The 274,657-nt window shown below is 43.6% G+C and overlaps 5 protein-coding genes, 2 non-coding genes and 1 pseudogene across 12 annotated transcripts; 6 read left to right on the top strand and 2 right to left on the bottom strand.

The window, feature by feature from the left end:
• The first annotated feature begins 8,520 nt into the window (after window positions 1–8,520).
• Window positions 8,521–87,220, top strand: RECK (reversion inducing cysteine rich protein with kazal motifs). Its single transcript, XM_066367664.1, has 21 exons — window positions 8,521–8,694; window positions 25,398–25,456; window positions 30,249–30,323; window positions 31,217–31,253; window positions 34,653–34,738; window positions 36,846–36,893; window positions 49,800–49,833; window positions 52,938–53,135; window positions 55,508–55,775; window positions 59,442–59,621; window positions 62,678–62,890; window positions 65,888–66,024; window positions 67,831–67,971; window positions 71,592–71,783; window positions 72,703–72,825; window positions 75,270–75,441; window positions 79,833–80,025; window positions 81,250–81,460; window positions 83,695–83,768; window positions 84,568–84,723; window positions 85,600–87,220. Exons 1-21 carry the CDS (start codon window positions 8,595–8,597, stop codon window positions 85,819–85,821), a joined length of 2,919 nt encoding a protein of 972 aa, XP_066223761.1. The 5' UTR covers window positions 8,521–8,594; the 3' UTR covers window positions 85,822–87,220.
• On the top strand, window positions 68,787–68,862 carry TRNAS-GCU (transfer RNA serine (anticodon GCU)). The gene has a single exon. It is a non-coding gene; the product is annotated as a tRNA-Ser (tRNA).
• Window positions 69,914–69,989, bottom strand: TRNAA-AGC (transfer RNA alanine (anticodon AGC)). The gene has a single exon. It is a non-coding gene; the product is annotated as a tRNA-Ala (tRNA).
• Window positions 87,221–105,083: 17,863 nt separating the features above from the next.
• Window positions 105,084–127,150, top strand: GLIPR2 (GLI pathogenesis related 2). The gene is made up of 5 exons (XM_066365651.1): window positions 105,084–105,236; window positions 114,709–114,817; window positions 115,157–115,260; window positions 117,919–117,996; window positions 126,541–127,150. Exons 1-5 carry the CDS (start codon window positions 105,224–105,226, stop codon window positions 126,699–126,701), a joined length of 465 nt encoding a protein of 154 aa, XP_066221748.1. The 5' UTR covers window positions 105,084–105,223; the 3' UTR covers window positions 126,702–127,150.
• A 1,677-nt stretch (window positions 127,151–128,827) lies between these two features.
• Window positions 128,828–133,970, top strand: CCIN (calicin). The gene is made up of 3 exons (XM_066365650.1): window positions 128,828–128,904; window positions 130,063–130,144; window positions 131,979–133,970. The coding sequence occupies exon 3, from the start codon at window positions 132,204–132,206 to the stop codon at window positions 133,968–133,970; it is 1,767 nt and encodes a 588-aa protein (XP_066221747.1). The 5' UTR covers window positions 128,828–128,904; window positions 130,063–130,144; window positions 131,979–132,203.
• Window positions 133,971–141,058: 7,088 nt separating this feature from the next.
• LOC136392960 (26S proteasome complex subunit SEM1 pseudogene) lies at window positions 141,059–142,196 on the top strand (annotated as a pseudogene).
• An 881-nt stretch (window positions 142,197–143,077) lies between these two features.
• Window positions 143,078–168,285, top strand: CLTA (clathrin light chain A). 3 transcript variants are annotated; one of them, XM_066367661.1, is made up of 7 exons: window positions 143,078–143,445; window positions 153,094–153,131; window positions 156,412–156,529; window positions 160,860–160,971; window positions 165,283–165,336; window positions 166,822–166,857; window positions 167,827–168,285. In XM_066367661.1, the coding sequence occupies exons 1-7, from the start codon at window positions 143,229–143,231 to the stop codon at window positions 167,996–167,998; spliced, it is 747 nt and encodes a 248-aa protein (XP_066223758.1). In that variant the 5' UTR covers window positions 143,078–143,228; the 3' UTR covers window positions 167,999–168,285. The 3 variants fall into 3 exon arrangements, with proteins under 3 accessions (XP_066223758.1, XP_066223759.1, XP_066223760.1); XM_066367662.1 differs by lacking the exon at window positions 165,283–165,336 and having other exon boundaries at window positions 143,079–143,445; XM_066367663.1 differs by lacking the exons at window positions 165,283–165,336; window positions 166,822–166,857 and having other exon boundaries at window positions 143,084–143,445.
• Window positions 168,286–174,414: 6,129 nt separating this feature from the next.
• On the bottom strand, window positions 174,415–261,313 carry GNE (glucosamine (UDP-N-acetyl)-2-epimerase/N-acetylmannosamine kinase). Of its 4 annotated transcripts, XM_066367668.1 has the most exons (15): window positions 261,188–261,313; window positions 259,880–260,019; window positions 235,189–235,268; window positions 230,924–231,047; window positions 209,318–209,523; window positions 202,515–202,966; window positions 196,057–196,209; window positions 191,419–191,631; window positions 187,772–187,859; window positions 186,466–186,676; window positions 182,756–182,885; window positions 182,187–182,408; window positions 179,440–179,622; window positions 176,991–177,107; window positions 174,415–176,022 (listed from the first exon to the last, which is right to left on the bottom strand). In XM_066367668.1, exons 4-15 carry the CDS (start codon window positions 230,972–230,974, stop codon window positions 175,787–175,789), a joined length of 2,262 nt encoding a protein of 753 aa, XP_066223765.1. In that variant the 5' UTR covers window positions 230,975–231,047; window positions 235,189–235,268; window positions 259,880–260,019; window positions 261,188–261,313; the 3' UTR covers window positions 174,415–175,786. The 4 variants fall into 4 exon arrangements, with proteins under 4 accessions (XP_066223765.1, XP_066223763.1, XP_066223766.1 ...); XM_066367666.1 differs by lacking the exon at window positions 259,880–260,019 and having other exon boundaries at window positions 261,188–261,312; XM_066367669.1 differs by lacking the exons at window positions 230,924–231,047; window positions 259,880–260,019; window positions 261,188–261,313 and having other exon boundaries at window positions 235,189–235,212.
• Between the last annotated feature and the right edge of the window lie 13,344 nt (window positions 261,314–274,657).

Here is a 274,657-nt window from a genome sequence, read left to right as displayed (position 1 = left end):
GTTTTTATGAGTGGATCTTAAAACAAAAATTTCTCAGTACTTCTTTCTCAAGCTTCCATCTTAATTTAAATAAAGAGTAGTCTGAGATTTCAAGGTGAGCTATTTCAAAAACCGTGACCCTTTGCAACCTACTCATTTATACGAATCAGGATTTCCCTTATAGCAGGCAACCAAAACAAAACACAGAAATAAATTGGAAGCTGAAGGCCTGGCTGAGGTTGCTGGTTCAAAACCCTAGGCTTGCCGAGGCAAGGCATATGTGAGAAGCAATCAATGAACAACTAAAGTGAAGCAACTATGATTTGATACTTCCTGTTCCCGTGACTACAATTATCATCCACAATTCTAGATTTCAAGTTTTTGTGTTCATCAAACTCTCATTCATTATCTTTGGATCTAATAATTGTTATAAATTTGAACTTTAAATGTAGCAATAAAATATAGCTTTTTTTCTATTTTACATATTAGTATTCTGTAAGATTTTATTAGGAAAAAAATCCCACTGCTAAAAAATAAAAATAACTTCAAGTTTGAAAATTACTGAAATAAACAGGCAAAGAATGGGGACAATTTCATACTCATAGGCTCCTGCCTTTAGAGGGCTCACTGAAGGCTGGCAGGATATTGTACCAGCGTTTCAGACTGAAAGTCACAATGCTAAATTTTATAACATATTGGTGTTGGACACCTGTGGAGGACTTTTCTTCCTCCTGTGAGATCTCAATTTAGGTGTCAATGGGGAGGTCAGATACAAGGATTCAGCTCCAAGGCCCAGGGATCCTTTGCTCTCCAAGGTCATATTCCAGTAATTAAATAAACAGTGAACATAAAAGTAGTTAAGAAATGTTTTCTCTGGCTTGGAAGTTGCTTCCAAATAATAACTTCTAGAAGGGTTGCACAGAACTTTGATGTACAGCTAGTTGTCTCTGCAAGTGTCCTTCCTGCTGAACGACTAAAACTTAATTTTAGTCAATTCAGTGGGACCTCAGCTTAGTTAAGATCTCTCCCAAAATCCCTCCTCAATTTTAAGAGAAATATAGAGAGCTAAACCCACTGGGACCGTGGAAGAAGGCAGGACATCTGGTCCTCAGTTGTCCTCATGAAAACGTGTTGGCACCTGCATCTCCATCTGGTATCCAGTTGTACAGGCCATGCAAATAACAGCTACAGCCTCCTCATTCTAATCTTGAGGCTCTTCGGGCACTCAGCTTTCACCTAGCTCCTGCCTTGCCCCTCTTGAAGAGCATAGAAACCATTCAGCTACTTTTCTGTGGTACTTCTAGGTCGGGAGCAAGGAACAGGACATACTAGCTTACATCCACTCTATACCTGCATTATGCTGAGTGCAGTGGAATTTTATGAGGTGTGCCACTTTCCTAAGCTCCATGGGAAGTGAGGCTCACATACCCTCTTATTTCACATTCTAAAGCCTTTCTGGGGCCCCACTCCACCTCAGCCCCCCACAAGGGACCCCTTCTCCTGCAGGAGCTCTCCTCCTGCCCCATCAGAACAAATCAAGTTGGTGGGAACTGATAGAATTGGGAGGGACTGTATCAGACAGATCACAGTATTCTGCCAAGTTAATTGTTCATACAAGTATTTTATGTCTTTCAGGTTAGGTTCTGATATCTCAGAAACTTTTACTCTTAAAATGACTGTCTCTGCCTAGAATTTTAAATGTCTATTTTAAAATCAAAGTGCTAGGAATTTTCCTTTTTGTCTACTTTTCTACACTAATAATCATCCCTGAAGAAATAAATGCCTTACCCTCATGTTTTAGTTCTAGTGAAAGAATTACTGGGAATAAAAAAATATATTAATTAATATTCAAAAAATTAGCCCATTATATACATATAAAATCAGATATAAAATCTTAAATAATTTAAAATGGGCCTCTTCCTTATTAAGATAAGCCAGTTCATGCTAATAAAATGTGTTTAGGCTAAACAAATCCAGGAAAAAATTATTTCCAGTAAAAATTAACTTCAGAAAATTATTATGTATAAAGTCCAGGAAATAATATATGTGGTCCTAGTTAATTAAACTCAACAAACCTGTCATGATCTTATTCAAAAAGTTTATCTTTCTTCAGATACCAGAGAAAAATCTGGACCTACATAAAGGAATGAAGAACCTTAGAAATACTTTACATGAAGCATTATTTGAAGGTAGACTGTAATAAGTTAAAATATATACTGTAAACCCTAGGGCACCTACTGAAAAATAAAGCAAGATGTAGAGCTAATGAGCTAATAGACTAGATCAAAGAAATCGTAAAAATAACACTCCAAATACTCTAATTTTCCAAAAGAAGGTAGAAGGAAAAAAAATTGAAAAAAAATGAAAAATAGAACAAATAGGAAAAGATAGCAGATTTAAACTCAACCATATCAATAATTATATTATATATAACTTACCTAAATATTCCAATTAAAAGACAGATGTTGTCAGATTTAATTAAAAAGAAAAAAATACAACCAACAACATGATTTCCACAACATACCTACTTACTATTTAAAAAGAGCAGACGGGTTCAAAGTAAAATAATAGGGAAACTATATTACACAAACACAAATCCAAAGGTTTGAGGGGTTCTATTTATCTAAAATGCAGAAAGATGGCCTGACTGGGATAGCATCGACTGGGACTCTGAGGGCCTGGGTGTGCAACCGAGGTCGCTGGCTTGACTGCAGGCTCACTGGATTGAATGTCGGATCATCAAAATGATCCCAATGGTAGCTGGCTTGAGCCCAGTGGTCACTGGCTTGAAGACAAAGGTAGCTGACTTCAGCAAGGGGTCACTGGCTGGGCTTGAGCCTCCTATCCCACCACATCAAGGCACAGATGAGAAGCAATCAATGAACAACTGAAAGTGACACAGCTATGAGTTGATGCTTCTCATCTCTCTCACATCCTGTCTCTCTCTCTCTCTCTCTCTCTCAAATAAATAAATAAATAAATTGCAGAAAGATGGTTTTGAGGTCAGAGCAAAATCACTGGCAAGTAACATTTTTAAAGTGCCATAGTGATCTGTAAGCATTAACCTTTCTTTATTCAGAATGAAAATAATTATATCCGTGCTGCAGAATAGAACTATGTAAGCCTCAAAGTGAACCACATTCATAATCTTAAGTTTTTTAATAGCCACATTAAAAAATAAAGTAAAAAGAATAATGGTGGATAAATGATGTTATGCATTTATCAAAAACCCATAGAATGTGTATAATACCAAAATTGAACCCTGATCTGGCCAAGGTAGCTCAGTTAGTTAGAATGTCATCCCGATACACCAAGAGCCAAGGTTGGGGGTTTGATCCCTGGTCAGGGAACATACAAGAATCAACCAATGAATGCATAACTAAGTAGAACAACAAATTAGTTTCTCTCTTTCTCTCTCCCTCCCTCTCTAAAATTCAATTTAAAAAATTAAAAAATAAAAAGAAGAATGAACCATAATGCAAACTATGGACTCTGGGTGATAATGCTGTGTAAGTGTAGGTTCACTGATTGCAACAAAGGTACCACTCTGGTGCAGGATGTTGATAGTGGAGGGGTCTGTGCCCCTGTTAGGGCAGAAGGTTATGGGAAATCTCTGTACCTTATACTCAATTTTGCTATAAACCTAAAACTGTTCTAGGCCCTGGCAGGGTTAATCAGTTGAACAGAGCCTCGTTCTGATATGCAAAAGTTATGGGTTTGATCCCTGGTTAGGGCATATACAAGAATCAACCAATTAATGCATAAATAAGTGGAACAACAAATTGATGTTTCTCTCTCTCTCTCACTCTTCCTCTCTCTCTCAAATAAAAAAAAACTGCTCTAAAAATAAAACATATTTTTTTAAAAAGTAAAAAGAAATAGGTGAAGTTAATTTTAATAATATTTTACTTTCTAGTTTTCATACCAAGTCTTTAAAATCTGGTGTCAGAACATTTCAATTTGAACTTGCTACATTTCAAATACTCAAATGCCACATGTGGCTAGTGGCTCCCCTGTTAGTGCAACTAAGCTTTTTGACTCTTCTCTCCTCGGGAGGAGTCAGAGAGTAAGGTGGGAGTAAATCCAACCAGTCAGTCCTGCGGCCCAAGTTGAAGGTTGCCCCCATCTCTCATTACAATTCAGAATGTTTAACATCATTCACTGTTTGTCAAGCACTGTGTTAGACATTTTAAATATGTCTTCTTTTCTTTTTCAACTTCCAGTATTTGTTTTTCCTAGAATCTGGATACAATTAATTATAGCAAGACAGTGCTCAATACTAATCAAGCTTCACTTTAGGTTCTTTAAACTACTCCAATATTTGTAAATGTGAGATAAGCAAAAAGTAACTTTATGTGTAAGCTAGTTTATAAAGGCCAAATTCTGTTATGTTAAAAGTCTACGGCCTGAACAGGCGGTGGCGCAGTGGATAGAGCGTTGGACTGGGATGCGGCGACCCAGGTTCGAGACCCAAGGTCGCCAGCTTGAGCACAGGCTCATCTGGTTTGAGCTAGGCTCACCTCAAGCAAGGGGTTACTCGGTCTGCTGAAGGCCCACGGTCAAGGCACATATGAAAGAGCAATCAATGAACAACTAAGGTGTCGCAAGGAAAAACTGATGATTGATGCTTCTCATCTCTCTCCATTCCTGTCTGTCTGTCCCTATCTGTCTCTCTCTCTGTCACTGTAAAAATAAATAAAAATTAAAAAAAAAAATGGTGAATTAAAAAAAAAAGTCTACGTGTTGCATATAAAATTTTGTGTAGTTACACCAATACTGAGTAAAATTGTTATGTCAAATTTTAGTTTTCCAGTTTTACTGGAATGTGAATTCTCACATTTATAACTCTTTAATCTTCTCAAGAAGTTGTAGATAAAAGTAAAGGAAATAGACGTTAAAAGACTTTGCACAAGGTCACCCAGCTAGTTAAAGGTAGAGTGCAATTTGGACTCAGGTGAGTCTGGAGCCCATGCACTTTCCACTACCTTACATTGCTGTTTTCTCTCATGGTCTGAATGGAGGGAAACTGGAGATAAGCTATTAGCTTCATCACAAAACAGCAAAGTAATCTAAAATAGATGTGCTGTTTGTTCAAGCCTACTGACCATGCCTGCAGCCAGTGTCCAACTATTCATCTCAGTGGATAGTAGTCAATAGAGTCTCCAGGTCCCATCTGCTTATTAGACTTCCTTCACAGGAGGGTTAATGATCCAGACAGTGAACCAGAGAATGTGTGGCCAAGAAGGGCCTCAATCTCCCTATTTCCTGACTTCCCTCAGGATACAATAGCTGGTCAGCCATCTTCCTTGGTGGGAGGATCTCAAGTGGCTTCCACTTAATGGCTCATTATCACAACTCAGATTTAGCCATTCTTCTAACATGTCTGCCCCAATTACACATCTTGGTATTAGAGAAATTGTCTCTACTACCAGAGCCCCTCAGCCTCACTAGCATAACTACATTGATATACTCATCCAGATCAACTCTGCTGCCATAGCTCACGAGAGTTACCTGGAAATAAAGTCATTTCTGATTCTATAGCCAAGAGATCTCCAAGTATTCAAGCATTCTCTTTGTGCATAAGAGCTTGGGTATCACTTCTGTGAGACAGCTGAGGTGAGTTCAACTACTCCTGTTATTGAGGGACTTAGAATCTTTGAACAGCAGCTGTCCAGTCCTTTACCCATTTCCTCCTTCTTCAGCCTCTCCTTCAGACAGTCAATGATTTCTAAAAGGGTGGGTGGTCTTTCATTTGCTACTGTTACAGGTTGAATTGTGTGCCCCTTCCCAAAATTCATATGTTGAAGTCCTAACCTCAGTTCCTCAGAATGTGACCCTATTTAGAAATAGTGATTAATGCAGACCTATTTAGTTAAGATGAAGTTATACTGGAGTAGTGTGGGCTCCTAAACCAATATGACTGGTGTCCTTATAAAAAGCAGAAATTTGGATGGACACGTACACACAAGAGGATTGCATGTGAACATGAAAGCAGAGATCAAGATAATACATCCACAAGTCAGGAAGTGTCAAAGATTGCCTGCAAACCAGTGAAGCTAAGAGAGAGGCATGAATCAGATATTCCCTCACAGCTCTCAAAGGAACCAACCCTGCCAACACTTTGATCTCAACCTTCTGGTTTCAACAACTCTGAGACATAACTTTGTTGTTTAAACCATCCAGTGTGTGATGTTTTGTTACAGCAGCCCAGGAAACTAATATAGGAACCCAATGGTCTAATGACCCATCTCCACGGCTTATAGCAATCGGTCCTCCTATTGAATTACCTTGGGAATGGTTATCAATTAATTATCCCCATTTTTCTATATGGAACACCTCACACGCTTCCCTTATGACATTTTCTGAGGTGCACAGAACTAAGGAAACTGACTGTCCCATTTTGCCTGGGACTAACGACGTTCCTGGGACAGTGGGCTTTCAGTTTTAAAACCAGGACAGTCCCAGGTAAAGCAAGAGGTGTCAGTCACTTTACATAGAGCCCTCTTCCTGCTCAGAATCTATTTAGGGCACAGTTGGGCCCAGAGTAACCATCTTAGTTCCCTCAGCTGAGCTGGGTTACCACAAGAATTGGGAAATTGAGGGCAGAGGAGACACATGTGGTGAAAGAGGGGTGAAAGCAATTAAGTGATCTGGAACAAGATAAGAGGTTCTGAGAGGATACAGGGAGGGTGTGGTGATGAAGCTGAAAAAGCTGATTGGGTCTGTGAAGCCAGTAGTCACCGCCACCATCAGAGCCGCCTGGCCCATGCAGGTTCACATTAGATTCAAACAGACAGTAATGAAACAATGGAGCCAAGAACTGGTGAGCCATTAGCTTTAATCTGAGCTTGCATCCGGCGGGCAAGAAATACACACAGTGGGAAAACACTTCCCTTTTCATTCAGGGCCCCCAGAGCCACTGACTTATCCGAGTTTCCTAGAATCAAAGGTTTCTAGCTCAGTAGCCTTATTCACCTCTATTCCTCATCTCCTTCTCTCTGTACAACCTGCATAAACTGGCTTCTCCTTCAGCACTCCGCCATCTTGGCTGCCTCTCCTCTCCTCCACATGGCCTTACTCTGCTCCCCTACAGCATTGGCTCCTCCTAGAACGTAATCACTCTTCTCACCGTTGGAACAACGTGATCTCTCTTCCTTTTTAAAACCTTTTGGCACAAAAGCCCTCCCCCAATACACATTAATACAATCACGCCCATCCCAAGCAATCACCTGGGCGAGAGGCTTCCACGTGGGCAATGCCACCTTTAACAAAGTGAGCATAATATATTTTATCTGCCCAACAGGGTCCAATTGCTAAGAACTTCTGAAATCATGTTAAATAATGGTACATCATTCTATCCCATAAGAAAATAGGTAGCCTCTCAGAAAGTTTGAAGTGAGAGAGTTGTCATCAGAGCAGACATTTTAGAAAGATTGTGACTTAGTCATGCTTTATTTTTGTAAACTTAGAGAGAGACTAGGCATAAAGAGACTTAAAAGACATACAAACCAATTTCAATATATGGACTTCGTTTGGAAGTTGGAAATCTGTCAAAGGAGATTATGAGACAATAAGGGAAATGTAAACATTTTTCCATATACAAAAATGGGATCATACAGGTAATTAATTGATATCACTCCCAAGCAATAGGTGGACCGATTGCTATAAGCCATGAAGATAGGTCATTAGTCTGCATATTTAATAATATTAAGGAGTTAAAAATTTTAATTCTAAACACAGAAAGAAAGGCAGAAAGGAAAGAGCGAAAGAGTGCGTGCTCCGCTGGCCACTGCACCTTTTCAAACATTCCCCACAATAGCTGCGGGGGAGGAGAGAGGTAAGGGGCCGAGCGGGGATCCATCTCCAAACTGTTCCTTAAAACAAGTCTAAACCTGACATTTGAGGCTCTCCTTATGTAGATACGCAAGCATTCCTCTCTTAACCTTTTCCTTATGAAATTAGGCACTTAATAGTACATCAAAGACACATTGAAGCTACCTGTGTCAAAGAACTTCGGAGGCAAATCTGTGCCTCGGGCCCTTGTCAGGGGGACCATGTCCGCGGCAGAGCTAGCTCCTCAGACGTTAGGGGAGGCCGAGTTGTCCCAGGTGACGCTCCTTCTTCGAGTATGAGGCAGTGTCTGAGCAGAAAGGATATTAAACGGATTATCGAGGGTTTGTGAAAGGGAGAAGTTACTTGGTTCAGCCTTGGACTTTGTCTTAGTTCTCAGGCGAATTTACAGTGTAATCTTGGGCAGGGCAGGTCAGTTCCCTCTCTGAACCTGAGTAACCCTATCTGCAAACCTCGGAAGGTGGTAGAGGTGTCCTAAGAGCTCTTCAGCTCTGACCTTCTCTGACTCCCCTCCTGGAGAGCACTGGCAGGGGGTCTCCATTGCAGAAGCCGACGTACAGCAGGGCCATAACAAAGAGCCGGGGTCGCCGGCACGTTCCCGCCCCCAGCAGGTTTGGGAAACTTCTTGCGGCCGAGGGGTGGGGCTTGAGCGCGCTGCAGCCAATCAGCAAAGGTCCAGGGGGCGGGGGCGGGGCCTCCGCGAGCAGCCGCGGCGGCCGAACTGGGTCCGAGCATCCCGCGGCTCCGGACCTCCCGGCCCGGACATGGCGACCGCCCGAGCCTCCCCGCGATTCGCGCTGCTGCTTCTCCTGGCCGTGGCGGGGGTCGCGGAGGTGGAGGGCGGCCTGCCTCCAGGCAGTGCGGGTGAGTAAATGCTGGAGCAGCGGTTCGGGCGGTCCGGAGCGGCCGCCTCAGCGCTCCAAGATGGCGCGGGGCTGGGGGCGGGGTGGGGGGGTCGCGACCCCCGGACCCAGCTCACGTCCGGTGACCCCGGAGCCGCAGGTCCCGGCCGGCGGGGACGGGTATCGAGGCGGGACGAGGGAGGATCCCTCTCCACGCTCGTTCTCCTCGCCTCGAAAATCTGCTCAACTGGGAGGGGTGACCCATGTTCGAGGCCTTGCTCTGTCACCTACCGGACAGGGGACCTCGGCTCGTCCCAGATCTCCTCCCCGCTCGGGTCTCTGTCAGAAAAGGGTGAAATTCCTTCGCCCAGGATCGTCGCGAGGGTTGGGTGGGCTTCGGAGGTGCAGCCACCCACCACCGCCCTGACCAGTCACTGTTACTTGACCCTCGCCGGGTTCAGAAAGGCAGACCTGGGCGGCGAGCACTGACGGGCCCAGCCCCCTGCCAGGTTCACGTCTCAGAGGAGACCGGGCCCAGGCTTTCTGCCTCCGACTCCGCTGCGGTCCGCGGTGCGTGCGCGGTGGGCCCGGGACGGCGCTGGCTCCGGCGGGGGGCGTTAGAAATCCGTCAGCCCCGCTCTCTGCGGGCTGGCAGGCTGGGGAGAGTTTTGTTTTTGCTGAGAAGGACTTAAACCAGGAGTGGATAGGAAAGTTCAGTGCTGTACTTACTGAGCTCTCCCCCGTGCGGGGCTTTCGGAGTTGATGCGAACCCCTGCCCTCCCTAGCTCCCTGGCTAGGAAGTGGGGTACGACAGGACACACGCTGCTGGGATTCAAGGCGGAGTGTCCAGAGGAGGTAAAGGACTGTGGGTGCCAGAGGGAGAGAGATGACGTCCCACTGGTGTGGGAGGAAATTTGGGTGTTCCCCCTACAGCTGCACTAGACATTAAAAGATGGCTGAGATTTACCGTATACATGCATTTGCTTACTGAAAGAGCTTACACCTAGAAAAAGCAAAATGAACCTCAACAGGATTTTTTTTTAAATTTTATTTATTTATTTATTTATTTATTTATTTATTTTCAGATGCAGAGCGAGAGTCAGAGAGAGGGATAGATAGGGACAGACAGACAGGAACGGAGAGATGAGAAGCATCAATCATCAGTTTTCCGTTGGGGCACTTTAGTTGTTCATTGATTGCTTTCTCATATGTGCCTTGACCACAAGCCTTCAGCAGACCGAGTAACCCCTTGCTTGAGCCAGCGACCTTGGGTCCAAGCTGGTGAACTTTGCTCAAACCAGATGAGCCCACGCTCAAGCTGGTGACCTCAGGGTCTTGAACCTGGGTCCTCTGCATCCCAGTCCAACGCTCTATCCACTGCGCCACTGCCTGGTCAGCCCTCAACAGGATTTTAAGGTAGCTTGCATGTTAAAGATTTTTTTTTTTTTTTTTTTGGCAAGAACGTTTTTAAAGAAGGGAGAGAATTATGTCAGGAACCTGGGCTTAGTTCATTGTAATTGGGTTTTAAATTTAGCTGTCAATTAGATGGAAATCAAACCAGAGGGAAAAAGAAAATACCCTGTGTTCTTAACTACATAAGCTTACCTTTCTGGGCCCCATTCACCTCAGTAACTTAAAGATATTGAACCAAAGCATTTCCAAAGTTATGGGCCATAGAGTACCAGTTGTTCATTCCCCTCTCACAACTAGTCGATTCTGTGGGTGATAGTAGCGTGTAGTTAAGAATATTTGAACACATTACTTAGCCTTAGTCCTATTGTGCTTTAATATCCCCATTTATTGTATATATCTCATAGATCTTTTGTTTATTGATTTTTCTTTTTTTAGAGAGAGAGGGGGGGGGAGAGAGAGAGAGAGAGAGAGAGAGAGAAAGGGGGAGAGGAGCAGGAAGCATCAACTCTTAGTAGTTGCTTCCTGTATGTGCCTCAACCAGGCAAGCCCAGGATTTTGAACTGATGACCTCAGCATTCCAGATTGATACTCTATCCACTGTGCCACCACAGGCCAGGCATCATAGATTTTTTTTTTTTGTAAGAATTGAGCATTTAGACTAGTATATAGCTAAACATTGAATTACTAGCTATTAAATGAGTTTAGGAAACACTGCACATTGTACCTCTTTCTTGTAAATTTATAAAACATGTTAGATTCCCAATAAAGGGGCCAGGGATTCCTGTGGTAAAGAAACTTCTTTGCTGGGGGAATGAGGAAACGAGTGCTAATGGGTATGGGGTTTCTTTTTAGGGTGATGAGAATATTCTATCTAGATTGTAGTGATAGTGCACAATTCCATGCATAAACTCAGAACAACTGACTTGTACACTTTAAAAGGATGAATTTTGTATTGTATGATTGTTAATATATAAACTGAGGCATATTAAAAATTTAAGAGTTTAGGTCCCTGGCAGGATAGCTCAGTTGGTTAGAGCGTCATCCCCGCTATGCCGAGGTTGCATGTGCGATCTCTGGTCAGGGCACATACAAGAATCAATGAATGCAAAAATAACTGGAACAGCAAACCAGTGTTTCTCTCTCTCTCTCTCTCCCCCCTCCCCCCTCCTTTCCTCTCGCTCTAAAATCAATTTTTAAATTTTTTTAAAAATTTAAGATTTTATTTGCGCAATCATTGATTCAAACAGGCAGCACCACATGAGTAGTGACAGGAACTGGAGAAAGACTTTCATAGAGGAGAGGTGTAAACAAAGCAAAGAAATTGTTTGGCTGTAGCTTAAATGGGTGCTTTATTTGGGAAAGCCTAAGTGACTGTGATTGCTTGTCCTTAGGTTTCAATTTCTTAGTCTTAAGTATTATAGGTTTAGGTTTTGAATTGTGTAGGTAAGCTGCTAAAGGACATAAAGTCACTTTTGTCCACTAGCCTCCATCTTTAATCATTTTAACATGATTTATATCAGTAAAATTATTACAGCCCTGGCTGATTGCTTAGCAGTAGAGTGTTGGCCTAGCTTGTGGAAGTTGTGGGTTCGATTCTGGGTCAGGGCACACAGGAAAAGTGACTGTCTGCTTCTCCACCCCTACCCCTTCTCTCTCTCTCTCTCTCTCTCTCTCTCTCTCTTTTCTCTCCCTCTTTTCTCCCTCCCCCTTTCCCCCGCAGCCATGGCTCAAGCAGTTTGAGCAAGCTGGCCCCAGGTGCTGAGGATGGCTCCATGGCCTCCACCTCAGGTGCTAAAATGGCTCCATTCCTGAGCAATGGAGCAACGGCCCCAGATGGGCAGAGCATCACCACCCAGAGGGCTTGCTGGGTGGACCCTGGTCACGGTGCATGCAGAAGTCTGTCTCTGCCTCCCAGCCTCTCACATAAAAGGAAAAAAATTGCTATAGAAAGATAGAAACTTGGTTGTTATAGAACTCTTTTTTCCTTCATAGCACCTAAAGCTCACTGTAGAAAACACTGGGCTAGCCCTGGCCAGATAGCTCAGTTGGTTAGAGCATTGTCCCATTGTGCAGAGATTGCTGGTTCATTTCCCATCAGGGCACTTACAGGAACAGATCAGTGTTTCTAGCTGTCTCTCTAAAAATCAGTAAATAAATTTTAAAAGGAAGAAAGAGAGAGAGAGGGAAAAAAAAGAAAGAGAAAGAAAAGAAAGGAAAGAAAAGAGAAAGAAAACAAAGAAGAAAGGAAAGGAAAGGAAAAGGGAACCTTCCAGTTCTAAAAGTCCAAACAGCATAGGCTTTGCATTGTTTGGTTAAAAGAAAATTTTCAGTTTGACCTGAAAGTGAGATTTATCCCTTGTACTAAATTCTAGGAAACATATATTAGTGGTTTTTTTACATAAAGACCACTGAGTAATACAATGGACAAAAACTTCCACTGTATATCTGTAGAAAGTGTGGAAAATATTCTTTAATCCTAAACAAAAAACAAGGTCACAAAATTAAATTGTATTTCAATGAAGGCTAAGCTTGTATTCCTGCTCAGGTTTCTTTCCCGTCTTTAGCCCATTCAGTGTTGGGTATTCCTGTCTCCTCTGGTATAAGGTTTTGTAAGTCTTATCGGTTCTGATTTAGAGATTTTCATTTCTGTGTTTGGGGGTAGGGGGCACAAGTATGGATAAAGGGAATGATATTACTTGCTCAATGATTATCATCTCTTAAATAGTCTGATCATACCCTCTACACTAGGGTAAGCCATACTTCCTCTTCCAGTGAACTTCTCAATCCCATCCCTGTTCTCCTATCCCCACACCCAACACACACTTCTAGTGTTCCCCTTGAAGGATGGGATGGGACCTTAAGCTTTGGATCCGTCATGGCACCTGATAATACCTCTGTTTCTATTTAAGATGTTTTGTAACAGTACAAAAGAGGGAAAGATGTAAAACTTGGCAGTAGGTTTTAATAAGTTGACATTTATGGAATTATGTAATAGTCAACCCAGAATCCTGAAGAAGAATGAAATAAATTTTAAGTTAGAAAAAGCAAATGCTTATCTGGAGGAAAGTAATAAGAAGCAGATTTTCTTTCCAAAGAAGTATCTTGGGCCTGACGAGGCGGTGGCACAGTGGATAGAGCATCGGACTGGGATATGGAGGACCCTGGTTCGAGACCCCGAGGTCGCCAGCTTGAGTGCGGGCTCATCTGGTTTGAGCAAAGCTCACCAGCTTGGACCCAGGGTCGCTGGCTCGAGCAAGGGGTTACTCGGTCTGCTGAAGGCCCACGGTCAAGGCACATAAGAGAAAGCAATCAATGAACAACTAAGGTGTCACAACAAAAACTGGTGATTGATGCTTCTCATCTCTCTCCATTCCTGTCTGTCTGCCCCTGTCTATCCCTCTCTCTGACTCTCTGTCTCTGAAAAAAAGTATCTTGGCCCACACACTGCAGAAAGAACTAGGCTTGGTGATAGACCAAATATGACTTTATTCTGCTATGCTGCTAAAAGTTTCTGTCATATCCATAGATTTAAGCAATCATACTTTTCACTGTGTGCCACTTCTAGAAGAAAGTGGGATGATGTCAAGAGGTAGTTTTTATTAGTAAAAATGTGGATTTTAAAAGAGCAAAACATACTACAAGTATTTGTTTATTCAAAAAATATTTATTGAGTGCTTACTATATGTCAGGCACTAATCTATGTTTAGGATTGATGCTCTTGAGGAGCTTACATTCTAGTGGAGGAGAGACAGACAATAAACAGATAAGTGAGATGATTTCTGATAGTGATGAGTATACAATAAAGGGACCAGATAATAACAGAATTATGTAAGTAGAGGGAGAGTGGTTCTTTACATAGTGATGATGAGAGGCCTCTTCTAGAAGATAAGGTTCAAGATCAAAGTCTGAAGATATAAAGGTGCTGTCCTTCAAAAAGATAAGTAGGGACAAAGTACAGAGGCCCTAAGGCAAGAAAGAGCAAAGCATCAGTATGGTTGCAACAAAATGAACAAGAGAGTAGACTAGGGCTAAATGGTGCTGGGCCTTGCAAATGAAAACCAGTAGACTTTTAAGAGATATGTGCTTTGATTTATATTTTAGATCACTCTGGCTGCTGAATTTTTTAAAGTAATCATAGTGGATAGGAGTAAAAACTGACTAGAGAAGCCCACTGCAGTAGTTGAAGCAGAAGATAATGGTGACTTAGAGCAGAGTGGCCCAAGGTGTATTGCTGAAGGTTTGAATGTAGGAAGTGAAGGAAGGAGAAATTTAAGATTATGCATAGATTTTTTACCTTGAGCAACAAAGTAAAGATTAATATCATTTGCTGAGGTCACAAAGATGGGGAGGAGTAGATTGGAGGAAGTTGAAAGATGAGCCAGGAAGAGAATCAAAAGTTCCATTTTTCAACATGTTTAGGATAGATATTAGGAATAACTCCCACAGGCCCATTGCTTATTAAACTAAAGTCCATACTTGTCAGTAATCTATTCAGCAGATATTTGTTAAGCTGGTAATAGTGCCAGACACAATGATAGACACTAGGTATAAAGTGGTAAGTGAAAGTCTCTGCCCTGGCCAGTGAGTGGCACAGTGGATAGAGTGTCATCTCTGAGCACCAAGGTCACTAGTTCGAAACCAGGTTGCTTGCTTGAGCCCCAGTCAGGGCACATATGAGAAGCAATCAATGACACAACTAAGTGGAACAGTGAGTTTGAGTTAATGCCTCCCTACCTCTCTCTCTCTGTCTCTGTCTCTCTCCTCTTTCCTCCCTCTCTCCCTCTCTCTCTTCTTTCTCCCTCTCTCTCCCTCTCTCCCTCTTTCCTTCTCCCTGTGCCCCTTCCTCCCTTTTCCCCTCTTTCTCTCCTTTCCTCTCAAAATAAACAAACAAATAAATTTATCTGCATTTGTTTAAAAAAAGAAAACAGACATGGTCTCTGTTTTATGGGGTTTAGTGGGAAATTCAGATGTTAAATATCATGAAAAAATGTGAAATATCTATATTGCTAATACATATTATTGTGGTTATATTGGTATATATCCACTTATATTCTAAATCTGAAGAACATATTTAAGGAAAAATCATGTGATTTAATCAAGTATATAGCACATAATATGATGGATGTAAAGCACATAGATAACATGAAGACTAAGAATAAAGGATAGTAAGAGAAACATCCTGACCATGTACTGTACCACTGGAAGTCAGGCATTTGCACTCTCATTTATTATTTTTACATTCACACTTTTAAAGTAAATGGGAGGCCTGCAGCATAGAGTGGGGGAGGGAGTTATCCAAGAATACTGGCTATTAGCATGTAGTGGGAAGGACCTTAAGAGAGTCATTTGCTTTAGTTGTTTCATAATGATGAATGTCTGGGTTAAGGTTCTTTTGACTCCCAAGGGGACAGAAACCTAGGTGGTTGAGGATTTGGGGGCTAGTTATATAGCACCTAGTAGGGGAGCACATGGAAATCCACAGGTATGAAATTCAGCACAGTGTAACCTCAAGGACTGTTAGGAACTGGAAAGCTGCCAGGAACTAGACTGCTTTTGGAGACAGTCTCTCTACCTCTGATTGGTTCTCTCTTGTGCATCTCTTGCATTTCCCATTCTCTACCAGCCAGCTGCCTTTTTAACTCAAGGTGTCTGCACCACCATAAAACTTCATTTCTTCCAGCCCCAACTCGTCTTCACCTTATAGCTGCAGAATCCACTACCAACCACTTACATATCTATGAGCATGAATATATGATTGGGATCAATTTATCCTTTTGTGTGTGTTGTGTGTATGTGAAAAAGAGAGACAGGAAGGGAGAGATGCAAAGCATCAGTTTATAATTATGCCACTTTAGTTGCTCATTAAATGCTTCTCATATCTGCCTTCACGGGGCTGGGGGACTCAAACTGAGCAAGTGACCCCTTGCTCAAGCCAGTGACCTTGGGCTCAAGCTAGATACTTTGGGATCATTTTGATAATCCCCTGCTCAACCCAACAACTCCGCATTCAAGCTGGAGAACCTGCACTCATGCCAGCCTCGGAGTTTCAAACCTGGGACCTCAGGATCCCAGGTTGATGCTCTGTCTACTGCACTACCACCAGTCAGGCCAATTTATCTTTTGACTTAGGCCAAAAACTCATATGGTGTTTGCTAAATTATGGGCTGATCACCATATGAAATGTGGTACTGAAGTGGTACTATTTTTCCCTCATAAAAAGGCATTGTATAACTGGGAAATTATTATTAACGATTGAATAAAAGTTTTTTGAGCTGACCACTGCTAAGTAGGTACAAGAAAGTTACAGCCAATCTGAGTTTAGTGTAAGTAAAGACATAAAATGATGAGAGAGGAGTTAACTGTTAATGTTTCCAGCCTGACTAGAATAGTAGTGCCTTAAATAACCCAAATACAACAATGACAACACACAGGTACCCAAAATTAACCCAAAAATTAATCTGGCAATCATATTGCTAATAGAATCAAATGAACATAATTGGTTGTTGTAGTAGTGGTGCAGTATGAGAAAAGCAATGGAGAAAGATAGCTGTAAGTTGCAAATGACTCAAAAAAAACCCAAAATATACATCTGTCCAGATAGATACATAAAATAGTATGACAAGATGTTAGTAATATTGAGTCCAGATGATTGAATATATGGATAATCATTTTATTGTTTGGCTCTTGGCTGATGATATAGTCTATATATGTACATGTGTGTAAATGCACACACACATCTATACACATACAAACATTTTTAAAGGGATAAATGTGACAATTGCAAGAATGCATATGTTAAAGTTGCAGTTTTCATTTAATGTTTTTAAAGTGGTTGTCAATTTCCAGGCTGTTTTGAAAATAAAAATTTGAAAGTCAGATCACATTTTTTATTAACATGTCTTTTTTATTTAGAATGCCTTTTTTTCAGTATCAACTCAGATTTAGTAATTCCCCACCAATAGTTTGGGACATATATGTTCTAGTTTTGTAATTCTTTAGGATAACATTAACTAGAGGGAATCTTATTTTCTTTAGAAGAGAAAACAAGAGTGGCTTTTCATTAACCAAATTTTATTATAGTTTTTGGGAAGCTTCTGTAGCAAAATCTCTTTTAACTTCAAAAGTCTTGTAATTCTATGAATATTTTAGTTTAAATTAGGTTGTGTATTTGTTTTTTTAAATGCTGGTTGGTCTTAGAAGTTGCATTTTTCCCTTGTGGCTGTATCATGTACTTCCTGCTTTCTTGCCTATCTTTAGTACACATGTGGCCCAAACCAGCAACCAAACCTTGATGTTTCTAATTATTGAATAATTCTGTTTACGTAGTTCTAGGTTACACTAATACCTTGAACACAACATGCATGGTGTTTAGTAATCATTTTGGGTTTTTATTAATTTTATAATTACAGACTCTTGGAATAAGAATGCAAAATTGGACATTCATTCTTACGTCTTTAATGTCTTATGTCTTTAACATTTGTGCTTTTTTTTTAAGTGAGAGGCGGGGAGGCAGAGAGATAGACTCCTGCATGTGCCCCAACCAGGATCCACCAGGCAAGCACCCTATAGGGCGATGCTCTGCCCATCTGGGGCCGCTGCTCTGTTGCTCAGCAACCAAGCTATTTTAGCACCTGAGGCAAGGCCATGGAGCCATCTCAATGCCCAGGGCCAACTTACTCGAACCATTCAAGTCATGGTTACAGTAGGGGAAGAGAGAGAGAGAAAAGGGAGGGAAGCGGTGGAGAAGCCAATGGTTGCTTCTCCTGTGTGCCCTCACTGGGAATCAAACCCAGGACTTCCATACACCAGGCCATCACTCTACCGCTGAGCCAACTGGTCAGGGCCTTATTTTTATTATGTCAATATCAAAAATTATTTTCAACTAGTTTGCCTTTATTTGTTTGGCTCTGTTTGATGAGAATAAGAATTTTTCTTGAAGAACATAAATTAGATTGTAATCAAATTATAAAAACAAATTTTTTTGTCTTTTGTTTAAAACATTAGGCCTTGGGGTTAGAGGAGGAGGGTATGGGGGGATAAGTGGTGATTGATGAAGACTTGACTTGGGGGGTGAACACACACACAATATGATTGTCAGAGATATGTTGTAGAACTGGACAACTGAAACCTGTATAATTATGTTAACCAGCGTCACCCTATTAAAATTCAATTTATAAAAACATTAGGCCTTGAAGAGTTTTTTGCACTATAATAGTTGACCCAATTAATCCATTTTAATAGTTCTAAAAATGACAAAGAACTTTAATTGCCACATTAATTGCTTTTGAAACCCTTTCCCAGAGAGAGTCAGAGAGAGGGATAGACAGGGACAGACAGACAGGAACGGAGAGATGAGAAGCATCAATCATTAGTTTTTCGTTGCGCATTGCGACACCTTAGTTGTTCATTGATTGCTTTCTCATATGCGCCTTGACCGCGGGCCTTCAGCAGACCGAGTAACCCCTCGCTTGAGCCAGTGACCTTGGGTCCAAGCTGGTGAGCTTTTTGCTCAAACCAGATGAGCCCACGCTCAAGCTGGTGACCTTGGGGTCTCGAACCTGAGTCCTCGGCATCCCAGTCCAACACTCTATCCACTGAGCCACCGCCTGGTCAGGCTTCCCCATTCTTTTTATTTTTAAATTTTTTGTTTCATTTTAGTGAAAGAAGGGGAGGCAGAGAGACAGACTCCTGCATGTGCCCAACCAGGATCCACCCAGCAAGGGGGCAATGCTCTACCCAGCTGGGGCCATTGCTCCATTGCTCAGCAACTAAGCCATTTTTTAGCACTTGAGGCAAGGGGCACAGCACCATCCTCAGCACCTGAAGCCAACTTCGCTTGAACCAATGGAGCAGTGGCTGTGAGAGGGAAAGGCAGGGTGGGGGGTGGGGGTGGAGAAGCTGATGGTCACTTCTTCTGTGGGCTCTGACCAGGAATCGAACCCAGGATATCCACATGCGAGGCTAACACTCTACCCCTGCACCAACTCACCAGGGCCCCTTCCCCAGTTTTTAATGAAGACATATAAATTGATGCCTATTTGTAGACATGTATTTCTTGAAAATATTTATTGTTAAATATTCTAATAACTTTTTGTTCCAAAGGAAGAAAGATGTGTACCAATATAGTAATGGCTATGGTTAAGAATAGAGGGTGGAAAATGCATTGGAGCATAGGTCCCCTACCCTTTTTGAGGGAAGGGGGCTGTTTTCTTCAGGGAGGAAGTGTACAATTACAGAGGAATGCTTGGTTGTGAGGGGTAAAGGAGTTACAGCCAGATGACATCAGGCTACCCTCTTTAATCCCATTTTGTCAGAAATATCAGGGTTTTGGAAAGACTGAAAGGAAATATGTCAAAATGTCCACACATGTTCTGGCAGGACATTGAGAGCATATAGGTCATTTTTCATATTTTCTTAATGAAAAAAAGAATTATCTCAAAAATGTAACTTGAGAGTGGTCAGTCTACTATGAATTTTACCTTCATCATTAAATAGAAAAAATAGACTTTTTATATTTTTTATAAAACCTTCCATTGTTATTGAAGTTTTAATTATAACACATTTTATGTTTCTCTTCTAAATAAACCTTTGCTCTAAGAAAGTTTTAAAAAAATCCCTATTCCCAGATCAGACTCTGGTGTGCCTGATTGTTTACTTTTTTTGCTAAGCCTGTGCTTTATTGGGACCATATGCTATCCTAAATTATCTTTGCTTGTGATTGCTGGATGTTTTGCCCTCAGATGACCTTTCTGTTAGAACAGCAATTTTCAACCGGTGTGCTGCAAGAATTTTTAAAACATGCCATACCTGACTGATTAGTCAGGGGCACTGACCTAGACTGTCAAATTAAAAACATGACCACAGCCAACAGAACAATAACTGTCTGGTGTGAATGGATCAGAATCACACCTATTTTATTTATCAGGTCATTTTGGTGTGCCACAGAATTTTAGTAGTTTATGTGTGCCATCAAGTTGAAAATCACTGTTAGAGACTAGTAGAAAGTGGCAACCTTTAGAGCATTTCAGAAAAGCAACCAGTATCATAGGAGAGCCCTCCCTTTTTCTGCCTGTTCTCATTCTAATGAGGCTGAGGATATAGCAGAATCTTAGAAGGTGGGAGTAGCATAGTATAGCATGGCAGGGGGTGAGGTGTTGTGAGAAAACCTCCTCATGAGTGATTGGGCCCTCCCTTGAATTAGAGCTTCTAAGAAAGTAACTAACAGCCATTTTCCTTCTGAAATTTAGTGAAATTTTGATATGTTCTTTCAAATTTTTGTCAAATGTTTAGAACTTCAAGACATTTTTTCCCACAGAAATACAGTTAGAAAGCCAGCCCTACAATAGTCTTTTATGAAACCAATGTCGATATAAGAAACATCCAAACCTGTAGAGAATTTTTATGAGTTTATTTGAGCCAAACTGATGATAATTGCTGGGAAGAAAAATCACATTGGATTGAGAAAATGCTCCAGAGAATAGCAGTTTTGCAGCTTATTTTATACATTAGAATAAAAGAGGGTTACATGAAATCCACTGATGGTAGATTAAGGTGGCAGGAGAAAGCAAAGTAGGGAAATCTCTGGGATTGGATTAAAAGGCAAAATAGAGAAACATATACGCCTTTTATATTTGTGGGTACAGGATAGTTAATATTAACATTCACAGGGAACAAGATAACAATATGAGGGGTCTGTGCTCTGGTGCATGGCTGTGCACTGAGGGGTCTTAGATGCAAAAGGAAAATAGACTCTTAAGGATTGATGCTAGTCAAGGAAGCTGCAGGTCTAGGATATGACTACCCGCCCTCACACATTGGTTAGAAATTTTTGTGTTCAGACTGTTACTGGACAGGGGACCTGATTGAAAGCCAGGGAAATAGTAAATAATTATTTTTTTTTTTTTTTAGCAAGAGAGAGACAGAGAGGGACAGGGACAGATAAGAAGGGAAAGAGATGAGAAGCACCAGCTCATAGCTGCGGCACCTTACTTGTCCATTGATTGCCTTCTCAAACATGCCTTGATGGGGAGGGGGTGGATTCAGCCAAGCCAGTAACCCCTTGGTCAAGCCAGCGACCATGGGGTCATGTCTGTGATCCCACACTCAAGCCATTGAGCCCACTCTTTAGCTGGCAACCTCGTGTTTCAAACCTGGGTCCTCAGCATCTCAGGTTGACACTCTTATCTACTGTGCCACCACCTGGTCAGGCAGTCAATAATATTATCACAACTCTGTATGATGTCAGTGGGTACTTAGATTTATGAAGTGAGGGTGATCATTTCATAAGTTACGTAAATGTCTATCTACTATGTTACACACCTGAAATTAGTATAATATTGAATGTCAGCTGTAATTAAAAAAAAAAAAAAATATATATATATATATATATATATATATATATATATATATATACATATAAAGGGGACTTCTTTTATTCATTTATTTATTCATTCATTTCTCTCCAATACCTATCTTTAATCAAAAAGACTCTGGGCCCTGGCCTGTTGGCTCAGTGGTACAGCGTCAGCCTGGCGTGCAGGAGTCCTGGGTTCGATTCCCAGCCAGGGCACACAGGAGAAGTGCCCATCTGCTTCTCCACCCCTCTCCCTCTCCTTCCTTTCTCTCTCTCTCTTCCCCTCCCGCAGCCGAGGCTCCATTGGAGCAAAAGTTGGCCCAGTTGCTGAGGATGGCTCCATGGCCTCGCCTCAGGTGCTAGAATGGCTCTGGTCACAATAGAGCAACGCCCCAGATGGGCAGAGCATCGCCCCCTGGTGGGCGTGCGGGGTGGATCCCAGTCGGGCGCATGCGGGAGTCTGTCTGACTGCCTCCTCGTTTCCAACTTCAGAAAAATACACACACACACACACACACAAAGACTCTGTTTTTATCTAATTTGTATACCAAAATTATATGTTTCATTTGAAGAGACTATGTTGCTTATATATATATATTTTTTTTTAATCATTATGTCAGTTCTAGTTGTTTAAAAAATATTTTTATCTCCTCTCTCTTTTGACTTGCCAGTCTAAACAGCCCCTGATCAGTTACTCTAGCTGTATATATTTCTTTAGTCAGCTACACTCTGTTAATATGCCCAGCTGATTATCTCTATAGCCAATTTATGAATTTCTCTGGGCTCATAACCTGCTATGGCAACATTTTTTCTATTCTCTAATATTTCTTAAACTGACACTCTGAAATGTTAATATGTGGCATTTAAAGAAAGTGTTCTGTGCTGTGAGAAATAGATCTACTTAGATCCCTTTTCAGAAGGTTAGTAATATTAGCATATTAAAGGATTTGTGAAGTCCTGCAGTAAAGAATTCTCTTTAATGTTTTTTAATCCTTCATTTCCAAATTTATTTGAACCTGAAACATTTTTCTTCAAGGATAAATATTAACAACTCATGAAACAGTGTCTAATAGAACACAAGTTTGAGAAACATATCTATAGTTGCCTCCTTTCTGTATTCTTTTTTCCCCTTTCTTTGTTCTCTAGAGTGGCTGTTCCAGACCTCTACAGTTTCAGCGCAAGCCCTCAACCCTATCTTAATGCTTTTTGTTTTCAAACCTAATCTCTACTTTACGAGAAAATGGAGGCTATCAACTTCCTTCTTACTTTTTTTTTTAATTTTTTTTAAGACTTTATTTATTCATTTTAGAGAGGAGAGAAGGAGGGGAGAGAGAGAGAGACAGAGAGAAGAGGGGAGGAGCAGGAAGCATCAACTCCCATATGTGCCTTGACCAGGTAATCCCAGGGTTTTGAACTGGCGATCTCAGCATTCCAGGTCGACTCTTTATCCACTGCGCCACCACAGGTCAGGCAGCTTCCTTCTTACTTTATGAGTGTCCTTACATCCTTTCCTCTTGTCTAGACTTTGTTCTGCCTGCAGACTGTAACCTCATGAAATCAGAGAGCATAACACTTATTTATTATTGTATCCCTAGACCCAAACAAATGCCCCTAACACAGTGCCTCTTCAACTCTCATATCATATTCTGTTGTGTCCATAGCTGGGTGTATAGCAATTCAATTCTGCACTGAGCACCCAAAGTTAGAACAGACAGTGCAAGTTAAAGGGCAGCATGGGCCTCAACAAGACTGCCCTTACTTCAGACATCAGCCACAGTTTGGGATCCTGAGGCAACCCACACTTCTGACCAGCTGACTGTAAATCTGGATTTCCCATGGCCCCAACAGAGTGAGTACTTTGCTGGAATGATTCATAGAACTAAGGGAAGCACTGTAGTTATGATGATTACAGTTTTATTATAAAGGATACAAATCAGGAGGACCAGTCAAATGAAGAGACACACAGGATAAGAACTGGGAAGGAATACAGAGCTTCTGTGTCCTTTCCTCATGGAATCAGTGTCCATCATCCTCCTGGCACATCAGTGTCTTTACCAATCAGGAAAGATCTGCTGAGATTTGGTATCTGGAGTTTTTATTGGGATTCTATCATGTAGGCATGATTAATTGAATTATTGGCCATGTGGTTAAACTCAATCTCCAGTTCCCCTGTCCTGCTGGAGGTTGGAGGGTCGATGTGATATGATATGGCTCAAAGCTGCAACCCTCTCAACACATGTGACCTTTCTGGCATGGAGAGTCCTGGTCCTGAAGATATCTAGACCACACCTTGGGTCACCTCATTAGGATAACAAAGACATTTCTATTTCTTAGGAAAATGCAAGGATTTAGAGTCTTCCAGGAACTATGGACAAAGGCTGCTTTAAAAAAAAAATAGGGAAAACCCTGGCTGATGACACAGTAGATAGAATGTCATCCAGAGTGCTGAGGTCACTGGTTCACTCCCAGGGTCACCAATTCAATCCCTAGGTTGCCTGCTCAATCCCAAGGGCACCATCTTCGACCCCCAGGGTCGTCAGTTCAAGCCCCAATCAGGGGTTTAATCCCATTGAGAAGCAGTCAATGGTGCACAACTAGGTGGAGCAGCAAGTTAATACTTCTCTCTCTCTCTCTCCCTCCTTTTCCCCCTTTCTCTGTCTCAAAAAAAATATTTTTAATTTAAAAAATAAAATTTTAAAACGGAAAAATCTTCCCTTGATCCTACATCCTCCTGTAACTACCACTCTTTTTCCTTCCCATCACTGTTAGACTTCTTAAGAGCCTTTGTTTGCTGTTTATACTTCTTTACCTCTAGTTCACTCCTTAATATCATTCACTTTTACCAACTCTACAGAAGGTACATTTTGAAGGTCACTAAGTAGCCTCCTAATTCAATTTCTTTTTTTTTTTTGAGTCTTCGATGTAACCTGACTGTTCTGATGTATGACACTTACTACCCCCTCTTCTGTGATGCCACTTTCTTGCTACCTCTCTGACTATTCTATCTCAATCTCTTCCTTTGTTTCTTCCAGTGTCTCAGATATTGCTGTTCTTTAGAATTCGGTGCCGTGTTCACTCCTCACTAGAAACTTTCCCTAGGCACTGTCCTTCATTTCCATAAACCTTCTTTATGCTGATGATTCCAAATTTGGAACTTTAGACTTGTCTATACCTGCAATCCAGACTTGGATTTCCGACTTTACTGGAATTTCCATTTGGATGCCCTACAGGAACCTTAAATTTAACATGTCTAAAACTAAATTCACTATCATTTGTTTTAGCCTTATATATATGATAGGTCTAATACTAGAATAGAGTCCATAGGGTAATTGTAAGGGTTGAGTAAGGTAATGCATAAAGCAAACTTCATAAAGTTCTAGCAATGGAAAGTAAACAATATGTTAGCTATTATTAAATGACAGTATCCCCTATTAGACTACGAGCTTTTTGAGGGCAAGAACCAACCTAAGCCTGACCAGTGGTGGCACAGTAGACAGAGTGTTGACCTGGGACACTGGGGTCCCAGTTTCAAAACCCCGAGGTCGCTGGCTTGAAGCCCAAAGGTTGCTGGCTTGAAGCCCAAAGTAGCTGGCCTAAAGCCCAAAGTCGCTGGCTTGAAGCCCAAGGTCGCTGGCTTAAGCAAGGGATCCTTGGCTCTGATGAAGCACACCCCCCCCCCCCCACGCCGTGAAGGCACGTGTGAGAAGCAATCAATGAATGACTAAAGTGCCACAGCTATGAGTTAATGCTTCTCATCTCTCTCCCTTCCTGTTTCTTTCGCTAAAAAAATAAAAAGAACCAACCTAACACTGTCCTTGGCTTCTAGCTACACAGTAATGGTTTGTTGAATTAAAATGAATAATAGTCTTGAATAAATGGTTTGTGTAACCATCTGATTTAGCTTAACCATCTTGTTTATTTAAAGTGGGCAACATTAGGTGTTTATTTTTTCTTCCTAGGTGCATTGTGTTGTGATCATTCAAAGGATAACCAAATGTGCCGTGATGTATGTGAACAGGTAAGCATACGTAATTCTTTAGGATATTAGTTATGTAACTGTTGATTAAGTAGAATTGTTTTGGAGAAATCTGTTGGACAGCACCTTAACCAAGTGAACAAAGTTCATGTCACCAGCAGTGGAACAAATTGACGTGTGTACTGACACGATGCACTGAAAAATAGTACACAGTATCTCATGTACAATTTCTGCCAAAAATGTAAACAGTAGGACAAAACCAGATTGATATTCTTCAAAACAACAGCCTGTACTCTTCAAAAGGTGTCATTGTCATAAAAACAAAGGCTATAAGAAACTTCCAGATTAAAGGAAACTAAATAGACATGACAACTAAATGCAATGCCTGATCCTAGATTGGATCCTGGAATTAAAAGATTGCTATAGCCTGACCAGGCAGTGGTGCAGTGGATAGAGTGTCGGACTGGGATGCAGATGACCCAGGTTTGAAACCTCGAGGTCGCTGGCTTGAGTACAGGCTCATCTGATTTGAGCACAGCTCAGCAGCTTAAACCCAAGTTGCTGGCTTGAGCAAGGAGTCACTCGGTCCACTGTAGCCCCCTGGTCAAGGCACATATGAAAAAGCAATCACTGAACAACTAAGGTGCCACAATGAAGAATTGATGCTTCTCATCTCTCTCCCTTCCTGTTTATCTGTCCCTATCTGTCTCTGTCACACACACACACACACACACACACACACACACACACAAAGATTGCTATAAAGGACATTATTGGGATAAATTGGTGAGATTTGAATACGAACTGTAATATTGTATCAATGCTGAATTTGGAGGTTGTGTTGTTTTTTTTGTTTGGGTTTTTTTGGTGGTTGTGTTGTGATCAGGTAAGGATGGTGTCCTTGTTCTTGAGAGATACATGCTGGAATTTAGGAATGATGATGAATTCTGAAATGTTTCATCAAAATAATGGTAAAAATGTATTTATGCAGAGTTAAAGCAAATGTTGCAATCTAGGTGAAAACTGTTGTTCACTGTACTACTTTTTTTTTTCTGTATTTTTCTGAAGCTGGAAACGGGGAGAGAGTCAGACTCCCGCATGTGTCCAACCGGGATCCACCCGGCACGCCCACCAGGGGGCGACGCTCTGCCCCTCTGGGGCGTCGCTCTGTTGCGACCAGAGCCACTCTAGCTCCTGGGGCAGAGGCCGAGGAGCCATCCCCAGCGCCTGGGCCATCTTTGCTCCAGTGGAGCCTCGGCTGCTGGAGGGGAAGAGAGAGACAGAGAGGAAGGAGAGGGGGAGGGGTGGAGAAGCAGATGGGTGCTTCTCCTGTGTGCCCTGGCCTGGCCGGGAATCGAACCTGGGACTTCTGCATGCCAGGCCGACGCTCTACCACTGAGCCAACCGGCCAGGGCCCACTGTACTACTTTTGAGACTTTTCTGTAGGTTTGAATTTTTCTGCTTGAGCCTTTTCAGGCAAGTTCTACTGAGACAATACCTACCTGTTCATCAAGTCTTACCTTTCTTTCATCATCTTGGTTGTGTAGTGCTTGAGAATTAATGGCCTTAATCATCTTCTGGAGTTTTCAAGTAATTATCTGGATTTTGTCACTGCTTAAAACGAAGGAAAGCTACCTAACTGGGATTAAAAGTTCTCTCAAACAGTATTATGAATTTAGAAGTATTTTGCAAGATACTTCCTAATTATAAAACAAGACAGTGACTTGGCTCATCTAAATAGCTGCTTGTTAATTCATGCTGAAACACTATAGCAAATTAAGTTTTATGCAAATTTATTGCCAGAAAAATAGCTTTTAAAGCAGAAAGGACCCCTTGATGTTGTCACTATAAGGGAGCTTTTAAAGTAGCTCTTCTGTTTTTGGAAACAATGCTTTTCTGACTTTTTGCTTTGTTTCTTCTTGTGTTTTCCACTAGGTGTTCAGTAGGTTGAATGATTTTTGTGAGACACCTATAGCAAACAAGGTCTAAGTTTTTAAACTTAGAAATATTAGAAATTCTATAACTTAGCAAAGTAAATTTAGTAGTTACCCTAAATAATGAACATTCTTCCTTGACCTAGCTCTTTGAGAAATGAGACAAGTAAGGCAATTTGGCTTGACCAGGAGGTGGCTCAGTAGATAGAGTGTTGGCCTAGGACATAGAGGACCCAGGTTCCAAACCCCGAGGTCGCCAAGTTGAGTGTAGGCTCATCTGGCTTGAGCAGGCTTGCTGGCTTGAGCAAGGGGTCACTAGCTTGGCTGAACCGCCCCCACCCAACTCCCCATCAAGGCAAATATGAGAAAGCAACTAAGATGCAGCAATGAAGAATTGATACTTCTCATCTCTCTCTACCATCCTATCTGTATGTCCCTCTCTCTTGCTAAAAAAAAATAATAAGGCAAATTGGACCCCACATAATACTCTTATTATTAGTTACACAAATATTGAATGTAACTTTTATCTCCAGATACACCCTAAACTAGAGAATTGGATTTACTCCCAGAGGAGGAGTGGTAAGGTCTGAGTTATATATATTCACTTTCTCCTATCAAACTCAGGAGTCCAGTCAGTCAGTCTTCACAATCACTGGAGGAGTGAGCCATGTGGAGAGAGGCCAAGTAAAACTAGCAGAGTTCACTCAAAATGAAAGGAAATACCAGAAGTGAGGAATAATTGTTTCTTCAGCAGAGAATGAAGAAAGGGTGGAGTCCTGTCACATTTAGGTTTTGAGTTAGAGTGAATAGTAGTATCTCTGATGTTTAAGGATGTTGGGAAAAAGATTTGATTTAGGGGGAAGGTGAGTTGCTGAATTATCAATGAAAAACCACTGTGTGAAGACAGTTGGAGATTTGGAATTAGAGCTTTAGAATTTGAATTTAGATAAGTCAGGGCTGGTATTTTATAGTAGTCAACGAAATAAGGTATCAAAGAAAAGTCAAAGAGTTTGAAATCTGACAAAAGGCCCTTAGTTTTTGAAAGAAGACTGTCAGGAGAGATACTCTAGAGCAGTGGTCCCCAACCTTTTTTGGGCCACGCACCGGTTTAATGTCAGAAAATATTTTCACGGACCGGCCTTTAGGGTAGGACGGATAAATGTATCACGTGACCGAGACAAGTGTCAAGAGTGAGTCTTAGATGTAACAGAGAGAATCTGGTCATTTTTTAAAAATAAAAGTTGTATCACTTACCAGATATATACATATATCTTAGTGAGATAGAGAGTGACAGGGACAGGCAGACTAAATTTTTTAAACTAAAAAATTTTTAATTTTAACTAAATTTTTAAAAAAAAAAATTTTAAATTTTTTTTAAAATAAAGTGATAAAAATAAAACATTGTTCAGACTTAAATATAAATAAAACAGAAATAATGTAAGTTATTTATTCTTTCTCTGTGGACCAGTGCCAAATGGCCATGGACCGGTACCAGTCCACGGCCCGGGGGTTGGGGACCACTGCTCTAGAGAAGGGATTTTGTTTGCTTTGTTTATGCTGAGTCCCTTACTCAGGCATGGCCAACATACGGCCCGCGGGCTGGATTCAGCCTATATGTAATGAATTTATGTGGCCCGCGATTAAATTTTTAATATTCTCCGCTACTTTAAAATCTCAGCTACTCAGAAGCGGAAGCGTCTTTGATTATTGGATATCAAGATATTTAAGAAGATAGTGATACGCGGAAAAGAATGCTGTGTGTGACTAATCTAGGGTTAACTTCCAATAATTGGTCGAATAGATTCGCAATACTTTTTTATTTTTAAAAAAAATTCCATTTTAAAGACTTACAACTTTTGTTGAACGAGTGTCTGTACTCGATATGAACTGTTTGACGTTTAGTGGCGATGTGAAACTCACATTCTTTTAGGCAGAGTTTGCCAGTGCGCACTCAAGGTCAAACAATTCGTTATTTTTGTGGTCAAGTGTGCTGAATCAAGTGACATTGTAGCATAGACAATAGCTGCAGTTGATAACTGAAAACGTGTCCAGTCTGTTTGTAAAACAAAATAATTGTTTAAACATGTATGCCAAGTGAACACTTGATATGTGATCAAAGGGGTTAAGGAACTGAATTCTTAATTTTATTTCATTTTAATGATTTCAGTTTAAATTTAAATAGCCACACATGGCTAACAACTACTTTATAAAACAGATCCAGAGCTTGATCGGATTCAAGTTAGGTTTTTTTGTTTGTTAAGTCTTCCTCTTCAGTGATATTGTGTCTGGTTGTCCCTGTTTTGTAATGTTATCAGTCATCATTGATAATGACCTAAATGCACTAATTTACTAGGGGTTGCAAAGAGAAGATGTTCTATCTCTCTTCACTTTATTAATTATAGTTGATAGTTTGGGAGAAAAATGGCTACTAATAATAACTGGAGAGAAATCCTTTTTCACTGTCCTTAGCATTTATGGATTTTACAGTATTATATGTTTGTAGGGGTTGCTGGTTTGAGTGTGGGATCATAGACATGACCCCATAGTGTCTGGCTTGAGCCCAAGGTCGCTGGCTTGAGCAAGGGATCACTGGCTCAGCTGGAGCACCTGGTCAAGGCACATATGAGAAGCAATCAATGAACAACAAAAGTGCTGCAACTACGATTTGATGCTTCTCATCTCTCTCCCTTCCTGTCTGTCTGTCAGTCAGTCTCTCTCTCACACACACACACACAAAAAAATGTCCTATCAGTTTAATTTAGATCCTTCCAAAGGTTTTCCATTTATAAAAGGAAGTTGGAAGATGTTCTAAACAACTAATAAGTCTGGAAGATAATACATTTTACCCTTATTTCTTATGAAAAAAAATGCCACAAACCTTTTTTTCTTTTTTTAAATAGATATTCTCCTCAAAAAGTGAATCCCGACTAAAACATCTGTTGCAGCGAGCCCCAGATTATTGCCCTGAAACAATGGTAAGTCTTGTTTAACTTATAACTATGGAAGCTTTTGTCTAAATGAAGTCATATAATGAGTTCCTTTTAGATTCAGCAAAATTGTTGATGTGAATGGGGTTGTAGTCACAGTAAAATGTTAGATTTATTTAGGTACTTTAAAAAGATCTTCACACAAATTGCTGGAATATGTCTTTTTTGTTGTTGTTTATTCTATGCTATAGGTAAAAAATATTAAATACAAATTTAGTCTTTAAATTTCATTATAATAGTTTATCTGGAATCTCCTTGTATTTTGACAATATTATGAAAACTGTGTTAACTAAATTTTATATTTATTTTGATTTTGGAAAGTTGCATTTTGGATAAGAGAAAATGTATGACTTCTGATTATTACTATCTTCCTATTTTCTGGTATACAGTAGATGTATTGTTTGCCTGTCTGAATCATGTAACTTAAAATGTCTCTAATGCTTGGGTAATTCTCAGTGTTTGGAATACTTGTGAACCAGGCTAAAAAGGTCTGAGCTTGCCATGAGAGAGCCTCTTTATGTATGGTAGCTTGCATTATGTGAAGGGGGGGAAATGACGATCACAGTTCTGACTGATACATTTTTCTTTAGTTACTCTACCGATACTTTTGTCTTTGTATTTAGAAACAGTGACTCCAGTAAGTGTCCTGAGTAACCAAACTAATCTTCAGTGCTCTTAGATGGGAAGATGGGAAAAAAGCAAGCAATATTTTGGACCTGTTTTATTTCTTATCTCTAAATAGCTTGTTGATACTCATATAGTCCTAGAACATTGACTGTATAGTTATAAACATAATCAAATCAGCTGTACATAATTTCTGTAAAAATTGTATTTAGGAACTGGTTATCTACATAAAAGCCTTTTGGTGATTACAATTTTAGGTTGAAATTTGGAGTTGTATGAATTCATCTTTACCAGGTAAGTAATAAAAGTGTAACATTTAGTGCTTCATTTTAAAACTTGTGATTGTAAAATCTGTGTCATAGTCCCATAACTTAATGTATAGCCTTGAATTTTTCTCCTGTCCTTCATATAGGCACCCTCATTTTCAAATGTTTTAATTCTCATGTATACTTAATACTTAAACTTGTATTCTTGTTTCTACTTCTACCATTCTATTGAAACTAGTTTTTGAAAGATCACCAGAATCTCTTAGTTCCTAAATCTTACAGCTTTTTCTCAGTACTTATGCTCTTTGACTTCCCTGTGACTTTTGATATTATTGACCACTACCTCTTTGTGACTCCACCTTGCCCTTTCTTAACTCCTCTTCTTAACACCTGCCCCCAACCCCTGCCCCCAATGGCTGCCCAAGGTTTGTGGTATTCTGTCTATGGTTCTCTTTTTCTCTGCACACTCACTCTGCTAACCGATCAGCTCTGGGAAGGTAACTTTCAAATCCAAGTCATTGTTTGTGATTTCTAGACATCTCTGCCTGGATCTCTGCATCTAGGTGGTAGCTGTAGTGCAAATCCAAAACCAAACTCATCTTATAATTGCCTCGCTTGTGAATGACACTACTAGAAACCAAATTATTTTTTACTGCTTTTTCTTTTTAGCTCCATTGATCCTCTGTAAAATCTTGCATCTGTCTTCACTACTCCTAGTTCAAGCTTTCTTATTACATTCTTGGGATAGAATATTGTAATAAACTTGTAACTGGTGTTTCAACACATCATAGCTTTCCTCTTGAGCCCTTCAAAAACAAGCCCTCAAAGGTTATTTATTTCCATTGGAATAAAAGCCAAATGCCCTAACCTGGCAATCATGGTCTCTTAGGATTATAGCTTACTTTCCAGTCCTGGTTAAATCCAGTGCTTTCAAAAGAGGGAATATATCTTATGTATCTCTGAACTTTAAACACTGTCATACAGTTTGAAGTTTGCATTTCAAACACTTTGTCTTCTTGGAATTGCCCACATCTTTACCTGTTTTTCTAATTATCCCTCTATCTGATGTCCTGGAATTTTATATTACACACACACACACACACACACACACACACACACACACTATTTTTACCAATCATAATCTCCATAAATGGGATAAATCATATATTTTATTTATTTCATAGTCCACAGAACATCTGATCGAGTGCCTTGTACATAGTAGAGGCTCAGAAAATGTAAATGCTTGTCAAACAATTTAAAATTTTCTAAGAGGCCCATTGGGTATGTGGAAACAGCAGTATATACTGCATTATGGTATAAAAGTTCAGAGTTTATGACCTACTGTGATTCCATTCAAAATTATATCTAAAACGTGAGTGATTCTGATTAGCCAACAGCAAAAATTTAAAGGAAACTATACTAGGTAATGGAGCTAGATGAGAGTCTGTTGTCTTTTTTACCCTTAAAACATGTAGGGAAAGCCCTGGCCGGTTGGCTCAGCGGTAGAGCGTCGGCCTAGCGTGCGGAGGACCCGGGTTCGATTCCCGGCCAGGGCACACAGGAGAAGCGCCCATTTGCTTCTCCACCCCTCCGCCGCGCTTTCCTCTCTGTCTCTCTCTTCCCCTCCCGCAGCCAAGGCTCCATTGGAGCAAAGATGGCCCGGGCGCTGGGCATGGCTCTGTGGCCTCTGCCTCAGGCGCTAGAGTGGCTCTGGTCGCAATATGGCGACGCCCAGGATGGGCAGAGCATCGCCCCCTGGGGGGCAGAGCACCGCCCCTGGTGGGCGTGCCGGGTGGATCCCGGTCGGGCGCATGCGTGAGTCTGTCTGACTGTCTCTCCCTGTTTCCAGCTTCAGAAAAATGAAAAAAAAAAAAAAAAAAAAAAAACATGTAGGGATACAGAAGCTTATGATATTCAATATTTTTAGCCAGTTGTAACAATTGGGGTGGCTCATATTATTACAGGGTGGGGCAAAAGAAGATTTACAGTTGTTTGTATGGAAAATAATACAATAATCAGTAATAATACAACAATAAACTGTATTTCCTGTACTCACAACTGTAAATCTACTTTGCTCCATCTTGTATTTTGAGAGTGTAGTCTTATCTGTGGGCCACTTGTTTGCTTTTATTTGTTTTATTTTGTGTTTTACTAGAATGCTTCTATTTGTTGTGTTAAGTCCTAGTTCTATTTGGACAACTGTTACCCATTGCCTTGAATTCCTGACTTTTTTTTATTATAGTTAATAATCTAATTTAATGTATATGTGAGTTTGAAGACCTATGTATTACATGGAACAACATAAAACATTTTTAAAAGGTAATAAGGAATTTGCAGCATCCCTACAAGCACATAGCTTTTTCCTTTTTTCATAATTACTACTTATAGATCCTAATTTTATTCTAGGGGTCATTCATTGACATTTGATTACATAAAGGGATTTAAAAATATATTAAAACACTTTATAATTTTATAAAATGATACTGTGGGGGCGGTAGCGGAGGGTAGAGGAGGATAGATGGTGATAGAGGGAGACAGCTTGGGATGGTGAACACACAGTATAGTATATAGATGAATATACTATAGAATTGTATAGTTTTGTAGAATTGTACACTGAAACCTGTATGATTTTATTAACCACTGTAACCTCAATAAATTTAATAAAAAAATGTTTTTAAAGTGATCCTGTAATACCGCTTGGTATCACAGTGATTTAATTGGACAAATAGCTGCTGTGCATAAACTGAACCAGAAGAGCCATTTTGCCTCATGATGAAGTGACTCCATCAAACCAGTCCTGGCTCACAGGAGATGTTCCTGCCTTTTTACTGAGTATTAGTTTGTAAATGGCATCATGGGTTTTATGTTACTGTATGTATTTCATATGTTTGAATTCAATACTACTTGTACCCCTTTTTGTTTATTAAGTTGGCATTTTTGTCTCTGCTTCACAGTCTGAAGGTGAGGAAGGCCTCCTCTTTGCTTTCCTTAACCTGTATGTCCTCTAGAGATGCTACTGACCCAAGAGTGAGAATGACCTACAGCAGTGGTCCCCAACCCCTGGACCGCGGACCAGTACCAGTCCGTGGGCCATTTGGTACTGGTCCGCAGAGAAACAATAAATAACTTACATTATTTCTGTTATTAAACCGGTCTGTGGCCCAAAAAAGGTTGGAGACCACTGACCTACAGGGTTTAGGGTGAGCAGGGAAGTGAGAGAGAAAAAAATGAAGGATCCAATAAGTATGCTGTGAGGGACCCTGAAAAGGTGGAAGTAAGGCTGGGGGCAGGGGCTTTATAATTTTGAGGCCCTTTTGTCTGAACTAGTTTTCCTGTAGACACCAACTTTGATCCACAAACTAATTTGGCATACTGTTTGTGTTTGTCACTACTTATGACCAAAACATATGAACATTTTGTATTTAAGGTGTGTTTAAAAAATCTGATGGCTGGGTTGGCTTAGGCTGCTGTGAACTGGCTATTACCTTGGAGTGTCGACAGGCATGCAAGCAGGTAATACTGGAGAACTGGGCTCTTTAAAAGCATGGAGTGAGTTTGGGTTTTAGCTGTGCATATGTCTTGAACCTTGTCCACCTTGTATCTTTGGAGAGGTGACCCATAAAAGCTGCAAATTTAGCATTTCTTGCATAGACCACTTCCTTTTAGACTTGCCACTTTTTCAGTTATGGCTGCTGCATGTAAGACCCTCAGCCCTCTCTTATTCTTACCTTTTCTGCCACACAAAGAAAGAGGATTCATAACTTATATCAATGTCTAATCATTATGTTGTATACCTAGAACTAATATAATATTGTATGTCAACTTTAATTAAAAATAAAAAATTATTAAAAGAATAAAAAAATATTACAGGAATTGAGGCCTTTTGTACTTTGCCTATGGTCATGCTTAGTCAATGCTGAATGACTCCAAATGGTTGTGTGAATTTGGGGTGTGCCTGGTTGAGAGCTGTTGATACAGTCGGCTTATTTTGCTTTTATCTTCTGTCTTTCATCCTGGGTTTATTCTTTGTTCTTTTATTATTTCTTTCTTTTTTCTTTTCTTTTCTTTTAATTGATTGATTTTTGGAGAGAGAACATTGATTTGTTGTTCCACTTATTTACACATTCATTGGTTGACTCTCTGATGTGCCCTGACTGAGGATCGAACCCACACCTTGGTGTTTTAGAAGTATGCTCTGACCAACTGAGCTACCTGGCCAGGGCTTGAGTATATTCTTATGTCCCTTTTCTGGTCGTAAGGTGAGCGTGACTCCTACAGTGAATTATGATTTATTTTTAATTCGATACATCTCTGGTCCAATTCAGGTTAGCCCCCTGAGCTCTTCCTCATTATGTATATTTTCATAGTGGTTGCTCAGAGAGTTTTGGAAAACTGGTCTAGTTCTGCATGACTCAAATGGTGGGAACAGACTTAACTAGGAAGTTTAGGTGGACCTGAAACCACAACTGGGAAGCCTTTTCTCATTTTCTTCTTCTAGCAACTATCCTCTAAACAGGAGTGTGTGAGACATAGTGTCATCTTCAGTTTCATACATACCACTACTTTGGGCACAGCCTAGTTATCTGCTGCTCTCCTCCAAGCATTGAGAGGAAGCTGAGCTGAAGAATATTACAACTGTAATGGATCAGGTGGGATATAACACAGTTGGCTGTTCACTCTGCTTCTTGCTCTCTACATCCTCATCAGCTGGCCTGTTCAGAATTATATGAGCTTAGGCGGTAGAACAAAGGACCAGAGCCCATGGCTCTAAAGCTGCATCTATGGGGGCTGATGTCATGTGGAAGAAGAGTAACCCCTCAGCAGGTTGTTTGTTTTGTTTTATGTAGAAAGTACATACTTAAATGTGGTAAAATCTTGCTATTTCTCTCAGGACTGGTTTCTTCATCTATAGAGATGATATCTCCATTAACTTGTTAAGAGAATTATATAAAAATACTATTTGTTAATTGCCAGGCACAGCCTTGCCCTCTTTAGTTGCCCCCTCTGTTTTATGTGGATCTTTTCTGAGGAAAAGTCAGTAGGAGAACTTAACAATGTGAAGGGTTAAAGAAAAAGCAAACTGTGAATATCCTGGCAGACCTTCACAAGAAAATTTGCTACAGAGTGGAATTCAGCTAAAAAAAAAAAAAGTTCTGATTTACATTTCTTTCAAAGTTATCTAGTTTCTGAAATAATAAAAGGACTATGTTATTATATGAGATTAAAGCCACAGAAAATTAGAATGAGGTTATAGCGTATTGGCTGATATTCATTTTCTATGTGTGTGTGTTTTTTTAAATTTTTATTTCTTGATTTTTAATGAGAAGAGAGAGGGGGGAGGGAAAGGAATGGGAAGCATCAACTCGAAGTAGTTGCTTCCTGTTGGTGCCTTGACCAGGCAAGTCCGGGGTTTTAAACTGGCAACCTCACCATTCTAGGTCGACACTTTATCCACTGCACTACCACAGATCAGGCTGACTGATGTTTGTTTTAAAGAAATTGCATGAAATGTGTTTGTTGTATATGAGGAACTTTAAAATATTAGAGCATAGGTGTTTTTTTTTATTCTGTGCTGATAGCATGTATAATAAAATTAATGGAGAAATTTATTGTCTTGTAGGCATCTTCAAAAAATGATATTTCCAAAGTTTGTAGGAAAGAATATGAGGTATGTATTTTATTTAAAACATTTAGATAGACTATTCAGATATTATCAGAACTGATAGAATCATTTAAATTTTAAAGTGATTTCTTCTTATATAAATTGTCTTTTACTTGACAAAAAAATATAACCTTAAAAAAATGTCATTTACCTTGTTTAGAAATGTTATAACTTTAATTGCTTTTTGTTTAAATAAAGTATTAATTTTAAATAAAAGCCTAAATCACATATACAGAGGATTTAACATACCATGTTTTCCTAACCAAGCAACTGATTGTATCCAAAGTTGTAAAATAGTTTTTCTTAGGTTCCATGTTCTCTTTTTCCTTTTTTTCTATTCCTTGACCCATCTAGGTATCCATTTTTATAAACCACCTCTAATCAAAGATACAAAATTGTATTGCTAGTGTGAATATCTTCAGATTTTCCTGGGATCTTGCATTTGGGGTGAAAAAGTATTAACTTAAAAGGCTGTATGAAATCTGAAGGACTCCTGACTCCCACTGGTGGTATTCCCAGCTCTGTGGTATCGATATGGGGGAGTTATTAGGGCAGAGGTAGGGGAGCTATTTCATATCATGCAAATATGTACACATTTTCCCTGATGTGAAATGGCTCCTTATTGGGACTCCTTTGTTCTGTTTCTAGAACTCCGTGGTTAAATATGACAGTATTATTGTTTTTCATAGTATAAGAACATGTAATTAAGGATACTTATGTGCATATGCATCATTCATTATCTTTATATATAAACATTGGCATTCCTTTTTTGCTTTTAATAGTCTGTTCTCTTAGAGAAGATAGAACAGCTTTCTTAACTGTTTCTAGAGTATAATCCTGATACCTTTTTTTCCCCTCAAATCTTATATCTCTTGATTAATATTTTTAAATTGGAGAATCTTATTTATCTTTTGACTCTTTTTACCATTTGCTAATTTATATCTGTTCTCTGAAGACAAATTTCCAAATTACTTGCAACTCTCCTCTGTTCTTATTGAAAGGAGTAGTGCTACAAAGAAGTAAAAGATCTTTTTTTTCTTATCTCTCTACCTTTGAAATAACTAGTTTAGTTTCTCTTGAACAAAGTGGCTAACTATGATAATTCCTTCTTTTCTCCCACATGATGTCTGACACTGTCCATCTCCTGTAGCCTGTCCTCCATTATTTTAGTGTGCTTCCTTCTCTTGTCTGGATTTCTGCATTGCCCTAGGAAGTCTGCCCGTATGTGTTGATGAAGGACGGGACAGGAAAGGTAAGAGAGATTAAACACTGTCCTATGAGAGAAATACTAAGAGTAGTTCACTTTCCTCAGTCTATCCTCTCTTGGCTTAGAATTAAAAACCTATTTTCCAAAAAGCTTCATGCCAAAGATGGCTCTTATATATATATATATATAAAGTTGAACCTACAAATTATTCAAGATTATTCAAGGCTCAGTTTTTTTGTATGTTCTTTAGAAATAAAAAGAGAGACAAGAGCACTTCAGCCCAGAAAGAGGGGTCTGTATTATAAACCCTAAATAACAGTCACTCATGATTGTTGCAGTTTAGTCTAGAGATAATGGCTATTGGCTATAAATTGAATTGGGTAAGTTTGGTATTGTGCAACCTATTTTAACTGGATTGGTTATTTATCAACAGTAGAATAATTTATAAAACTGGATATCTTTCCCTTAACATTTGAGTGGTCCCTGGGATGAACTTCTAGATGTATAAGCTTTCAGGCTTACAATTTTAGGGGTTAGCATTTACCCAGAAGGATGGTTTTGTGTAGTTTGATTAGAGAGTCAGAAAGTGAGTAATTATATTCAAAGGAGCTAATGTTTATCTTTACTGGAAAGCTGATGCAGAATCCCTTTTGAGGGGATTTTCTAAGAAATTTACTTATATGAATAAACTTTAAAAATGTTTGATGCCATTTAAGATACTGGGTTGTTGTTTTATCCAATTAAGCTCAGATAAATCAGTTAAATATAAGACATTCTTATGTCTGATTTTATAATATCTGGTTTTCTTATGCAAATCAAATATTTATTGAATACTGAGAGGCAGCTTTGTGTGTGTGAAAGAGCACAAACTTTGGAGTCAGACATGAGTTAGAATTCTGACGTTTAACTTCATATGTTAAAGAGCTATCTAACTGAGTCAAGATAATTAAAATATATACTGCTCACACAGGGCTCAGGGAAATCAGAAAGCAGAGTGAGCATGTTGGAAGCTATCAGGCAAAACTGCAAAAGAGAGAGGCCTGAATAGATTGGTATAATTTGGGTAAGAAGACTGGATCAAAAGCATGTTAGCAAAAATGCACATGGCCCTTATGGGGAGCAGAAAGAAGATACGCCTATTTGGGGCTGAGAATCTGATTACATAGGCAAAGTCGGACCAGATTTTTAGAAAGATGGTATTTTGGGGCTCAGTTCATTATTAAGTAGAGAGAAATGAAGATTCTGTAGTAAGAGATCAACATAACAAAAACAAGTCCAGGATTTTAGAAAGCTTAAAGTCTTAGTTGTGTGCAGACTAAATTTTAGATCTTCCCAAGCCTTAGTTAAAAATGGATGAGGTGCAGAACTAGAATAATAGCAATAGAGTCATGTATTTAGGAATAAATCAGAGATTAGAAGGGAGAATCCATCCACATTTGTTATGATGGATTGAATATAGGAAATGATAGTTGGTAAAATATAAAAAAACAATTATTAGTGAATTGGGAGATAGAACTGAAGAAATTACATGGAATAGCAGCACATGGGGCAGGCTGAAAGAGAGTTTAAGGGAAATGGAGGATAGAGAAAGTCTTCTAATTAGAATACTAGAAGAAGAAGAAACTATATGGGACATATTCAATGTTTAAAGAAACATAAATCCCCCAGCAGGATTTTAAAATTTTTATATATTATAGACATACCTCATGGCTAAAGATTTTTAAAGTAGTCAGAAAAAAGGACATTGCCTTTAAAGGATATCAACAGCTGAGTTCTCAATAGCAACAGAGGAAGCCAGAAGTAGAATAATACCTAAACTGTTCTAAAAGAAAGTAACTATTAATCTGGAATTCCATATCCAGCAAAAAAAATTTTTTCAAAAAAGAAGGCAAAATTAAGATATCGCCAGAAAACAAAAACAGAATTGCCCTACTGGACCCTTATAGAAGTACTGCTTTAAAGGAAGTTCTAAAATAGCAATAAGTATTAGAAATGCAAAAGAAAAAAGAGAATAACAATTTAAAGCAGGTACAACACACACAGATTATTTTTAAAAAGAATATATTTTTGAGTATTTTAATAAAGAGAGAATACACAATAACAATAGCATATACCTTGGGAAGATTGTTTAAAGAAATTGAAGTATCTTGAATGTTAGGTCTTTCTAAATGTAAAGACCTATATCTCAAAGGTAGTTAGGAATACAGGACTAAAGAAGAGGAAAGCTATGCCCAAAGTCAACTGCAGAAACCCTTGAGTTTTGAGAGTGAAGGAAAACTTTATGAAAAGAAAAAGTGTAGGGAAAAAAAGAAAAAGCTTAAAATAATGTAGAGAGCTGGGTTTTGAAAACTGCTTTCTTAGGGAACTAGAAGAGAAGGAACCAAATACAATCCATTTTAGTATGAGAGAGGTCCATTCCTCTCTCAAAGTGGAGTTCAAAATGAAGCGAGATAGTTCAAGAAAAAGAGAACTTCCTATCACTGGAAATGTTCAAGCAAAGGCTTAATGGGTTCACCTGTTATGGAGGGGATTTCTGCAGTGGGCAGGAGTTTTGACTAATGATATCCTACCTCTACAATTCTCTGACTCTGACCGATACTTGAGAAACAGTACTTCCTTCAGTACTTAAGAGTACTTCTTTCATAATCACAGCTTTTTGGTTAGAGCCACCAAAATCAACCAGTGGCTTGATAACTCTGATATGGACATGTTCAATTATCATTTCCAGGTTCTGCATGCATATTCACAGGCTTGGTCCTTGGCCCACCTAGAAGTATTGGTCAGGCCACCTGGGTTCATGAATGTGTGCTGCTGGAACCAGGGATGATCTTAAAATAGTTAACAACTGGCATGTCATAGGCACCAACAGTCAGAACAAATGCTGGCCATAAACCACCAGTATGGCCATACTACTGCACACTGGCTCATTACAACTGAAGTAAAAACTAACACATGCTTTTCATGAAGTGTGAGGCATGTGGTGTAATTTTTTAAATTGTCTGTTGATAGTTTTTTTCTTTCTTGAACATCATAATAAACATTAAGATGATCTGAGGCTGGTGACTATCCAGGCAGTGCCTGATGAGACAAATTTTAACTTCAGTTTAATAAATCCATTTTGTCCCTTTGTGTCAGAACTTGACCTGCCATTCTCTTAATATAATGGCCATAAATATGAAATGCCTTTTCATTTGCTGCATGACCCAGTGAAGTACAGGGCTACAGATTTGTCATCAGACTTACGTTTTTACTTGTTTCTTTCTTCTTTCAAAGACTTCTTTATGCTTTCCTTTATATTATTTTTAGAAATGTCATTTTCATGTTTCTCATTTCTTTCCTAGCTTTCTTCAGTCCAGTCATTTGATGTTATTGAAGAAAGATGAGAAACTATGAAGGAAAGTTAGGAAATATTTGTCAGGACCTATTTTTTTTTTTTAATAAATTTTTATTGATGTTAATGGGATGACATTAATAATTCAGGGTACATATATTCAAAGAAAACATGTCTAGGTTATTTTGTCATTAAATTATGTTGCATACCCCTCACCCAGAGTCAGATTGTCCTCCGTCATCCTCTGTCTAGTTTTCTCTAGGACCTATTTTTTAAAAAATCTTTAGTCATGTAAATTTTTAACTAAAAAGTTGCTAAATAAAACCAAAATAATATTCTGACCTGGAATTCTGGTTCTATGAGAACACTAAAATAAAATTAAGACTCTCTGTATGTTAAAAAGAGGCTCTGAGAAGCGAAAAAACAAAGATGGTCGGCCTTGTGAGCTTTAGGCTCAGTTCTGTTCGCATTGTTCTATCCACACAAGACTAAATGCATAAGAGAAAGGTGCAGATATGTGTTAAGTATTGTTTTTTGAATATTCACCTTAAAAATTCAAAATGTTATACAATAGAAAGCTTTCGTTTACTTTTTGTACTGCAACCACTCAGGTCCTTAAGTTACTAGAGATATTTTATGCATATAAAAGTCAATATGTACATAGAGTCCTCCTTTACCCCCTAAACTTTACACATGATAGCCTGCTGGACACTTTGACCTCTCCCTGGGTGCCAGTGTTTGGTGCATATTTATGTCTGTCTGCGTGGGCTGTCCAGTGTATTCTTAGGAAATGTCAAAATTAAATGTTTTATTTTAAAGATTTCTATGTATTAATTTTATTTTGTTCAATTTTCTCTCAAATAAACCTTGATTCTAGATTTACTACAAGAAACATAAAGAAAAAAGGATTTAAAAAAATAGCTCCATTTAGAGATAGGATTATAGGGATGTCAACAGCAGCAGGATTCTCTGGATAGCTAGAGACTTCCTACCTACACTACACTTCAGTGTGATTAGATCTGTGTGGCAGTGGTTCTAAGAATAGAGAAAACAGTTAGCTGTGGGGGATTTTAGCGCAAAGAATCATGTGGCACTTTGCTCCAGCAAAGCCTTCAAGGACCTAAATGTAAAGATTCTTTTAGTTAATGCTTGGGAAATGCCAAGAATTGTCATGCTATAGTATATCGAAGACTGAATGGGCAGTTTGGTGAATGGTAAAATGCTATATGGTTATACTATATCAGAATAGATTTGAACCGTTACCTGCAGCTGATGAGCTCCAAAAAGAGCGAAACCTATTAGGTCCTGCAGTACGGGTTTAGGATAGTGTAAAACCTTGATTATGTTCTGTTTGTATATTGTTTTGTTTTGTAATATTTTGTATTATAGTTTGGGGAACAGAATAACTTCTATTTAGTCTCCTAGTGCTAGTGTACTTCCTCTCTAGTCCACTCTTTTGAGAAGTCACCTGTATGAGATCATCCCAAAAAGGAAATCAAATCAATCAGATTAGATTATGGCCTGGTTTAATCTAAATGGCCAGGTTTCCCCCCCACACCCCCACCCCAGGAAATTTCATCTGCCATAGCTTCACTGCCCCTTGTATGATGACAACTCCAGAATCTTCTTTGCTAGCTGCTTTTATATACTCCTGAATCACTCCTGGATATATATACTTTTGATGTTCAATTAGCATTTCAAATCAACCAAATTGATTGTTACTCTCCCTACCTCCTCCACCTCCCTTTCTCTTGACTCTGCTACATGCATACATACATCCCAAAACAAAAATTTATTTTTCTTACATGTCTTGCTTGGTTGTTCCAGTGTAGTCCTCCCAGACACATAAACTAAAAACCTAAGAGGTATTGTCTACTTTTTCCTCTTTCTCACCATCTCCCACAAATAATTGGCTATCAGGCCCTAAAATTTCTCTTTGAAATATATCTTAGATCAATTATCCTTTCCAGATCAATTACTGTCTTAACTCAGGCCTTTATACCACTTCTCTGGGCTATTACAACAGATGCCCAACTAGCTTTCCTATCCTTAATTTCTCCTCTTACCTACCATCTATCTCCACTACTCCTAGAGTAGTCTCTTGAAAGACAAAATGTAGTCATGTCACTCCCTTAAATAAAATACATGGTCAGTCATGGAAATTGCAAGTTGCATAAGGGAGGGAAGAGTCAGAGGCTAAAGAAAAGCTTGATATACCATGCTGAGGAACGTGAACTTTATCCTATAGGTGAGCCATTGAAGAGTTTTGTTAATTGTAGTTGTACAGCCTGTTTGTTTTCCACAGAAGTCCCTCTCCCTGAATCCATCCAGTAATATGCTGGAACTAGCATTCTACTACTAGGGAGAACTGATTATTAAACATTCAGGAATTTCACAAGCCAGTTTTTAACTCGAAAGCTGCCATGATGCGGGTATTAATGCCACAGATATCTGCAAATACTGTGAATTAGGACTCCCTTCCAACCCTCTAGAGAGCTGATCCAAGCACACCACTACTCCTACCCAACTGGCAACCTTTGCCTCAAATTTTGACTCAGGTGGTTTCTATTTAAGACTTTTTCTGGCCAGTTGGCTCAGTGGATAGAGTATCAGCCCAGCATATGGATGTCCGGGTTCAATCCCCAGTTAGGGCACACATTAGAAGTGACCATTTGCTTCTCTTCCCCTCCCTCTCCCTCTTTTCTCTCTACCTCTTTTGTAGTCAGTGGCTCAGTTGGTTCGAGCATCAGCCCCAGGCACTGAGAATGGCTTTATTGGTACAAGTGTCAGCCCAGATGGGGGTTGCTGGGTGGATCCCAGTTGGGGCAAGCGTCAGCCCAGATGGGGGTTGCTGGGTGAATCCCAGCTGGGGCACATACGGGAATCCGTCTCACTATTTACCCTCTTCTCACTTAAAAAAAAAAAAAATTCTGCCCAGTTCTTTTGCCTCCACACACATAAAATTGATTGCAACTTCTAAACCCCTTTACATGCTTCATTATAGCATTTATCATCTTACTGGATAACTGTTCACATGTCACTTTTTAATACTATTCTCTGAGTTCTTGGGTGCTGAGTCTGTATCTCAATTGTCTTTGTATCTGTCATCCATTTATTCACTCAACATTCATTGAAATTATACACACCAAACAGATTTAATTTGTATCAGACACTGCTCTCAGGTTACAGAGATGAAAGGATTTAGCCACTATCTGCAAGAAATTCATAGTCTAGTTCATGAGAAGAGAGAAATTCAAATAGTTCATTACAATACAGTGAGACAAGGACATTGCTAGAAGTCTGTACAAGACACATTGGTGCCCGGAGGAAAAATCCTTGTTCAGGGTAATTGGAAAATCTTCAAAGAGCAGGTAAGACTTAAAGAATGAACAAAAACTTTTTGCCTGTAAAAAGGTGTTACAGTTAGTATTTTTATAGATAGAATTTTTTAACTGAAGTTTTTTTTACTTTGGACAGCTGAATTACAGTTTCTTTGTTTCAGAATGAGTAGCAGTTTTATGTGGAAACCTTGTATAAATGTCTACAAATTAGGCATTCTTTGGATAAGTAGAGAAAGCACTGAATGTAGCACCTCCTTGAATAACATCATTTTGTTCGGTATTGTTTTGTAATAATGTTGATGAGAGATGCTGTAGGAACTTAGCCCTTGTTTATAGCAATTAGCCTATGGTAAAATTGCTATCATTACATGTCCTTTTGTGAAAGTCACAGAACTTATCAACAATGTTAGGTGAAGACTTACTGTATTTATGTTATCACAATAATGTTCCAGCTATATAGTGAAAGCTTTTGGATTTGAGGATCTCTTGGGAACCTGTCAACTCAAACATACTGACGTATATTTTGGGTCTCTGATGTTGTGATAGATTTTCACCTCAGTAAGACTGTAACTGATCTATTCTAGAGTAAAATGAGTGGGATGAGGGAGCTGTTATAGGAAGGCACACTGGGTATAGTACCGGTGGCAGACGGTCAAAACAGGCTCCATATAGTGATATCTTGATTATATACAAATAATTATAAACCCTCACATACCTCCTGCTTTTGCCACAGATGGAGAGCAGACATTTGAAAGACTTACTTGACTAAGAACCCAAGATTGGCTATCTTAAGAAATGAGGAAACTATAAGTTAATGCTGTGACTCATTATGTGTATATCAAGAGCCCTGTCAAACTAATCAGCAGTGAAAGGTAGAGTTACCTGTAGTTTATACCCAAGATGTAGTTTATGCCTAGTTTTCTAAGGTTTGAAATCTTTTATCAAAAAAAGGTATGTGATTAGAGTCTGTGTAATCATAAGTGTAAAGAAAGCAACAGAATTGATGAATTCATCAAATATGGGTATACTTGAATGAAGAACTATTCTTTTTTTTTTTTCTGAAGTTAGAAGCGAGGAGGCAGTCAGACAGACTCCCACATGCGCCTGACCGGGATCCACCTGGCATGCCCACCAGGGGGCTATGCTTTGCCCATTTGCTCCGTTGCTGCCAGAGCCATTCTAGCTCCTGAGGCAGATGCCATGGAGCCATCCTCAGCGCATGGGCCAACTTTGCTCCAATGGAGCCTTGGCTGTGCAAGGGGAAGAGAGAGATAGAAAGGAGGGAGGGAAGGGTGGAGAAGCAGGTGAGCGCTTCCATGTGCCCTGGCCAGGAATCGAACCCAGGACTTCCACACGCTGAGCCAACCAGCCAGGGCTGAAGGACTATTCTTTTAAACAGTGAAATTGGTAGAGATAAAGATAGAGATATAAAAAACAGTATTAACACTAGAAGTGGTACCATGTGGAATATAAAAGTTTTGGTTCAACAAATTAGAGTAAACTATGTGTGAAGGGTCTATCAGTAAACATTAAGAGAAATGAAAGATACTTAGAGAACACCTCTGAACTCTGGATGTGACATCAGAGGAGACAGCTGTCCCCTCTAAATCAGGGGTCCATTAATCTTTTTTGTAAAGGGTCATACAGCAAATATTTTAGGCTTATAGTCCGTATGGTTTTCATCCACCCAACTTGGCCATCTCAGTGTGGGTGAAAGCTAGGGTCTATAGGTATTCCTCCTTTCTAAGCCTGTCTCTGGCTTCTGTTAAATAAGGAGTTAGATTAGATAGTCTCTGGCATTTTTCAGGTTTTGCGTCCTTTAGTACCTCTCTCTGAAGCCAAGTGATCCACAGGCTGAGCCAGAGTGATATATTTTTTTTGTTTGTAAGGTCAATTTTTAAAAATCCAGCTTGAACAAATTTGTAAGTTTATATAGAGCACGGTTTTTCAACCTTGGCACTACTGACTTATGGGGTTGGATTCTTTGCTGAGGGGAGCTGTCCTGTGGATTATTGGATGTTTTATGGCATCTTTGGACTCTTTAACTCACTAGATGCCAATACACACATGTTCCTCCCCCCCTCCCCAGTTTTTTTTTGTGACAACCAAAAGTATTTTTAGACATTTCCAAGTATCCCCAAGGAAGCAAAATCAAACCTAGTTGAGAACACTGCTCTAGAAACTTTAAGAATAACTAGGAGAGCATCAAAAATGGAACAACTTGCCCAGGGGTCTCAAACTCACGGCCCGCAGGCCGCATGCGGCCCGCCGAACAATTTTGTGCGGCCCACAGACTAATCCACGAAGTTCAAAATATTTTGGATAAAATTAAGTAAGCCTAGGGGCCTACTTGTATTTTTCATTTCTCTAGCGTCCTAGCTAGATATTAGCTTAGTTAACAGCAGTTGTGATGCGAACTACAGTTTCTGGTCGTTTTGTGACACTGAGTAAACTGCATGTACGATTGTGCTTGTTGTACTGATTTTTTTTTGTTTTCAACTGCAGTGAGAAAAGTGTTGCGTAACAGTTGCCTTTTGTAGACCTAGCGCGGCCCGCCTAACGGCTGTGATCTTGCTCTGCGGCCCACATGCTGAGTTGAGTTTGAGACCCCTGAACTAGCCTATTAGAAGGAGAACAATGGGAATTGTATTCACCCAATTGAAGGAGGCTGGACAGCTGGTAACAGATTGCTTTTTAATACTTTTAATCATTTCATCTAAAATGTTCCTGAAACCAGTGAACCCAAATAGAAGGCTATCTATAATGAGTAGTTGAAAAGTCAAACCAAAACCAAAAAAACATCGATGAAGAAAGATATAAAAATGATCATTATTTTAAAACACCAAAATATTTACTTTTTACCCATATTACTTTATAGGATCTCTAACAAAGAATTTATACTAGGTGATTTAATTAGCCTTCCTCTGTGAGGGCTTGGTATTTTGTTTTGCTTTAAAATGATAAATCTGGGATACGGTATTTTCAAACAACAGCTCCAACAGGGGTTAATATCCAAAATATATACCAAAGTCGTACAACTCAACACCAAACAAACAAACAATCCAATTAAAAAATGGGCAGAGGACCTGAACACACTCCTAAGAAGAAATACAAATGGCCAACAGATATATGAAAAGATGCTCAACTTCACTAGCTATTAGGGAAATACAAATCAAAATGACAATGAGATACCACCTCTCACCTGTTAGGATGGCTATTATCAACAAAACAAGTAATAACAAGTATTGGAGAGGTTGTGGAGAAAAAGGAATTCTCAGTCACTGCTGGTGGAGATGTAAACTGGTACTGCCAATGTGGAAAACAGTATGGTGGTTCCTAAAAAAAAATAATAAGAATGAGAATAATAGCGTTACTACATGACTCAGCAATCCTTCTCCTGGGTATCTACCTGAAAAGCTTGAAAACATTTATTTGCAAAGATATATGCACCCCTGTGTTCATTGCAGCACTATCCATGGTGGCCAAGACATGGAAACAACCAAAATATCCTTCAATAGATGACTGGATAAAGAAGATGTGGTACATATATACAATGGAATAATACACAGTCATAAGAAAAGATGAAATACTACCATTTGAGACAAGATGGATGGACCTTGAGAGTATTATGCTAAGCAAAATTAGTCCATCAGTAAAAGCTAAGAACCATATGATTGCACTCATATGTGTAATACATATAAAACAAACTCATAGACACAGACAGCAGTATGGAGGTTGCCAGAGGGAAGGGGAGTGGAGGGTTAGTTACTAAAAGGTAAAAGGAGCCAAATGTGTGGTGACAAAAGATGATTTGACTTTGGGTGCTGGCTGCACGAAGCAATATACAGATCATGTGTCATAGAGATCTACACTTGAAACCTATATAATCTTACTAACCAATGTCACCCCAGTGAACTCTATTTTTTTACAATGATAAATCATGTAGTTTACTCCTCCAGTAGAATATTATTTATTGGAAAAAATGAATGCAGTACAGCTTCACACACCTATTTAAATGGATTTTTGAAGGTAGGTTTTAAATATCAGTAAAGCTGATCCTTTAATAAGTCCCAGATCACATAGCCAGCTTGTGATTTAGCTAAATTTGAAAGCAAAAATCATCCCTATTCAACAGTATCTGTGCACTTGATTTCCAGTTACCTTTTATTTCTGTCCATATCATTTCTTTTAAAAATCCATTCTCTTCTAATTGTGAGTGATAGTAATTATAGCTAATAAGCCCTGAATATCCAAATGGCTTTTTATTTTTTTTTATTCTTCTTTTGCTTTGTATTTTCCTTACAGTGACTTGAACACAGTATAATATTTTCTATATAGTCATCTAAGAGCTCTATAAACACTAATTTGATTCTCAGGCTCTGCTTTTGACTTGTTCTGTGACCTTGGACAGTTTCTCTCTCCTGCTGAGAAAAGCACTTCTTCATCTGAAATGATAGAATTCCCAACTCTGTTCCCAGGATGGCTATGTAAGAATCATGTTTGAAGCTTTGTTTAAAATTTAGATTTTTGTGCTTTCCTCCTTCATTCTGTTTCTGTAGTCTCGGGTAAGGCTGAGGAAGCCCAGGTGATTCTAATGCATGGCTCAGTTTGAAAACAGTTGGAGATGAGCTCTAGGGTTCTTTCAACTCTCAAATGCAATGATCATATCAAATATATATTTCTCTAAAGGTCCTTTATTATATCATTTCCTGGAAGGTTTTTATACACCTGAAAGAAATAATTGATATTAATACATTGTAGCTTCCCCCATATACACAAATTGGTACAGCCTTATGTAAACTTGGTCTACCATAACATGTCAGTCAGTTAATGGCTCAGGTGATAAACTTGATCCCCAATATGTATGAGAAGATGGTTTCCCTTTTCACTAGGATATCTCATAGCTTCTTTGTTTTCGATCTTGGATTTAGAGAATAAAATGGTTTGCTATTCTGAGTCTCGTATAATCATAAAGTGGGATAAAATTAGAAATTCTGTGTGGGTGCTGATTTCTGTTTGTTTTTAATTTACAGAATGCTCTTTTCAGTTGCATTAGCAGAAATGAAAGTAAGTATATTATTGATGGTTATACAAGCAGTCAAGAGAAAAACATTGTTTACAGAATATTATTTAGCTGCTATAAATATTGCCAAGACCCTGGCATTGTAAATTTGACCGTTAGTAAACCATCTGAAGGAATGTGCCAAGCAGAATTCTGATAGGCACCTTCCTCTGGAATGTTCAGGTCATTCATTCCCATGTCCTGATTGCAGATTTACAAAGCAAATACTAGTGCTAGTGCTAGATGTGGTAGAGGAAGATCATGCCCCACTGGAGTAAATAGGATCACTTTCAGAAGTTAAGCACTCCCACATCATATAACATGTCACTTGCCAAGGGCTCCCTCTCAGTTCATTCAGTAGACACTGACTACTTGCTCTATGCGGGGCAAATGCACCTCCATAGGAGACACACCCTGTACACAAAGAACTCTGTGATGTGGATGTGGGATGGTATCACTATAAAAGTGCTGTGGAGTTCAGAAGGAGGGAATCACATCCTGCAGGGTGCTTAGTGGTGATTTCATGGAGTTGGTGGCTGAGCTGGGGCATTGAAAGATGGAGAAGATGTGAATAGTGAAGATTGGAGAAATGGCATTCCAGATGAAGGGAATAGTGGGAGAAGTGAGAGAGGAAACACATCTAAGAAGCAAAGAGTTATTTAGATTAGCTAGGCAGTGGGATGTATCAAAGTATAATAAGAAATATTAGCTGTCTATACTTTATCCTCTGCCTTTTCTTACCAAGTCTTAGTTCAAGATTTGGCAGATAATCTCTGGCTCACTGGTGAGGAAGACAGCATATTGGGAAATCAGATGATAGGCATTGGCCCTGGCCAGTTGGTTCAGTGGATAGAGCAGGCGTCCCCAAACTACGGCCCTCTGAGGCCATTTATCCGGCCCCCCACCACACTTCCGGAAGGGGCACCTCTTTCATTGGTGGTCATTGAGAGGAGCACTGTATGTGGCGGCCCTCCAACAGTCTGAGGAACAGTGAACTGGCCCCCTGTGTAAAAAGTTTGGGAACCCCTGGAGTGTCAGCCCAGCAAATGGATGTCCTGGCTTCAATTCCCAGTCAGGGCACACAAGAGAAGCAACCGTCTGCTTCTCCACCCCTCCCTCTCCCCTTCTCTCCCTCTCTTCCTCCTGCAACCGGTGGCTTGATTGGTTCAAGCATTGGCCCTGGATGCTGAGGATAGCTCAGTTGGTACAAAAGCACCAGCCTCAGGTGCTATAAATAGCTCAGTTGATCCAAGCATCAGCCTAAGACGGGTTGCTGGGTGGATCCCAGTTGGATTGCATGTGGCAGTCTCTCACTATCTCCCCTCCTCTCACTTAAAATAAATATATAAATTAAATAAAATAAAAAAGAAGTTGGGCATCTTTGTCCTATTCCCACTTTTCTCCTCTGTCCTCCGCACCCCCATATTACCCCCACTTTATCCTCACTAATGTTGACAATGATAAATGTAGCCACTATTAATTGTTCTTTGTGATGAAATGAACTATTCATCAATGAATGCAGTAAGTTTGGTAGTGATTACAAGTCAAAAACTTAAAATGGCACAATAGGTATGAAACAGTTTCCTTGCCCAGGAAACTGAGGCCTGCCTTGCATTAATTCAGTCCTAGTTTAATTAATTTGTATATGATTTTATCATTATTATTATTTCTGGAAGTGTCAGAATTCCCTGCTCATTCCCTGGGCTGTGGAATTCACCAGAAATCTGATTCTGATTCCTCCATAGCCATCTCGAATAATTATCAGAGATTTTCTACCTGCCTTTCTCTTACCCTTTTCTTGCTATGTCTCTGTCCTGTCTCCCTTCAGCTTCCCACAGACCCTTTGGCCTCTCTGTGAAGGTCTCTTGCTCTTTTCCATTATAAATCCCACATCTGCAGCCCCAGCCACTCATCTAACTCTCCCCAAATACCTGAAATGGTCCTCTTGATTTATAAAAGTACATAAACCTAGAATCAAATATAGGTTTTACTTTTCTTTTTTTTTTTTTTTTTCTTTTCTTTTTTTCATTTTTCTGAAGCTGGAAACAGGGGAGAGACAGTCAGACTCCCGCATGCGCCTGACCGGGATCCACCCGGCACGCCCACCAGGGGCGGTGCTCTGCCCCCCAGGGGGCGATGCTCTGCCCATCCTGGGCGTCGCCATATTGCGACCAGAGCCACTCTAGCGCCTGAGGCAGAGGCCACAGAGCCATGCCCAGCGCCCGGGCCATCTTTGCTCCAATGGAGCCTTGGCTGCGGGAGGGGAAGAGAGAGACAGAGAGGAAAGCGCGGCGGAGGGGTGGAGAAGCAAATGGGCGCTTCTCCTGTGTGCCCTGGCCGGGAATCGAACCCGGGTCCTCCGCACGCTAGGCCGACGCTCTACCGCTGAGCCAACCGGCCAGGGCTTACTTTTCAAAATTGAAACAGGTTGTATCAGTTGTGAGATGAAGACTAATTCTATTTAGGCATATTCTTACAGCTGTTCAAACATTGTAAATCTTTTGGGCTTTTGTTTCAAGTCATGGTTATCAAATTTATGAAATGATCCTGATATCTCTTAGCTTTTCTGTTCTTATTTTATAAATGTGAGACATTGGGGTCCTGCTTTATTTGGGGGTTTTTTATTTTGTTTTGTTTTGCTTTGCTTTGCTTTGCTTTGTTTGTAACTCCAATGTGGAAAGAAGCTGTTCCAGTGGTTCTCAACACGGGCGCTGTTGGCATTTCGGGAGACAGTCTTGGCTGTGTGAGACTCCTGTACGTGGCAGAGCATTTAACAGCCCTGCCCCTCCCTGCACTAAAGGACAGCAGTGGTCCCCAAGTCATCATAAAAACTAGAAACGCTTCCATCTGCATTCAAATTCTCCTGGGGGGGAGGGGTGTTGTTCCTGCTGGAAACTATTGGCCTAAAGTTGACCAATAGTGACTTTCTTATACTAGTGAGCACTGAATGTCCCCATGGCTGTGCCTACAGTAGTGCTGATTTTAAGTACTTGCCTTCTTTGGCATGGTTTTATTTCTCAAATTTAAAAAGACATCTCTTGTTGTATTATGATGATTTAATGTTAGCAAATAGTTGTTTCCGTTTCAGTGTGATCTCCTTTTTCTCCAGTGGGCTCAGTTTGTTGCAGTTATGCAGGCCATCATACCAACTGCCGAGAGTACTGTCAAGCCATTTTTCGAACAGATTCTTCTCCTGGTCCATCTCAGATCAAAGCAGTGGAAAATTATTGTGCTTCTATTAGTCCACAATTAATACATTGTGTGAACAATTATACCCAATCTTACCCAATGAGGAACCCAACAGACAGTAAGTAAAAGGGACATATTCCTCTCATTTAAACCTTTAGTAAAATAACTTGTAAAAAGGAAGTAAAATCTTGTAAATATCTGCAGTCTGGGCATTTGAGAAATACCAGACTTCCTTTGGTGTTTAGATTTCGCAGACTGGACATTATTGTCACAATTAAGATATGCCAAGAAAGACAGAGCTGGCAAGGGTATGAAGAAACAGGCACTCTATTCTGAGGGGGGAGAAGTTATTAGTATGGATATTGGGAGGTGGAGGGCTTGGGTTATGACCAGAATTTCAAGTAATTATACCTTTTAATCTAGCAATTCCATTTTTCAGAATTTGTCTTTCAACAAAACTTACAAATTTGCAAAAATTGATCTACACATATAAACGATATTTGCTACAATATTGGTGGTAATAGAGGAAAATTAGAAACAACCTAAAGAGCCCTGGCTGGGTAGCTCAGTTGGTTGGAGTGTTGTCTCAGTACACCAAGGTTGTGGGTTTGATCGCTGGTCAGGGCACATACAGGAATCAACCAATGATAAATAAATAGAACAACAAATTGATGTTTCCCTCTCTCTCTCAAACCAGTACAAAAAGAAATAAACATCCATCAATAGGGTATTGATTAAAAGTGATTAAATAAATATATATCTATATAGTAACACTATACAACCAACATAAAAAAGCATGTTTACATAGAAAGAAGTCCAAGATATAATAAGCAAAAAAGGAAGTTGCAGAACTAAATGTATATATAATATGATACATTTTAGTTATATACCTATTTGTTCCATATTATCTGTAATGTTTGAATTTTTACCAATAAACACATTACTTTTATAATAAAAACATCATTAAGTAAGCAGAGATGCTGATTCTTTTTGATATGTCAGCTTGTACACCCTATAATCCATTTTCTTCATTCAGAGGTTATCAAAGTTTAAAGAACTGACTAACCAACTGACAGCAGCCTTATGGGATTTACAAGCCAGATGCCAATGTTTTTATTTATACAGTACTGGGATATTAAAAGACTTACTTTCCTAAATTCAAAAACAGTGCTGTGTGCCTTGTTTTTCCATCATCTAAAGCAGAATTCTGAGGCTTATGACAATCTGTGGTGTGGCTATGTGATAAAAATCAGAGGATGGGCCCTGACCAGTTGGCTCAGTGAATAGAGCATGGACTGGCATATGGATGTCGCAGGTTCGATTCCCAGTCAGGGCACACATGAGAAGCTACCACCTGCTTCTCTCCCCCTCTCTCTCCCTCTCTCACTTCCCCTTCTCTCCCTCTTCTCCCTCTTCCTCTCCTATAGCCAGTGGCTCAATTGGTTTGAGTGACAGCCCCAGGCACTAAAAATAGTGTGGGCTGCAGACTGGGATTGCCAGGTGGATCCCAGTCAGGGCACATGTGGGAGTCTGTCTCACTATCTCCCTTCCTCTCACTTAAAAAAAAAAAAAATCAGAGGATGAAGCATTTGCAGCAAATAGCCTCATTTTCAAGTCTTCACTGACATTTAGGCTATACAGAGGTGTTGCTGGAGCTAAGGTGACAGAAGCTATAAAAAAAAAAAAGACACAAAGACTTAAGGATAGAACACAACCATCTCAAATGTCCATGCAAATACATAGGAAATCTGGAAAAGAAAGCTACAAACATATGCCTGAAAAGATTATTTTAAAAGTCAAAGACACCTGAGAAAACTACTTCAAGGAACCCCTTCTGAATTCTGTGGTCTGGTTGAAAGTGTTCTTTAACTTTCTGATTCATTGTAGAAAATTAAAGGTGGTAGCAAACTGTTATCTGGCCAGAGTTCGCTATTGTGTTATTTAAATTACAACTTAGGTTAATTTGCATGTGTGTGTGTGTGTGTGTGTGTGTGTGTGTGTGTGTGTGTGTATGCTTTATTTCTGAGTGTGATGAAATGTGGTGTTTATGGTTATTACTATTAAAATTAGTCATCTCTCTCTCATTATGTCCAGATATAATCCCTTTTAGGAAGTCATTTCTAGCATGAAAAAATTCCAGTTTGATCTACAATACCTTTTACAGGAACATTAAATACCTTGCATGTGAGGACTTCTTAGGTATAGGATGACCTTTCATTTATGCAGGAATGGTGCCAGAAATCCCATGCTTGGGGATAGTGGTGAGTTCTAGTAGAAATACTTAGTCTATTAGGTGTACCTAGTAAATACCTTTACTTACTATACTGTAAAGTAATGGAGAGAGAATCTGACAGGCCCTTTATATTGCAGATAGGCATATGGCTTAGAGAATTAATGGTTTCCAGTACATCACCATGTTCTTTTGTTCTGTTCTGAGTAGTACATGACATAAAACCATCTAATTAAGCTACTTCTATCCTGAAAATGTAGGTTTATATTGCTGTGACAGAGCTGAAGACCATGCTTGCCAAAATGCCTGCAAGAGAATTCTGATGTCTAAAAAAACAGAAATGGAGATAGTTGACGGCCTCATTGAGGGCTGTAAGACCCAGCCCCTGCCTCAGGATCCTCTTTGGCAGTGTTTTCTTGAAAGCTCACAGTCTGTTCACCCTGGAGTCACTCTACACCCTCCTCCCTCTACAGGCCTTGATGGGGCTAAATTGCATTGTTGTTCTAAAGCCAACACTTCAACTTGTAGGTTAGTATCTCATTTTCCTTTATTAAAACCAGTAGAAAATAGCATTTTAATTAATGATTTTAAGATTGGCAAGTATCTGTTATAGTCTTGCATTGTGTAGACTTGAGTTTAGAAGATATAAAAGCTTTCATTCTTCATCCAACAAATATGTATTGAGTATCTTATATACAGTAGTCCCCCTTTATTTGTAGTTTTGCTTTCCATGGTTTTAGCTACCCTGGATCAACCATGATCTGAAAATATTAAATAAAAAATTCCAGAAATAAATAATTCATGATTTAAATTGCACACTGTTCTGAGTAGCGTGATGATATCTCATACCATCTGCTTCATCTTGTCCCAGATGTGGATCATCCCTTTGTCCAGAACCTCCAGGCTGTGTACACTCCCTGCCTGTAGCCATTTAGTAGCCAGTTAGGTGATCAGACCAACTGTCACAATACTGCAGTGTTTGTGTTCAGACAGCCCTGACTTTACTTAATGGCCCCAAAGTTTAAGCAAGAATAGTGAGCTGGCAATTCAGATATGCCAAAGAGAAGCCATAAAGTGCTTCCTTTTCATGAAAAGGTAGAAGTTCTTGACTTAATAAGGAAAAGGAAAAAGCTTATGCTGAGGTTGCTAAGAACTATGGTAAGAACAAATCTCTCATCAGTGAAATTCTGAAGGGAAAGAAATTCATCTAGTTTACTGAAAGAAACCACATCCACAGAACTTTTGTTATAGTATACAGTGGATTATAATTATTTTATTAATTATTGTTGATCTTTTACTGTGCCTAATATATAAATTAAACTTTATCATAGATATATAGCTATGTAGACAAGAACATAATAGATTATAGGTTCGGTGTGCACTGGGGGGCATGGAACAGATCCCTTGCAGATAAAGGGGACTAGTACATACAAAGCATTGTTTGTGCATGGAGTGCTGAAAGCACTGTGTTTGGGAGTGTAAAGGATTAGCATTGGCAGGGCAATCATTCTTTTTCAATAATGCAATGTAGATTTTACACCTGTGATATTAAATAAGCTTACACTTTAGAAGATGTTCTGATATGACACCTAAGAGATACTCTTTTTGTTGAATTATGAAATTTTGAACTTAACCAACTTTTTGCATGTATTAGTAAATAACCTGGGTTGACACTTATACCCAAAGTTAGGTAGTGGTGTATAGGCATTCCTTTGGGTGATACACTTAAGGATAAAAAACTAACAGCACAAATATAGAATGGAGGAAACACAAACTAAAGAATTAATGGAGCCTGACCAGGCCGTGGCGCAGTCGATAGAGCATCAGACTAAGATGCCGAGGACCCAGGTTCGAGACCCCGAGGTCACCAGCTTGAGCATGGACTCATCTGGTTTGAGCAAAAGCTCACCAGCTTGGACCCAAGGTCACTGGCTCGAGCAAGGGGTTACTCGGTCTTCTGAAGGCCCACAGTCAAGGTACATATGAGAAAGCAATCAATGAACAACTAAGATGTCACATTGTGCAACGAAAAACTAATGATTGATACTTCTCTACTCTCCGTTTCTGTCTGTCTGTCCCTGTCTATCCCTCTCTCTGACTCTCTCTCTGTCTCTGTAAAAAAAAAAAAAAAAAAAAAAAAGAATAAATGGAGATAACAAAGGTCATGGTAGAATGCAGGCGAAATAGAAGTTTACCTTATTAGAGATGTTTTGGGTGAAAAGGGACCACATATGATTAGAATATCCTGAAATGAATCTGATATGCCAGGAATAAAACCATCTTTCCTGTGGTTTCTAAGTTGGATGGACCTTTAGCAAAAAAGTGTGCGTAATATCTCATCAAACTTTACCCAAGAGACAAAAAATCTGGAAAATGTCCAAAGAAAATTAACAGAAGGGCTTAAAGAGGAGTTAAGTTGGTCCTGTAATTAAGGAAATTGGATTTCTACTAGGGATTAATAAATGCATTTATGGGAGGGATGCTGAATAATTCTTTGTCCACAAAAGAGTTTATGTCCAAATGTCACTGGAGATTGGGATGGCTGCTTTGTCTCAGAAGAGATTTGGTAAGAAACACTGTTTAGGGGATAGGGGGAAGGGTATAAAGAGGGACAAATATATGGTGACAGAAAATGATTTGACCTTGGGTGATGGGTATACAACATAATCAACAGTAGAAATGTTTACCTGAAACCTATGTACTCTTATGGATCAATGTCACCAGCTTAAAGTTAATTTTCTAAATGAAATTTAAAAATTAAAAAAACAAAACAAAAAATGAAACACTTTTTTCCCTCTCTTACCTGGATGTAAGGTTTTCTGAATACTTTCTCTTTCATCTTATTTTGTTCTCATGAAACCTTGTAAGATGATTGGTATCTCAATTTATATAATTCCTGTTTATATGTAGAAAACTAGCTCTGAGATGTTAAACAGTCTCTCCAAGGTTATGCAGAATGTTAAGTACTAGAGAAAGGACTGATTTCCAGATCAAGGTATCCAGTCACCTTCCCTAGCCCCATGATGACAAGGAAGCCCCACTGAGAGCAGTGACTTTGTCTCGTTCATTCTGCACTGCATACCCAGAGCCTTGAACGGGGCCTTCCACAAAGCAGACACTTAATAAACATTGACAAGAGAGTGAATGAACACAGTTTTATAAGTAAAGATACCCTCCTAATAGGGATAACTAAGAAAGTCAAGTAATATGCTATAGGACTAGAGAATTTTTATTTGTCAATTGCATATATTAGTAGTATTAAAGTTTTGTATTACATGTTTTGTATTACTATATTTATATTTTTATTACATTTATAAATTTTAAAAATTTAATAAATGTAATGTGTAAAAGCACTTTACAAATAGTACTCTTATATTGTTTTAGCTATATATATGTGTTTAAGTTACTTTTTAATCACTGAGTACTGAAAATAAGAATGTCATGCCCTGGCTAGGTAGCTCAGTTGGTTATAGCATTGGCCAATATACCAAGGTTGCAAGTTCGATCCCCAGTCAGAGCACATACAAGAATCAACCAATGAATGCATGGAACAACAAATCAGTGTTGTTGTTTTTTCTCTCTCTCTCCCTTCCTCTCTCTTTAAAATCAACAATAAACTACAATAGTATATAGAAGTTTTGGAATTCATAACCCTTTACATATAGACTGTCTTGATATATCTTCAGGAATATAAGTGATTTGTGGATAGTTTTTCAGGAAGAAACTAGTGTCTCTAAACTTGTAATTCTTACTAAAAGATGTCTGAGGGCCATGTCATAGTTTTGCCTTCTGTGAATGGAACATAAATATAGTAAAATATATCTTTGTGGAGGCAAAACGGTATGCTCTCAACTACTTTAAGTAAAAGTAAAAGAGATCAGATATTTGAAGGGCCATAATTTTGCCAAGAACAAGGACGTACAAATACTATAATTAAACGTTAAATTTAGTACTGAGCTTTCTAGCACCCATGACCAAAGGATGATAGATGACGAAAGAAGCCTAACACTTCCATGGGAAACATCACTTTTTTTGGCTCTAAATTCTAGGAGATAGATCTTAGTCTTTTGGTTTTTGTACTTTTTTTCTCACTTATATTCTAAAGTATAGTTCAGAGAGTTTGAATTTTAAGCATATCAAATATTTATTCATTTGGCTTATCTCTGTGTTTCTGAATTTGTACTTTTGTTTCAGGGAACTGTGCACTAAACTTTACAGCATGAGCTGGGGCAATGCACAGAGTTGGCAAGAGTTTGATCGCTTTTGTGAATATAATCCAGTGGAAGTGTCCATGTTGACCTGTTTAGCAGATGTTCGGGAACCTTGCCAGTTGGGCTGTAGAAACCTTACTTACTGTACTAATTTTAACAACAGGTAGGAGCAAATTATTGTACAGTGAATGGAAATATTTTGTCATTTGGTTATCTTGTTTTTAAATAAGTGAAAAGACCCGCTATACTCTGATTTTGTTTTTGCTAAATTTAAAGGAAATAGTCTTTATGATTTCATCTTTAAATGTAGTATTCCATGTGGTAAATCATCTCTGGGAAAGGAAGCACTATAACAAAGTTCCTTCTAATCTGGGGGTACGTCAAGCTTCTAGAATTCAGGTGCCCTCTTATGCTCAGCTTACTCTGAAGGACGCTCAGACTGGATGGAGTATCCACTCAGTGAGTAACTATCTCAGACAGAGTATTTTCATTACAAAAGAAATTTGAATAGGTATTTCCAAAGGTATCACGTAAGGTAAGAAAAATAAGGGCCAAGAGCTAGACTGACGGCTGAAGAAGCAGGAAGAAAACAGGAAAAGGCATCCAGAAACATAGAGAACGGTGTCAGGGGAACCAGAGAGGGAGGGTTTCTAAAGAGGAGGAGGCTGGATCTGTGAGCTGCAGCCCGGAGATCAGAAAGGCAAAAAGGAAGAGATTTAAAAACTGGATATTAATTCATTTTATGTGACAGTAAACCCATTATATGTTATTTATTTATTTTTTATTTTTTTATTTTTTATTTTTTTCATTTTTCTGAAGCTGGAAACGGGGAGAGACAGTCAGACAGACTCCCGCATGCGCCCAACCGGGATCCACCCGGCACGCCCACCATGGGGCGACGCTCTGCCCACCAGGGGGCGATGCTCTGCCCATCCTGGGCGTCGCCATATTGCGACCAGAGCCACTCTAGCGCCTGGGGCAGAGGCCACAGAGCCATCCCCAGCACCCGGGCCATCTTTGCTCCAATGGAGCCTTGGCTGCGGGAGGGGAAGAGAGAGACAGAGAGGAAAGTGCGGTGGAGGGGTGGAGAAGCAAATGGGCGCTTCTCCTGTGTGCCCTGGCCGGGAATCGAACCCGGGTCCTCCTCACGCTAGGCCGACGCTCTACCGCTGAGCCAACCGGCCAGGGCTATATGTTAATATAAATTACATTTTTATGAAAAATAACTATTTTTATTATTTATTTATTTATATTTAGCAAGAGTTAGAGACAGACAGGAAGGGAGAGAGATGAGAAGCATCAACTCATAGTTGCGTCACTTTAGTTGTTCATTGATTGCTTCTCACATGTGCCTTCACCCGGGGGTGGGGGGGCTCCAGCCAAGCCAGTGACTTCCTTGCTCAAGGCAGCAACCTTGGGCTTTTTTTTTTTTTTTTTTTTTCTTTTTCTTTTCTTTTCTTTTCTTTTTTTTTTTTCAGTTTTCTGAAACTGGAAACAGGGAGAGACAGTCAAACAGACTCCCGCATGCGCCGGACCGGGATCCACCCGGCACGCCCACCATGGGGCAACGCTCTGCCCACCAGGGGGTGATGCTCTGCCCATCCTGGGGTCGCCATGTTGCGACCAGAGCCACTCTAGCGCCTGAGGCAGAGGCCACAGAGCCATCCCCAGCCCCCGGGCCATCTTTGCTCCAATGGAGTCTTGGCTGCGGGAGGGGAAGAGAGAGAGACAGAGAGGAAAGTGCGGCGGTGGGGTGGAGAAGCAAATGGGCGCTTCTCCTGTGTGCCCTGGCCGGGAATCGAACCCAGGTCCTCCGCACGCTAGGCCGACGCTCTACCGCTGAGCCAACCGGCCAGGGCCAGCAACCTTGGGCTTTAAGCCAGCAATCTCTCTCTCTCTCCCTCTCTCTCACTAAAAATAAGTAAATAAATAATAAAAATTAAATATAAAGATTGGGCCTGACCAGGCGGTGGCACAGTGGGTAGAATATCGGACTGGGATGCGGAAGACCCAGGTTCGAGATCCCAAGGTCGCCAGCTTGAGCGAGGGCTCATCTGGTTTGAGCAAAAAGCTCACTAGCTTGAGCCCAAGGTCGCTGGCTCAAGCAAGGTGTTACTCGGTCTGCTGAAGGCCCGTGGTCAAGGCACGTATGAGAAAGCAATCAATGAACAAGGTGTTGCAACAGCGCAACGAAAAACTAATAATTGATGCTTCTCGTCTCTCTCCGTTCCTGTCTGTCCCTGTCTATCCTTCTCTCTGACTCACTCTGTCTCTGTAAAATAAATAAATAAATAAATAAATAAATAAAGATGGGCTTTTTTATAAAAATGTTATTTATATTAACATGTAATTAATTAATATCTATTTTTAATATTTTTATTTATAATGTGATAGATAATGGTGGATATAATCCACAAAAAAGCTTTTTGAAAACCCTGTAATTTTGAGTGCAATTGGGTCCTGAGATCAAAGAGTTTGAGAACCACTAGGATAAATAAATTATGATATACATTTATTAGTGGAATACTATTTGACAATGAAAAATAAAAAACCAATTAATATGCACAATGGCATGAATGAATCTGAAAAAGATTGTTTACCTAAAGACACTAGACTCAAAAGAGTACAATATCAATCTATTTATATGATGTTCTAGAATAGGCAAAATTAATCTATGATGATATATGTACAAATGGTGGTGGCCTCTATAATCAGCAGGGAGGGCACTGGCTGGATGGGGAGACAGGGGGACTTTCTGATGTGATAGACACATTCCTGAATTGATTTGATGTGTTTATGTGGCTGTACACATTTGTGAATTTGCATAAAACTATACCTATAACATCTGTGCATTTTATTTTTATAAATTAAACCTCAATTTTTAAAACTTGGGCTTATTTATTTTGTAAGATGAAAGAAATGGACAGGTGGCAATGATGGTCCTGTCCAGAGCATTTTAAAGTGTTTAACTGTTTCACAAAATTTTGTGTTAGAAAACATGCCATCAGAATCTTAACGATCATGTCTACATTGAGTCTTCATTCAAAACTGTTATCTTTTGATGGGTTGTTGGTATTTTCTTCTTTGAGAAAATCAGGTTTTCCTGATTAGTATTTCAGGATTTTACATACTAATTTTGCATACTTAGTATGTCAGGATTGCTTCTCTCTAGAAAATAATTGCCTCTTGATTCCATCTGGCCTTTTTTTTTCTCTTCAGGCCAACAGAGCTTTTCAGGAGTTGTAATGCTCAGTCAGATCAAGGAGCCATGAACGATATGAAGCTGTGGGAAAAAGGAAGCATAAAGATGCCATTTATCAACATACCTGTTCTTGACATTAAAAAGTGCCAGCCAGAAATGTGGAAAGCAATCGCTTGTTCACTACAGATCAAACCTTGTCATAGTAAATCCCGGGGAAGTATTATTTGCAAGTAAGTTTCTTTCATCATAAAGACACTCCAGTTTTGGTTCAGATCCTTCATGATCTTCACCCATAGCCCATTACTAGAGCATTCTGTCCCTCTACCTCCCTTTGCCCATCACCCCACAGGTCAAAAAGGCTTTCTCACTTTTTCTTCCTCTGCTTGAAATTTCTCCCACTGCCTGTCCTTCTTAAGTTCCTCTCAAATACCAGTCTTTCTTGTGGAATCCTCCACAGTTCTCCAGCTGGTAGTATTGGTCCTTATCACAAATATCTGTAGATTTTCATTTGTACTTCTCTTATGGAAATTGATTCAACAAACATTTATTGAGTACCTTTAGTGCACATTTCTCTTTTATATTTCAGTTTGTGTACTTGTTTCATATTCTGTTCACCACTGCTCTCCTTGAGGAATTTATTCTTCTCACCGGCTTATTTCTTGTATTCTCTTTCCTCTTTTTTTCCCCCTTCAGGGATTAGCATAATCCTGACAGGCAGTAGGCATTTCATACACGTTTGGTGAGTAAAGGAGTTAGTGAAGGTAGCCATTAGGGCCTTTTCCTAGGAAACATTTGTGAATGGTTTTCTTAGGAGATCCAGGACAAAGTAAAGGTAATTTGCTAGGACAAACCAAAAGCATTAACTATATATATTGTATCAATGTTAGCTACTTTTTCAAATATTTGTGGGGTTTTTTGTTTGTTCCAAAAAGCTTTTACAGGGTCTGACCTGTGGTGGTGCAGTGGATAAAGCGTCAACCTGGAAACACTGAGGTTGCCAGTTCAAAACCCTGGGCTTTCCTGGTCAAGGCACATATGGGAGTTGATGCTTCCTGCTCCTCCCCCCTTCTCTCTCTCTCTCTCTCTCTCTCTCCTCTCTATAATGAATAAATAAAATCTTTAAAAAAAAAAAAAAGCTTTTACAAAATCAGGTTAACATCCAGCCCCTAAATTGTTGGTGTGGGGCTCAGCACTACTGAGTACTTAATGGCTAATTGCAGGTTACTTAAACTTTATACAGGGTCCCAGATCTATCCTCTGACATGACTTAGGGATGACCTGAGGGGAGGAATGAGGGGTTACTGTTGGGTGACAAGCAAGTGACAACAGGTGGGAAATTTATAGACTCATCATAAAAACTTAAAGGAGTCAAATCCTATTGACAGAAAATTTTAAAGTGGTGGGCTTTCTAATTGTTATAGGCCAAACACCTTAATGTTGATAACTAAAAAGATATTTTAAAAGAAAAAAGAAGAAAGGAAGAAGCAAGCATGCATAAAGTCCTGAGGGAAAGGATGTATAATTTCACAAAGAGCAAACCAGACTAGCCTAAATTAATTCCTTTCAAAGAGTGAAAAGCCACATTGTAGTAACAGTAAGTATGAGCTTATAATTTGAGCAAAACCTTTGATCTCAGGTTCTTAAGAGAAAGTGAGGGATGCTTTGATAGTGTGATACATTACTTACTGTGCAGCCTAAAGCCCGCTGTGACTCTTGTTCAACTTTGCCTTACTTACAGCTAACCCATTGTGAAACGCTTTTATTAGAACTCGCTCTCTAGAAAGCTTCAGAAACAGAACTGGTATTGCCTAGAGCAGTGATTTCCAACCTTTTTTGAGCCGCAGCACATTTTTTACATTTACAAAATCCTGGGGCACACCACCTACCAAAATGACACAAAATGACACTCTAACTGTTAGAATTTATTTAAAGTTTAAATAAATTACATTTATTTTTTTTAAAAGTTAAATAAAAAAGGATAACCCCCTCATATATACAGTCCCATGTAACATCCCTCATATATACAGTCCCATGTAACATCCCTCATATATACAGTCCCACGTAACATCCCCTTATAAATACAGTCCCACGTAACATCCCCTCATATACAGTCCCATGTAACATCCCCTCATATACAGTCCCATGTAACATCCCCTCATATACAGTCCCACATAACATCCCCTCATATACAGTCCCATGTAACCTCATATACAGTCCCATGTAACCCCTCATATATACAGTCCCATGTATCTCCTCATATATACAGTCCCGCTAATAGATACTGGAGCTTTCATCAAGGTTGTGGGTTCAAGTCAATTTGGCAAATACTCTCTCTATATAGAGACTGGACAAAATCAATTTTAGAAAATGTTGGGTGCTTGTGTAACATCTTAAGTCCTCAGAGCATCTCTACTGTCAGATTGAGAAGTTTGCTTTCTAGGTAAGGATTCTGATAAATGCTAGAGTTCTCCCTGAGGTTGTGGGTTCAAATCCCATGGTCAGCTGGGTGCAGGGGCCTTGGTTCTGTCTGTTTTGATGGTGTATATAGAGATTTGAGCTCTTTAAGAAGATGACCCTTCAGGAGGCCATATACAATATAGATAACATTGTGATGCATTGTGATGCATTGTATATCACCCTCTGCGGGGACCTCTTTTAAAAAGAAAAAGGTCAAATATCTATATACACTATCAGGATAGACATAACCAGCTGAGGCTGAGGCTTCATCTAGTGGTGGCAACATTTAACTCCAGTCCTGACTAGGATTAGAAATCGGGACCATGGGGAGGAGTAGCAGCTTCAACTACTCGCCATGGCCACACAATGACAAGTGTATGGCAGCCCGAGCGGGGACCTTCCTGGGTGTGGATGAGAGGCAGCCTACTATTGGTTCATTGCTAGTGGTCAGGATGAATCCTAGAAGGTGATTGGTCAGTGAGCTTTTCCTGTGCCTCCACTCTTCCTGTCGCTGATAGTTGGAGGGATTGTGAGGGGAATGTTTATGTTTGGATGGAGGCGGCTGGCGGCAGGCCAGATAAATAGCCTCCGTGGGCCGTATCCGGCACGTGGGCCGTAGTTTGGGGACCCAGGTTTAATTTCCTCACGGCACACCTGACCATGTCTCATGGCACACTAGTGTGCCACAGCACACTGATTGAAAAACACTGGCCTAGAGAACCTGAGGACATTCCTCAAACCCTAAATTTGTGTGTATTTTCCTTGTCAAGATCTGACTGTGTGGAGATTCTCAAAAAATGTGGGGACCAGAACAAGTTCCCTGAAGACCACACAGCTGAAAGTATTTGTGAGCTTCTGTCACCTACAGATGACCTGGAGAATTGTATACCTTTGGATACATACCTCAGTAAGTACTTTGTTTTTTAAACATTTCTCCCTCTGTCTCTGCCCTTGATGTTTGCTTTGGATGCACTTGTTTATTGGTTATCTTACTTGCTTGGCCTTTTTGGAAAGAATTGTCGTCTTAAAATATTAAGCGGAAGAAATTATCATATCAGTCTGAGCAGGTAGTGAGCAGTTGGAATCAGGAATTCTAAGCAGTGACTCAGGCCTGCATTCTCAGATAACCAGCTCCATATTAGTGCTGTCTCTTTGCCATGACTTACTAGGAAGTGGAATTCCCCGAGCCACAGCATTGGCTTGAACTCACCCACCAAATACTGAGTAAGGAATGATGGTCTGGGTTAGTACATGAAAATGAAATTTCTTTCTCTGTCTAATCTCCTACTAAAAGCTAGAAGAGTATGTTGGTATCCCAGTGAGCTTCCTGACAAGGAGGTGACAATAGCTGGAAACCAGAGGATAACAAATAGAACTGCATGCCAAGTCGTTAGGGTGAGGGGAGTGTTTAAGCTGCCACTAGGGGGCGCTAATGCCCGTGAACTGACTGGAAGGAGTGAATTGAGCTCCTACTTTGTTTTCCCGTGTCAGATAGGATTGAGTTCCATTGCAAATAATAGAACAACAGAAGTTAAAGAAAGCCCAGAAATAGTCCAGGGCTGTTACAGTGGTTCTGTCATCGAACTTACTTCATGTACTTTATCATCACGACATGACTACTGGAATTCTAGCCAGCATAGCCTAGTGTAAGGGAAAACTACCCCTAATTGTAAGGGAAACTGGGAAAGATTTTAGCTGTGTGCCCATTGCCATCCTAAGTAAAACTGAAGTTGTAGTAGTAAGCAGGAAAATAAGAGTGAATGCTAGATTTGCAGTTAGTAATATCTGTCATATTTTTCAAGACCAACAAATTATGTCCTTTAGTCTATATGACCAGTATAGCAAAAAGGAAGCATTAGACAAGAGTCATAGGTCTCTGTGACTTTGAGCAGACCACATCTTTGAGCCTTGGCTTCCCTATTTGTAAAATGACTGGGCTGGATGGGTAAAATTCCAAGAGCTTTATACCTCTATTAGCCTTAAAGTCTGAGTGTGGCCTAAAATCAAGTAAGCAGAACAAATGCATTCACAATTTTCACTCTATTATAGCAGTCAAATATATATGTGTAGAAAGAAACTGTTTCAGTGGGAGGAAACAAAGAATGTTTTTGTTGGAAATTTAATATTGTCTTCAAATATTAGATATACTTTATATTGAGACTTCCTCGGTCATTATTTCACAGGGTAACAAATATAATCTTAGTATGGAGTTCATTTTACCATAAATAAAGTATTCTTTATTTATAATTATTAATTATTATTTATGGTAAAATGTGCTAAATTATTCCTCTTGAATGTGAGCATCTATTTAACCATCCTATCCAAAATATACTGTCACTTTTCCTCCCCTTACACTACTTACTTATCACTGTCTGATTTTTTTATTTACACACACCCACACAGTCTATTTAGTATCTATTTCCTGACCAGACCAGAATATAAACTCTGTCAAAGACTTGTCTGTTTTGTTTGCCACTGTTCTCTCCAGTACCTAGAACCTTGCTGAGCATATTGTATGTACCCAATAAGTTTAAAAATGAATGAATGGATATTTGTGCTAAATTCACAAATGATCAGAAAATCTGAGTGTTTTAATAGCTTACTAGAATCGAGACTTCTCAGCTACCCGTTTATTTCAGACATAATTCAGATAATGTATAGACCTCTGTTACACTTTTAAGTAGGTTAAGCTGACTTGTTTTTGATTTTTCAGGACCAAGTACTTTAGGTAACATTGTAGAAGAGGTAACTCATCCCTGTAACCCCAATCCTTGCCCTGCTAATGAGCTCTGTGAGGTAAACCGGAAAGGGTGTCCGTCTGGAGATCCCTGCCTTCCGTACTCTTGTGTTCAAGGTAAGAGGTAGAAGAGTGGGTGTGGAATGGATATGGGTATGTGCTGCTGGTATTTCTTTATAGAAGTTATCTTTGGAAGGAGATTACAAGGGACTTTATGTCCTAAATTATGTTTTTCTGTAATGTTTGAGGTTTTCACAGTAAACTTGTATTATTTACATAAGCAGAAAAAGACAAATAGAAGTGTAATTTTCAATAGTCATTTAGATTATAAACTAATATCAATCCAAAACTAGACTCTCATAATGAGTTATAGGGTTCTAGACAACAAAAGAGAAAGGAACTTTGAGCCAGCTATTTGCCCTTGGTCTTTTGCATTGTAATGTTTGAGAATGTGTGCTGCATGTTATATATGGTTTTCTTTCTTTTTTTTTCTTTTTAGTATCTAGAGAAATAGCATTCTCAGTGGGATGTATAATTATTCCATAAATTTAATGGTCTGAAATGCATATGATTTTAACGCTGTAAAATTTTTATCCCATAGAATTTTGGTAGACTTTATCTCTTTAGAATATAGTTGTGGCACATTTTGCTTCATTGTTTTTTTCTAGTTGAAAATATTTCTTTCTCATGTTAGAATCATTTTTAAATGTATGTAAAATAAAAAGGAACAGTAAATAAGCATGTCTCTCAAAGAATCATTTATAATATTTGTGTAATACCATAATATGTCAACTATAGAGGCATAACAGATCTTGTTAAAATTGGAAATTAATGGGTTTTCCTTAAGCCCAATCAAGCCTTCACCTTTTTTGTTGAATTTAAGGTATGCTTATATTCCATCACTAAAGGTTTCCTGATCAAGATTATTCTAGGCCCTGGCCGGTTGGCTCAGTGGTAGAGCATTGGCCTGCTGTGCAAGAGTCCTGGGTTCGATTCCCGGCCAGGGCACACAGGAAAAGCGCCCATTTGTTTCTCTGCCTCTCCCCCTCTCCTTCCTCTCTGTCTCTCTCTTCCCCTCCTGCAGCTGAGGCTCCATTGGAGCAAAGATGGCCTGGGGAATGAGGATGGCTCCATGGCCTCTGCCTCAGGCGCTAGGATGGCTCTGGTCACAACAGAGCAACGCCCAGATGGGCGGAGCATCGCCCCCTGGTGGGCATGCCGGGTGGATCCCGGTCGGGCGCATGCAGGAGTCTGTCTGCCTTCCTGTTCAGAAAAATACAAAAAAAAAAAAAAAAAAAGATTATTCTAAAAACACTGTCAGTTTTAAACACAGATATTTAAAAAATATCTGTGATTTTAAAATATTTTTGAGCCTGATCAAGTGGTGGCACAGTGGATAGAGCATTGGCCTAGGACACAGAGGACCCAGATTCAAAACCCCAAGGTCGCCAGTTAGAGTGAGGGCTTATCTGGCTTGAGCACGGGTTCACCAGCTTGAGCACAGGGTTGCTTGCTGGCTTGAGCGCGGGATCATAGACATGACTCCATGTTCACTGGCTTGAGCCCAAAGGTCGCTGGCTTGAAGCCCAAGATTGCTGGCTTGAGCAAGGGCTCACTGGCTTACCTGGAGCCCCCTGGTTAAGGCACATATGAGAAAGCAATCAATGAACAACTAGGGCAGTGGTTCCAAACTTTTTGAAGTCGGGGCACATTTTTTTTTTCTCTCTCTTTTTTTTTTCTCTCTCTTTTTTTTTAATTTTCTGAAGCTGGAAACAGGGAGAGACAGTCAGACAGACTCCCGCATGCGCCCGACCAGGATCCACTCGGCACGCCCACCAGGGGCGAAGCTCTGCCCACCAGGGGGTGATGCTCTGCCCATCCTGGGCGTCGCCATGTTGCGACCAGAGCCACTGTAGCGCCTGGGGCAGAGGCCACAAAGCCATCCCCAGCGCCCGGGCCATCTTCGCTCCAATGGAGCCCCGGCTGCGGGAGGGGAAGAGAGAGACAGAGAGGAAAGCGCGGCGGAGGGGTGGAGAAGCAAATGGGCGCTTCTCCTGTGTGCCCTGGCCGGGAATCGAACCCGGGTCCTCCGCATGCTAGGCCGACGCTCTACCACTGAGCCAACCGGCCAGGGCCGGGGGCACATTTAAAATCCTACAAATAATTGTAGGTGAACTATATACAAATTTCTGAGAAATATGTTATAATAAGTCAAATATTAAAGAAAAAATATAAAGTCATTTTATGGTAATTAAACAAAAACAACAAAATTAAATTTATTCTAACTTTAAAAAACATTTTTATGTTACATTTTTTGAGTTATGCTTTTTAGAATTTGTAAAAAAGGGGTTAAAAAATAAAAAAATGGCAAAAAATTTTCTTTATATATATATATATATATATAGAGAGAGAGAGAGAGAGAGAGAGAAAGAGAGAGAGAGGGAGAGAGAGAGAGAGAGAGATACATTCTTAGTAAGATTTAGTAAATTCAACAGGTCCCGGCATGAATGTGTTAAAGATTTTTCATTCTTGTGTTTATGAGAAACATGAGCCTGATGTGTCCTAGCAATTTCTTCAATGTTTGGGCATATATTTGAAAGGCAAACTCTCATTTCCTTGTCAATATATTGAAGAATTCCTCTCTTTTTACTCTTAATTGTGTTGAGTGCAGAAAACCCCCACCATACATATCATCTTAACTTTACACCAAACAAAGAATAGAAGAAACTTGCCTCCAGTCTTTCCGGGGAACATGGGGGTAGTGTAAACAATCCAGCACCACAGCTTAACAGCCTTTTGCAACCTAATCAGGCAAGTGAGGTGGGGTGGTTGAGCAGACTGTCAGCTTATAGCCAATTCCCCACACCTCTGTCCCCCAAAAATCTAAACTCCAAAAACCCTGTTGGTTGTTTGGTCCCCAACAGGAACATATTTCTCTGGAATACCATAGGGCGCACCAGCGCACCCTGGCGCACACTTTGAGAACCACTGAACTAGGGTGTCGCAAGGAAGAATTGATGCTTTTCATCTCTCCCACTTCCTATCTGCCTATCCCTATCTGTCCACCTCCGTCTCTCTCACTAAAAAATAAAATAAAATAAAAAAATAATAAAATATCTTTAATAAGCCCTTCAAAATAAAAAGCTGTATATCTTATGGCGTTTTTGTATGGAACTATAGCCAACTTTGGGGTATAGGTCCTTAGTCATTACCATCTCACAGAACATAGAATTTTTGTTTGAGAGAAAATGTTTTTGAGCAATGAACCAAAACAATTACATAGTTTGGTGAAAATTCCCTTACACAATCTTTAATAGCTATACAGTACCTATAAGATTTATGCAAAATAGCCTGACCAGGCGGTGGCACAGTGGATAGAGCGTCGGACTGGGATGCAGAGGACCCAGGTTCGAGACCCCAAGGTCGCCGGCTTAAGTGTGGGCTCATCTGGCTTGAGCAGAAAGCTCACCAGCTTGACCCAAGGTCTAGCTCGAGTAAGGGGTTACTCGGTCTGCTGAGGGCCCGCAGTCAAGGCACATATGAGAAAGCAATCAATGAACAACTGAAAAAACTGATGATTGATGCTTCTCATCTCTCTCCGTTCCTGTCTGTCTGTCCCTATTTATCCCTCTCTCTGGCTCTCTCTCTGTCCCTGTAAAAAATGCAAAATGTATATACTGCATAAAATAATATCATGGAACAATACCAGCTCTCTCAGTTCATTTTTGTTCATACAGGTTGCAAATTGGGAGAAGCCTCTGATTTCATCGTCCGTCAAGGGACACTTATCCAGGTGCCATCATCTGCAGGTTCGGAAGTTGGTTGTTACAAAATTTGCTCGTGTGGACATAGTGGGCTTTTAGAAAACTGCATGGAGATGCACTGTATAGACCTTCAGAAGTCTTGTATTGTTGGAGGAAAAAGAAAAAGTGAGTCTTGAACTGCATTTGTTTTATTTTTAATATGAGATTGGTTAATCTTAACATTGAATGGATGCTCACCAAAGAGTAAAGTCTACAGATCAGATTGTCCAGGGCACTGTTTTTCAGACTACACTCTACAAGGATACTAGGACTTCTAAGGAACTCTCTTGAAAGCCTCCTCAAGAGGGACTAATAGCTAATAATAATTAACACTCATTGAACTCTTAACTGTGTGCCATGCCGTATGCTAAGTTTTATGTGTGAAGTCTTATTTGAAAGAAGAGTGCTCCCTGGCTTGCAATTTTATGCCTAGAGCAAGTCAGGTATTCATTTCTTAGCCTATATTCTACTTAGCTAAATTATCAGGTAGATGCTTTGTATCAGAAAATATCTGAGGATAAACAAATCCATTCCTTCCATCCACTGCCACTGGTTAATGCCCATTCTATTCAAAAGAATATACCAGTGCCTTATGCAGCTGACACTGAGCTGAGGGATTGAGGCCATGCTTTCCATGAAAAAAAGAGAGAATTTGAGCCACAAAAAGAAACAGACCAAGCACTCTTCAAGAAGTGAGTTACTCCTGCCAAGGTATTGGAAGAATCTGTGGTCCCAAGTGGCCTCAGGGCTGGTTCTGGAGAGATGAGTGACCTTCCAGAAGGAGGAGCATATAAGGCAGAAAGGCGGCCACAAACCCCCTCAGAAAATAGGGAGCAGCTTGGTGAGACCGGCATGTTAGGGCTTTGCAGGGATGTGGTGTGAGATAAATACAAAAGTGTAAACATAACAGATTTAACTGCCTAGTTTGTATATTCAAAAGTCGTTTTTCATGAAGTTTCATTTTAAAACATTTTATACTATTAAACTTTAAATTTATGGTCTATTTATAAAGGCATGATCGGGAATGACATTTTATTTCCCTCAGGTCATGGGACGTCCTTTAATGTTGACTGCAATGTTTGTTCTTGTTTCGCTGGCAACTTGGTGTGCTCCACCCGCCTGTGCCTCAGTGAGCACAGTTCGGAAGATGACCGTCGCACCTTCACCGGTAACCGTGGGCATTCAGAAGCTGTCCTCAGCAGGCCGTCGTCCCTTCATACCTATTTGCCCTTCAAGGCAACTCTTCTCTTGCCTTAACTGCAAATGTACACAGTAAAATGAATACATAATCTGTATTATGAGAGCAAGATACTTTCCCTCTCTGGGTCTGTTTCCTCCTTGTGGATTGAGGCATTAGCCTAAATGGCTTCTTGGGGCCTTTCCAGTGCTAGTTAGTGCTCTGGAATTCCATTCAGGGAGAGCAGCATCAGTGATTGGGATGGTTTTAGTTAAATGCAGCTCTTCTACCTGTTAAAATACCCACATTTACCCCTACATTTATCATCTAAAATGTCCGTGTATTTTCTAAGTTTATTTCCGTTCTAATTTTTTAAATCACCACTTTCTTCCTTGACCTGCCTCAGCCTACTGCTTCATATCGGTAGAGACAGCTATAAACTAAGCTAGAGACAGGAAAAGTAAAGACTGTTTCTCCCAATCTGGTGTATAAAATCCAGAATTTAGATGTTTGAAGTCTGGCTTGGGGATTTCTGGGGAGTTAACGGGTAATACCAAAAACAAGACAAAAAGTGAAGGTTTAAAACTCCTCCATGGGTTCCTTTCACTTTCATCACTTGAGGGATTTCTCCAAGACAGTAATCTGGAAAATTATTTTAATTTTGAAACTAAGAATTTTTCTGCACATTCGATTATGAATACTACTTCCTTGACTTTCCTATGTATTCTACTGGTACTGTGCTCGCACCAGCGACAGTACGTGAAAAGGCTGAGAGATGAGATGCTCTTTTCTTGAGATGAAGCTGCAGTTGTCAATAGCAGCGGCAGTCTCCTGGCATCTACTGGCCTCTGGTTTCTCCCAGACCTGAAAAACCATTATTTTGGGGTAAAGAAGAACCAGGTAGCTGCCCTTACCTTGTTTCATGCTACTGCTGCAGCAACCTGATTTTTCTTTTCCTGGAGTGAAGTGGGGGAGAACAGAATATGGGTTCATCAACATTGTGTCTCCAGCACACTGGCAATAAAAAGATCAGAAATAGGAAGTGAACAGCAGACTTATGGGGAAGTAGAGGCAAGATGAACTCCACCCCATCCTCCATCCACCCTAATAAACACCAGCCTTCACCACTTTGTTGCTGCCCTCTATTATTATCCTTAATCTACTCTGCTGTGATGAGGACAATTCATTCTGCTTAGAGAAACCATGGGACTTCTGTGGGGATGAAAAGTGAACTAAAGATTTAGCTGGAAGACTTTATTTGCTTACATCTAAATGATTTTGAAAAATGAACTGTACAATTAGCAGGACCCATTTCCCTGTAGTGTGCAGCCCCTCATGTCCTGGGATAAATTAAGTTAATGGCAATTTAGCTAGCGGATTCTAAGCAGATGTTACTGGCCACAGAATACACCACATTTCTTGGACTGAGACCAGACAGTGTCTCAGTCCAAACATGACTCAGAGAAAGAGGGATGTTTATAGAAATACTTAAGTCTCAAAACTACAATAACTTGCAGAGTTACCTTGTTCTCCCCTCTCCTGAAGGAGATGGGAAGAACCTACGTAGGGAGTTTATAACTTCGCTACTTTGTCATGTTTGGGGTACTTCTTGGTCCATATTCTACTTAGCTAAAATCTGAGGTAGATCCAGGCCAGGAATCCCCCACACCAGACTTTAAACTTCTAAATTCTAGATTTTATACACCAGATTGGAAGGAACATTCTTTACTTTTTCTACCTTTATCTTTGTTTATAGGGGTCTGTTGTCCTGGCATCAAGGTCTGGAGACCCTTGATTACCTGGAAATAAATGATACAAAGAAAAGCATTATTCAGACAAATGGCTTTTTTTTTTTTTTTCCCCCCCCATTTTTCTGAAGCTGGAAACAGGGAGAGACAGTCAGACAGACTCCCGCATGCGCCCGACCGGGATCCACCCGGCACGCCCACCAGGGGCGATGCTCTGCCCATCCTGGGCGTCGCCATGTTGCGACCAGAGCCACTCTAGCGCCCGGGGCAGAGGCCACAGAGCCATCCCCAGCGCCCGGGCCATCTTTGCTCCAATGGAGCCTTGGCTGCGGGAGGGGAAGAGAGAGACAGAGAGGAAAGTGCGGCGGAGGGGTGGAGAAGCAAATGGGCGCTTCTCCTGTGTGCCCTGGCCGGGAATCGAACCCGGGTCCTCCGCACGCTAGGCCGACGCTCTACCGCTGAGCCAACCAGCCAGGGCCTTCAGACAAATGGCTTTTAAGAGCCTTGCTGCCTTAAAAACAAACAAACAAAAACACTCAGAGATTGGAAGGATATTTTTACTTATTTTTCAATTCTATTTTTAACGTGAGACCACCACATGATTGTTAGTGGCTTGCCTTACTAAAGAAGTACCAGGGAAAGGGGGTTGTACGAGCACACAGCATTGAGACTGCTTCCTCTCCCCAGGTCTGCCCTGTAACTGTGCGGATCAGTTTGTCCCCGTGTGCGGGCAGAACGGGCGCACTTACCCCAGTGCTTGCATTGCTCGCTGTGTGGGCCTCCAAGACCATCAGTTTGAGTTTGGATCGTGCATCTCAAAGGATCCATGTAATCCCAACCCCTGCCCAAAAAACCAAAGGTAAGTCAAATGGCTCCTTACTCTTTTCAACTGAAGACAAGCACTTACTAAGCATCTCCTGTGTACCAGACAGTAAAAATACTAAGAGGAATTAAGAAGGTCTCTGCACTGGAGAGTTTGGTGTCTAGAAGGAAAGAGCCATGTAAAGCTGCTTGGTGACATGCTGTGAGATTGGGGACCTGGCCTGGGTGCAGCCTAAGAAAGCTCTTGAGGATGCGTTGGGCTGGAAGGAGTAGGACCTTGCAGGCAAGGTTTACGGTGGTGGAAAGATGGTGGTGGTAGTGAAGGCAGAGAGAGCAAAGATCTTGACTGCTGGTAATGCGGAGCTAGCGTGGGCATGCTGGGAGCTGGAGCGGTCTCGTAAGACTGAAACGGAAAGTGTGAGGCAAGGAGGGATAACAGATGAGACTCGAAAAGTGGATGTGTTCTTATCATTAGCTACGTATGCCCAGTGGTAATGGGAAATTTTCTTTTACTTATCCACCTCTATTTTAGGGGTTAGACATGAGAAATCTTTGGAACATGCAATTTCAGTCTTATTTGAAATTATTTATTTAGGGAATCCTTTCTCTGCAGTTTTCTCTTAAGCTCAGGGTATAGTGGACCTGCCTTAATGATGGATTTCTGTATGTGGGCAAGTGTCCTGCTGACTGAGGTTTCAGCTTTCTAGAACTGGTTTGTGCTGGCTGCCTCAGTGCCCTGAGCAGGACACATCCTAGTGCCACAGTCCTTTCCTTGTAAAGAATTTTGTGGAAAATAAGCAATTGCCTCTCTATCCTTAAAATGGTGGTGCAGTATGGAGGGAGGAGAAGATTTTCTGGTGTGTTAAAAGAAATAGCAAAGAGAATTGGTTGCTCATCTGGCAAAATTTATACCATGAAAATTAAGCTCATAAAGATTCTATGGAAAGAATACAGGGTACTGTATATAAAAAGAGAGAAAGAAACTAGAAGGATAATATAGTTGTGTTGGGAGGTAGAATTGAGGGTTATTTTGTTATTTGCTTGTTTGTTTTCTTCTATTTGTTAACCTTTCTGAATAGGTTGTCTTGCTTTTATAATAGAACAACATAAAATCTCAAAGTAGGAAGTCCTTTCTGAGCATAATACAAAACCAACATAAGAGATTGAAAAATACAGCTACATGAAAATGAACATTTTCTGCATGGTAACAGATAAATGACAAACTGGGAAGGCTATCACAGAGAAAGGGTTGATGTCCTTATAAAGAGCCCTGCAAATCAATATGAAAAAGATGAACAACCTAATAGAAAGGTAGGCAAAGAGCAATAACCTAACAGAAAAATGGACCAAGGACATAAATGTAGAAAAAGAAATACAAATAGTTCTTTTTTTTCATTCAGTGAGAGGAGGCGAGGCAGAGAGACAGACTCCCACATGCACCCCAACCAGGATCCACCCAGCAAACCCACTAGGGGGCGATGCTCTGCCCATCTGGGGCATTGCTCCATTGCTCAGCAACCAAGCTCTTCTTAGCACCCAAGGTGAGGCCATGGAGCCATTCTCAGCACTGAAAGCCAACTCACTACAGTTGAGCCATGGCTGCAGGAGGGGAAGAGAGAGAAAGAGAGAAGCGAGAGGGGGAGGGGGAGGGGTGGAGAAGCAGATGGGTGCTTCTCCTGTGTGCCCTGACCAGGAATCAAACTGGGGACATCCACACTCTGGGCCAATGCTCTACCACTGAGCCAACCAGCCAGGTCCACAAATAGTTCTTCAACACTCAAAATGCTTTTATTAGTTAGGGTGAGTAACTCGAGCTATACAAACCCTAAAATATCATTAACATAGCAGAAATTCAAATACAGTCCATTTGGGTGTTCAGCAGGTGGCTTTCCATGTAGTGATTCAGAGACTTAGGATCCTTCTCTCTAGTGACTGCCAGCTCGTACAGCCTCCTAGTTTTCATTTATATCAGGCTAGCAGGTAAGAGCAGGGAGGTGATGGAGATTCCTGAGAAGCTTTTATGGGCCAGGTTTAAAAGTGGCATTCCAGCCTGACCTGCAGTAGTGCAGTAGATAAAGCACCAACCTGGAACACTGAGGTCACTGGTTCGAAACCCCGGGCTTGCCTGGTCAAGGCACATACAAGAAGCAATTACTATGAGTTGCTACTTCTTGTTCCTTCCCCCCTTTCTCTCTCTTGCTCTTTCTCTCTCTCTCTCTAAAATCAATAGATAAAATCTTAAAAAAAAAAAAAGTGGAGTTCCTCTCTACTTCCAGCCACATTCTATTGTCTAGAACTTGGTCATTGGCAGCAACTGCCTGCCAGAGAGACTCGGAAATGCAATGTAGATGTGTGCCCAGGAAGAAAATAGGTAATTTACCACAGTGCTTACTTAACCTTCCTCATTTGAAGCGAAATGTAAATTAAGTTAAAACTGAGTGTACCAGCCCTGGCCAGTTGGCTCAGTGGTAGAGCGTTGGCCTGGCGTGCAGGAGTCCTGGGTTTGATTCCCGGCCAGGGCACACAGAAGAAGCGCCCATCTGCTTCTCCACCCCTCCCCCTCTCCTTCCTGTCCTCTCTTCCCCTCCCGCAGCCAAGGCTCTATTGGAGCCAAGTTTGCCTGGGCACTGAGGATGGCTCTGTGGCCTCTGCCTCAGGTGCTAGAATGGCCCTGGTTGCAACAGAGCGATGCCCCAGATGGGCAGAGCATTGCCCCCTGGTGGGCATGCCAGGTGGATCCCGGTCGGGCGCATGCGGGAGTCTGTCTGACTGCCTCCCCGTTTCCAACTTCAGAAAAATACGAAAAAAGAAACTGCATGTACCATTTTCTATCTGCCAGATTGGCAAAGATAAAAAGTTTGATAACATAAAATACAGGGAAACAGTCACTCCCATACAAGAAGGGGTGGGAGAGAAGATCGGTACATCCTCTGTGGAGGACAATTTGGCCAAATCTACCCAAAATTTAAATACACATACACTTTGAATTGGCATATACTGTATAAATGCTTATACTTATATATAGTATCTCTGGAGGAATAATTACATTGGTAATAGCAGTTGCTATTGGTGAAGGGAACTCAGTGACTGACACACAAAAGTAGGAGAGAAACTTAGTTTTCACTATAACATTTTGTATTTTTTCAGTTTCACCATGGGCTTGTATTATTCATTCAAAAAATAATTGTTTAAAAAAATAAAAGGTATCCATTCACAAAGTATGCACTAATGTACCAGGCACTTTTCTAAATAGTAGGTCACACGGTAAACAAGGCAGAGTCCCTGCCCTGATCGTGTTTACTTTGATTTACCCCTAGGTTCTCAGCTTTTCCTATTGATCCTCTAATTTCTATGTACTCAGATTGAAAAGTTTTTCTTTCTAAAATTACCAAATTTCTCTTATAGCCTTGGTTCTTATCCCTTCCATGTTAATAGATAATTAAGTTCTAAGTGTTCTTTTCCATTATTTCTCTTCAAATATCTTAAATTTCCATAAAACTATAACCACATGCATTCTAATTTTAAGTCCCACGAGAAAAGGCAACGTGCATAGTGGTGGTGGTCGTTTCTGTCAGGAGGCTTATCCCTAAAAGGAATAGAAGTGATTTCCTTGCACATTCAATAATGCTAGCTACTGTGTTCTTCTTTTGTTTTACAGACTAATATCTGTATATCCTGTTATCTCAAAGACCCAGTGAAAGCTAAACATTTTAATAGCTCTTACCTTTCTGTAAAAAGTTACAAATGCCCTTTGAAGAAATGAGGGAAGCAGGAAAGTCTAAAGAAGAAGAGAACCATCATCCCTAATCCCTCAGAAGAAGTTCAGGAATTGAGAATAAAGCAGGGTCCAGATAGTTCTAGGGAAGCCCAGCTTCATGGGGAGGCCTCCTCCCAGTGACTCACAGCCAGCCGTGTCAGGTCCTCAGCCTTCTGAGCACAGAAACCAGAATTTTTCAGCACATATTGTGAAGTCTTCTCTTAAGATAGACTCATACTAGCCAAACTGAAAATGTTTCATTTATTATTGACTACAAGGCCTCCAGCATCAGACCCTTAACCCATTTGATGGCCTCATGGATGCCATTTCTACCCTGAGTGTCCACTGCTCCTGCCCCTCCCCCGTGCCACAGTCTGGAGCGTCACACCCTCTTTGTCCTCCAGGTTCCCACCCACCTGGCGCCACTCCTCCCAGTGCTTTCTCCAGGCCCTCAGTCAGAATGACTGATCCCCATGAGCGTTTGTGTGTCATTTCTACCCAATAGCCCACTTTATGTGCGTGCTTGACTCTCCTGCTGTCCATAAGCTCTTGGGGACAGGAAGTGTTTTCAGTTTCTTTTGCTTTCTCCTCAGCCTCCTGTGCCTTGTCAGTGCTTTGCTGGCCCCACCATAGTCCCTCCTGACTCATGGTGCTACATCTGTGTATTTCAGGTGCATACCTAAACCACAAGTCTGCCTGACAACTTTTGATAAATTTGGATGTAGCCAATACGAGTGTTTGCCACGACAGCTCACCTGTGACCAGGCCCGCGATCCTGTTTGTGACACAAACCATGTGGAGCACAGCAATCTCTGCACTTTGTACCAGAGAGGGAAGAGCCTCCTATACAAAGGCCCATGCCAGGTACGCAGAGCAGAAAACTGGTTTGTTATCTTCTGCAGATGAATCTGCAGTAAGACACTCGAGGGTCTTCTAGGAATCCCATCACATCTAGAGAACTCAGCCCTCTGCCAAAAGTGAGCCATCCCAAGACTGGCTTTTTCTCCCTGGAGACTCCGGAAAACTTCTTGCTAGAGTGTGTACCTTTGCCCATGGAGTATGCAAGGGAGAAAGGAGAGTGGCTTCTTATAGGAGAAGAATTTAAAGTTTCACCGCCCTGGCATGAATCAGCACCATTTCCCTTTCCGTAGTTCTGTGGGCCTCGCTAGAAGACAAATCAGGAAGAATGCATGTTAAAACAACCAAGAAAAGAGCTCTTTTCCAAACACTTTCCCAACTGAAGTCCTTATCACAGGACTGAAAAATAATCGAATGTTTCTCTAAGACAATGCCTTTCTGCATCAGTTTATCTTTCAGTCCTTTAAGGTTGTGGAATCTGTATTCATGCTTAAAATATAACCTCAAGGACGACCGCACGGAGGCTTCCCACACACACCACTGATCTGTGTGCCGGCCCCTCTCCCAGGGAACCCATCTTGGGGCCCAGCATCCCTGCCCACAACCAGCTAACACCTGGCACGATCGCTTCTCATTTCCTGGTCCTCCTTGTCGAAAGCATCCCTCCTTCTGCTTGTCTCCCTAGGCTGGTGTTCTCTCAGAGCCTGTGGTCCGATTGCATTGATACCTGCTACACTGAATTCCCAGTCTCTTCCTACTTGTCCCTCTTCCTGGCTATGATTTTTCTCTCACATATTCCTTACCTGCCAATGGGCCTAGAGCTGATCTGCCCCACTGAGCTCTCCACTCTTCTCCTTATCCAGTACCCAGTGTGAAATGATAAAGCTTCCATATTCGCATGAAGATTTATCTTGTTTTCTTCCAGCAGGCACTTTTCTGGAATAACAGAAGTCTAAGGGAGGGGAATTTTATCTCATATTGGTTCACATGAGTGAGCACCAAGTCCTAGAAAGGCTGAGAAAAGTAATCTCTTCAATTCATTTTGGGACAGCCCTGTTGTCCCCCACCACCATGTTTATAGCCCACCTTAGGAGCTTAACTAAGAGGGTCCCCAGAATTTATTCCTGTGTCTTTTGACCTTCCTGAAAATAGGGAGACCTACTATGCACTCTTGGGTAGGAGTAGTGCACATAGAGGTTTCCAAGCTAAATGTGATTTGTTTGCCCCCAGCCCTTCTGCAGAGCCGTGGAGCCCGTCTGTGGGCACAACGGGGAGACCTACAGTAGCGTGTGCGCTGCCTACTCGGATCGTGTGGCAGTTGATTACTCTGGGCCCTGCCAGGCCGTCGGGGTCCTCTCAGAGCATAGTTCTGTCACAGAGTGCGCTGCTGTGAAGTGTCCTTTGCTCTCAGCGACTGAGTGCAAGCCCATCATCCCACCGGGTAGGCTGGCAGTGTTTGGGGTGGGGCGGGGCAGGGGTGGGACTGGGGACACTTGCTTATCTGCCTGTCCTCACTGAGGAGAAGGGAGTTAACTAGCTAATTTAAAATTTTCATGAAGTCTTAACTCTACCTGATGCTAATAGATGCATAACTCTGGTTCAACCTTAAAAAGCTGGAGGTCCCCCCTTAGACACACTCTGGTCCAGTGGTTTTAAAACAGTATGGCAAACTTTTTTCAAGAAAAATCTTGGCCTGACCTGTGGTGGTGCAGTGGATAAAGTGTCGACCTGGCCCTGGCCGGTTGGCTCAGTGGTAGAGCGTCGGCCTGGCGTGCGGGAGACCCGGGTTTGATTCCCGGCTAGGGCACACAGGAGAAGCGCCCATCTGCTTCTCCACCCCTCCCCCTCTCCTTCCTCTCTGTCTCTCTCTTCCCCTCCCGCATCTGAGGCTCCATTAGAGCAAGGATGGCCCGGGCGCTGGGAATGGCTCTGTGGCCTCTGCCTCAGGCGCTAGAGTGGCTCTGGATGCAACAGAGTGACGCCCCGGAGGGGCAGAGCATTGCCCCCTGGTGGACATGCCGGGTGGATCCCGGTCGGGTGCATGCGGGAGTCTGTCTGACTGCCTCCCCGTTTCCAGCTTCGGAAAAATGAAAAACAAACAAACAAACAAAAACAACAAAACAAACAAACAAAAAAAAGTGTCGACCTGGAAATGCTGAGGTCACCGGTTCAAAACCCTGGGCTTGCCTGGTCAAGGCACATATGGGAGTTGATGCTTCCAACTCCTCCCCCCTTCTCTCTCTCTGTCTCTCTCTCCCTCTCTGTCTCTCATCTCTAAAAATGAATAAATAAATAAAAATTTAAAAAAAAAGAAAAATCTTATACGAAACACCAGCATAGAAACAGATAAAGTAGTATTTAATTATTAAAATTATGATTAGTTCAAATGCACAATATTTACTTTTAAATATATATTGATATATTGCCATAAAGTTCAGGAATAAAGAATTAGTAATTAATGAATGAATAACTGAAGTAGTTTTGATGAACACAAACATTTGAAATTGAGAGAAACCGGAAATAGTTGTCTTAGATTGGCCTTAGAATCCAATGTAATTGTTTTAGTTGCATATAATGGAGAAAGCCTTGTTAGACTATTATAAGTGGTAACAGGTGTTTTTTAAACAGCTTCCCTTTCTTCAGTTAAACAAAGGAGGCAGAAGAGACTTGATCCCAAGTCTGCACAGAACAGCTTAGTCTGAAGTCTCACAAGTTCACTCCTCCATCTGTGAGTTCATCAGTTGTTTATTAAGCTCCACTGTGTGCCACTCTTCTGGGCACTGGGGGCATAGCAGTGAGCGAAACAAAGCCTGTTTCCTCCTGGAGACCATGCTCTCATACTGTGTTGTTTTTCAACAGTTTAAATTAATTTAAAAATTATATTAGAAGCCCTGGCTGGTTGGCTCAGTGGTAGAGTGTCGGCCGGCATGTGGATGACCTGGGTTCAGTTCCCAGCCAGAGCAGACAGGAGAAGCACCCATCCGCTTCTCCACCCCTCCCTTCTCCTTTTTCTTTCTCTCTTCTCTTCCCACAGCCATGGCTCAGTTGGAGCAAGTTGGCCCCAGGCACTGAGGATGGCTTTATGGCCTCACCTAAAATAGCTTGGTTGCCAAGCAGTGGAACAAAAGCCCCAGATGGGCAGAGCATTGCCCCATAGAAGGCTTGCCAGGTGGATCCCAGTTAGGGCACATGCGGGAGTCTGTCTCTGCCTCCCCTCCTCTCACTTAAAAAAAAATTATACATATATATATTTTAAAAGTTATATATATATATATTAAAGTTAAACACTCGTGAATTCTCTGAAACACCTGCTCCCTTGTTTTGTAGGTAGAAAGCAAAAGTGCAGAGAGCACTTGCCCGAGACCACACAGGGTGTGCTGAGGCAGGGCAGGTCCAGACTTCTATGTCTGAGAGGCCATCTGTCTCCGTGCTGTCGTACACTACAGCTGACCCCCCCTGGGAAGTGGTAAAGGATGAAAGCAGGGATGGAGGAAGGACTTGGGGATATGTATTGGTTGTAAGGCCCCACGTTGGTCAGGGTACATACCGAAAGTGCAGTCACCAGGACGGCCAGCTGTAACTCTCGTAGCACAAACTGAAGGGTGGGTAATGGCACCCCCTATTTTGTATTCTTGTTTCTAAATTTAAACACACAATATGGTTTCTGTTGTACAGGTGCTTGTTGCCCATTATGTGCTGGGATGTTAAGAGTTTTATTTGACAAAGAAAAACTGGATACTATTGCCAAGGTAAATTGCTCCATATGCTAGGCACTGTTGAAACCTTATTGATAAACCTCCCAGTAATCCCACAGCGGCTGTGTTGTCCCATTTACAGACGAAGCTAATTTGCAGAGGAGCAGCCCGCTCATGGCCATCCAGCGCACAGCCAGTTGAACTAGGGTTTGAACTCAGGGCGGTTGGCTCCCAATCCTGCGCTCCCCACCCCCCACACAGCTGTGTGGTGACCTCGCTCTGCATGTCACAGCCTGAGCCTTTCTAGAAAAGCCCCCCTCCTGGCACAGTGAGCAGAGCAAGGGCAAAAGGCAAAACCAGAGACTGGTAGATGCCCAGATGTTTCTGGGTGCCCCCCCCCACGGTCCCGTTCCCCTGTGGGCTGCCATCCAGGAGAGTTTTGCCTCTTTTCTTCTGTACCGTCACTTTTACTGCTCGCTGCTGTGGAGACAGGGCTCCAGATGTGTAGCCACCAACACCTGTCACTACCTCAAAAATTATTCCCATTTTGATTACATTACCTTTTTTTTTACGGAAAGATTGTTTCCCTGTGGCCTCCAACTCAGAACAGTCACTTTTTATGAAGCATTTCTGGTGAGAGTGTCTAGTTTGGCTACGAAGCTTCATGTCAGGCAAACCCCATTGGAGTGGACTCTGGAGACTGGGACCTCAGCAGCAGGGACCTGTTAAGGCCCTGCGCTTAGGGCCGCCTTGGTCAAACAAGCCTCCCTGGCTTAGGCAAGGCAGCAAGGCAGCTTAGGCCATAATAAGAAAATCTTTTTTTCTGGTGATAGAAAATTTTTTCTCTTTCTAGGTAACAAACAAAAAGCCAATAACAGTTCTGGAAATACTTCAGAAAATCCGCATGCATGTGTCTGTCCCACAGTGTGACGTGTTTGGATACTTCAGCATTGAATCAGAAATTGTGATCCTGATCATTCCTGTTGATCATTATCCAAAAGCTTTGCAGGTGGGGTCCAGCATACCTTGTGCAGCCATCTTGTCGATTTCAAGTTTGGTGGACTTGGGAGGGGGTGGGCGCAGACCGGGATGGGGAGGGCAGGTGGTGAGGAAATGGAGGTGGGGCAGTCTCTGAGGGACAGAGCTGCACCCAGTGAGCACTTCGCCAGGTGGCTGAGGCCAGGTACATCTGACGCAGAATGCTAAGGGGTGGGGCGGGGAGAGGCTGAGATGCTATGACTGAAAGTTTGTGGAGATGGACCATCTGCTCATCTTACAGACAAGGCAGCTGGGCCCAGGGAGGGGAGTGACAGGAGTCACACAGCGACAAAGCAGCATGGACTTTGTCTCCTGACGACTGTGCTTCCACTGGGGAGGGGAGCCCACTGGAGCTGTCTTGTGAGCTCCAGTTTTTCTCCCTTACAATCTCAAGGTTATCCTTACTCATGAAGGCCCAAGTTTCAGCTCAAAATAGTGAGAGCCTCAAGCAAAAGGTGAATGAATATAAGCAGCTTGTAAACTGCCACCATTGGAAAGCTCACTAGTCTAACTGCTTTCCTCCTGATATGTACATAGGCGTTGCAAGTCCATGCCCAGGACTGGCTTTAACCAGGCAAAGCTAATGTCTGACTGGATAAGCAGCGAAAGCGTTGTGGAAAAGAAGGGCAATGGCACTGTGGACCATTTCATTTCTGATTTGATTTCCATTGATGCTGTTATTATTTATATAATAAAGTATCAATAGACTGTAACTAAATGTTCCTTTGGCTAAGAAATGGACAAAATGAAAGCATATTCCCTATGTTGGAATATATCTGGAATTTGACTTGACCTTTTCACAGATTCTGTGGTTTTATATTAAAAGAATCTGATTTTCCTCTCCCAGATTGAGGCCTGCAATAAAGAAGCAGAGAAGATCGAATCCCTTATCAACTCCGACAGCCCTACTCTGGCGTCCCATGTCCCTCTCTCTGCCCTCATCATTTCCCAGGTGCAGGTCTCCAGCAGCGTGCCGTCAGCCAGCCTCCGGGCCCGGCCTCCCCGCAGCTCCTGCCTCCTCCTCCTCAGCCTGGGCCTTGCCTCGCACATGGTCTGGACACGTAACTGACCGTGAAACGTGCCAAATGTTGCTCAGTCTGATTTTCTACCTTGTGATCACTTCTTGGCCTTTTGGCTAAGATCGTGTGTAATTGTCTACGTTGTGAAAGACATTCAGGACTGCTGGTTAGTAGTTGAAAAGTGGCCAAGAAAAAGCACTTGTCTCCTCTGTTCACCACACAGTATTTTTTTAATCAGCCAATATTAGCAGGGTTTTTCTTTTGTCTTTATAAATGTTAAAATACATTCTCCCAAACACTGATGAAAAGAGCATGTTCCCTTCTGGTGTATCACTGCCTCCCAATTTACATTTTGCTCATTGGATGGGTCCCTTACTCTAAAATGTATTCAGTATCACTGATTAATGAGATGGTCACTTTGTAGAAAGATAACTCACTATACTGTGGGCTTTGTATCACAGAAACTTCATTGCAGAGTTCCCAGAAGTATTAAGAGGCCCCTAGTGTTTGTGTGTGTGTTTACGTACAACCTACTCTGCCTGGAAGCCAGCGGCCACAGTGAAGGCACTGCCATTGAAGCATGAACTAGACACTGAGCATCTTTGTAATTATCGTATGGATCATCAGGCAAATCTAACTCACAGAAATTTAATTCAGGATCCCATCTGTTGTGATAAGCAAAAGCAAGCTAACTAAATAACATTCTCATGATACACTGCAGACGATAGCCTCGGTGGTTACAAACACATGCCTGTGACTTGTGAAAGGGAGACGTTCTGTCACATCAAAGCCTCTTGCATTGTGCATCTTTATATTATTAACCAGATATCTATTCTTCGGTATCATCCGAGTTAAATTTAGGGTTTGCAAACATCAATCTTTAAACCAATTGCTGCTACTTACATAAGTGCCAAAAAGTAAAATAATTAGTAGTTCATGTAAATAATACATGATTTTTCTATTTTATTTTGAAGAAGGTGAATAGCCATATTTGTAAAGTGACAATCACGTGTGCTAACCCAGTACTTCTGTTTGTGAAGACACAGTTGCTTTCTTTTTGTGACATGCACAATGTGGGTAAATGTTCTGTCTGACTCTTTTCTGATATAAAATTATAAAGAATTATGGTTTATATATTTAAAAATGTCAATCTAAGTATTAAAATGTTTGCATGTTGTCTAAGAAATTGAATACTTTGAATGTGTTTCACAGTTTGAAATAAGCTATTCAGTGTAATACTTCTTGTTTGTATGCACCTAAACTTAGATTTCACATGAAGTATTTTTTCAGTATTATATGTACCCTCTGAAATATATAAGGATATGCTTATGATACCAAAATGTTGTTTAAAAGTGGGCACTTAAGCTTTCAGAATATCCCAATGCCAATGTAGCATGTTTGTTGCAATTGCTTTTTCTATATAAATGTCTTCAATGCAATATACTGGAAACCTTTTCTATTTTAATAAAAATAATTTTTATATGGTTATGTGTACTTGCAAGCAGTGTGGGCATTTAAAATGAAACCACTGCTGACTCTTGGGTGAGCTGTGACCCTTGCTCTGGAATAAGAAGTTATGGGAGTGTTACTATTCCAAGCCAGGGGCCCTGGGAAAGTGGTGCAGCTGGAACAGAGCTGCTCAGACCAGGCCCAGGCATGACCAAAGGGCAGGCAGTGGCAGAACGTCAAGTCCAAAGACCAAGAAGCTTCAGACCCAGGAACAGACTTGGGCAGTTCTGGTCCCACAGCCTTGGGCACAATGTTCCAGCTCCAGGGTATGTCGTGGAGACGGAGGGCATGTTAATCAGGGCCCGGAGGCTCAGTCAGCTGAGGCTAAGGTCCCAAAGCCTCCAGGCTGACAATAGCAGAGGCTCATCTTGCCCCAGTCACATGGCCATCATAGGTCAGCTGCACTTCTCTGCTTCATCTTCACTCAGGACACATTCCGGGGTCCTCACAAAGGGAGGAAAGAGACACTGAGAACGACAACTGGCCCTTAGGTCTCTGCTCAGAAGTAACACTGTCATTTCTGCCTCTGTCTTAATGGCCCTAGCAAAACACATGGCTGCTTCTGAGTTTGAAAGGTAGGGATATACAATCTCCTGGGGGAGAGGGGGGGTGTTGGAGGGAGGCAAAAAAGACCTGGGGGAGGAGCCCTGAGTATTTTGAACAATTATACAGTCTATCACAGAAATTGTTTCTCGTTGATTCGGGACAACAACCGGGCTCACTAAATTTTTCACTAGAAAGGTAGTAGAAGTTTCATAGTCTGGAAAGGAAATGAGAGAAATGCTTGGGTTTGGGGGATTGGGTATCTTAAGGGAGAGAAAGATCTAAAGGTTGGTCCCCCTCTGAGGACACAATTATGAGAACCCTGAAGATGGTTATGGGCAACACAAGCCCAGGTCAAGTCAGGTAAGGAAATCGTGCTCCTCACTTGCCAGCTGCTGTATGGGGCACACGCAGGCTGCCTGCGGACAGGCTGTCAGGGGCCTCCTGGCCCACAGTGCGGATGGCTCTCCAGCACTGTGCCGAAGGCCAGGTGTGCCAGGCTGTTAGAGGCCTGGAATCGAGATCCTGTGGGAGACAACTGGGGCTCTGGGGGGATGAGAAATGAGGCTTCTGAATCCATATAATTTTTCCATGGCCTGGAGTGAGGGCCAAGAAGTCTGAGAGAAAGCACTTCTGCATGAGGAGGTTTGTTTTAGAAGGTGAGGTAACTGCATAAAAAGCAGATTCCACAGGAAGATTCAGAGGCTGTTACGACCATGGCTAATGAACTCAAAATACTGATAAAAAAACAAACAGATGAAATAGCTATTTGTCCAGTACACAGAAAGTAAGTGGGCTGGCCCTGGCCGGTTTGCTCAGTGGATAGAGTGTTGACCCAGCATGTGGTTGTCTCGGGTTTGATCCCCAGTCAGGGCATACATGAGAAGCAACCATCTGCTTCTCCTCCCCTCATTCTCCTCCTTTCTCTCACTGCCCCCCCCCCCCCAGCCACTGGCTCAATTGCTTCAAGTGTCAGCCTCAGGCACTAATGATAGCTCAGTTGGTTGATTTTAAGCATCGGCCCAGACAGGGGTTGTTAGGTGGATCCTGGTTGGGGCACATGCAGGAGTTTGTCTCTCTATCTCCTCTCCTCTCACCTAAAAAAAATAAAAAGAAAGTGGGTAGGAATGCACCCCAAGCAGGTCATAGCCCTGCTGTGGGTCACATGCCCACCTATGTGGCCGAGAAAAAACATTAGGAGAGCTTCAGCCCCACCCACACCAGATGGAATGGATTTCTCGCAGGAAATAACTCTGTTCCTAGAAGAAGCCTTCTGCCAGATGTATCCTGTAGGGAATGCACATCTCTGACAGGCCATTAGCCCCCATGCCAATTCAACCTGTGAGCATATAGCAAATGCTCACACCCAGCAGTGGACCCAACAGCCACCAGAGCCCAGTAACAATGAGGTGCTTTGTACTACTGACCTATTGAAAATGGAATTTTCCAAATGACTAATAATAAAATAATTGAGAGCAAAAATGGCAACAAAGATAAGAGACTGTGACAAGTACCGAAAATTGAGAACAGTGCAAAAAGAAGCAGGCCACTGTGAGGGAGACTCTGCTTGCCTCCTACACGCCTTGCTTCGAGTCAACTTTATTGGAGAGCTTCCCCAGGGCTGCAGGACAGAGGACCCAGACTTAAGACTCAATTGTCAGCTCTGGCTGGTTGGCTCAGTGGCAGAGCTTCAGCCCGGCATGTGGATGTGTCAGGTTCAATTTCCAGTCAGGGCACACAGGAGAATTGACCATCTGCTTCTCCTCCCCTTCTCCTCCTTCCCCTTTTCTCTCTTTCCATCTCTTCTTCTCCTGCAGCCATAGCTCAATTGATTTGAGCGTGTTGGCCCTGGACGCTGAGGATGACTCCATGGAGTATCTGCCTCCTGTGCTAAAAATAGCTCCGTTACGAGATGGGTAGAGCATCTGCCCCAGATGGGGGTTGCCAGGTGGATCCGGTCAGGGCGCATGCATAAGTCTGTCTCTCTATCTCCCCTCCTCGCACTTGGAAAAAGAAGAAAAAAAAAAGACTCAGTTGTCCCTGGATGTTCTCTCCTAAGGCCAGGGACAGCAATGCATGTCATTCATACCACCAAATCCTACTTTGATGTCCATGGTAAAGAGATCACCCTGTCCTCTTGATCTGATGGAAGCTGGTTCAGCTTGAAGCATAGTGTTTTACCGAGAAGAAAGGGGACCAGAGCCACAGTGCCCTCTCCTTTTGCTGCCTGTGCCTCATGAGTAAGAAAAGTATTTCTCAGAAATCTCTCACCAGTCAGTCAGTTGTTCCTTGTAGCTCCTAGCCAGGATCAGGTTGTAGTCTCACCCCTGGACCTGTTACTGGCCCAGGGCAGCAGGATGGCCACAGCTGGCCAGTCAGGCACTGTACTCACTGCTGCCCAAAGTCAAGGTTCGGAAGGGCTAAGGCCACCAACAGCATCTGCCTTAAGACAAAACCAGGTCTTTTATAGTCTCAACTTGTTAGAATATAAATATGAAAATGGTTTTGTTTTTCCAATAACTGCCCTCAGTGTGTAAATGGACCCAGTTTCCAGCTAGGTAGTGGAACTCCATAGCAACATCTCTGGTTCCATAACTTTAGTATTTACCTCTAGTTATTTAAATAGCCTGACTTCTTCGTTTCTCAAGCTTCTTTCCTGTTTTTTTTTTCTTTTATTTGTTTTTGTTTTTGTGGGGTTTTTTTTGTTTTTAGAGAGAGAGAGAGAGAGAGAGAGAGAGAGAGAGAGACAGAGCCAGAGAAGGGGACAGATAGGGACAGACAGGAAGGGAGAGAGATGAGAAGCATCAGTTCTTCATTGTGGCACCTTAGTTGTTCATTGATTGCTTTCTCACATGTGCCTTGACTGGGGGGAGGGGGTAGGACCAGCAGAGTGAGTGACCCCTTGCTCAAGCCAGCAACCTTTGGGCTCAAGCCAGTGATCATGGGGTCATGTCTATGACTCTATGCTCAAGCCGGCAACCCTGCGCTCAAACTGGTGAGCCTGCGCTCGAGCCAGCAATCTTGGGATTTTGAACCTGAGTCCTCTGCATCCCAGGCTGATGCTCTATCTACTGCTCCACTGTGCCACTGCCTGGTCAGGTTTTCCTGGTTATTTTAAACTTTCAATCTCATATCCCATGCAAAAGCCTCTTCTGTCTCCCCTCGCAAAGGCTAGATGAGTGACTAATTGCTTAGAGTAGAGGGGGTTGGGAGTATGGTCTCTGCCCCAAACATAGGCAAGGCTGACTTCTCCATGAGTCATTGAGCTTGCCATGGTGTCACTATGGCATTAGTCACAGACAGTCACTGGGCCATCTTTAATACAAGCTGTAGGTTATTCATTTCTAGTAAAAAGGAGTGTCAACTAAGAACTCCTGAGCGACATCACCCTCAGTTACAGTTTGCTTGTGCAAGACAGGAGAAAGGGGATCTATTGCATAGACACTATGCCATGGGAGGTGTGAGGAGGAGCAGAAAACGTCTTATAAAAAGAAGACAGAAGGCTTCCTAGAGAGGGCTTGACTTGAACCAGGCCCAGTAGAGATGGGGAGGCTCTGCCAGGTGGTTTTGAGGAGAGACATTCTGAGCAGGGAGTCCAGCCTGAGCAAAGGTGCCAAAGCAGGAGAGTCTGGGTCCCCAGTGGTGAAACAGTGGAGCTGACCCTTTGGGAAGGGGGGGCAAATGGAGGTATAAGGAGGATCAGATGCTAGGCCAGAGTGGCAGCTAGGCCTCTGCCCTCGCCTTCTCTGCCATACTGACTGACCTGGGTGGCCCTGATGTACACAGAGGTGTGCATGTCGAACTCCCGTACCATGAGAAACCTTCAAGATCACCCATCAATCTGTGTATCAGGCTGTGCTTCCTTTCCCTCCGTCCTATGAACACCCGGGGCTCTCCTGAGGAAACGTTAGCTGACCAGGATGGATGCCAGGCTTCCCCTGGGGCCTGGTCCAGTCCTCTGAGATTAGCCTGGGTTTGTTTCAGCTCCAATGTGGGAACTGAACCCACCAACAGCATCTGCCTTAAGACAAAACCAGGTTTTTGTCTTGGTTTTGTCAGCAACACTAATGACCCTGACACAAAATCCATAGAAAATGTCGTATTTTCCTTCATTTGATTTAATTAACAATTTTTCTTCAGCCCAGACTTGTGAGAGTTAAACTCATACACTCCCACAGAGGGCGCTCTATTTCTCAAAGGGATGGGGGGCACTGCTCCAGGAGGCTTCCCCCTCCCTCTCAGCGGCTGAAGGGGCTTGAGTTGAGGGGAAGAGAAAGCATAGGGATCACTTTTAGGGAAATTTCTTTCTCCAGTCCAACGATCTTGGAGCTAGGGGCCAGGGTTCCACTTTGTCCATCAAGAAAAACATGCCCAGAAACCAGAATTTCCAGCCCAAGGTCCCACAGTGAGTCAAGACTAAGCCAACGCCTGAAGCCAGGTTTGGACTTTTCCTGGCACAAAGCCGCTGGGCAGGATTAGTGCTCTAGGGATGGACCAGCCTTGCAGGAGAGCTGCACGAAGGTGGACACCAAGGTTAGGCCAAGTGGACTAGGTTCAAGAGACTGACAAGGCTGGCTTGCTGGGCGGGGTCTATCAGACAGGACCAAGGAGCAACAGGAATCATAAAAGTACCAAACACAGCTCTCCAGAACTTTCTATGTTTACACTGTGATTTTCACCCTGTGCTTTTCACCTTGTTCTCTCATTGGCCCAGAATAGAATGAATAGTACACAGAGAGAACATAAGCAAGGTCTAAGGTCGAGTTAGGTTCTCAGGAAGCAGGGGTAAAGGTACGGCAGGGAGCCTTCACACAGGGAGGCATGTTAACACCCTTGCCCCAGCTCAACCCACTCTTTCATTTTGCCAAAGCTTAATTGTTTTCTCATTATAAAAATAACCTGTGCATTCCTCAAAAATACCTGGAAATATAAACAAAGGAAAAATTCACCCGCAGTGTATCTTCCTCTCCCTGACTCTACCAGTGCGTGCAGAATTCTTCCAGAGCCTTCTCAGTACATATATCTCTCTGTATCTAATTAGGGCAGAGTTCGTCCTCTGTCTGCATGGTTTTATATCTGGGATGGCACCTGCTGTTTGGCACTCCCTGCCAATGGTTCACAGGTGTAGACCCCAGTCTCGCCAGAACCCCACCGGGTAATCAGGCAAAGCACCACCTCACCTGCCTTCCCCAGACCTCTCTCCCCCTATACTCTGCTGGAGATGTGAGCAGGCAGGTAAGCATTTGCGTTGGTCAGGGCCCAGCAGGAAAATAGGTAAGCCACCCAAATTAGGATAATATAAGGAAGGCTTAATAAAGGGACTAATGACACAGGTGTGAGCAGGTGTAAGAATGACAGGAGTGTGTAGAGTGTGAGCTGTAACATGGGGCTGCCAGCTCCCCTAAGCCCAAAGTGGTGAGGTGGTCTCTGGAGCCCAAGGAGAGGCACTGCATGGAGCAGGCACACCTCCCTTCCTCCATTGGCTCTCCCCTCATCGTTGAACCCAGAAACTAGAGGACAGGGGAGCCTGTTGCAGTAACTATGCAGGTCAGCCTGTGGGCAGAGAGCAGGGCAGAGTCAGTTTAGGGAAGGAAGTGGAGCAAAAAGAAGATACCAGCACAGCAGGCCAGGGCAATGCCAAGCAAGAGGACCAGGAGATGTGCTGGTGTGTGCCAGTCATTCCAGCGCACCGCCCTGGCCTGGGAAGGCCTCTGGGTTCAAACTTTTGGCCGTGTTCCACTGACCGCTCCCTCCTTCCTGACCTCACTCAGCCTCCTTCGTTCCTCTCCATCCTCTCGCCAAGCCCTTCTCATGCCGCATTTTCCAGAGTCTCCCCCAGCTCCCTGAGAATCCCCACCCCTCCAAACCGAAAAAGGGAGTCCAGGCCCCCCTCCTCCTCCTCTTGAGTCACAGCAGCCCAGCCCTCGGGCTGCAGCGCTGCAGCAGAGCGGAGCGGAACCAGAGGCTGCCCTGGCTGAGGCAGCGGCAGAAGCCTGTTCTGCCCAGGCTTTGCTGGCTCTGACGCAGAGGAGCAGGCTCTGGCCCAGGAGCGGGAAGGGGGACGCTACTGATCCAGGATGCCTCCGCGTCAGCAAGGAGTCGCCCAAGCGCAGCGTCCTCATCACAGTGAGTGTTATTTTCTGTCTAAGACAGCCCAGGCAGGCTGTCACATGTGAGGAAGGGATATAACCCTCCTAATAGAATAAATTTGGTTATGTGTCTAGTAAAATAAGTCTTTGGTTGTTTTTTAAATGGGTTGTTGTTGCCTGACCTGTGATGCGGCGGTGGATAACACGTTGACCTGGAATGCTGAGGTCGCTGGTTCAAAACCCTGGGATTGCCGGTCAAGGTACATAATGCTTCCTGCTCCTCTCCTTTTCTCTCTCTCTCTCTCTCTCTCTCTCTCTCTCTCTCTCTCTCTCTCTCTCTCTCTCTCTCCTCTCTAAAATAAATAAATAAAGTCTTTAAATTTTTCTAAAAAAAAGTAAGAAAATGGGTTGTTGTTGCTATTGTCAATATTTTCCCAATGACATATTCTACCCGGTTATTGATGCTATATGACAAAAGGTACTGATTTCTTTAAAATATTCTTGGACCTGGCTATCACTAAAAAACTTCTTGTATTAATTTAATAGATTTTCTTAGGTTTTTCCAGGGAGGAGTCTTAATAAAAACTATGCTATTCCCTCTCCAATATTTATATGTCTTCTCTCTTCCTATTGTTCTGGTATTGGCTAAAATTCCCAGAACAATGTGGAATAATAGTGGTCATAGCAAAGAAACCTTGTTGTGCTCTTGACTTTAATGGGTATGTCCCACTGTTTTACTGTTAAGCATGGTATGTTTTAGTATGACACATATTACTGCTTGTTTCAGGAAGCTTCCTTTTATTCTGCTAAGAGAAAGTTAAAAAAAAATTTTTTATCTCAATAATGAATATTGAATTGCATCAAAGATATTTTCAGCATTCATTTACGTTATATTTTTCCTTTGTCTTATTAATATTATGTCATGAATGTATTTCTTAATATTAAGCCATTCCTATACCCTAGAAATAAATTTTATTTGGCCTGATGAATTATTTGACTAATACACGGTTAGATTCAATTTGCTGATCTTTTATTTAGAGTTTTGGTATTTATATTCATAAATGATATAGCACTATGTTTTTTTGTATTTGGTATATTTTTTTTTAAGTTTGTTCATTTTAGAGAGGAGAGAGAGAGAGACAGAGAGAGAGAGGAGAGACAGAGAGAGAGAAGGGGGAGAGGAGCTGGAAGCATCAACTCCCGTATGTACCTTGACCAGGCAAGCCCAGGGTTTTGAACTGGCGACCTCAGCATTTCCAGGTCGACGCTTTACCCACTGCGCCACCACAGGTCAGGCGTATTTGGTATATTTTTGAGAATTTGGAAACAGAATCGTTCTAGCTTCATGAAATGAACAGGGGAGGTTTTCTCTGCTTTAAAACAGGAATTTTCAACATTTTTCATTTCATGGCACACATAAACTAATTAATAAAATTCTGTGGCACACCAACAAATATATTTTTTGCCAATCTGACAAAAAAATAGGTATACTTTTGATTCATTCACATTGGACAGTTATTGTTGTGTTGGCCGTTGTCATTTTTTTTTTATTTGACCATCTAAAGGAAAAGAGGTCAGTGCCCCCCACCTGTATAGTCAGATATGACATATTTTTTAAATTCTTGTGGCACACCAGAGGAAAATTGCTGCTTTAGGACATGTAAACAGTACTAGGATCATCTGTCTCTCAAAAGTTTGCTAGAACTTGCCTGCACACCTAGCTGGGTCCAGGTAAGCAGTGATATTTTTCCTTTTTAAAAAAAAATGATTTTAGCCTGACCAGGTGGTGGTGCAGTGGATAGAATGTTGGCCTGGGATGCTGAGGACCCAGGTTTGAAACCCCGAGGCTCCCAGCTTGAGTGTGGGATCATAGACATGACCCCATGGTGGTTGGGTTGGGCCCAAAGATTGCTGGCTTAAAGCCCAAGGCCGCTGGCTTGAGTCCAAGGTTGCTGGCTTGAGCAAGATGTCACTGCCTTGAAGCCCACCAGACAAGGCACATATGAGAAGCAATCAATGAACAACTGAAGTGCCACAACTATGAGTTGATGCATCTCATCTCTCTCCCTTCCTGTCTGTCCCTGTCTGTCCCTATCTCTCTCTCTTTGTGTGTGTCTCTCTCTGAAAAGAAAAAATAAAACACATAACTTGAATTTATTTGTTATGCATTTCAAAGTAAGTTGCAAACATCAACACATTTCGTTCCTAAACACTTTAGCATTTATTCATTAACTAGAGTTCAATATTTGTTTATAGTTCTTTTAATTATGTTTTATAATTTGTCTAGCTCTTTTAGTCCAAAACTTTATTTTTCTCTTTTTATATAAGTAGTATAATAACATTAAGATATACTAACTATCAATCATGTTTCAGGCTATTTTAGGGTTTTGTTTTGTTTTTGTTTTTTATCAAAGATCGAGGAGTCTTCTTCCTCCAGGCTCCAAATTAGGTAATAGATCAATTTTATTATGAGTCAGTAAATGTAAGATTCAGAATTCTAAGATACATATCTTAGTTTGGTCTGCTGTGACCAAGTATCATAGATCAGGTGTCTTATACACAACAGAGACTTGTTTCTCACAGATCTGGAGGCTGGGGGCCTGAAATCAGGTTACCAGCCTGGTCAGGTTCTGTTGAGAGCTCTCTTCGGGATTGCAGACTGCTGGATTCTAGTTGTATCCTCACAGAGTGGAAGGGGACAGGGAGTTCCTGAGGTGTCTTTTAAAAGGACACTAATCCCATTCATGAGGGCTCTATCCTCGTGACCTAATCACCTCCCAAAGGCCCCTCATCCAAATACCATCACATTGGGGGTTAGGTTTCAGCATGCAAATTTTAGGAGGACACAAACATTCAGTCTATAGCAATACAAATACCAATAAGAAAGAAATTTCATTAAAGTCTTTTACTTTCAAATCAAGGAAGTATTAAGAAATAATAAGTCACTATCGACATATTTTTCTCAGCCCTTTGATGGTGGTGAAGCTTCTCTCCATCCTGGTTCCTAAGCTCTGGGCAGAGTCAGAGAAGCCCCCTCTGTTGGAAAGGGAGGCAATAAAAGGCTCATCAACAGTTTAGCTCCATGGATATGACCTGGTGACAAGTCCTCTCCCTTCCAGCTTCCTACTATCCTGTTGCCTATCCAAGATTGACAGTGATGACATTTAACCACAGCTTTTCTTCCTCATTTGGAGCTCTGACGGGTGAACTTGGTCTATAAGCTAATAGAAATACTAGACTACAAATCAGCAAAATGTGAAATCTACCAAACACTTCATGCTCAGCTATATCTTGCATCTATGATCTCATGGGACTAGAACAACCTGAGCCTTGTGTGTCATGGTCTTCTATGGACAGTTCCCACTAGAAGAATTGTCATGTGACCAATAGCCAAGAATGACCAACGAGATTCCTAGACCACTTACTCAAGGTTGTCCAATGATTTCTTTCATATAAACATACTATCAAGTGCTTTTTGAAAAACACATGTGTTTATTTCTTTATTGATTTCTTTAGAGAGAAAAGAGAGAGAGAGAAATATCAATTTGTTTTTCCATTTATTTATGTATTCACTGGTTGTTTCTTATATGTGCCCTAACCAGGGATTAAACCCACAACCTTGGCATATTAGACAACTCTAACAAACTGAGCTAACTGGGCAGGGCCTCCAGTGCTTTAAATGAATTATCTCATGCAATTCTTACAACCTTTCTATGACACAAATAGTATTATTAACACTGTTTACAGTTGATGCAACTAAGGCTTGAGGGGGTTAAATAATTTCTCCAAGATCAGATGGCTGATAAATAGCAGAGCAGGAATAGTTTGAAACCAGGGCTAACTCAAAACTTATGTTTGTATTTATTATATAGTGTATTTGCCTCTAAGTACAGCTTTGGCTTCATCTCATATATTTGCCAACAGCTATAACAAAGAGAGCGTAACTTGGTAAAATAGGAAGATATTCTGCCAAGGTTTTGCTTTCCCTTACTTTTCTAGTTTCCATGGTCTTCTACTCATTGAGTTATTACAATGAGTTTATTATTCCAAAATCCCCTGCAGACCAAGAGCCAAAGCCTAAAGGGTATAAAGCCTAGTTTGTACTTTAAACCATACGTTTGGGAAGAATTCAGGATGAAGGAACTTAGACAATGAGAAGAGCTGAGTCACAGAGTGTAGATAATCTGGGGAGAAATGTAGGACAGAAACAAAATTCCCCCTCTAAAAAGGGAGAAATGATAGACATTTGCTGTGTTTTGGTTGCACAGCATGTGCAGAATCTCTATTTGTGTACAGAAGATCCTGTACCTAACTATGGACACCGAGGGGTGCAGACACTCCTCTGTTCTCTTTCTGAAAGCTTGTCTGAGGGCATGTGACCCAAGCTCAGCCAAAGAAATACTCCTGTCCAAGAATCTGAATCGGAAAGAGTTGACCCAGAGGTGTGGAGGGGAGTCAGGACAGATTCTATAATGCTTGGATATTCATCCCCAAGAGATTAAAGTAGATGTGACCAAGTTTCCTTCAATGCACAAGTTAAAGTTTTCTACCATCAGCAGAATTTTGCCTTGATCTATACCAGTGGTAGTCAACCTGGTCCCTACCGTCCACTAGTGGGTGTTCCAGCTTTCATGGTGGGCAATAGTGGAGCAACCAAAGTATAAATAAAAAGATAGATTTAACTATAATAAGTTGTTTTATAAAGATTTATTCTGTCAAACTTAGCAAAATTCCGACATAAAGTACTTGGTAAGTAATTATTATTATATGCTTTAACTTGCTGTAACTTTGCTTTATAAATTTTATAAAGTAAAGTTACTTCCCTACTTTATAAATCACCATTACTGTGGAACTGGTGGGTGGTTAGAAAATTTTACTACTAACAGAGTGGGTGGTAGGTATAAAAAGGTTGACTACCCCTGATCTATACAGAGAAATAAAGGTACCTCTTTCCATATATAGATTGTGACCATAAAATACTACATAGAAAAAATATACTGCTCACAAAAATTAGAGGATATTTCAAAATAAATACAAAGCTATAAAAAAAGAAGCATTTAAGGTTTTTTTTTTTGCTGTTGTTTTTTTTGTATTTTTTCTGAAGCTGGAAACGTGGAAGCAGTCAGACAGACTCCCGCATGCGCCCGATCGGGATCCACCCAGCACGCCCACCAGGGGGTGATGCTCTGCCCATCTGGGGCATTGCTCTGTTGTGACCAGAGCCAGTCTAGCGCCTGAGGCAGAGGCCATGGAGCCATCCCCAGCACCCGGGCCATCTTTGCTCCAATGGAGCCTTGGCTGTGGGAGGGGAAGAGAGAGAGAGGAAGGAGAGGGGGAGGGGTGGAGAAGCAGATGGGCGCCTCTCCTGTGTGCCCTGGCCGGGAATTGAACCCAGGACTCCTGCACGCCAGGCCGACGCTCTACCACTGAGCCAACCGGCCAGGGTCAAAACCAACTTTTATTTCATTGGTGAAAATGCACTATACAAAAGGCTAAAGTACTGGAGTATCTGCATGTTCCCTGATCCCCTAATTTTTGTGAGCAGTATACATGACATTTAAAGAGTGCTTTGTAAGTGTCATCTCACTTAATCTTAAAAAAAAAATGTCTAAGATAGGTATTACTATCTTCATTTCAAGCTCCTGGATCAGAATCAGTTGGTGGGCAGCAGAGTCAGAACTAGAACTTGGGCCATCGACTTCAAGTTCCATGCCCCATGCTGAGTGTTCTAATTGTCATTCATTTCTGAACATCTGTTTTGACTTTGCCTTCATTCATGCTGCTTGCTCATGAACTTTGGACTCACAGCACTCATGCCTGAAGGAAGCTTATCTAACACACACATTTGCTCCATCAGGAACACCACAGGCTTCCTGCACTTAGGAACATTAAACAGCACCTCAACACTTCACTTGGGAGCCATTTTAAATCGTAAAATCACAACACAAAAATGCAGAAAGCTTGACACTAAATAGACTGTGAAGAGATCATTTGTTTACAGTGTGAAAACTGAGACAGGAAGAGCATTTCTTTGTCAAACTCACCTGGGAACTTGTGTTTGGACAACTCATATTTTTCGCTGTTCAACACATGTCCTCAAATGATCATCAAAGCTTCAAAAGTATAGATTTAATTTTTTTTATTGATTTTAGAGAGAGGAAGGGAGAGAGAGAGAAAGTAAGCACCAACTTCTAGTTGCTTCACTTTAGTTGTGCATTGATTGTTTCTCGTATGTGTCTTGACCCAGCATTGAACCTCAGGCTCAAGCCAAGCTAGCAACCCCTTGCTCAAGCCAGAGACCTTGGGTTTAGGACCTGATCTTGGGCTTTAAGCCAGCAATCTTGGGATCATGTCCACAATCCCATGCTTAAGCCAGTGACCTCAGGCTTTTAAACCAGCAACCTCAGTGTTCTAAGTCGTTGCTCTATACACTGTGCCACCACCAGTCAGGCTGAAAGTATTAATTTTAGTGCTACAAATAAATCTTAGTGCCTGACCAGGCGGTGGTGCAGTGGATAGAGCATCGGACTGGGATGCCGAGGACCCAGGTTCGAGACCCTGAGGTTGCCAGCTTGAGCGCGGGCTCATCTGGTTTGAGCAAGGCTCACCAGCTTGAGCCCAAGGTCGCTGGCTCAAGCAAGGGATCACTTGGTCTGCTGTAGCCCCACGGTCAAGGCACATATGAGAAAGCAATCAATGAACAAGTTAGGTGACTCAACAAAAAACTGATGATTGATGCTTCTCATCTCTCTCTGTTCCTGTCTGTCTGTCCCTGTCTATCCCTCTCTCTGACTCTCTCTCTGTCTCTGTAAATAAAATAAAATAAAATAAAAAATCTTAGTAAGTGAATTCATAAATATAGAATCCACAAATAGTAAGGATTGACTGTATTGATAAACCTCTAGAAGACATTAATTAGCAATACCAGAAATGATAAAGGGACAGCACCACACGTCATACAGGAAGTAAAAAGATAACAAAATACTATCAACAACTTTATGCCTATAAATTCCACCACTTAAATGAATAAAATGGACTAATTCCTTTCAAGCTACAAGTTACCAAAGCTCACTCAAAAAGAAAGAAATCATCTAAATGGTTCTATATCGCCTGACCAGGTGGTGGCGCAGTGGATAGAGCGTCGGACTGGGATGCAGAGGACCCAGGTTCGAGACCCTGAGGTCGCGAGCTTGAGCGCAGGCTCATCTGGTTTGAGCAAAAGCCCACCAGCTTGAACCCAACCAAGGTCACTGGCTCCAGCAAGGGGTTACTTGGTCTGCTGAAGGCCCACGGTCAAGGCACATATGAGAAAGCAATCAATGAACAACTAAGGTGTTGTCACATGCAATGGAAAACTAATGATTGATGCTTCTCATCTCTCTCCATTTCTGTCTGTCTGTCCCTGTCTATCCCTCTCTCTGACTCACTCCCTGTCTCTGTAAATGGTTCTATATCTATTCATAAAGCTGAATTTATCGTTTAAAACCTTCCATCCCGCCTGACCAGGCAGTGGCGCAGTGGATAGAGTGTTGGACTGCGATGCAGAGGACCCGGGTTCGAGACCCCGAGGTCGCCAGCTTGAGTGCGAGCTCATGTGGTTTGAGGAAAAGCCCACCAGCTTGAACCCAGGGTCGCTGGCTCCAGCAAGGGGTTACTCGGTCTGCTGAAGGCCCCCAGTCAAGGCACAAATGAGAAAGCAATCAATGAACAACTAAGGTGTTGCAACACGCAATGAAAAACTAATGATTGATGCTTCTCATCTCTCTCCGTTCCTGTCTGTCCCTGTCTATACCTCTCTCTGACTCACTCTCTGTCTCTGTAAAAAATAAATAAATAAATAAAAATTTAAAAAAATGTTAAAAAAAACATTTTTTTAAACCTTTCATCCCCCCCCAAAAAATGAAAAACAAAAACACCTCCACGCCTAGATGGTTTCATTGATGATTTGTAGCAACTACTTAAGGAAGAAATAATATTAATTCTGTACAAACCGTTCCAGAAAATGAAAGAGAGAACCCTCTTCAACTTCTATAAAGCAGCATTGCCCTGATTCCTAAATCTGAAAAAGACATTACAATAATAGAAAACTAAATAAAGAGCAACATCCCCCAAAACAGAACAGAGAGATTAAAGAAGATATAAATAAAAAGATGCACCATGCTGATGGATCAGCAAGCTCAATATTATGAAGAGAGCAGCTCTCCCCGAGTTTATCTATAAATCCAAGGCAATACCAACCAAAATCCCAACAGGCTTTTTGTTTCTTTGTTTGCTTTACAGTAATTAACAAGCTGTTTCTAAAATGTATATGGAAATGCAAAAGAACCAAAATGAATAAAACAACTTGGAAAGAAAAAATAGAGTAGGTGAATTTATACTACCTGATTTCAAGACTTTTATAAAGCTGCATGCAGTGGTTTTCAACATTTTTACACTTGACGACCAATGAAAATAGGAGAATTGGAGAATTATTTCGGGGACCGCTAAAGCAGAAATCACCCTGAACATAAGTGAATTCAACTAAGATCATTGGGACTATAATCTTCATACAACATCAGGGTGGTTAATTCTTTCGTGGACCAGCACCAAATTTCTGGTGGGCTGGATTGTGGACTGGCAATTGAAAAACACTGAGCTCCAGTAATCTAGACAGTGTGGTATTGGTGTAAAAATATGCACATAGACAGCTACAGATATCTAGCCAAAGAAGAAAGAAAGAGAAGCCTGGTGGTGCAGTGGATAGAGCGTCAGCAAGGGATGCTGAGGGCCCGGGTTCAAAACCCTGAGGTCGCTGGCTTGAGCACGGGCTCACCAGCTTGAGCATGGAGTCGCCCGTTTGAACGTGGGATCATAGACATGACACCATGGTCGCTGGCTTGAGCCCAGAGGTCACTAGCTTGAATCCAAGGTTGCTGGCTTGAGTAAGGGGTCATTTCTCCCTTCCTGTCTATCACTATCTCTTTCTCTTTCTCTCTCTCTTTCTTGCTAAAAAGAGAGAGAGAGAGAGAATTACAACCCCAACTTCATACCACATGTCATAATCAAAATGATTGTAGGAGCTAAAACTAAATGTAAAAGCTAAAACTGTAAAACTTCTAGAAGAAAGCCTGACTTGTGGTGGCGCAGTGGATAAAGCGTCGACCTGGAAATGCTGAGGTCGCCAGTTCGAAACCCTGGGCTTGCCTGGTCAAGGCACCTATGGGAGTTGATGCTTCCAGCTCCTCCCCACCTTCTCTCTCTCTCTCTCTCTCCCTCTCTGTCTCTCTCTCTCCCTTTCTCTCTCCTCTCTAAAATGAATAAGTAAAATTTTTAAAAAATTTTAAAAAAACTTCTAGAAGAAAACAGAAACTTTTCATGATCTTAGAATAGGTAAGGAGTTCTTAAGACATACAATCAAAAAGAAATGATAACTTGTGTCAAATGTTCTTTGTGGCTGACCTTTGTTGCCGTCTCTCTTGTCTCTGTCAGCGGCCTGGGCACCAGCTGGACAGTGACTTCGCCTCCAGCCCCCTTGGAAGGGCGCAACTCTGGCACTGCCCTAACTCTATGCAGCACACTGTCCCTGCCCTGTGCCTGCTAAGTCCAGCTTTAAGGCCCACAGACTCCAAAGATGCCACAAAGTTCAGATTTTGTCCCCCACCCACTCTCAGGCCCTCTATCACCTCAGCTGTGACCTCTGTACAGGAGATGGGTGAGACCTGGTGGCCCCCTGACTGGCTTCCCCTGTGTGCAGTGAGGAGCTCCCCTGTGCTCAGCTGTCTCCCATAACCTTGAAGTTTGGTTAAGATGGAAATAGCCTTCTAGAAATTCTAGAAGTGATATGGAATTCTTCCTACTGGGTTCGTTTGGTCATTTCAATGAGGATTTGTTGGCAAAATGGGAATGGGAATTGAAAATAAGGGGTGAGATCCCTCCCCACCTACCACCAGCACCCATTTGATTAGGATGGGCCACGCTTTCTAACACTCCAATGCTGAAAGTACTGAAGTCTACAAGTATATTTGTCTAATATAGTGTGAGGGAGTAAACAGGGTAGTGCCCAGCCTGCTGTTGCCCTATAATCAGTAAGTCAGTTCACCTCAGTGCCCATTCATCAAAAGATCTTTTAGAATAAAATAAAATAAAAAAGAATTAAAAAAAAGCCTGACCAGGTGGTGACACAGTGGATAGATTGTCAGACTGGGATGCCGAGGACCCAGGTTCGAGACCCCGAGGTTGCCAGCTTGAGCTCAAGTTGGGCTCATCTGGCTTGAGCAAAAAAAGTTCACCAGCTTGGACCCAAGGTCGCTGGCTCGAGCAAGGGGTTACTTGGTCTGCTGTAGCCCCACGGTCAAGGCACATATGAGAAAGCAATCAATGAACAACTAGGGTGTCGCAATGAAAAACTGATGATTGATCCTTTCCATCTCTCTCCGTTCCTGTCTGTCTGTCCCTATCTATCCCTCTCTCTGACTCTCAGTCTCCGAATTAAAAAAAAAAAAAAAAAAAAAAAGAATTTAAAAGATCTTTTAGAATCCACTGAGCCCCCTCCCCAGAAAGGAGTTACTGAGGAGTCAGGGGTGACCCAGACTGTGCCTTCATGCTAGCACTGGGCCTGTCTCACAGAGGCGAGACCATGACTGAGACCAAGGCTCCCCAGTGCCAGGTGTGTACTGACCACTGCCCAAGCTCAGGAAAGGTCATTGCCTCTAGAAGTTGAAGCAATATAAAGGTCCTGAGGGATGGGTAGGACTTGAATGAGCTGAGATGAGCCAGTACTCCAACTCTAACCTGGATTCGCAGCAGAGAGTCTGTCCCTGGGAGAGCACCGATATGCCCTTTGGAGCCCGTTGTCACTGGAGAAGGGAAGGTGGCACACTTGGGGAAGTGGGGAGAGCTCCCGTCCCAGGTCGGTACTGTCCCTAACACTGCGACAGCTAGAACCACAGTTCTAGCAGCTACCGGACAGCTGATGGGAGGCGCGGGATTCCGAGTCCTGAGAGGGCACAGCTTGGGGCTGAGATCTAGAAGGTCCCGGGCTCCTGGTCTGCACTTGGAAAGCCCTGAACAGTCGCTAGGGTCCCCTACTCCGGGCAAGTTCTCCGAGCCTGGTGGGGAGGTTCGAGCGCATGGCGCGCAGCGCCTCCTCCGGGTAGCCTGCGGGGTGGCCCCAGGGGCCTCCGCCAGCAGCTGCTGTTGCCTTATAAGGCGGGGGCCGGGCTGCGCCGGGGGAGGGGCTGTGGCCGCCCGGCCTCTTCTAGGCGATCCTAGCGGTGCGGGGCTGGCCGGGGAGCGCAGAGGCAGCGGGAGCCCGGGAGCGTGACGAGCCGCCATGGGCAAGTCAGGTGAGCCCTCTGGGCCGGCCAGGCCGGGATTCGGGGATGGCTCAGGAGCCGTGGTCTGCGGATACTCCGCTGCGGTGGGTTGGATCTCTCCAGAGCTGGGCGGCCCCTCCACCCGGGGGAGCGCTGGAGGCAGCTTGGCGGGACCCCAGCCACGGATGGAGCGGTGCGGGGAAGAAGCTCCTGCAGGCGCAGCCCGGGCAGTTTCCGGGGCAGCCGGGAGGCTGGGGTGGCTGGCGGGTCAGTGGGGGAGAGAGAGGGAAGGCGAGACCGAGGGAGGGTCCCCCTGTCTGCGGGCCAGAGATTGCGTCAGGGAGGGCTTCCAGGCGCTGATGGGATTAGCGCTCAGCGTCCAGCGAAGGCGTGGTTTTTGCTTTGTTTCAAGAGGACAGAGTTAGGAGTTGGAAAAAGCCATCAAGCTAACAGCATCTTTCGCTGCAAAGCAGCGCGCTCCAACCAGCCTTCTTAGGGACAACTCAAGCATCCTTCAGTTTCTCCTCCCCAACCGCCCCTCCTGTGCCAGACTTCACTGGGGTACGAACTCCTGCTTCCCCTTTTTTCTCCAACCTGTTGGTGACCCATCCTCACTATTGTGGCTGTCCCAGATGAACTTTCTGAAATACAGACCTTATCTTGTCACTCCCCAACACCTTCCGTGCCTTTGTCTGCAGGTGAGAGAGGACGCATCCCTCAGCCCCGGCTTGAGCTGCTCCGGGAGTTGGCACACTGAGGCCAGCACACCGGTCCCTTCCCTTGGATTCCCTTTCTCAGCGCCCACCACCACCGCTCTGTCTCTCCCAGTTCTCTGAGGTTGAAAATCTTCCCTACGCTTGTAGACTCAGCTTCTGGGCCGGGAGACCACTCTTGACTTCCCCTCCCCCTAGAAGGGTGACCTATCTCTTGCTCGCAGCCCTCGCAGCAGTCAGCTTGGGATACTACCCAGCCATAGACATGCTTCCCACAAACACCTCACTCTGGCAGCCGGGACTCTGTCCATCTCAACATAGTTCCTACCTCACAGGAGGCCCCTAATGAACTGCTGTTGAACAAAGCTCAGAAGCCCCACTTGGCTCTGCCTCCCTGGAGCACATCCTCGCCTTTCCCCTCCCCCTCCACCTTTCCCCTCTGTGCGTGTTACCTTTACCCTTCTCTCTCCAAAGCTCCAAGGGCTCTTCTTTTTGCCTCTGTAACTTGTTTTCTGAATCCATTTATTTTACATCTGTGACTTTCTAAATAAAATTTCTCATAGTTTGGAGAAAAAAAAAAGAGTCCTACTTCATGGGAAGCTGGGTTATCAGCCTCAGGAGGCTGAAGCTGGGTCCCTTCTTGAATCTGTCCTCAGGATCCAGACACATGAGGTGCCAGTGCTGGGAGCTAGCGGCATTGGTCTTTAAGCTGCCTTACCTGTAGTGACAGGTCTGGCTTTCTGCTGTGTGATCTTGGGCAAGGTTTTCCCCATCTGTGCAATGAGGGGGGCTCATATGACCCCCCGGTCTTTCACAGGATGGAAAGGTAACATGAAGAATTGTCATGAAGTTAAAATTCATGATGGCAGGAGGTGATGGGGCAAGAGGGTGGCAGATGTGAGAAAGCATTTTGAGAAATCAGCTCCTTTCTCTGTAGATTAAGAGAAAACCCACACATTCTCAAAAGTCACATTTTATTCATTTGTTTCTGGCTTCTCCCCTGAGAAACAGTTTTCCTGAACTGCTAATATTCAGCTGTGTGACCATTCTTCTATCTGTTCATCCATCAATTCATCTCCCCGTCCCTCCTTCCTTTCTTGTCTTCCTCCCTTTCTTCCTTTCATTCTACCATCTATCAGCTCTGTACCAAACTGTGGTACAGAGCTATCCTCAGGGGTGTTCATTTGGATTATGAAATAAATCATAAAGCCGATGGTGGGGTGAGAGACAGGCATCCCATGACTTCAATAAGAGGTGAGAAGTGGCTCAAACCACAAGACAGGTACAGGGGAAGCCCAGGGGAGGAGAGAGCACCTTTGCAAAGGGACCTATTGAAGGCTCCTGCAGGAGGTGGTCAAATCCCAGAGAGCCCTGGGAATTTGGACTTTATCCCTGAGACCTGAGGTGCCATTGGGAGGTATTAATCTGAAAGTGGCAGGACCAGAGCTGTGCCAGGGTGGAGGGTGGGTCAGGTGGGGAGAGGGTGGAGATGGGGGTCAGGAAGAGGTTGCTGCAGTTATTCAGGCAGAGACGTCAGGCATCTCGGACTGGAGAGGAGGTGAGGATAGATTGTAGAGATGGTACCCTTAGCAGACTTTGGTGGCTAACTCACGAATGAGAGGAAAGTGTCAGAATTTGTCTGGGTGCAAGATAGTGGTGACACCTTCTAGGACTGAGGATGCTGAGTCAAGCAGGTTTCAGAGGAGGAGGACAGTGGCAGAAGACAGGTTAGAGCTGGTTCAGGCAAGGGCCACCCCCTGCCTGAACCAGCACACAGATACACACACACCAGGGACCTTCCAGAATGCTGGCCCAGGCCTATCTCCCTCATAGCCACGTGCATTTTATTGTCTCTCCCAAAGATTGTAAGTCCCCCAGGGCAGTGTCTGGCTCCCCTAATGGTCTTCAAGAGAAAATAACTTTTCTGGGTATCCCTGGTCCAACAGGTCTTCAGCATAGGCCCAACCTGGAAGCCCCAGACCACCAGCCCGAGGCCTGCTCTGCAGGGCCCGTAGCACTGACAGATGGGTAGCCACAGAGAGGCTTTATGTGATTCCATAAAGACCATTGTAAGGAGCCAGTTCCTGCCTCTTCCAGGGCTCATTATCCTCATCACTGCGTAGGACCCAGTCTCTTTTTAATCTTAAACATCAGATATACCCCAGAGCTGCTTGGAGTAGTAGGCATTGCTGAACAATATCATGAAACGAAGGCATCTTTAATTCCAGGAGCCACCAGCCCAGTGTTCAGAGACTCCAGGTCCATCTCCCTCCCTGTCTCGCTGCTGGGCTTCAGTTTTTAGCAGTTATCATGGGGGCAGAGAAAGTCAGTGGCCCTGGGCTCAGTAGAAACTTCTAGTCTCTAATAACAGTGATTATCAATTATTAAGCTCCTAGTGCAAGCCAGGCTTGGAGCTAGTTTTTATCAGTTGTATAGATTTATAGAGGTTGAATACTATGCCCAGGCTCATAAGTTGACCAGAAAGTAGACAAACTGGGATTTGAACCCAGCTCTCTGACTTCCTAGCTGCGGGGTTTTCCTCCTACCACACTGACCATTGCCACCTGTTCCCTGCCTGCTTCTCAGCCTGGAATCTGGCTTGTAGGGACTTCTACATACCCTCTAATTATTTCTAAGAATCTTCACGTCCCCTCCACCCTCATCGGCCATCAGAGCAGAAAGGCATGTAGGGACCCTCCAGCCCAAAGTGTTCTGCTGATCAGGACCCTGGCACCTCTCCCCTCTGCAGGGGAGGCTGTCTGGGCCATAGCAGTCCCATCAGTTCCATTTTCATCTGATTTTACTGAGAAAAGAAAATTCAAAGGAAGGGTTTCCCTGCTTTGAAAGTATCTTGAAAACCACAGATGTCATCCTTCCTTCTCACACAGATGGGGTCCTGGGGCCCAGTGCTCAAGGCAGGCCCGAGTGGCCACAGGCAGGGCTGGAGAGTGGGCACCGGCCCTCAGGGACTGTTGCCTGTCTGCAAAGGGTCAGCCTGGAGTGGGTGCTCTGGGACACCCTTGTTTCTGTAGGGCAGTTGAGCAACTCACTGACCATCATTTTTTCTTCTTTTAAGTGAGTAGAAAGACAGAAAGGAAAGGGCAGGGGGGTGGAGCAGGAAACTACAACTCATAGTAATTGCTTCCCATATGTGCCTTAACTGGGTAAGCCTGGGGTTTCTAACCAGTGACCTCAGCAGTCCTAGTTGATGCTTTATCCACTGAGCCACCGCAGGTCAGGCGACCATCATTCTTGCTTAGGGAGAAGAAAGTATATATAAGGTGGAAAGTATGTGAGATTTGAGGCAGGGGAGGCTGTCTTTAGATGTGGACTCCCTGTGTGAAATTATGCAATTCACATGTCCTCCCGAAGACCACAGCTTCCTCATCTGTAATAAGACTCTGGTCCGAGGGCCTTCCCAGTGCTGGTGAGGATCCCATTCTTCTGCTTACTTACTCACTCATTTCTCAGCAGATATCTGAACTCAGAGGTACTGAAAGAGGTCGTCAAAGTTCGATTAAAATACCAGCAGCCTTGCTCCCATGGAAGTCAGGGATGGGATCTGACAGGCCGATGTCTCCCAAAGCCAGAGGCTACAGGGTCTTGATTCAATAGTAATGATATAATTATAAATGCCACTGAATAACTCTTCACTGTGTTCCAGAACTGTTTTAAAGAAATAACATGGATTAATTCATTTAATACTCAGAACAACCCTGTGAGAGTAGATACTGTTATCTCCATTTTTTAAATGCAGGATAAATGAGGCATAGAGTGATTAAGCAACTTGTCCAAAGTCACACAGAGCTGGTATTTGCCTCTTGAATTGCCTGGAGCCCAGGCTGGAAGAACAGAAGCTGCTCTTTCCTTTTGTCTCAATTTTTTATTCTTTCTTCCTGATAGACCAGTTTTACCCCAAAGGTGGGATCAGGTCACTTTCCAGTCTTAAAAAACAACATTCAACTGAGTAAATTTGAAGATCCAACTGCCTTTAGTCAGTGATTCATGGGGTTCACTGCCTCTAGAAACTAGAAGCGTGCTCTAATGAGTTGTACAAAATGTAAGGTTTTTATAGGCAGAAAGAGGGTGAGGCTAAGAAGTGAAAAGAATGGACTATTTTAGGCAGGGTCCCCTTCCCTGAGGGGGAAGCAGCAGGTTTTATCAGGCAGTTTGGCTCACTAGTGATTAGGAAATTCCAGACGGATTGGTTTAAAATTCCACTCCTGGGAGAAGCTGGAACTACAATTGGATTAGTTATTGAGTTTTGGTTTGGGGAAGTGGAAGTGGCTTAGCAAAAGTGACTCCATTTTGGCCTGTTCTTTTTTTTAATACCAGCTTCTTGCCAAAGGGTAGAAGGGGCCTCTGCACAATCCTGTCCTGGCCTCTGCAAGTCCTAGGCCTCTTTGGTGGGAGTATGGAGAGAAATGAGTCAGGCTGGGCTCTGGGAGGCTTCAGAAGAGGGCAGATGCTGAGGGAGGGAGCCTGTCCTAGCCAACCACCAAGCGGGAGGAGCGGCACTGACCTTCTTGTAGTCTTCATATGGCCTTTAGAAGCTCAGGTCCCAAAGGACCTTCAGGAGCCCCCAGTTCAGCCCCACCTAAGATGCTCTCCACTCTGGCAGACACCGCACAGCCCTGCCACCTTCCCTCAGCCACTCAGCCCCCAGCCCCTTGGCCACAGGGAGCCATCCCCTAGCAGCTCCTTGTACCTTTCGGCAGCTCTGAACTTGAGCCCCAAACCTGCCCGCTGGAGCTTCTAACCTGCAGTCCCCAAGTTTCTTCTGGAGTCCCTCGGGCAGGCCTGAAACCTTACTTCTTTTCTCCTCTTCCTCCTCTTCTCTCCCCTCAGATCTGAAGGCAGCTGCCAGCCTCTGGGCCTGACCCTCCTCCTAGGTCTGGTCAACCCCATCTCTAAGCTCTGACTCCCTTTGTCTGATATCCCGTGGGGGTGGTATGGAGTGAAGGACAGTATTTCCTTCCTCATAAGGCTACCCTTGGACCAGCTGTAGGAATGTGGGCAGGTTACTTCCCTTCCTGAACCTTAGTGTCTTCATTTTTTAAAAATAGGCACAATAGTGGACACTCCCACAAAAGGTGGTAAGAAGTCAATGAGATCGTGCATGGCCCAGCACCCAGCAGTAGTTGGCGAACATGCAGGAAAAGACCTCCCTTATTCCGGGCTGGCACCCTGAGCCCAGTGTACCCCCTATAACAGGGGTCCCCAAACTACGGCCCACGGGCCACATGTGGCCCCCTGAGGCCATTTATCCGGCCCCCGCCGCACTTCCGGAAGGGGCACCTCTTTCATTGGTGGTCAGTGAGAGGAGCATAGTTCCCATTGAAATATTGGTCAGTTTGTTGATTTAAATTTACTTGTTCTTTATTTTAAATATTGTATTTGTTCCCATTTTGTTTTTTTACTTTAAAATAAGATATGTGCAGTGTGCATAGGAATTTGTTTATAGTTTTTTTTATAGTCCGGCCCTCCAACAGTCTGAGGGACAGTGAACTGGCCCCCTGTGTAAAAAGTTTGGGGACCCCTGCCCTATAAGGACATAATCCCTCCCCTCCCCATTGTGGGGTGGCTGTGAGGGCTCTTCCAGCCTAATGCAGGGATGGGCAGGTTTTCTTTGACTTTTTCCTTATGTTTATCTTTGTCCTTGGGTTTTTCTGCAGAATTAGGGTGTGCCTCTTGCTGGGTGTGGTCCCATGAGGCTGTGCTGTGAGGAGCCACCTAGGCTGGGACTGGCTGCCATGGTGGGAGGGGACTCATAGGGCCAAGCAGAGGTATGGTGCTGGGGCCCCGCATGCCTCCCAGAAGGGGTAGGGAGAGAGAGCTCCCCTCCTGATTATCAAAAAGTTCTCCTGAGCTCTTCCTGGGAACCCTGGCCCTGCTGGGAATAATGACTGACTTTAGCTTCTAGGCACCGAGCTTAGGTTGAACACAGGAACTTTCACTTTTGTTTCTCTTTACTTCCCATATTCTGCGAGTGCAGTGACCTAGTTTTTAGCAGCCATCTATGTCCCTCTCTGCCAAGGAGTCTGCAGGGCCTGCAGCACTGCGGGGCCAGGTTACACTGGGCACCGGCACTCAGGGCGCCTTTAAACGGGCTTCCCCATAGCCACCCACCTTCCTTCATCTCCACTGCCTCCCCACCACCCTGCGATGCCCTGATCCATCCAGCCTGCCCCTTTCTGTGCCCTTTGCCTCCTCACCACCTCCTCCTCCAGGGAGCCTTCCCTGATACATCTGTGGTCACCATTGCTCATGCCACTCAGTCCCATGCACCTCCAGTGGTGTCCCATCATGCCTGCCTGGGACATGGGAGTTAGAAGAGACATTATTAGTATAGGCTCTCCATCTCTATCAATCAAAACCTCCCAAATTCTGGCTGTCAGCACCCCTCCACCCCCCACGTCCCTGTCCCACCCCACAATACTGTGACTGGACCTCATGGACTTCCCTTCCCGAACCCTGGTACTCAAGGTCGTTACCACTCTCTCTTCCATTTAGCAGAAACCTTATGATCAGACCCACCACCATAACCTGCAGTTGCCTTTCTCTCCCCTGAGTCAGTATCTAGCCAAAGCTCCTAGGGCAAGTTCTGGTCTTCTTCTTTTCCTCAGACGCCCAGTGGGATTTGATTTAAAGGCCTAGGAGACATGGGGGTCTGGCTGAGTGAGAGGAAGAGGGTTCCCTGCTGGCTCATCTGCTCAGCCTCTCGGGTGGGTGAAGAACCAGCAGAGGAGAACAGCTGGTGAATTTGACCTGGGTCAGTGGAAGGAATGAGTGGTGCTTCACTCTCAGGTTTACGCCCTTCCTGCCCATGGCCAGGCCTCAGGGACAGGTTCCTCCTGGCAGTGCAACTAGCTCAGTTTCAGGGTCCTCTGTAGCCCTCACTCTAACTCACCCAACTCACCCCCATTTCCACAGAGGGGAACTCCCAGATTCCTAAGGCTGCTGCATGGTGTCTTCACAATCTAAACATAGCTGGCTGCTGTTCAGACATCCTGGGGCCTCAGATCTGGGATCACCTCCTTCCTGATCCGCCAGACCATGTTAGGTTGCTTTTCAAGTTCCTCTCACACCTGTGCTCATCTGCGCATGGCCCTATCACACTGATTGCTGGTGTCTGTTTACAGGCTGTCTCTCTTCTGTATGTGAGCTCTTTGAGGACAGGACGTGGCTGATTTGTTTCTGGGCACCTGCACACAACATGGGGCCTGGCACAGTGGAGAGACTCAGAGAGCAGAGAACAGATGGGTGGATTGGGATTGGGTGGGTGATGCTTCTGGAGAGATGACCAAATGGATGAACGGATGGATGGATGGATGGATGGATGGATGGATGGATGGATGGATGGATGGATGGATGGATGGTGGAGAGATGAATGGAGGAAGTTGGATGGATGAGGTTCCATTTCAGATCCAAATTGATGTGACTTTTTTTAATTTTAATTTTTATTTTTTTTAAGAGACAGAGAGTGAGTCAGAGAGAGGGATAGACAGGGACAGACAGATAGAAACAGAGAGAGATGAGAAGCATCAATCATTAGTTTTTCATTGCGCGTTGCAACACCTTAGTTATTCATTGATTGCTTTCTCATATGTGCCTTGACCGCGGGCCTTCAGCAGACTGAGTAACCCCTTGCTGGAGCCAGCAACCTTGGGTTCAAGCTGGTGGGCTTTTCCTCAAACCAGATGAGCCCGCACTCAAGCTGGCGACCTCGGGGTCTCGAACCCGGGTCCTCTGCATCCCAGTCTGATGCTCTATCCACTGCGCCACCGCCTGGTCAGGCTTTTTTTTTTATTTTTATGTATTGATTGATTTTAAAGAGGAGAGAGAGAGAGAAACATAGATTTGTTATTTCACTTATTTATGCATTCATTGGTTGTTTCTTTTATGTGCTCTAACCGGGGATTGAACCCACAACCTTGGTGTATCCAGACAACACTCTAACCAACTGAGCTACCCAGGCAGGGCCTTGATATAACTTCTGTTCACTATTGACCTTTCTTGACCTTGGTTTCACCCACTTATGCTCTCCCTAACCCCAACCCCTTGACCTTGCCCTTTCTAAGATCACGACCCAGTTGGGCACAGGCTCCACCTCATCCCTCACTGCAACTCTGGGCCCAACACCACCATGCTCCTTTCTACACTCTCCCCTCATTCCGCTTCCCCAATGCTGTTCTTCCTGGTCCTCTCCTTCATCTGTCCCTCTGTCTTCTTGATTTTACCAGTCCAGTGTGGGTACCCCTCCACCCCACCCAGGCTTGTTCTCTGAGCACCCACTCCCAGTCCTTTCCAGTCCTTACCGTGCACCACAGGTTCAGTCTGAGATACCCAGTCTCCTCAAACACTTTCTTTCGGAAGTCCCATTGCTCACTGCCCAGCCCCCCATCCGCTCTGCACCCCATGGCCTTTCCTCCACTTAGCGGCCAGCAGGGACTTTCAGGAACACCAATTGCACCAGCTCACTCCCCTGCTTCCCAATCAGTTGTTTCCTATTGCTTTGAATAAAGACCCAGATCTGCAACATGGCCCATAGGGTGCTGCATAATCCACAGGGTGCAGAGATGAAGAGATGTGGAGAGGCATCGGGATAGAGGCTGGATGAGCAGAGGTTTGGAGCAAGGCCTCACAGCTGTCCATCTGTCTGGGGTACTGAAGGGAGCCTGTCTGTGTGGCCTAAGGTCTGAGCTGAGCATTGCTCCAAAGCTTGTCATCATAATTTTGGTTGGTTTTGTCTCTGCACTGAGACATTCTCCATTTTGAAATCACTGCAGCTTCCAAACAGTTTAACAATGACGTCCTGAAGGCACACAACGAGTACCGGCAGCAGCATGGCGTGCCCCCACTGAAGCTCTGCAAGAAGCTCAACCAGGAGGCTCAGCAGTGAGTCCCCCCAGCACCCTGGGCGACGGGCCCTCACGGTGCTGCTGCTGCGTCAACGGGACCCTGGGGTGGCTGGAGGGACATGAATTTTGGGGGCAGATACAGCCAGGCTTGAAAAACTACTCTGCTACTTACCAAGGCAGGTCCCTTTGTTCCTCTGAGCCTCGGTTTGATCCTCTGTAAAATGGGGTGTTTGGGGCTCAGAAGTAATGCAGGTGTGATGCTCCTGATTTCCTCTGCAAGCCAGGGAAGGAAGCGTGGCCACACTGGTTTAGGGCTCATGCTCTGGGGCTTCCCTGGGCTGCGCCCGCTCTGAGGAAAAACCCTTGTCTCTGGCAGGTATTCAGAGGCCCTGGCCAGCACGAGGGTTCTCAAGCACAGCCCGGAGTCCAGTCGCGGCCAGTGTGGGGAGAACCTGGCCTGGGCATCCTACGATCAGACAGGTGGGTCCCTTTTTCGGCTCCCCTGCCCTCTGACTGAGCCGGGCCTAGGTAGCCATCATTCAAGCCCCTCCTGGGCCCCAGCACCCTCCATGGTATAGTCGTGCGGCAGCCACAGGCTCAGAAAGGGACAGGAACCCCAGAGCTCGCCTGCTCCCAGGGCCGACTGCAGCTCACCGCAGGTCTCTGATGGCTGGCTCAGGGCCAGGCCTGTGCTGCTGCCAGGGACACAGATGAGTCAGACTGCCTGGACTCCCCTTTGGAAGAGCTCCCCACTGAGGAGCAGGGTGAGGGACACAGACCATCAGTACAGTCTCAGCCTGACCCTGCAGGCATTGATGCGTCACCAGATACAGAATTTTACTTTGGTCACATTTTTCTAGAACTTTGTTTACAATACTGGTGTATTAACATTTTCATCAGCAAAGTACAATAAAGCTTTTTCCATATTGGAAAAAAAAAAATCATAACAATGGGAAAGACAATTCCTTAGCTACGGTTTTAGCCTGGAATGGAAATCCCACCCCACTGACCAGACATCCTTGAGCTTCCTGGCTCTGAGAGCCTGGTCGTGGCTTTTTAGGAAAAATGTTGGAGAGCGCTACCTCCCTCTCTGAAACGGTCTGCAAACCCTAGAGGGAGAATGACTCCTCTCTCTGTGGCCTCACATTCCTGGGAGTTCCTGGAGTGGGGGCAGTGTCCTCTTGGTTTCCTTAGCTCTGTGGCCCTGGAGGAGAGAGAGGTGTGCGCATGCTTCTGAGGAAGGCAGGCGTCCACAGCCTGCAGCCACCTCCAGGGCCTGGGTTTGGGCTTCGGGGGCTGGGGAGGACAACAGCATCGGGAAAGAGCCAGTAGGAGATGTGGTTTCATCCTAGCCTTGCGCTCCTCCCTGTGGAGCCTGGAGCAAGTCCTTACCCTCTCTGGCCCCAGTTTTCCCATCCCTACAGAGGGGGTTGGATAAGTAGTCTGTAAGGCAGTGGTCCCCACCCTGGCTGCACATTGGGATCTTTTGTGGTTCTTTTTAAAAATTCCAGTGCCTGGGTCTCTCCTTCAGACACATCTATACAATCAGTCTGTGGCAGGCCCCAGGCATCAGCAATTTTCTTTTTAAATTTTTATTTATTGGCCCTGGCCGGTTGGCTCAGGGGTAGAGCGTCGGCCTGGCGTGCGGGGGACCAGGGTTCGATTCCCGGCCAGGGCACATAGGAGAAGCGCCCATTTGCTTCTCCACCCCCCCCCTTCCTCTCTGTCTCTCTCTTCCCCTCCCGCAGCCTAGGCTCCATTGGAGCAAAGATGGCCCGGGCGCTGGGGATGGCTCCTTGGCCTCTGCCCCAGGCGCTAGAGTGGCTCTGGTCACGGCAGAGCGACGCCCCAGAGGGGCAGAGCATCGCCCCCTGGTGGGCAGAGCGTCGCCCCTGGTGGGCGTGCCGGGTGGATCCCGGTCGGGCGCATGCGGGAGTCTGTCTGACTGTCTCTCCCCGTTTCCAGCTTCAGAAAATTTAAAAAAAAAAAATAATAATAATAAATTTTTATTTATTTATTTTTTACAGAGACAGAGAGAGAATCAGAGAGAGGGAAAGACAGGAACAGATAGACAGGAACGAAGAGATCAGAAGCATCAATCATTAGTTTTTCTTTGCGCCTTGCAACACCTTAGTTGTTCATTGATCGCTTTCTCATATGTGCCTTGACTGTGGGCCTTCAGCAAACCGAGTAACCCCTTGCTCGAGCCAGCAACCTTGGGTCCAAGCTGGTGAGCTTTTGCTCAAACCAGATGAGCCCGCGCTCAAGCTGGCGACCTCGGGGTCTCGAACCTGGGTCCTTCCGCATCCCAGTTTGACGCTCTATCCACTGTGCCACCACCTGGTCAGGCGGCATCAGCAATTTTTAAATGTTCCCCAGGTGAGACTAATGTGTAGCCACTGCTCTCTGAGACCTTGTACTCAAAGTGTGGTCCACGGATGAGCAGCAGCATCTGGGAACTTGTTAGAAATTCAGACTTATAGGCTCCCCCCTAGACCTACTGAAATCAGAATCTGCATTTTAACAAGAGCCCGGGTGATTCATGCACACATCAAAGTTTGAGACTGACCGCTCTAGCTCTGAGGCTCCTCCCACTCTGGCCCTGAGATCAGCAGCTCCTAGGGCAATGCTGTGCAGTTTTCTCCTATCAACACCTGCTGGGCCACGGGGTGCTCCAAGTGAGGACCCTTCTATCTGCAGTGGAGACCGTAGCCCACCAGCCCAATTGCCTTTCCTCTTATGGACATTTCAGGAGCCAGACTTGGGGTGGGGTAGGGTGAGGGCTGAGTCTCTGGAAGACTAGTAGCATCATTAAAAGCCCTTGGAGTACACTGCTTTTAACCCTCTTGTCCAGAGGCCTAGAGAAGGCGAGGCCTTGCCTAGGATTACACAGTGAGTTCGTGGCAGGGTGGGGACACAGATGCAGGTGACTCCAGGACAAGGTTCGTCCCCATCCTCAACAAGGTCATCCCTCAGCCTGGATATGCTCATGGACAGGAGTCCCTATCCCAGTCCGTCGGTGCTTTGTCAGATGTCTAATTGTGGGATGAGTGGTTTGGAGTTAATGGGAGAAGATGGAAGGAATAGGGAGTGGGTTGATTTTGCTGCTAAGTTTTAAACAGTGTCTTGTCCATACAGGAAAGGAAGTGGCTGACAGATGGTACAGTGAAATTAAGAACTACAATTTCCAGCAGCCTGGCTTCAACTCTGGGACTGGTGAGTGACAGGGTCGCTGTGGCCTGGCCCCGGGCAGCACTGCAGTTGGGTTTCTGATTCCAGAGAGGAACTAACCCTCTGAAAATCAATCATTTCCCTCCTATTTTATCTCTCTCATATTTTTCTGATTTAACTTTGCCCAAAGGGTAAAACTCTCTTTCCCCCCCACACACACAAACACACGCGTGCGCGTGCAGGGCCTCATAAAAACTCCCAAGCTGATGATTCCTGCCCTGCCAGCCCCAGTTCTTCAGATGACTGGAGGTTGTCCTAGGTGGCTATGGACTTTTTTTTTTTTTTTTTAGAGACAGAGGGAGAGAGAGAGAGAGATAGACAGGAACGGAGAGATGAGAAGCATCAATCATTAAGTTTTCGTTGCGCATTGCAACACCTTAGTTGTTCATTGATTGCTTTCTCATATGTGCCTTGACTGCGGGCCTTCAGCAAACCGAGTAACCTCTTGCTCGAGCCAGTGACTTTGGGCTTAAGCTGGTGAGCTTTTGCTCAAACCAGATGAGCCCACGCTCAAGCTGGCAACCTTGGGGTCTCGAACCTGGGTCTTCCGCATCTCAGTCCGACGCTCTATCCACTGCGCCACCACCTGGTCAGGCCGGCTATGGATTTTAAAAGCTGCTGAGTGCATCTTTCCCAAAGTGGAGCCTCACCACTTTTAACCGATCATCCTACTTCTAGTCTTGCTCCCCTGCAGTCCAGCCTGCTCCCCAGGACCCAGAATATTCTAACACCCTCTCTGCCCATGTTGCTCTCCTGACTAAACTGCCAGTGGCTTCCTGGGGCCTTCAGGAAAAGGGCACAGCTGGCTCTTCTCTTGAGTTTAACTCTCTCCTCCCTTCACACATCACTTCTGCCACTTCTTTCCTGCCCTGCGCCTCGCGCCTCACGCCTTGCGGCCTCCCAGGCGTTCTCCTTCACCTTTACGCTGCAGTCTGTGGTTCAGGTGGGCTTGAGCGCGGAAAGCCTGGAGCTAGCCTCGGCCCCGACACTATTATTTGTGCGAACTTGGGTCAAAGCCCCATCCCTTCCTGTCTCAGAGAGGGAGAGGGACAAGGTGGTGGACTCTACAGGACATTCCAAGAGGCGCAGTGTAGGTGCAGGGGGAGCTGACTGAGGGGCCATCCGGCCTTCCTCATAGGCCTCCACCGTGAGTGGCAAACATTCAACTTACTAAGGTCCCAGGCAACCAATCTGAGCTCAGGGCTCCCTGTTGCCCCTCACCAGGCCACAACAGGCCTCACCAGGCCTCGCCAGGCTCCTGTCTTTCCTCAGGACCAACTCAGATTCACCTGGGATGGCTCAGGATGGGTTGGAAGGGGCTATGAGTTCCCCAGGCAGAAGGCACCAGAAAAACTGAAAAAGGGATTCTCTACACTACCCCACCTCACCCAGTCCTACTCATGGGCAGAGCTACTTATGGCCTTCTGCCCTACTGAGGGTTCTTCAGAAGCAGGAAGTGACATGTTCTCAGAACCAGTCACTGTTTCCTGTGGTTTTCTGCTCACCCTTTTGGGCAGGGGTTCTTGCAACTGTGTGGGCAGGACTATGGGGCAGAGATAGAAGACTTGCTGAGGTGCTTCTCCCCTCAGCAGTCAGGCCTGGGGTGAGGAGGCTGCTGCCAGGGCCCTGAGGGACAATTGATGGCTCTGTGGCAATTAAATTTGGTTGGTGAGGAAGGGAATAGTAACAGCCTCCTTCCAGTGATTAATGATGTGAAGGCAGAACCTGGTATCCTTTTCATAAAGAACCATGTCTAGAAGACATTTGATTTTTTAGTGTCTGGATCTGCTTTTCCCATGAACAAGATTCACAGGCAATTGGACATGTGTCAGAGCATGCTATTAGCTTCTGACAGCTATAAAGTGCCCCCTATCCACGGCCACCTAAGCCTGGCAACACCGTTTGGTGGCAGGACTTTATTCCATTAGTTTTGCAGAGGAGGATAATGAGCCGCAGAAAGGGTGAGAGATTTCTTTATACCTTCTGTCCTCAACCAGATGCTCTTTCTGTGGCCCCGCTCCAAGGCAGGAATCTCGCAAGTGTCAGACCTAGGAAAGGAACTCAGCTTTCCATGGTCACTGACCACCTGTCCCACCCATTGCCCCATACCTCCCACCCCTAAAGAGGAACACCCCAGAGCAACTAGCCCCTATGCCATCCCAGGTGCCAATGGGCAATGCCTAGAGACAGACAGAGCCTGAGCCTAAGACAGGAGCATAGATCTGGATGGAGTTATAATCAGGGTTTGCAAGACCCTTAAAGATCTGCCAATCTATCTCCCCACCTTAGGCTCCCCCAGAGCTGCACCCTTGTTCTGGGACGCCCTGACCTGAGTTCATGTTGTAGGTGAAAGGGCCTTTGAAATATCCTATAATCTCTCCCCACCCCACCCCACCCCTGTCAGCATCTTCTGATGAAGAACACAGTTCTATGCTATGTGCTGAGTGGAGGGAAATGATTTCTTGCAATTCCTTTGTTACACTTTATTTTAATGAGTAGGTCTTTTTGTTTATTTATTCTGGATTAGTAATACTTTTACATGACATAAACTAAGTCTTCCTTCCATCCCTGGCCTCTAGCACTTTCCAACCAACAATACCAGTTTCTTATGCATCATTCTAGGATTATTCTGAGCTTATACCAACATTTGTGTACATATTTTTTATCCTTTTTTTATATGCTGGTATCAGCTACATGATCTGTTCTGCACTGGCTTTCTTCACCCAGCAGATTGGCAGAGATTGTTCCATATCGATATGAAAAGAGCTTTCCCTTCCTTCCTTCCTTCCTTCCTTCCTTCCTTCCTTCCTTCCTTCCTTCCTTCCTTCTTTCCTTCCTTCCTTCCTTCCTTCCTTTTTTAAGTAAGAAGAGAGGAGATAAAGAGGCAGACTCCTGCATGCACCCCAACCAGGATCCACCCAGCAACCCCCATCTGGAGCCAATGATCGAATCAAGCGACCTATCCTTAGTGCCTGGGGGCGATGCTGAACCAACTGGCTGTGAGAGGGGAAGAGAAAGAGAAGGGGGGGAAGGGAAGAGAAGCAAATGGTTGCTTCTCATGTGTGCCCCAACCAGGGGTTGAACCAGGGACATCCACACACCAGGTCAACACTCTATCCACTGAGCCAACCAGCCAGGGCCTCATTCTTTCTTACTGTTGCACATTATTCCCTGGCAAAGATACACTGTAATTAATTTAATGTGTTTTTCAAATGTATATTTTGGGAATCACAGTCTGTAGCAGGAAAGAGATTGTGATCCATTTAGGAAAAAAAGAAAAAGAAAAAGGAAGCTGTTAGTAGTTTAGTGTTAGAAACCAGTGTGTATATGATGGTTGCTAAGGAAGTCATGTCCTTTAATTCCTCTGTAAATACCACACTTAAATATCTCTGTGTGGACAGAACCCTCCCCAGCCAGCTGAAAGATTACTTAGTCTCATCTGTTTGGAAAAGGCTTCCACAGGCATTCATGCTGCCAAAGCTCATGTTGTGTCTATACTCATATTCTTGGCAACCAGGGAATAAACAGCAGCTCTTCCTGGTCTGGGTGACAGAGAGAGTGGGTGGGACCACAGAACACGTGGTCTCTTGAGAGAAAAGGCTTGTATGAAAGAGGACATGAGACTTAATGAAAAGACAGCCTATAGAAGCAGTGACTCCTGACAGAGCTGCTGAGAGCCTGGGGTTGTGACTCAAAACCCTGAGGACCAGGGTGAACTGGCAGGAAGTGGTTCTCCTCGATTCTGAGATGAAAATCACAGTTTTTTGGGAAATGATTAAGACAAGTTTAAGGATAAGTGGAAAAGATGCATAATTATACTTAAGGTTTGTTTTCTTGCTTTAATTGTATCAGGTCAACTCTATTGATTTGTGTTTATGTTTGGTTATTTTCGGAAAGAAAATATTTTGGGGATATAGACAAATAAATAAACTATGCCTAAATTTAAGAATTATAAAAATGGAGTTAAACTGTAGGGAAAAAACACAATGTAATCAATGAAAAACGTATCTGATATGTTCTTACCATATTTGATACACACTGGAGATACCAACATTGTCTCTTCTCTGAAGGATTGGAAAAGTATGGATACCAGATTCCCTCCCTCCCTCCCTCCTTCCCTCCCTCCCTCCCTCCCTCCCTCCCTCTCTTCCTTCCTCCCTCCCTCCCTCCCTTCCTTCCTTCCTTCCTTCCTTTGTCTTTCTTTAAGTTTGTGGTAAAATATACTTAACATAAAATTTGCCATTTTAACAATTTTTAAGTGTACAACTCAGTGGGGCTAAGTGCATTCACAGTGTTGTGCTACGATCACTACTATTCACTTCCACAACTTCTTCATCATCTCATATTGAAATTCCGAACCCATTAAACAATGACTCCCATTCGTCCGTAACCCCCTTACTCCCAGCTCTACTAGCTACTATTCTCCCTTCTGTCTCTATGAATTTGACTGTTCGAGGAACATTATTTAAGTAGAGTCATGTAACATTTGTCCTTTTGTGTCTGGCTTATTTCACTTAGCATAATGTCCTCAGTTCATCCATGTTGTAACATATGTTAGCATATTCCTTTTTAAGGCTGAACAATATTCCATTGCATGTCTATGCCACGTTTTGTTTATCTGTTCATCCACTGGTGGACATTTGGGTTTTTTTCTCCTTTTGGTTATTGTGAATAATGCCGTTATGTACATTGGTGTACAGATAGCTAAGTCTCTGATTTGAATACTTTGGGGTATATTCTTAGTAGAATGCTGGATCATGTGATAATTCCAAGTTACCTTTCCGAGGAACCTCTCTCCTGTCTTCCACAAGAGCCTCACCATTTTTTTACACTCCCATCAGCAAGACTCAAGCTTTCCATTTTCTCCACATCCTCATCAAAACTTGTTTCCTTTTCTAAAAAAAAATTATATCCATCCTAATGGGTATAAAGTAGTTATTTTCTTTCTTTCTTAACTACCCTATGGGAAACTTAGCTACTCTGATCATGATTTTCCTCCTCCTCCTCCCTCCTCTCTTAGTTCTTCATCAGACATTTATTGAGCATCTGCTGTGTTGCAGGCCCGGTACCGAACACTGGGGATATGGTGATCGCGATAAGGCAGATGTGATGCCTGCCCCCAGGAGGAAACATAATTTCTTTAAGTTTATCTTAGTAAATGGATGCGATTTTGTGACATGGGATTAACTATCCCATTGACCTATCACCTCAACAGTAAAAGTGGGAGGGATGAGCTCCAGACCTTTACTCCCAGCAGAAGAATTTATGGTCATTGAGCAACGAGTCCCTTACAACATCAATATTTTGACTCTAAAATGGGAGAGGAGTAGGAAATTCGCAGCTTGAAAGGCTCAATGAGCAAGGGGCACATGGCCTGAGTGGGAGGCTATTGCTGAGAAGCTTCAGTAAGCCACAAAAGTGGCTGGAGGGTCAGGCAGTAGCTTTTGAAAGAACTGGGCTGTTTGGCTCAGAGCAGAAGGAACTGAAGGAGGCCCTACCTTGTCAAGGCCTCAAAGACCTCAAAACATAGAAGGCCTGCACTTCCAGTGAGAGCAGAGGCTAAGTCCGAGAGTGTTCTTTATTTTTATTTATATATTTTTTTGTATTTTTCTTTCTTTCTTTTTTTTTTTTCAGGGACAGAGAGAGAGTCAGAGAGAGGGATAGATAGGGACAGACAGACAGGAACAGAGAGAGATGAGAAGCATCAATCATTAGTTTTTCGTTGCCACACCTTAGTTGTTCATTGATTGCTTTCTCATATGTGCCTTGACCGTGGGCCTTTAGCAGACCGAATAACCCCTTGCTCAAGCCAGCGACCTTGGGTCCAAGCTGGTGAGCTTTTTGCTCAAGCCAGATGAGCCCGCACTCAAGCTGGCGACCTCGGGGTCTTGAACCTGGGTCCTCCGCATCCCAGTCCGACACTCCATCCACTGTGCCACTGCCTGGTCAGGCTATTTTTTTGTATTTTTCTGAAGTGAGAAGCAGGGAGGCAGACAGACAGACTCCCACATGCGCCCGACCAGGATCCACCCAGCATGCCCACTAGGGGGTGATGCTCTGCCTATCTGGGCCGTTGCAACCAGAGAGATTCTAGCACTTGAGGCAGAGGCCATGAGAGCCATCCTCAGCGCCTGGGCCAACTTTGCTCTAATGGAGCCTTTGCTGTGAGAGGGGAAGAGAGGAGGGAGAGGGAGAAGGGTGGAGAAGCAGATGGGCACTTCTCCTGTGTGCCCTGGCTGGGAATTGAACCCAGGACTTCCACACACTGGGCCAACGCTCTACCGCTGAGCCAACCAGCCAGGGCCCCGAGAGGGTTCTTTAATATGCCTTTCATCCATTCACTCATTCATTCCATTCATTCATTCAATGAAAGTTTATTTTACACTTTGCATGCACAGATTGTGCCAGGTACTGGGTATACTTTGGTGAATAAAACAATTTCATCTCTACCCATGTGTGGTTCCTAGCCTTGTGAAGGAGCCAAGCAATAAGCAAGTCATCAAATATATCATGGTAAGAATGTCATGAAGGGAGAAAACAGATGTAATAAAACTCTCTTGGGCCTGACCTGTGGTGGCGCAGTGGATAAAGCGTGGACCTGGAAATGCTGAGGTCGCTGGTTCGAAACCCTGGGCTTGCCTGGTCAAGGCACATATGGGAGTTGATGCTTCCAGCTCCCCCCCCCTTCTCTCTCTCTGTCTCTCCCTCTCTGTCTCTCCTCTCCTCTCTAAAAATGAATAAAATAAAAAAAAGACTCTCTTGGGAGGGAGGTATTCAGGAAATTGAAGTGATTGTGAAAGGCTTCTCTGAACAAGTTACATGAAGGCTGAGGCCTAAGGACAAGAAGACATTGGTCATCGGAAGAGTATTCCATGCTAGTGTGTGCATGGGCTCCATGGTGGGAAATAACCGGTGGTGTTCAAGGACTGGGAAAGAGGCCGCTGGGCCAAAGCACTTACCTTCATCTAGATGCAACTGGAAGCAATCAAAGGATTTTCAAGCTGAGAAGTAAATAGATACGACTTCGTCTCTCTGACTACTTAAGCAGAAAGTGAATTGGAGGGAAAAAAGGTGCAAGCTGGGAACCAGTCAGGGGGCTGTTTCAATGGCTCAAGTGAGAAAAATGTGTGGTTGGGATTAAAGTTTTGGGAATGGATGGACTTGAGATGTATTTTAGAGTTAGATTTGTCAGGTGTGAATGGTGGGTTGTTCTGGGAAAGTGAGATAGGGAAAGGAACTCAGACCTATCCCTAGGCCTGCATGCGTAGAGGTGCCATTGAAGGAAGTGGGAGGGCAGGGAGAGGGTTAACTTTGGGTGGACCAGAATCAGTGAGGTTAAATATGAGATGCCTTTGAGTCATCCAAGTGGAAATGTCAAGTAAGTAGTTGTGTTTGGAACACAGAGGAGAGATTTGGGCTGGAGAAGTAAATTTAGGAGCCAGGGAAAGATGAAATTGCCTGAGGAGTGCAGCAAGGAAAGAGAGGCCAGAATTGAGCCTAGGGCTAGGCAGGTCCTTCATCATTTACAAGTGAGATCAAGGGAGGGGGAGGCATGAGATGGGGAATGCCGAAAGGGAGCATCATGGAAACCTGAAGAGGGGGGTGCTTTGAAAAGGAGAGGAGTCAACCTTGTCAACTGTTCCTGAGATGTTGAGTAAGATGAAGATAGAAAGTGACCATTGGAGAGGAATGTGGAGATCCTTGGTGACTTTAAAGAGTGCAGTTTGGTGATGGGTATGCAACATAATTGAACGACAAGATAACCTGGACATGTTGTCTTTGAATATATGTATCCTGACTTATTGATGTCACCCTATTAAAAAAATAAAATTATTAAAAGAAAAAAAAAAGAGTGCAGTTTGGGCCTGACCAGGCAGTGGTGCAGTGGATAGAGCGTTGGACTGGGATGCAGAGGACTCAGGTTCGAGACCCCCAAGGTCGCCAGCTTGAGCATGGGCTCATCTGATTTGAGCAAAGCTCACCAGCTTGGACCCAAGGTTGCTGGCTCGAGCAAGGGGTTACTCAGTCTGCTGAAGGCCCACGGTCAAGGCACATATGAGAAAGCAATCAATGAACAACTAAAGTGCCACAACGAAAAACTGATGATTGATGCTTCTCATTTCTCTCCATTCCTGTCTGTCTTTCCCTGTCTATTCCTCTCTCTGACTCTCTGTCTCTGTAAAAAAAAAAAAAAAAGAGTGCAGTTTGGGGAGGGTTGGAGGCAGGTGTGAGATAGGGTGGTGTCCTAATTGTTGGGTCAGTGGGCTTTGTCACGATCTCTGGGAGACCATGAAACCTTTGGGCATCACAAAGTGGTAAAGTGAGTAGTCGGTGCGGTGACTGAGAGGACTTGATGCTATAGAAACTCAAGTAGTTGCCATGTTTTGTGTCTCCTTCCTCTGACTGGTGTCTGAAGACCAGGCTTCCCTGAGCCTGGAGAGATGTGCAGGAGCTCAAGAATCTCTTGAAACATCCTTCTCCAGGCTTTGCAAACTAACCTGTGTCCCTCTCCCACCTGCTCCCCTCCAGGACACTTCACGGCCATGGTATGGAAGAATACTAAGAAGATGGGAGTGGGGAAGGCATCTGCGAGTGACGGGTCCTCCTTCGTGGTGGCTAGATACTTCCCAGCAGGGAATGTCGTCAACCAGGGCTTCTTTGAAGAAAATGTCCTGCCTCCAAAGAAGTAACTTCCCAAATGTCATGGGCAGGTGGCAGACTTAAGATCGTGGATATGAAGTGCCTAGAACAACAAAAAATCAGCTGTGTGTCTGTCTTTGTGGGGGTGTGTGTTTGTGTATGTGATGTATGTGCGTGTCTCTTGCACACACACTTGGATATACAGTTTTTGCATGAACTCATTCTTATCCAATGAATGAGACAACAACGTCTTTACTCTGATGGTTAGACTATAATTATTTGGACTTTAGGGAAAAATCAATTTTTTAACTTTGTTTTATTTTGTAAGCAAAATTCTTTTGTACCTTTCTTACTTATAATATCCATCCCTGGACTTTTTGTATTCCTAATGTTTGTGATGCCGAGAAGTGAAGTTCATTTCCTGTGATCTTCATGCGTTGTAATCTACTTGTGGTAGATATTTAAGAATATTAAACCTTCATCTAAATGTGACATAAAACACAGCTTTAAACACATAAATACTAAGCAGCTGCCATCAGAAACATGGTGCAGGCAGGGGGTTCCATTTCACAGAATTATTGCGATTTCTTAGTTGTAAGACATGATGTCATCTGCATGCCTCCTAGACTTCTCTAATGGGATTGTCAAAGAACAAATGGAGAAAAAAAAACTACTTCCTTGCATTTTTCTATCTTTAAACAGCAAAATACTGTTACTGCCACCACCCCTTGATCCCCCCCATCTTTTTTTTCTTAAAACCCCCTGGCATTTCATAACTCAATACGTCCTGCCTGATTTCTGGGGAGCTGGGTTAAGCCTGAAACTCTCCCCTCCCCCAACTCTGCTCAGTGGCCCAGGGCCTGTGGTGGGAGAGCCCCTTGCACTGCCCGGGCTCTTGGCCAAGCGGCCTCGGATGATGAAGTCAGTGAACATGGGGTGAGGATGAGCTCACTCAGGGCCCCCAGAGGAAACCCTCCAGCCTCTGCCCTCCCTGACACACAGGGCGGGAGCCCAGGCTGTTCCTGGCAGCTGTGGCTGCAGCTGTGCTGCTACTCCCTCCTGGAATGTGTGACAGGCCCAAATGTTCCTGGGAGATATTCCATGTGGGGGCTTAGAGTTGCTAATTTCGTTCTGTGTTTTGCCTTAAACTACACGAAGTTCCCCTGAATAACAATTTTACATGGTCCATGGGGGCAGAACCAACCCAGAGGCCAAGCTGGGTGTCCCTGAAGTCACGGTGTCTCTAGGTGGTCTCAGGGAGTTGCCTGCTGGAGACTGGAGCCTAAGCAGGCCAGTTTCTGAAAAACGTTTCTTAAAGGTCCGTGTTGCACTGTGAACACAGCCTCATGCTGTGCCCTTCACGTCTCCCAGGGATACAGACTAAAACAACAATAAAATCTCTCCTGTGATTCCTGCTGGGTTCTGAATCAGTGACTAAGATAATCCATAACTCTGAGTTCTTGTCTTAGGTAATTCAAGCTTCTGAACCCTCCACCCTCTCCCCTGTACATTTGGCAGCCACGTTGTGAATCCATCACACAGTCGATTGGACTAGAGTGGACATGTGATCCAAGAGCAGCCAATCTCTAGGCTGGCCATGGACCGGGAATTTGAGCTAGGAAATATGGAGAGAATTTACCAGTGGAAGTGAAAAAAGAAGGATGCCCGAATTTGAACTAGGGCCGTGACAAGCTAAAGCTATATGCAAGCCAAGTTATGAGTTGGAAATACTGTGTACAGAAGTAAGAAACCAGTTGTTAAAGGTACAAAAGAGGTAGAGATACTGAAAGCTTGTTCCTGAGTTTTCTATTTTCAGGTCAGATCCGTGTATCTTTAAAACACATACCTCCTTTTCTTCAGGGCTTTCCCAACAAATTGATATATCAACTGATGGTCCCCAGGAAGTTCAAATATTAGGGTTCCCTCTCCTCGGAGGTCTTCATAAACAGAAAATACTGAGCGAGGCAGGAAGCTGAGGATGGATGAAGGTCTTGGATTGAGGTCCTTTTCAGGCCACACCTGGGTAGCCACACCATGAGCAACAGGGACTCAATGGCCAGTTATTAAACTTCCTAGGGGCTCTAAGAAACACCCTCCACCCCACACATACACATCTACAAGCAGGTATTGGACGCTGGCATGCAGCCAGGCTCTTTAGGCTGAAGTCTGTTTCCTCAGTTGACTGGAGGAAGGGAAAAGCTGACCTGACTGTCCAGACTGAAGAACAGCCAGACAACAAATCTGGCGGAGCAGGTAGGCACTAATCTCCCTGTAATGGATTTATTGACTTTTTTTTTTTTTTTTTTTTTTTAAGAGAGAGGAAGGGAGAAAGAAAGAGAAGGGAGAAACATCAGTTTGTTGCTCCACTTATTTATGTATTTATTGGTTGATTCTTGTTTGTGCCCTGAATGAAGACCAAACCCATAACCTTGGCGTATTGGGACAACAAAGTCAACTGAGCTACCTGGCTAGAGAGAATGGATTTCTTAAAGATGATAACTCCCACAAGTTCAACAAAAGCAGACAGGAAGGCCAGATTCCAGCACTCCTTTGTAGCCAGAAGGCAGCCAAAGGAGTCAGGAACCCTGGCTCCTAGCCTAGCTCTGAGCACTCTGAGTCAGTCAAGGTCCTTATCTTCTCAGGGCCCCAATTTGTCCAGCTGTACAAGGGATGGCACATGGAGTTAGGTCTATTGGATCCCTTCAGGTCTCCATGACACACCCACTTTCTTAATTGGATGGAAGCATCTGATGAGAGACCCTCCTGCCCTGGTGTTCAGGGGGACTAAAACCAAAGCAAAGGGGCACAGCCACTTCTTCCACCAAAGTGCCCCAAGGCTGCAGTGTGTGGGGGCAAAGGAGCAAGTGAAGCATCAAGGACCTGACCCATCCAACCTCTATCCTAGGCATAAATGCCGCAGGAGGTGAGGTCTGCCGACCTCTCATCAGGGCAGGCCTGGGGCCCAATGGGAGTGAGAAAGTGTTTGGTATCAACAGGAAAAGGCCTTATCCTCTGCCCAAGCCACTGCTGCTTCTTGCAAGATCTGGGCTAGAGAAACAATTAGAGCTCAATTGTTCTTACAGGGAGAGAAAGGAGCCAGGAGGATGTCACCTAAGGCACACAAAGCTAGTCTGTCATGGAGGGGCTGAAATCTGAGCTTTCTTCTGATGGGAAAACAGTGCAGCCTTGTGCAGACAGGTATCTCAAGAGACTAAGAGCCCCTATTTCAGTCAGGGATCAAGGTGAACAAATTCAACATTAAAAGGTAGGCACGTTTCTGTTGTGTGTTTTTTTTAAGGTTTTATTTATTGATTATACAGAAAAGGGAGGGGAGTGAGAAGTATCCACTCAGAGTTGCTTCCTTTAGTTGTTCACTCCTTCTCTGTTGCTTGTTGTATATGCCCTGACCAGGCAAGCCCCGGGTTTGGAACCAGTGACCTCAACATTCCAGGTCGATGCTCTACCCACAGCGCTACCACAGGACAGGAAAAAGGTAGGTACTTTTAAATAATTTTCAAATTATCAAATGCCAAAATAAAAAATTTAAAAAGCCAAGTCTGGAATGAAAGGATGAGGGAGAGGCAATGAATAATAATGAGAACTTGCCAGGGACGGAAAGGGCTGACCTGCTCACAGTCGTAAGGGAGGCGAGCGTTGAGGGTCCGGAGTGGGCCTTAGGGCCTAGGTGGGCGGAGATCCGGGGCGCGGCGCGAGTCCAGGTCGTCTGTGCACCATCTTGCGAGGCCGCAGGGACGTGTGTGTTGAGCCCCTTCTTGGAGCACCCAAAGCCTGGCCCGGGTGGGCCCGCAGGAGGCTCTGGCTGATTTACTCCTCCTTAGCATTGGTGCTAAGGGAACTCCGGAGCTCCTCACCAGCCCGTAGGAGGGAGTGCCGAGCTGGCCGAGTCTGCGAGCACCCCGTCCGGCAGGGCACCGAGGAGGGACGCCTCGATCCGAGAAGGCTGAGGCTGCTCTCTGGCGCCCGAGGCTGCACACCTTTCCTGGAGCATCTGTAAAGCGGCCATGGGCGTGTGCCCTGCCGTTTGAATTCCAGGGTCGAGGCGGGCGGACCTGTGCGGCCGCCTCTGCCCTGGGCATGCAGGGGCGTAGCAGCCCAGCGGAAGAGGGGAACCCCACGGCTCTTTGCACCAGCAGACGGGCGCAGCAGAGGTGGCGCGCTCGCTCGGGTGACAGAGCAGGTCGCGTCCGCCCGCTGGTTCCCATCCAGGCGGAGATGACCCTGCAGCACCACCGTGTGGCCACAGGAGGCTCAGGGAACCTGCCCGAAGGAACCGGCTCATTCTAGACTTCCTGGTATTTATGAAGGAAGCAGCCGGAATGCCAGCGCTTGGCAAACTGATGTAGTATTAATAAAATAATGACAGCTAGCATTTATTGAACGTTTACTACAAGCCAAATACCGTGGTTAACACTCTCTTATTTAAATGAGTTTCTCATTTAAACTCTTAGTACTCTTGGAAGCAGGTACTACTATTCCCATCTCACAGATGAAGAAACTGAGGCTTAGAGAGAATGGGCAACTTGTCGAAATCCACACTTGATGGCGAGAGCTAACCGACCACAGCCCCCCAAATTTTACAACTAGAGACTTGGAATTGTGAGGTGAATGTCCCAGTGTGCTGTGGACAGAAATAACTGGGGCTTCAGAGGCCTTGCCCACCCCAGGGCCTGGCTAACACCTGCATCCAGTGAGTGGCCTCCGCCTCTTCCTCTATTTTATTTATTTTATTTTTTTATGAGTTTATTTGAGCCAAACTGATGACATGCTGGGAAGCAAGATCTTAAATGCTCCCGCACCTCTTCCTCTATCTTGAAGAATGGTGTCTGTGGCCACACAGGTCAGAAGCCAAAGGACAAAGCTTTTCTTCTCTGCTACCCAGGAGCTTTGGCAGAGAAAAGCTCCTGGTACTTTACAGCCTAAGAATCAGAGACTTGGGAAAGCTGAGCAGTTAGAAGCTTCCTGGAAGGGTTGAAAGAGTCCTAAATTACAGAAGGCTTGGGCTCCGGTCCTGCTTTGCTTCCAACTGGCTATGTGATCCTGGGCAAGTCCCTTCTCTTCTCCAGGCCTCAGTTTCCCTACTTTACAATAGGGGGGATTCTTCCAAATTATCTAATAATCCTTTTCCTCCCCCCAACCTCCCGTATCCCTCCCTATACCATCCCCACCCAAAGTGGCTCTGACATTCCAGAAGCAGCCTTGAATTGAAGTTCAAAGGTCTCGGGCCAGAGTTCCAGGCCATCTCTGGGTTTCCTCCTGAGATCTGGTTCCTGGGCACTAGGTCATGGTAGGGTATCTGGTCTTGCCAGGTTGGAGCCATAACAGAGGAGAAGAACCCTGTGCCTCTGAGAAAGGTCTCAGGGGTGGCCTACATTGTGATGACCTCATCCACTCTATGACATCATCCTCTCTCCCACACCCCACACTTTTCCCTGGTCAACTGCTCTCCAACCATCAATTTGAATCCCAAAGGCCTGAGACAGTCTTCTCCAGTACCTGCTGCTGATCTTCTGCCTCACCCCACAAGAAGCACCATGAAATTAGAATTCACTGAGAAAAACTACAACAGCTTTGTGCTGCAGAACCTGAACAAACAGAGGAAACGCAAAGAGTACTGGGACATAGCCCTGACTGTGGATCAGCATGTCCTCTTTGCACATCAAAATGTGCTGGCTGCTGTATCTCCACTAGTGAAGAGCCTCATCTCCAGCAACGACATAAAGGCCAACAGTGAGCTCTTTATCACCATTGACCCCAACTACCTGAGCCCAGCCTCAGTGGAGCAGCTCCTGGACTACTTCTACAGTGGCAAAGTAGTGATCTCAGAGCAGAATGTGGAGGAACTCCTGCGTGGGGCCCAGTATTTCAACACACCACGCCTTCGAATCCACTGCAGTGACTTTCTTATTAAGTCCATCCGCCGTGACAGCTGCTTGCACTACCTCTTCTTGGCCGAGTTGTTTGAGCTCAAAGAGGTATCAGACTTGGCCTACTCTGGCATTCGTGACAACTTTCACTACTGGGCTAGTTCTGAGGGCTGCATGCACTTCATGCGCTGTCCACCTATCATCTTTGGCCGCCTTCTCCGAGATGAAAACTTGCATGTGCTCAACGAGGACCAGGCTCTCAGTGCACTCATCAATTGGGTGTACTTCCGAAAGGATGAGCGGGAAAAGTATTTCAAGAAGTTTTTCAGTTACATCAATCTTAATGCCGTCTCCAACAAGACACTGATGTTTGCCAGCAACAAGTTGTTGGGCATGCAGAACAGCTCGGCCCATGCAACCATGATCGAGAGCATCCTCCTGGACCGCAAGCAGGAGAAGCCATCCAGCCTGCTGAGCCACCAGCGGAAGGGGGCTCTGCTTGACTCAGTGATCATCCTAGGTGGCCAGAAGGCCCATGGCAAGTTCAACGATGGAGTGTTTGCCTATATCATACAGGAGAACTTGTGGTTGAAGCTCTCAGAGATGCCCTACCGGGCAGCAGCACTTAGTGCCACCTCTGCTGGGCGCTACATCTATGTCTCTGGTGGCACCACTGAGCAGATTTCAGGGCTGAAGACAGCTTGGAGGTATGACATAGATGACAATTCCTGGACCAAGTTGCCTGACCTGCCAATTGGGCTTGTCTTCCATACCATGGTGACTTGTGGGGGGACAGTGTACTCAGTGGGTGGGAGCATTGCCCCAAGGCGGTATGTCTCTAATATCTATCGCTATGATGAGCGCAAGGAGGCCTGGTACCTGGCAGGGAAGATGAGCATTCCTATGGATGGCACAGCCGTGATCACCAAGGGTGACCGGAAACTGTACATTGTCACTGGGCGGTGCTTGGTGAAGGGCTACATTTCTCGGGTCGGGGTGGTGGACTGCTTTGACACCAGCACCGGGAATGTGGTCCAATGTATCACGTTCCCCATCGAGTTCAACCACCGGCCCCTACTCTCTTTTGAGCAGGACAACATCCTGTGCGTGCACAGCCACCGGCAGAGTGTGGAAATCAACCTACAGAAGATAAAGGCCAGCAAGACAACCACCTCAGTGCCTCTCTTGCCCAACAGCTGCCCCTTGGATGTGTCCCACGCTGTATGCTCCATTGGAGACAGCAAAGTGTTTGTATGTGGGGGTATCACCACAGCCAATGATGTTCAGACAAAAGACTACACCATCAATCCCAATGCCTACTTGCTGGACCAAAAGACAAGCGAGTGGAAGACCCTAGCCCCCCCACCAGAGGCACTGGACTGTCCTGCGTGCTGTCTAGCCAAGCTACCTTGCAAGATTCTTCAAAGGATTTAAACCACTTTTTAAGTGGAAGAATAAGTAAATGCATTATTATTCACAATTTAATGAGAGAGGGAAAGAAAAAAAGATGGCCTGTTGGTTCTTTCTTTGTGTTCCAGTCTGTGTTTGGCCCTGAAGGTGGTGATTCTGGGCTAGGGCTGCTCCCGGTGGGGAGCAATTCAGGGCCACTCTGTCACTGAGGGATCCAAACTGAGGCTGGAAATGAGTCCCTGGTGGGTGAGTTTGAGGCATCTCCTGGGCACCGGCCAAGGTGATATCTGGAAAGCCCCCCATTCTATACCTCTGTAGTCACCTTGCAGGCATCTGCTAGACAGGTAAAGCATTTGCTTAGTTGTGAAGTCTTAGATTCCTCCAACACTCACTTCCCTGGAGTCTGCCCAGGAAGGCAGGGGAGGTCCAACCTCAGGTCAGGGAGAAGAGCCTCCTCAGCTAGGGATGGAGAAGGTGGTATGGGCCTGGCTCAGGGACCAGCATTGGAAGCATAGGGAATGGGGTGGGCGTGAAGGATGGAGACTGGAGGGGCCAGGGAGAGGCAGGGTTATTTGGCTGTTGTATTTGACCATGCAGTTGTGGCGTGTCTGTGCATCATTTGGGTGGGAAGGTGGGGACGTTACTTACAATTGTTTCCAGTAAGCAAGGTTCATTGAGAACTTTCTCCAGAAAAGCAAAGCCTGAGGGACTTGGAAGAGGAGTCAGTAGAGGGAAGAAAGAAACATACTGTTGGAGAGAAGCTTAGGCATGAGGCAAAATGACAGGATAAGAGACAGGATATTATAGTAGGTATGAGTACTGGGGACAAATAGCCTCGCTCGGATGCCAGCTAGATCACTTACTGGGGAATCCTGGGCAAGTTACTTAACATCTCTATGACTTAGTTTTCTTATCTGTAAAAGGGAGATAATGAATGTCTGCTTCATAGGGTGACGTGAAGTTCAAGTGAGTTACAACATGCAAAATACCTAGGACAGTCCCTAGCATATATTAAAAAGTGCTCTTCCTACAGGAAGAGTTAAAAAAAATTTATTCACTGAATTTAGAGAGAGGAAGGCCAAGGAGAGAGAAATGCCAATCCATTCCTGTATGTGCCCTCACCAAGGATCGAACCTACAGACTTCACATTTTGGGATAACACTCTAACCCAGTGGTAGTCAGCCTGGTCCCTACCGCCCACTAGTGGGCGTTCCAGCTTTCATGGTGGGTGGTAGCAGAGCAACCAAAGTATAAATAAAAAGATAGATTTAACTATAGTAAATTGTTTTATAAAGATTTATTCTGCCAAACTTAGTGAAAATCCGACATAAATTACTTGGTAAGTAATTATTATTATATGCTTTAACTTGCTGTAACTCTGCTTTATAAAATTTATAAAGTTACTTCCCCACTTTATAAATCACCATTACTGTGAAACTGGTGGACAGTTAGAAAATTTTACTACTAACAGAGATACAAAAGTGGGCGGTAGGTATAAAAAGGTTGACTGCCTGACCAGGCGGTGGCACAGTGGATAGAGTGTTGGACTGGGATGCGGAAGACCCAGGTTTGAGACCCCGAGGTTGCCAGCTTGAACGTGGGCTCATCTGGTTTGAGCAAAAGCTCACCAGCTTGGACCCAAGGTCACTGGCTCGAGCAAGGGGTTACTCGGTCTGCTGAAGGCCCACAGTCAAGGCACATATGAGAAAGCAATCAATGAACAACTAAGGTGTTGCAATGAAAAACTAATGATTGATGCTTCTCATCTCTCTCCATTCCTGTCTGTCTGTCCCTGTCTCTCCCTCTCTCTGACTGTCTCTGTAAAAAAAAAAAAAAAAGTAATAAAAAATAAATAAAATAATAAAAAGGTTGACTACCCCTGCTCTAACCAACTGAGCTTTCTGGCTAGGGCAGGACTTTTTAAAAAGAAAAATAAAGGAGGTGAGGCAAGGGTCCAGGTTCTTGGGACCTTATATTGTTAGATCCCATAAAATGCTCTTTGAAACTGCCTACCTCAAAGTCTTGGTGAGTTTGCCTCTTTTTTTTTTTTTTTTTTTCTTTTTACAGAGACAGAGAGAGAGAGTCAGAGAGAGGGATAGATAGGGACAGACAGGAACGGAGAGAGATGAGAAGCCTCAATCATCAGTTTTTTGTTGCGACACCTTTGTTGTTCATTGATTGCTTTCTCATATGTGCCTTGACCGTGGGCCTTCAGCAGACCGAGTAACCCCTTGCTTGAGCCAGCGACCTTGGGTCCAAGCTGGTGAGCTTTGCTCAAGCCAGATGAGCCCGTGCTCAAGCTGGAGACCTCGGGGTCTCGAATCTGGGTCCTCCGCATCCTAGTCCGAAGCTCTTATCCACTGCGCCACCACCTGATCAGGCTCTTTGTTTTTTTTAAGTGAGAGGAGGAGAGATAGACAAACTAACCTCATCTGGGGCTGATGCTTGAGTAACGAGCTATTCTCAGCACCTGGGGCCACACTGGAACCAATCGAGTCACTGGCTTCTGGAGGGGAAGAGGGAGAGAAGGGGGAGAAAAAGGGGGAGAGAAGCAGATGGTCAGTTCTCCTGTGTGCCCTGACTGGGAATTGAATCCATATGTCCATAGCTGGGCCAACACTCCATCCACTGAGCCACCAGTCAGGGCCACTTTCCTCAATTCTAACTACCTGCTTCCCTTTCATTCATTTATGTACTTATATATAATCCTCAACAATTTAGAAGAAACTGACCAAACCCTTGAACACCATATGTAATCCCCATTCATCCATGCACTCATTCATTGATGAATTTACTTACTCATCTACTCATCAATTCACACACACACACACACACCATTCAGTGAGGCCTCTGTGCAGGCCCCCATTCCAGGAGCCCGGGCCACTCCCAAGACAGACAATCCATGTCCCTGTGCCATGCAACAGGAATATTATGCAAGCCACATATGTAATTTAAACTTTTCTAGTAGCCAGGTCAATAAAATAAAAATAGATGAAATTAACTTTAACAATATATTTTATTTAGTCCAATATACCTCAAATACTATCATTTAAACAAGTTATCAATGTAAACATTTACTAAGATAGTTAACATTATTTTTCATACTGTCTTTGGAATCCAGTGTGTACTTTTACATCCATGGCATGGCTTAATTTGGATTAAGCACTTAAGATCCCATGAAGCTCCTGTATTGTATAATGCAGGGTACTTTGGATAGCTTCATGGTTCAAATCCCCTCCCCTTCATTTTCCCACTCCGTCCTGCTCAGCACTATCTTCATGACCTCCCTGTTGGGTGGCCTCTCTCCAAAGCCCCCCCCCCCGCCACCCATGTTTCACTTTTCCCTTTCTAGGCCAGGCCCTTGTCTTTCACTGCTCACCCTCTCTCCTCTGGAACTCGTCCCACATTTCTCAGTTCTCGAACCCTGGGCAGCCCTCACCTGTGCTCACCTCACTGCATCCTCCAGCTAGAGGAATGGGTTGGTCAGAAATGTTAAATAGCATGATGGAAAGATGAGATCGTTTTTAAAGCTTTACTGAGATATAGTTCACATACCATACAACTGACCCATTTGAAGTGTAGCATTTCAATGGCTTTTAGCATATTTATTGTGCAATCATTACCACAATCAACTTAAAATATTCTCATTACCCCCAAAAGAAGCCCTGTACCCCTCAGCTATCAACCTCTAATTCCCTCATCTTTTCTGCCCTAGGCAACCACTAATCTACTTTCCATCTCTGGATTTGCCTATTCTAGACATTTCATACAAATGGAATCATGTGACCTTTTATCTGGCTCCTTTCACTTAACAATGTTTTCAAGGTCCATCCATGTTGGAGCATATTCCAGTATTTCATTCCTTTTTATGGCTCAATAATATTCTATTGTGAGGATATATTACATTTTATTTATTCATATATCAGTTAGTTAATGGGCACTTTGGTTGTTTCTACTTCTTTTTTTTTTTTTTTTTTTTTTTTTTTTGTATTTTTCTGAAGCTGGAAACAGGAAGAGACAGTCAGACAGACTCCTGCATGCGCCTGACCGGGATCCACCCGGCACGCCCACCAGGGGCGATGCTCTGCCCACCAGGGGGTGATGCTCTGCCCCTCCAGGGCGTCGCTCTGCCACGCCCAGAGCCATTCTAGCGCCTGGGGCAGAGGCCAAGGAACCATCCCCAGAGCCTGGGCCATCTTTGCTCCAATGGAGCCTTGGCTGCGGGAGAGGAAGAGAGAGACAGAGAGGAAGGAGGGGGAGGGGGTGGAGAAGCAAATGGGCGCTTCTCCTATGTGCCCTGACCGGAATCGAACCCAGGTCCCCCGCACGCCAGGCCGACGCTCTACCGCTGAGCCAACCAGCCAGGGCTTGTTTCTACTTCTTGACTGTTAGGAATAACACTCTACGAATATTCATGTACAAGTTTTTTGGGTTTGTTTTTTTTTTAAGCAGGAGACATGAGAAATGTCAACTCGTAGTTGTGTCAATTTAGTTGTTCATTGATTGCTTCTCATATGTGCCTTGACTTGGGGGCTAAAGCCGAGCCAGTGACCCTACACTCAAGCTGGCAAGCCTGCACTCAAGCCGGATGAGCCCACGCTCAAGCTGGATGAGCCCATGCTCAAGCTGGTGATCTTGGGGTTTCGAACCTGGGACCTCAGTGTCCCACCCCCGCCCATTAAGGCACATACGAGGAAGCAATCAGTGAGCAACTAAAGCAGTGGTTCTCAAACTTTTTGAAGTCGAGGTGCATTTAAAATCCTACAAATAATTGTAGGCACATTAAATACAAATTGCTGAGAAATATGTTATAATAAGTCAAATATTAAAGAAAAAAATATAAAGTCCAAGCGTGCTTTTTTTTTGTATTTTTCTGAAGCTGGAAACAGGGAGAGACAGACAGACTCCCGCATGCGCCCGACCGGGATCCACCCGGCACGCCCACCAGGGGGCGACGCTCTGCCCACCAGGGGGCGATGCTCTGCCCCTCCAGGGCGTCGCTCTGTTGTGACCAGAGCCACTCTAGCGCCTGGGGCAGAGGCCAAGGAGCCATCCCCAGCGCCCAGGTCATCTTTGCTCCAATGGAGCCTCAGCTGCGGGAGGGGAAGAGAGAGACAGAGAGGAAGGAGAGGGGGAGGGGTGGAGAAGCAGATGGGCGCTTCTCCTGTGTGCCCTGGCCGGGAATCGAACCTGGGACTTCTGCACGCCAGGCCGACACTCTACCACTGAGCCAACCGGCCAGGGCCCCAAGAGTGCTTTTATGGTAATTAAACAATAAATATGACAATTAAATTTATTCTGACAACCCGGGTTCGATTCCCGGCCAGGGCACACAGGAGAAGCGCCCATTTGCTTCTCCACCCCTCCGCCGCGCTTTCCTCTCTGTCTCTCTCTTCCCCTCCCGCAACCAAAGGCTCCATTGGAGCAAAGATGGCCCAGGCGCTGGGGATGGCTCTGTGGCCTCTTCCTCAGGCGCTAGAGTGGCTCTGGTCGCAATATGGCGACGCCCAGGATGGGCAGAGCATCGCCCCCTGGTGGGCAGAGCGTCGCCCCCTGGTGGGCGTGCCGGGTGGATCCCGGTCGGGCGCATGCGGGAGTCTGTCTGACTGTCTCTCCCTGTTTCCAGCTTCAGAAAAAATGAAAAAAAAAAAAAAAAAAAAAAATTATTCTGACATTAAAAAACATTTTTATGTTACATTTTTGGAGTTATGCTTTTTAGAATTCATAAAAAAGGGTTAAGAAATAAAAAACGAAAAAAAGTTATTTTTTATATACTGTATATAGATACATCCTTAGTAAGATTTAGTAAATCTGGCAGGTCCTGGCACGAATATGTTAAATTTTTTCACTCTTGTGTTTATGAGAAACATGAACCTGATGTGTCCTAGTGATTTCTTCAATGTTTGGGCATATATTTGAAAGGCAAACTCTCATTTCCTTGTTAAAACATTGAAGAATTCCTCTCTTCTTACTCTTGTGTTGAGGGTAGAAAATCTGAATTCACATAAATAGGATATTGAAAATTGTAGTAAAATGTTCAAAGCTTTTTCAGATATTGCCACATATTCTTTTATAGAAATCCAAAAGGCTTTAAGAGACAATTCCTTATGTTTAATCATCAATCCAAAACCCCCACCATACATATCATCTTAACTTTACACCAAACAAAGGATAGAAGAAACTTGCCTCCAGTCTTTCTGGGGAACATGGGGGGTAAACAATCCAGCACCACAGCTTAACAGCCTTTTGCAACACAATCAGACAAGTGAGGTGGGGGGTTGGGCAGACTGTCAGCTTGTAGCCAATTTCCCACACCTCTGTCCCCCAAAAATCTAAACTCCAAAATCTCTGGTTTTTTGGTCCTCTACAGGCACATATTTTTTTGGAATACCATATACCTGGAAATCTTCCAGGGTGCACCAGTGTGCCCTGGCACACACTTTGAGAACCACTGAACTACAGTGACCCAATGAAGAATTGATGCTTTTCATCTCTCTCCCTTTCTGTCTGGCTCAGTAAAAAAAAAAAAAAACCCAAAAAACTCTGTCTTTTGTGCACTTTTAAATTGACATCTAAATTTTTCATAATAAATTAGTTGCCAGGAATGTAATTTCTAATATACTGCTCACAGAAATTAGGGGATATTTTTATCATTCATTTTGAAATGTCCCCTAATTTTTATGATTAATATTGATCCTTTCAATTAAAATTGTTGCAAGCCCTCCATGATCTGACTCCACCACAGATAGATATGTGAATTCCAAACTGCCCTCTTGATGTTCCGCTTATCTGTCAGACCTCACTCTTACTGGACTATCACCCCTGAGGCAGAGGAATTCCAAGAAGCTGGCAAGCCGCCCCTAGGAGAAGCATTCCGGGCATACCAGGACTTTTGATTCAACACCCACTTGCTCGAGATTCTCCTTTTACCCTATAAATTAGTCCCCTAGCTTGGTGCCCTTCTTTTGGAGAAGAGCCCCGGCAGGTCTTTCTCCTAATAAAGCCTGCACATCTGGTGTTCGAGTGCCGTCTCATTCTTTTTTTTTTTTTTTACAGAGGCAGAGATAGACAGGGACAGACAGACAGGAATGGAGAGAGATGAGAAGCATCAATCATTAGTTTCTCTTTGCGCGTTGCGACTTCTTAGTTGTTCATTGATTGCTTTCTCATATGTGCCTTGACCGTGGGCCTTCAGCAGACTGAGTAACCCCTTGCTGGAGCCAGCGACCTTGGGTCCAAGCCAGTGAGCTTTTTGCTCAAACCAGATGAGCCCGTGCTCAAGCTGGCGACCTTGGAATCTCGAACCTGGATCCTTCCGCATTCCAGTCCAACGCTCTATCTACTGCGCCACCGCCTGGTCAGGCATCATTCTTACACACACTTTCTTCAGCTATAAGCCTATACTTTTCCTGATTCTCCCATCATCCAGCCAAATCACTTCCTAGAGCACAGCACCACACTCTGCTTCTCATTTGCCAGCATAAGCCCAAAGGTTGCTGGTTTGAACAAGGGAATGATGGCTTGTCCCAGTCAAGGCACATGCAAGAAGCAATCAATGCACAACTAAAGTGAAAGCAACTCTGAGTTAATACCTCTCACCCTGTCTCCCTGTCTCTCACACACAAAAAGTCCCTATGTGGAAAAAGTGTCTATCTACAAGAAGTTGTAGCTAATACCATTATGGAGATGCCCAGGAGACCCGGGTTTCCTGACCACTGACTCCCTTACCACACAGAGTCCTCAGGGATTTTTTTTTAAGATTTTTAAAATTGATTTTAGATGGTCGAGCGGCCTCGGCGGCTCCCACGGTGCTGACGGTTGTGGTGAGGGAGAGAGGCTCCAACTTTCCCACTGGCTTGAGAGGTTTTTGGGCGCGGAGAGTTGCGATGTCAGAGAAGCAGCAGCTGGTAGACTTGGGGCTCCTGGAAGAGGATGACGAGTTTGAGGAGTACCCTGCGGAAGACTGGACTGGTTTAGATGAAGATGAAGATGAAGATGCACATGTCTGGGAAGATAATTGGGATGACAATGTAAAGGATGACTTCTCCAATCAGTTACGAGCTGAACTAGAGAAACATGGTTATAAGATGGAGACCTCATAGCATCCCGAAGAAGTGTTGAAGTAACCTAAACTTGAACTGCTTGCTAAATTCTAGGACAGAGAATCCAGGATGGGGCACTTAAAAAAATGTTTATTCCATTACCCGCTTGACTTTATTTTTGCTTTTGTAACACAAAAAAAATAAATGTTTTGATCTTAAAAAAATAAAAAATAAAATTGATTTTAGAGAGAAGAGAAAGAGAGAGGAAAAGGGGCTGGGGGGTGTGGGGAATGGGAAGCAACAGTTGCTTGTCATATGTGCCTTGGTCAGGCAGGCTGGGGCCTGGATCCAATGGCCTCGGCGGTCAAACGCTCTATTCACCGCACCACCACAGGCCAGGCCTGTTTCCTAACGAAGTAGGTGATCCTTATGAAATCTTCCAGTTCCAGAAACTTCTGCCTAGCTCTGAGAAGCCGTAGTGGCTGCAAAAGTACTTTATAAAAGGAAATATAATTGTCCTTTTTATTTAAAGACTATGGGGGAAAATCAAAGTGGATTTGAATCAGTTACATTTAAGTAAAGCTGCTCTGAAGGAGAAAATAACCCGGCTGGGTGAATGAGTTACATACAATAAGTTTTTTATAAAGCTAATATAATATATCGCTATAAAAGGATTCACTCTTTCCAACAATGCTGGGAGGCCGGCAATGCAGAATTCCCAGTCCCATTTTACAGTCGAGAAAACAGGTTCAGAAAGCTTAAGTAACTTGCCTCCTTCCAATCATCCCCGTCTTCACTTCACCTCACCTCACCTCACCTCGGGATTCAGCACCAGCATCCCCTGGGAGGGGTCCCGGCCGTCGCAGAGCTAAAGGCTGAGCCCGCAAGACCGCTTTATGTCCAGCACCACTTCCGCCTTTCTGGATTTTCCCACGGGGCTTGCCGCCCTAAGCCCCGGAGCTGCCCGAGTCACGAGTTTACTCCGAGGGACCGCCCCTCCTTCTGCTGATTGGGTAACTCCTGAAAGAGTACTGTCCTCTGACTGGTTGTTGCCTTTTCGGCTCTCCAACACCGCCTAGACCGACCGGATATTGGGGCAGGGTTTCCGCCTTCTCCTTCTTACTCGTACTGCTTGTCTTCCGAGCCTAGTCGCCACCTCTGCGGCTGCTGCCGGGCCTGGTGACGGTGGGGCTGTTGGATTATCTCTCAGTGTCGGTGTCCGTGCTGTTGAACTGCCCTCATGGCTGAACTTGATCCTTTCGGCGCCCCTGCCGGCGCTCCCGGCGGCCCCGCGCTGGGGAACGGGGTGGCTGGCGCGGGCGAAGAAGATCCGGCCGCGGCCTTCTTAGCGCAGCAGGAGAGCGAGATTGCGGGCATCGAGAACGACGAGGCCTTCGCCATCCTGGACGGCGGCGCCCCTGGGCCCCAGGCGCACGGCGAGCCGCCGGGGGGTCCGGGTGAGAGTGAGGGCGCGCTTGGGGCGGGAGGAGTTCCCTGGGACTCGGCCCAGAGCGGGGCTGAGAGCTGTGTATCTCTTCTTTGCTGAACCAGGGGGTGGAGGAGGAGCGCGCAGAGGAAACGAGACCCCGGCTCAGTCATGCAGAAACCTAGGCTCGAGACGCCTGTTCGTTCTATGAGTGTATCTGAGCTCTCCTGAGTGCGGGCGGGGCGAAAAGGCAAAGCAAATAAGGTGACAGTCACGCTGAGGAGCCCGAACAAGCCCGGTCAGTCCCGGAACTTTTCATTGAGCGCTGGCTATGCCATGGAGCTGGCCTCTGAAACAGCCGCATTGGCGCAGTTTGGCAAGTCCGAGGCCAGCACAGGACCAGTTATTCGGAAAGGAGGGCAGAAAAAAAAATAGTATCGTTTTTGAGACATACAAACAAAAGTGGCAATGATGCATATAAGCACTTCAAGGTGTACGGAATGTTGGGTTATGGGAGGAAAGGAGTAGTGACTAGGGAACTCAAGAAAGATGGTTTGGTTGTGGAGAAGACAGCTTCGGCCAAACAGAGATAAGAGTTTTATCATTTTCCGAGCGGATTACAGCCAGTACTCCAGGACCTGTTTGTACTTCCTCTACAAAGAGCTTTGGTAGTCAGTGTTTCCCAAGCAGAACCTAAGGTTAGCCTGGCCCAGTCTTCCAAGAGGCGAGTAGAAAATGTACTGTGGCCTTTTCCCAGTCAAGCTCAAGCAAAACAAAAAACCCGCGGTATAATGCCAGTTTGACCTCCTTTAATGCCTTATCTGTGTGTGGTGCTGATTGTCATGATGGGAGGAAAAGACGGGTAGTAGGGATCCTTTCGATATTATAGGGAAGTAGAAAATAGCTAGAAGAAATGAGATGTGTCTTTTCATTTACTTTTTAAAAATTCTAATTAAAGGAGAATAGGGCACTGGTGGGGCAGATGGGAGTTACTTTAAGGGTCTAGGGTAGTTAACATAAATGAGAGAAGTATGCTGGGTGTGAGATAATGAGTGTTGGAGACTGAGGCTGTGGTGCACTAGAATAGTGCTTTTCATAAAAGCATGCAAAAAACTAAATAAATAAAAGCCTTCTAATTCAGAAGTCTCAAATTACTATGCCAGCCAAGCAGAGCCCTTTTAGGGGAATGGAGGTGGGGAGACTACTAGTTTGTAACAGTTTATACTATAAACTGCTATATAGTTTATATATTATAAACTATAGTTTGCTGTGGCTTCCCTGGGCAGGACAGCACTGAGAGACCCATAGTTAGAAAACTGTCCTGATTGAAGGACAGTGTTAACCTCTTGTTCACTTTTGTATCTGCAGTGCCTACCAGGGTGTCTGCACATAGTAGATACCCAGAAAAAGAGGCAAAAATGTCAGGTCCAGAAGCCCTGCATAAAAGCAGATCTTGGTGATGGTGGTATGGAGAGGTAAAAGGGAGAGAATAGAGTTGGACACATGGGCATTTTGTACATTAAGCTTTCAGCAAAGGGAAGGAAGGGATGGTTGCTGACTTAGTTCCTAGGAAGGGCTTTCTTAGTGAATAAGCATTTAGTGATTTAAAGCCCAGTCTCTGACACGGTGTAATTGGGGTTGGTCATAGGACAGTGGTCAGCACTTTCTTGGGGGAATGGAGAACTAGCCGGATACTTTTTTTCTTCCTTCCTTCTTTCTTTCCTTCCTTCCTTTTCCTCCCCCTCCCTCTCTCTCTGAAGATTCTGTACTGACCTAGACTGCCTGTGGGGGAGTGTAGCTTTTTAGGCAACTTGTATAGGCGCCACTGCCTTGCCTCAGTTTTTTCCTCTCTGAAAGGAGCAATATACACCACATAAGGTTGCTGGGATTAAATTAGAAAGCACATGTAATGAATGTGCTTACATACTGTATTATTGCTACACACAGTACCTAGCTATTTCTTGGGAGTAGGGAGAGAAGGGTGTTACAAGGCCTATAGGCTTTGGGGGACAGTATTGAAACAGATTTTAGGAGGGAGTGCTGTATATGATTGTTATTTTACAGAATCTATAGGCAGGAGGCTCCAACAGATTGAGGAGCATATCTAAACTCCCCCAGCCCTGGGGGAAAGGCCCATGGAGGATGGAGGCAGGAAGAACCCAGAGGGAGTAGGCCTGAGACCTGGACTGCTCCTTCAGTTCTTAGGGAGGTGGAAGGCTACCTGAGTTTGGAGGTGGGAGGTAACTAGCTGGGTGAAATAGCCCAGGGGGTATTGAGGAAGATGAAGTGGTCAGGAAAAAGCCTAATTCTAGAGCTGTTGAAAGTCTTCAGTCCTGAGGGCCGAGGAGGGAGGAAATAAGGGGATTAAGGGGCTACTGAGGGAGTATGACAGTGAGGCACTATTCAGTATGTTTTTTCAAGTTCTTTCTTGAGAGAAAGAGGAAGAGAGGTACATGACTTAAAGGAAAGCTGGAAGAGAAGAGTACTTTTCTTGGTAGCAGTGAAGTTCGAGGAAATCTCGTGCATGGTATTTAGTAATACTGGCCATTTACTGTACGCCAGCTTCTCCATACTATCAGATCCACGCAGTGAGGAAATGCAGGCTAAGTGGCCATGTCATCCTGTTTCAGAGGAGAACTGATCATATTGGAATTTAAGCAGTGATCCTGAGGTGGCAAGCTAATACATGGCTCTACTGGAATTCAGACCCAGGCCTGCCTGACTTCAGAGGTTAGGGAACGGGATGTTGAAGGTGGGTTTGGGACAGAGAGTCTTTCATATCTGAAAACATATTCTGACTCTTGTTTCTGTCTGGATGCCCTAGAGCAGGGGTAGTCAACCTTTTTATACCTACTGCCCACTTTTGTATCTCTGTTACTAGTAAAATTTTCTAACTGCCCAAATAATGGTGATTTATAAAGTAGGGAAGTAACTTTACTTTATAAAATTTATAAAGCAGAGTTACAGCAAGTTAAAGCATATAATAATAATTACTTACCAAGTACTTTATGTCAGATTTTCGCTAAGTTTGGCAGAATAAATCTTTATAAAATAACTTACTATAGTTAAATCTATCTTTTTATTTATACTTTGGTTGCTCCACTACCGCCCACCATGAAAGCTGGAACGCCCACTAGTGGGTGGAAGGGACCAGGTTGACTCCCACTGCCCCTAGACGGTTTCCTTCTGGAGCATCAGGTTGCTTAGTTTAGTTCTAGTAAATGAAGACGCCCTAGATGTCCTTTCTGCTTGTTTCTATAGCAACAGATGATCCTTTGACTTGGGCCAACTGAATGTCAGTACAGTGGAACGTTAACTGTAAGAGTTCAGAGCGTTTGCCAGGGGGTCTGAATGAATCTTTAGACCTAAAGGACAGGCAACACATGACTTAGGAAGTCTGTGATGAGAACTGCTTCTAGTTTTGTGACAGAGTAGTGATCAAAGTCTTTCCTATTGGGAATGGCCCTGGACTGGAATATATTAACTGAACAGTTGGTATGTTAGCTGTAATATATTAACCAGAATGTTGGTCTGGCTTGTAGGCTGTAGGATTTAAAATGATCCCTTTTCTGTCTTACACAAAAATAAATTCCAAGTGGATTAAAGATAGGCTTTTTTATTTTTTTCAGAGTACTAGGAGAAAAGTGACTATCTCAAGACTAGGAAAGGCCTTCAGTGTAAAGGCAGATACAGAAGTTATAAAGGGAAAATTGATAGTGTCTACATACAAGTTAAGTAGTTCTAGGTGTTAAATATCATAAGCCATATAAAGCAAATGGGAAAAATATTTGTAGTATGAGAGGACAAATTAATATAGTGAGAATACTTAGAGATAAAAAGAGCAAAAAAGAAAAATGCAAAATTGGGACAGTTCACTAAAGAAGAAAATCAAATGTCAGATTTTTTTTTTTTTTTTTTCCCTGAAGCTGGAAACGGGGAGGCAGTCAGACAGACTCCCGCATGCGCCCGACGGGGATCCACCCGGCACGCCCACCAGGGGGCGATGCTCTGCCCATCCGGGGCGTCACTCTGTTGCCACCAGAGCCATTCTAGTGCCTGGGGCAGAGGCCATGGAGCCATCCCCAGCGCCTGGGCCATCTTTGCTCCAATGGAGCCTTGGATGCGGGAGGGGAAGAGAGAGGAAGGAGAGGGGGAGGGGTGGAGAAGCAGATGGGCACTTCTCCTGTGTGCCCTGGCCGGGAATCGAACCCGAGACTTCCGCACACCAGGCCAACGCTCTACCATTGAGCCAACCGGCCAGGGCCAAAGAAAATCAAATGTCAGATATGGTTGTTTTTTTTTTCTTCTTCTTTTCTGAAGCTGGAAACGGGGAGAGACAGTCAGACAGACTCCCGCATGCACCCGACCGGGATCCACCCAGCATGCCCACCAGGGGCGACACTCTGCCCACCAGGGGGCGATGCTCTGCCCCTCCGGGGCGTCGCTCTGCTGCGACCAGAGCCACTCTAGCGCCTGGGGCAGAGGCCAAGGAGCCATCCCCAGCGCCCGGGCCATCTTTGCTCCAGTGGAGCCTCGGCTGCGGGAGGGGAAGAGCGAGACAGAGAGGAAGGAGGGGGGGGGCGTGGAGAAGCAAATGGGCGCTTCTCCTGTGTGCCCTGGCCAGGAATCAAACCCGGGTCCCCCGCACGCCAGGCCGACGCTCTACCGCTGAGCCAACCGGCCAGGGCCTAAATGTCAGATTTTTAATGACCTCACAGGAAATAAGATTGGCACAGCAAAAAGCCACCTTAAATATTTTTTCCATGCTATCAAGTTAGCAAAAAATTTTAAAACATGATAAAACTCAGCCTGACCAGGAGGTGGCGCAGTGGATAGAGCATCGGACTGGGATACGGAGGACCCCGGTTTGAGACCTGAAAGTCGCCCGCCAGCTTGAGCACGGGCTCATCTGGTTTGAGCAAAGCACACCAGCTTGGCCCCAAGGTCGCTGGCTCCAGCAAGGGGTTATTCGGTCTGCTGTAGCCTCCCGCCCCCGCACATATGAGAAATCAATCAATGAACAACTAAGGAGCCGCAACAAAGAATTGATGTTTCTCATCTCCCTTCCTGTCTGTCCCTATCTGTCTCTCTGACTCTCTCTGTCTCTGACACACACACACACACACACACACAAATATATGATAAAACTCAGTTTTTACTATCAACAAAGGTCTGAGAAATGGGGCATGTGGCTGGCAAGTGGTTGGTGTTTGGAAGTCTTTAAAATGTATATCCTGGCCTGACCTGTGGTGGCTCAGTGGATAAAGCATTGACCTGGAAATGCTGAGGTCGCCAGTTCGAAACCCTGGCCTTGCCTGGTCAAGGCACATATGGGAGTTGATGCTTCCAGCTCCTCCCCCTTCTCTCTCTCTCCTCTCTTTCTCTCTGTCTCTCTCTCTCTCCTTCACTCTCTCTTCTCTAAAAATGAATAAAAATAAATAAATAAATAAAATGTATATCCTGCCTGACCTGTGGTGGCACATTAGATAAAGCATCAACCCGAATGCTGAGATTACTGGTCTAAACCCTGGGCTTGCAGGTCAAAGCACATATGGGAGTTAATGCTTCCTGCTCCTCCCCCCTTCTTTCTCTCTCTCTCCTCTAAAATGAATAAATAAAATCTTAAATATTAAAAAAAAAAGTTAGCAGGATATATATCCTGTGACCCAGCAATTTTATATCAAAGAATTTGTTACTGAGGTGCAATTGAATATGCTCCCCCCCACCCCCGAATACACTGATTAGTTTTTTAGAGGAGAGAGAGAGAAGGGGGGGCAGAGAAGTGGGAAGCATCAACTCATAGTTAGTTGCTTCTTGCATATGCCTTGACTGGGCAAGCCCGGGGTCTCAAACAGCAACCTCAGCATTCCAGGTTGACTCTTGATCTACTGCACCACCACAGGTCAGGCTGACTAGTTCTTTTAGTGAATTTGTATTTCCAAAACTTTATAGAGTACTTATAAAAATTACATGGGTAGGTGACACAAACACCTTGAAGTATAAAAAGCCAGTGACAAAAAAATATAAGAAACTTATTTTTGTACTATCATAAAGCATAGGAATAAAACAGTTGGGGAAATTAAGTTAAGAAAAATGTGAGAAATATGTTGAAATAATCCAGATTCATAACCAGCAGTTGAAACAGATCAAAGTTGAGGTGGATTGGTAAATGCTTGTATCTCACAATTTGTGTTCATGTGTCAAATTATCAGGTGATCTTTCTTCTGACTTCCTGGTTTGCTCAGGTATTGTACCACTTTTTAAAGGCTGATTATTTCATAGTACACACATTTAATATTTTTCTTACATTATCTTAAACATAAATTATAATAAACTTAAGAGAGAATATTACCATCAGTTATCTGCCCCTTCAAGAATACCTTATTCGGCCTGGCCTGTGGTGGCACAGTAGATAAAAGTGTTGGCCTGGAACACTGAGGTCGCCAGTTCAAAGCTCTGGACTTGCCTGGTCAAGACACATATGGGAGTTGATACTTCTCTCTCTCTCTCTCCCCCCTCTCTAAAATGAATAAATAATAATAGAAGAAAGAATGCCTTATTTATCTCAAGGAGCCCTCTAACCCTATGCATATTCTAAGGCCATTTGTGAAGTATTGATACATATAGGTTTGCTGTATTAAAACTTAATGTGTGGCCTGACCAGGCGGTGGCGCAGTGGATAGAGCGTTGGACTGGGATGCCAAGGACTCAGGTTTGAGATCCCGAGGTCGCCAGCTTGAGCGCGGGCTCATCTGGTTTGAGTAAAAGCTCACCAGCTTGGACCCAAGGTCGCTGGCTCAAGCAAGGGGTTACTCGGTCTGCTGTAGCCCCACGGTCAAGGCACATATGAGAAAGCAATCAATGAACAACTAAGGTGTCACATTGTGCACCAAAAAACTAATGATTGATGCTTCTCATCTCTTCGTTCCTGTCTGTCTGTCCCTGTGTATCTCTCTGACTCTCTCTCTGTCTGTAAAAACAACAACAACGAAACACTTCATGTGTGTGGTTCCAGAACATTTGAGATCTTGGTTCCCAGCAATTGTCATCATTTTGACCTCAGATAATCTTGTGTAAAAATTAAAAACCAAAAACTGGGCATTGGTCTCTTCTCAGTGGTAGAGCTTTGGCCCAGTGTGTGGATGTCCTGGGTTCGATTCCCAGTCAGGGCACACAGGAAAAGCTACCATCTGCTTCTCTCTACCCCTCTCCCTTTTCCCTCCCCTCCCTGCCTCCCTCTCTCCCTCTCTTTCTTCTACTTTCTCTCTCCCTCCCTCCCTCCTTACCACTCTTCCTCCCTCCTGACCCCCACACCCCCAAAGCAGTGGCTGATTCGAGTGCCTTGGCCATGGGCACTGAGGCTGGCTCCCTGGAGCCTCTACCTCAGAGGCTAAAAATAGCTCGGTTGTAAACATGACCTCAGATGAGGGTTGCTGGGTGGATCTTGGTCGAAATACATGTAGGAGTCTGTCTCTCCTCTCAATTGGAGAAGAAAAAAAAAATACTGAATGTATACAAAGTGTTTTAACACTGTGCCTGGCACATTGGAAGCAACAAGTAAAAGTTGAGAATTTAATGATATAGAAGAATGGCTTACTAAAAAAATGGTTATGTTGTAGGAGTCCAATTTTGTTGAAAATTTTTCTGTATATACATTAGATATCTTAACAGGATAGAAACCAATGAAATTACATGGCGTTTCTGTCTGTCTCCACTTTCCTTTAAAAAATATTTTTAAGGTTTTTTTTTTGTTTTGTTTTTGTTTTTTTTGAGAGAGAAAGTGAGAGGAGAGAGAGGGAGAAGCATCAACTTGTTGTTCCACCTAGTTGTGCCAGTGATTGCTTCTCATATGTGATGTGCCCTGACCAGGGCTCCAGCTGGCACCCTCAGGATCAGGCCAGTGACCTCGCGCTTGTGGGACAGCACTCTATCCACTGTGCACTGGCCAGTGCTCTCCATTCTCCTTTTTTTAAAAAACAGAATGTTTTGGTATCAGGAAGACATGCTTGGGAAAATGATCCATAGTTTTCAATAGTCATGGGGAGGGTAATTGGGAGAAGCAAGTGAACCAAAAGAATGGATACAATGTTAGTATTTATTGGGAAAATGGCGGGTTAGTTGGGTTTATGGGCAACCCTGGGAGATATTACAGGCTCCATTCCAGACCATTGCAGTCACCAGAGTATTATGATAAAGGGAGTTGTAACCTTTTGTTTAGAGTGGAAGATCTTGCTTTCATTTTGTAAAAAATGTAGTATTAGTGAAGCACAGTGAAACAAGGTATGCCTTTGATAAGGCAGGAAACAAGATGGGAGGAGTGGCTTGTGAAAAGCTCACCTGTTAGAAGGGAAGAAGGAGGCTGAGAGCACCTGCCCCAGGCCTCTAGGAAAGCTGTGCTATTTCTGTATATCCTGCCATCTGAGGGCCTCCTGTAGGGGCCCTCATTAAACACTTGACATTCCTTTACTACTTGAGTTCTTAAATCTTCCAGATTCATCTCATCTTCCCTCTTACGCCATGCAATAAGATGTCATTGCAGTTTAGTTTAAGGAAAATGGGACAAAATAATGGAAGTTCTACATAATAGGTTGTAAATGTGGGTCAACCAACAATAAGAAAATACTTATTATGTAGGTAGAAGCTGAATTTTTATGGTGTGTATATTGAGGCCAGAGCAGCCACACCAGAATGATGGTGTGCAGCCCTGTGCAGACTGCCTCTTAGTGATGGATGGGTTAGGAACACATGCTTATCAGGCCAGGCAGGTAAGTAAATTAGTTACTAAATCAGTGAAGCAAAGGGTGTAAAAAAATATGGGACTAGTGGAGACTGGCACATTGACCAGAGCATGCATTGTACATGTAAAGGCTATCCTCACTTCAAACAGTGTGCCAGTTCAGGAATGCAGACTGATTTCTGCGGAATTTACTTTGTATTTTAAATAAAATACGTTCAGCCTGTGGCCACCATTTTGTTTATACTATGTGTATTGATAGTCTGTAGGTCTTACTTAGGTTTTTTGTTTTTGTTTTTGATTTCTCATTTGGTCTTGAGTAATTGTGTCAATAAGACTGGATTGTACACCTCACTTTGAATTTTTTTAAACTTGCTTCCTTTAAAAGACTGATTTAATTTGATATGTTCAAGTTTTACTGTTTTGACACATTCCAGGTACTCTATAGGAATTAACATGAAGTCTCAGCTGTAGACTGTTAGGTGCCCAACCTACTCCAGCCACAGGATGGAGAGTCTTGACCCTCAAGAAAGCGCCTTGATTTGAACACGAAGCTACACATCTCTGCTCCCTAGGAATGATTCCGGCCAGGCCACATTTTCCTTTGCCTTCTCCAGAGCTTTCATGGAGAAACCCTGTTGCTCTATGAGACTCTTCTGCCATGGTTCTGCGTTATCTATGCTAGAAAGCAGAATCTCAAAAGTTTTGGGGTTTAGGAGCTTGGGACAGATTTGTCCACATTTTGGTAAGGTCTTTTGTATATAAGCATATCTTGGTGTCATTAATTAGAAAGCTGTTCATTGTTATATCCAGAACATACCTCGCACTGGGGTAGCGTTGAGTAACTGACAGTACCTATAGCGTGCAATACTAGATTTTACTCTAAACCTTTGGCTTAGCATTTGACCAGCCCTGATTGACAAACTGCAATCTTATGTCTTGCAGAAGCTGTTGATGGAGTGATGAATGGCGAATACTACCAGGTATAGATAGAGTACTCTGATTCTGTTGAATGATAGTGCTCAAGAGTCTTCCTTTCCTGTGATTTGAATTGACTGACCTAGAAAGGACCCCACTCCCTTGACTTCCCTGGATGTATTAGTAGTAGCTGGTATGTTACCTGCCAGCGTAGGATTTGAAGAGAAGTAACACTGATAGAGCATTCTTTTAAAATGTTGTAGACCTGGCCCTAGTGTTATCAACTTCATTCTTAAGAAGTGGCCCTTCATAATGATGATGATGATGAATTTAAACACTATCTGTGATATGCTGTTTTAAGCAATGTTTTTACTAATTTTGATTCTCACAACAACCTGAGGGATATGGGATGTGTACTGTTGTTATTCCTGTTTAACAGATGAGTAAACTGAGACAGGAGTTAAATCAGTAGTCTAAAGCAGGCGGACCAAACTACGGCCTGCGGGGCTGCATGCGGCCCCTGAGGCCGTTTATCCGCGCCCCCCCCACCCCCGCACTTCCGGAAGGGGCACCTCTTTCATTGGTGGTCAGTGAGAGGAGCACTGTATGTGGCGGCCCTCCAAAAGTCTGAGGGACAGTGAACTGGCCCCCTGTGTAAAAAGTTTGGGGACCCCTGTTCTAAAGTAACAAAGGCAGTATGTGGTGGGGCCAGCATTTGAACCTTCTAGATTTCACTGGGGATAGGGGGGCTAATATTTGTGATGAAGACCATTATTTTCCCTCTGTGTCACTAAGCTTTCGGTTACCAGCCCAACTTGCATTGGCTTAAACATAGAGAGCTTACTAGTTTTATAATTGAAAGAGTTCTGAGATAGGTCAGCTCTGAGATAGTCAGACCAGAACTCGGACTCAGTTCCTCTAGGATTCTACCCGCTGAGTATGCAGGTTTCTTTTGTTTTGTTTTTAGTTTTTTAATTGATTTTAGAGAGGAAGGGGGAGAAAGAGAGACATCAGTTTGTCGTTCCACATATTTATGCATTCATTGATACTCTTATATGTGCCCTGACCAAGGATCAAACCCACAGCCTTGGTAATTCAAGATGACGCTCTAACAGCTGCCTGGCCAGGGCCTGAGTGTGCACTTTTATACTCAGGTCTTAAGTCGTAATGAAATGGCTGTAGCACTTCCAGGCCTCACATGTGCATGTCATATGATCTAGAACAGTGGCTTTCAACCACTGGTTCTCAGACTGGTGCATGTCCACCAGAAATTTCGTGCTGGTCCACGAAAGAGTTTACCACCCTGATGAAATTTCTGGCAGACCTATATTGGTACAGTGGTTGAAAACCACTAATCTAGAACAAAATGAAGGTTTCTTCTCTCCTCCCAACTACCCCAGAAAGAGGCCTGCATTTCTCTCTGGACCGAGTAATCACTGTAGTCTGAGAGAATAATCTGGTGCTTAGCTTCTGCCTGGATTTCTGCCCATCTCTCAACCAATTATCTAGCAAGGAGGATGAGATTAGTCTAATTGGTATAAACCGAAGGTGAACTGACTTTTTTGTAAGGAGCCAGATAATAAACACGTTAAGCTTTGTGAGTAGTAAGATCTGTACGACTACTCTGTCAGCACAATATGAAGCATCCATGGATGGTATGTAAACAAATGGGCATAGCTGTGTTCTAGTAAAATTTAATTATAAAACATGGCAGTGCCTGACCTGTGGTGGCGCAGTGGATAAAGCGTAGACCTGGAAACGCTGAGGTCGCCGGTTCAAAAACCTGGGCTTGCCTGGTCAAGGCACATATGGGAGTTGATGCTTCCAGCTCCTCCCCACATTCTCTCTCTGTCTCTCCTCTTTCTCTCCCTCTCTGTCTCTCTCTTTCCCTTCCTCTCTCCTCTCTAAAATGAATAAATTAAAAAAAACAAAAAACAAAACCAACATGGCAGGCCTGAACTGTAGTTTCCAATCCCTGATTTTAGAGCTTGGCCTTGAGAGGGAGGCAGAATGGGATTCAGATCCTGACTTAATCCCTTGACTAGCTATGAATTTGCACATGTCATTTCTCTGTGCCTCAGTTTAATTTCCTAGCTATGAAATGGGAATAAAAACTTGCATTGCAAGGTGTTTGGGATAGAAAGCTTTTTTATGTGCCTGACACAGAAAATGCTAATAAGTTAGTTACTATACTTGACATTATTTTCTCCACCTTTGTTTATAGTCTAGTTAGGTTAAATTGGTAATTTCTGGGTCAAGAGGTAAAATAGGCCCTGGCCGATTGGCTCAGCAGTAGAGCGTCGGCCTGGAGTGCGGGGGACCCGGGTTCAATTCCCGGCCAGGGCACATAGGAGAGGCGCCCATTTGCTTCTCCTCTCCCCTCCCCTCCTTCCTCTCTGTCTCTCTCTTCCCCTCCCACAGCCAGGGCTCCATTGGAGCAAAGATGGCCTGGGCGCTGGGGATGGCTCCTTGGGCTCTGCCCCAGGCGCTAGAGTGTCTCTGGTCGTGGCAGAGCGACGCCCTGGAGGGGCAGAGCATCGCCCCTGGTGGGCGTGCCGGGTGGATCCCGGTCGGGGCACATGTGGGAGTCTGTCTGACTGTCTCTCCCTGTTTCCAGTTTCGGAAAAATACCAAAAAAAAAAAAAAAGAGGTAAAATATTCTCTAAAGATTAAGTTCTATTTGAGTCTTTGTTAATTTATTAGCTCCTAAATCTAACCCACTAGAAAGAACAGTACCTTTTTACATACACACTACTCACAATTGCCTGTCTTAATTTTTTTCCTTACTGTGACTGTCGTAACTGTACATTTTCTTTTGACTCCTCAAGTTCACTGTATTTTGATTATGTGTAGTATTAAGTGACCTATTTCCTGCATTCTTTTTGTTGTTATTGCTGGTTATTTTTCTTAAGTGAGAAGCGGGGAGACAGAGACTATTTCCTCCATTCTGTGATAGCATTTAGGTCTTGAGTTCTAGGCCTTGCTCTACTGTGTACTTTACCTTGAAAATGTCATATAATCTCTGTGTCAAATGAGGAAACTGAAACTGATAACACTGTTTCCCAGTAAGTCCATTATTCACCTCCCTGAGTTTCCTATCTCCAAGTCATGTCCCATATATTAACAGATAGGGTAACAACTACTCTGCCTCCTCATGGATTGTAAGGATTAAGTGCAGTAATGTTGAGCACTCGATCGGCATGTAAGGTTGTATTACTGCTTTTAAGGTAATCCTTTAACATTTTACAATTGGTGCTGTACATAACCAGGAGTTCTAACTTGGATGAAGTGCATTCCAGGAAGGCGTTTTTAGTACTGATAGAGTACAATTGTGTTTGTGTTAAGGAGAGTAATGGTCCAACAGACAGTTATGCGGCTATTTCACAAGTGGATCGATTGCAATCAGAGCCTGAAAGTATCCGTAAATGGAGAGAAGAGCAGACGGAACGCTTGGAAGCCCTTGGTAAGGAATCCCTTTCTGTCTTTGGGTGTTTGTTTTCAGTGGAATAGTTGACCTTGATTCTCCTTTTATTCCTTTTTCACTTGAATTAGCCATAATATCATTGTCTAGTGTTTGGGAAGATAATCTTTTTCAACCTGAAGGTCACAGGGCTACTCATGTGGAGATGCTAACGACAGGCCATTGTGGAAGGATTAGGGCAGCCCAGGGAACCACCAAGTGTGTCCTCGTCCTGTTCCCGGAAGAAGAGCCAGGTGGTGCTATGGAAAGGAGCGGGGCCTTGGATGAAAGACCCATTCAGAGCCCAGCCTTAACTCCTACCAGCTGTGGGCACTTGCTTGTGCAGTCTTTGTGAGTGTTTCTTCATTTGAAAGGCATAGATCAGTGTGATCAGTGTTGCTAACCCCAAAGGGATTCTGAGAGGGTATTTAATGAAAAGGCTTTGTAAACCTGAAGGTGTTATATCCATGTGAGAGACTTCACAGGCCACTTACCATTTGAAGGCTGAATTTAAAGTAGTGCTTAGGACAGTGTGAGCTATTTTGGGAAAAACATACAATTTGGTTTGCTTACCCTAATATTCCTGGAAGGTAAGTTTTTACATTTTGATGGGTGAGGAAAGTAAAAAGCATAAGTAGAATCGGTTTGTGAATCACACAGCTAAGAGGTGGGAGAGTCAGCATTTTAGCTTCAGTCTGCCCTGCTTCAGAGTTCATACCCCCCTTGGCCACATGGAGTTGAGTGTGCACCGTCTTGCTGGGCAGGCCAAGCCCAAGACCAGTGCCAGCCAGTCTGGCCTTCGGTGAAGAGGTGTGTACATGGGGTGCCCGCGTCGGGCACGATCAGGGGAGATTTGGTGTCTGTGCACGCGGGGTAGAGAGGTGTGGCAGAGTGCAGGAATGTTACCCACAGGGCTTCTTATTTTCAGCTTTCTGTTAAAATTTCAAACAGAATAGTTGAGAGAAGATACTTGTATTGTGAATATACAATCACATAATTTTCTTTGGTCTATTTTAAGATATTGACATCACATACTTCATACCTAAATGTTTTATTTTAAATCTAGAAATAAAATGTTCTATGTAACCACAGTGTCATTTGTATTCCTTCATGGGGACCACTGAACTAGTCAAAACATGACTCCTGTTTTTCAGATGTAGTAAATAACTGACACTTAAGAAATAGGAAAGCACGTGACCCAGATAACACAGCCAATTAGTGTAAAACCTGTGGTCTCTCCAGCCCAATTTACGTGGCTTTCAGAACACAGGACACACTTACGTTTGAACCTTTACAGAACTATGCAGTAATTAGTTCTTAGTGATGGAAATATGCTGTATCCGTGCTGTCTCCTGTGGTAGCCACTAGCCACATGTAGCTATTAAGCACTTGAAATGTGGCTTGAACGACTGAGACACTAAGTTTTAAATTTTATTTAATTTTAATAAATTTAAATAGCCACATGTGACTAGTAGGTACTGTACTGGGTAGTGCAGCTTTAGAAAGATGAAAATAGGTCTTTGTGACATAGCAGCCTCTGTCCTTACTTATCCCTTGTATATCTCTTCTTAGGCTTAGAGGCAAGACTTAGCTGGTATTGGTACTACCTGAGTGTTTTGCATGTTACAAACCCAACTTTCTCTTTCTCTTTTCCTAAACTTTAGCAAAGTTGTCTTGTTCATGGAGAGAGTTCACTTTGCTGTCTGGGGAAACTGCATTTTCTTTTTCAATGATCAAATTGGATATTTAGGGACTATTCTGTGAAGTATTCTTTTCTTAATTCAAGAAGTCTTCCTGAGGGAAGTCAAACATTTTGCCTTACATTCTGTTTAAATTGAATTAAATTGGTCCATGAACTAGGTGTTTCTTCAGTTTCACGTTTTTTCCTTGCAAGAACTATGAGAAGGCACAAGATGCTAAGAATAGAGAACCAGTGTCAACGGTTTGCCGCTTAGCCACTGGCTGTTCTTAAATAATTTGCTTTCCTGTGAATAGTAATGAGGATGGCCAGAGGAGACAGCTGTCAGTGTGCCCTGCTCTCTGTGGGGACTCTTTATCCTCCCCTCCCCTTCCTCCCCCCAGATTTCAAGAGATTGTATTATGGCTTGGATCTTTGTCTCACTGAGCTAAGCATTTAAGAATTCTAAGTTCTGCCTGACCAGGCGGTGGCGCAGTGGATGGAGCGTCAGACTGGGATGCGGAAGGATCCAGGTTTGAGACCCTGAGGTCGCCGGCTTGAGCGCGGGCTCATCTGGCTTGAGGAAAAAAAAAAGCTCACTAGCTTGGACCCAAGGTCGCTGGCTCGAGCAGGGGGTTACTTGGTCTGCTGAAGGCCCGTGGTCAAGGCACATGAGAAAGCGATCAATGAACAACTAAGGTGTCGCAACAAAAAACTGATGATTGATGCTTCTCATCTCTCTCTCCGTTCCTGTCTGTCTGTCCCTCTCTCTGACTCTCTCTCTGTCCCTGTAAAAAAATAAAATTAAAAAAAAAAAGAATTCTAAGTTCTCATTGTCAGCGTCACTTCATCTATAAAAGTAAGACAAAGTAAAGGGACGGTTTTATACAATAACTACAATTTGTATGAGTGGTCACAATTTTTATTTAGATTATCTTATTTTATTTTTGAGAGAGGAGAGGAGATAGACTTTTACATGTGTCCCAACCAGGGTCCACCTGGCAACCCCTCTCTAGGGAGGATGTTGTAATCAACCAAGCTATCCTTAGCACCGGGGCTGAAGCTTGGCCCAACCAAGCCACTGGCTGCAGGAGGGGAAGGAAAAGAGAAGGGGAGGGAGAGAGAAACAGATGGTCACTTCTTTTGTGTGCCCTGACCAGGAATTGAAACTAGTACATCTATATATGCCAGGCTGATGCTCTATCCAATGAGCCAACTGGCCAGGGCCTAGATCAGCGGTTCTCAACCTGTGGGTCGCAACCCCGGCGGGGGTCGAACGACCAAAACACAGGGGTCGCCTAAAGCCATTGAAAAATACATATTTATTATACAATACATTTTAAAATAAAATATGTATTTCCAATGGCTTTAGGCGACCCATGTTTTGGTCATTCGACCCCCGCCGGGGTTGCGACCCACAGGTTGAGAACCACTGGCCTAGATAAAATTTTTCTTTTTTTATTAAGTAAGAGGAGGGGAGAAAGACTCTTGCATGCACCCCAACCAGGATCTACCACTGAGCCAACTGGCCAGGGCCAGAGTCTCTATTTTAGCTAGCTAAATGTCTTAGGAAAACTCATATATAAACCCAAGAAACTACCTGCTAGGTGTACATTTTCTAATTTCTGGAATTTTTGTGGATTACTGTTAGTAATGATGTTCAACGCCCTGCAGTTGTCTCCACTGGCGTTTCTCTTCGGTTCTGCCACAAATTCACTGCAGTCTAAGCAGGAATAGATATTTTGTGGTCCTCGGCTCTAACATCAACCTTTTATTGTTCCCTGGTTCCTGAATCTTCTCATAGTAGTGCTTCTACTGCCTGACCAGGCAGTGGCTCAGTGGATAAGAGCGTCAGACTGGATGCGGAGGACCCAGGTTCAAGACCCTGAGGTCGCCAGCTTGAGCGTGGGCTCATCTGGTTTGAGCAAAGCTCACCAGCTTGGACCCAAGGTCGCTAGCTCGAGCAAGGGGTTACTCGGTCTGCTGTAGCCCCCTGGTCAAGGCACATATGAGAAATCAATCAATGAACAACTAAGGTGTTGCAACGAAAAACTAATGATTGATGCTTCTCATCTCTCTCCATTCCTATCTGTCTGTCCCTATCTATCCCTCTCTCTGACTCTCTCTCTCTGTTAAAAAAAAAAAAAAGTGCTTCTACTATGTGTAGTTATGAGGGCTATCTTGTGTTTTACAGAACCATTAATTGTCAACCCAAGGTGTAGAATAAGGTTGTGAGAAGATTTTGTTACAAGATGATCTATTATCAACTAATACTGGGAGCATGATTAAAGAATCATTCATAATTGCTTTTTCCCCAGTTGGTGCCCCCAAAGGCTTTTTTCTATTAGAAGTCAGTATTTCCACCCTCCCCACCAAAACCCAAAACAAAAACCACCAAGTAGTGATCACTAAAGTGTCAGTGGGCTGGGATAATATGTGGTGGAACACCTTGGATAGAATCATTGAGATGAAAAACTGGATGCACAAACAGGAAAAATAGGATTTTATCTTCCCTCCCAATTATTTTTCCCCCCAATACACACATGCACACGCACCTACACACAGCGTAAGTTTAATAAGACCAAAATAGACTAATGAAATGAACTTAAATTTGTGTTTTGTGTCATTTGTATTGTTTTTGCCTTCCCTTCAAAGATGCCAATTCTCGGAAGCAAGAAGCAGAGTGGAAAGAAAAAGCAATAAAGGAGCTGGAAGAGTGGTATGCGAGGCAGGACGAGCAGCTACAGAAAACAAAAGCAAATAACAGGTCAGTCGTGGTGCTTTTAGCATGGCTTGTTTTCCAAGACTGAATCAAATCCATTTCCAACAGCCAGGATAGGTTCTCAGCTGCTGACTCTCTAGTGTGAGATGTCTTTGCAGGTTTCAATAAAATGCTTAAAGCATAAGGGTTGCAAGTCTCTTGGGTCCTCTGAGCTTAATTTAGCCCCTCTAATAGCCATCCCAGTTACAGTGAGTTTAGCTCTTCGGTTCATATGTGCCACCAAAAGGAATGATACAGCAAGAGGAAAAGTTATTTCATGGGTCAAGTCCATGTGTAAAAATGTAGCTTGGAAATGAAAGGCCAGAATCTAAGTCCACTGGAGCTGATTATGGACTTGATCATGTTGCATCCCCTAAATACAGCCCTGTCCTCTAAAAGCTGTTCTACAGAGAGGTCGATTGGCAGGGAAATGTGCTTTGTAATTAGGTCGCCAAAGATGGTTGTTCAACACAGCAACTTCAGAATTAAGGGTTCTCTGGGTACTTAGCTATGTCTAAGAAAATCTTGAGTTTTTAAGAATGCTCTTTTCAGAGTTTACTCACTTACTGAAGCTAAGTAGCAGGAGAAAACATTCTCATGTCACCACTGACCAGCAGCTGTGGTCCTAAATGCCGCATATACTTGGAAGTAGCCCAGAGAAGGAGGCGGCGACACTGCTTCCCTGGGCGCGAGCTGATGGGCTTGCTTTCCCTGCGGATTGACTTCACTCCCTCCAGTGTAAAGATAGGCCAGATGGGTATTGGGTAGTTTTAATTTTCAGGGTAGAGAGCTTTAGGTTCTTGTCCTCACAGGTAGAAGTGGGTTTAAGTGCCTATATCTCTGTCAGCTCTAATTAGATGGAAATCTTAGCAGTCTGTCAGAAAAGAGGACACTGATTGCTTTGCCAGCCAACCTGTGCTGTTGTGGGGCAACTGTGGCAGAGCAGAGGGACTGTTTGTATAGCAGCCTTCAGCTGTCTCCTGTTGGCCACCCTTCATTCTATCAGCTGCCCCTCACAGGCCGATTTTGAGCCTCTGTCCTGGCCACCTTCCTGTGAGGGATGCACTGTACGCATGTTTACTGGGTTCCATTTGAAGTTCTGGGATTAGTATGTGGGGACATCTCTAGGTCTGAGGCTTCTGCTGAGCTTGTCATCAGTTGGAAGTGCCCAGCCTATGAGTTTGCCCTGAAGTACTTGGTGAAACTGGGCTGACCCTGCCTGTTCGGGGTCCTTGAGGCTTAAGCAAATGTCATTCAATATCTCAGATTTAAAATATGGTTATGTTGGGAACAGGATTCCCATTGCAGAAGATATTTCAAACCAGTTTTTCTTAAATGTTTATTTTAATGATTTTAGGGAGAGACGATGGGAGACAGACAGACAGAAACATCGATCTGTTCCTATATGTGCCGTCAGGGGATAGAACCGGCAACCTCTGAGCTTCAGGACAATGCTCTAATCAACTGGGCTATCCGACCAGGGCAAGCCAGTTTTGCTAAACTATCCCTTTTGTCTATACAGAATCAGTTGTCCTTGAAAACAATAATTACACCTGTTTTTAGGAGCCAAGTCTTAAAGGTTCAGTCCCTCAAGGCCTTGATTTAGGGCTTGGTGTACTTTTCTCTGTAGAATTGTAGAATGTTAGTTTGGAAATTCTCAAAGATGAACTTCAAGTTCCATAGAGGGGATGAGTTAAACTTACCAGTCATTGAGAATGTAGAGCTGTTTAGAAACCAGATCACTTGCCTTGTAGAAACCTTGCAACACAGGGCTGATCCTGATTGTGTAAAGCTAGTGGCACATTAGCCACTGTTACCAGGGTTCTGGAACAGGCATAGTTTTTACACTTTATGCCAATTATTCTTCAGTAGGTTAGGGTGCAAGCCATTATAGAACCACTTTGGGGGACTTCTTCCAATGGCATCCATCCTCCCCTAAAGATTTTGATATTGCTGATGGTTCCCCCTCCCCATTTATGTTTGACTTGAACATTAGAGTCCCATGGGACTAAAGGAGTCAAGTCCCATTTATATGACTCATCTTTCTTGTTTGCTGTCTACAGGTAAATAGTAAATATTTTGAGAAAATGAAATGAGGATGCTCAATTCAAGTAATGTCATTTTGTCTGGGTGACTCTTGCAGCAGCTGGATGTTTAAGGGGGACCACAAAGACAAGGCAGAAAGTCGGAGAAGTCTGAAAGCTGAGACTCAGGGGTAGCAAGGGCCTATTTTCATGAGTGTGTCATCAGGCCTCCTGCCTTTCAGACGCCCTCAGCCGAAGCCTTCGGAGCACATCTGTTCCAGGCGCTGTGCTTAGCTGTGGTCAGAACACGGTCAGCAGACCTTGTCATCACATCTCGAGTTTGTGTCGGGCCTCAGACTGCATCTCCCTCCTTTTATCCCAGGTTGGGGCCTAAATGTCACTGCACAAGAGCCATAAATTATTGACAACTCATGGAAAAGAATTCTCTTTTTGTTGGAGCCAGAGGTGTTTATTCCTCAAGAATAGCCCCAGACTGTGTCCCTTCCCAAGCCGTAATGGAAACATTTTCTCTTTTACAGGCAGCTTTGGTGCTGACCTCTTTAAAGCCTTGTAAAATTGGGGGGGATCCATGGTGCTCAGCGAAGCAGACATTGTCTCCGTGCCCATGTCAGCCGGAAGGCGTTCCTCCTCCCCTCTCCTGGGCTCCCCTGGGGCCTCTCCCGCCCAGCCTGAGGACTGCTGCCCAGGCCAGCTCCTCTGCCTGGTGGCTGAGGGACACACAGGTCAAGGGGCTGCGTTGTGTCTTGTATGAGATTTTCCGTTTGTCCTGGGTCTGTAGCCATGACCCGCAGTACTGTCACAGAGGAGCTCTGGAGTCTTGGGGCTAGCTGCAAAGGAGCAGGAGCAAAGCTTGTTGTCGTAGAGATGCCTTGCCGGGATCACTAACCCTTTCTTTTCTTCCAGCAGAAGCAAGCACAAGTTGAAATTGATTATGTTTAGTCTTTTACGTAAACTAAGAGGATCATGGGTTTTACAAGCCTGCCTGCCTTTCGTTTCTCTCCTACTATTTTGCCCACCAACAACTCTGTTTTCCTGCTGACTCACTTTGAGTTGCAATCAGGCTGTTTTTTGTTTGTATTTTTTTTTTTTTTTTGCTTTCTTTAAAGTTCCACAGAGCACCTCCTGTGTATAAACCAAGTGGTAAAGAAGGAAGGGTATGTGTGAGTTTAAAAATAAATTACTAGTATTTCCTCTCAAGTAAATATGTGAGCTTATGTTAATAACCAGGCATGATTGTCATCTTAAAAAATGTCCCACTCCTGTGCCCCAAACAGACCTGGCAAAGGACAGGGTGTAAGACTCCTTGAGGGAGGTTCCCTGCTCCCCCCCACAGTGGACAAGGAGGACAGCTGAGGCAATAGTCCAAGCCAGCCTGCCCCTGCAGTGTGAGCGCCCCTCAGCACGTCCCCCTTTCCTTGTGTCCCAGAGTCCCGCCTTTCTGATCGGTTCCGATGTGAGAGAGCATGCAGGAAGGATGACGTGCTGGCTTCTGGGCTGCATCTTGTCAGCGCACTCAAGTCTAGCACGGGCTGAGCAGACAGTCCTGTTCAGGGACACAGTGAACCAGAGCCCGAGCCCTTGTCTGTAGGTTCTTTCCACCAGACCCCTTGGCTCTTTTCTCTAAAGTGGAAATTTCAAAATGACCATATGGGTTCATAGGATACTGAAAATTGATTCCAGCCAGTGTGGGGAAGCAGTAGTTGGATAACCCAAGATAAAACTGGCTTTGGGACCTAGCGTTAGTGTGTCTGGTGTCTGGCAGCATTTATGCCATAAGTTACTGAGGCTGGCAGGAAGGTGACCCGGCTTCTGAGCACACACCAGCTGGGAAGTGTTACTACACAATTACAGTAAGTAGAGCCACACACCTTTGATTAGGAGTTCTGCCCGCTGCCGCTTACTATTTGAGCAGCTACTTCAAATTGAGGCCTCCGTTACCTCATTTGTAAAGTGTGGTGAGAACACAGTGTTGAAGGTTGCTGGGGCTGAGAATTGAACCAACACTGTGTTATAAAAGGGCTTAGCCTCGAAGTAGGTGCTTAGGAAATGCTCGTTGTGGCTGGGATGAAGCAAGGGGGAAGTCCCCATGGGGAAGGAGACGTGCCTGCTGGGCTCTGCAGGCTGGAGGCCTCACTGGGTTAGGATAGTGCAGGGAACAGCTTTCCCAGAGCACCGGTTTTGCCTCTGTTGTGGATTTGAGATGTTTCTGCTTCTCAATGTTCTCTCTTTTTTCCTGCCTGCTTGCCTGCCTTTTGGACCTCTTGCTGTCTAGGGTGGCAGATGAAGCTTTCTACAAACAACCCTTCGCTGACGTGATTGGTTATGTGTATGTTGCAAAACTAATTCCTGTTCTTTTCATTCTTTCTACTTTTCATTTAGAGTTAATGCACCTTTTATGCCACAAGTTGCTTTGCTTTTTAAATGATTTCAAATTGGCACTGTGGGGGCTGCCTAAGAGTTGATAAGTTGGGGGTGTGATCCAGATTGTCTTGCAGAATCATGACTTCCTACAACTCTGATTGCCATTTTTCGTATTTGGGGTTTTAGGGGGAAGGAAGACACCCTTTCAAAATGTGGGTCATTCGTGATCTTGTCTGGGAAGGCTTTGGGACCGGAGGGCTCTGACCTCTGACTGTGGCTGTCACTGCTACCTCCCCGCCTCAGGTGGGAAGGGAAAGTGTCCTCGCCTGGAAGAGGTGGGCATCCTGGTTAGGAGCTAATGGGGGCATCTTCTACACAAGGTTCCTTTGAAGAATGTGGGGTTCATTGCCTCTCCCTTGGCCAGAGGGGGTTGTCTCCAATGTAATGTCTTACATGTCAGAAATCATTTAGTGGCCAGCTTCTGATGCCCTGTCCCCTCACCCTTGCACAGAGAGGCCCCAGCTTTGAGGTCAAGATAGCCAAAGCTGTCTGATAGGGGCCACTTTGGCTCCTCCCCATCCTCGAAGAAAATTGTGTCCTCTCTGCATTTTTTTTCTTTTTTTAGGGTTTCCTGTTATCAGAGCAATATAATATTGCTGAAGACTTGGAAACTGATCTGTTTCCTCCTTAAACATCAGGGATAGATTTTGAGTAAAGAAATGGGTGGAGTGGAGAAAGAAAGGACAACAGTCTAAGGCAGGGGTCCCCAAACTTTTTACACAGGGGGCCAGTTCACTGACCCTCAGACCGTTGGAGGGCCAGACTATAAAAAAAAACAACTATGAACAAATCCCTGCGCACACTACATATATCTTATTTTAAAGTAAAAAAACAAAATGGGAACAAATACAATATTTAAAATAAAGAACAAGTAAGTTTAAATCAACAAACTGACCAGTATTTCAGTGGGAACTATGCTCCTCTCACCACCACTGAAAGAGGTGCCCCTTCCAGAAGTGCGGCGGGGGCCAGATAAATGGCCTCAGGGGGCCGCATGCGGCCCGTGGGCCGTAGTTTGGGGACCCCTGGGAAGGAGTCTGAAGAGCCTCTGGGGCCTGGGACCTTGGGATGTTCATCCTGTTAGAAGACAGCTGGGTTTCCCAGGCTCCCAGATGTATCTGCAGTGAGACTTGTGAAATGCTGGACGTACAGGTGGTGTTGGATTTGACTTTTGCACATTCTCTCTGGAGTAGAAATGGAGACTAGAAAGGTTGAGTCTGGGTTTGCTGGGCAGCAGGGTGGCCCAGCAAAGCCAGCTGCACGTTCCCAAGCATAAACAGAGTGGCAAGGGCATGTCTAGCTTACTGACCATCTGCATTGAGCTCATTCTCATTTTCTATATCTGACCTAAAGTTTCTCTCCTTGTTTCTTTTCTTCTCTTCACCTTAAGCACAAACATAAACCATCCTTGCTACAGCCTAGAACAGTTAAGTAACTCTTCCTCACTGCCCCTAACTGTGTGTGCCATGCAGTCGCAGTGTTGTAGTGGCGCTGGCTTCAGCAGTGTTCGCCACGGCCATCCCTGTGAGAGTGCGACCCTCTGTCCCCACAGATCAGTCATCTCCATTGCTTCTGCTTTGCCCGTGATGCTTGTTGGAGTAGATGGGTATAGTGTGTCTTCCTCCTCTCACCACTGTCCTTTCGGGCTGTAGCTCCCACCAGCTGGTTCCCAAGTGGGGGTGGGCTGACCTTGACTGAAAGAATGTTGGAGCAGCATCCTACCAAAAAGCACCTAACATTAATTGGCTCTCCAGCCATTGGGTGCCCACCCCTGCCACAGTGTGCCCTCGGGGCCTAAGGCACTTGGCTGGAGGGAAAATGGCTGAACTGGAGAATGTCCTAACAACCCCTTTCCAGAATGGCTTTAGTCTCTAGTGCCTGCTAGCATGAGAGCTTGTTCTGAATTCCTTTTGAACTGCCCTGTTTCTCTCCAGCCTTAGGAATAAATCCAGAAGCTGTGGGCTTTTTAGAAGTCTCCGATTTTACTTGAAACTTAGTATAGCCCAACATACACTACTGTTCAAAGTTCTTGACAAGCCTGCTGCTTTGCTTTTGTTAATAAAGACATTGTATAGCTAAGGACTTTTTTTTTTCCCCCTTTTCAAGGGACTTACTTTTTTAATGCTCTGTGTCAGCAGACAGACACACACAGAGAGCCCTGAACCAAACACCTGTATTCCAACATTTTACACAGCAGTCCAGGCACCCTGTGCCTGGGAGAGCTGGCCACGTGTCTGCTCTCAAATCTGACCTGGGCCAAGGGCTGTGATTCTTTAGGAAACCAGAATGCCATTCAGTCAGGCATGAAGATGCAGTTGTTTCTATAACAAGGCAGCCACCAGGTAGCTCACAGGGGGTTCTACATTAAACCAACATATTTTGTTGTTGCTTCCAGGGCAGCAGAAGAAGCCTTTGTAAATGACATTGACGAGTCATCCCCAGGCACTGAGTGGGAACGGGTGGCCCGGCTGTGTGACTTTAACCCCAAGTCCAGCAAGCAGGCCAAAGATGTCTCCCGCATGCGCTCTGTCCTCATCTCCCTCAAGCAGGCCCCCTTGGTGCACTGAAGAGCCACCCTGTGGAAACACTACATCTACAGTATCTTAATCCTACTCGGGGAAGCTCTTCACATAATTGGATTAATCATGTTGAGTTCTTTTGGACCAAACCTTTTGTCTTTAGAGTTGCTCATTGTTTGTGATTGCATGTTTCTTCCTTCAACTGTGTTCTCCCTGGCATTCAGAGAGGAGGGGGAGGTGGCGGCAGAGGAAGGGAGGACGGAAGCCTCCCATGGTAGCCTCAACCTGTGCTTTTTGTGCATTATTCTGAGAATAAATTTGTTTCAAACAATTAACATCAAGCCTCATTATTGTCCTCAAGATGTGCTGGAGTGTGGGGTAAGGTTCAAGGAATGACGAATTTACTTTTGTCATTTCTAGGGCTAGGGAGCACAGCCACTGGGCCTCCACTCCTGCCTTGAACTAAAATAGCTCCAAGTTTCTATTGTCTTAGGAAGTTTCCATTTGAAAAGGGAGTTCCAGAGCTAAAAGTTAACCTCCCATTGCCCACCTAATTTAGAGCTGCGATTTCTCACCAGCCTATATTTTCTCCCAGGTGGCTCTTGCTTGTCACTGCCCTTACTTTAGGGTCTTGGATGGTATATTTCAGTGGAAGTCTCTCCAGGATACATAAACTATAGTGAGCCCCTTACTCTGTTGGATTCAGCCAGTCAGTCTGAGTAGGATGGCTATTAGTGTGTGGCTACCCCATTGCTCTGGATTCGTCTATCACTTGGCTCGATTCTCTATTGTCAAATCCTTCACCTAGACCTTGGTCACTTAAGTAGCCACTACACACAAGTGGCTGTTTAAATTAAAATTAATTAAAATTCATTCTAATCCTGGTTACATTTCATGTGCTCACTGGCACATGTCGTTAGGTATTATCCAAATGGCAAAGCACAGATTATAGAACATTTCCAGTACAGAAAATTCCAAACCACATTGATCGACACAACTGGTGCTTCTAGAGACTGCTCTATTCAGGCATCAACACATTTATTATGTGCCCTCAGACCTGTCACATTTTAAGTGATAACTGGAACTAATAAAGCCGTATTTTAGGAATCTGCTTATAGTTACATAGTAATACAAACTGTAACAGCGTGCTCAGCAGGGAGGGAGGCCTTGCCATTGCCAAGAAGGAAAGTCCACCATCTCTCCCGTGGAATTAGTATGAAGGGGAGAGAGGAAATGTCATTATTTTTCTGCCAACTTCCCCCCCTTTTCAAGCTTCTCAGTTGGGCATTCCTTGATACTACCCACAATTCTGGCCTCTTTGCTCATTTCTCCTCTTTAGCCACCCCAGATTGCAATCAAGCAATCACTATTATTCACCAACCATTTGTTAGTTCTGGGCCTTGCTAATGCCATTCAAAAAGTCAAAATCCAGTTTAAGAACTAGCTCATAGGGCCCTGGCCGGTTTGCTCAGCGGTAGAGTGTCGGCCTGGCGTGCAGAGGTCCTGGGTTCGATTCCTGGCCAGGGCACACAGGAGAAGCGCCCATCTGCTTCTCCACCCCTCCCCCTCTCCTTCCTCTCTGTCTCTCTCTTCCCCTCCTGGAGCCGAAGCTCCATTGGAGCAAAGATGGCCTGGGTGCTGGGGATGGCTCCTTGGCCTCTGCCCCAGGCGCTAGAGTGGCTCTGGTCACAGCAGAGCAACGCCCCGGAGGGGCAGAGCATCGCCCCCTGGTGGGCAGAGCGTCGCCCCCTGGTGGGCATGCCGGGTGGATCCCGGTTGGGCACATGCGGGAGTCTGTCTGTCTCTCCTCGTTTCCAGCTTCAGAAAAATACAAAAAAAAAAAAAAAAAAAGAACTAGCTCATAGGCCACCTCCACTATGCCTCCCCCCCGAGTTCCCATGGCTCTCTTTGTGCGCTGCTTACCTTCTGGTATTATCATGGTGGTGTTGTCTGGACCAATACTGCCTCCCATACCAAGTGGGCTTCTTGAGGTGGATGTGACGGTTATAAAATGTCAGTCAAGTCTCAGACATCCCTTAGGTCAACAGGTGAATGGATATGACAAAGTAATGCTAGGTGACTTCCAAGGATAGGTCATAAAAGGCAATGCAGCTTGCAGCTGGTTTGTTGTAACACACAAGCTCTGGTAGGCCTTGAGCCACCATGTAAAAAGCTCTCCCACCCTAGGCTGCCATGCTGTGAGGAAGCCCAAACCAGCCCACGTGGAGAGACCCTGAAACCATGAGAGAGATACCTGGCCAGTCCCTAGTATTCCAGCCTCCTGCTATTCCAGCTGTAGGCACTACTGTTAGTGCATCAGGCACCCTGCATCAGAACTGCCAGTAGAACCTTCCCCAAATTCCTGACCCATAGAAACCATGAGAGAAAACGATTCCTGTTTAAGACTGAAATTTTGAGGTGGTTTATGACAGCAATACGTTGGGATTGCTCCTAAAGCCTACAGGACCCACATGGGGCTACACAGAAAGGAAGGAGTTGGTCCCAGGGACTTAGGAAGTGCTCAACATTTAGTTTCAAACCTCTTTCTTGGGACTACTTGCTTTTTATGTCAAATTTTAAATGTTATTCAACATAGTATTAGAAATCATAGCTAGAACTATTAGGCAAAACAAGAAAAGGCATTGGAAAGGAAAAAATAAAACTCACTGGAAATGATGTGATATATATAGAAAACTCTAAAGACAACAAAAAATGTTAACTAATAAATAAGCCTGACCTGTGGATAAATAAGCCTGACCTGCACGGTGGATAAAGCATTGACCTGGAATACTGAGGTCGCTGGCTCAAGACCCTAGGCTTGCATAGTCAAGGCACATACAAGAAGCAAGTTGATGCTTCCTGTTCCCTCCCCATCCTGACTATCCTTTCTCTCCTCTAAAATCAATAAAATCTTTACAAAAAATAAATGAATGCAGTAAAGTTGCAGAATACAAAAATCAATATACAGAAATCTGTTCCTACATACCAATAAGAAACTACCAGAAAGAGAAGAAAACGATCCATTTACAACTGCATTAAAAAGAATAAATTTAACCAAGGAAACAAAAGACCTGCGCATTGAAAACTATCAGACACTGGTGAAAGAAATTGAAGACACAGTAAATGGAAAGTTTTCTGTGCTCAAAGATGGGAAGAAATTAATGTTAAAATAGCCATACTACACAAAGCATTCTACAGGTTCAGTGCAATCCCTGTCAAAATTCCACAGGCATTTTTCACAGAAATAGAACAATCCTAAAATTTACACGGAACCACTAAAGACCCTGAATAGCAAAGCAGTCTTCTGAAAGATGAACAAAGCTGGGGACATCACACTTCCTGATTCCAAACTATATTACAAAGCAATTGGTAATCAACAGTATGGTACCTGCATTAAAATATACACATATCAATGAAAACAATAGAAAGCCCAGAAATAAACCCACATTTATATGATCAACTGGTTTACAACAAAGGAGCCAAGTATTCTTTGAGAAAGGAGAGTCTCTCCTAAATTGTGTTAACACCAGACAGCCACATACAAAAGAATGAAACTGGACCAGTTTCATTGGTCTTATACCATATACCACAAAAATTAACTCCAAATGGATTGACTTGACTGTAAGACCTGAAACTATAGAACTACTAGAAAAGATAGGCAGTAAGCTCTTTGACATCTGTCTTGGTGATGATTTTTTGGATTTGACATCAAAAGCAAAGGCTTCACAAAAGCAAAACTAAACACATGGGACTATATCAAACTTAAAAGCTTCCACACAGCAAATGAAACCAATAAAATAAAAAGGCAAACTGAATAGAAAAGATTTGCAAATTATATATCCGATACAGGGTTAATATCCAAATTTGAGTATAAAGAATTCATACAACTCAATAGCAAAAAACCCCAATCTAATTGAAAAATGGGAAGAGGATCTGATTATTTTTCCAAAGAAGACATACAGATGGCCAACGAGTATATGGAAAGATGCTCAATATCACTAATCATCAAGGAAATACAAATCAAAATCACAATGAGATATCACCCTACACCTGTCAGAATGGCTGGCGTCAAAAACAAGAAATTCTGAGTGTGGTGAAGATGTGGAGCAAAGAGCCCTGGTGCACTGTTGATGGGAATATAAATTGGTGCAGCCACTATTGAAAAGAGCACAGAGGTTCCTCAAAAAATTAAAAATAGAACAGTCATAAGAGCCAGCAATTCTGAGTATCTGAACAAAAACACAATAACTCAAAAAGATATATGCACCCTGAATGAATTATTATTCAGCCATAAAAATAATGAAATTTTGCCATTTGCAACATGGATGGACCTTGAAGGTATTATGCTAAGTGAAATAAATCAGACAGAGAAAGAAAGTACTATCTGATCTCACATGTAGAATCTAGAAAAACAACCCAAGCTCATAGACTTAGAGAACAGGTTGGTGGTTGCCAGAGGTGGAGTGGATGGTGTGTGAAGTGGGTGAAGGGAGTCAAAAGGTACAAATTTCCAGTTATAAATTATTCATGGGGATGTAATATACAGCATGGCAACTATAGTTAATATTGTGCATATCTGAAAGTTGCTGAGGGTAGATTTTTAAATGTTCTCATCACAAAAGCATATATGGTGACAGATGTTAACTAGATGTACTATAATCATTTCACAATATAGTTTTAAAATTACATAATAATGCTATTATCAAAGTTATTTTTCTTTTCGTTAAGAAATCAATAATTAGATGCCTTAAAGAGGTTCCATGACCTTCACCTGACCAGTGGTGGCACAGTGGACTATCAGCCCAGAACGCTGAAGGCCCTGGTTCAAAACCGGGAGGTGGCCTGCTAGAAAGAACATAGGCTTGCCAGCTTGAGTGTGGGGTCGCGGCTTGAACACAGGATCATCAACATGATCCCAAGGTCACTGGCTTATGGCCAAAGGTCGCTGGCTTGAGCAAGGTGTCACTGGCTCGGCTGGAGCCCCCGTCAAGGCACATATGAGAAGTAATCAGTGAACAACTAAAGTGAAGTATCTATGAGTTGAGGCTTCTCATCTCTGTCTTCCCTCTCTCCCTGTGTCTGTCTCTCTCTTTAAAAAAAACACACAACTTACATGACCTTTAAAAAGTAAGCAATACAACAATATAAATCTCTTCTGGGAAGGGAAATGCTTTTAGCTAGTGAGTTAATTTAAGAACAAAACAAATATAAAAGTGCTGGGATTTCTACAAGGAAATATATTTATTTTTTTCTTTAGAATTTGGCTCAGTAACAAAAATATTTACATTAAAATAAATTAAGATGTGATTATTGACCATATGTAATAATTATGTTGGAATATATTAGTCTTTCCATGAATTTAATAAAAACTACGATTTGGTTTTAGATTCAGTACCTACCATCCTTCATATATTTGGGTAGCAATGCAGTCTGGTGTTGAGAGTAGTTGCAGATTTCACCAAGGAAATCTGCAGAGAAAATTGCCTCTTCACAGTATGCACCAATCCTGCCCCGACACTGAGGGCTGAGCAGAGTCACTTCCTTCCCAGGCATCACCGGGAATGTTTCAGCAACCAGGACCTGGAGATTATTTCAGGGCTGGTCGAGTTCTAAGAATCAATCAACCTATCTTGTCACATTAACCTACCAGGAGGGAAGTACAAATGTAATATTGATTCCTTCACTTTACTAATCCTGAAACAATATATTGTAGAAACCTAGAGGTTCTCCTAAAACAATCTGGAAAACATACGCTTTTTTTAGATCATCTAAAAGTGCCCATAAAACCTATCACTAGTCCAAATTACTGTACTGGCAAAATTTACACAGCATAGGGGAATATTTGATTAAATTCAGTGCTGTGCTTACAGAGAGTGCCAAGCATAAATCACTAATGAGATATTTGTATTAAATACAGTTTTTGATAGTCTGCAGAAAATTATATTAACATTTTGAAATTTTTTGATATGACACATTGTGTGGCTTAGCAAAAAAAAAAAAAAGCACAGAGGGATCTGGGATCAAACCCTGTGTCTAGGACAGGGGTCCCCAAACTTTTTACACAGGGGGCCAGTTCACTGTCCCTCAGACCGTTGGAGGGCTGGACTATAAAGAAAACTATGAACAAATCCCTATGCACACTGCACATATCTTATTTTAAAGTAAAAAAAAAACAGAACGGGAACAAATACAATATTTTAAATAAAGAACAAGTAAATTTAAATCAACAAACTGACCAGTATTTCAATGGGAACTATGCTCCTCTCACTGACCACCAATGAAAGAGGTGCCCCTTCCGGAAGTGCGGTGGGGGCCAGATAAATGGCCTCGGGGCTGCATGCGGCCTGTGGGCCATAGTTTGGGGACCCCTGGTCTAGGACTTACTAGCTGCATAGCTGTAGATATGTTTAAACACTAGGACAGTTTATAACATGGGAAATAAAACACCTATGTCACAGGCTGCGAGAATTTAGAATAATGTATTTGAGACGCAACCTTGTTCTGAGCCTGGCACATACAGTAGGCACTTAATAAATGGTGACTATTAGTTCTTCCAGGTTGTGATTGACAGCAAGGACTCTGGCCTTTGTATCTTGACAACAGTGAAAGCATGGGATCTTATCTAGCCAGAACCAGCTTCACAGACGTGGGCTCTACGTCTGACACAAATGCTGCCTTAACAGACGTTCCAGGCCTGACCAGGTGGTGGCGCAGTGGATAGAGCGTCGGACTGGGATGTGGAAGGACCCAGGTTCGAGACCCCGAGGTCGCCAGCTTGAGCGCGGGCTCATCTGGCTTGAGCAAAGAGCTCACCAGCTTGGACCCAGGGTCGCTGGCTCCAGCAGGGGGTTACTCGGTCTGCTGAAGGCCCGCGGTCAAGGCACATATGAGAAAGCAATCAATGAACAACTAAAAAAAAAAAAGTCACAACGCGCAATGAGAAACTGATGATTGATGCTTCTCATCTCTCTCCATTCCTGTCTGTCTGTCCCTGTCTATCTCTGCCTCTATAAAAAAAAAAAACAAAAAAAAAAAAACAACAAAAAAAACAGACGCTCCAGGCTGAATTCAATGTAGGAAGAAAAGGGAGAGACGTCTGCTTGCCAGTAGCCAATCCTTTTGGGACGTTAATCTTTCAGAGGCTGTAAGTCCTAGCGGCTTCACAGCTGTTCTTAAGAAGATAAGGCCAAGGTCACTAAGGCCACTGTAATTCAGATCCCTGGTCTAAAGTTGCTCAAGGTTCTGTGAGAATGAGAACAGTAACTTTTGGGGATGACAGATGTGTCCAGTATCATGATTGTGGCAATGGTTTCACAGGTGCATACATACATACCCTGAAGCTTATCAAACTGGCACTTTAAAAAATGCATTTTTAAAAATAAAAAGTTCACTTAAGCCTTTCATGGTGAGATTTCCTTCTGTTCCCTGATGAGGTCCCTTTCTGCCATCTAAGTTTAGGGTCAGAGGAAGAAGGATTAATAATCCAAACTCCAGTATCAAGGGCACATTCCCAAGTGAGGCCTGCAGGGCTGAGTGGTACATCGAGTAAGCAGAGGCCTAGGGCTGTTGTAGCTCCTTCTGGCACAGAAACTGTGAGCGGTATTTACAGGGTCTCAGCAGAAATGACCCCAGAAAGAGCAGCATCTACAAAAAATGGAGGTTGGGAACGGTGACTTTGGAAGAGGAGACTAAAAGTACAAACTTCTCTGCCAAAGTCACCTGCCAAATACCAAATTTAAATATCAAATTTGCTTTTTTAAGAAACTCGCATCTAAAAGACAACCTGATTCCATTAAGGAGCCCTCAAGTGTCAGTCCATGTCCGCTCCTGGGAAGCCTAGTAGATCCTGCGAGTCGTATAGTCCAGAACCATGCTGGCGGCACCGAGCAGGGCAGGATCCACCAAATCCGAAACCACCACATCCACGTCCTGAACCGAGGGCAAGGCTTGCTGGCGGATGACGTCCTTGACGGTGTGGATGTAGTGACTGGCTAGGATTCCAGAGAGGATCACAAGGGAAGGGTTCATAGTGTGGAGGATGTTCACAACACCAAGACCCAAAGCCGTTCCAGCTACAGGAGAACAAAAAGTAAGTTTCAGGGAGAGAGGCAAATCAAAAATGCCCAACAGGATGGTGGCAGGAAAGACCGCAGCTGGGAACACTCACGCTGTGTAACCAGAAGCAGTGCTTTTAAAGCTGTTCATGAGTTACTCTCCACGTGAGGAAATGATCATGGGGTACTTTGAAATGAAAAAAGCTGTGTATAAAATTGTATCTGGGCCCTGGCCGGTTGGGTCAGTGGTAGAGCGTCGGCCTGGCGTGTAGAAGTCCCGGGTTCGATTCCCGGCCAAGGCACACAGGAGAAGCGCCCATTTGCTTCTCCACCCCCCTCTCCTTCCTCTCTGTCTCTCTCTTCCCCTCCCGCAGCCAAGGCTCCATTGGAGCAAAGATGGCCCGGGCGCTGGGGATGGCTCCTTGGCCTCTGCCCCAGGCGCTAGAGTGGCTCTGGTCGCAACAGAGCGATGCCCCAGAGGGGCAGAGCATCGTCCCCTGGTGGGCAGAGCGTCGCCCCTGGTGGGCGTGCTGGGTGGATCCTGGTCGGGCGCATGCGGGAGTCTGTCTGTCTCTCCCCGTTTCCAGCTTCAGAAAAATACAAAAAAAAAAAAAAAATTGTATCTGCTATGTGATCTCAACTATAAAAATATAGAAATACTGGAAGGAAATGTTAATAGTTGATATCTCTGAACAGTAAGACTCAAAATGACACTTCTTTACTCTCATATTTCTCTGAATTTCCTATAAAATGAACAAGTCATTTCTTCACAGTTATAAAACTAAACAAAAGGAAAAAAATCTGTTTAAAGAGGCAGTGCTGCCAAATACTTTAGAGGCAATTCCCTTTTTCTCCCAGTCGGCAGGAAAACCACCTTTGAGTCAACACTCCAGAGTGCCATCCCGAGGGCAGCTGGGCGCCCGGGGAGTCCCGGCTGGTCTGAGGGCCTGTCCCCTGCGGCAGAGCTGCCGGGAGCCAGCACGCACCTGTTCTCAAGATGTTCTGGGCCTTGACATTGCCAAGTTTCGCAGCTTGGATGAGATGGAGGGCACCCACAGCTTCATCTTTTGGTACTGACATCCCTTCCACCAAGAGCTGGTCTTCTGTTTGAGCAGAGGTAAAAGGAGAAGCAGTCATGAGTTATGGCGGCCCTGGGAAGACCAAGGTTACCGTCCAGCCGGTGGGCAACAAGCTCCCAAGTGGGAAAATAGTATTTCCTTTTCATATTCACAAAGATCATCATTCATAAACATCCCTACATCCAACCCCGATGCAGTGTGGCACTAGCAGCGCCCCACGGTCTCAGGCAGGAAGGCACGGTGCCTGCGGAGGGACACAGACCTGGCTCAGCCGCCAGCTCTGTCAGTACGAGCTGCACAACCCTGTCCACTCACGTCATCTCTGTGACTGGGGTAATAACATAACAACACCCACCCTAGAGAATCAATTTAGGGATTAAACGATATAATGGACTACACAGGACTTAGTTAAGTATGGGCCAGAGTAAATGCTAAACAAAGAGTAGGTATTTGTTATCTATAGTCCTTGTCCTTCTGCCTCACTCTGCCAGTCACCAGCCCCGACCAATCTGTCTCCTCTGCCATCACATATGGGCTCTGACGGGAGAAAAGCCAAACCACGCAGATTGCTGCTACTGGGCCCCACCTGGTGGCCCCCTATCTTCCAGGGGACCCCACAGCTGCCCTGGCAGGCTCCCTCTCCCATTCCAACTCATGGCTCTTTGAAGTGTTTATCTCCTCAGACAACCAAGAAATTTCTGAATTTCTGACCTCTAAGATGAAGGAAAGGCAGAATCCCCTTCCTCTTTGGTGCCCACCTATAAACATGTACATGCAAACCCTCGCCCCTCTCTTTGGGACCTCTGCCCAGACCGCCCTCACCCCTCCCCTCTTCAGGGGCCTCTGTGTGGGAGCAGCCTTCCTCCCCGCATCCGCCGCCGCTGCTCCCATTCCCACGTCTCCTGTCCGCCAGCCGTGCTCCCTACCTCCTCAGTTCTTCTCCCCCCACTATCTGACTGAACTGCTTTAAGACAGGCATTCACCCCCAACGGGGCAGAAACTGATTCTGGAAACAAAAAAAATCCTTCCATACAGACGGTACATAAACAGAAAACATGTATGGTATTCGGGTTTCATGGGGTGAGATAATTAGGAAAAGCATCTGAACAGGCTCTGTGGGGGTGACGATAAAAACGAGGTTGAAAAATAAACACTTTCAAGACGTCAAATGATGTCTTCATGACCAAAGCCAATGAACTGTTCTATTTTCTCTGAACAGTTCTCTGAATGTAGCAGCATTTGACAGTGCCGGCTGCACCCTCCCTGAACACTGCCCCTTCCTGGTCCTGTGACCTCACCGTTCCCTGGCTTCCCTCCCACCTCAACTGTCGGCAGGATTCCGTTCCTGATGCCTCCTCTTGTCTCCTTCAGAGGTTTCACTACCCCCTCAAGGCCAAGTCCCCTGTCCCCACCTCTTGCCTGGCCAGCCCTCCTGCGTGGCACACCCTGGCACCGGCCGCCACCTCTGCCTTGCCGCCAGCGTATGGATGTCCCACTGGTACCCCAGCATTACCTTCCATCAAGACCTGTCCCTCGTCTTACATTCCCGGCCCCAACTTGTCCGACCAGAGCACTGGCAGTGACTCTAGAACTGTCCCATTTAAAGCCTTATTCCATTCAGCTACCATTTTCCTCCCAGAAAACAAAGTTCTAGTTCAGTGAAGAACCTAGAGTGTCTCAGTGGCTTTTCCATCAGCTGACCTCATGCTGCATTATACTCTGCACCAAGACCACGGTTCCCCAGCTCGGAAAGGCTCCCTTGCTCAGCTCTGCCTCACTAGTTCTATCCGCCCACTCTCCACCTCTCAGGATGGCACGCTAACGCTGCAGCACCCTCCTGCAGAGGGTGGGAGGGAACGCTGGGGTCCGCAGATGCATCTACATTTCTTGGCCATCATTCTCACTGCACTTGAGACATGGTACTATGATAGTACATGACTCCCTCCTGCATTAGACTGGAAACCATCCTGACTTATAAACATGTCCAGAAACAGCTTTAGTTCAAACAGACCTTTTAGAATTTGAAAACGACATATAATATGTTCCTACATTTACTTCTTCATCAAAATGTGTATTAAGTACCCACTCGGTGCTAGGGGCTGAGAAAACAAAAATGAAAGAAGTCTTCCCACTAGCCTGGAGCTCAAGACCCCGTCCATCTCCCCCACTGGGGAGGAGGACTGAGACCGGCTCAGGACCAAGGACACTGGAGCTTCCATATGAGAGACCCCCTCTTCTTCTAGGAAGGGAAAAGATGAAAAGTGCTAGCTTCGGTGTTCAGCTCTCTTTGGAATATCTACTTTGAAGTACTGGTCTACCATTTGGCTATTTAATTCCTCAGGAGAAAGAAACCAACCATCATGTAGCTTTTTCGCTTCCTTCTGCAAGGCCATTCCGGAGGCATACGCTTCAATGCAGCCGTGGCTTCCACAGGAACAGTCAGGCCCATCTAGAGACACAACGAGGTGGCCGAGCTCTGCAGCACAGAAGGAGCTTCCGTGGATCAGTTCGTGCTGATGGATGATTCCCCCGCCAATTCCTGCCGTGAGAAACAGCCATCGTTGAGGTGGCTCTTAGTGTGAAACACAAACCTGACACGCAACGCCTCCTCTGTCTGTGCAGGAGAGCTTTGCAATGTGAGGTTCTATATATTGTAATGCCTACTTTCCAAGACAGCTAAAACCTACCAAGTACCAAAAATTTACATGGAATCATTTTGGATGGAAGTAATTTTAGCAGATCCTCTGATACCCTGTATTGTATCTGCTTGGCTCACTGATCTCAACCACAGTGGCAGCGGGCAGTTCTGTGCAAGCCCAGACCCACCTGTGATGACAGCACACCACTCAAATGCACGCTCCACTGTTCTAACAAAGGCTTTCTCCAACATCACAGTTAGAGCCTAGTCAGCCGTGTGAGCACAGTGCTGAGGTGACGCTCAACCAAGCCAAGACAAGCCAGCAGATCCAAGTGGGCAATTCTGGATGGCATTCTGCAGGCTTTTTGGGAGGTTGTGGTTGAGTCCCCCCCCTCCCCTACTGCCTCAGGCAGCTCTGGTCATGTGTCCTCTGGCAGGTGTCCTTTGGTGGCTCTCCTCCCGCGCCCGCACTCCTGCTTCTCAGGGTCACTGCCAAGTACAAGGGCAATCTTTCTCAGGTACCAAATACCTCCTGCTTTCTTTCATTTTTAACTTTTTTTTAATATTTATTCATTTTAGAGAGAGAGAGAAGGGGGGGGGGAGGAAACATCAACTCCCGTATGTGCCTTGACCAGGCAAGCCCAGGGTTTGTTTTTTTTTTGTTTTTGTTTTTGTTTTTCTGAAGCTGGAAACGGGGAGAGACAGTCAGACAGACTCCCGCATGCGCCCAACCGGGATCCACCCGGCACGCCCACCAGGGGCTATGCTCTGCCCACCAGGAGGCGATGCTCTGCCCCCTCCGGGGCATCGCTCTGCCGCAACCAGAGCCACTCTAGCACCTGGGGCAGAGGCCAAGGAGCCATCCCCAGCGCCCGGGCCATCTTTGCTCCAATGGAGCCTTGGCTTCGGGAGGGGAAGAGAGAGACAGAGAGGAAGGAGGGGAGGGTGGAGAAGCAAATGGGCGCTTCTCCTATGTGCCCTGGCCGGGAATCGAACCTGGGTCCCCCGCACGCCAGGCCGACGCTCTACCGCTGAGCCAACCAGCCAGGGCCAAGCCCAGGGTTTTGAACCGGCAACCTCAGCATTCCAGGTCGACGCTTTACCCACTACACCACCACAGGTCAGGCCCTCCTGCTTTCTTAAACAGAATATGAAATATGATTTTGCCTCTTAAATACCATCATGTCTAAAAATTTATGAATCAGTAACTGAATATCAATGGCCTCTTGTTGGAGTTTAGGAACCCTAAGCAGTACAGTGCTTTTCACCTTAGTGGGCTCTGCTTTTGAGTCTTCCCGCCATCTATTACTTCTTGTGGCACCTCCTCCACAACCCACCCTCTCATTTGCAGCTTATGAACTGCTCTGTGCTAGGAAGCGAGAGCCAAGCTTGCTAAAACTGTCCAAGACTAAGACAAGTGTATGAGCTTACAGGGGAAGCAGTATAACGTAGTTTAAGGGCACCCAAGAGTTGAAGATGGGCACATCTGGAATCAAAGGCTGGCTCGGCCATGTGCAGGCTGAGGCAGTTTTCTCATTTAGAAAACAAATTAGGACATTAGCAAAAATGGTAGCGTAGGGAACTCCAAAGATCCAGCCCTCCACCAAAGCAATGAATAAACTGGCAAAAAGTAGCAGAATCAGCTTTTCTAGAACTCTGGAAACTAACCAAAAGTTTACAACAACCAGGGGGATGCTTAATCAAAAACAACAACTGAATATTAGTAAGAGCGTTCTGGTATTTTCTGGTCCCATCCCTGACCGCCACACACTGGCAGTGGCCTTGAACAGCAGCCCACATTCCCAGTACAGATGGCAGTACTTGAGGGAGCTGAACTAACCTTCTCAAAGAAAGGCGGTTTGTTGTGACCAGCTCAAAGGGCCAGCCTTGATCTCACCTACCTCGAACTCTCCTAGGGTGAGGGGATACCCAAGGGGCATTTGTCCAAAACATTTTAAGCAAAATACACTTAAACTAGCTTCTGCTGTGTAGGGAAATGGGTAACAGCTGGAGCAAACACTATACTAACCAAGAGGGCTGGAAGGAGAAGCTGGGGATGAGAAGCTTTGGGGAGCAAGGGTTTTGAATAGCTCTGATAAGCTCCTGAGATTTTAAAATTGATTTTAGAGAGAGAAAGAGAGAGAAAAACATCAATTCATTCCACTTATCCATGCACTCACTGGTTGATCCTTGTATGTGCCCTGACTGGGGATCAAACCCACAACCTTGGTATATCGCGATGACGCTCGAACCTACCAAGGTACCTGGCCAGGGCAAGTTCCTCAGATTTTGGGCCACGTACTTGCTCAGAAAAGACCTGAGCAGACCCTCAGCTCTCCGTGTGGCTCATCTTCAGGCTATACCCATGCAGGCTAAAGCAAAGTTGTGAACTGCCTCGCTGAGGGCTGAAGGTGTGCCCCAGTCCACACTCGAGCTCCTGAGCAGCTGTCTCGTACCCCTCTTACCTGTGCCTGTGATAAGTGTCACAAAGTTTTCCAGGCCCTTTCCTTGGCCAAATTTCCTTTCTGCCAGGGCGGCACAGTTGCCATCATTGTCTACCCACACGGGGAGGTGCAGAGTGTCAGACAGGGGGGTTCTGAGGTCCACAGAGTTCCACTCTTGAATCAGTTTGGTTGAATGCAACACAATTCCTTCCCGAGGATTTACACGGCCACCTGTGGAAATACCTGAGCTCCACCACAAACAGAAGGGAAAAAATCCTAATTAGCAATCTCAGAAAAGTGTGCCAACTTCCTGGGTTTGGAACACAAACGAATTCACCCAACATATCCTAAGACTGACATTATCAAGGACTGCAAGGAAATAACAGATACTAACTCCCAGATACACAGGACTATCAGTGCTCTCCCAAAATGCTTGTTGGTGTCCTGGGTCCTCACCTGGGGTGTGCAGGCAGCGCCTGGAGCCGTGTACACACAGGGCAGACAGTGACTTGATGGTCACTCATGCAGCAGAATTCAATATTTTGTACGTTAAAATGAACATTTCTTGGATAAGTAATTCACAATCTTACCTACTCCCAAAATCCTGCAGTTCAGTTTCACTGCTTCTGCGGCAGCTTCTACACACATCTGCAGGATTAAATTAATCCTTTCTTCATAGGTTTTAGGATTAAACTGAGTATACTTCTTAACTATTTCACCCTAAAAGAGAAAAAACAACACTATCTGTTTCTGGTTCTTAGCTAAGGCGCATACACAGTGAATCTTTTGGCCTTTTTCATGATAAATCAGACACTGCCACAGGACAGTCCTGCAGATTCAGATTACTGCTTTTGAAACGAGCCGTCTGGCTGCAGCCAGCCGGAGGATACACCCAGCTCCTTTCCTGGGAAGCCATTCTGCCACGTGACTGTTGAAGCAATGACAATTCCAGAGCCAACCAGATGGGCCCCTCTCTTAAACTAAAAGTCAGTGTTGGCTAATCTGAATCTTCATTAAAGGGTCATATTTTACTCTTTCAGGGTGACAAATTTTCCTTGCTAAAATACCCAGGCAACTAAGTAAATATCCTAAGTACTTAAGCTTTAATCCTCGTCCATAACTGAAGCCAATAATGGTACGGCACCATGATGTGTAAATCGCTGTGTTCTGTGATGTTTTAGTACTTCTCAGGGACAGACCCTCCTCATTAGTCTTGTTTTTAATTTATTTTCTTTGTTCTTCTCATTTGGGCATTAAGTACATTTCAGAATAATGTTAAACTTTTAAAAATTTCATTGAAATGTTGACTAAAATTATGTTAAATTTATAATTCAATTTGCAGAGTATTGATATTTAAAAATGTCAGTATTCCAGATATTTCTCAAGCCTTTACATTTTACAGTAAAGTTGTCTAATTTTCTTTGTATTGATCACACAGTTGTCTGATTTAAATTATTCTTAGAAGTTTTTGTTGTGTTATCCATTCTTTTGTTACTAATGGATTTATAAACATTTACGAAGGTCGAAGCTGTCACTAATGAATGCCATTAAAAATAACCTAAAGCGGAAAACTCCAATTAATTTTTGAAGGACTAACAAAAGCCTAACTTCCAACTAAAAAGCTTCTTTAACCCCAGGAAAAATAAAATTAAAAAAAAAATAACCTAAAGTGCCTGACCAGGTGGTGGAGCAGTGGATGGAGCGCCAGACTGGGACGTGGAGGACCCAGGTTCGAGGCCCTGCAATCGCCATCTTGAGCGCAGGTTCATCTAGTTTGAGCAAAGCTCACCAGCTTGAGCCCAAGGTCACTGGCTTGAGCAGAGGGTTGCTCAGTCTGCTGGAGTCCCCCAGTCAAGGTACATATGAGAACAATCAATGAACAGCTGAAGTGCCACAACGAATAACTGATGCTTCTTGTCTCTCTCCCTTCCTGTCTGTCCCTATCTGTCTCTCTCTCCTCTCTGTCAAAAAATCCCCAAAAACCTAAAGTTGTGATTTTCAACCTTGACTGTGCATCAGAATCAGTCGGGCCGCTCTGACAAATCCTGGCACCTGACCTCCACCCTCCGAGATTCCAATAAATCCGTCTGGGGTGGGAGCCAGTGTCCGTATAGTTTTTAGTTTCCAGACAATGCTACTGAGCAATCAGGGTTGACAAACACTTACCCAAAGGAAAGCTAAAATCTCTGCCTACAAATTTATATGTAGAAAATTATTGATTCTTATATATTTATCATACAATCTAGCCATTTTACTCAATTGTCTTACTAATTCTATAAGGTTGTTGGTTTATTCACATTGCCTACAAGTAACATTTTTTGTTTTACCCTGTCCACAATCGCTACTTTTGCTGTTTGTTCCATGCTTTGTTTCCTTCATAACTTCCAGAATTATGTTCAGTAATGACATTGAAAAGATCCTTCTCATGCCTGACCAGGCAGTAGCACAGTGGATAAGAGCATCAGACTGCGACACAGAGAACCCAGGTTTATAACCCCAAGGCTGCCAGTTGGAGTGCAGACTCATCCGGCTTGAGTGCGGGCTCACCAGTTTGACCATGGGTCACTGGCTTGAGTGTGGGATCAGAGACATGACCTCATGGTCGCTGGCTTGAGCCCAAAGGTCACTGGCTTGAAGCCCAATGCTGCTGGCTGGAGCCCAAGGTCACTGGCTTGAAGCCCAAGTTTGCTGGCTTGAGCAAGGGTGTCACTGGCTCGGCTGGAGCCCCCCAGTCAAGGCACATATGAGAAAGCAATCAATGAACTGCTAAGGTGCCACAATGAAGAACTGATGCTTCTCATCTCTCTCCCTTCCTGCCTGTCTGTCCCTGTCTCTCTCTCTCTCTCTCACTTAAAAAAAAGGAAAAAAAAGAAAAAGGAAAAGATCCTTCTTGATTACAGTAATAATGCCTCTAGAATTTTGCCATGACAGAGGGTTGGCCATTGATAATGGAATATATCATCTTTATGTCAAGAATATATATATATATATATTATATATATATTATATATATATATTGTGTGTGTGTGTGTGTGACAGACAGAGAGAGGGACAGATAGGAACAGACAGGAAGGGAGATGAGAAGCATCAATTCTTCATTGCGGCTCCTTAGTTGTTCATTGATTGCTTTCTCAAATGTACCTTGACCAGGGGGCTGCAGCAGAGCAAGTGACCCCTTGCTCAAGCCAGTGACCTCACGCTCAAGCTGGCAACCTCGGGGTTTCAAACCTGGGTCCTCTGCATCCCAGTCTGCCACTCCATCCACTGCACCACCACCTGGTCAGGCAAGACAATATTCTTCAATTAAGGAGGTCTTTGGCTTTTCTGAGAAAATTGTGTTTTGTTTTGCTTTTCTTTATTGACCTAAACAACTATGAGTTTAAAATCTTTGATTTTTCTCATGAACTCCTGAAACTATATATCAATATTTCAACAAAGATTTTTCTGGTAGGTTTATTCTTCCTTGTTAATTTGGTGTTTTTATGAAGGATCTCTCGACCTCTGTCAACAATGTGGTGTTTAAAGGATTGGAAGTATGCCGTACTCAACCAAAATCATGTTTTAGAGACGATGTAATTCCTCTCACATTTGCAGACACCCACCCTGGGTTGTGAGTGATCAGCATACTTCATAATCCAAGCTGTTAACCAAGTACAGAATTTCAGTTTCCTGGGCGGCAAAATCCCTCTCTGGAGCCTAAGGGGTCTCCCACTGTCAACTCAAGTCTCCTAACTTGGCTTCCTGAGAACTGTACTTCTTTTTTTCTTTTTTTACAGAGACAGAGAGAGACTCAGAGAGAGGGATAGACAGGGACAGACAGACAGGAACGGAGAGAGAGATGAGAAGCATCAATCATCAGTTTTTTGTTGCAACACCTTAGTTGTTCATTGATTGCTTTCTCATATGTGCCTTGACCACGGGCCTTCAGCAGACCGAGTAACCCCTTGCTCGAGCCAGCGACCTTGGGTCCAAGTTGGTGAGCTTTTTTTTTTTTTTTTTTTGCACAAGCCAGATGAGCCCGTGCTCAAGCTGGCAACCTTGGGGTCTTGAACAAGGGTCCTTACGCATCCCTGTCCGACGCTCTATCCACTGCGCCACTGCCTGGTCAGGCCAGAACTGTACTTCTTTGAAGTGTTAATGATTAGTAAAATAATTGAACATTGTAATGAATCCAAAAAGATAATGCTGTGGGAAAATGACTACAAGCTTTCATATATGTTTCTAGTCCTATCCAACCATACTTTTTAAAAATCAATTACTCATATGAAATATAAAGGTAAGACCTTAGGAGTTCTTTTACCTTCATGCTGACTATTGCCACTCGGAGGTTTGTCCCGCCAAGATCAACAGCCAGGGCACTCAGAGTTTCAAGAATATGGTCAATGTCTTGGGAGATGTTTTCCTTCACAGGAGGAAAGCAGAATTTCTTTTGTAGTGGCTCTTGAAGATCAATAGATTTGAGAAACTTCAAAATCCTTGGAACAGCATTTCCATCCCCATATATCTTTGAACTGCAATATCCAAGAAGTCAAATTAAATGTTTCTCTCCTGCACGCTAAATGCCATTGAGGACATGGCACTAATGTCCTCAGACATGAATCGCAGACATGAGGTAAGTCTGTACTTTCTCCTTTTAAAATAACATCTGATCTATTTAGCAACACTGTAAGTAGCTTCACATCACCAATGCAATGTCTAATTCCATTGTTGATTGAAATACAACTATTTTCCAGCCTGAGATACCATTAAAAATGCCTATATTATCAAAGAAAAATTAACTTTGTTAATTTAAACATATAACAGTTTGTGACAATTTTTCTTTTTCTTTTTTAGTTTTTATATTTCATTCATGGGAGGAAGTTATTTTCAGGAAAAAAAACCATTCAAATACAGGAAAATCTCATTAATTTAAAATAGAAAGGAGAGTAGTCTAAATTAAAATGCTAACCTAGACTATTTTTACAGAAAATCAATTATATTACTTTCTAATATTTATGAAAATTCAAAGTAAGCTAAAAGAAGCATTTCCTAGCTATATTATAATTGAGACCAAAAAAAATTATTCTCCAGCCCTGGCCGGTTGGCTCAGCAGTAGAGCGTCGGCCTGGCATGCAGGGGACCCGGGTTCGATTCCCGGCCAGGGCACATAGGAGAAGCGCCCATTTGCTTCTCCCTCCCCCCCTCCTTCCTCTCTGTCTCTCTCTTCCCCTCCCGCAGCCGAGGCTCCATTGGAGCAAAGATGGCCCGGGTGCGGCAGAGCGATGCCCCGGAGGGGCAGAGCATCGCCCCCTGGTGGGCAGAGCTTGGCCCCTGGTGGGTGTGCCGGGTGGATCCCGGTCGGGCGCATGAGGGAGTCTGACTGTCTCTCCCCGTTTCCAGCTTCAGAAAAATACAAAAAAAAATAAAAAAATTATTCTCCGTCAGAACCCTTGGTAGAGTAATAGCAGATATATTAGCAGGCCCTGTCTCACCCCCAGCTCAGGACCCCCAGGGATGGATGGAGGACGAGAACTCCATTAGGGTGATTAAACAGTGGCCACAGCTTGGATATGGTCCCCAGGCAGCTCCTCTTTTAAATCACTTTTAAAAAGAGGCTGTGTACTCACCACGGATACTGTTTACCAAACTGAAGGTGCAGCGCTTGCAGTATTTTGTCTTGGGTATCAGCATCCCGGACGTGAAGGACGTTCTCCCCTAGGTGAGTCCAGTGACACAGTACAAGGATCACAAGTAGGAATATCCAAAGAATAAAGAAATTAGCAGCGTGTTATGCTCACAATTATCCCTGAAACCCAGAGGACTTCAAATAGTCTTCTTCTTTTAGACATCAAGTTTTCTACAGTATACCTTTTAAAGTACTCTCAGAAAGATTTCCATATATCGAATACTTAAGGGCACTAGGGTCCTCATTCCCAAAGAAAATAAATCAAGGTTTTGTATGTTTATTGAAATAAATAAGGGGGATTAATCTAGAATCCACTTGTCACTCATCTAGTCATCTAGCATGCCCACTCTTTCAGGCCGCCCTGCCTCCTGTCTCCTTAGCCAGTTATTCAATCAGCTGGTCTGGCCAGGTTGGTCAGTCAGTCAGCTGGCCATCAGCTGTTCAGGCAGTCTCTTTCTCTCCATGTAGTGTCTGAGCAATACGTAAAAGAATAAATATTGGGAAAATGCCATGTTTTTCAACAGACTTGGCTAAGAAGAGAAGAGCCGAAAGGTGGTAGCTGGAGGAAGGTATGGGGCCAAGAAAGAGGTTATTTTGTATTATTTTTAGATAGAAAGGCCTAGGCGTGTTTAAATGATGAGGAAGCTAAAGACACATAGAAAAGAGAGGATAACGGATCAGTCCCTGAGAAAGCAGGAGGGGTGATTTAGAACACAGCAGGCTAGCAGTGGACAGGCAAGAGAGACCCCATACCCCATACCCTCCAGGGTAAAAAAGGTAAGAAGGATGGATGAGCATATGTTTATTGGTTTCCTCTGAGCTCACTGGCAGTTCCTTTTGAGTCTTCCTTGATGGGCCTTCTGTTCCTCACCAAAACTAAATGCTGAAGAGTTCCAGGGGTTGGTCCTGGGCTCCATTCTCCTCCCCATTTATATGTTCTCGCTGGGTAATCTAATTTAGTCCCTTCGTTTTAAATACTATCTCAAGCAGAATGTATCATTATCTGCTATATCCTTTCCCTGTACTAGTAATAGAATTTTAAATGGGCATCTGATCATCCAGGTAAAGAGTATATTCTTCAGCTTCCCTCGCAGCTAGATGTGGCCACATGACTATGTTCTGTTAGGACATGTGAAGAAATATTTGCAACTTCCAGGTTGTGCTTTTAAACGGAAGGACATCTTCTCCTTACCCCCTTTCCCAATGGCTAAAATGTAGACTTGACAGCAAGATAGATGGAGGTCGCCTGACCAGGCGATGGCGCAGTGGATAGAGCGTCGGACTGGGATGCAGAGGACCCAGGTTCAAGACCCTGAGGTCGCCAGCTTAAGCGTGGGTTCATCTGGTTTGAGCAAAGCTCACCAGCTTGGACCCAAGGTGGCTGGCTCAAGCAAGGGGTTACTCGGTCTGCTGAGGGCCCACGGTCAAGGCACATATGAGAGAGCAATCAATGAACAACTAGGGTATCGCAACGAAAAACTGATGATTGATGCTTCTCATCTCTCTCTGTTCCTGTCTGTCTGTCCCTGTCTATCCCTCTCTCTGACTCTCTCTCTGTCTCTATAAATTAAAAAGAAAAGAAAAGAAAAGAAAACAGATAGATGGAGGTGGCTCAGGAGATAAAGTGTCACCCTGGAAAACTGAGGTTACAGGTTCAGTCCCCAGTCAGCACGTACAAGAAGCAACCAATGAGAATACAACTAAATGGAACTAAGTGAAACTATGAGTTGATGCTTCTCTCTCTCTCTCTCTCTCTCTCTCTCTCTCTCTCTCTCTTCCCCTCCCTCCCTCATTTCCCTTCCCTCTCAAATCAGTGAGAAAAAAAAATTTTTTTAATTTATTTAAGGCACCATTACTTTGACTCTCTCTGCTACAGCAGCTGAACTGATATCCTAACTAAATACCATCCCATATGCTAATCACTCAAATTTATATTTTCAACTCTAACTCTCCCTGGAACTATTTAGCTGCTTATGCACCATCTCCACTTTGATATCTACTCGGCTTCTCAAACTAAACAAAGCCGTTAGAGAACTCTTAGTTCCACCCTCCCAAGTCTGCTCCCCCCTCAGTGTCTACCATATCAGGAAAGAGTAGCCCCAGTCCAAAACTTAAGAGTTAATGTTGATTCCTTTCACTTCTCATATCCAAGCATCAGCAAATACTATAACAAACCCCAAATCTAACTTTTCTCCATCTCTAAAGTACCACAGTCTAAGCCACTGTCATCTCTCATATGAACTCGTCTCCCTGCTTTCATTCCTGCCCCACCGCATTCCTCTCACCAAAGAGCAGCCAGTTGATCCTTCCAAAATGCAAGAAATATTGTGCTATCTTCTCTCTTAACCCTTTGAGTAGTGCAAACGTTCATGTATGTCCTCACTCAAAGAGTTAACAAAAAACTCACTACTCAAAGGGTTAAATGGCTTCCCATCATACTTAGAAAAAAATCCAAATCATTTACCCTGGCTTAGGTCTGACTCCTTCTCTAACGCCATCTTGCATCCACTCTTCTGCTTGCCCACTACTCCACAGCTACACCGAACCTTCTGTTTCTCAGGTACATTAAGCCTATTCCTCCCTTAGGTGTTCACAGTGGCGTTTTCTTCTGCTTCTCCCCGATGCTCACATAGCTAATTCGTTGTCATTCATAACTCAGCTTAAGTATCATCTTCTAAAAAAGTCCTTCCCTTATCTAATCTAATGTAGCCCACACATTACCTTCTGTTATAATCTGGACAGCACACAAATTTTTTTGTGTGTTTTGGTCTATTGTCTACCTCTCCCACTAGAATGGAAGTTACAGGAGAGCTCAGCCCTTTTTAGACCTAGTTTACTGCTGAATCCCAGTGCCTAGCATATAGTAAGTGCTTATTAAATATTTTCTTGGTTAATTAATTAATGAAGTTAAAGGAATTTTCATCTGATGGCTTCCATTTTCTCTGGGCAGTAGAGAGCAAAATAATACTTTGGGAATGAAAAGGAAGGTCTAAAATTAACACAAAGTTAGGGTGGCATTTATAAAGAACAGCTGGAACTAATCTCCTTGATTCTAGTCCAGTTCTTTTTCTATGAATGACATACATTTTCCATTAGCTATAGAAATATGTTTGCATGGAGACAGTATTAGAACTTGGACTAATATTAATAATAGGGTAAGATCAGTTAGCAAATTCATTAATAATAACCCTATTCATACTTGAGTTAATAAGGGGGCATTTTACTTAGAATTGCCATGCTCTAAAGTACTGACTCAAGTGCCTCTACTAGGCCCCAAAAATGAAAGACTAGTATTCATATACTGATAACACATTCAACTACATTCTCTCTTAAAACAGCTATCAAAGACCACAATTAACTAAGAAACACTTAGCTCTGATATTACAAAGACAATAAAAATGTAAGTAGAACCCTAAAAAAAATTGGTAATCACAGTGTGCTATTTATAGATTTTAGGCTACAACTGGTCAACTTCATTCATTCAATTGTTGATAAAAACGTTATGTCGCCACTGACACATACATGCCTGTAATAATTCATACACATGTGCTAAGCCTTGTCAGTTGAAATATAAGCAAAGGTAGATACCCGTTTCTCTTCCTATCTGACGTGTTCCTAGGTTGATCACAGGTGTTCCAAAGGCTCCAACTTCTCGTACCCCACAACTGCTGTTCCCAATCATACACCCAGCGTGGGCAACCAATTGTATAAACTGGTCAAATGGGACATGTTTAACGGCACGAAAATTAGGATGATGCTCAATGCCCTTCTTCCGCATCACTCGAACCATCTCTTTGCTCCCTGTGAAAGTGAAAAGAACCAATTATGTGGTATATGAGATAAACAGTTTTCATTGCCAAGTATAGCCCACTTAAAGAAATTGCCCCATAAAGACTCATAATAGTTATTAAGGAAATAGTCATTTTAATTGCTGATCTTTCATAAGTAATGACTAAACTAGCCAGCTCTCTGCTTCAACTCATTTAGAAACTTTAAATAGCAGCAGTTGGGACTTTTAAACATCACTCATCAAAGAAAATGTCTTTTATTAATGCCCCAGTAAAAGACCTTAAACAACAATTAAGAGGCTCAAGACAGGCCCGTAGTCTATCTCTGAAGCCAACAGTTCCTAAATGGAAAGGTCTCGACCTCCACACACACCCAGCTGACAGCAGCTCCAGGACAGCACTCCCACTTATGTGGACTAAGCTCCAAGACAACACAGGGAGATTCTGATACTGTGCCTGGTATCTCATTTTAAATGCCTGATTTAAAAAAATGTTACAGATATATGAGGGAGAGGCAACATTCAATGCCTCTGCTTGCCTCTACTCACCCTTTCCTAGCTACTATTTGAGGCAAAGTTACTAATCCGGTTTGAGAAGGCAGGACTGACACTGCGTTCCCCAGAGGCCGTAGCCACTGATTTAACAGAGCTTGGAAATGCAGTGTTCTCTTTGTGGTGAGGTACGTAATGGACGCAGGGTCTAACTCCTTAGCACAGGCCCACCTCTCCCCTGCTAGAGCACGTCAGTCACTGCCTCCAATTACTGCAGTGCATGGATAGCCAGAAGGTGCTACTATGCCAAGATTCAGATTTGGGCTCCGTTGTAGGCTTCTCTTTGGCCTTAAGCCTAAATCACAGGTACTGATCCTACTTTCCAGAGAGTTCTACATTAGAGAACTGGGCACTAAGCACATAATGAGAAAGTGATGCCTTGATTCTTATTTCCCTGTTGTTCCTTTTGTGTATTTTATCAAAAACCCTGTGAGAGGAGAGGTGAGTGGTAGGCATGATTTAGGCATTCCTGGGACCCTTTACTTTCAGAGGGGAAAAGTATTTCTAACTTACGGTATGTACAATCAGGACAGTAAATTACAAACAATATCACTGACAATGACTATTGAACAAATATTTATACAAAAGTTTAAAGGATTATAAAAGAAGAAATATTAAGGTTTTTGAAATATTGATAAATTACCCAGACAAAATCTGAGTTATGGGTTCTCAATTTCTTTTTTTCAATTAACACCCTACTTTGTTTCCCCTAAGAGTAAAGACAGGGATTCTTTCAGAGAACGATGGTAACGTCTTGACATTGCAGAGAAGGGAGCCTGCCGCCTTTACCACAGAGTGCCTACGAACTCAGCAATGAGTGCTGTCAACTAGTAACCAGTATGTGAAATGCCTTCGTGTCAGGTCCTGCTCTGGCAGTTCTCATTTCTCTCATGTCCCCATTCACATGGCTGAGGTCTCACTAGCACCAAAGCCATTCACCAGTAGGTGACCAACCAGGTCAGGCTTGAGGATCAACTGGAGACTCTAGATCAGTGTTTCCCAACGTGGGGCCCACACCCCACAGGGGGGCAATTCGATAGTTAAGGGGGGCAATTTGAAAATGGACTCGACACAACTTTAACTCTTTCGCCCCGGGGCCATTTAAATGCAATGCTAGATATCGGTGCCAAATTTAACAAAAAATGCAATTCTTAAATAATTGCGGTAAATAATTATTAAGTATAATTTCGTTTGACGAGACCAAAATATCAACTGGGTGATTGGCGTCGTCAAGTAAACTTCGTCCTGGGTTCACCGCAGAGCGTGCCGTCTGCCGCGGGGAACCCCGGACGTTTTAAAAACTCACTAAACAACGCAGTTATTCTCACCTAATTGGCCCATCGCAACTTCTGTAGTGTTTCACATCATTCAGTTGGTGTTAATTTGAAATAAGTGTCAGTCAAAACTGTTGTAAAAGCTCATTGATTTAATAAATATACATATATATATTGTATAGATATAATTGGTAAGTATTTGATTTTATTTTTATCAATATTAAACTCTTTATTAAGTACTTCTTGCATCGGGGCTAGAAAGCAATAATATTTTATAAATATTATTGGGGCTATAATAGTGCATGCACGACAATTTTAATTTTAGAAGCATAACTTTACAGAAAATTTTGTCAAGTGGAAAAATATAGATACCTTTTGATTTGCAGTGGTAGTGTAGTAAATGTGTTATATACATTTAAATAAATATGAATTTTTAGAATACGTTTACTCTATGTCACATTGAATATATTTTAACACATATTTTAATATCAGCATTTCTTAAAACGGTTCTTGAAAAAGATGACAAAGATGTAAAAGCTATGCCACTCAGTAACAATACTGTTAGCAGAAGAATAGACGAAATGAGTGAGGATATTGAAAAACAACTTATTGAAAAGCTGAAAACAAGAAAATTCTCCTTGCAAATGGATGAATCAACTTTGAGAGACAGTGAGGCAGTATTGATAACTTACATAAGATATATTGATAAAGGACATTTTGCTGAAGAAATGTTGTTCTGTAAAAGATTAGAAAGCACCACTACCTCCAAATATATATATAGTAAGCTAAAAAACTACTTAGATGTCAATGATATACCAATGAAAAATATAACATCTTGTGCTGCAGACGGTGCTCCCAATATGATGGGCAAGAAAAATGGCTGCTTAAAATTGATGAAAGATGCGAATCCAGAAATGATTCTTGTGCATTGTGTTATTCATAGGGAAAACTTGGTAGCTAAAAACATCTCGCCTGTTCTGAATGAAGTATTACATACAGTAATAAAGTGTGTTAATGCTATTAAAGCTAGTGCCAAATGTGAGCGTCTTTTCAAGCTATTTTATGAAGAACAAAATGAAGACCATGTGAGACTTTTACTTCATACTGAAGTAAGATGGCTATCTAAAGGAAACTGTTTGAAAAGATTTATGGAACTGTTTGATACTCTTAGTGATTTTTTAAGTGACAAACCTGAAATGAAGTATCTGTTAACAACAGATGGTAAAGCATTTGTGAGTTATTTAGCCGATATCTTTGAAAAACTAAATATATTAAATAAGCAACTTTAAGGAACAAATAAAACTCTTGTCGATGCAAAAGCAAAGATATTTGGTTTCATTACCAATATTAAGTTATGTCAGAAACATATTAACAACAAAAACTTTAAACAGTTTCATTGGCTCCAAAAATGTGAAGTAACTGATACCGCTTTACTTGTTATTGTCAATCATTTGAATATTCTATCGGCTGATTTAAAAGAAAGATTTTCTGATTTAAAACAAATTGATTTCCCAACATGGATGATGCAGCCAATGTTAGTGGATTTGTCTGATATATCAAATATGCAGTATCAAGAAGAACTCGCAGAATTGCAAAATGATGAGTCAGTTAAAGCTTTATTTAATATCAAAGGAGCGATGGCATGGCTTTGTGAGGAAACAGAAATCAAATACCCAAATTCAACCAAATGTGCAAGAAAACTATTGCTACCGTTTCCATCTTCATTTTTAGCTGAATGTGGATTTAGTGCTGTAAATGATTTACTGGTAAAAAAAAGAAATCGGCTGGATATAACACAACGTGGAGACTTGAGACTAAAGCTAACCAAATTGGAACCTAATATAAAATCTCTGTGCAGCAAGCATCAAGCGCAAGGATCACACTAAATTAAAATAATAAATTAATATAGAAAAATCTGTATTAAAATTATTTGGAATTTAAATTTCTGTTTTTTATTATATGTTTTGAAATTTTACTTACTGTGTTTTGTTAACAATTTCATAGTGATTTCTTCCTAGAACCTATCATTTATGTTTATTAAGTGAACAAATCAATTTTTTAATGTTAAAAATTATGTATGTTACATAGGGGGGGACATAAAAATTTTAGAAAGGTTAAGGTGGGGCATGGCACAAAAAAGGTTGGGAAACACTGCTCTAGATCTAAATGGTTTAAGCTCAAGATCACTTTGAGGTAAAGCTATTATCAGTAAGAGAACACGAAATAATAATAATAGCTATTTTACTGTGGTCAGTGGGATCATTAGTTTCCTAAAAGCTACTCTTTCAACTTCTAAAGTTTGTCTTCTGGCTACTGCATTTTCATACTGGTGCAAACTGGAGAGAAGAGATTTGACATAAAACTAGAGTCAAAATTAGAAATTTTTTTTAGCATTTATTTCTTTCCTATTAAGTTTCTGAATAGACTTGACAAAAACATCACAATCTCTTCAACTTACTGCAAAATTGATGATCCTTTAAAAACTAAACACATTTTAGAATAGAACAGCCTTCAATATAAAATGAGCAAGATAGGAAGGGCAGTCAAAGAGGCATAATGGAAACATACAACTGGAAAGGTAGGTGGAATACTCTCACTTTCACGTCCAATTACCTGCATCAATGTTTGGAAATAGAACTAGGGTCCGCTTGTTAAATGAGATAAGTGCATCCAATGTTAACTCGAACATTTTAATGGAATGCTTAATGTCAGTGGTCACAGGGTGCTGGAGAGCAACAATGTAATCTTTAGGTTTTACATCATCACCTGTTTAAAGAAAAACAAACCACATTGCTTCATTAGCTAAGATTCTGAAAAAAAAAGATTCTGAAAGGAAGAAGAAGCAAATTCCAAAAGGCTAATAATCCCAACGTCTGTGCTTTTAAAAATGCTAAGGAACCTGACCAGGCAGTGGTGCAGTGGATAGAGCATCAGACTGGGACTCAGGTTCAAAACCCCGAGGTCGCCAGCTTGAGCACAAGCTCATCTGGCTTGAGCGCAGGCTCACCAGCTTGAGTGCGGGCTCACCAGCTTGAGCACAGGGTCACTGGCTTGAGCGTGGGATCACAGACATGACCCTGTGGTCACTGGCTTGAAACCCAAGGTGACTGGTCTAAGGTCGCTGGCTTGAGCAAAGGGTCACTCGGTCTGCTGTAGCCCCCAGTCAAGGCACATATGAGAAAGCAGTCAATGAACAACTAAGGTGCCACAATGAAGAATTGATGCTTTTCATCTCTATCCCTTCCTGTCTGTCTGTTCCTATCTGTCCCCCTCCCTGTCTCTCGATCTCTGTCACAAAATAAAAATTTTTTAAAAGCTAAGGAAAAAAGTTTATTACACTTTAAGCAGGCTATCCAAATTAGGTTCAACTCAGATAAGAACTTATAACTTGTTATAAGTTCTTATAACAAGTACAAACTTAACATTTTACAAAGGTGCTTGCTACCACAAACAAAATATGTAACTTTAAATAGCAGACACTAGAATTCACTGTTTCAAATCCAAACTTTTTTTTTTTTTTTTTTTTTTACAGAGACAGAGAGTCAGAGAGAGGGATAGACAGGGACAGACAGACAGGAACGGAGAGATGAGAAGCATCAATCATTAGTTTTTTGTTGCGCGTTGTGACTTCTTAGTTGTTCATTGATTGCTTTCTCATATGTGCCTTGACCGCGGGCCTTCAGCAGACTGAGTAACCCCTTGCTGGAGCCAGCGACCCTGGGTCCAAGCTGGTGAGCTTTTTGCTCAAGCCAGATGAGCCTGCGCTCAAGATGGCGACCTTGGGGTCTCGAACCTGGGTCCTTCCACATCCCAGTCCAACGCTCTATCCACTGCGCCACCGCCTGGTCAGGCCAAACATTTTATTTTATTTTATTTTTTTAATTGAGAGGCAAGGAGGCAGACAGACTTCCACATGCACCTGGACTGGGATCCACCCCGCTAGTCTGCCCCTCACCAGGTGATGCTCTGCCCACCTAAAGGGCTACTATGTTGCTAGGAAACCAAGCTATTTTTAGCACCCAGGAGAGGCCATGGAGACATCCTCACACCTGGGGTCAACTTGCTTAAACTGAGCCATGGCTGCAGAAGAGAGAGAAAAAGGGGAGGTGGGAGGTGAAGCAGATGGTCGCTTCTCCTGTGTGCCCTGACCTGGAATCGAACTTGGGACTTCCACACACTGGGCCACACTGGGCCAACGCTCTACCACTGAGCCAACAAGCCAGGGCCCAAAACATTTCAAAGCATTAGAAAAGTGTGAATGTTCCCAATTTCTAACTAATGTTTCTAATGAATTATCAGTAGTACCAATGAATAATAATATATTGTAAATCAGGGTATTTAGAGATTAAATGAGCTTAATATAGTTCATATAATATATTGGAGCTCCCCATAACATCACCCAACCGATTTAACAAATTGCAAGTATTTTTAACTCTGTTCAAGGACTAGAAAGGCTTCGCCTGTGCCCAGGCTGGGATACCAAGGACAGTTCTACAGCAAAAATTTAAAGTATAAATGGTTCAGGCTAACCTGTGGTGACAGTGGATTAGAGCGTTAACCGGGATCATTGAGACTGCTGGTTCGAAACCCCCAGCACACCCGGTCAAGGCACATATAAGGAGCAACTATGAATTGATGCTTCCCGCTCTCTGTACCCCCCAGCTCCACCTTTCTCTCCATCTCCTCTCTCTAAAGTTAATAAATAAAATCTTTAAAATGTAAGTGGTTCAGATGGATAGTGCTATGCCAAAGAACACAAAACAGTTATCAAGAGGGCCTATATTAGCCCATAGAGCTAAAAATGAGCTCTACTCACTTATTTTTAATGAGAATACATTTCTCATTAAATTTTTATGATCAACTTTATAATGTACTATAAGTTTATCATTAATTTCCAACTTCAAACAATAGCAGTTATTTTTTATTTAATGGTAACAGAATTTTTATTAAGAATCTTCTGTAGTATTTAATTTAAAAGACTATAGAGTCCAAATTTTTATTTAAATAATTTTGGTCCTATATTATGCTCTAAATTGAGGCTTGGAGTATATAATTATTAAATTTTTGTGCAAAGGTAGAAAAAGACCTAAAGGCCTAAAAGAATCTATCAGAAACAGAAGTCTAGAAAGTTGATATCAACATAAATTTAGGTAATTCAGTAGATATAGATCAGGACCATTAGAACTATGGGGAGAGAAACAGCAATAAAAGAGATAAAGGATAGGATACAGGTTGGGCCTGCTACAATGCACATTTCTTTTTTTCTTTTTCTGTCTTTCTCTTTCTTTTTTTTTTTTAGAAAGAGAGAGAGGCAGGCAGGCAGAGAGAGATGAGAAGCATCAACTCGTAGGCAACTACGAGTTACTGATTGCTCCTCATACGTATCTTGACCAGAGGGTCCAGCCAAGCCAGTGACACCCTTGCTCAAGCCAGCAACCTTGGGCTTCAAGTCAGCAACCTTGGGATCCTGTCGATGATCCAGCACTCTAGTCAGTGACCCTGCACTCAAGATAGTGAGCCTGTGCTCAAGCTGGTGACCTCAGGGTTTCAAACCCAGAATCTCAGCATCCCAGGTCAACTCTCTATCCACTGCGCCACCACATTCTATAGAATTCACATTTCTATAATATAAACTATCTCATCTGTGCTGGTAAATAGAGGAATGATGTCAGTCTTGAATGTACTGGTTGAGTTATTAAGACATGATTCCCGAAGGCTGGATACAGACAACGAGCTATGGAGAAATACAGTACCTGTCAGAGGGTCCCTTCACCCCACAGTCTTTCCCTTGGTTCAGTGTGCCCATGCAGCCTGTCTTGAGAACACTTTCAGGGCAAGTGTCTCTGACCTCTGTGGGCTTTTTTTTTTGGTGGCAATTTTTGAGAATGAGGATGTAATTAGAGCTCCTATAGTCCCACACTGAGGATCATCCTATATAATTTATTGCTACAACTTATTGCTAAGGGGCAAGTGGAAGGTGAAGAGGAAGAAGAATTCCAGTAGTTTACCCCATGAGAACTTTCCACGTCTCATTTATCTTCTAAGTGTGATTAAGAAACATCTGCACTAGGCGCTCTCCCCCCGGGGAGCACACCCATGCCTTGCTGCCTCTACCCCCCAGGCACATTTCTCTCTGTCCAAAGCGCCCCTTCTCCTGCCTCTGTAACTTGTTTACTAAAACCCATTTCTTCTACATCTGTGACTTTCAAAATAAACCTTTTCTTATAAAAAAGAAAACAAATAGAAAATAACTATATAGAAAATAACCATATAATGCAGAATGCGGCAGGATTGTGCTTTGTAACTTAAGACTGTGGAGCCAGTTTATAAAATAAAGATGGCAAAAGAGCATAAATTAGAGGTCTTTAAAATAAAAATTTTTTAAAAAGTGAAAAAAGAAAACACAGGACAATGAGCTAGGGCTACCCATCTGGCAATAATACACTTTGTGTAAAGCCTATACCATCTTCTTGATGCTCAACTGACATCATCACTGCCTTTACCTCCAGGACTCAGCAGCTTCAGCCCTTCACACGACCGTTTCCATTAAGGTTCTATCATTTTGTTTTGTGTTAAAGTTCTATCTTTACTGTGGCATTTCTTTCATTATTAGAAATTTAACATGTCTTTTTAACTTTGCTAAAATTCTTTGAGGGTTGTTTTTATTAATGTTCTGGTTACAAAGCTGTATGTTGTTTTTTTCTTTTTCTGTTTAGGGGGGAATAGGGAAGGGAGAGAGATGAGAAGCATCAACTCGTAGTTACATCACTTTTTTAGTTGTTTATTCACTGCTTCTCATATGTGCCTGCCTCGTCAGTGGTGGGGTAGGGGAACTCCAGCCAAGGCAGTGACCCCTGGCTCAAGCCAGCAACCATGGGGTCTTTAATGATCCTGAGCTCAAGCTGGTGGCCCCACATTCTACCTGGATGAGCCCGTGCTCAAGCTGGATGAGCCCATGCTCAAGCCAGTGTCCCTGATGTTTTGAAGCTGGGACCTCTGTGTCCCAGGTCGACGCTCTATCCACTGCACCACCACAGGTTAGACCAAAGCTGCATGTTCTGAGTGGCCTACCCAACACTATTTTCTTAGAAGCAGAGTGATAAACATCAGATGAAGCAAGCAAAGTCTTTGCACAGTGTTAATTGCCAGGGGTAGGTGGCTTGGGCTCACTGTCCCCACCCATGTCCCCCCAACACACACACACACACACACACACACACTGGTGTCTAGTTTTTGCTGTTTTGTCATTTTTCTTTTTGTGTGTTTATGTGTGTGTGTGTGTGTGTGTATGACAGAGACAGAGAGAGTCACAGAGAGGGACAGATAGAGACAGACAGGAAGGGAGAGAGATGAGAAGCATCAATTCTTCATTGTGGTACCTTCGTTGTTCATTGATTGATTTCTCATATGTGCCTTGACCGTGGGGCTACAGCAGACCAAGTAACCCCTTGCTCGAGCCAGCGACCTTGTGCTCAAGCTGGTGAGCTTTGCTCAAACCAGATGAGCCCGCGCTCAAGCTGGCGACCTCAGGGTCTCGAACCTGGGTCCTCTGCATCCCAGTCCGACGCTCTATCCACTGCACCACCACCTGGTCAGGCTCATTTTTCTTTTCATGAAGAAATTGCTCAAATTGTTCCAAATAGAAACTTAAGCCTTACAAGTACAAGTTGGCTGCATTCTGCTTTATAAGGATTATTTTCTAGTCATTATAAGATTTTCAAAAAATCCAAAGTTTTTCAGAATATGTACATAACAGAGCTAACAGTATAATCAGAACAGAATGAAAGATTGCTTACTTAGAAGCATACAAAAAATAAGAGACTAAAACAGACTAGTCTCTTCCACCAGCATTATCTAGACAGGTTTCTTAATAACTACAAATCTAAGAAATATATAGAATGGATTAACTTACATAGTAGGAAAGCCCAATCCCTTTTCTGTTTGAATGTGATCTGATTTAAAATATACACAATCGCCTGACCTGCGATGGCACAGTGGGTAAAAGCATCGACCTGGAATGCTGAGGTCGCCGGTTCGAAACCCCGGGCTTCCCTGGTCAAGGCACATATGGGAGTTGATGCTTTCTGCTCCTCCCTCCCTTCTCTCTCTCTCTCTCTCTCTGTCTGCTCTCTCTAAAATGAATAAATAAAATCTAAAAATAAATAAATAAAATATACACAATCACTTGAGTACACAATCACTAAGTCAATTTATTATTAACTTCATTATTCAATAGATCTACCTCATTAAAAAGGAGAGTCCTAAATACTTAAACAGATGATTAATCCTGATTTGTCCTAGAAATTATAAATAAACCAAATGAAATTCTGTTTTGTAAACCTATTTTCTTTGCCTCTAATTAACAAAAGGTAGTTTCCAGGAGGCTAGAACAAACATTGTTGATTTCAGACCTTAAGGCTTATTCACAGAGATAACAAACCCTAACAGTACAACTATGACTTTCACTTTTTAATAATAATAATCCCTTTTAATAAGTACTTATGGCTTACTAGCTGCTTTTAACATTTATTATCTCATCTGAGTATTCCAACAATCCTGTAAGAAAAACACTAAAATTAAAACTTAACAAATTTTCATTGTAATAAAAACAAAAATAAAGGCAAACAAAAATAAAAACACCCATAATTCTGCTAACCAGAAATAACTATTATAAATGACTTGGGGTACTACATCCTTAAACTTCCCATTATGTTACTGTTTTCATAAGAAATGACATCACATTATACAATAATTTTGTCGTTTGTTTTCCCACCCTTTTGCTATGTCAGGATCTATCACTGTAACTAAGTATTCATCCATCCCATTACATTTAATGGATTAAAAGCATTCCATTGTATAAATATATCATAGTTCAATCCATTAAGCCTATTTTACAGAAAAGGTGAGTCTCAGAGAGGTGAAATCATACTATAGGGCAGGATCTCTGAACTAAAGCCTTAGCCTTCTGACTGTGAATGGAACAGTCTATCCACAATAGCTTCTGAAAGGACTGAAACATACCCAACACGGACAAACACAACCAATCAGATGGAATAAAGTCTGACACATACCTAACCACATCCGAATGATGCTCATGTAGTCTTTGTTCTTGGCACAGAGAAGTTTGTCATAGGAAGGGCAGCCTGCCAAAAGGATGCGATCATGGTCCTCACACATGGATATCAGGTGTTGCTCTGCACTTCGGGTGCAGCACACGTGATAATGAGCCAGTTTTGTTATGGCATGTCTGATAGAGTCGTCAATGGTCCCACTAACTTCCCCACCTTCAATGTGAAGGATTCGGATGTTCATCAAGGCAGCAGAGGTGGCCAGGGCTAGGGCATCAAACCTGTCCCCGTGAACAATCATGATATCAGGCTTCAGGCGATTAAGGACATCTGGTAGCTTCACTAGGGCCAGGCCTACCGACTCAACCATGGCTGCCTCATCTTCCCCTCTAACAATCGTGTGTAGCCTGGTGTTAATGTCAAAGTCATCTTGTTCAATCATGCGGTATGTATTTCTAAACAGGAGAGAAATAAAAATGTGAGAACATATTCTTAAATACAAGGCCATAAAAATATGAGAAAATCTATCTAAAATCAACTCTGATGAGAGAAATATTTTATAAAATTTTCTTGTTAAATAAATTGAAGTACCACTTACAAATATTAACAGCACAGACTATAAATGCATAAATCATTTGATTACTTTTTCTACCTGCATACCCTGCAGCCACCACCCAGGTTAAGATATAACCATCCAGCATGTTGGAAATCTCAACTGTGCCCCAATCAGTGAGGACCTGGAGTGAGCATTATCTGAGGCAGAATTTCTTTTATTAGGAAAAAAGATACCAAAGTTTACATTGTTCATGACTTCAGTATTTATAAAATATTAAAAAGAAATACAAGGCCCTGGCCGGTTGGCACAGTGGTAGAGCGTCGGCCTGGCATGTGGGGGACCCGGGTTCGATTCCCGGCCAGGGCACATAGGAGAAGCGCCCATTTGCTTCTCCACCCCCCCCTTCCTCTCTGTCTCTCTCTTCCCCTCCCGCAGCCAAGACTCCATTGGAGCAAAGATGGCCCAGGTGCTGGGGATGGCTCCTTGGCCTCTGCCCCAGGCGCTAGAGTGGTTCTGGTCGCGGCAGAGCAACGCCCCTGAGGGGCAGAGCATCGCCCCCTGGTGGGCAGAGCTTCGCCCCTGGAGGGCGTGCTGGGTGGATCCCGGTCAGGCGCATGCGGGAGTCAGTCTGACTGTTTCTCCCGGTTTCCAGCTTCAGAAAAATACAAAAAAAAAGAAAAAAGAAATACGCTACTTAATAGGGAAAAAAATGTTACTTATAGGAGTAAAGCTCATTTTAAAAATTAGCAGAGAACCAGGACACCTGATATATCATTATAATATAAATTTCTGAATGATCTAAATTTCCAGTTGAATTCTCTTTGTATGGTATTATTGACGCAGCATAATTCTGATTGGGCAAAAACATAAGTTTCACAGCCTTAAATTGGCTGTGAAATGCAGTTTCGAGTAGTCAGTTTCATGCTTCAGTAACAGCGATTCTCAACACCTTCAAGTTTCCCATCTGAATGATGAGATTCTAAGATACGGCTTTTTTTCTAAATATATAATACATTTATTATTTAAAATTAGAAAATACTGAAAATTATTATCCACAACCCTACACACTCTGCAGTATCAGTGTTAGCATTCTAATTTTCTTTCTAGCCATTTTATGCAGAACATTTTACCGTGGCTGAGAACACATTACTCATATATACAATTTTGTAATCTACCGGTACTTAATTCATTTAACACCAATATTTTCTCAGATCACACAAGATTCTTTACATGCATCATTTCACATCATATGGATGTCCTAGTAATTTCAGATTCTTTTGGATTTTCCTACACAAGCTATGCTGTCCTTAAATAAAGACAATCTTTGTGCATTTAAATATCTTGCTTTATTGTATTGGCTGTTATGTCTCATACAAGCTGAAGAGAAGTGATGAAAGTGTAAGTCCTTACCTTGTTCCCAATTTTAGGAGGAAAGCATAAATTTTATATTAGCTACAGGTTTTCACAGATGCTCTTTATCAGACTGAAGAATTTCCATTCTATTCCACGTTTACTACAAGTTTTTATATTAGTTATTTAACTTTGTCATATGTTTTTTAACATGTACTGAGATGATTGTATGGGTTTTCTCCGTTCTGTTAAGATGTGAATTATACTAATAGATTTTTCAGGTGTTAAATTCCTGAGATAAACCCACTTAGTTATGATGTATTATTGGTTTTTTATGTTGCTTGATATGATGGATGTTTCTTTGTCTCCTCCTCAGTTTGGCTGCCTCCGTGTTTGTTTCTTGTACAGGGGTCCTCGGGTTACGACAGTCTTGACATATGACGTTTTGAGTTTACGACACTCAGTCCCATAAAAACTTAAAAACATTGACACGTGTTTCACCTTACCCTGTTAGTGCCGTACTTATGGATACATACGCGAACTACTTTGGTTGTGCACAGAAGAAAATGCAGTGTTCTTTTTCTGTGGCTTAGTTGTGTTTTTATGTTCTAGAATGATGCTTTTACAACTGTGTTAACATAGGTAAGTGACTTAGGCTAGGGCATGTTTCGACTTACACCAATATTTGGGTTATGTCACCGTTGTAGGAACGGAACTGTGTCGTAACCCAAGGACTCCCTGTACTAGGCAGACCTGCTGCATCTCCCAGTCTTGGTAGAGGGGTCTTATGAAGTAGCTGTCCTGTAGGGCCTAGTGGCACAGCCTCCCTGGTTGCCCAAACTGGGAGCTGCAGGTGGCCATCCCCTATGTGGGCTGTGTGCACCCTCCTGTTGTCGTTGAGCCTTGATTGCTGTTGGCACGTGAATGGGAGGGATTTACCCCCAGGCCAATCATGATCCACCGTAGAGGATCTACTGTGCAGTGGCCGACCCCACAGAGCAGGATTCACTTCAATGAGGCTAAGGTGCCCACTGAGTGAGCTCCGTGAGTATATCGCTCATGGAGGCGGTTGGGTGGTGTTTTGGTGTGGTCTGAAGCTGTCCACCAGATGTGCTGGCTAAGGGGCCTCCCAGGAGGTGCAGGCCAAGGTCATTCACCACCTCTGCACTGCCAGGGGCCATCCAGCATAAGCTGCAAAGTGGTCTGCAAATAGCTGCTACTTGTGCTGGGCTTGGGGCCACTTAGCAAGAGGTATGGGGCATGCCAAGGCCAAATGCTACTTGTTTGAGAGATTTGGGGAAAGTTCACAGCCTAAGCCAAGACAGCCCATTTGATTTTTTTTTTAATTTACTCATTTTTAGAGAGGAGAGGGAGAGACAGAGAGAGAGAGGAGAGACAGAGAGAGAGAAGGGGGGAGCTGGAAGCATCAACTCCCATATGTGCCTTGACCAGGGAAGTCCAGGGTTTCGAACCGGCGACCTCAGCATTTCCAGGTCGACGCTTTATCCACTGCGCCACCACAGGTCAGGCCAAGACAGCCCATTTGTATGCAGCTTGGATAGGCCTGCAAGTTTAGGTGAGGCAAGTAAGGGCTCCGGGAATCATCAGGGTAAGTTGAACTGTGTTAGGTTGATGGGAGACTCAGATATGGCTACAGCTCTGTGGGAAAAGGGCCCCAAAAAGGAATGGTGGCCTCTGCCACACTTCTGTCTGGGAGAAACTGCCCCTCTGATCCTTTCTGAAGCCAGAAAATTCAGTTACTCCCCATATAGCCCTGGTTCCTTTTCAGCCGCTGCCCCAGTGCTGGAGTACAACGCGAATAAGTCCAAGTAAGTGCACAGAGACCTTTAAGGGAAACACATAGGACTCCAGCAGCCCTCTGTCTCACTCAGTCAAAGTCCCTACTGGTTTTCACAGCCAGGAGTTATGGTACTTCTCTTCCTGGCACTGGAACTGGCCTGGTCTGGGGAGCTTGTATGGAGCTGGGTTTTCCTTACTCCTCAGGGGCACTTTTGCAGCAGCCAAGATACCCTTCCCAATTTTTAACTACCAAACGTGGGTATGGGACCAGCCCATTTTTAAAAATTTTATTTATTTATTCTTCTTTTCCAAGTGAGAGGAGGGGAGATGGACAAGCTCCAGCATGCGCCCCAACCTGGATCCACCTGGTAACACTATCTGGGGCTGATGCTCTGCCCATCTGGGGCCATGCTTGCAACCAAGCTATTTTAGTGCCTGAGGTAGAAGCTCCACAGAGCCATCTTAGTGCCTGGGGCCAAGGAGCTTGAACCAATCGAGCTATAGCTGCAGGAGGAGAAGAGAGAGAGAAGGGGGAGGGGAGGGATGGAGTAGCACAGGGGTCGGGAACCTATGGCTTGCAAGCCAGATGTGGCTCTTTTGATGGCTGCATCTGGCTCACAGACAAATCTTTAATAAAAATAATAATGTTAAAAATATAAAACATTCTCATGTATTATAATCCATTCATTTCCTACCACTCATGTTCATGGTTGCGGGTGGCTGGAGCCAATCACAGCTGTCCTCCAGGACAACATCAAATTTTTATTGGATAATACCTAACGTACATGGGTCGTTGTATGGCTCTCACAAAATTACATTTTAAAATATGTAGTGTTCATGGCTCTCTCAGCCAAAAAGGTTCCTGACCCCTGGAGTAGCAGATGGTCACTTCTCCTTGTGTCCTGACTGGGAATCAAACCCAGGACATCCACACACTGGGCCAATGCTCTACCACTGAGCCAGCTGGCCAGGGCGGGACCAGCCCATTCTTTATCTCTACCCCTGCTACCAGTCTGGATGTGGCTTATTCCTTATATCCTTAGTTACAGAACTCCTGTTTGGCTAGATTTCAGGGGATTCTGAATGATGGTTGTTCTGTAGCTTAGTTATAATTCTGATGTGGTTGTGGGAGGATGCGAGTTCAGCATTTACTTACTCTACATTTTTGGCCATTGTTCTTTCCTTATTTTCACATTTTTGTTGGGGAAACCCTATAGAGCCTGGTGTCTCAACATCAGCACTACTGACATTTTGGGTCAGATAGATCTTTGTTGTGGGGGGGGGGGGGGGGTCTGACCTGTGCCTTGGAAGATGTTTAGAAACTTCCTTAGTGTCTTTTAAAAACTGTTAAGTAAATAAATGAACAAAGGAGTTTCTAAGTAGTATGTTATTAATGTGATTTCCTTTCTTTTTTTGTCCAATTCTTAAGAGTATAAAAATGCTAGTTGTTTTTTTTTTAATCCAAGCAGTTGCAGTGGAAAGGTAGCTTATTTTTTATGTTGTTTTAATGCCTTCTCAAAGTAGATAATACATTCATGTGGTTTAAAATTCAAGATATACAAAATTTTACAGTGAAAAGAATACCTTCTCACTTGTTTCCCAGTCATTCCTCTTCCCAAAGTAACCAACTTCTTGTGTTAGAATGTATTTTAAATATACATTTCCATTAACCATTAGCCAAATTTCCTATTTAACAGATAAATACTACCTTTCCTCCCTAATTACTGTGGTATGCAGATAAGAACCTACCAGTTTCCTTGAGGGCCTCTCTCCCACTAGGTCTGCTGTTAAACTTTTCTCATAGACGTTTCGTCCATTCTTTGTCTTGTGAATATAAGAAAATTCAAGCAGGTTTTCATAGGCAAAATTCATTTCAATTTTTTTTTTTTTTTTTTTTTTTACAGAGGCAGAGATAGACAGGGACAGAGAGACAGGAACGGAGAGAGATGAGAAGCATCAATCATCAGTTTCTCGTTGTGTGTTGCGACTTCTTAGTTGTTCATTGCTTTCTCACATGTGCCTTGACCGCGGGCCTTCAGCAGACCAAGTAACCCTCTGCTGGAGCCAGCGACCTTGGGTCTAAGCTGGTGAGCTCTTTGCTCAAGCCAGATGAGCCCGCACTCAAGCTGGCGACCTCGGGGTCTTGAACCTGGGTCCTTCCGCATCCCAGTCCGACGCTCTATCCACTGCGCCACCACCTGGTCAGGCTCATTTCAAATTTTTAAAAGCTATGAAATTTTGAGCTGCTCATAAATTTCTTCCCTACTCTACTCTGAAGTTCTTACAGCAAACTGCTAACTTGGTTTTTGGAGGCAGGTTTTTATTTATTTGTTTCTGCTGTTGTTGTTACCTTGTTTTTAAAGAACATTCTGAAGTCAAAAATAATTTTACTTTAACACAAACTTCTTTTATATTTAATATTATATTTTTCAGTATCTTTGGAGGTTGCATTAACATTTTCATGCCACAAGGGTGCACTAATTGCCACTTTATAACAAAACAAAATGAATGTTCATCTTTGGTTTATACATTCTGCTCCCTCAGATTTCACAACTTTCATTTTTCATATTCTGACTCTGATGAATAACAAATCTAATGTCATCAAAATAAATATCAATGGTAATGGTAATATAACATTCTACTTTACCTTGTAAATCAATTAGATTTTTAAAATCTTGTACCGTATGTACTACTTAATATACTACTGATCTATATGCCAATTTGAATGTAGAATTAACATTAGAATTCACAAAACAGATTACATGGAATCACATCGTTGTATCACCATTTCTCCTGAAGGTAATAACAAATAATATTAATAGCTAGCATTTATCAAGCATCTACTAAGCAGAATCACTGTGATGAGTCCTCTGTATCACTATCTCCACTCTTCACAATAACCTACAACGTAAGTTTTCACTCCATTTTATAATTGAGGAATTTGAGGCTCAGAGAGGCTAAGCAACTTCTCTACGGCCACATAAAAACTAAGGGATAGAACTGGGATATAAAGGTAGGGCCACACAGTTCCTAGGTCCAAGCTCTCTCCAGGACACCACGCTGCAATAAAGAATATCATAAGAAAATGCTTTCACCTTACCCATAGTCATCTATCAGGTGAGAGCCAAGCACCACCACGTCAAGGTCAAAAAACTCAGGTTCCGTTTTAATGCCAAACATAATTGGTGCGAGTTTAGAATAATCAGCACGGTTGCAAGTAGCAACACAAACCCGAAGCTTTCGGTTATTCCCATTCTTCTCCATGACTTGTTTTTTTCTTTTTGAAAGGTCCTTAAAATAGAGTTCCTGAGGTTCCAAAAAAAAAAAAATTTAAATAAATAAATAATTTATGATCAGTATGATAGGTCCTAGATATTAACAGAATTTTGTGGTTGTAAGTCCTTACCCACCATTTAGTATAGTGATTCTTAACCTTTTTTCCTGACCTCACCTCTGTGTGACACTGCCAGGGAATACCCAGAGCGATGAAATGCCAGCTGACTAACTAGGCCTCCACCCCTTTCTCACACTTAATGCACTGCAATGCAATTAAGAAATAGTGACATAAATCAAATCTCATTTAAAAGGCAAGCAATTAGCCCTTTATTAGTTAAAAATTACTTGCCAGACCTTATAATTGATCCCAACATACCAGACTATTGCAAAACTTTGAGAATTACTGATATAGTTCAACTCCCTCACTAACACAAAGGGAAAAATACAAGTCTTGAAAGGAGAAATTACTTCCCCAAGAATCAAGATCACATCTTATGAGGGATGAGATCTATTCACCCTCACACCACAGACTCACTATATACAAAGCACTGTGATTAGTGCTAAGGAAGAGAAAGATAAGATTAAAAAACAACCCCCCCCCCAAAAAAAAACCCTTTTTTTTAAGATTAAGAGATGTGTAGGATGAATTTACTAGCAGTTATGAAACATAGTCAATGCCTGTATACAGTAAATGTTGTCAATAAACAACCCTAACTTTAAGGCTTCATTAGCACCTATTGCCAGTGATTTCCAACTTGAAAACTCCCAATGCCTACCAGAATTTCCTGTCCCACAGGCACCTTAAAGTCACTATCCAAAACAGAACTCATTTTCCTTTCCAGACCCGTTTCTCCTTCCTTGTTCTCTCCCTGAGTTATGAACTTCCATTCATCCCAGTGCCTTAACGTCTTGGCCTCCTCTGTTCCTCATCCTGTACCTCCTAAAGCCCAACCAATCCACCTGCTTAGTATCTTCCAAACCTGCCTCCTCTCCTTCCCCACTAGGGCATTCCGTAGCCTAGGCCAATCTCTCATCTTAGGTCTGAACTATGGTAACAGCTATCAAAGCAATTTGCCTGTCTCTAGCCTTTCCCTGCCACCACCAGACTTTCAGAGTGATCTTTCCAAAGTCCATAAATCTGATTATCATGGAAAACAGGATTCATCACCAATGGATGAAGTCCAAATTGCTAATCTGGACCTAGCCTATCCTTCCATCCATTTCTCCCCTTACTCTGTGCCAAAGCCATACCGAAGTGCCTGAAGTTCAACCAGCGGGTCTCCATATTTGTGCTTTTCTAGATGCAGGTACCTTTACCTGAAACTTCCTTCCCTTCTGGCCTGGACTCCTCCTCCTACCTCCAAACTCAGCCTAAGTGTCACCCCTCTGGAAAGCTTTCACAAAAACCTCATTCCTCCTCAGCCCGCCCTCTTAGTTGCTGCCTGCCTCTGAGCATGGCCATACAGATATATGCTATCGCTCAACTCCTCTGCCTTCCTGTCCCCTTATCATTCCATATCCTCAATTCAGAAAGTAAAAATCAGTGACAAGGGGTAAGAGGCATGTTTTATGGAGTATTTTTTTTTCTTTTCTGAAGTTGGAAACGGGGAGGCAGTCAGATAGACTCCCACATGCGCCCGACCGGGATCCACCCGGTACGCCCACCAGGGGGCGATGCTCTGCCCATCTTGGGGCTTCGCTCTGCTCTGCCGCAATCAGAGCCATTCTAGCGCCTGAGGCAGAGGCCACAGAGCCATCCTTAGCGCCCGGGCCAACTTTGCTCCAATGGAGCCTTGGCTGCAGGAGGGGAAGAGACAGAGAAGAAGGAGAGGGGGAGGGGTGGAGAAGCAGATGGGCGCTTCTCCTATGTGCCCTGGCCGGGAATCGAACCCAGGACTCCTGCACGCCAGACCAACGCTCTACCACTGAGCAAACTGGCCAGGGCCTTATGGAGTATTTTAGATATGTTTTATGGAACACTTTAAACTTCTTTTTTTTTTTTTTTTAATTATTTTTATTTATTCATTTTAGAGGGGGGGGGGAGAGAGAGAGAGAGAGAGAGAGAGAGAAGAGGGGAGGAGCAGGAAGCTTCAACTCCCATATGTGCCTTGACCGGGCAAGCCCAGGGTTTTGAACCAGCGACCTCAGTATTCCAGGTCGACACTTTTATCCACTGCGCCACCACAGGTCAGGCTTTAAACTTCTTTATACCAACATAAAATTGATATAAAATGTCATGGACTGATCTCAATGCTTATCATTCAGGAAGTGCACCAATATTTAGCATTTGCACTCAGGAATCCAGAAAAGCTTGAATAAGAATGCCAATTAAAAAGGGAGCTGCCCTTTAGATCATGGTAATCTCTGAAATTCAGTGGAAATCCTATAAGTAGCCCTCTGTGTTGGTATCTCATCTCTCATAAACTAGAACTTCTATAATCACACAATTTGCCCATCATTGGGCCCATTCTGAATTCCAGTCTCAGTAAAAGCTAATTCCACTCAATGGAAAGCATTTATAAGATAATGAGGCCCTGACCAGTTGGCTCAGTGGTAGAGCATCAGCCCAGTGTGTGGAAGTCCCGGGTTCAATTTGCAGCCAGGGCACCCAAGAGAGGCGCCCATCTGCCTCTCAAGTCTCCCCCTCTCCTTTCTCTCTCTCTCTCTCTTCCCCTCCCGCAGCCAAGGCTCCATTGGAGCAAAGTTGGCCTGGGCGCTGAGGATGGCTCCATGGCCTCTGCCTCAGGCCCTAGAATGGCTCCGGTTGAAACGAAGCAATGCCCTAGGTGGGTAGAGCATTGCCCCCTGGTGGGCATGCCGGGTGGATCCTGGCCGGGCGTATGCAGGAGTCTGTCTCTCTGCCTCCCTGCTTCTCTCTTCAGAAAAATACAAAAAAAAAGATAATGAAATGGGCATTCTGTCAAGTCCTCACTTAATGTTTTCAATAGTTTCTGCAACTAAGGGAAACAAAACCAATTTTACCATAAGCCAACAATTTTCAACCTTTTTCATTTCATGGCATATATAAACTAATTACTGAAATTCTACAGCACACTAAAAAACGTAATTTTTGCTGATATGACAGAAAAATAGGTATAATTTTGATTCATTCACACCAGATGGCTATTGTTGTGTTGGCTGTTGTCATTTTTTTTTTTTTCTCTGTATCTTTCTGAAGTTGGAAACGGGGAGGCAGTCAGACAGACTCCCACATGCGCCCAACCAGGATCCACCTGGCATCTCCACCAGGGAGCGATACTCTGCCCATCTTGGGGCGTCGCTCTGCTCTGCTGCAATCAGAGCCATTCTAGCGACTGAGGCAGAGGCCACAGAGCCATCCTCAGCGCCTGGGTCAACTTTGCTCCAATGGAGCCTTGGCTGTGGGAGGGGAAGAGAGAGACAGAGAGGAAGGACAGGGAGAGGGGTGGAGAAGCAGATGGGCGCCTCTCCTGTGTGCCCTGGCCGGGAATCGAACCCAGGACTCTGCATGCCAGGCCGACGCTCTACCACTGAGCAAACTGGCCAGGGCCTGTTGTCATTTTTTACTTGGCAATCTAAGAGAAAAGAGGTCAGTGCCCCTGAATAAATAGGTATTGCATGTTTTAAAAATTCTTGCGGCATACCAATTAAAAATCACTGGCCTACAGCATCTCATCAACGTTACAACAAAATAAGGCTGCTGTAGTCACAAGACCTGAGCACTAACTCATAATTAAAGAGACAAAAAGATTTTTTCTAAAAATGGTTGTCTTAAGTGTTCTTGTACAAAATCCTTTTTCCACTGATCATTAAATTTAAGCTGAATAAATCCTTGGTGATATTTAATTTGCTCGGTGAGGCAAAGCAAATCATTCATGGTTGGTCAATCTGTATTTATTTTAAAAGAACAGTAAACTTCCCATCTGGCAATACTAAAATGCTTAGTATTTACCAGGTAACTCAAAGGTTATTCTGCCAAAATTGAGAGTAAGCTAGCTATACAAGTAAACTATGAGAAATACAAAGTTACTTAGGCCAAAACATTTTAAGGAAATAAATTAAATCTTAAAAAGAAAATAGTGAAATGCCTTTTTAAAAGGTGAATTCTTTTTAAAAAATAACTTGATTTAACTTACTTTTTGATTAAGCAATATATTCACATGGCTTAAAACTGAAGAAACAAAAGGCTATTAGCAAAAAGTGTTTTGTGTTCTCAATCATGTCATTCTTCTCCCTGGAAGCTAAAAGTTACTAGTTTCTTATCTATAGATAAACAATGTGCATATAAATACAGGGGGTCCTCAGGTTACAACAGTCTGGACATATGACATTTAGAGTTTACAACGCTCACTCCCATAAAAACTTTAAAAAACTGAGATGTGAGTATTTCAGCTTACGCCCTTAGCGTTGTACTTACATACTACTGGGTGACGTGCGCAGTAATCCGGCATGAGTGAGGAAGTTGGTGTCCTCCGGGAGGCTTACCTAAACCGTTCTGGACTATTAAAAGCACAAATGTTCCATCTGTGTTAGGCGAGAGTGTTTTGACTTACACTAAAATTCAGATTATGTCACCATCGTAGGAACTGAACTGTGTTGTAACCTGAGGACCCCCTGTACACATATATTTCTTTAATAGTAAACATTTGCCAGGCACTTCTGAGATGCCAAGTGCTGTGTGAAGAACTTTAGAAGCATTAAGTCATTTCGCCCTATCTTATTATCCCCATTTTACAAATGGGCACATTGAGGTACAGCAAAAAATAACTTGCCTCAAATCACAGTTAACTGCCAGAACCAAAAATCAAACCCAGCATTCAGGACACTGCCCACCTCCAGCATTTGCTTTGTGTCTGTTCATTTCATAAATACCCAAGAGTGAGAACTTTCTTTGTTCCTGGTCCTGCCAAGAGAACCTGATACTCTAGTCCCCAACCCTCTTATCTGAGGTTTCACTTTTTTGTGTGGTTTCGGTTATCCATGGTCTAAGACTATTAAATGGAAAATTCTTGTTTTAAATGTCATACTGTTCTCAGAAGGGTAATGAAATCTCACTCCACTCTGTCCTGCCTGGGCTGTGACTCATCCCTTTCTTCAGCACTGTATCCAGGATATACACCCATGCTGACCGTTAGTCATTTATAGTAGTCTTGGTTATCAAATCAACTGTCACAGTATCACAGTGCTTGTGTTCAAATAACTCTTATTTTACTTACTAATGGTTTCAAAGGGTAAGAATAGTGATATGGGCAGTTCAAATATGCAAAAGAGAAGTCGTAAAGTGCTTCCTTTAAGTGAAAACATGAAAGTTCTCAATAAGGAAAGAAAAAAACTCAAGTTGACGTTGCTAAGACCTACAGTAAGAACGTCGAAATTGTGAAGAAGGAAAAAAAAAATTCGTACTAGTTTTGCTGTCGTACCTCAAACTGTAAAAGTTAAAGCCATGGTGCATTAAGTGCTTAAATGGAAAAGGCATTAAACTTCATTAAAGGTATATATACACAGGGGAAAAAAACCCAGTATATTAGGGTTTGGTACTATCTGCAGAGGGTCCTGGAACCAGTCCCCATGGATAAGGGGGACTACTATATATACCTACACCACTCTTCCTTTAGTGCAGAGGGATGAGACAAAGGAAGGAAGGGTCTATATAAAAGTGGTATGAAATTCAGAACCCTATACCTGAGCTATAATTACATATGGCTTCTTCCAGAGCATCTACTCGCTATCTACATATAATGCCAAGCTGTATTCCACCCCACCCCTCCTCTCTATCAGAGTAGCAAAAAATACTTTTTTCGTGCTCTTACAGGTGTGTTCAGGATGGGGGCATGACGAAATAAACGCCTGTCAAACTTTCAAGGAAGCCCAGACTCAGAAGGTAGTCAGGGTTGGGCACAGACCTTCAAAATCATCTTTTAGTTCAACCTCTATACCTACAGGAACTTGCCTGCCAAGTAGCTCTCCGCCCTCTCTTGCACATTTCCGTTAACAGGACACTATCTTTCGGGACAGCCCGTTTTCTTTTTGGACAGCATTGCCCTAGGATAAAGTCACGCCCGGCCTTCCCCTAACACCTGCCCACCCCCCACGTCCCCGCCCCGCCAACTTGCCGGTTACTCGCACAGGGCCGTAATGAACCTGTCTGCTTCACCTGCCACAAGGTGGGGCCTATAACGGGACTAAAGAGAGACCTTGGCACTCCAATAAATTCAATAATTTTAAAATAAAAGAAGGACCCTGGCAGGCCCGTGGGAGACAGGGCGAGGCCGGGTCGGGTGTGGCCGGGGGGCGCGGTGCGGTGCGAAACCTCGGGTTGGGGGCCGGAGGAGAAGGCCCTAGAGGCCGGGAGACGCTCTCCCCAAGCGCGCCCCCCAGGTCCCGGGTCCCGCGTCCCCCGCGGACGCATGGCTCTCACCAGTCGCTGGTCCGCTGTTCCCTCCCGCGCCGGGGCCACGCCTCGAAGGCGAAAGCCAAACGCCGCGCCAGCCAGAAGGCTGTGCACAAGCCCGCCCCCTTGGTTTCCGCAACTCGGCCCCGCGGGTCGATGACTCGTCGCTCGACCCCAGCTCCGCATCCCCTGCCCCTTGCACACCTACACCAAGCACCCAATCGGCGAGCGCGTTTTTACGTCACATGAGAGGAACCCGGTGGTTGGCTGTGCCTTGTGCGCCCCACCCCCTTCTCAAGAGGAGTCCGGGGCGGGGTGGACTGAGTGCCTTCCGTGGTCGTGGCACTGTAGGTCCCGCTAGCCCTTGTTCTCGTCCCCCCTCCCCGGCCACATTAACGCTTGGAAATCGAGGCCTCCCACGCCTTCCATGCGCCAGTCGCTTCGCAGGCCTTGACCAAAACAGTACTATCGGGTAGACTGTCCACCCCAAGTTAAGCCTTGCCACTCCAGGACCCAGACTGCTAGAAGGTTCTGATGGCAAATACTAGCTGATCACTAGAACGAGCTCCTCCTGGGCCTCCCCTGTGGAGAAATCCTCTAGTACGGGCCCGCGGACTGCCAGAGGACAAGGCTATGGAAGAAAGAGTGGTGGTGGGAAAGCGCTCACACACCTCCTGATGAAGACTTTTAATAATCCTTTAAAATTCTTGAATCAACATTGACAAACTTTGAGTTGGTGATAACAAAACATTAAAACTTTTTTTTACAGCCATTAAATAAATTACCACAGATGAAACTAAACAGTCTAACAACTCATTGAGAGTTCTTACATAAGGTGAATATATCCAATCAAACTTTTGCACTTGATTTTTCAGTTAATGACAAACTAATTTGCATAAGACTTATTAACAGTTCTTCCGCAACTAGCTTGGAGCCACTAAAAGGTCATATCAGGCGTAAAAGGATAAACATTACGGAGTTTTATGCACGAAAACGCCATTGGATTTCTTTTTCAAATATTTTCACTTCTGTGTGGACAATGGATTGGATCAAGAATGATGGCAGTCTGAAGGATGTGTAAGAAATGTGGTACCACTGCATGTGATAGGGCTGGGAAGGATTCATATTTTTCACTAAATTCCTATGTATAATACCTTCCTTTTTTATTTTGTAATATATGCAGATATTCTGTATTAAAGAGAATAAAATAAAACTAATTGAAAATATGATGGTGGCCCTAGCCGGTTGGCTCAGCTGTAGAGCATTGGCCAGGTGGGCAGATGACCCGTGTTCAATTTCCAGTCAGGGCACACAGGAGAAGCGACCATCTGCTTCTCCACCTCTCCCCCTCTCTTCTCTCTCTTTATCTCTCTCCTCTCCTCGGGTAGCCATGGCTCAGTTGGAGTAAGTTGTCCTGCCCCACCCCCAGGATGGCTCCATGGCCTGCCTCAGCCACTAAAATAGCTCGGTTGCTGAGCAACAGAGCAGCAGCCCTAGATGGGCAGAGCATCGCCCCATCAAGGGCTTGCTGCGTGGATCCTGGTCAGACGCATGTGGGAGTCTGTCTCTTTGCCTCCCCATTTCTCACTTAAGAAAAAAGAAAATATGATGGCAGTGAAACTCATTTGAAGTGATGGATATGAGATTTCGTTTGTAAATTGGGGTTTAGTTTGGAGTTAGTGAAACAATTATGGATTAGGTCTGAGTAGATAAAAGAAATAGAAGGAAACAAGGATGACTTCCACTTTTCTAGCATAAGTAATTGGGTGATTGTTACCATTTACCAAAATGAGAAAAGCTGTGGGAGTGACCAGGTTGGGGGAGTTAAAAGTAGTCTTAATTTGGGATATGTTATGTTTGAAATACCTATGAGATAGCCACATGAAGCTACTAAACAAGCAATAAGATACATGAATCTGAACACAGATTCACAAGGCCATAGATGATGAATGTACAAGTGTCCTATTGTTGCTGTAACAAATTACCTCCAATTTAGTGGCTTGAAATAATACAATTGTATTATCTTATGGTTCTGGAACTTAGGAATCTGAAATGGGTTTCACAGGGCTAAAATCAAGATAGCAGTGTAGGTATCACACACAAAAAAAATTGTAACTATACATGGTAATGGAGTTTATTATTGTGGTGATCATTTAGCAGTATACAGGGTGGGGCAAAAGTAGGTTTACAATTGTGAGTATGCAAAACAGAGTTTATTCTTGTATTATTTATTACTTTCCATATAAACAACTATAAACCTGTGTACCTATATTAAATTGTGTTGTACACCGGAAGCAAATATGTTATACACCAAATATATCTTCTTTTTTGTGTGGCAGAGAGAGAGAGAGGGACAGATAGAGACAGACAGTAAGGGAGAGAGATGAGAAGCATCAATTCTTTGTTGTGGCCTGACCAGGCGGTGGCGCAGTGGATAGAGCGTCAGACTGGGACACAGAGGACCCAGGTTCGAGACCCCAAGGTCGCCAGCTTGAGCGCGGGCTCATCTGGTTTGAGCAAAGCTCACCTGCTTGGACCCAAAGTCTCTGGCTCGAGCAAGGAGTTACTTGGTCTGCTGTGCCCCCCCCCCCCCCAGTTAAGGCACATATGAGAAAGCAATCAACGAGCAACGAAAAACTGATGATTGATGCTTTTCATCTCTCTCTGTTCCTGTCCGTCCCTATCTATCCCTCTCTTTGACTCTCTCTCTGTCTCTGTAAAAAAAAAAAAAAAAAATTCTTTGTTGCGGCATCTTAGTTGTTCATTGATTGCTTTTTCCCACATCCCAGTCCAATGCTCCATCCACTGTGCCACCGCCTGGTCAGGCTGATTGCTTTCTCATATGTGCCTTGACCTGGCAGGGGCGGGGGGGGGGGCTACAGCAGAGCAAGTGACCCCTTGCTTTAAGCCAGCAACCTTGGGTTCAAGCTGGTGAGCCTTGCTCAAACCAGGTGAGCCGGCGATCAAGCTGGCAACCTTGGGGTTTCAAACCTGGGTCCTCAGCGTCCCAATCCAATGCTCTATCCACTGTGCCACAGCCTGGTCAGGCTTTTTAAGAAAAAAAGTATCAGTAAGTCTGCCTTCCTGAGACTGCAGGGAAGAATCTGTATCCTTGCCTTTTCCAGTTTTTAGAGGATGCCCACATTCCTCAGCTTATGGCCCCTGTGACCTGATTCCCTTGTCACATCCTCTTCCATAATGCTGGTGATTGAGGCCAGGCAGGTTCACATTGAATTCGGGCAGACCACAGGAGAATGGCAGAGCCGAAAGACACTGGGCCATTCCAATGCCTTTATTGGAGTCTGTTTATTGGAACCTATTTATTGGATTCTCGCAACAGTGGGTGAGCAGACGGCAGGGGAAACCGCTTCTCCCCACAGCAGGCGAGCAAACAGGCAAACCACCCCTCACGGTGGTGGGCAAGCAACCTGTGTCCAGGGAAAGTATCCATAGTCTTAAATAGGCTATACATACATGTGGCTTTCTGCCACGAGTTCACACACTACTCATGCAAGGTGCTTGCAGTGGAAAACAAGTGATCTAGCCTAATCGCAGCTGTTTTCTCTATACCTTCTCTAACCCTCCTGCCTACTACCATGTTCAAGTACAATAGCCCTTATGGGCTCTGGCCAGTTGGCTCAGTCAGTTAAGACTGTCATCCCAAAGTGACAAGGTTGTGGGTTTGATCCCCAGTCAGGGCACACATGGGAAACAATCAATGAATGCACAGGCCTGACCTGTGGTGGCGCAGTGGATAAAGTGTCGACCTGGAAATGCTGAGGTCGCCGGTTCGAAACCCTGGGCTTGCCTGGTCAAGGCACATATGGGAGTTGATGCTTCCAGCTCCTCCCCCCTTCTCTCTCTGTCTCTCCCTCTCCTCTTTAAAAAAATTGAATAAATAAAAAATGTTTAAAAAATTTTAAAAAATCAATGAATGCACAACTGAGTGGAACAACAAATGAATGCTTCCCTTTCCCCTCCACTCTGTCTCCCTAAAAATAAAAAAATTAAATCTTGGCCAGATAGCTTGGTTGGTTGGAGTGTCATCCCAGGGCATGGAGGTCAGGGCACATACAGGAAAAGCTCAATATTTGGTCTCTCTCTCTCTCTCTCAAAAAAAAAAAAGAAAGAAAGAAAAGAAAAGAAATCACAGTAAGGAGCTATAGAAGGCATTTTCTCTGTTTTGGGATCACTTTTTTGTTAGTAAATAATAATACATTTCTGGATCTCTGCTATTTGCTATTTAGCAGAATGAATTAACATACCAAAAATCTTACTAAGTCATTGATTGTTGGTTTGGGGTTTTTTTCCCCCTTAATTTATTTAGTTATTGAATTTAGAGAGACAGGTAGGGAGAGAGAGGGAGAAACATCGATTTGTTGTTCCACTTATTTATGCATTCACTGGTTGATTTTTGTGTGTGCCCTGACCGGAGATGAAACCCACTCACAAGAGTATCATGATGATACTCTTGAAGGAGGAGAAACCAGAAGAATGCACAGGAGGGGGGCCTGCAATGTCTGGGGTCTTACGCTCCAGCTGTGACCTCAGAGGTCAGGATTGAGGAGTAAGGGCAGACAGGAAAGTTTGAAAAATAACAAAACATAGCGGTGGACCTTGCTTGTTATTAGTTCCTTGAAATGAACTCGCAGCTCAGAAAGAAGAATAAGTAATAAGTCAAGGGCAGACCCTCTGGCCTCTTCTACCCTTCCCCTCCCAGAGACACGAAAGTCACGTAGGCCTGCAAGCAAAGAAGTCATAGAAATCAGGCACCTGTCACGTGAAAGCTAAAGCTGTAAAGGTGTATAAGATGTAAGAAATCTAACATCGGAAGAGCACGTGTTTTGTTGCCTCTTTTGGGGTAACACTGCTCCACTGGCTAAATAAATCCTACTTCCTTCTTCAAGTTGTCTGGGTGTTTTTGTCTTTCTTTGATTCCTGCAACACTCTAACCAACTGGGTTACCTGGCCTGGCCTGGTTTGGTTTCTTTTTATTTTAATCTGAGGGCTCAACAAGCTGCAAATAAGTACTTACAGCTTTGTAATATAATAAAATCAGGTTTTTCTATCAATTACTCCATAAACAGAACTATAATTTCAGGCATTCAGGGCATAATTAGACCATCAAAGAATCCTAGACCTTAAAATATCATCTAATTCAACCTTCTCATCAAGGAGACCTCTCTACAGTATCCCTCACAGGTGTTCATCTGGCCACTTTGGGAACATTTCTTCTAATAGGAACTTGTCTTGCTCTTTTATTTGATGATTTAATTATAAAGTACACTGCATTCCTATAAATTCTGCCCACATATTAGTAGCCTACTATTCTAAACACTTTACTTATATTCACTCAGTACTCGTAACAACCTTAACATCTGGATTCCATCATACCCATTTTATAGATAGGGAGACAAGCACAAAGGGAAAGTTGCCTAAGGTACCACAGTTGTTAAGTAGATGAGCCTAGTCCTTGAGCCTACATGCTTAGCCACTGCCCTATCATAAACAGAGCCCTTAGACCAGCGGTTCTCAAGCTGTGGGTCGCGACCCCGGCGGGGGTCGAACGACCAAAATACAGGGAAAATTTTCCGATGGCTTTAGGCGACCCCTGCATTTTGGTCATTCGACCCCCGCCGGGGTCGTGACCCACAGGTTGAGAACCGCTGCCTTAGACCCTGGCTGGTGGCTCAGTGGACAGAGCATTGGCCTGCCGTATGGATTTCACAGGTTCCATTCCTGGTCAGGGCACACAGGAGAAGCGACCACCTGCTTTTTCTCCCTTCCCTCTCCCCCTTCTCTCCTTCTTTCCTCCCGCAGCCAGTGGTTCAATTGGTTTGAGCATGGCCCCAGGCTCTGAGAATAGCTTCTTTGGAGCACACCAGCCTCAGGTACTAAAAATAGCTCAGTACTCAAGCCTCAGCCCCAGATGGTGTTGCCCAATGAATTCTGTTTGGGACACATGTGGGAGTCTGCCTCACTATTTCCCCTCCTCTCACCTAAAAAAAAAGAAAAGAAACAGAGTCCTTACACTTTTGATATAAACCTGTCTTCAGGTTGCTCTTGATCATCAAGGATAAATTGTTCCACTAGTTAGAAATTCACATAATTCTTCTATTACCCAGCCCATAACTCTCTGAATTGCTCACATAAATGTCTCAAGAGATTTTTAAAGATAAATTCTTTAAAATAAAAATATATAATAGTCTGACATTCTTCAATTGTACTAGTTTGATAAAGTCTGCAAAAAAGAAAACGAGATCAGTTTGGCACGACTTTTCTAATAAACTTTTTTTTTTTGTGGCAGAGACAGAGAGAGTCAGAGAGAGGGACAGACAGACAGGAAGAGAGAGAGATGAGAAACATCAGTTCTTCCTTACAGTTCCTTAGTTGTTCATTGATTGATTTCTCATATGTGCCTTGACCAGGGGGCTACAGCAGACTGAGTGACCCCTGGTGAGCTCTGCTCAAACCTGATGAGCCTGCGCTCAAGCTGGCGACCTCAGGGTCTCGAACCTGGGTCATTGGCATTCCAATCCAATGCTCTATCCATTGCGCCACCACCTGGTCAGGTTCTAATAAACTTAATCAAGGTATAATGAAGAAAACTTGTACATAATAAGCATGTATTGAATTCTGAATTTTCATAAAGTGAAGAACACACCTGGATAACTACCACCAAGCTAAAGAAAACATTACCAGACTGACCAGGCAGTGGCACAGGCACAGTGTATAGAGTGTTGACCTGGTTCAAAACCCTAAGGTTGCTAGCTTGAGCACAGGCTCATCCAGCTTGAGCGTGTGCTCAGCAGCTTGAGTGAGGGATTGCCGGCTTGAGCGTGGGTTCATAGACATGACCCCATGGTTGCTGGCTTGAGCCCAAAGATCACTGGCTTGAAGCCCAAAGTTGTTGACTTGAGCAAGGGGTCACTGGTTTGGTTGGCGCCCCCTGGTCAAGGCACATATGAGAAAACAGTCAATGAACAACTAAGGTGCCGCAACCATGAGTTGATGCTTCTCATCTCTCTCCCTTCCTGTCTGTCTGTCCCTGTCATTCTCTCTGTCTCTCTCTTTTGCTAAAAAAAAGAAAACATTATCAAAGTATATGGGTCACCTACCCAAGAGCTGCCTATCCATGACCCATGACCTAGCACTATGGCCATGCACAATAATAGACACAGTGATATTAACTAAGCATGTCAACCTATTTCTCTGAAGCATTTAGACTGAAAAACAGAGAGGATTGATCAGTTATAAGTGGATTGGGAAATGGGGCACATTAAGAACATAGAGACAGGTATGCTATGAGGGGTGGTACAGGTGGGCCATAGGGAGAGAATCCAATCCCAGCCCCTCTGACTTCAATCCATGTTTATGCTTAAAATAATCCTTTTATTGCCTGACCAGGTGGTGGCGCAGTGGATAGAGCGTCAGACTGGGATGCGGAGGACCCGGGTTCGAGACCCGAGGTTGCCAACTTGTGCGCAGGCTCATCTGGTTAGAGCAAAAACTCACCACCTTGGACCCAAGGTCGCTGGCTCGAGCAAGGGGTTACTCTGTCTGCTGTAGCCCCATGGTCAAGGCACATATGAGAAAGCATTCAATGAACAACTAAAGTGTCGCAATGCGCAACGAAAAACTAATGATTGATGCTTCTCATCTCTCCATTCCTGTCTGTCTGTCCTGTCTATCCCTCTCACTGACTCTCTCTCTGTCTCTGTAAATAAATAAATAAATAATCTTTTCCTTAAGGTGCCCTCTTCCTTGCCCTCTGAAGATATGAACAACAAACCCATAAGCCAGGAAGGCTCCCAACCCCCATCATTTCGATTCCCAACTCCAACCGACTGGTAGTACCTGCCTAGAGAACCGTGTAGAAAATGAGAGGCTGAGTTCAATGGGAGAGATATTGTGGTGTCTGCCATGTTGTGTTTTGGGGAAGATGAAAAAGAGGCAGGGATCGTACCAGGTACCTGCCATTTCTGCCCTTAGCCAATATCAAAAAGAAATCACAAGATGGAAAAAACTGAGCAATTAACTGCCATATTAAGCTGGATATTTCTGTTTAATAAACATTCTTCCCTTAGCTGTTCCCCTCACCCCACTTTATAGCTCAGGAACAACACTTTCAATTGCCAGAGTCTCTTGAGTATATAAAGAGGTAAAACACATCCTACAAACCAGATATCACTCAAGCCAGACTGTTTATAGCCTGGTGAAGTCAGATATTCACCTTCTCAGAACAGAATTACTCTTGTACTGACAAGGCTACAATACATAGATGGGAAAGCAATTCTTTTTTTTCCCCCTTAGGAAAAGAATGTTAGGATTAAGTTTACATTAGCTGAATGTTATTCAATAACTTCCTAAACTGTATGGATCAACTTCGGGTTTGCAAGCGCATGAGATGAAAAATATGCTTACCTATGTGCTGATTGAAATACTCCCAACAAGACAAGAAGCCTTTTGAAAATTTGTATTTCAGAACCATTAATCACCATTCATACCCCCAATTCCTAATCAGTTTATTATGTCAGCCAATCGGCTTTTTAGAGCACCTGTGATGGTGAGCCATCCTGTGCTAGGTTTCCCAATTATAGAACAAAAGTACAAATACATAAATGACTGGGTGTTGGTTTTTGTGAAATATTGCCCTTTATTTGGATTTTTAAATGTATTTTTATGGGCTATACAAGTATTATATTTTAAACTGATAAATAATTTTATTACATATTGGTCTGCTAAGGAGATGAGATAAGCCAGAGAGTGCTCAGTCACCCCTGACTAATAGGAGTGCCGAAAGTTTAATTGGCACAGCAATTCTGGAAGAACTGGAAAAGTGTTAAAACCTAGTTTGTCTTTAACTTTGACTCTCAACAGCCTGACCAGGCGGTGGTGCAGTGGATAGAGTGTGGGACTGGTATGTGGAGGACCCAGGTTTGAGTCCCTGATGTCGCCAGCTTGAGTGTGGGCTCATCTGGTTTGAGCAAAGCTCACCAGCTTGAGCCCAAGGTCGCTGGCTTGAGCAAGGGGTTACTCAGTCTGCTGAAGGCCCGCGGTCAAGGCACATATGAGAAAGCAATCAATGAACAATTAAGGTGTCGCAACGAAAAACTGATAATTGATGCTTCTCATCTCTCTCCGTTCCTGTCTGTCCCTATCTATCCCTCTCTCTGACTCTCTCTCTGTCTCTGTAGAAAAAAAAAAGTTGGCTCAACAAAATTACGTTCTAAAATAACTGCTCATCAGAGTTACATGGGAAGTGTGCTCTTTTGACCTTCAAAGGATCAGGCTAAGATCAACAGCACTCAAAACCAGCAATAAGCCTCTGGGAAAATGACATGATTTCTCAACAGATGCTGAAGATCCAGCCAAGGTACCCGGGCCAAAAATCCTGCAGCTGAGGAATTGTCACCATTCAAAATGAAAATGGGGTCCCACGTGGCAATCGTTGGAGTACTGAAGCCGGCCTCTTAACAACTATGTGAAGGCTTCAGACACATCCAAATGTGCATAATTAACGTCTGTAAATCCAAAGCATGAACAAAAAGGCCTCAACCCCTCCCTTCTCAGGTCTCTCATCCCCCTCCTCTGGAATGAATCTAATTCAACTTTTCAAGTTATTTTTGTTTTTTTGTCCCTGTCTTGCTTCCTGTCCCTAAATGGGGCCACTCCCTTACGGGTACACCTCTGCCCCTAGTCCTCTACATACGCCACCATTCAGATTTCTTTCACTCTCCAGTCTTTCGTTTTGACTTCTGTGCAGATAATTCCTTGGATGGTCAGGGCCCTAGCCTGACCATTCTAGCTCTAGGCCCATGACTTCAATTGCCTGCTAGATATTTCCTCATCTCAAATTCAGTATATAAAATTTAGCTTGTTTTTATTTTCCCCTCTTGACTTCCTCATTTCTGTTAAGAATAACAACCTGCCACTTTCATTCAGACTTAAAATCAGAGTCATATTTTTTTTATTATTTTATTTTATTTATTCATTTTAGAGAGGAGAGAGAGAGGGAGAGAGAGAGACAAAGAGAGAGAGAGAGAGAGAGAGAAAGAGAGAGAGGAGAGAGAGACAGGGGGGAGGAGCTGGAAGCATCAACTCCCATATGTGCCTTGACCAGGCAAGCCCAGGGTTTCGAACCGGCGACCTCAGCATTCCAGGTCGACACTTTATCCACTGCGCCATCACAGGTCAGGCCATGGAGTCATATTTTAATTTTTTCTCTCTCTCTCTCTCTGACTTTCAACATTCAATTTGTCAAGTTCTTCAAAATATGAGGTTTATTTTTTTATATCTACCATTCCCTCCCATTTCTACCATCACCACCTTAGTTCATTCATGTCTTCATTCTCTTAGTTCCTTAATTCTAAGATACCCATATTTTCATGATTTTACATACCTACGCTCAAGATTTATTTTTAATCAATGTATAGAGTTTTATTACAAAAATCTGTTATGTCAATCGTGTCTTGGAATTAAGCAAATATGGCATCTCCGACCTAAATTGTCATGTTTCTCCTTGCTCTTCCGGCTTGCCTCCCCTCGCTTCTCTAATCTGTCCTGCCTAATACTGCCTGGTTAGTGTACTTAAAAGACGATTTTCATTAAGTCATCTTTTTGTTTAGAAAAACTTTCCTCTCTCCCCATGCCCCACTAGGTAAAGTATGCCTGGGGGATTAACTTTGGCATTGAAGGTTCCCAACAATCATGCCATGGCCTCTTTCTGGCCTTACCAACATTATTCCCCTACCCAGGTCCTTCTGCTCTGAACAGATTACTCTCTGCCTCTGTTGATGTCATTCTCCACAATTAGAAGTCTATTCCCTCTGCTGCTTACACCATGCTCGGGCTTCAAACCCTAGCTCTACACCTAGCTCTATTGTGAAACCTAATCTGAATGAACATCTTATCCCAGAATAATCTCTTCCTCCTCCAAATTACTGTAGCAATTGTCTTGACTATTCATTTCCTACTTATTATCTATCTGATGTTTTTATAAGGACCCTGAGGAAATCAGTCCCTTTAGTTCTCCATATGTCCTCCTTCTCTTATCAGATCATACATTCCTTGAAGATAGCTCTGCTAGGTATACTTATCTCCCTGATATACCCTTGAGTCATGAATTATTTAATAAATACAGTCTCATAAGCATTGGGGTAAACCAGGAGATCACATCTCTTATCCAAGAGTCATTGCCATCCTAATTCTTTTCCCTCTGTCTAGTCCAAGTACTCAGGCTCCCCCATCTACTCTCCTCCAGCACCCAAGCTTATGACCTTAGTGGTATAACACTGTGGCTCAGTCTTTTTTTTTAGAGACAGAGAGAGAGTCAGAGAGAGGGATAGATAGGGACAGACAGACAAGAATGAAGAGAGATGAGAAGCATCAATCATCAGTTTTTGTTGCGACACCTTAGTTGTTCATTGATTGCTTTCTCATATGTGCCTTGACCGTGGGCCTTCAGCAGACCAAGTAACCCCTTGCTTGAGCCAGCGACCTTGGGCTCAAGCTGGTGAGCTTTGCTCAAACCAGATGAGCCCACGCTCAAGCAGGCAACCTCGGAGTCTCAAACCTGGCTCCTCTGCATCCCAGTCCGACGCTCTATCCACTGAGTGTGGCTCAGTCTTTATAGTGAACCAAGTGTAAAAGAGAACGGTGAGTTGAAAATCAAGGAGTAACTGCAGATGTGTGGAGGCAGAAAGCAACTGGAGATGCAACTAAGATGGGGAGTAAGGCCAGGTCGGCAAGGGCCCTGAGTGATGTCATGCTAAGGAGGTCAGACTTTCTCCCCACTAGGTCTGGGAGATTTTTTAATCAGGAGAGTGACATGATCAGATTTGCTTAATTAGAATTGTGGAAGATGAGTTGGGAATAGGAGGAAGGGCTAGGAGAAGGGAGGCCAGTTAGAAAATCTATTTCGGGACCTGAATTAAGGTGAAGGAAGTGGAAATGAAGAGTGCGAGGACATGGGCAAAACTTGATGGCAGAAAGGATGACAATGGAAGAGAATGACTGATGTTTCTATTTCAAAACACTGAGTGGCTGGCAGTGCTGGTATGTGAATTAGAGAAGCAGGTGAGGATGGGCTGGAGGAGGTGAGACGGTAACAAGCTCTAGTAGGATATGTTGAACAGGCAGCACCTAAAGGGCATTTTCAGGAGTCTGAGGACCTGGAGAACACAGAGTTGGAGATACAGGTTTGTGATAAAGCATAACTCCCCCCTCCCCCCCCCCGCCAACTTTATATCTATTTTGAATGCACTGCTTATCCTAGTCCAAGGCACCCAGTTGCATTTCTTGTCCTACCTGTTTCACCAGATTTTTCTAAGACCCCTGAGTCCCAGTCTGTTATACTTCTACTCTTGGCCAGTTCAGGGCTCTTTTTTATAATCTTTTTACATATAGTAGTTATCTAAATCTTAGACAATTAGACTCTTAGACATTATTAAATTTAATTTTCTAGAATGTCAAGTTCTGCAGGAACCCAGTGTCTTCTGTTTGTTCTGCTTTGTGTTTGACATTCAGTGGTGCCTTTCTGGCCACATGCCCGCTTTCCCAACACACTTTTTCCAACTGCCCATCTTTCCCACCCTCCAGCTTCTCTTTTTTTAACCCCTTCTTTACACTCTTGGTCACTGCCTCATTTTTTTTTTCTTTCCTGAAATTAGAAGCGGGAGGCAGTCAGACAGACTCCCTCATGTGCCTGACCAGGATCCACCCATCATGCCCACCAGGGGGCGATGCTCTGCCCATCTGGGGCGTTGCTCCGTTGTGGCAGGAGCCATTCTAGTGCCTGAGGCAGAGGCCATGGAGCCATCCTCAGCACCTAGGGTCAACTTTGCTCCAATAGAGCCTTGGCTGTGGGAGGGGAAGAGAGAAACAGAGAGAAAGGAGAGAGGGAAGAGTGAAGAAGCAGATGGGCACTTCTCCTGTGTGCCCTGGCCGGGAATTGAACCCAGGATTCCCACATGCCAGGCCAATGCTCTACCGCTGAGCCAACCAGCCGGGGCCAGTCACTACCTCATTCTTGAAAGTTTCTTCCACCTGGCTGCAATTTCTCTGCTGCTATATTTCCCCAAACCTCTAGTTTAAAAATTTAATGTTTCCTAAGATTCCCTCTCTAGCCTCCCATCCATCTCATTTTAGTGTACACCTAGTGTGGCCTCGTACACTTGCATGGTTTAGTACAACCACTGAAAATTATTTGTAAATCTGAATCTCTAGCCCACTCTTCTCAGTCCAAACCCAAACATCCAACTCCCTTTAGGACATCTTTATTTGGATGTGTTCCACAGGTACTCCAAGTCAACTCAGCACAATGAAGTTCTCTTCCTCCATAAACCTGGGCTTCCTCCATTCTGTCTCAGTGACTATTACCATCCACCAGTCACCTGGGAGGAATCCTTGACTGCTCCACCTTTATCTCCCAAATGCATACTGTCATGAGACCTTATCGACTTTATATTTTAAGTGAGCAGTTTCCTAGAAGAGAACATGGTGTGACTGAAGATACCAAGAAAGGAGAGATACCAAGAAAGGAGTGAGAATAGCATATAAAAAAGACTAGCCTGACAGCAAAAAAGTTATGCTGCGGAATATTGAAAAGTGTCAAGTGGGAGAGAACCTTGGAACATAACTTAAAGGTGATACATGGTATATCAGAGATGATGTGGTCAGAGAACCACCAAATATAGGCAGATGGATGAAATGGTCATTGCAAAGTGAATTTAAAAAAATCAGTCACATAAAAAATGGGAGTCAGAGCAACTATTAGCCTTATAACTAGAAACAAACACTTCTTAGATTTTATTGAAGACACGAGGAAAAAAAGAAAAACTAAAAAGTTCCAACTAGAAGCTCAGAAAATCTGACCTTGAGTTTAAATGTAAGTGCAAGAGCTACTAAAAACTAAAAATAATAAATTCTCATTGAGGGAGACAAATTGAAATTATGCATTAGCAGTGCAGATAGAAGTAGACTGTTGAAAATAATTGCAAGAATGATATTTGATTGAAAAGTGCTTATAAGCCTGACCAGGTGGTGGCGCAGTGGATAGAGCGTTGGACTGGGATGCGGAAGGACCCAGGTTCGAGACCCGGAGGTCGCCAGCTTGAGCGCAGGCTCATCTGGCTTGAGCAAAGAGCTCACCAGCTTGGACCCAAGGTCGCTGGCTCAAGCAGTGGGTTACTCGGTCTGCTGAAGGCCCGCGGTCAAGGCACATGTGAGAGAGCAATCAATGAACAACTAAGAAGTCGCAACGCGCAACAAGAAACTGATGATTGATGCTTCTCATCTCTCTCCGTTCCTGTCTGTCCCTGTCTATCTCTGCCTCTGTAAAAAAAAAAAAAAAAAAAAAAAGTGCTTATAAGCCATTCCCTAACTGTAGATAATCTTTAAATGGAATATATACATATTTAAATCACCCAATTGAAATGTGATAATGAGTTCCTAAAACATCTGAATTTTCACATTTCAATAAAAGTTTAGGTTAAATAAACCACATTATAATATAGCATACTATATAACCTATTTGATGTATTCACATAGCGATAAGCATGGTAATTTTCACTTTCTTTGGCTTAGATATTGTATAACTCAGAGTTAAGTGCACACCCCTCCCTCCCTAATGTGGTTAGTCAGTAGTTGAATAACTGGGAGAAAAAGAAATACAAGCCAGGCAGCTTTGCATCCCATGTTTCAAAAGAAAAGGAACAAGTAAAAATAGTTGCAACAAGCTTTCACTTTGGGAAATAAACTACATTTATGAAGCAGAAGATTCAAAAAGTAAGAGCAAATCCCTCTCCCGGATGCAAGCATGAGGACTCTAAAGGAGAATTCGTTTTTAGTTTTCAGTTTAGAAAGGCTAAGAGACCATGAGTTTCAGCAGCAACTGAGAAACAAAAAGGAACCATAAAATGGGTAATGGGAGCTAGCAGTTTTGACACTAAAAATGAATGATAGGTGGGATAGATTTAAAACCAAAGCTTTTTTCTTCTTTCTTGCAATGTTCCCCTTTGTTTCTGATGGCTATTTTAATGATAAAGCTAAATCACTTACATGAGGTCCTTGAAAGCACAGCTCCTGGTAAGAACACGTGTTTATTTCCATCCCGTAGCACAAGCTCTGTACCCAGTGTTGTTTGAATCAAGGAGCAGGGCAGCTGTTCCTTCTCTTGGTGTAGCTGCAACAGAGCAGTCATTAATAGGCACCTGAATTCCAGACTAAGTCTTGCGCTCTGCCTCACTGAAAAAAAAAATGTGGCTCTAAATTCTTCCGGTGTTCCTGGACAGTAGTGTCTGAGTATTGTTACTTCCCTGTCTTTGATATACCATTCTACCTGGTGATTTTATTTTCTACTAGAAAAGTTATTTTCTTCTGAGTCTCTTGAAGGTAGAAACAAAAATCTATGATCAATACCTCAACAGTTTTTTTCACACAGGACATTCAAATTTATTTATTTACTTACTTATTTATTTTGACAAAGGCAGAGGGACAGATAAGGACAGACAAACAGAAAGGGAGAGAGATGAGAAGCATCAATTCTTCATTGCAGCACCTTAGTTGTTCATTGATTGCTTTCTCATATGTGCCTTGACTAGGGGGCTACAACAGAGTGAGTGACGCCTTGCTCAAGCCAGCAACCTTGGGCTCAAGCCAGCGACCATGGGGTTATATCTATGATCCCATGCTCAAGCCAGTGACCCCACACTCAAGCTGGTGAGCCCGTGTTCAAGCCGGCAACCTCGGGGTTTCAAACCTGGGTCCTCTGCGTCCCAGTCCGACGCTCTATCCAATGAGCCACCACCCAGTCAGGCAAAAACATTTATTGACATAGTACTTTGAGCTAAAAAGTAAAGTAAAGAGATTAAGCCAGAGGATTCAAGTTTCTTTAATAGTCACAAGACTTCAGCACATTGAAAACCCTGAGTTCCATGACAGTAAAAAAAAAAAATCAAGGCCCTGGCCGGTTGGCTCAGTGGTGGAGCGTCGGCCTGGCGTGCAGAAGTCCCGGGTTCGATTCCCAGACAGGGCACACAGGAGAAGCGCCCATCTGCTTCTCCACCCTTCCCCCTCTCTTTCCTCTCTGTCTCTCTCTTCCCCTCCCGCAGCCGAGGCTCCACTGGAGCAAAGATGGTCTGGGCGCTGGGGATGGCTCATCGGCCTCTGCCCCAGGCGCTAGAGTGGCTCTGGTCGCGACAGAGCGACGCCCCGGAGGGGCAGAGCATCGCCCCCTGGTGGGCGTGCCGGGTGGATCCCGATCGGGCGCATGCGGGAGTCTGTCTGACTGTCTCTCCCCGTTTCCGGCTTCAGAAAAAAAAAAGAAAAGAAAAAGAAAAAATCAATATTGTTGCATTTGATTTTAGAAAGAGGAGAGAGAGAGACAGAGACAGAGAGAGGGAGAGAGAGAAGCAGGGAAGCATGAACTCTGTTGTAGTTGCTTCTCTCTGTGCCTTGACCAGGCAAGCCTAGGGTTTTGTACTGGTGAACTCAGCATTTTAGGTCGAAGCTTTATCCACTGCACCACCCCCTGTCAGAATATTGTTATATTTTATCTAAGCTACATTAGAATAGAAAAGTGTTACCACATTTTATAAAGGGTGTAATTTGCATTTTGGTGCTTAGGGTCCCCTGCAACCAGATTGGTGACAAGGGAGATACAGGCTGATGATCTGCTATTTCCATTTAATTGGTATATGTTCATTTGAACATATCACCAGTCTAACATTATCTACTTAGGGAAAGCTAAAAATAAAAAGTAACCCATTTTAAAGAAGAGAACACTTTATACTACTGTTTTCAAAAACTGATGAAGAGGTCCAGGTGGTGACATGGGTAAATGTTGTACTCACCTCCTCTTATGACCATATCAAAATTTCAACTAAACTACAGATCAACCATCATTGAGAACCATTGGAAGTCTGCTGAACAGAAGTCCTATAACTAAGGATATACAGAAGAAGCCATGTCAAGACTGATGGGAGGAGTGGAAACGCAGAACAGGCTGATTCCACACCCACTCGTGGCAGTTAAAAACTGGGAGACATATCTTGGCAGCATGGAGGTCTCCCATGAGGAACAAGGGGTTCCAGCCCCGTACCAGGATCCCCAGCCCAGGGTTCTAGCACCTGGAAGAGAATCCCCATTACGTCTGGCTGTGAAAACCCCTGGGGATGGTGGCTGAGTGAGACGGAGGGCTGCTGGAGGTTCCAGGCATTCCTATTAAAAGGCCTGCTCACAGACTCACTTGCTCTGAGCTCCAGCACTGGGACAGCAATTCAAAAGGTGCCAGGGACATACAAATAGGAACTGAATTGTCTGGCTTTAGACAAAACTGGAGGGTCAGCTTTCTCTGAGACAGAGTGTCAGTAGAAGTCATTGTTTCTTTGCTGAGCCCTCCAGCAGCAGGGACAGGCAGGTGCCATAGCTGAGTGTCCATCAACCTGGCCAACACTGTTTGTTCCACCCTGGTGATTCCCTGAGACCCCATTCCACCCAACTTTTGGGCCCACCCATGCCACTTCCCATTACTTTTCCATACTAATGGCTTGTCTTGGCTCAGGCTGCAGACTTTCCTAAAATTTCTCAAGGTTCACAAATTACAAACAAGCAGCAGATGGCCTCAGCATGTCCATACCTCATGCTAAGCAGCCCCACACCTGGCGCTAGTGGCAGCCAGCCTCACTCCACAGCTTAGCCTCTCCCATGCACCTTCAAGCTCAGCACAAGGGGTAGCCATCTGCAGATCACTTTGTATCTCACACTAGGTGGCCCTGGGCAGGGCACAGGCAGCAGCTGACCTTGGCCTGCACCTCTCAAGAGGCCCCAGAACTAACACATTCTATGGCCAGCCTCAGACCACACCAGAGCACCACCCAAACACCCCCATGAATGACACGCTCAAAGGGCGGACTCAGCCGGCACCAGAGTCCTGCTAACACAGATTCTGCTCTTTAGGGTGGGTGCTTGCACAACAATCCCTTCACTGTAGTCATAAGCAGTCCTCACTACTAATCAGCCTGAGATCAGTCCCACCCAAAGACGTGCCAACAGCATTCAGAGTTCAACTACAACAGGAGGTCACACACAACCCACACAAAGGTCACACATGGAGCACCTGGCTCAGATGACAGGGAAGACTCTGCCATTGGGCCCCACAAGACAGCCACGACATGAAGGAGACAAATGGTCTAAATGAAAGGACAGAACAAAACTTCAGAAAAAGAACTAAAACATGGAGCCAAGCAATCTACCAGATGCAGAATTTAAAAAAACAACAACTGGTTATAAGGATGCTCAGTGATCTTAGAACTTCAACAAAGAGATAGGAAACAAAAATGGTGATAGAAAATATAAAAAAGAACCAGTCAGAAATGAAGATTACATTACAGGGAATCAACAGTAGATTACATGAAGCAGAGAATTGAATCAGCAATTTGAAAGATAAGGTACCAGAAAACACCCATCAGAACAGCAAAAATAACAAAACAAAACAAATCCAAAATATTTATAAATTGAGGATAGTTTGCAAGCATACCAGCATACCTCTTAAGGGTACCAAAAGAAGAAGAAGAGAGGGCAAGGAATCGAAAACCTATTTGAAGAAATAATGACAGAATATTCTCTAACCTGGCAAAGGAAATAGATATATAAGTCCAGGAAGCACAGAGAGTTCCAAACAAGATGAACCCAAAGAGGCCCACACCAAGATACACCATCATTCTAAATGCAAAAGGTTAAAGACAAAAAAAGAATCTTAAAAGCAGCATTCGAAAAGCAGTTAGGCCCTGGTTGGATAGCTCAGTTGGTTAGAGAATCATCCCAATACGCAAAGGTTGTGGGTTTGATCCCATCAGAGCACATACATACAGGAACAGATCAGTGTTTCTGTCAGTCTCTCTGTTACCCTGGCTCTCTCTCTAAGATCAATCAAGGCCCTGGCTGGTTTGCTCAGTGGTAGAGCATTGGCCAGGCATGTGGATGTCCAGGTTTGATTCCCCATCAGGGCACACAGGAGAGGCACCCATCTGCTACTCCAACCCTCCTCCTCTCATAGCCATGGCTCAATTAAAGCAAGTTGGCCCCAGACACTGAGAATGGCTTCCACCTCAGGGAGTAAGAAGAGCTCCGTTGCTAAGCAATGGAGCAATGCCCCAGATGGCCAGAGCATCATCCCCTGGTGGGCCTGTCAGGTGGATCCCAGTCAGGGCACATTCAGGAGTCTGTCTCTGCCTCCCCTCCTCTCACTAAATAAAAAAAATTTTTAAATAGTAATAAAATATGATTAATCAAAAAAATTTTTTTAAAGAAAAGCAGTTAGTTACCTATAAGGAAGCTTCCATAAGACCATCAGCTGACTTCTCAACAGAAACTTTGCAGGCCAGATGGGATTGGCACGAAATATCTAAAATGATGGGGGAAAAAGATTTACAATCAAGATTAGTCAAGATTACTCTACTCAGCGAAGATATCTTTTAGAATCAAAGGACAGATGAAGAGCTTCTTAGACAAGAAAAAGCTAAAGGAATGCATTACCACCAAACCAGTATTACAAGAAATGTTAAAGGGACTTCTTTAAGAAGAAGAGGGGGGAAAAGATTAAAAATATGAATAATAAAATGGCAATAACTATATATCTATCAATGATAACTTTAAATGTAAATGAATCAAAAGCTCCAATCAAATGACAACATAGGGTAGCTGAATGGCTAAGAAAACAAGACCCTTACATATGTTGTCTACAAGAACAAAAGACACACACTGAAAGTAAAGAAATGGAAAAATATATTTCATGAAATAGAAACAAAAAGCCAGGGTAGCAATACTTATACCGGACAAAAATACACTTTAAAACAAAGGCTATAACAAGAGACAAAGAATGACCCAGCAATTCCACTTCCGCAAATTTATCCAAAGAAACCCAAAACACTAATCCAAAAAGACATTTGCATCCATATATTCATTGTAGCATTATTTACAATAGCCAAACTATGGAGGCAACCTAAGTGTCCAGCAATAAATGAATGGATAATGAAGAAGTAGTGTATATATATATATATACAAAGAAATATGATTCAGTCACAAAAAAGAAAGAAATCTCACCATCTGCAACAACATGGATGGACCTCGTGTATTGTTCTAGTGAAATAAGTCAGAAGAAGACAAATGTCATATGCCTTCACTTATATAGGCAATCTAAAAATCAAAATAAAGAAGCAAAGCAGAAACAAAGAATATTGTGATGGTTGCCAGATGGGAGCAGGGTTGGGATGGATGGGTGAAAAGTAGAGAGAATTAAGAAGTATATGTCAGCCTGACCAGGCGGTGGCGCAGTGGATAGAGCGTCAGACTGGGATGCGGAAGACCCAGGTTCAAGACCCTGAGGTCGCCAGCTTGAGCACGGGCTCATCTGGTTTGAGCAAAAATTCACCAGCTTGGACCCAAGGTCGCTGGCTCAAGCAAGGGGTTACTCGGTCTGCTGAAGGCCCCCGGTCAAGGCACATATGAGAAAGCAATCAATGAACAACTAAGGTGTCGCAATGCACAACGAAAAACTAATGATGCTTCTCATCTCTCCATTCCTGTCTGTCTGTCCCTGTCTATCCTTCACTCTGACTCTCTCTCTGTAAAAAAAAAAAAAAAGAAGTATATATCAGTAAACAAATTGTTAAAATTTGGGAATGTAGCCTGACCTGTAATGGTGCAGTGGATAAAGCATTGACCAGGAATGCTGAGCTCGTCGGTTCAAAACCCTGGACTTGCCTGAAAAAGGCACATATGGAAGCTGATGCTTCCTGCTCCTCCCCCCTTCTCTTTCTCTCTCTCTCTCTCTCTCTCTCTCTCAAAAAGAATAAATAAAATCTAAAAAAAAAAAAAAAAGACTTCCTAAAAATATTGGGGGATGTAAAAGTATAGCATAGGGAATATAGTCAACAATATGGTAATAACTATGTGTGGTGTCAGATGGATGCTATATTTATTGGGGTAATCACTTTATAAGTTACATAGTCACTATTTTGTACACCTGAAACTAATATAATATTGTATGTCATCTGTGATTTGGAAAGAATAGAAAGGAAGAAAGAAGAAAGAAAGAAAGAAAGAAAGAAAGAAAGAAAGAAAGAAAGAAAGAAAGAAAGAAAGAAAGAAAGAGAGAGAGAGAGAGAGAGAGAGAGAAAGAAAGAAAAGAAAGAACTGATAAGCCAGATGGGAAGCATATAGACCATTATAAGCCAGCATATTCATGGAACTAGCATAAAACTAGCACAAACCAAAACTTAAATTGATTTAAAGAATCTTAAATAAAATATTAGTAAATAAAATTCAACAATATATAAAAATAATAATATCAAATGACCAAACAAATAACATTTGTCTCTGGACTATGAAGATGGTTCAATTTTAGAAAATGTTTTGATGTAATCTGCTATATTAACAAAAGAGAAAAACAATATGTTAGTTGGGTTTTTTTGTTTTTTTTACAGAGACAGAGAGAGGGATAGATAGGGACAGACAGACAGGAACAGAGAGAGATAAGCATCAATCATCAGTTTTTCGTTGCGACACCTTAGTTGTTCATTGATTGCTTTCTCATATGTGCCTTGACCGCGGGCCTTCAAGGGACTGAGCCAGCAACTTTGGGTTCAAGCTGGTGAGCTTTGCTCAAACCAGATGAGCCCGCGCTCAAGTTGGCAACCTCAGTCAGGGTCTCAAACTTGGGTCCTTCCACATACCAGTCCAACACTCTATCCACTGCGCCACTGCCTGGTCAGGCCAATATGTTAGATTTTGAAAAAGCATTTGCTACACTCATTTATAATTTCAGAAAAGTCAAAACAGTCTAACCAGGCAGTGGAACAGTGGACAGAGTGTCAGACTGGGATGCAGAGGACCCAGGTTAGAAACTCTGAGGTTGCCGCCTTGAGCGCAGGCTCATCAGCTTGAGCATGGGGTTGCTGGCTTGAGTGTGGGATCATAGACATGACCCTATGGTCGCTGGCTTGAAGCCCAAGGTTGCTGGCTTGAGCCCAAGGTACCTGGCTTGAGCAAGGGGTCACTGCTCTGCTGCAGCCCCGCCGTCAAGGCGCATATGAGAAAGCAATCAATGAACAACTAAGGAGTCGCAATGAAGAATTGATGCTTCTCATCTCTCTCCCTTCCTGTCTGTCTGTCCCTATCTGTCCCTCTCTCTGTCACAAAAAAAAAAAAATTAAACAAAGCTCTTTCTGTCATGTAGGCTATCTAAAAAAGCCTTAACTTATTAAAGAAAAACTACCAAAATCTATAGTAAGCATCACACGTGTTGGTAAACAAAACTCTTCTCACGCTATTGTTATCACTATTCACATTGCACTGAAGGTTGTAACCAATGCAATAAGATGAGAAAAATATATGAAATGTAAATATTGAAAAGTAAGAATTAAAGCCATTACAGTTAACCCCTGAACAAGGTAGGGGTTAAGGGCACCAACCCCTGAAGAAGAAAAAATCTGCATATAACTTTTGACTCCATCAAAACTTAATTGTTCTTCAGCATCTATGGGATTGATTCCAAGACACCCTACTTATTCTAAAATTTGCAGATGCTCAAGTTCCCTATATAAAATGTCATAGACCAACTAATACATTCTGTTGGCCCTGCCCATCTGTGACTCAACCATGGATCCAAACCAGCATAGGTATTTATTGGGAAGTAAAAAGCCATGTAGAAGTGGATTCATGCAATTCAAACCTGTGTTGTTCAAGGGTCAACTGTATTACCTATAGTTTGCATGGTTGTTTGCCTAGATATTTTAAGAGAATCAACTGAAATAACTATTATAATTAATGAGTGTTTACTAAGATGACTTAATACAAAATACCCAGTAATAACAAATAAGAAAATGTCACAGGCCTGGCCTGTGGTGGCATAGTAGATAGAGTGTTGACCTGGAATGCTGAGGTCAATGATTAAAAATCCTGGGCTTGTCCAGTCAAGGCGCATATGACAAGCAGCAAGTGAGTAATGAACAACTAAAGTGAAGCAACTATGAGTTGATACTTCTCACTCTCCTCTTCCTCTCTCTGAAAATGTAACAGGAAAAAAACAAAACCCCCAATTCACAAGAATCACAAAGACCACAGAGAACCTAGAAATTAACCTAATAAAAAATGTGCAAGACTTATATGGAGAAAACTTTAAAACTTTATTGGAAGACTTAAGACCTCAATAAATATATAGATATTTTATGTTCCTAAGTGGGAACACAGTATTGTAAAGATGCTGATTCTTCCCAAATAATCTATAAACCCGAGGCAATGCCAATAAAAAGGTTCACAAGATTTTTAATTGAACATGACAAACCATTTCTCATGTTCTTCTAGAATAGAAAATCTGCAATGTTATTTTTTTTAAGTTTGAGGAAAAAATAGAGAACTTGCACTTCTAGATATGAAAAAAATCTATAAAACTACAGTAATTAAACCAATGCAGTATTGGAGTAGGAAAAACAAATAAATCAAAGAAAGAGAATAGAGTCCAGAAATTGACTCACGTGTTCATAGGAATTTAGCATATGATAAAGGTGGAATTTCTAAACAGTGTGAAAATGAAAGATTTATTCAAAAATAATATTGCTGCTGGGTAATAAGAGAGCCACAAGAAAAAAATTAAAGTGAACTCCTACCTTATATGCATATTCAGAAATAAATTCAGATTGATTCAAAATCTACATTCTAAAAGGATTCGAAGAAAACACAGGGCAATATCTTTATAGTCACAGGGTAGGAAAGACTTAGTAGTCATGAGAAAAAAGGCACAGACACATTATATTAAATAGAAATTTACAACTCCCACGGAAGTAGAAGACTGGGAAAAAAATATTTGCAACATATACCTCAGACAAATGCTTGATAACTATAATATATAAAATTCCTAAAAATATATATACAATCAAAACTAGGCAAGCTGATAGAGAAAAAAACAACTGAAGAGAAAAACAGATCATTCTTAGAAGAGGTACTACAAATATTTCAATAAATATCTGAAAAGATCTTCATCTTCATTAGTACTCAGGGAAACATAGATGAAAATAAACCAGGAGGAATTATTTCTTGCCTAGCAAATCTTACAAAGCCAAAAAGCATTATATAAATATATTGCTAATATATAATGATGGTGATGCTGTTGGAAAAACAAGAATTCTCACACACTGTTGATGAGAATATAAAAGATTACATGCTTTGGGGAGAACAATTTGTCACCATCTACTGAAATTTTTTTTTTGAAATAGCAAAAGCTTTATTTAGTAGAGCGCATCCCGGACAAGGTTCTCTGGTCCACAAAACGGGGCCAGAGAAGTTGCTCTACTGGAATTTTTAATGTGCAGACTCATCACTTCAACTTCAGGTCATCTATCCTACATATATACCTGCAAATGTGTACAAAGATATATGTACAATTATGATCATTTTATCTTTTTTTTAGAAAATTGGAGATAACCTAAGTAACTCTCAATAGGAAACTGGTTAAATAAATATAGACAATTCATATTGTGAAATAACATGTCATTGTTAAAAGGAATACTTAGGTCTATATGTATCAACATGAAACACTTCCTAGGGCACATTATTTTTTTTTAAAGATTTTATTTATTCATTATAGAGAGGAGAGAGAGAGAGAGAGAGAGAGAGAGAAGGGGGGAGGAGCAGGAAGCATCAACTCCTATATGTGCCTTGACCAGGAAAGCCCAGGGTTTTGAACCGGCAACCTTAGCGTTTCCAGGTTGACACTTTATCCACTGCGCTACCACAGGTCAGACTCTAGGGCACATTATTAAATGTAAAAGTAGGTCACCTGACCAGGTGGTGGCACAGTGGATAGAGCGTTGAACTGGGATGCAGAGGACCCAGGTTCGAGACCCCGAGGTCGCCAGCTTGAGTGCAGGCTCATCTGGTTTGAGCAAAAGCTCACCAGCTTGGACCCAAGGTCGCTGGCTCAAGCAAGGGGTTACTCGGTCTGCTGTAGCCCCACAGTCAAGGCACGTATGAGAAAGCAATCAATGAACAACTAAGGTGTCGCAACGAAAAACTGATGATTGATGCTTCTCATCTCTCTTCGTTCCTGTCTGTCTGTCCCTATCTATTCCTCTCTTTGACTCTTTCTTTGTATCTGTAAAAAAAAAAAAAAGTTAAATGTAAAAGTAGGTCAAAACTATATGGATAGTGTATATTTTACATATTTTATAGATATGTAAATAACTGTTCTGTAGTCACTAAGCATGTTTTATGCCTAAAGCAATTTAACATTCAAACAAGCACATTCAGTGCCCTAGCAAGGTAGCTCAGTTGGTTAGAGCATCATCCTGATACACCAAGGTTGTAGGTTTGATCCCTAGTCAGGGAACATACAAGAATCAACCAATGAATGAATAAAAGGATAGAACAACAGATTGATATTTCTCTCTCAAATCAATAAATTAAAAAAAATTTAAGCATATTCAAACAAGATTTCCAATCTTAACTTATGCTTCTTAAGAACTTAAGGGTCTCTAGCCGACTGGCTCAGTGATAGAGCATTGGCTTGGCATGTGGATGTCCCATGTTCGATTTTCAGTCAGGAAAGGCACCCATCTGTTTCTCCACTCTTTCCCCCTTCCCACTTCTCTCTCCCCCCCCACCCCTGCAGCCATGGCGAATTGGCCCCTGGCGCTAGGGATGGCTCCATGGCCTCTGCCTCAGACTCGAAGAAGAGTTCAGTTGTTGAGCAACAGAGCAATGCCCCAGATGGGCAAAATATCGCCCCCTGGTGGGCTTGCTGGGTAGATACCAGTTGTGGCGTATGTGGGAGATTGTCTCTGCCTCTCTTCCTCTCTCACTGAATGAAGGGAAAAAAGAAAGAACTTAGAGAAGTCAGACACATTGTCTTCATTATTCAACTATTCTATTATTACGATGTTCTTTACTATTCTTTTTTCCTCCTTTGCTTTTCCATATACATTTTATAATCAACTTAACAAGTTCTATGAGAAACTCCAACTTGGATTTTTACTGGTTTCATTAGTTTTTAAGTGTTCTCCATAGACTGGAAGAACTTGTTCTTACTGTGTTCCCCGTACCCAACCCAGTGCCTGGAGTATAGTGGGTGCTCAGTAAATATTTGTGGAGTGTTAGGATGAATGAAAAAAATGAATGGATGACCTACAATAGTATAATGACTCAACATAAAATGTTTTGCAGGCATTTAAATTTTATTTTCAAAGTATAGTTAATTATGGAAAATGTTCACAAGATCTTAATAAGTGAAAAATGTAGGCTTCAAAACTTAAAATAAAATGACCCTATTATTGTAAGATATATATCTGTGTATATGTATATACACTGCTTATAAAAATTAGGGGATATTTTATCACTTCATATTTGTTTTGCAATATCCCCTAATTTTTGTTAGTATATATAAAATAATAGTTGTCCCGGTGGTAAAGTTTCAGATTGTTATTCTTATTTATACTTTTCTATAATTGGCATATAGCTTTATAATAAAATAGTAGACATTATTAAAAATAATAAGCAAAAGAAAATATCACAATATTTGATGTTTATGGGGGAGTATGGTAAGGCAGTGCTAATTCCACGAGTCAGGTAATTAGTTTGAGTTATCATCTTCTAGTTAAGGTTGGAGTTTTGTCAATAAACAAAAGGAATTTTTAACTCATTTTTGCTTGAAATATAACATACATACAAGAAAAAGGCACAAATCATAAGGTGTGCAGCTCAATGAATTATTACAAGGCAAACACACCGTGTGGTCACTGCCCACGTCAGTACACGGACTGCTGCCAGCTCTGCAGGAGCCAACTCCGAACAGTCTTCCTCCTGCTCCCAGAAGCACTTACTGGTTCTGCAGAGACCGCAGGCTCAGGCTGGCAGGCAAGCTCAGGGAAGCCACTGAGGAAGCAAGTAGAGACCCCCTTCAGGGGAAGGGGAGAACCTATTGCAGCACCAGCCCACCTCTCAAACCGGGAGCGCCTGGCCAATGCCATAGTGTGAGACCAAGATTTTCTAAAGGTGAAATGCAACAACACATAAAATACAATTTAAAAAAACACCTCCAGCCAGACCTGTGGTGGTGCAGTGGATAAAGCGTTGACCTGGAACACTGAGGTCGCAGATTCAAAACCCTGGGTTTACCTGGTCAAGGCACATATGGGAGTTGATGTTTCCTGCTCCTCCCGCTCCCTTTCTTTCTCTCTCCCCTCTCTAAAAAATGAATAAATGAAATCTTAAAAAAAAAAAAAAAACACCTCCAGACTTACTTTCTGTTATCTTCCCTCACTGTGTGATTCCAGAGAAGGGTGAGGTCAAATGTCACCAAAGTAAGGAGATGAGGCAGGAAAAATTCTTTCCAAGAGAAAAGAAGTCCCCTTCTTCCAGCCCATGGATAGAGAGAGGAGAGTGGAGCGGCAGAGGGCAATGAGGAAGTGAGCAGGTGAGCATGACTGTACTTCCCCCTTCCAGGCTGAAATCTGCAGCCTGGTTGTGGCTGTTTGTGGGTTAAAAGGGATTCCAAAAACAGAGGGCATTTTCCCCAACTTGCCTTTTGGGGCTCCCGTCTCAGTCTGTTCAGGCTGTATGACAAACTATCATAGCACAGGGTTTGTAGACAACAGAATTTATTACTCACAGTTCTGGAGACAGAAAGTCTGAGATTAGGGTGCCAGCATGGTGAAGTTCTGGTGAGAGCCTTCTTTCTAGTTGCAGACTGTGAACATCTCGATTTCCTGTTGTATCCTCATGGAGTGGGGAGCAGAGGGAAGCCCCCATTCCATGAGGACTGCACTCTCATGACCTCACCTTATCCTAATTACCTCTCCAAGGTCCCACCTCCTAATACAGTCATATTGGGGATGGGGGTAGGGTTTAACACATGAACTGGGGCAGCAGGGGGGGGGAAGCATTTAATTCGGAACAATGCCTCACAGAATGGGCATCCTTCACCCCTGTCCATTCAACATGAGGTGGCTGCAGAAATGGAATAAATGGTTATCACATGGTTGGGCAGACAGACAGAGGCTTGAGCTAAATATCCCAGCTAAATTTCTTCTCTTTGAGTGTCAAGGGGCTAGAGACCCCTGTGGGAGGGGACTGAGAAAACTTGAGACATCCCTCAAATATGGGGATAAGTACAAAAATATTTTGCAGTGGATAATCCATAGTATTAGTTTCCAGTATGCGGTGCCATGGGTAGTGGCCCACTCACTCTCTAAGTGCTTTTATTTCTTTCCCTTTTCTATCAGATTAGGATGAAAGCTTCAGATGGGGGATTTCTTGTCAAATCCCCCACAGTGGCTCAGTGGCTGGACTCGGCCTGACTTCCCAGAGACAGAGAACCTCCCAGGGAAACGCCCTCGTGCTTCCTCCCCCACGTGGAACATTTTCTGCACGCAGACTCACTCTTCCCTTGCAGACAAAGGAGCAAGGCTCTGAAGTCAGCCCGAGCTGTGTTTGAATTCAGGCTCTGCCATTTACAGCTGATCTATCTTGGACAAATTACTCAAATTCTGTAAGGCTGATGATACTTCTATAGAGATAATATTTAGAGGGCAGTGACCAGGTTAAAGGAGACACTTATGAAAAGTGTACACCCAGCACCTGACATTCAGTAAATTCCCTTCTCCCCCAACCCAGACTGAAGGCGACACATGTTCGGATGGGTGAGAAGGCCAATGCAGGAGACAACGTATCTCAGTCCAACGGCTGTCTTATCTTCTTGTAATGTTATTTCACTTAGTGTGTATATATAAAATATATATATATATATATATATATATATATATATATATATATATATATATATATTTTGTATTTTTCTGAAGCTGGAAACAGGGAGAGACAGTCAGACAGACTCCCGCATGTGCCCAACCGGGATCCACCCGGCACGCCCACCAGGGGCTACGCTCTGCCCACCAGGAGGCGATGCTCTGCCCCTCCGGGGCGTCGCTTTATTGCGACCAGAGCCACTCCAGCGCCTGGGCAGAGGCCAAGGAGCCATCCCCAGTGCCTGGGCCATCTTTGCTCCAATGGAGCCTTGCTGCGGGAGGGAAAGAGAGAGACAGAGAGGAAGGAGAGGGGGAGGGGTGGAGAAGCAGATGGGCGCTTCTCCTGTGTGCCCTGGCCGGGAATCGAACCCGGGACTTCTGCACGCCAGGCTGACGCTCTACCACTGAGCCAACCGGTCAGGGCTCACTTAGTATATTTTTCTTGAAACCAACTTTAATTCTTTTTTTAACTTAGCCCCTTGTCTTAACCAATAATATTTGTGAAATCATGGGTTTAATTTTCTAACAATATATTTTCCAATGCACGGTAAATACATTTAAATCACTCATTCAAGAGATAGAGTGCCTTTTCTGCTCCCAGTAGGATTAATATGTTTGTTATCGATCCTTTTCTAATATCCATAATAATGAATGCATTCAGGTATTCATTCACTCAGCACATATTAGCGAGCCTTTTTATGTTAGAACAGCCTTGGCCCAGTTCCAGGCTCTTGAGCACCCCGTTGAGGCAGCTGACGCCAGACCCCAGTCGTTCCTAGCGCTGAGAAAATGGGAGGACTTGCCACACTGCTTAGGATGCTTGGTCATGTGTTTACAGAGGAGCCCGGTCAGAGCGCACTAAACCCCAGGCCCAGCCTGCCTGGGAGGGAAGGTGGAAGGGGTGGGGGAATCCACCCAAGGGCCTGAACATCTTGTTCTAGCTTTCCATCTAATTCTTCCTTAAAGGTGACTGAAAGAAAAATTGACTCAAGCCGGCTCTGTGGGTTTGGCCACCGTGTGCGTGTGCGTGTGCGTGTGCGTGTGCTCTCCCTTCACTTTCTCTCTCCAGGCAGCAATATGAGTAGTAAGTTAGCTCAGGGCCTACAGCGACAGGGTAAGCCAGCCACACTCACCCTTTTTGCTTTTTCTCATTCTTCTTATAAAATCGCTTTGGGCTCCAGATTGGCATGAGGCCAAGATTCAGATCTGGGGATAATTTAGAAGCAAATTTTTAGGCTGAGCCAAGAGTTCCAAACCAACTTTACCAGATGTTATCATACTTTGCGCCACGGGACACCACACGCTGCTTCAACGAATGCACCAGCTCCCGTCTTCAGGTCTTCAGTATGACTTTCCCAGGCTGCGCCTTCCTTAGGACTTGGCTTTGCCAATTATCTCCTGTCTGTTGCCTTTTCAGTCTCATGCTTTCTGTTCCGGCCTTCCTCTTTGTGTACCAAAGTGTTCCCCACGACAAGAACAAGGCAGCTAACCCACACCAGTCCTCCCCGTTGCATGTCCTTTGCGTGTCAATGCCGTCTCTTCCTTCCTTTCGTTACATGTCAGGAGAATGGGTTAGTTAGGGCCTTAACTTGTCAGCCACCCACACACTCTTTTTTTTTTTTTTTTTTTTTTTTAGAGAAAGAGAGAGAGTCAGAGAAAGGGACAGATAGGGACAGACAGACAGGAACGAAGAGAGATGAGAAGCATCAATCATTAGTTTTTCCTTACGACACCTTAGTTGTTCATTGATTGCTTTCTCATACGTGCCTTGACTGGGGGGCCTTCAGCAGACCGAGTAACCCCTTGCTTGAGCCAGTGACCTTGAGTCCAAGCTGGTGAGCTTTGCTCAAACCAGATGAGCCTGTGCTCAAGCTGATGACCTTGGTGTCTCGAACCTGGGTCCTCCGCATCCCAGTCCGACGCTCTATCACTGCGCCACCACCTGGTCAGGCCCATGCACTCTTTCATTTGTCCAATCTGTCTTCAGGTCCCGGCACCTTCTTAAAACTGCTATCCTCAAAGTCAGCAGCGACCCTCACGAGCCTCCTATACCTCTGTAGTCTGTGGCGCGTTGACCCTCCCTTGGCTCCCGCACCAGATGGCCTGGGTGGCTCCTTACAAGCCTTTCCCTGCCTCATCTTCTCCTCCCCTAGAATGAGGGCACCCAGAGAGCTGCTTTCTGGCCTCTTTTCCTCCCTCCCTGCATCTGTCCTCTCTCAGAGCAACCCCTCTGCGCCATCTTCTGCCCGCCAACACAGTGTACCTTCGGCCTTTGTAAGAGAAAGGCCGCAGCCTGGGCTCCTTTCTCTTCTATATATTATATATAATAAATAGGATATATGTTTAAACTTTATATATTCATTTTAGAGAGAAGGTGGGAAAGAGCAGGAAACATCAACTCCTACATGTGCCTTGACCAGGCAGGCCCAGGGTTTTGAACCAGTGACCTCAGTATTCCAGATCAATGCTTTATCCACTGTGCCACCACAGGTCAGGCTTGGCTCCATTCTCATTTCCTCTAAGAGCCCTAAACTAAAAATAGAAACGTCAAAAGCCTTATGACAAGGCCTCTGGGAAGGTCAATGGGAACACAGGGTTTCAGAAAGGAAGTGTGATCCCCGAGAGTCAGGCGGCCGGGAAGAACAGGCGATTCATAAGGAATGAGGCGTGGACGCCGCCTTGCTTTCCATGGACTGGAAGCAGACGAGTCGGCTGGCTGTCGGGGCAATGGGCACACAGGGGCCTGCTTTCAGACAGATGTCAATCGAAGCTCATCAAAGCTGTCTCTTTTTCAAAAAACAGGGCCCTAGGAAGGAGTGAGGGGTGCTCTCCTAGGGCCGCCTCAGCTGAGGCTGGAATGTGGAGCTCAAAGGACCTGGGCAGACCCGCCAGCAGGTAGAGAGGGAACCAGCAGGTGGGCCACCCATCTGCCCGGTTACAGCTAGGCTTCCACAGGAGCCTGGATGGGTTGCCATCAGGCAAAACTGGGCAGGACCACCAGGTTCTGCTTTATTATCAACAGATACAAATATTGATCAACTTACGACCTATGTAACTTACAATCATTCGACTTTACGATCACAATCGCTAGCCACAACTGCTCCATGTCTGGCAGCGCAGACGTTGCCCAGCTGGACGTACAACAGTGCGGACCAGCTTCTGACAGCACTACCATCTCTGCGTGCACCATTTCAACTGTTATCCCAGACTCGGTACAGCAGTTTGTGTTTTGTGTCTTGGATATTTTTCACCAAACCCCTCCCAAGATGTGTACCAAGAGGAAATTGTCTTTGCAAATATTAAACCAGTTGTACTAGTAGTGCAGTGTTTTACTTAAACTTGACGAATGTAAAAATAAGAAACAAAATGGTGTAGAGATGAAACAAATGGCATAAAATGAACAAAGAAAATTATGGTATATAACTATAATGAAAGAAAATTATGATAAAATATGACTTAAAGATTTTTATAACATCATTTCACAGTACTGTATATATAACCTACTCACAACCAAATCGTGTTACGACCGGTCTGGCTGAACCAATCGTGGTCGTAAGTCGAACACTAGCTATATTTGTTAGTAAGTTGCAGAATTCTAACGTGTGTGTGTGTGTGTGTGTGTGTTCAGTGAGGAATATGTTTGTGAGACTACAGAATAAAGCATGCACCCCGGAGAGGAGGAGGAGATGTGGGTGGCAGGGCAGCGTGAGCACGGTCGTCAGGCCCAGAGAGCCAGAGGAGGAAATTCGGCCTGACCAGACTTCTGTGGCCTAAACCAGCAGATCCTATATGTGCAGCATCTCCATGACTTGCATTTTCCAGGAGATGGTGTCCAAGAGAAGGAGGTATTGACCAAGTAAAAGACAAAGAGGGCTGTTGACCAGGAAGGCCAGACACTGACAGGAAGACCCCAAGTCCTAGGGGTCTCAGGGACGCAGCAGACCCCAAGTGGTGCTGCCAACACCTGGCACCGTCCCTGCTTTCTCGACTCTCTACTGTTAGAAAGCGGGTCCAAATTAAACAGAACAATTTAAACACTTTTCATTCCAGATTTTCTTTCCTTTTCCTTAACAATAAATTTTTTGCCTGACCTGGTGGTGGCGCAGTGGATAGAGCATCGGACTGGGATGCGGAAGGACCTAGGTTCGAGACCCCGAGGTCGCCAGCTTAAGTGCGGGCTCATCTGGTTTGAGCGAGGCTCACCAGCTTGGACCCAAGGTCGCTGGCTCCAGCAAGGGGTTGCTTGGTCTGCTGAAGGCCCGCGGTCAAGGCACATATGAGAAAGCAATCAATGAACAACTAAGGTGTTGCAACGCGCAATGAAAAACTAATAATTGATGCTTCTCATCTCTCTCCGTTCCTGTCTGTCTGTCTCTGTCCCTGTCTATCCCTCTCTCTGACTCACTCTCTGTCTCTGTAAAAAATAAATAAATTTAACAATATATATATATATATATATATATATATATTTTTTTTTTTTTTTTTTTTTTTTTTTTTTTTTTGTGGCAGAGACAGATAGGGACAGACAGACAGGAAGGGAGAGAGATGAGAAACATCAATTCTTGTTGCAGCTCCTTAGTTGTATGTGTCTTGACGGGGGGGGGGGGGGTAGGGGGCTACAGCAGACCAAGTGACCCCTTCCTCGAGCCAGCAACCTTGGGCTCAAGCTGGTGAGTCTTGCTCAAACCAGATGAGCCCCCGCTCAAGCTGGCAACCTCAAGGTCTCGAACCTGAGTCCTCCACATCCCAGTCGACGCTCTATCCACTGCGCCACTGTCTGGTCAGGCAACAATAAATTTATTTTTTTTAAAGAAATACAGTAGCAAGCATAGAGAAAGATACAACCCAGCTTTTAATTTTTAGCATTATGCCATTTCACAATTTCACATCAGGTCTTAGAGGTGATAGAGTAAATTTCACAGATTCAGCGAAGGGATCACTCTGTTGCTAAAGAAGCTGCTTGATTTCCACTGCTCTGCTGTCTGGCTGCTTTCCAGCAGTGGAATAGACATTCCTTTGAGAATCACGGTATCTAGCACTTGACTAGGAAGGCAGGCACTGAAGTGGACCCAAAATTCCCTCTCTTGCTCAGGAAGGGTGGATATATAGGCAGGTCAATTGTTAATCAGGTATGAGGTCTAAAGAAACAAGATATCTAAAGATGACTTCAAGCTGTATGTACACATGTTGTGGTAAGGTACTAAAGAATGGAAAAATTAATATTAATATTTTAGGAGAAAGAGTCAGTTTTCTTGCCCTGTCCTTTCTGTAGAGAGTGAGGGGAGAGGAATGTGGGAGTTTCCTGGCTTGATGAGACATACTGTGTAGGAAACCCCTTTTACTAGGAAGCTTAAAGGGCTTTTTTTTTTATTTAGTGCCGGGGTCCAGCCCCGGGGGGAATCCAGGGGTCCCACAGGAAGAGACGGCGTCAGTGCAAATCAAGTGAGAGAGCCGAATTCTTTTCTTTCTCTTTATTCTCTCGTTAGCATTTACTGCCAGGCATCTCTGCCAATGGCTGGTCTAACTTTACTTTTATACACACACACTAAGTTACAATCACATGGTATTCAGAATACATTGATTAATCATTGTTTTTGTTTCATTATGGTTACATTTTCTAGGTAACAGTTAATTCATTTCTATAAACTATAAATCAGGTGGTAAGTCATTCAAAGTACAATTATACAATAACTTGAACAGCAATAACAATATTGGTACAAACTTCCAAAAGGTCAGTACTGATTAATAACTCTATCTTACCTAAGATCCTATTGTCTAGTCAAATTTTATTTATTTACTATATTCATATACTAGTTAAGTTCTAACTTTATTCTTCTCAGAGTGTTCCACCACCTGCAGGTCAGGTATGCAAGAAGAAAGGAAAGTTTCTCTACTCTACCACATGAAAAGACTAGGGAGGAAAAGTGATGAATTAAGTGAAGGCTGAAAGGTGCTTTGTGTATAGTTACTGTTTCCTACCTATTCATAAGTCACGATCTATTCTTTCTAACATGATTAATGAGAAGAAATTCTCCTACAAACTTAACCCTTTATGAGGGATATTATAGCCAGCCTCTCATATCTATGAGCCCAGTTCAAGGGGTTTACAGGCTTTTCTGTGGAACTCACACCCTCTGTCTCATTTCCAAAGAAATTACTACGAATCTACAGGGAAAGCACGGTACTATTATCCCTGTGCCATAAATGATAGCACACACCCAGAAAAAAGGGGGATATAAGGCCAGATTAATACAAAAAGGTCAAAGGGGGAAGTATCATTGTGCCTTTCCTTTGCGGTGACTTTGTCAACCCGCAGCCATTGGCAGCCATTGGTCTTCTCTGCTGTGACTTTGTCAATCAGCAGCTTTTGATCTTCTTCTGCTGTGACCTTGTCAGCCAGCAGTTGTGGGTCTTCTCCTGCTGTGACCTTGTCAGCCAGCAGTCGGCTGCAATTAGCTGCCAAAGTTTTGTTGATCGGCTCCCGACAATTTAGGCCAAGCATTCAGAGAGATTTTGTAAATATGATTTCTATACTTGTGTAGAAATGGACGACATTTCTGCACCAGCTCAGGATGGACGACAGCACTGTGTTGTAAATGGAGAGGTTTTGTGCTGGGTTTTGAATGGAAATGGGAAGGAGACTTGGATTCCCTCCCTCCCCCCACACCTGTGAGGAGGAAGGTAAACACCTGCCAGGTGTGGAGGAACTGTAGAAAGATTAGGCAAGCCCTTTCCTCTTCCCCTTTCTTTCTCCTTAGTGGGTGATTCACAAATGCTTAATCCTCTGACATCATGTAAGCCCATCCTATCCTGAAAACGTGTGATTGATGTATGTACCTGTAGACAAAGGAATGGCAGATGGACACAAAAAGATTTAAGAATGTCTTTTAATATATCAAACGACATCCTTCGCTATTGTGTTACCTTATAAGTTTTAATATATAGGAATGTTTTTTATAAATCCTATAGACGGATATTATAAGCTTGATAATGATTATGTTACACTCCCCTCCTCCACCTTTTCCCGCCAATCTGTATGTAATCAAGTGTATATAACTAGCCTCGGAGCTATACTGGACACTGCACGATTTGGGTCAGTTATACCCTGTGTTTGTCATATGCAGCCGGCTTATTAATAAATCTCCCCCTTTTAATAAACTCCTTAAAAATTCATTTGGACTTCGTGTCTCTATGTAAACCCAGCGGAACGGCGCTTTACAATGATGTGATTAAGTGCATCTGCCCAAGCTTTGCCACCAGTTTTTCCTGTTTATGACTTTAATCTTGCTGGTTGTCATTTCACTAACATCTTTATGGAACTGTACACCCATATTTACAGTGTGACCTTTTAAGCACTGGAGTTTGTGAGTCATTACTGTAATTTTCCACTTATGACTTGGTCGTATAACAGATGGGTGTTGCCATAATTACTCAAATATTTCCTCTATTCACCTGTAAAATTAGAACAATAGGTAACACCAATTTCAAAGATTTCCTGAGAATTGAGATAATATACGTAAATCACCCAGCACAGTCATTGACAATACACTTAATAAATGATTTTCCCCCTTCCTTTCTAAATTTTCATAAAGAATCCATTTGAAACTCCATTTTGAATTCTTAAAGCATTGCCAACAAGGACTGCAGTTAGGATTTCTGCAAACTACTTTTGGTACACTGACAACTGTGGCATTTCCTTTCTTCTGAGTAATCCAGATGCTGGAAAACCTGTAGCAATGAACAGTGTTAAATATGATGTTTCAAAAATGTAAAAATATGACCTTCACACAAATATAAAATAATACGTGTCAAGATTAATAGGTATGCCCTGGCCGGTTGGCTCAGCGGTAGAGCGTCGGCCTAGCGTGCGGAGGACCCGGGTTCGATTCCCGGCCAGGGCACACAGGAGAAGCGCCCATTTGCTTCTCCACCCCTCCGCCGCACTTTCCTCTCTGTCTCTCTCTTCCCCTCCCGCAGCCAAGGCTCCATTGGAGCAAAGATGGCCCGGGCGATGGGGATGGCTCTGTGGCCTCTGCCCCAGGCGCTAGAGTGGCTCTGGTCGCAATATGGCGACGCCCAGGATGGGCAGAGCATCGCCCCCTGGTGGGAAGAGCGTCGCCCCATGGTGGGCGTGCCGGGTGGATCCCGGTCGGGCGCATGCGGGAGTCTGTCTGACTGTCTCTCCCCGTTTCCAGCTTCAGAAAAATGAAAAAAAAAAAAAAAAAAAAAAAAAAGATTAATGGGTATTTACTGGTGCCCATTCATTATGAGGGCACCAGTAAGATGGTAAGACAGTGTCAAAGAAGAATTTGAGGAATAGAGAGGCAATGAGGAAAGATGAAATGGTTTTGCTAATACAAGCAAAACTGGTTAATATTCAAGTGCAAGAAAATGTAATGTTTGGGGTTATCTTTTTTACAGAGGAGAAAGCAGTTATATCCTTACTAGATGAAATTCATTTGCATCACTATCAACAAGAACTTCTAGCACCTACCAATTTTAGACAAGTTTAGTTCAGGCCCTGGCCAGTTGGTTCAGTGGTAGAGCATCAGCCTGGTGTGCCGGAGTCCCGGGTTCGATTCCCAGCCAGGGCACACAGGAGAAGTGCCCATCTGCTTCTCCACCCCTCTCCCTCTCCTTCCTCTCTGTCTCTCTCTTCCCCTCCTGCAGCCAAGGCTCCACTGGAGCAAAGTTGGCCCGGGCGCTGAGGATGGCTCCATGGCCTCTGCCTCAGGTGCTAGAATGGCTCTGGTTGCAACAGAGCGACGCCCCAGATGGGCAGAGCATCGCCCCCTGGTGGGCATCCTGGGTGGATCCCAGTTGGGCGCATGTGGGAGTCGGTCTGACTGCCTCCCCGTTTCCAACTTCAGAAAAATACAAAAAAAAAAAAAGTTTAGTTCAACTCCTACAGAGATGGAAAATAGTTTAGTCAATACAACAGTCAAATTACACAAACCTATAGAATCAGAAAATCAGAGATTGCAGTAGGCAATGGTAAGCATTCAACTGAAAGGAAGTTCTATAATCTCTGTTGCCCATTTCCATATCCTGGACAATTTTTCCCAAAGATACCTATCCATATAGGATGTGGTCTAGGATGATGGCCTTGGGATTTTCTCACTCTCAATTGTGGGATCACAAAGTCAACCTGACACAGCCCAGACCTAGATGCCCAGGTCTTTAACATCACCAGTTCCTTATGCCCAGTCTCTGGTTACAGGAATGCTCCTCTCCCTGGGTCATGCTGGGGACTAGGGGGTGGGTGCATGGGCAGACAGTTCCAATGTGAACCATTTTGTCCCTGTATTTGGTAGCCCAAGGACTAGCTGTACATGTAACACTATGCTTTAAGACTTCCCTCCACAAACTGCTCCAACATGCTATTCTCCTGCTTTTCCCTTGCAAACCCTCAACCCGTGCTGAAGAGATCATTAATATAATTAATATAATTTGCAAATTTTCATAAAATGTTCTGTTAAACAATTCATCACATGTTATCTTGGAACACTTCTTGAATCTTTTTTTTTAAACTTGTACAATTATTTTAAAAATGTTATTTCTTGTATCTTCAATTAAGATGTCATTTGATAGTGGAAATTATTCCCTTTTACCACTGCCCAATTGTTAAATAAATATTCAACAGGTGTTAAATTAGGTGTTTAAACAGGTGTTTAATTAGATTTAAATAAAAATGGATTGAAGATATATGGACAGAAGTATTAGAATAGAGTTCTTCCCTGCTCAGAAAAATTCTTTAACTCTCTAGTGCCTTCAGAATGATGTGAGAACAACTTATCAGAGAACTCACCCTCCCCTCCATATTGTCCACCTACCCTGGCCATGTCTGACGCTCACCCCCAATACAACATTGACTTTTACATCTCTGTATCTACTCTCCCGGTCTGGAATGCTCTTTTCCTTCACCTCCATGGCTTGACTCAAAAGCATTCTCTTCCACAAAAACTTCCAGATCCCTGTGGGGTTTTTTGTTGTTGTTGTTGTTTTTGTTTTTGTTTTTTTTTGTATTTTTCTGAAGTTGGAAACGGGGAGGCAGTCAGACAGACTTGCACATGTGCCCGACCGGGATCCACCAGGGGCGATGCTCTGCCCATCTGGGGCGTCGCTCTGTTGCAACCAGAGCCATTCTAGCGCCTGAGGCAGAGGCCATGGAGCCATCCTCAGTGCCCAGGCCAACTTTGCTCCAGTGGAGCCTTGGCTGCAGGAGGGGAAGAGAGAGACAGAGAGGAAGGAGAGGGGGAAGGGTGGAGAAGCAGATGGGCGCTTCTCCTGTGTGCCCTGGCCGGAAATCGAACCCGGGACTCCTGCATGCCAGGCCAACGCTCTACCACTGAGCCAACCAGCCAGAGCTCAGATCCCTGTGGTTTGAAGTTGCCTTGTCACTTGCTTGTCCCCTAAACAACTCTAGTGGGATGATGACAGGTGCAGGCTGTGGAGCCAGACTGACTCCACTTAATAGTTTTGTGATCTTTAGCAAGTAACAAAACCATTCTGTGCCCGAGTTTTCTAATATAAAATTTGAGAGACTACCACTGCTCACCTCATAGGGTTTTGTAAACATTAAATAAATTAACACATGTAAAGCCCTTAGAAGATGTTTGGAACATAGTGAGTGCCCAGTAGAAGTTAGTTATTGTGGTTCCTTTTGGATGCTGTTATAATTCTTTACTGGCGCCTCTTTCAGTTGGTTCACTGTCTTACATTAATTTTACTTTTTACATTTCTTCTACTTTTTTTTTCTGAAGTGAGAAGCAGGGAGGCCAAGAGACAGACTTCTGCATGCGTCCAACTGGGATCCACCCGACATGCCCACTAGGGGGTGATGCTCTGCCCATCTGGGGTATTGCTCTGTTGTAACCAGAGCCATTCTAGCACCTGAGATGGAGGCCTGGAAGCCATCCTCAGCGCCCGGGCCAACTTTGCTCCAATGGAGCCTTGGCTGCGGTAGGAGAAGAGAGAGATAGAGAAAAAAGAGAAGGGGGAAGGGTGGAGAAGCAGATGGGCGCCTCTACTATGTGCCCTGGTCGGGAATCAAACCCAGGACTTCCACATGCCAGGCTGATGGTCTACCACTAAGCCAGCCGGCCAGGGCCCTTTTCTGTCTTCTTTACTGAAGTGAGCTTCTTAAGGAATGTTTAGGGAACATCAGCTAAACTAATGAATAAATTAAAGAATAGATGAATGGGCAAACAAATCCTAATCAAAAGTCTGACTTTTTTGCTCATTGTATGTATAACTTTTTAAGAAACTGCTTAACTCTTTGAACTTCTATTTTACAAGTTCAGGCATCTGTTTGCTTTGGAGTGTAATGTTTGGATAGCCCTGGCATGTCCCGCAGCACCAGAACCTTTCACATAACCTGTCTTGGGCATATTTGTTTTCTGGGTGTATGTCAGAGTAGTAACTTCATTGTCAATTTGTCTTGCCTTCAAAAATCCACACATATAGTTAATTTTTTCCTAACAGTCAAACATAGAGTTAACTTTTTAAAAAATTTAAACATATAGTTAATTTTTTTCCGAATGAGAGCCCTATGTTGTAAAGAAGAAACATTACAACTAGCAAGTTATATGACCTTGAACCATTCACTTCCACAACCTAATTTTCTATTTCTTCATTGTTTTTTTTTGTTTGTTTTTTTTTGGGTTTTTTTTTGTTTGTTTGTTTTTGTTTTTCTCTTCCACGAAAACTTTCAGATCACTGTGGGGGTTTTTTTGTTGTTGTTGTTGTTTTTTTTGGGGGGGGGGTTTGTATTTTTTTCTGAAGCTGGAAACGGGAGAGACAGTCAGACAGACTCCCGCATGCGCCCGACCGGGATCCACCCGGCACGCCCACCAGGGGGCGACGCTCTGCCCACCAGGGGGCGATGATCTGCCCCTCCGGGGGCGTCGCCCCATCACGACCAGAGCCACTCTAGCGCCCGGGGCAGAGGCCAAGGAGCCATCCCCAGTGCCCGGGCCATCTCTGCTCCAATGGAGCCTCACTGCGGGAGGGGAAGAGAGAGACAGAGAGGAAGGAGAGGGGGAGGGATGGAGAAGCAGATGGGCGCCTCTCCTGTGTGCCCTGTCCAGGAATCGAACCCGAGACTGCTGCACGCCAGGCCGACGCTCCACCACTGAGCCAACTGGCCAGGGCCAATTTCTTCATTCTTAAAAAGAGGTGATTTCGCTACCTGTGAGGAGTGAAGTGTTTGGACGACACATCTAGCACCCCAAATTTTAAGACTGTCATCTCAGACACAGACTCCAAACCACCTGGCTCTGATAGCCAAGGAGGCCTGCATGCATGAGTCCCACAGCTCTATACCAAACAAAGAAGCAGCTTTTAAATCAGCCACACACGTTGGCCTGGCATGCAGGAGTCCCGGGTTCGATTCCCGGCCAGGGCACACAGAAGAAGCGCCCATCTGCTTCTCCACCCCTCCCCCTCTCCTTCCTCTCTGTCTCTCTCTTCCCCTCCCGCAGCCAAGGCTCCATTGGAGCAAAATTGGCCCAGGCACTGAGGATGGCTCTATGGCCTCTGCCTCAGGTGCTAAATGGCTCTGGTTGCAACAGACCGACGCCCCAGATGGGCAGAGCATCGCCCCTTGGTGGGCATACTGGGTGGATCCCGGTCGGGCGCATGTGGGAGTCTGTCTGACTGCCTCCCCATTTCCAGCTTCAGAAAAATACAAATAAATAAATAAATAAATAAATCAGCCACACAAAAACACCTATATATTTAATGCAACCCCCAAACAAAATTCCAATGATGTTTTTCACAGAAATAAATACAAAATCCTAAAATTTGTATGGAACAAGAAAATCCCCAAATAGCCAAGGCAATCTTGAGGAAGAATAAAGCTGGAGGCATTACATTTTCTGATTTCAAACCATATTACAAAGCTATAGTAATCAAAACAGCATGACATTACCATAAAAACAAATATATAAACAAACACAACAAAATTGAGTGTGCAGAAATAAACCCACACATATATAGTCAATTAATTTTCAACAAAGGAGCCAAGAATACAATGGGGAAAGAACAGACACATGCAAGAGAATGAAACTGGACCACTGTCTTGTACTATATATAAAAATCATCTCAAACTAAATTAATAGACTTGACCTGAAACCACAAAACTCCTAGAAGAAAACACAGGGGGTAAACTTCTTGATATTGGTTTCAGCAATGATTGTTTTGGATTTGACACCCATAGCAAAAGCAACAAAAGCAAAAACAAGCAAGTGGGACTACATCAAGCTGAAAAGCTTCTGCACAGGAAAGGAAATCATCAACAAAATGAAAAGGCAAACTATGGAATAGGAGCTTATATTTGTAGACTATCTATCTGATAAGCAATTAATACCCAAAATATACAAGGAAGTACAACTCAATAGCAAAACAAACAAAAAATCACAAATAAATAACACAATTTAAAAATGGGCAAAAAGCCTGACCAGGCGGTGGCGCAGTGGATAGAGCGTCGGACTGGTATGTGGAAGACCCAGGTTCAAGACCCCAAGATCACCAGCTTGAGCGCAGGCTCATCTGGTTTGAGCAAAAGCTTACCAGCTTGAGTCCAAGGTCGGTGGCTTGAGCAAGGGGTTACTTGGTCTGCTGAAGGCCTGCGGTCAAGGCACGCATGAGAAAGCAATCAATGAACAACTAAGGTGTTGCAACCCGCAACGAGAAACTAATAATTGATGTTTCTCATCTCTCTGTTCCTGCCTGTCTGTCCCTGTCTATCCCTCTCTCTGACTCTCTCTCTCTCTGTAAAAAAAAATTTAAAAAAATTAAAAATGGGCAAAACCCCCGAATACACATTTTTCCAAAGAAGACACACAGATGGCCAACAAGTACATGAAAAAGTGTTCAACATCACTAATCATCAGGGAAATGCAAATCAAAACCACAATGAGCTATCACCTCATACTCGTTATAATGGTTATTATAAAAAAGACAAGTGATAACAAAGGCTAGTGGAAAGGGAATCCTTATACACTGTTACTGGGAATGTAAATTTGTACATCCACTATGGAAAACAGCATGGAGTTTCCTCAAGAAAATAAAAATAGAACTACCATATGTCTAGCATTCCCACATCTGGGTATATAACCAAAGGAAATAATATCACTATCTTGAAGTGATGGCCATGCTCCCTTGTTCATTACAGCATTATTCACAATACCCAAGGTATCAGAACAACCTAAGTGACTGTCAATGGATGAATGGATAAAGAAAATGTGCTGGCCCTGGCCAGGTAGCTCAGTTGATTGTCCCTAATATGCCGAGGTTGCAAGTTTGATCACTGGTCAGGGCAGTTACAAGAATCAACAATGAATGCATAAATAAGTGGACCAAATAAACCAATGTTTCTCTCTCTAAAAATCAATAAATTAAAATTTTTGAAGAGATATATAATTATTTTTAAAAAGAAAATGTACCATATATATACATATATATATGTGTATGTATGTATATATATATGTGTATATATATATATATATATATATATATGCAATACTATTCAGCCTTAAAAGAGAAGAAAATTCTGCCATTTGCAACATCATGGATGAACCTGGAGGGTGTTATGCTAAGTAAAATGAGCCAGAGAGAAAAAGACACATACTGAGTGGTATCACTTATATGTGGAGTTTAAAAAACCCCAAAACAAAACAAAACAAATGTCAAGCACATAGAAACAGAGAGTAGTACAAACTTTCAGCAACAAGACAAATAAGGTCCGAGAATCTAATGTATAGTATATACATGGTGACTATAATATATAGTGATGACGCTATATTATATAACTGAAATTTGCTAAGAGAGTAGAACTTAAGTGTTCCCGCAGACAAAAGGGGGGTAAATACATGAGGTGATGGACCTGTTAACTAACTCAATGGTAGAAATCTTTTACAATTTATACATATATCAAATCATATTGTATATTTTAAATATCTTATAATTTTATTTATCAATTATATCTCAATAAAGTAAAAAAAAAAAAAGAATAAGGCCTGGCATCAAGTAGGCACTTGACACTAAATAAATGGTTATATTCAGGAATGAAGTATCAAGGGCTTGGGCTAATGGAAAAAAGGAGTTCAGATATAAGAAGTATTATGAGGAAGCACCTTCAGAACTTGGAGAGAAGATCAAGGCATTACTAAATTATAAATAACAGTGATTTTAAATACAAACAAGACATAAAACTCACATGGCCGTAAGCAGATAAAAAGCATAGACAATGGCACGTCTACACAGAGGAGAGGGTGTTCACTTCACTGTGGGCAGGAAAGGTGCCCATGGGCCTCAACGGATGGCGAATCTCTCAAGACTGAAGCAGGCATACACTTCCTGTTGAGGAGGTGGCATAAGACTAAGTCAGGCCAGAACTCCTGGAGTCAAGGGTTTACGTAGATTAGAATGATCTTAAGAAAATAGATTAGGACTGTCCCTGTGGTTGTCCACGGGGCCATGGCCACCAGGAAAGAGAGGACAGGTTTCCATCCTTCAGTTTTTAAGATGAGAAATAAATCTCTGGCTATTTTGTGTCTATAACAATCAACTAAATCCATAGGTTATGAATAAATTTATTCCTGATATAGCTACCTTCTTCTGAAAAGCATTAAAAAAAAAAAAAAAACCAGCACCACAAGAACATGACTTTAAGATCATTTTATATGTGCCCTGACCAGGAATCAAACCAGTAACCTCTGTACATCAGGATGATGGCCTTAACCAACTGAGCTATCTGGCCAGGGCTCTAAGATCATTTTAAAAGTGAATCTGTCTTCCTCTCCCTGAAAGTGGCCCGAGGTGACCTCTAACAATGGTTTGCTATTCACTAGTCCCAGAAAACCCCACAAAATCATGCAAATTGAGAGATTCAAAATTTTGTGTTCATTTTAAGAACACTCATGGAACTGCCCAGGCCAACCAGGGTACGCATAGTCAAAAAACCACCAAGTATCTAAGGTTGTCACTTTACAGAAGCAATGTGTGCCATTCCGTTGTTACAGTAATGGAGTTGGTAGGTGAGCCCAAGCCAAACAACAGGGAATACAGAATTTAAGGACTTAGATGTAGATTCTCTGGGTGCTGAGCACATCCTTGTGAACAAAGCTCCCAAGATGCGGTGCAGAACCCACAGAGCTCATGGGTGAATTAACCCACACATGAGCTCTCCCAGCCACACTGAGAGGATCCTTCTGAAGAAGAGCAGATTGTTCCTGAACCAGAGGAGGAAGTTACACAGAAAAAAAAAATATATATATATTCCAGAAGAAACTGAAGAAACAAAATCTTACCGCCCAGGAGTAAATTCAGCATAAAATAAATACTAACGAAAGAAGAGAGAGAGAGAGAGAGAGAGAGAGAGAGAGAGAGAGAGAGAGAATATACAATGATTGTGAGCTGAGACTGGTGTCATCCACACAGTGACAGGTCACACACATACCTATGCATTCAACAAGCATTTGATGAGTAGGTGAATAATGAATGAAAGAATGAATAAATGAAATACCTGAAGCTGTTTTGATTCCCACAGAGAGGTCTGAAGCAAGGTGTCCAGGGTGTGGGGTGTAGGGCCAGATGAGTCATCCAGAAAGAGGTTTGTCCAATGGACAGGTTTTATTAAAATCCATTGCAAAGAAAGCAGAAGCAGACATCTACCTTTTATGGGTAAGCTTTTGCTCCACCTCAGAGCTCTGTGCACAGGAGATAAGAGTAAACTTTATTTCCTTTGCATTTGGTCAGAGAGGCTTTCTGATTAAGGTTCAAAGGACACAGAGACAATCAACATGAGGAAGTGTCTGGCCTCCTCAGGGAGAGGTTTTGGGTTGGATCCTTTCCTGATGGTTCAGCAGTGCCTGTGACGAGAAAGTCATTATTAACTCTTTGCTAAATGACATTTTGAAGCCCCTCGTGTTGGGGTGCACCAGGCCAGAGCCCTTGAAGAACAGACAGGCGAGTGTTCCATTGCTTGCACTGCCCAGGCAGCTTCAGAAGTTCCCCTATCACAGGCCCGACTAGCTGCTTTTTGTTTGATGCACCCTTTCTAGAGCTAGAGGGAGGCAGGGATGGTCACTGCTCTTCTGGAGGAAATACACCTGGGGAGAGCCCCAGGCCTAGAGGATGTGGACAGGCCTGGGTTTAGAGTCTGACACTGTCTCCTAATTGGGTCACTGGGACAGGCCAATTATATACAATTCCTGCCTCTTACCAAGTCAGTCTTTTTAAAAAATCATTATCCTTTTTTGAGAGAGTATTATTATTATTATTATTATTATTATTTTGTAAGAGACAGAGACAAGAAGGGAGAGAGAGCGAGAGAGAGTGAGAAGCATCAGCTCTTAGTTGCTTCACTTTAGTTGTGCACTGATTGCTCAAGCCAAGCTGGCGACCTCTGGGTCTGAGCCAGCAACCTTGGGACTGTGTCCATGATCCCACACTGAAGCCAGCAACCTCAGGGTCTCAAGCCGGCAACCTCAGTGTTCTGGGAATAGCACCTATGAGAGGCCAAAGGAGAGAGAGAGAGAGAGAGAGAGAGAGAGAGAGAGAGAGAGAGAGAGAGAGAGAGAATGGAGGTGAGATGAAGGTGGAGCCTGGCTGCAGGACCCAGGCCAGCACTTCCAGGCAAAGGGTATGAGGCAGGCAGAAGCCTGGACTTGGGGGACTCACAGTCAGAAGTCCGCAGCTAGAACTGAGAGGGTTGGTAAACTTTGTAAGGAAAAAAATTACACCCTGATTTTCACTAACCTTTAACTACTGTTTAGATTTTCCTTCCATTAAGAATGTAGGCCACAAACCATTGTGTATTGGAGAACCCATGACTTTGTCACAACTAGAATCATAGATAACTTTTATATCACATTGCAATTGTCACAGAGACCTTGAAATTTCACTTACATTCACTGCTTCTTCAAAATCACAGCCATTATTAGATCTACTGCTAGATCTTGTCATGCATGAATAAAGTAGCATTTAGTTTCCATATCACAAATGTGTTTATATTTTGATAACTGTATTTCAATATCACTGGTTCCCTCTCTAGTCCTTTGTGCTTATGTTATACATTAGAAACATCACCCTGAGAAGTGTCCATAGGCTTCACTGTTCTGCCAAAGGAGTGAGTTTTTGGCCCACAGAAAGGTTAAGAACCCAGAATAGCAGTCAGCAAGAGGGAGGTTCTGAAAACACACGATATATGTGGAGTTCCGTTTCCACATCCTGATTTCAGAAGACACGAAGCCCTTTGTTGCTCCTGTCTGTTGCCTGAGCCAACTTAGAACGGAGACAGGGGAGAAGGATGTAGAGGAGGGGTCTGGAGACATAAAGAAAAGGAAGGCCACAGCTAACACTCCCCACTCCCACCCTCCAACACACTGTACAACCCAATCTAAGCACATAAGTTAGAGCTGACCCAGCAGAGTCTCGGAGCCCCTGGCCCTTTCCTCAGATATCTCTCACTCTGCAGCGACTGGCTACTTATGGACTCAGCAACAGTCTACTTCAAACTCCCAGCCCAGTCCTAGCACCTAACACCTGTGAGGGAGCTGCCCTGCCTATTGGAAAACTCCTGCAACCCAAACAGCTTTGCCTCAAGAAGGTCAAGATGAACTCTGTGGTCTTTGTTTGATGACTCCACTGCTATTTGATCACTGAGTGTATGAGCCAAAGCTGAGCTCTAAACACCCACTTAAACTTTGCAGTTTCCCTGTTTCATTAAAAAGACTGGCCATGTGAGGCCCTGGCCTGTTAGGTTGGTTAGAGCATCATCTGATAAGCCAAGGTTATGAGTTCAACCCCCGGTCAGGGCACATACAAGAATCAACCAATGAACATATAAATAAATGCAACAACAAATTCATCACCCTCCCTCCCTCCCCCTCCAAATCAATAAAAAAATCTTTTTTTTTTTTTAAAGAAGACTAGCCATGTGTCAAGGACATGTTGACTCTGGAGCCACCCCATTTCTCTGAGTCCTGGGGGTTGGAAGGGTGTGAACAGGAGCCAAGAGGAAGGGTGTGGACAGAGGGGTGAGGTTGTACTGGCAGCTGGCTGTCCTGGAACTGGCATGGACAGCCCGCACACCAACCTGTGGGGGCCGCCAAGCTGTGGGCGCTAGGGCTCCATTGCCCGAGCTACTGCACTGGGACTAGTTCCCCGCTGACCCCAGCTAGTGCATATATATCAAGGAGAAGCCGGCTGTGTGGGAGGATCATTGCAGTGTAACAGCTTCCAGGTTTCTTATCTGGTAAAGCTGAGGCTGTCACAGGGCCAAAATAAAGAAAAAGTGGTCACTTCATTTTCTACAGGAATTCAGTACTGTAAAAAACAAAACAATCTTACCCCCCTCCCCAACCTATGTACTTGGGAAAGTGCAAATGAGTACACTGTTGATTGGGGGAGGGTAAAGGAAGAAAAAGTCCCCTTGCGCCTGACCAGGTGGTGGTGCAGTAGATAGAGCGTGGCCTGGGATGCAGAGGACCCAGGTTCACAACTCCAAGGTTGCCGGTTTGAGCGCAGGGTCGCTGGCTTGAGTACGGGATCATAGACATGACCCCATGGTCACTGGCTTCAGCCCAAAGGTCACTGGCTTTTTAAGTCCAAGGTTGTTGGCTTCAGCAAGGGGTCACTGGCTCAGCTTAAGTCCCTGGTCAAGGCACATATGAGAAAGCAATCAGTGAACAACTAAGGGGCCATGATGAAGAACTAATGCTTCTCATCTCTCTCCCTCCTGCCTGTCTGTCCCTATCTGTGTCTCTCTCACTAAAAAAAAAAAAAAAAAAAAAACAAAGCCCCCTTGCAGGAACCACTCACAGAAAGAACATGGTACCAGCTACTAAGAAACCTGGGTCCCAGCCCTGACCCTGCCTCTAACCCTCGACTTGATCTGGGGTAACCCCCTTGTCCTAGTATGCCTCAGTTTCCCCACTGGAAAGTGAACCAACCACTGAAGATCAGTGGCCTGGGGAGGAGGGAGGAGGGAGAGGCAGCTTCAGTGCACGGAGGCAGGCGGGTAGGGGTCTGGAAGCTAGGCTCAGACAGGGAGAATTGGGGGAGCACAGGGTCTGAGCAGGTGGTGGATGCCTACGCAGGGACAGACGGGACTCTCAAGGTGCCGGTGTCCTATTAATTGAGATCCTAAACACAATCCTGTTCTGAGTCCTCCAAGATGGCCCTCAATGATCCCTGCCTCCAAGTATAAACACCGTTGAGCAGTCGCTTCCCATACTGTGCCAGGCTTCCCTTTATGTGATCAAAAGAATATGGCAAAAGGGATTGTGTGTTATTCCAATATTCATATAAGGTTACTAGGTTATAAAAGACTTGAGTTCTTTCTTCCTTGACCATTTGTTTTGGGAAAAGCAAGCTACCACGTTAGCAGCCCCATGGAGAGGCCCAGAGGCGAGGAACTGAGGGCTGCCAACAACCACAAGAATGAGCTTGTCCATCCGCCCCAGTCAAGTCTGCAAAGCTGACAGCTTGATCATGAGAGACCCTGAGCCAGAACCACCCAGCTCAGCCTCTCCCGGATGCCTGAACCTCAGAAACTGTGAGAGATAATCAGTGTTATTTTAAGCTGCTATGTTCAGTTTGTTTAAGAAAAAACCCTTTAATAAACATATGCAGGGTGCTAGAGACTCAAAGATGAATGTTACCATCCTTGACCTAATAAAAAACAACTTATAGTCAGTGATGGAGAAAATATATAATCAGAAGTAGTAGCCTTGTTATGTAGAAAATACTATGTTAGAGATGAGTGTGGAAGGCTCCCTGGGAGAAATGACCCTTGGAATGACTCTCGGTGGATACATAGAAGTTCTCCAGGCAAAGGAGGGTGGGAAAATGGTCCAGGGAGAAGGGATACATAAAGCAAGAACTTGGAGCATGAAGCACAATGGAGCGTATCATGAATAATGTTCATTTCTAGGGTGTAAAATGCAAAATTGAGAGTAACAAGAAATAAGGCTTGAAAGGCAGAGAGGTCCATGAGCATCCTGGGGACCATGCTAAGGATCCTGGACTCTGTCTAGGTGATGGAGAGCCATGAATGGGGCTCCAGCAAAGGAATGACATGTCAATGTTTGCCATAAGGGGGGTGGATTCAAAGGGAAAAATAAGTGGATCGTTGAGGATTCTCACAGACCAGATGGAGTAATCTAAATGGCCAATAGTAGAGGAACGTTTAAATGAATTCTGATAAGACCATATAATGGATTATTATCCTGCTATTAAAAATCACTTTTGCAAAGATGATTTAATGATAAGTGGGGCACTTTTGACCCCTCCTTTTTATCTACTGTGTTGGGTATCCAGCAAGACCTCAATTTTCTATTAAAAAAACTATCAGAAAAAGCGTTAAGTATGAGTCAATAGATTAGTAATTAGGAGGGAAAGGAAGAGGGGGGGAAAGGTAGAGAAAAAGGAGCAGAGCAGAGATACTTTAGGAGGTAAAATTGTGACTTGGTGACTAAATGGGAGGTAGGCTTGAGGAAGAGATAGGCATGAGGAGACTTGTTTGGTCAGCCTGAGTGGTTTAGCTGATGAAGGAGCCATTGATCAAACCCAAAAAGACCAGGGGCTGAGAAGCTTGGGGAGAAGGACAAGTGCAGGTCTGGACGTGCCGAGTTCTAGGTGCCTGAGATGCTCAGGTCATTATTGGGTGACAGCGAAAACCAGATAATTGGAGGAGTTATCTTTGGATAAAAAGTAAAACGTTGGTTGAGAATACCAGTGTTGAGAAAAAGATTTGAATAAGTGGTCTTTCATCTCAAATACTAGTGCTGCTTCTGTTTAAACACTGGCACTGTTCAAACAAATGGCTCCGTTTATGAAATCGTGAACCCAGAGGACGTTAGTGTGGTGATACCAGTTAGGACACTATTTTGTAGGTTATGAATTGAACGGGCTTTGCTGGCTCCCATACCCAGAAACCAAAGGGGTGTGTGCTCTGGGGTTGCTTGATGCAGCTATACACATCAGGGAACGTTTCTCTCCAATGATCTTTTGCCTTCTATGGACAGCTTCATCCTGAGGCCAATTTCCCACATGCCTGGAGGGATATATACCTCCATGTTTACATCCAGGGAGACAGCATTTCTGAGGCCACATTCCAAGTAAGAATCTGGACATTCACCTTAACATGCACTGCTTGGGTCACCTAGTCTGCTCAAAGCCCCGATTGCGCCCAGGGGAAAGGTAAGAATCTGGACATTCACCTTAACATGCACTGCTTGGGTCACATAGTCTGCTCAAAGCCCCGATTGCGCCCAGGGGAAAGGTAAGAATCTGGACATTCACCTTAACATGCACTGCTTGGGTCACATAGTCTGCTCAAAGCCCCGATTGCGCCCAGGGGAAAGGTAAGAATCTGGACATTCACCTTAACATGCACTGCTTGGGTCACATAGTCTGCTCAAAGCCCCGATTGCGCCCAGGGGAAAGGTATGTGCTTACCGGCTTTACCCACACTTACCCTTCCCTATCCCTGCAGGGGCCCAACCCGAGGCTAGGACTGAGGTCAACTAATTCCCTCTGCAAACATACGGTATACTGGAAGAGGTGGTGAGGGATTTTTAGAAGGAATGATGGGATGGATACCCAAAGTAGGCAACGAAAAATGTTCATCAGACAAACTGTCTAGGTCTGCAAACCCAAGGCCTACCTCGTCCAGAGAAAAAAGCTGAATCTTCAGTTTTAGAAGACACTGAATGCCTGACCAGGTGGTAGCACAATGGATAGGGTGTCAATCTGGGATGCGGAGGACCCAGGTTCCAAACCCCATGGTCACCAGCTTGAGTGCAGGGTTGCCAGCTTGAGTGTGGGATCATAGACATGACCCCATGGTCGCTGGTTTGAGCCTAAATGTCACTGGCTTGAAGCCCAAGGTTTCTGGCTTGAGCCAAGGTCACTGCCTTGGCTGGAGCTCCCGGGTCAAGACACATATGAGAAATCAATCAAGAACAACTAGAGTGTTGCAACCACGAGATGATGCTTTGCATCTCTCTTACTTCCTATCTGTCTCTGTCTCTCTCTCATTTAAAAAAAAAGTAGAAATCTAGTTCTCTTTTTTTTTGGGGGAGGGTGAAAGAATTGATTTTTCATTCAGTTCTAAATTTCAACCACCCCATCACCAATGTATGAATGACTCCAGAATCTTCTCTTCAGGACTTTAGGGGGTGCCTTTGGTCACGTAGAGAAGAAGTAAATGGGAAAGGCTTCAGTTAAGAGGCTAACATGTGGGTGGTACTATTGTTAACACTTTCATTTGCACTAAATTATTTAATTTAGTTCCTTTGATCCTGGGAAACATCATATGTATATTATCCTCAGTTGACAGATGAGGGAATTATGCCCAAAGAGCTTAAGCAAATTGCCCACGGGCTCCTAGTTCATTTGTGGCATATTCCAGGTATTAATTAGACTTCTCAATGCTCTGGAGTTGTGTTAGCTGAGTCAAAACTCAGGAAATCTGTCACAAGGCTCCAAGGGCAGCTCATAGAGCCTGAAAGCTGAGATGCTGGTGGGATGAGAACCAAGAGACCGAAGGGCCGTAAAGGTTCTCTTCATCTCCGCTCACCTCTGCGGTTTTTTTTGTTGTTTTTTTTACAGGGACAGAGAGAGAGTCAGAGAGAGGGATAGATAGGGACAGACAGACAAGAACGGAGAGAGATGAGAAGCATCAATCATCAGTTTCTCATTGAGACACCTTAGTTGTTAATTGATTGCTTTCTCATATGTGCCTTGAGTGACCCTTGCTCGAGCCAGTGACCTTGGGTCCGAGCTGGTGAGCTTTTTTTGCTCAACCCAGATGAGCTCGTGCTCAAGCTGGCGACCTCGGGGTCTCGAACCTGGGTCTTCCGCATCCCAGTCCGACGCTCTATCCACTGCGCCACCGCCTGGTCAGGCCACCTCTGCGTATTCTGCTTCATTTTTCTCTCCTCCTGTAAACAGATTGTCTCTGCTTCTTCTTGAGGCAGAAAAAGTAGCCACTTAAATCACTGTCCTTTTCTTTCTCCTTCTGTTCCAAAATCCTGGAGAAGATATACCCACTGGCACAGGCGGTGAGTGACACTATACCAAATGGCTGCTCCCCTGCGCCTACTCTGGGTGGCTGTCAGCTAAAAACAAGGCCATGGTGAGCGAGTGGATAACCCAGCAGTGCTTTCTTTGCAGACCAACGACAGGGAGTGGAGCAAACCTCTGTGTGCCCAATCTGCTAGTGGGTTGCTATGAAAGCAGCTTTGGGCCTTCAGCTTCCACTAGTCGCCTACTTTCTTCCCTCCGCAGGCAGTATGTCCAAGCAGCCCCAGAGTGGATGGATGAAAAGTCTTAATGAAACAGTTGTTGGGACTTCAGTTTCCTGTCACATCGCTGTATGATGAAATTCTGGGGCATCCCGTCCTCACTATATATTGCCTTCTCTATATCCCATGCAGACACCTCAGCCTGGAAGGCCTCTTCCTCCCTTTCTTTCACTTCTCTCATGACTCAACTCAGGTGTCACCTCTTCCAGAAAATATATATATTGCCTTTTATATATATCCCTTTGTCAAAACCTTCTCCTCCTGCAAGACTTATTCCTTGGCTGATTATCCCTACCTGCCACTTAACCATTCCAGCTGGGGTCATTCTCCATCCTTTCACTCAAGAAACGTTTCTTTTTTTTTTTTCTGAAGCTGGAAACGGGGAGAGACAGTCAGACAGACTCCCGCATGCGCCCGACCGGGATCCACCCGGCACGCCCACCAGGGGCGAAGCTCTGCCCACCAGGGGGCGATGCTCTGCCCCTCCGGGGCATCACTCTGCCGCGACCAGAGCCACTCCAGCGCCTGGGGCAGAGGCCAAGGAGCCATCCCCAGCGCCTGGGCCATCTTTGCTCCAATGGAGCCTTGGCTGCGGGAGGGGAAGAGAGAGACAGAGAGGAAGGAGGGGGTAGGGGGTGGAGAAGCAAATGGGCGCTTCTCCTATGTGCCCTGGCCGGGAATTGAACCCAGGTCCCCCGCACGCCAGGCTGACGCTCTACCGCTGAGCCAACCGGCCAGGGCCAAGAAACGTTTCTTGAACCCCTGCCATGTACCAGTCTGTCCTAGGCCCTAAAGGTAAAGACGTGTCAGTGCAGGTCAAGCTGCTCACCGGAAACCATAACAAGCCCTGCTAACACACAGGAGAAAGGAAATGGCTCAGCCCAGGGTGTTAATGGAGGATGGAGTGTCTGCCCCAACTTGCAGAGACCAGGACATATTTTCTGGAAGAGGTGACACCTGAGTTGAGTCATGAGAGAAGTGAGAGGAAGGGAGGAAGAGGCCTTCCAGGCTGAGGTGTCTGCATGGGATATAGAGAAGGCAAGCCCGCTGTGTCTGGGGAACTGTAAGCAGGTTGATGCTGCCGGAGGGTCAAGTACCTGGCAAGAGGGGCCTTGAGCATTGAGGTGGGAACCACAATCAGGAGCAGGCTAAGGGGGACCTTTGTTGGAAAGGGGTCATGCTAGTATGACTCCATTTTGTCCTGCAGGCAATGAAAAGCCACTTAAAGGTTTGGGACTATGTGTGAGATGGGGGTAAAAGGAACCAGTCAGATTTGTATTGTGAATGACTCACTTTGGAGGCTGAGAGGTTTCAATATGAAGATGGAGTGGGGGGTGTTGGTGTTGCAAAACTGGAAACATGATTTTGAAAGGACAAGTGATGGAACCTGAATTAGCATGTAGAGAAATGGGAGATGGAGGAACGACTGATTAGGTGTGGAGAAGGCAGATGGATGAGTTAAGGATGACTTCCACTTCTAGCTGGGGAGTTTGGGTGCATGGCGGGGCCAGCAATGAAAATAGAAAATACAGGAGAATTAACACATTTTGGGGGAATTTGATGAGTTCATATTTGGATATATTTTTTATTTTTATTTTATTTTATTTATTTTTATTTCTGAAATTTTAATTAATTTTAGTGAGAGGAGGGGAAACAGAGACAGACTCCTGCATGCACCCCAACCGGGATCCACCTGGCAAGCCCACTAGGGGGCGATGCTCTGCCCATCTGGGGCCCTTGCTCTGTTGCAACTGGGGCCATTTTTTAGCACCTGAGGCGGAGGCCACGGAGCCATCCTCAGCACCTGGGGCCAACTCACTCTAATCAAGCAGGAGGGGAGGAGAAGAGAGAAAGAGAAAGAGAGGAGTGAGAGGAGAAGAGGTGGGGAAGCAGATGGGTGCTTCTCCTGTGTGCCCTCATAGGGAATCGATCCCCACACTTCCAAACACTGGGTTAATGCTCTACCACTGAGCAAACTGGCCAGGGCCCATATTTGGATATATTGAGCTTGAGTGCCTATGGGACCTTTAGGAGGGGAAATTCAGGAGGAAATGATCAGCAGGAAGCTGGAAACAGGCAGAAACTCTGGGGAGAAGTTGGGACTGTTGATAGGCATCTGTGAATCATGAGAACTGATTGAACAGTCGAGTCAGTAGGAGAGGATGCTGTCACTTCAGCAAGAGGGTGCAGAATGGGAAAACCAGAGGCTGAGGAACAGTGCTAGTGAGCACTGAGATTAAAGGGGCAGGTCAAAGAAAAACTCAGGTGGGAGAAGAAACTCAGAAAGAAACAAGGAGGATGGAGTGAGAAGAGTAATCATGAAACCCAATGACAATCAGCTTTCAGAAATGAAATAAGCAGTGCCATATACCACAAAGAAGTCCAGCAAGACAAAGACTGGAATGTGGCCACTGAGCTTGACATTTAGGAAGCCATGTAAACTTGTGGTTTGGTAGGGGCAGGTCTTGGCAGACATATTAGCTCCAATCTCATTGCACCTGTGGGTATGTGGAAGGAGCATGGGGGTCGAGTTCATTAGCAAGAATTGGTCTTGATCAATAGAGGGAGCTTGATTTTAAAACTAAACAGAGTTGCATTTTAGAATACAGCAGAAAATTGAAAAGAGAGAAAGAAGAAAAGATAGGGAGAGAAAGTGGGGGGGGGGAGAGAGAGAGAAAGAAAGATTAAACATTCAAAAACCATTTGAACTATTAGAAGTCCTACTAGGTATGGAATAAATAGAACATTGCTTAGGAAGGAATAAGACTCTGAGCTGTAGTGATCCTGTGCTGTTCTGAGAAGCAGTTTTCCTTATGTATACTTTCTGTAAATAAAAGCAACATTAAAGAACATTTGGACGTTTATAACCACATCAATACACCTGTACATGAAAAGGCTTTTTTGTTTTTGAACTTGGTTTTGTACAACAGTGCCCCCTGGTGTGGATGTCATGCATAAATACTTTTATTAGCATGAAGGCAATTTTCTAGAAAAATTGCTGCTCGTTCACTAACTTAAAAAGCAAGTTTAAAACAGACGTTTTGGGATGAGAAAAGTGTTTTTTATTTAAATTTTTAAATCTAATACTCAGTACTATAATCAAATTTCCCCCAATTATTTCTAAAATGCTTTTTTATAATTGTGTTTGAATCAGGATCCAAACAAGGTCCACACATGACATTTTCTTGATAAGTCCCTGATACCTCTCAGAATCAATAGCACTTCCATTCTTCTTCTGATCCCTCCTTTTCTTCCTCTCTGTCTTTGAATTGTGAAAGAAATTGGGTTCCTTGATTTAAAGAACATTTCAGTCTGGATTCGTCTATTGCTTTTTCATAGTGTCATTAGTATGTTTCTTACCCTCTTGTATCTGCTGTGCATGGAGGTTCTCCCTAGATACTTGTTTAGAATAAAGTTCAGCATTTTCTAGCAAGGATAATTTTTTTTTTAATAATTTAGTAACTTAGTTACTTTTTTTTTTTTAAGATTTTATTTAATCATTATAGAGAGGAGAGAGAGAGAGAGAGAAGGGGGGGAGGAGCAGGAAGCATCAACTCCCATATGTGCCTTGACCAGGTAAGCCCAGGGTTTTTTGTTTTGTTTTGTTTTGTGGGTTTTTTTATAAATAAATTTTTATTTTAATGGGGTGACATCAATAAATCAGGGTACATACATTCAAAGAAAACATTTCCAGGTTATCTTGTCATTTAGTTCTGTTGCATACCCATCACCCGAAGAGAGATCGTCCTCTGCCACCCTCCATCCAGTTCTCTCTGTACCCCTCCCCCTCCCCCCTCTCCCTCCTTCCCTCCCCCCACCCCCTGTAACCACCACACTCCTGTCCATGACTCTTAGTCTCGCTTTTATGTCCCACCAATGTATGGAATCCTGCAGTTCCTGTTTTTTTCTGATTCGCTTATTTCACCCCGCACAATGCTACCAAGACTCCACCATTCCGCTGTAAGTGATCCGATGTCATCATTTCTCCTAGCTGAATAGTATACCATGGTGTATATGTGCCCCATCTTCTTCATCCAGTCCTCTATTTTTTTTTACAGTGATTAAAAGCCTTTAAACAAACTCTTGGCCAATACAGCAAGAATCCCTAAAAGAGTAGTGTTCTTAACATGTTCACCAAGTCCAAGTTGGCCCCATCACCATGCCAAATCCCTGAAAAATGCAACCCAACTACAGTTCAGTCTGTTAGGAGCTGTCACAGGGAGCAGGAGTCCAGGAAAGTTCCCCACAGGAAAAGTCCGCATGGCACTGGAATTGTCACCATTCTATACTTTGCAGCTCATGTCCAAGTCCCAATGACCGCTGCTTCTAGTTGGTAATGATTCAGGTAGACTGGAAAAAGCCATTTGCAGCATGCGTGGATATGGAGCTTCTGTTCTCCTCTGACTGGAGAGTTGAGACCAGGTTGCTTTTCCCTGGAGCTCTGTGACTTTGGCCTGGTAAAGAGAACCTTGGGATACACTAAGCTGGGTGGCAAAGGTAAATTCATAATACAAGTTGGCAAAAGGAGGAAAGAGAGCTCTAAATTAGGAGTAGGTCCCAGCCTGAAATATGAGTGGGGCATTGAGGTAGGAAAGATAAAGGAAACACTATATATTAAGCAAAGCAGCAGAAAATAGGACTATCAACACCCACAACAGAGATCTTTGAGGGAAGAATAAAAAACCTGACTATTCAGGCAAAACATAGTTAAGTGGCCCTTGTGTGAATGAGATCAGTTTACCTGCTTCTTGGAAGAAATACCCTAGGCTCGTCCACAGTGTTGTAGATGGGGCCGACGGCCCTGGGCACCTTCAGCCTTCAGTGGCAAACCCCAGCTTTCTGGACAAGGTTAGGTCATAGGTGGCTGGAGCAGGGCTGGAAGAGACTGAGCCCTCCCTTAGAGGAGCGAGGGGGAAGCCCACCTTCCAGTGTCCCTGTTTCCTCACAGCAGAGGCGTGTAAGCCTGGCAGGCTTTAGCTCAATGACCTTCCTTTCCACTATTGAAGCAGGACCCAGATGGCATCCTATGAGACCCCTTTGGGGCGTTGGAGCCTTTAAGGGTGTATCCTAAAAGCTGGTAGTTCCCCTGATCTCTATTGGTTTTTTTCTGCCTCTAGGTATCTTAAAAGCCATTCTCAGAAGATCTCGCTGAGGGGTTTGAGGATCCCCATCCGCCTATATAAATCTTTTCCATATATCTGGAGCTATTTGGAAAAAAGACAGAACAGTGTTATTAGCTAGATCTAATAAAGAAGGTAGTAGTTTGCAGGCGAAAAAGATTTGGTGTCTCTTGTTCATCAGCATTCAAAAGAAATGTAATTTTTTTTTTTTTTAAGTAAAAAGCATGATATGGTAGACCCGTCGGAGTCATTGGCCTGGTGTGCAGGATTCCCAGGTTCGATTCCTGGCCAGAGCACACAGGAAAAGCACCCATCTACCTCTCCACCCCTCCCCCTCTCCTTCCTCTTTGTCTCTCTCCTCCCGCCCGCAGCCAAGGCTCCACCGGAGCAAAGCCACCCTGGGCACTAAGGATGGCCCCATGGCCTCTGCCCCAGTCACTAGAATGGCTCCGGTTGTAACAGAGCAACACCCCAGATGGGCAGAGCATTCCCCCCTGGTAGGCATGCCAGGTGGATCCCAGTCAGGCGCATGCAGGAGTCTGTCTGACTGCCTCCCCATCC

Source organism: Saccopteryx leptura, chromosome 2, assembly GCF_036850995.1.
Source record: "Saccopteryx leptura isolate mSacLep1 chromosome 2, mSacLep1_pri_phased_curated, whole genome shotgun sequence".
Taxonomy (NCBI): Eukaryota; Metazoa; Chordata; class Mammalia; order Chiroptera; family Emballonuridae; genus Saccopteryx; species Saccopteryx leptura.
This window is presented reverse-complemented; position numbering and strand designations above follow the sequence as displayed.

What these genes read in the sequence shown, in the direction of transcription:
- GLIPR2 (XM_066365651.1), top strand. An exon ending in CTCAACCAGGAGGCTCAGCA is followed by an intron (nt 114,818 to 115,156) that starts GTGAGTCCCCCC and finishes TGTCTCTGGCAG; the next exon opens with GTATTCAGAGGCCCTGGCCA. An exon ending in GGCATCCTACGATCAGACAG is followed by an intron (nt 115,261 to 117,918) that starts GTGGGTCCCTTT and finishes TTGTCCATACAG; the next exon opens with GAAAGGAAGTGGCTGACAGA.
- RECK (XM_066367664.1), top strand. Translation starts at nt 8,595, where the DNA reads ATGGCGACCGCCCGAGCCTCCCCGCGATTCGCGCTGCTGCTTCTCCTG. An exon ending in TCCGTACTCTTGTGTTCAAG is followed by an intron (nt 67,972 to 71,591) that starts GTAAGAGGTAGA and finishes TTGTTCATACAG; the next exon opens with GTTGCAAATTGGGAGAAGCC. An exon ending in CAAGCCCATCATCCCACCGG is followed by an intron (nt 81,461 to 83,694) that starts GTAGGCTGGCAG and finishes TCTGTTGTACAG; the next exon opens with GTGCTTGTTGCCCATTATGT.
- GNE (XM_066367668.1), bottom strand. Translation starts at nt 230,974, where the DNA reads ATGGAAATAAACACGTGTTCTTACCAGGAGCTGTGCTTTCAAGGACCT. An exon ending in ATTTCCAAACATTGATGCAG is followed by an intron (nt 191,632 to 196,056) that starts GTAATTGGACGT and finishes TCACTTTCACAG; the next exon opens with GGAGCAAAGAGATGGTTCGA. An exon ending in TGGCAATAGTCAGCATGAAG is followed by an intron (nt 182,886 to 186,465) that starts GTAAAAGAACTC and finishes TTTCTCTTTTAG; the next exon opens with GGTGAAATAGTTAAGAAGTA.
- CLTA (XM_066367661.1), top strand. Translation starts at nt 143,229, where the DNA reads ATGGCTGAACTTGATCCTTTCGGCGCCCCTGCCGGCGCTCCCGGCGGC. An exon ending in CGAGCCGCCGGGGGGTCCGG is followed by an intron (nt 143,446 to 153,093) that starts GTGAGAGTGAGG and finishes TATGTCTTGCAG; the next exon opens with AAGCTGTTGATGGAGTGATG. An exon ending in GGAACGCTTGGAAGCCCTTG is followed by an intron (nt 156,530 to 160,859) that starts GTAAGGAATCCC and finishes TTCCCTTCAAAG; the next exon opens with ATGCCAATTCTCGGAAGCAA.
- CCIN (XM_066365650.1), top strand. Translation starts at nt 132,204, where the DNA reads ATGAAATTAGAATTCACTGAGAAAAACTACAACAGCTTTGTGCTGCAG.